Source organism: Schistocerca piceifrons, chromosome 2, assembly GCF_021461385.2.
Source record: "Schistocerca piceifrons isolate TAMUIC-IGC-003096 chromosome 2, iqSchPice1.1, whole genome shotgun sequence".
In the NCBI taxonomy this organism is placed as follows: domain Eukaryota; kingdom Metazoa; phylum Arthropoda; class Insecta; order Orthoptera; family Acrididae; genus Schistocerca; species Schistocerca piceifrons.
In genome coordinates, this window is record NC_060139.1 from 884858527 (window position 1) to 885146884 (window position 288358).

Below are 288358 nucleotides of genomic sequence, written 5' to 3' on the forward strand. Positions count from 1 at the left end.
TATTATTTTTTTATCGGAGAAACGATTGTACGTGGGCAGTCAGCCTCGCTTGTGATGGCAGCTGACGATTTGTTTGATCGAGTAGTAACAACTCCACGGTCTGGTAGGTCTTCAGAACCGCCGGAAGGCCGATGTGCTGGCCACGTGTCCCTCCATACTGCATCTCAATAACGCCGCAAGGGAGAGGATGACCCGACGGCCAGCAAATATCACTTGGGCGTTGACGGCCTGGACGATGAGCTCGTTGTTTTCTTTGTAGTTGTTACTAGCTTTTTGCCTATGTGCAGTAGATGGTGTTTGCAGTTATGTTGCTACAGTGGTCCTACTAATAAAGAGATATTAGATATTCGGGAGGAATGATATATTGAATCACAAAGTGATTTATCGGGTTCAGTTGGTGACTGACGCAGGTAGCGAAAATGACATCCAGTTAGCTTTAGTAGAACTTCCCTCATTCCACCTCATCTCAAAATTCACCCGTGCAACAATGTGGGGACAGCTAGAGATGGAACGGGATTAAAGATATTTAATGCGACACATATAAGAGCAGGAAATAACAAAAAAGCCGATAGAACTAAGAAACGGCTGTTGGACTGGACAAGTAAAAAAAGCGGAAGTTGGATCAAACTGGAACGCACAAAAAAAAAAAAAAAAACACCAGTGACATCTGCGAGAAATGGAAAAAAGACGTCTGTGGCAAATATATGCCAAAATTACCGATAACGTGCTGAAAATGTAATTAAATTCTTAGATAAAACAAGTTAAACAACTAAAGAAACATCGGTAATTTGGAAAATAGACGTAATTTCTGGTTATACAAGCAACATTTTATATCCTGACCAGTAATACAAAGGTGTTAGAACGTCGGTGTAAAGCCTCCATGGAAATCCATGAATGACGTGCAAATGAACGAAAGAAATGTTGGTCTTATTTCAGTCATGTAGCGGATTTTTAATTCACATTTCATTAAGAATTTAGTCTATCATTCCCATTATTAATAGAGTGTCTCATTTTCCGCTATTGTGATATTATACATCATACTGAAATACATATGCTATACTAGAGCCATAGATTCGAATTTAAAATGGTGTCATGTATATTTTTTTTCATTTTTCACTATGCACACATCAAATATTTTTTCCGAAGCTATCAGAAATAAATGTCTTCGCTTGATTTAGTGTGGAGTGGGATTATGGTGCAGTATCTGCTAAAAATCTTCCATTGTACATGCTTTATGTATGTACTCTCTCGACATGAAGTGTTGTACAAGAAAATAAAGTAATGTTAACCATGTGAGCAGTGGCCCCATTTACTGGAACCACATTCAGTGGGAGTTTAGGATTCATTTCCTTAGTTCGGGTTCCAAAAAATTTTCAGCTTTAGCAGCCGCCATAAGCTTCTGTCCATCACACCCCACATTGAAGTAAGTCGCAGCAAAATATTTCTTCTTACTTCAATATTAGAATATCACTCTGTCACTGAGAATGGAGAGCAATGCATGTGTTTATGTATAGTATATCTGACCAACAGCACGAAATGTCTTTGTTAACTGTGGTACTCATACCACCCAACCGGTTTTCGTAGTTGGCAGCAGAACTGCAATTTTCGTTCAACGTCAATAGCGGTCGAGCGGGATCCAGCGGAACCAATAGAGCATGCCCACTGACCGAACCTTCAGTGGCTCTGGATTATTATCGCCCTCTGCAGCCACGATATATGATGGCCAGTGGCAGCGACTCAGCCCACTTATGCTTGGAGCCAATAAGGACACCTTCATTCGTGCTACTTCCTTGTCACATCGATAACTAGACTGTGTTCATGTTGTATCATTAGTAATTCGTACGTTTGGAGAAATACAAGTCAAGTAAATCATCTGTTTGCCATCTTACTTGTTCACTAATCATTTCTGCTCTTGTGAAGTCAACTACGGGAGGCCCTAGTCACACGACACTTACATATTACATTAATATCACTTATGGCATCACGCAGAAGTAATTGAAAATGATAGAGAGGGTTGACGCAGTGGTTAACACACTGAACTCGCATTCGGGAGGACGATGGTTCAAACCCGCGTCCGGCCATCTTGTTATAGATTTTCCGTGATTTCCCTAAATCGCTTTAGACAAATTCCGAGATGGTTCCTCTGAAAGAGCACTACCTATTACCTTCCCCATCCTTCACTAATCCGGTGTAATCGATGACTTCGATGTTTACTCCCCTCCGCCGAAACCAACCAACCAACCAATCAACTGAAAACATTAACCTTTTGTGTAACCTTTAGTTACCGTAAAATGGCCATGTTCTTAGTAAGAATATGCAAATTATAATGAAGTATTCACGTTATACTGCAGGCTGAAAAATGGCCGGTACAGACTAATTTGGCAGTGTTTCTTACACGTTACATGTTTTCTGGGATTCTGACTTACTGAACAACTTGTTAATGTTCGTCTTGGAGCTGATTCATTTTATCTGAAACATTTCATCAGTAACGATGTTGTATTACAGGATTCTACTCGTCTTCTTCGAGCGATAACGACGTGCTGGTACAAACTGTGACGGTTTGATTCCGGCGCCAGCAGCCACCACTTTTAATTCCCGCCGACTGGCGCCTCCGACGGCCGCAATGACCGAGAGGACGCTCCTCGATCGGTCGCACGCATGCTGCTGGCAGCGTGCGGGTAGAAGCTTCCGGTGATGGACGACGTAAGTTTCTGCGACAGAGAGGGTTGTTGAAGTGTCGCTGCAGTCTGTGACCTGGTGTTGTATGGCACTGTTCGGGGCACATGGTCGATCAACCGAAGTTTCCAAGCCGTTGTTGGATCGAGTGGGCACGAAGAGTTTTATGAAGGAACCCGCAAAAATTCCTGCATTCCACAGTTCGTCGAATTGTGGACTCTGAGCGACATTCAACAGCCACATATAAAAAAGGTGATGTTGGTCGAGATGGCCGTCTGCAAAATTTTAGCCAATGTGATTCTAGTGACCGTTACAACTTGTAAAGGAGTATTCACTGCTCAGACGACTGACTAACTTAGTCTGCTGTCGTGAAGTAAGTTATGGTTGTGCATCGTGGTTATTGTATTGGGTCTACGTGGTTTTGGACAGGCATACTTGCTTTCACAAAAATCATATTTATTGCTTTATGTGCTTTTTAGTTGAATACCTTGTATCCTGTTATTATTTTTGCTATTCTTAAAAAACGTGTCGTTCACATTTGGGAATGAGTTCTATGTGAGGGTAATGTTAACGTGACAGCTATCAATTCAGTGTAGTAATGTATTTGTCTGTTGTGTCAGGATTATCTGTGACCATTTTAATGTCTTTGTTCTCAAATGCAGAACTCGGTGCGTAAATTTAAATCTCTCCTTGTTAATCGCCAATGAGATCATTGCGATTTCTGTCTGTCATGTTTGTTGATGGGATTTGTTTTTTATGTGAAGATTACATGTGGGCCCTTTTAAAATTCTTTATTCTAAAGAAAGCAAGGTGAAGCCAATACGCCGGCCGAAGTGGCCGTGCGGTTCTAGGCGCTGCAGTCTGGAACCGCGAGACCGCTACGGTCGCAGGTTCTAATCCTGCCTCGGGCATGGATGTGTGTGATGTCCTTAGGTTAGTTAGGTTTAAGTAGTTCTAAGTTCTAGGGGACTGATGACCACAGAAGTTGAGTCCCATAGTGCTCAGAGCCATTTGAACCATTTTTTGAACCCAATACATAATTCAAAAGTTGTTTTGGTAGATTCCAATACACTTACGTCATGCTGGTTCATTAGCTGCAGCCTTAATGTTAGTTGTTTCTTAAAGGCAAAAGGGAAATTAAAGTTTAAATTGAAATCTTCCCTCTTCTTTGATCTTAAAAGTTGTATTAAAACGAAACATTGTGGAATAAAATTATTTTATCGATTCTCTTCTAAAGCTCACTGGGGATTCACATCTTGAAAGAATTTCGATTAAATATTTGTGTATAATAAAAGCATGTAACTTGGTTCATTGGAGTGACATTGCGTTTGCCTTTCAACGACAGAGCCACCACTGTATTGCTACGTCACACTACTTATGCACAGTTTTCATGGATGAGTCACTGCTTTAAAAAATTTTTGCCGACTATAAATTCACCGTACGTACGCAGCTACAGCTCTATGGATACTAAAATAGTGTTTGGTTGACTAAATGACTTACTGTGCAACAGTGAAAATGTTACGTAATACGTAGGTTGTGCCGACCGGAGTGGCCGAGCGGTTCTAGGCGCTACAGTCTAGACCCGCTACCTCTACGGTCGAAGGTTCGAATCCCGCCGAATCCTTAGGTTAGTTAGGTTTTTAGCAGTTCTAAGTTCTAGGGAACTGATGACCACAGCAGATAAGTCCCATAGTGCTCAGAGCCATTTTTAACGTAAGTTGTCATTAATTAAATACCGCCAGGTATTTCTACAGTACTCTGATCTAGGCACATTTGTGCCTCCCGCCGCAGGCGCCGACGTTTCCATAAGCTTGTGGAACGTCGTATTTGTAGGCCTGACAGTGACTTTTCTCGGTATTCAGAAGAAGACGGTAGCTCACATTCAGAGCCGCAGAATCATCCAGTGCTTAGTTATTGCAGTACAGAACGCCAAGTTTTGTGCTTTTAAGACCCGTGTCTGTTGGTAGACAGCTAACAGGTTTCGTCAAAGCTAAGTTAGTGCGCGGCGAATATCTAATTAAGTGAACTCGGCCGGTGCCCGTTGTTGTGGTTTCTAACATGGTGCGGTCATTACAAGTTGTGGTCCGTACTGCAGAAAGTTGACAAACTGCATAATAAAGTGTTCTTACTGTATTCCGATGTATTCCGATTACTGGAATCCACACAGAAGACGTGATTCAATCGTTGTGTACAGCCATATCTTTTTCTGTACTGCGTACTTTCCTTTATCAGTATATTAGGAAACTTTGTGTAGTTGTGTTGTCCGTAGTACTGGTTGGGTAGATTGCAGAGAATGATGGTAGTAGAGCTATCTCTTGATGTGTCAGTGATTCATTTTAAGCATACATTGTTCTTCAAGATATCTTTTCGTATAGACAATTCGGCTGAAATAGTGTTACCTGTTATTGGCTGGTCCCACAGTTTTGTATCACTGTTTAAGGACACTGTATCTGCTTAGGAAAAGTTTTATTATTATTATTATTTTGTGCTGTGCCCGCTGTAAAGAAGTATTTCTGGGTGCAATGTTGTTGATTCTTTTCATATCAAATGCCAAAAATTTCTGTTCAGTCGTTTAACACTTTACGTTACAGCGTATGATTTTCAGTTAAGGTTATTTAAAATTAAGCCCGGCTCGGGCTCCACTCCACTCAATATCTGCGCAACAATGTTCTTCCTTCAAATTCAAAGTTAATTTCTTGATGTTTCTTACTCGTTAGAAAAAGAGTGAATAACCAACAAAAACGTAACATTATTGCAAACCCTTGGGTGGCGGGGATGGAATTTCAGAGGTCTGAATGTGGTAGGGAAGTTAGAAAGTCTGAAAAGGGACATGAAAAGGTTCAATGTAAGTCTGTAAAGGAAATGAAGAGGCTCAAAGTAAATTATTAGGAATTAGTGAAGTAAAATTGAAAGACAATTCTGGTCAGAGGGGTTTACGGTAATATCAACAGCAGCAGAAAATGTTACAACTGGAGTAAAACAGATTATGAATCACTAGGTAGGGTAGACAGTGTGTTACTGTGGAAGCTCAGCAGTAAACTTGCTCTCAGCATAATCGACAATAAACGCACGCCACAATAATGGTTCAGGAATACATTCTGGCATCAAAAGCAGCAAATGAAGAAATAGTCGAACTGTGTGACGCTGCTGAACAGGTAATTCAGTACGTAAAATAGGGTAATTATCATAGGTGATACGAAGGGTTACAGTGAGTTACGGGAGAAAATGGGCCAGGTAGTAGGAATAAGAGAGGAGAAAAACTAACTGAGTTCTGCAATTCCTTTCAGCTAGTAATAGCGAATAGGCTATTCAAAAACTACAAGAGGAGGAGACATACACTATGTGATCAAAAGTATCCGTACGCCCCAAAAACATACGTTTCTCATATTAGTTGCATTATGCTGCCACCTACTGCCAGGTACTCCATATCAGCGACCTCAGTAGTAATTAGACATCGTGAGAGAGCACACTGGGGTGCTCCGCGGAACTCAGGAACTTCGAACGTGGTCAGGTGATTGAGTGTCACTTGTGTCATACGTCTACACGCGATATTTCCACACTCCTAAACATCCCTAGGTCCACTGTTTCCGACGTGATAGTGAAGTGGAAGCGTGAAGGGGCAGGTACAGCACAAAAGCGTACAGGCCGACCTCGTCTGTTGACTAACAGAGACCGCCGAAAGTTGAAGAGGGTCGTAACGTGTAATAGACCGACATCTATTCAGACCATCACACAGGAATTCCAAACTGTATCAGCATCCACTGCAAGTACTATGACAGTTATGCGGGAGGTGAGAAAACTTGGATTTAATGGCCGAGCGGCTGCTCAGAAGCCACACATCACGCCGGTAAATGCCAAACGGCGCCTCGCTTGGTGTAAGGAGTGACGATTCATCGGTGGAAAAACGTCGTGTGGAGTGACGAATCACGGTACACAATATGGCGATCCGATAGGTCGATGTGGATATGGCGAATGCCTGGTGAACGTCATCTGCCAGCGTGTGTAATGTCAACAGTAAAATTCGGAGGCGGTGGTGATATGGTGTGGTCGTGTTTTTCATGGAGGTTTGCATCCATGTTGTTTTGCGAGGCGCTATCACAGCTGATGTTTTAAGCACCTTCTTGATTCCTACTGTTCAAGAGCAATTCGGGGATGGCGAATGCATCTTTCAATACGATCGAGTACCTGTCCACAATGCTCGGCCTGTGGCGGAGTGGTTACACGACAGTAACATCACTGTAATGGACTGGCCTGCTCAGAATCCTGACCTGAATCCTATAGAACACCTTTGGAATGTTTTGGAACGCCGACTTCGTGCCAGACCTCACCGACCGACATCGCTGCCCCTCCTAAGTGCAGCAGTCCGTGAAGAATGGGCTGCCATTCCCCAAGAAATCTTCCAGCATCTGATTGAACGTATGCCTGCGAGAGTGGAAACTGTCTTCATGGTAAGGGTGGGCCAACATCATATTGAATTCCAGCATTACCAATACACGGCGCCACTAACTTTTGAGTAATTTCAGCCAGATGTCCGGATACTTTTGATCATATAGTGTACTTAGAAAAGACATGCGGATATAAAATTATTGTCACAGAATCAGAAGTCATACAGCAGAATGTAAGGCGTACCCAGGAGCAGATTGACTTGGATCACAATTTATAAATGATGCAGAGTGGACTGAAGTTTAAGAGAATCGTCCGGAGACGTGAAGCAATTGGAAAGAGCGATTAAGTACATAGAAAATTTAAAGCAACATGCTTTTAAATTAAAGGCAAGTGAGTCCGTAAGAATGCATATTAAACGCAGGGGAGGATGGTGCAGGTGGAAAGAGCGCACTGAAGGCCTCTACGAGAAGAATGTGTGTGGTGAGATAGAAGAAGAAGTGAGAGACGATATGGAAGATACAGATGATGCGATAACAGAATCAGAGTTTAACAGATTTTAAAAACTTGTGGAATTTCTAAAATCATTGGAGGAAGTGGCAAACAAACGAATTGTGATGTTACTATGTAGAATCTACGAGACTGGATATTTACTTTCAGACTTTCGGAGACACGTCATCCAAACAATCCCGAGGATAGCAAGGGTAGACAGTTTAACAACTTACATTTCAAAGTTTATACACTGAAGAGTGGAAAAACAAACAGATCTGTTAGATGTCCATCAGTTTCTATTTCGGACAGTTAAGCCGCAAGAGAACAAATCTGACATTGGGACTGATAAAGACAAACAATAACTAAGACACAATAACAGGATTTGTCGATGTTCAAAATCGTTCGACAGTATAAAATGGTACAAGGTCGAAATTCTGAGAATGTTGTAAGTTGTAGGGAAAGACAGTCATTGTGCAATATGTATAAGAAACAAGAGGGATCAAAAGAAATAGAAGACCAAGATCGAAGTTCTGGGCCTAAAGAAGGTTTAAAACGGGGATGCAGTATTTCGGCCTTACTGTTCAGTCTAAATTTAGAATAAGAAAAAATAGACGAAATGTTCAAAACTGAGATTAAAATCCCGGTAAAAATGATGTTAGTTTTAAGATTCGATGATGACATTGCTATTCTCAGAATTACTGGTCTTGTGAATGGAAGGCACACTGTAATGAGTAGACAATATATATTGAAACTAAAGTACGAGATGTATCAGAAATAAGAATAGCGGGAAACTTAACACAAAAACTGGGCACCACGAACTTGGAAAAGTGCGGAAATTCTGTTACCTTGGAATCAAAAAACCCGTAACAGACGAAGCACTAATGACTTAAAATCAGATTAATAAACATAAAGAAGACATTCTTGTCCAAGAGAAGTCAAAGGCCTTAATTTGAGGAAGAAATTTCTGAGAATGTGAGTTGAGACCACAGCATTGTATGTTGAGTCGTAGACATTGGGAACAGGAGAGAAGAGTTTGGGATGTGGTTCTGAGGATGAACGTTGAAAACAGCATGGACCGTCAACATAAGAAATGAGGAGATTGTACGCAGAATCGGAAAAGAAAGGAACATATGAAAAAACATTGAGAAAGAGAAGGTACAGCATGTTAGGAAAACTTCAAAAAATAACTTCCATAGCACAAGAGTGATCTGTTGAGAGTGAAATTGTAGCGGAAGACAGAGATTTAAATATATCCGACAAATAGTTGAAGCCTTAGGTTGGAAATGCTATTTTGAGATATTGTCACGAGTGAGGAATTCGTGGCGCTGCACTAAGTTCAGTCACAAGACTGATGACTCAAAAAGAAAAAGAGGTCTTGGTTCCTTTACTGTCTATATCTGGTAACTATACTTTAATCTATCTTACCATAATTTACCTATTCTACTGCAGTTACGTTTTTGTCCATTATCTTACTATTTCCTTTGTTCCCAATTTCTTCTCTTTGGCAATGTGATTTCCCTAATGCTGGAAGCGGAATGTGACTGCTCTTCAGTCATACACTTTTGTAAGATGCAGAGTGTTTAAAAATAGGTGCAGAATTTTTTACACCAGATCGTCTTGACGCTGCTGAGGTTATTTCCGACGCGAACTTCGTGGCGTTCGTGATAAGATGGATGATGATTTTGGTACCTCAGCATATCTGCTGGATGATTGTGTTCAAAGGCTAAATAATCAAGTCTCCATAAGAAGAATGTTGAACAGAAATCGTAAAATTCTGATTACGAATGTTGGCTATAGGAGGGCAACGTATTGTGTCAGTGGGAGAAGGTAGTATGAGGAGAGCATTCCGAAGGTAGAATAAATCGAGAAGTATCTCTGTATATGGGTGCATGATGGTTGTAGACGTTTTGCAGGGCACAGTGGTGTGATCTTGAGCAAGACTATCACAGCGAGAGAAATGAAATGAGAGTAGTTGTGATTAGTATCGATATCGACATGTGGTAGTCAATAGGAGGTTAGTCTTACTGTCGAAAGATTTGAGGTTGCTCGGTCTGGTGGATAATTTTGAGAACGTTTTTTGCAAGAAACGTTACACGTTATTTCGTGGTTGCCAAACAAAAAGATTTCCTTTTCCTAATAATTTTTCTTTGATTTAGGAATGAGGTATGAAAAAAGTGTTGCAGCGCAGAGCAGCTATAAACAAGAATCTCCTTCAAATATAACACACTATGATTTGAGTGCAGCACATCATTTTCAACAAACAAACATGCTTTGTGACCACACCTCAGGAGAATCACAGTTTGTCACAGAGTCATGAAAGAAATGAAATAATAATTACATGTATACAGGTCCTCGTGATTGTAATCGTGAAAGGCTAAATCCTAGTTATCAGGCCATGTCATATTCCTTTCTCAAAAACTTGATGTTTCGACCTCTCTGCTGGTGTTCTTCAGGAGTCTTGTTGTACCCCATGTGGCTCAACACTAACGAAAATCGTTGTCATGTTGAGTTTTGAAAGATTTTTTCCCTTTAGTTTTCGAATATATGGAGCTATTGGCTACAAATCTTTGTCCTACCACTGATGGGTCATCGGCGTTGGATGGGTACTGAGAGAAAGTGTTCAAAGAGAGTAAATATTATTGTGACGCAGGAAACCATGAGAGTGAAAGTGGCTATGGTTTATGTGGGCGTATAAGTAAGATATTCAGCGTTCAAGTTACTAAAATGCAAAACCTAATATCTAACATCAGTGACAGTGTCTAGGGAACTTAGATGAGATTCAGGCGGATGTATGACAACTGTGAGGCCGGACTGTGAGTCGTGCTAGAGTAGCTCAGTCGACAGAGCATTTGCCGAAAAAGGCGAAAGTCCTGGGTTCGAGTCCTAGTGTAGTATTTAGTTTTAATCTGCCAGGACGTTTCAGGTTGTGCATTTTTTGTTTTAAAAATTTCTAAGAGTCTCTTGATGATGTTTTGTTTCTCATCTCCAACAATTTATGGTCTGCGTCTCAAGCAAAGTAATGATTTCTAGTTTCTTGAGCTGTGGAATGTGGACATGTATCAAGGTCAAGGAAGCCTCTAACAGGGATGAAAAAGTATAGCAACCTATGTAAAATGAAATGAATGTCTGGCATCGTTGGCCGGGAGGCCCCATGCGTAGAATTTCGGCCACCACCTGCAAGTCTTCTTTCAGCGCCGCCACATTAGGTGACTTCCGCGTCGGTGATGAGGATGAAAAGATGATGAGGGCAACACAACACCCAGTCCTCGAGTGGAGAAATTCTTCAACTCCCAGCCCCGTTAGGAATCGAACTCGGGCCCGCTGGCACGGGAGGCAAGCACGATACCACCCAGCTAAGCAGGCGGACTAGCAACCTGTGGTGCATGTGAGCACTTCTTGGCACTTCACTGCTCGCTTTGTTAGTTCCAGTATTACTGACAGACACGTACTAGGTATGACATTTGACATTCCGTCACACCTCAAGTTCGCACAGTGGAAAATTTGAGTGCAATGTGACATGATTTAAAGAGTAATTAATACAATGAGGAACAATCCTGTCTTACTATCTGTAAGTACACATGACTGACGGAAGGATAGTGTCCTCTTAAAAGGAACGATCATGCAGTGACGCACTTTATAAAGAGGAGTCACCTCAGGATGACATAATAGACGGGAACAGCAATACTGAATAAATACATACAGCTTCAATCAGAGCTCCACCTTCAAAATTTTAGTGATTGTTCGGGAATATTTTCTGTTTATTAGGATGTGAGTAAACTGTTGTCTCTGGTAGCTCATTACAGGGTAATAAGGTAATTATGTTGTATGTAAACTGGAGGTTGAAGAGGAACGAGAAAGAAGCGAAAAGGAACTCATAATGTCAGTTTTATCGGGACTTCATCCGGAGTCAGCGGCACCGAGTGAGGATGTGTGCCGAATCGGTATTCGAACCCGGGAGCTGCTGTTCAGTGCACAGTTGCGTTAACCACTGTGCCATCCAGACGCACTGTTTAATGCAACTGCGTGGACTATCTCGGTACATCCCTCGGCTGACACAGTCACACCTGGCGCCACCTGTCGGCAGTTCCTGTCTTTGTTATCCATGCTCGCGACTTTGATTCGCGCAGGAGGTCGAACGTGATTGTGAATTCACACTGAGAATGATGTCCGAAAGAACAAACATAATGCATTCGTGTAATTATGTTTCTATCGATTTCTTACGCCAGTCATCTCTGTTTCTGTGGAAACACCTTCACAACTGTAAAAATGTCCCTAATATGAAATTACCAAAACGCAAAACAGTAAACACAGTGTACCGCAATATCATATAAAAGAGAAAGTACCGTGATGTGGTTGCTGAAAATCAGTCCTTCCAAGACCCAGGCAATCATGGCAGGTCGTAGCACTCTCTCCTTCTGGCTGTTTGATTTCTTCCTTACCATCTGCGCCCGTCATGTCCTACTCTCCCCCACCCTCACCTACCTTGGCCTCACCATTGACTGACACCTCATCTGGATAATTCATCTCCGCTCCATCCAATCCAAAGTCCGCAACTGCCTCCGACTCCAAAAACTCCTCTCTGGACGGACATGGGGTTATTCCCTTTGCCATCCTTCACACCTACAAATCCTTAATCCCTCCCATCCTCTATTATGCCAGTCCCGCCTGGATATCCACCTTGCCCAAATTCTATAAGTGCCTCCAGATCTTCGAGCACCATGCACTCCACCTCACTTTCCATATCCGCCTCCTAACCCCCACATGGATCCTCTATGACCTGATTCCTTTCCCCCAACTGCTCCTATTCCTCATACTTTTCACCGCCTGCCACCTTGATCCCACTTGATTGCCTTGTTGCTCCTCTCCTCTCCCTCCCCTGCCCTCTGCCACACCTTCACTGTTGTGATCCCCCTGCCCTCCATCTCTACACCCTTCATCTCCTTGCCCTGATGATGCCCTCTCTCCCTCCATTTATTCCTCCTATCAACTCAGATCCTCACCCCCCCCTTCCCTTTGTCCCATTCCTGGGCTCCCTCTTCCCCTTCCCCCCACCCCCTCCGCATCCCCACCTACCCTCTCTCTGCCTCCCTTCTCTCCTCCGAGTCCTTTTGCGTTTCCTTCCTCTGCCTTTCCCCATTCCCTCTCGCATCTGCCTTGATGACCCCTTCTCAGTCCTCTCCCTTTGTCAGTCCTCCCCCCCCCTGCCTTTCGTTTTTCCTCTCCGCCCCCCTTTTTTTCCCTCATCTGTCCAGGCCCCCCTCCCATCTTCCCTTACCTGTGGTGTGTCATCTTCATGCCCCCTTTTTAGTGCAGTGTTCCCAGTGGTTGTTAAGTGTTGTGCATCTTTTCTGAAGTGTTGCGAACAGACATCATGCTGTCGCAGGGTGTGATTTTTATATCTCTTGCGATCAGAATCCAGACTGTCGCCGTGTTTTTTAGTTGTCTGTTTACTATTTTCCCTGTCTGCTTCCTGTGTCTTTTATTATCATCACCCACCATTTGTTTTATGTTTTAACTTTCCACAATTTTCCACCGTTTAACATTTTACGTCACCATTTTATAGCCTGTTCTTATTGTTTCTTATCTCTTATGTTTTAAAAATTCTGTAGGCTGAAGAGCGGCGTACTAAGCTGCTGCCAGCCTGCCCCCTTCGGGGGGAATCGAAATCCTATAAAGGAAAAAATAAATATGTGGTTGCTTTCGTCAAGAGAAGAACTTAACACATCTTCGTTGTGCCGCTTTTCCGTTGCATTCAGTGAATCAGTACACAAGGAGCACATCGGCAAACTCTTCATCAGTAAACCCACCCATGCGGTTGAATATCGCTGGTTAACGTACAACTAATACTGTGAGAAAAATAAACCCAAGACAGAACCGAGTTGTGCTCACTGCAAGCAAGGGGGCGGAGAGAACAGTGAGTGTAACTGCTGTCCATGGCAAGCGAAAGGAACACGTTTGATACCAAATAAAACAAACAGGCCAAAACGGGGAAGTTTTCGCTGTTGTGCAGATATTTTCAGTGAAATTTAGACAGAATGATAAATGGGGGCAAGAAATTCAACGAAATTCAGTTACTCTGTTACGACACACTGGAGACCATTGGTTCCTAGTAGCAAAATTCCCAGAAAATGGCCTGAACAACGACTGAAACTCTGGCGGCGTTCTATTTCACCCTGTATAACAAGAATCCAGGCGGCTTATGTTGCGATTTCTCAAATACTGGAGGTCTGTGGACGCAAGTATATAAGTCATATCAAACGTAGAACTCTTACCCCCACCGTAGCTACACCTACTCCTAGTGCCAGCTCGCTGATATGTGAAAAGAGGCAAGATTTCTACGACTACTTACATATGGAAATAAACAAACGTTCGAAATGAGATATCTAACCTTGCAATGAAAAAAAAAGTTATAAAGGATTATAAATGCTCTTGAAAATCAATGCACCGTTACCAACATATCCAGACGACCGGGCTCTCTGAATTTCAAGTGAAATGAACGTTACTGGTTTGCAGGCTTCTTGAGGCTAGTTACGCGACATCGGGAAACCATGTAGGAAAGGTCGTTGGAAAGTTACGTAGTTTACCTCGAGTAAATGCGCAGAGGAAATGTACGTAACAGATAACACTATAGAGACATTCGTAGCTGACGTGGAGACGAAGCTTCTTGCTGTCCCATAAAAAACTGCCTATAAGGCCTAGCAGTCAGATTTATGCAGACTATTTGCTATTTCGACCGAAAAAAAGAGACAGGCTCGCTCGTGCAGTCAATGAATGTTGTGACACATTCGCATACAATTACTGTTTCCGGAGCTTTATCTGTGTCTTCAGAAACATCAAAGCCAATTAGGACAAAAGAATTGAAAAAAAAATGTTGATTTGCAAAAGTCCTCCAATCGACGTAGCAAGCTCTGGAGAAAATGGGAGAGAATGATTTTCAGTGTTGCATCCAAAACATCGTCTTACTATTTGCTGAAAATAATTCAGTGCTTTTGTTGGACTCTTGGCGTGGATGTAGCGAGACTTCTTTAGGAGGAAGACGTGAAGTCTGTTAATGCAATTCGTATTCCGCGCGGCACTAATATTGTGATTCTGCCTCTCGATAAAAAAATTTCAACAGTATAAAGCATATTTCAGAAAATTGTCAGACAGTATAATTTCCGGTGTTATTTTAGATGTATCAACGGAATGAGTATTGTTAAACGTCAGTCATTTGCGTATCGTCAGTTTGAATCAGCATATTTTACGCATTTGATCAGGTACGGCTGGTACGCAGCACAGCATGCAGAAAAACGGGCACGACCATTCTTTACTGCCTTCCTGCTGTGTTTAAATAAAACTAGTGATATCTGTGAACCGCTTGATGCATTAATTTTTCCTCTTGTGAATATTGCAGTTCTTCTTATTTCCGTGCTCGCTAAGAGTATTGCAGAGCAATTGCGCCTGATGCAATACCTCTAGTGAGGAACAATTCTACAAAAAAAGTCTCTAGTAAAACTTGTAAGGTTTGAAAAGGGTCATTGAGTGGTTGCCTCTAAATGACCTTGAACCCTGTTTTCAAGGTCGAACGAAGGTCAAGTTCATTTTATGTTGTGTTTGTTTGTGTTTGAGGTTTACGGGCGCTAAACAGCGGGGTCATCAGCACCCAAAGTTCATTTTAGCAAGTGGTAACCCCTATACAGGGTGTTACAGAAAGGTACGTCCAGACTTTCAGGAAACATTCCTCACACACAAATAAACAAAAGATGTTATGTGGACACGTGCCCGGAAACGCTTAATTTCCATGTTAGAGCTCATTTTAGTTTCGTCAGTATGTACTGTACTTCCTCGATTCACCGCAAGTTGGCCCAATTGAAGGAAGGTAATGATGACTTCGGTGCTTGTGGTGACATGCGAATCATTGCTCTACAGTACTAGCATCAAGCACATCAGTACGTAGCATCAACAGGTTAGTGTTCATCACGAATGTGGTTTTGCAGTCAGTGCAATGTTTACAAATGCGGAGTTGGCAGATGCCCATTTGATGTATGGATTAGCACGGGACAATAGCCGTGGCGCGGTACGTTTGTGTCGAGACAGATTTCCAGAACGAAGGTGTGCCGACAGGAAGACGTTCGAAGCAACTGATCAGTGTCTTAGGGAGCGCGGAACATTCCAGCCTATGACACGCGACTGGGGAAGGCCTAGAACGACGAGGACACCTGCAATGGACGAGGCAATTCTTCGTGCAGTTGACGATAACCCTAATCTCAGCGTCAGAGAAGTTGCTGCTATACAAGGTAACGTTGACCACGTCACTGTATGGAGAGTGCTACGAGAGAACCAGTTGTTTCCGTACCATGTACAGCGTGTGCAGGCACTATCAGCAGCTGATTGGCCTCCACGGGTACACTTCTGCGAATGGTTCATCCAACAATGTATCAATCCTTATTTTAGTGCAAATGTTCTCTTTACGGATGAAGCTTCATTCCAACGTGATCAAATTGTAAATTTTCACAATCAACATGTGGGGGCTGACGATAATCCGCACGCAATTGTGCAATAACGTCATCAACACAGATTTTCTGTGAACTTTTGGGCAGGCATTGTTGGTGATGTCTTGGTTGGGCCCCATGTTCTTCCATCTACGCTCAATGGAGCACGTTATCATGATTTCATACGGGATACTCTACCTGTGCTGCTAGAACATGTGCCTTTACAAGCACGACACAACATGAGGTTCATGCACGATGGCGCTCCAGCACATTTCAGTCGAAGTGTTCGTACGCTTCTCAACAACAGATTCGGTGACCGATGGATTGGTAGAGGCGGACCAATTCCATGGCCTCCACGCTCTCCTGACCTCAACCCTCTTCACTTTCAATTATGGGGGCATTTGAAAGCTCTTGTCTACGCTACCCCGGTAGCAAATGTAGAGACTCTTCGTGCTCGTATTGTGGACGGCTGTGATACAATACGCCATTCTCCAGGGCTGCATCAGCGCATCAGGAATTCCATGCGACGGAGGGTGGATGCAGGTATCCTCGCTAACGGAGGACATTTTGAACATTTCCTGTGACAAAGTGTTTGAAGTCATGCTGGCACGTTCTGTTGCTGTGTGTTTCCATTGCATGATTAATGTGATTTGAAGAGAATTAATAAAATGAGCTCTAACATGGAAAGTACGCGTTTCCGGACACATGTCCACATAACATATTTTCTTTCTTTGTGTGTGAGGAATGTCTCCCGAAAGTCTGGCCGTACCTTTTTGTAACACCCTGTATATTATTCCATATTCACACTCTAAGTGAAAAAACATATTGTTTTTGTAGGGAACATTTTTTTCGAAAACGAGAGGGGTACAAAAGTTTGTTGGCTCTATAAATTGTTTCGCTGACTGCTGCTTCATCGTCCGTATACAAAAATAACTTATCGTCTGAGATCAAGGCACACAAGCCACACGTAGACGAAAGTGCTCGACATGAAAGCAACAAATATCAATACATTTACTATCATTTAGAAAATCTGCATTTTGCAGTTCAAGAAACACCCCGGTCAGAACTGTGTTGATGTGTTTGCAAAAACAGACATAATGTCTAATGGGATAACCACAATCAGTGGTTTTACAATGTTACTTATAATCCGTCTTGTTTGCAAAAATGTTTATTCACATTATTAATGTTTATTCACATTATTATGTGAATAAACATTTCTGCAATCAAGAAGGATTATAAGTAACATAGTGTACAGTGTGCCTGAGAGCAGGCAAGAACTGATCAAGAGAGACCACGGAAATTAAAACAAAGTTATACCAAATTTGAACCACCAGCTATCGAACCTTTACATCCTAAGAGGTGTTGGTTAGCTGCGATGATGATAATGATAATATTTTGTTTTTGTTAAGGTGAATTTTTACAAATATACTGTAGAAAGTATATCACAATAATAAAACTAAAGTTTACAAACATGGTTCAAATGGCTCTAAGCTCCATGGGACTTAACATCTGACGTCATCATTCGCCTAAGACTTAGAACTACTTAAACCTAACTAACCTAAGGACATCACACACATCTATGCCCGAGGCAGGATTCGAACCTGCGACCGCAGCAGCAGCGTAGTTCCGGACTGAAGCGACTAGAACCGCTCGGCCACAGCGGCCGGCAAAGTTTACAAGTGGATCTAATTTGAAATATGTAATTTATTGCTCATACCCCTCTAAAATAAATTTTTATGGCGCCTTCATATGAGTGGTTGTGAATCGAGCGTTAGGTGTCTAAAGGCCCGCTTTCGAAACACGCATCAGATTTCCACTATCGGAACTTATACTAATCCGCACGACCTGTGAAACGTCCCCTTTGAACAATTCTACATGACTGTGCTTAAACTGACACACAATATTTTGTTAGCGCAACGCAATCTGACTTTCAAAATTCCCTACAAAAGAATGGCCCTGACTAACATTAAACTATACCTTTCACAAATCACTTACCTCACAAAAATCTTCGCTGCTCAAGCTACTGCAATACAGCGAGCGCCACTACTGCCAGCTAAATAAAAGATTCAAACTATGGAAGGCACTAACTACTGATAGGGATAGTTAGCAAATGAAAGATATTAATAGAGAACAAACAATGTATTTACCTTGATATCATCATATATAAATATAGCAGTTCATGACAAATTTCAAAACTCCGCCATCTCTCTCCCCACATCCACCACTGCTGGCGGCTCACCTCCAACTGCACAACGCTACGCGCTGTTCACAGCCAGCTGCCTAACACTACAATGGCGAGTATTACAACAATGCAAAGCAGTCACAGACTGCACACAGCACAGCCAGTGATTTTCATACAGAGGTGGCGTTACCAATAAAAAAAACCTAAACAGCCTACTTACACCTGTTACAGTAATTTTGAAGCACAGTTTTTCTTCTTAGTGCCTTTACCAACTTACAACGTAAAACTTTTATTGTAGAAGGTAGTTATTGTTTTAGAATACACACAGAGGTGTAACGTGTCTACAGTCCTTCTCCACATCGTAGTGTACCTAATCCATGTGGGATGGACTCAACAAGTTGTTGGAAGTCCTTGCAGATATATTCAGCTATGCTGCCTCGATAGCTGTCCATAATTGCGAAAGTTTAGCCTGTGCGCAATTTTGTCCACGTAAGGGCCTGTCGGTTACGTTCCACAAATGTTCAACGGGATTGACGACGGTGCACAAACCATTCGCTATAGTTATCCAGAACGTTCTTCACACCAATCACGAACAGTTGTGACGAGGTGGCATGGCTCGTTGGAAACCACGAAAATTCCATCGTTCAAAATGGCTCGGAGCACTATGGGACTTAACTACTGAGGTCATCAGTCCCATAGAACTTAGAACTACTTAAACCTATCTAGCCTAAGGACATCACACACATCCATGCCCGAGGCAGGATTCGAACCAGCGACCGCAGCGGTCGCGCGGCTCCAGACTGTAGCGCCTAGAACCGCTCGGCCACTCCGGCCGACCATTCCATCGTTGTCTGAGAAAATGAGTGGTTGTAAATGCCTCCAAGTCAATGATCTGTTCATCTGGACCAGAAGGCCCAGACCATTCCACTTAAACACAGTCCATACCGGCCGTCCGGTGTGGCCGTGCGGTTCTAGGCGCTTCAGTCTGGAACCGCGTGACCGCTACGGTCGCAGATTCGAATCCTGCCTCGGGCATGTTGTGTGTGATGTCCTTAGGTTGGTTAGGTTTAAGTAGTTCTAAGTTCTAGGGGATTGATGACCACAGGTGTTAAGTCCCATAGTTCTCAGAGCCATTTGAACAGTCCATACCATTATGGAGCAACCACAAGCTTTCACAGTATCTTGTTGACGACTTTGGTTAATGGCTTCGTAGGGTCGGCGCTACACTCGAAGTTTACCATCAGCTCTTAGCAGCTCAAATCGGGACTCATCTAACCAGGCCTGTGCTAACGATATGGTCAAGAGCTCGGTAGAGGCGATGCGGGCGATGTCATGCTGTTAGAAAATGCACTCGCACCGGTCGTCTTCTGCTGCCCTAACCCATTAACACAAAGTTACCCCGCACCATTTGAACCCCGCACTGTCCTAAGGGATACGTTCGTCGTACGTCACTGAATTCTGCGATAGTTTTACGCAGTGTTTCTTGCCTGTTAGTGCAGTAACCTTCCCCCTCGTCTACTACAGCGTGCCTAGGAAGCTGTTTTCTCGGATCGCTAGACAGTAATTCAATCAAATCATATTAATGGAGTCCCTGCATTACCTAACTTTCCGTGATCACAAAGGCGTGTTGCAAGCAATCAGGGACATGCAAATAATCAATGTCCCGCGATATATATAATTTCAATGCACGCAGGACAATTCAGTTCATAAGTCACTACTATAGCGTTTGTATGATGGCTCGTATTTCACTCCGTCCAGGGCTTATATTCTCATCGCTTAGAGGCCGCTCCAGTCGTGGGGCCGGGTTCGTCAGCGTACTATTTGATGACGTCATCTTACAGTCCTCTCTGCTCTTCCCATCTTCATCCGCATGCCGGCGTTTGTCACTACGCTGGAACATTGCTTCGTCTCGAAGTCACGGGCCGTCGTCCAGTAGGGAGTACGACAACGGCGAGGGAGGCCGGAGAGTGGACGCTCTGCTGGAATGGAAGCTGTGGCTGCAGGGAACGTCAAGCTTCCGGTCGTACCCCGCCATCCGGCCTTTGCTCTGGCGGAAACGTTACCCGGAAAACCACCGGAAGGGTACCCGTCCACCTCCGGAGGCCAATAACCACATGTAGAAGTCATCGGCTGCTGCGATGTGGGTGGGTCCATCTGCATTGGTTGGACGAGAGGAAGTCGAGGAGGCGAAGACTCCGTCCCTGTGGGGTCGTCCCGAGTTGTCGTGATGTCAGCCTCTGGTGGCCTCCGTGGCCGCGGTGTCCTCGGGATCCGTGAATGTGGGGGAAGACACACAGAAGGATCACCGTGCACTAGACAGTGGCGAAAGTGATTGTGATGTCGATGCTGAAATCTTTTGGGACCTGAAATGAGATACATACAAGCGTCAAGTCGAAGAACGATCTCCCATCGCACCCAGTCTGCTGCCGCAAAAAACCCTGTAAAATACAAAATCATGCTATTTTAACTAAAGTTCAGTCTTGATCACAGCACTTATGTCTCAACAACATGGGTGACCGATTTCGGTTATATTTCAATAACCATTATCAGACCAGTGAATTAATTTTAGAAAATACTAGAGACCAATCCTAAAATAAAATGAAAAGTGTCTAATGACGACAAAATTTTAACGAGTTATAATAAAACTTATTACACCCATGGCTTCCTTGGAGGATGGTAGGCGGAGCTCTCCTCAGCTGCTACCAAGTGTACTGATGGTTATGACTGCTGAGCATGAGCTTAAATATGCAGAGGCTCCGCCTACTTCTCTCACACTACTTCACAACTGCCAATCAGCGTTCATAATATGACGCTATCGTCAAAGTATAAATATACGAAATACACCAATAACATTAAATAGATTCATTTAAAATGTCTGATTAACAGTTAGTACGTGTAAAACTTATTTATATTTTAGATAAAAACGGGACACTACGATGTGTAATAGCTGTGCCCTCTATGGGCAACCTTAATGCTATTACAGTGTCAGTTAAATCAAATATGTGAAAGTCCTTGGAGTTGTGGTATATATCGATTATACCGAGTCGCCTACATCACAATTGCATCTTTGACGCATGTTGCAGAATCGTTTTACCATAACTGTAGTTTTCAAAGTAACATTCTTTATAACAGTAGGGTAGCAGCCAAGAGTACGTTCCGCATTATGTACGTCTGAATAACTGATGAGACCGCTGATTAAATATTTAGAACTCATCGATCTAACAGTTTTTATAATAATCAATTTCAATTTAATAAAAATTTTATAGTTGTATAGCTTATTTTTCATACATAGCTTTTGCTATGGGTATAACGAATCTTATAACAAAAGAGTAGGTGCATTTTCATTATAAAATTTCGTCAAAAAGGTCGAAAAAATATTTTTCGCGAAAATCTGATTGTTCATTGAGCAGCATTGATGATTTGGTTTTAAATTACCATACATCTCGATTTCTTCTGAGATATTCATAAGTAAGCCTTTATTTGCATAATGAAGAACTTGTAGATTCTGCTCTACTGTCCCCTCAGCATGATTATTAAATGTTATGTGATGGTCGAATACAGATTTTGTTCGTGAGGTACCCGACGTATGTTCTTTGTACCTTACTGCATAATTTCGACCTGTTTGTCCGATATATATATTCTCACAGTCTCTACATTGGATCTTACACACTACTGATCTGGTAAATTTTTCATTATCTTTACTCACGGTGTGTCTTAATTTTTGCTGTAAAGTATTGTCAGTTGTGAATGCTATTGTTATTCCAGAATTTTTGAATAAATTAGTAAGTCTATCTGATATGTTTCCCATATATGTCATCTTCATATATTTTGGATTACCTATTAGTGGAGTACTTTATTAAAAATAATATCTACCTGTCGTGTGTCGAAAGAGTTGGTTTTCGGAATTTGTTTTAAGATGATCATTTCCTTTTTGATCTAATTAGCTTCCAGCAGTAATTTTAGTATTCGGTGTATCAATGACTTAAAAAATGCATTTTTATGTTTGTCAGGATGACATGATGTGGCATTAATAATAACATCAGTGGTTGTAGGTCTTCTATATATGGTGAAGCAATGCTTCCCGTTCTTATTAGTTATAGTGAGATCTAGATAGTTAATAGATTTTTGTTTTTCATGCTCAACCGTAAATTGTAGCTTCGGATGCATAAATTTTACAGCAAGCTTCTCAATTTCATCTTTTGAACCATTATAAAGCACTAATGTATCATCTACATATCGCTTGCATCTTTTAATACTAAAATCTATTGTCAGAAAGATGGCTTAGCAATGGCCAATTCTTTGGCTGGGACAGTTGCAGACATTTTCGTGAACCACATTGAGATACAATTCCTGAAAAATAACCCTGATATCGCAAACTAAATCATATACTACAAGCGATATATAGATGATACATTAGTGCTTTATAATCGTTCAAAAGATGAAATTGAGGAGCTTGCTGAAAATTAAACTCTATGCATCCGAAGTTACAATTTACGGTTTAGCATGAAAATCAGATATCTATTAACTATCTAGATCGTACTATAACTAATAACAAGGGGAAACCAGATGGTACTTTGGGTCACAGTGTTCACCGAAAGCCGACACACAGAGATTGCATCCTAAGAGTTGTCATCTACCACACCAACGCAGTGGCATCCTTAGGACTTTGGTACGGAGAGCATATGCCATTTCCGACGCAGACAGCTTAACCCAGGAACTTGAGCATTTGATGGCTTTTTTTAAGGAAAATGGATACTCCGAGAAGCAGATTCGTGGGGATATGGAGTTTGAACCATCTACAGAGGTGTATGAAGAGGAACATAGATCTGTGGCCTTTCTTCCTTATGCTGGAGGCTTATCGTTTAAGATTGGACGAATTTTAAGGAATTTTAACATTAAGAGAGTGTTCCGTCCACCTAAGATTAAGGCTCTGCTCGGCTCTGTGAAAGATGATTTGAAGCTTAGGAAACCCGGTGTGTACAAAATTCCGTGTCAATGTGGGAAAGCTTACATTAGCCGTTCGATTCGTACAGTGCATAACAGGTGTGTGGAGCATCGCCGTCATACGAGGCTACAACAGCCGGAAAAATCGGCAGTAGCAGAACACCGCCTAAATGAGGGACACAGTATGAAATTTGATGAAACTGTGTTAGTTGCCCACATTTCCGGGTTTTGGAACAGTGTAGATAAAGAGGCGATTGAAATTAGGTTGGCTGATAATTTAATCAACAGAGACAATGGGTTTCCTCTTAGCAAGACGTGGAATCCTGTATTATCTAGCATCAAAACTGAACGCTCTTCGGTGCGGCCTTGATTGCGATATATCGTTGCCAGCAGTGTTTCACTAAGGGCGGCGCCACCTCCCTGTCTTGGAAGGCAGGAACTGTGATGGACGGCGCATGCGCCGTGTACTGAACAGTGGCCTATATAGGACGTCGATTTGCAACCTGGCGTCAGTTCTCAGCGGGACTCATCAGCAAAGCAGCACTTTCCTGAAGACGGCGACCGGTTGAATCGCCGAAATATCGAGTCAATTTGATTTTAGGATCCGGCAGCCAACCCGAACAAATTTTCAAAATTCTTTAAGTTCATCAGCTACTTAGTCCCGCAATGCAACGGGAGCAGTTCTGGCCCGGCAACATTTCGACTGAGCATTGTCTTTTAGAGTAATATGTGCAACATAACATAACATGCCTAAAACTTCAGAAAAGAGTTCCGGGAATTCTTTCAGCAATCTAACCACAGTTTCTTCTGCATTAAATGCAATCACTGACAACACTTTGTCCTTAATGGTAATGCCAAATAAATCAAATGAATCAGGACCGAATACATCCTCACAATCGCTTGATTGTAGCACCGCAAAACTCCAACGGCAGGAAAAGTACACTTTCCGAGAACGGGAATGTCTTGTCCATTATAAGCCGTCAGGTGTGTGCTAGTTTTAGAAAGGCGTAGGGAGCCTAACATTTCATATGTGTGACGGTTCAGCAATGTAACAGAGCCACCCGTGTCCAACTGAAATTTCACACGTTTTCGACAAAGAAGCTATTGAAGAAAAAATTTATTGGACTGGTGTAACACTGAAGAAACTGCTCACTTGCTAGTTATGCTAATGCCTGTTGCAGACTTTGAAAATACTGCATTAATGGCATGGGCCTTGTGACTAGATTTTAGTGAGTGGGCAGAATGCTGATGTTTGTTCTGTTGCAAACATCCAGATTGTACATGTCCTTTCTTGCCACAAGTGTAGCACTTTGATTGTCAGGAGAGGCAATCATGGCGTTTGTGTCATGAGTAACACCAAGGGCATGACTTAATTCTGTTCACATGTGTAGCCACCTGTTCCACGAGCTGCTTCTGTGGCATGAGAATTGTTAACGTGGCGTGGTTCAAATGGCTCTAAGCACTATGGGACCTAACATCTGAGGTCATCAGTCCCCTAGACTTAGAACTATTAAGCCGAACTAACCTAAGGACATCACACACATCCATGCCGGAGGCTCGATTCGAACCTGCGACCGTAGCAGCAGCACAGTTCCGGACTGAAGCGCCTAGAACCGCACGGCCACAACGGCTGGCTTACTTGGCATGGTAAGTGAAAGCTGCCGCTGCCAAATGGGCCAGTCGCAAGCAAGGGATTCAACTTAACAAACTGCTGACTGCTCGAATTTATCAGCCGACATGGCACCTGAATCGTACTGATTTAGTATTTGCACTACTTGCTGAAATGATGGATGTGACTGTTTTAGAATCGGTTCTCTGAGTCTGACATCAGTTACAATGCACGCAATCGCATCACACAACACAACATCTGAATGTAAGGTATCAAAAGCACATGCGAATTTGCATTTCCACGTCATACCTGCAAATCTGTTACCCACTCGTAGTAAATTTGTTCTGACCATTTTTTGCAATTAAAGATTTGTTATCTAGTTGCTACCACATTAACTTGTTGGTAATTACCGCTAGTGAGCGAATCTACTACCTTATCATATGAAAGTTCGCACCGAGTGGTGTTAGGAAATAACATTTGTAGAAGGTGGAACACTGCACTTCCTTCTGCAGACAAGAAATAGTGGAGTTTCATAGTAATTAGTATGTTGTGAGCAATTATGTAGGATTTAAACAGTTGCTACCACTTGCGCCAATCTTCTTCTTGTTCATGAAACTGACGAAAAGGCGGGATAGCACTTTGAGTAGTAGTTTGTTTGTTGAGTTCAGTAGTTTGGTTCGCCAAAAGGTACTGTACCGTGTTTAGCAATGAGGATATTTACTGTCTCTCAAACTGAAACATTTTTATTAGCTGTGTTGCATCTAACGCTGGCAGCTGTGACACCTGAGCAAGGGGTGGGACAGGAAGAGACAAATGCAAGAAACAGACGAGGAAAGCAAGGAAAATAAATACAGAAGCAGAGATCATTCCTGCAACGACCACCTGTAAACACTGATGGGCAAAAATAACGAAAAGAGACTGTTAAAGTAAGTGAACACCCCTCAACGGAAACTCAAAGACAATTAAGGCGCCAGCAAAACACAAAAGAAATTTCTGTGGCTGCAAGGCACTGGGTTCTCCTTATAACTCGTCGCCAATATAGTATGCTGCCCACTCGTCTAATATAGAGTGCCTAGGAAGCTCTTTTCTTGGATCGCTAGACAACAATTCAAGCAAATCATATTAATGAAGTTTACTGCAGTATGTTAAATTGACAATACTTAACTCTGCGTATTCAGAAAGGCATGTCGCAAGCAAATGGTAAGATGCTAACAACTAATCTCCTTCGGTATACACAATTTCAATGAAAGCAAAACAATTCAATTCATAAGCCACTGCTATAGCGTTTGCATGACGGCTCGTACTCCGTCCAGGGCTAGGCAGCGCCGCGCTTATATTGTTTTCATGTAGAGGCCGCTTCAGTCGTGGTGTCGGGTTCGTCAGCATACTTTTGGCTGACTTCATCTCACAGCGCTCTCTGCTATTCCGTTTTTCATCCTCGTGCCGTGCGTTTGTTGTTATGCCGGAACAGTTAGCACTGAAAGCTCTATGCAAACATAGCTGCTCACGGTCCTTAATTAAAGATCGTCGGTCACTGCGTTGTCCATAGTGCGAGTTCATGCCTGAAATTTGCGTATTCTTGGCAGACTCTTGTCACTGTGGATCTCGTAATGTTGAACTACTCAACGACTGAAGAAATTTAATGTCCCATGCTTCTATGTCAAACTACATTCCGAGCTCAAAGGATGTTACTTCCTGTCACGCAGCTGTAATCACATGGGAGACCTTTCGACATGGATAACCTGAGTAAAAATGACAGCTCCGCGAATGCACTGCACCTTCATTCTACCGTCATCTATATATGTGCATATTGCTATCACATGACTTTTGTCACCTCAGTGTATATACACATGAAATAATCGTGTAAGTTTGTTAAATTTTAGCTACAATATGGATCAGAGGCAAGAAGTTCTGACATTAGCGTGATTTGATGAGACTAATAACAGGGAAGATATACCTGACTCCAGTTCTAGCGATGCAGGTGATTTCTGAAAGAGCGAAACCGTGAAACTGAGTCTGAGCAAGAGCAAGTGTAAGTAGGTTGTTTAGGGTTTTATGTTGGTAACGCCACGTACTGCTCTGTATGAAAAGCGCTGAGTGCGCTGTGTGCAGTCTGTGGCTGGTTGAACTCATTGTTGGAGTATTCGCTAGTGTACTGTTGGGCAGGTGGATGTGGATAGCGCATAGCCTAGGCCAGTTGGAGGTGAGCCGCCAGCGGTGATGGATGTGGGGAGAGAGATGGCACATTTTTGAGCGGACGATCTGGGCGTGTGTCCACCAGAAAAAAGGAAATTTGTTTCATTGGATGTCACAAAATTATATATAATGAATTTTGAAAGCTGTTATGGTAAATACATTATTTGTTCTGTATAAAAATCTTTCATTTGCTAACAATGCCTGTCAGTAATTAGTGTCATCTGTAGTTATAATCTTTTATTTAGCTGGCAGTATTGGCGCTCACTGTATTGCAGTAGTTCGAGTAACGAAGATTTTTGTGAGGTAAATGATTCATGAAAGGTATAGGTTATTGTTAGTCAGGGCCATTCTTTTGTAGGGATTATTCATATTCAGATTGCGTTGCCCTAAAATATATTGTGTGTCAGTTTAGTGGTGATCAGAATAAGTAAAGAGAGAACTGTGTGAGTAAGTTCTGTTTTACTCAGCTGTTTCTGTATCAGATAAAGTAAGGGTTTTTCCAGCACTGTGATTCTTAATTTTCTAAGGGGACGTTTCACAAGAAGTGCCATGTTGGGCAACTGAAAGTAATCTTGCCATCAGACTGAATCTGAGCAAGAGCAAGAAATACCATGCGAAGCAACTGAAAATAGTTCTGAACTTACATGTTATGAAGAGAAGTAGGAGGACTGATTTTTACACTGGCATAGATGACATCATCTGGCCGTAGTCCCATTGACTGAATACATGAAGAACGCGAAGCCATGGCTTTTTATATGAACACAAGGAACTTCACGATAGGAATCTGCTATCGAAAATAGCATGTCCCTTTTTTGGAAGGTAAACAAACGTACTAACATAATAGTACACCATATCGAGAAAAACTAGTCTAGAGACAGAGATACTAAACATACGATGCAACTGCATCGAAGCGTATTACTATTCTGTTGCTAAGAGAAACTGATTGAGCACTAGGGAAATGTTTGACACTCCAGACCGTGGCAACCATGGTCCTTACAATTTGAGACAGCTGCTAGGCAACACTGAGTGAATACAAACAGATGTCAACTGCTGTACTGACGTTTCGGCCGAGCAGTGGACGTACTCGTTCATAAGATGTGCTCATTCTATTACTTGTCCAAAAATTGTAAAATATGGCCTCTTACTGTATTGTATTATCTACTGAACCTAAAACCACTTTACATTTATACATGAAACGAAAACTAGAATCCTGTTCGCTGTATATATTTTCTTACTGATCTGAATCTTTCTTGGAGAAAACCTCTGGATGATCGATAGTTAGAAGAAATGTTGAGAATAAGTCTGTCGTTCTAAATAAAAGTTTTTTTTGGCTTTCCTCTAGTGGGCAGTCAGTCACAGCTTCATGAATGCTACAGATGGATTCTGTGGGAAGCAGCTATGGCTGCGGAAGAACAGAGAATAGAAGTTCTCGAAAAATGTCTAATGTCTGTAGTAGATTCATTTGCCACTATCATTCCAAGATCGTGTGTATGTCTTCTTCCGAAAACAGTAATTAGAATAGGATTTAGCTGAATTTGTATGTCTTAAACTCGAGCAAAACCAATAACTTCCTTTTAGTTAATCTTGTGACTCATTAAGATTTGTTGCTTTTAGTATTCCGTGCCTCAGTCGGCAAATACGGAACCTTTGTAGGATCGCCTCGTTGTCCGTCTGTTGATTCCCTTTTTCTCAGGAAGTGGCAGACGCTTCAGGTTCAAGGGTATGTCACATAACAAGGTTTTTAAGGCCTTGGCCGTGTAAAATATAGGCTCCGAAGTCAACGCAACGAAACGCTATAGCCACTTAGGTCACATATTTCAATACTCTCAAAGTCACTCATTAAAGCCTACAGCGTAGTTCCCATTGGCCTAGAACCATGTAATTTGGTAAGAAGTAAGGATCCACAGTACAACCACAGGAAAAAAATCTGAAAACTGTAAATTTGTAACTACATCACAAGAAAAAATATCATTCCTTATCTGACTCTCTGCCTGTTCGTACATCTGTGAAGACGCCTTTTTCTCAGGAACGGATACAGGTATTAAGTTGAAATTCATGTTACGTACTACGGCCTTTAAGCCCCTGACGTTGTAAAAAATGTCGGCTTCTAAGTCAACGGAACCAAACGCCACGGTCGTTTAGGTAACATATTTTGACACCAGAAGAATCACTCATTAGAACCTATTGGATACTTCCTATTGATCTACTATGAGGAAATTTGACAAAAAGTAAGGTTTACCAGAACGAGTAAAGCAAAGAAAAAAGAATTGCTACTTTGTGGTTATTGTTGTTGTTGTTGTAGTGGTCTTCAGTCCTGAGACTGGTTTGATGCAGCTCTCCATGCTACCCCATCCTGTGCCAGCTTCTTCATCTCTCAGTACCTACTGCAACCTACATCCTTCTGAATCTCCTTAGTGTATTCATCTCTTGGTCTCCCTCTACGATTTTTACCCTTCACGCTGACCTCCAATACTAAATTGGTGATCCCTTGATGCCTCAGAACACGTCCCACCAACCGATCCCTTCTTCTAGTCAAGTTGTGCCACAAACTCCTCTTCTCCCCAATTATATTCAATACCTCCTCATTAGTTATTTGATCTACCCATCTAATTTTCAGCGTTCTTCTGTAGCACCACATTTCGAAAGCTTTTATTCTCTTCTTGTCCAAACTATTTATCGTCCATGTTTCACTTCCATACATGGCTACACTCCATACAAACACTTTCAGGAACGACTTCCTGACACTTGAATTTATACTCGATGTTAACAAATTTCTCTTCTTCAGAAACTCTTTCCTTGCCACTGCCAGTCTACATTTTATATCCTCTCTACTTCGACTATCATCAGTTGTTTTGCAACCCAAATCGAAAAACTCTTTTACTGCTTTAAGTGTCTCATTTCCTAATGTAATTCCCTCAGCATCACCCAATTTAATGCGCCTACATTCCATTATCCTCGTTTTGCTTTTGTTGATGTTACGTGTTATGATGTGGTTATATCAAAGGAAAAAATATTTCTTTTGACTTTTGTTATCCGGCGTCAAACTTGAAATAAAATCAATCAGTAGTTCTGCATTCAGACTGACTGGCTCACCGTGGTAAAAATCAAAACATCATGCAAACTATGCTTTGTTGCTCATATAACAAGTTTCGCAATTTACCCGTCATAAAAAATCCAGAAGCGATATCTGCACAGAGATATGACTTTCCAGGCTGTGTGTGAAGCAAACGTTCGCAGTCAGCCTAAATGAAGGTCTAATGGTTAATATAATAATGGCCGCCTGCCTCCTGCATGACTTTATGTCACATTCATATTAATGAAATTAAAACACTCTCTAAGAGGTTCTAATCCCTGGGGGTCGATATCGTGCAAGTACCATCGTCGATAACAGGTAAAAATGGTCGAGGTTCTCAATTCCCGGAATGGATAGACACTTTACATGTATAATTAGGTTTGTACGGAAACCTCAGTGCGCGAGTCCTAATCGTACCTCGCATTTGTTTTTAAATATGAGGAAATGTGTTCACTTTTTGTGTAATCATTACTATGGGCACCACATAAACTACTCAATGATTTACCTTTTTTTCCCAACATCAGTGGCTTTTCTAGGTGATAAAATGGCATACCCGTATAAACCATGCGGTCAGTTAAGTTTCTTTGCAGAGCGCTACCACTGCAGGAGCGGTAAGAGATTTTGCATATAATCGACCTGTGATGGTGGCTGCTGAGTTGTTAAAATCATATGTTCGTGCACAGTAGAAATATAGTATTTTCGATAAATTCAATCTGACAGGTAGGTGACAACGATCAATGTACACAACGCGGACGCGCATACAAACACCATCCAGTACCCACACACACGCATACACACACACACACACACACACACACACACACACAACAGATATACGTACACACGAACACAAACACATACGCATTCAAAAGCGCAGGGCATCTGAGCGCTCTTTACAAAAAATACCAACACCATCGCGACATGGGAGCACGCATTAAATACGCTCGCTGTTTGGATGACGCTCAAGGCCGATAAGGCAAGGGGGGGGGGGGGGGGGGGTGGGCAGCTGGTAGCTGTGGAATGTTTTCGCTGGCTTGTAGGCTTTACACAGCTGCGTATAGCGAGCAGTAAGCAAATACCGAGAGGATCGATGAGCTAGCCCGCAATTGGCGAACCTTTAATCTCATGTTTTATGCGCATTTTATTTATTGCTCAATTAGCTGCAAACGCAATATACTGAACTGAAAAGAGCGCAAGACCGTGTTTAGCTCCGTAATAGCAGTTCTGTAATATGTATCAGCCGATATTCCATTTATAACAAACTACGTTCAGCCGTATTGGTTTCAATTAATTATTTAAAAAGTCCGTAATATCGAGAGCATTGCGCTAAACTACATATGTGTACCTTTTCGATATTTGCCGGAACAGTGCGATGATTACATGATGCCATATTTTCGGGCGTAGTCGGCTATTCGATACTGTTTGCAGACCAGTTTAGTCGAGCACTGCCAACGCCGACAACGGCCTCTAATGAAAATATTGCCGCTCCAACTTTTGTGTACACAGAGTGGTGTGAGATGCTTGTATTTAGAAGAGCTCTGAATTCAGAAAGAAGCAGCGTTTGGTTCTAGCTCTTCAGTAATCGTTAACGATGAAAATTAGGATAAGTGGAACCTGATGTAAGCATTTTTATCGGGTCCACCATGGTACACTTACGTGCAGCAACGTTCAATTTACGCGTCATTAACGATTTTGATGAAACTTTTAAAAAATATATTCAGGAGATGATTACTAAAATAGCACTTACCAGGAACATAACTAACAGGAGAGCGATAAAAATTTCTAAGTAGTTTCAAATCGCCGTAATACTGATCACCTTTTTAAATTGTATTCTAGAAATATGAAGGCCGTCTTTGTCAGTATTCTGCTTGGATATAGGAAAGATATTATAGATAATTAATAAAACTTAATTAAGCCCAAGGTACGCTAATATCTGCCAGAAAACAGATGAGAGAGTTCTACCTACTAAGTTTTTATTTTGCCATTGCAGTGCTGTTGGCAGATTCAAACGCAGCTGCATCAACATCTACCTCACAGCATTACTTTTAATTAGTTTAGGAAAACCCTAACGCCGCGCTACGATGAAAAGTATGAGCAGGGACAATAAAACACCCAGAGAGGTATAAGAAAAACAATTTTATAATTAGTACTAAAGAAAGAATATCTTTGGTCTTTTGGGTAGATACAGGAAATAACGTATGTTTGATCTTATTGTTTCGTTGGACGTCGCCAAGATTAAACGTGAGTATAAGTAATGCTCTTTTAAATGAATAATAATCCACTTCAAGATTTTTTGTGTCTAAAAACTTATTTAAAATTTTCATCCATTGAAATTCATAACAGAAATAATCAGGTCCCATAATATGCAATCGATTCCTCCCGTATGAATTGGCTCCAGCTGATTCACTAACTTTTTAAAACGTTTACAATTAAGAGACGATGTCTGAATATTACACTAATCGAGATTTCCACGTAAGGAATACTGTCAAGCGATCACGCGGTGTCACATCGGTTGAATGGATCGATTCTATAAACATTGTAAACCTAACTGATATTTTCTAATTCCACAAAAACTGAATGAAAAAGCCATTGGTATTTAAATGATTTTATGTGAAGAAGGTACAGACATTGGTCTTATAGTGAAGGCAAAAATTATTTTCTTATTTAATATCGTCTGCCCATTGTATCATAAGTTTTAACTGAGAAAGGATGGGAAGTGCCTATCAGTTAATAGCAGTAGGCCACATTTAAAAAAACCGCAGGATTGCTCTGCATTTCACACATAACAGTGACAGAGGGATCACCGAACGATCTTAAGACTATTTCTCTGTGTTCCATTCCCGAACACCGTACGGGAGAAACGAATACCTAAATGTTTTCGTTGCCGACTCTAATTTCTATCATTTCATTATCACGGTAACTTCTTCTTATGCAGATAGGGAGCAACAAAATAGTTTCGTGTTCGGAAGAAAAGTTTGGTGAGTGAAATTTCGTGAAAAGATGCCACCCCACCTTGCATTTCATACCCGTGACGTACTCTCCCCTAATTAGTGATAATTCGAAACTAGCTTTCCTTTCCTGAACTTTGTCGATGTCTTCAGTCAATTCTCTCGAGTAAGGTGCCCATACCGTGCAGCAGTACTCCGGAAGAGGATGCACAGGCGTTGCGTAGGCGGTCTCCTCAGTTGACATTTTGCATCTTCTTTCTACTAATAGACGTAGTCGTTGCTTCGCCACCCGGACATTTTCTGTGTGATCGTTCCAGTGTAAGTTGTTCATAATTGTATTCGCTAGATATTTAGTTGAATCGACACGCTTCAGATTCACGCGATTTTCATGTATCCGAAACGAAAAGGATTCCTTTGAGTACTCGTATTGATGACTTCACACATTTGTTATTTAGAGTTAATTGCCACTTTCCGCACCATACAGCTGTCTTGTCTAAGTTATTTTAAATTAATTTCGGTTTTTGGGGACATTACTAGACAATAAAAGACACTATTGGCTGCAAACACTCTAGGACGGCTGCCCACATTGTCTGCTGAATCTTGGGTATAGATTAGGAGCAGCAGGAAGACAGTGTCGCTTCCTTAGAGAATTCCAGATTTCACTTCAGTTTTACTCGATCTATATCCGTGAATTATTACGAGCTGCGAGGTTTCTCACTTTAAATCACGGACTCAGTCACAAAACTTCATCAATATTCCATAGGGGTGCTATTTGATTAGGTGTCGCTTTTGAGGAACGGTGTCAAAAACCTGCTGAAAATCAAGAAATAGGTAATCAATTTCAGATCCCCTGTCGACTGCACTCATTATTTAGTGTAAGTAAAGATCTGGTTGTGTTTCATCAGAAAGATATTTTCTGAAAATGTGTTGTCTGTGTGTCAACAGATCGTTTTCTTGGAGGTTATTGATAGTGTTCGAACAGAGTATTGTTACAATACCGCACTCCAAAGCGACGTGTGATATGGATCTGTAATTCTTTTGCGTCTGTGTGTGTGTGTGTGTGTGTGTGTGTGTGTGTGTGTGTGACCTGAGCAATTTTCCAGTCTTTAGGTACGTTTCTTTCGGCAATCGAGAGGCTATATATGACTGTTAATTATGGAGCTCTTATATCAGCTACTGTGGATAGAAACTAATCTTGACCGGAAGATTGGCCCTCATAAAGGATTTTGAATTGCTTCACGACAACGAGGATGGCTATATTACTCGTATTGGTTCGTTACGGCATCGCGTTCATTGCTACCCACTAGATGGAGGAAATGTGGTAGGGCGAGGTGTACCACCACAAACAAAGATTGAATCTCCGTCAACTCATTCTGCGGTTAACAGTGCACTTCCCATTGCGACATATGGTTGCTGCCCTTGTTTTTAATTTCAACGACGGTTGTTTTGACTTTTCTACGATATGCTGTCAGTCGTTATGACGATCATTTCTTTTTCTATTTCATTACATTTTACCTGCAGACATTTAATTTTAGCTTAACTGCACTTCGTGATCATTTCATTCCTAAGTGATTTATACTGCTGTATTCCTGACACTCCCTGAATAGTTTTGTAAAGCCTTCTTTCGTCGATCAAGTGAAGTATTTCTCATGTTACCGAGGGGTTTCATCTCAATTACCTTATTCCCAACATTCATGGTTGCTCTTTTTAGAAACGTCCAGTCATCTTCAACTAAACTGTCTACTGTGTTAACTCCTTCCAACAGTATTCACCACTTTAACGAATTTCAAGCGCGTACCATAATTTATCGGCCTTCGGAATTCCACTTCCTACCACGCTGACTCTTCTGTACGATTTTGCCGGCCGTTGTGACCGAGCGGTTATACTCGCTTCAGTCCGGAACCGTGCGACTGCTAAGGTCGCAGTATCTAATCCTGCTTCGGGCATGGATGAGTGTGATGTCCTTAGGTTGGTTAGGTTTAAGTAGTTCTAAGTTCTAGGGAACTGATGACCTCAGATGTTAAGTCCCATAGTGCTCAGAGCCATTTGAACAGTTCTGTAAGATTTTCTTAAAATTCAGTCTGCACTTCGTCATTAATAAATTGTGATCTGAGTCTGTATCTATTCCTGGATATACTTTGCAATCCAATATCTGAATTTGCAGTCTCTGTTTTATCATGATTTAATCCACCGGCACTTTTCCAGTGTCTACGGGCCTTTTCACATATTCCTCATCCTACCATTTCTAACTGGATTTAATTGCAGAACTCCATTAGTCTTTCTCCACTCCAATTCCGCCTGCCAAGATCATATTCCGCCGTAACCCACTCTTATATTGCTTCACCTACAACAGCGTTGTGTTATTCCATTATTATTACACTGAAGCGCGAAACAAACCGGTATAGGCATGCGTATTCAAAGGTAAATGAAGAGGCAGAATACGGAGCTGCGGTCAGCAACGCTATGTAAGACAACAAGTGTCTCACGCAGTTGTTAGATCGATTATTGCTGCTACAGTGGCAGGTTATCAAGGTTTAAGTGAGACTAAACGTGATGTTATAGTCGGTGCACGAAGGATGGGACACAGTATCTCAGTGGTAGCGGTGAAGTGGGGATTTTCCCGTGCGACCATTTTACCAGTGTACCGTGAATTTCAGAAGTCCGGTAAAACATTAAATGTCCGACATCGATGCGGCTGGAAAATGCTCCTGCAAGAACGGGTCCAACGACGACTGAATACAATCGTCCAACGTGACAGAAGTGCAACCGTTTCGCCAATTTCTGCAGATCTCAGTTCTTGGCCTTCTAAAACTGGCAACCATTCATGATATGGACTTTCGGATCCGAAGGCCTACTCGTGTACCCTTGATGACTGCACGACACAAAGCTTTATACCTCGCCTGCGATCGTCAACACCGACATTGGACTGTTGATGAATGGTAACATGCTTCCTGGTCGGACGACTCTCGTTTCAAATAGTATCGAGTGATTGGACTTGTACGGGTATGGAGACAACGTCATGCATTCATGGACCCTTCATGGTTCAAATGGCTCTGAGCACTGTGGGACTTAACTACTGAGGTCATCAGTCCCCTAGAACTTAGAACTACTTAAACCTAACTAACCTAAGGACATCACACACATCCATGCCCGGGACCCTGAATGTCAGTAGGGTACTATGCAAGCTGGTCGAGACTCTGTAGTGGTCTTGATGGTGTGCAGTTGGAGTAATATGGGACCCCTGATACGTCTAGATACGGCCCTGACAGGTGACACGTATGTAAGCATTCTGTCTGATCATCTACATCCATTCATGTCCAATGTGCATTCCGACGGACTCGGGCAATTCCAGCAGGACAATGCGACATCCCACCCGTGTAGAAATGGTACAGAGTGGCTCGAGGAACACTCTTCTGAGTTTAAGCACTTCTGCTGTGCTGTAAAGACCGCACTAAGCGGCAGTCTTCCGATCATGTGTGTCACGCAGAATATTTATGTCTCGCACATAGTAAACGTCATCCTCCACTTTAAAAGGCTCTTATTATTTGGAGTGCATGAGCCAGACTTTTGTCAACACGACGCCTTCCGCTAGTTACTGTGATGGATCCAGACGAGACCGACCAAAGTGAAGCTGGCTGATCCTGCTGGTTCCTATTTAAATATTTTTTCCCATCAAGAAAACGGCATTTTTTCAGGGTAGCAGTATTCTCTATTAACACCCTAAACCGCCATTCTTACAAAAGCTACGTTCGCCTTACGAGATACTTCTGACGGTGCTCTCTATCATCTGTTATTTTGCCATAATATGGCTGTTCCTAAACACCAACTATAGTTTGGTGCACGAAATGTGTTACCACTTGTCTCTTCTCTGCACTAGCTATCCCATTGGAAATCTCAAAAGCAGTAACAGTATGGCTTGGAGAAACAAATGAGTTACGAAAAGACACATAATTGACGATATCGTTGTTAGGACATCAGTCTTTACAGAATGGCGAGAATGGATTGCTAACAACGCATCTGTGACCCGTAGTTGGGCTAATTTTTCCCGAAACAAAAAAAGTGCTGTTGTGAATCAGAGACGGTTTCGACAATAGTTTGGCACTCTATAGGCGCTTTGAGAGAGAACCATTCGATGGCGGGATGATTATTTTGTACGGTAAGGATCAATATTAGAAGTGGGATAGGGAACAAACTCTCTGCAACGTTTGGCTTTCAGGCGTGGTGCATTTTCATTTTAACAACCAAAATGTACACTTTTGGGCTACTTAAAATCCGCAAGTGCTTCATGAACGACAACATCCTGCTCCTAGGATTACAGTGTGGGTCACAATATCCAGTCACGTACTTTCTGGAACTTTTTTCTTTGAAGACATAGTGAGCCGATGCACCGCAATAACTTAGTTCAGCAGCTTTTCGTTTGAGTTGCTCTTCAACAGGCAGTAGTTTATGCAAGATGGAACAAGGTCATGTACTACACACATTGTGTTGCAATTCACACGCAAGCGTTTAGACATGTGTCTCTTTTCACTCAGTTTTCTAGGTCATGTCAATGACTGACAATTTTGGTACCCCTATAGTCCAGACCCCAACCGATGTGACTTATATTCCTGAAACGTCCACATGATTTAATGGAGCTCAGACGCTTCATTATTCAAGCTTGCACTTAAATCACAGAAAATATGTGGCGTAGGGTTACTGGTAACATCACTGTTCGAGTGAAGCAAATTAGGAATGAATATGGTAGACTTAAAGAGGTAGAGGTAAAATAATTCTGCACAGAGTGTTTTCAATGGTGTATAAGTAATGAGCCTAGGGAGATTTGGTACAGATAGTTTATTTAATACAGCGGCTGGATTTCCCCCCCCCCCCCCTGCTCCCTCCCACGCTCCTTACGACGTCACACCCCTACACCCCTGGAATTAGAGGGAAATTTTGGTGGTAAAATTGGGCAACTGAGTTAGCTAGGTCCTCCACCCTTCCTCTACACATCACCCCCCCTCCTCACCATAACCAGCCACTCCACCATTGGAAATGGGAGGAAATGGCCAGTCTCTGACCAACTGCTAGAGAGGAAGGTTATATTAATGTACTTTATTTTTGGTTTGAATTGGTAATACTGTGTGGGGGCGGATGGCTCGGTATTTAATTTATTAATTATTAATTTATTGCTCAATTGGCATACCTCCAGTAACCGAACTCGGAGATGTGTGTGTATGCCTCGATTTGCTAGGACAGACTGCGTTAGTTTGAACTACATCCACTAGAGGGTGCTGTTCGCTTCCCCCAAACATCACCCCCACTCCTATGGCTCAAATCACCCCCAACCACCACCCCTCCCAGGTGCTGGAGAGAAAGGTTAGGTTAATGTACTTTACTTATTATTATATTTGACAGGAAAATGACTGCTGGACTGCCATCCTCACTCTACTGCCACCACTGCCCCCCTCCCCCAGCCCCCACATTCAATCACCCCAAAAAAACTTTTTGCCACCTGCCATTCCCATAATAGCGTGTGTATATAGTCAGTTGAAGTTCACAATACGGCCAACAGATGAGTTCAAACTGTTCTACAACTACCCCTCACACTCCACCTGCCCCCGCTTTCATCTGAGCCTGCCCTCTCTTTTTGCTGATCACAAGGCTTGACAGTAATGCCACCCGAAATTGTTATCAAATTTATCATTGTCATATGTAAAGATTTCATTATAACATTCTGGAAGAGTAATTTCATATTCATCATCTAAAAGTATTACAACTTTATCCCTAATTGAAATGACATAAGATTTCTGTTTTGTAAGCTCTCATAATTTAGTAAACACTTCTGCACAACCATTCCTATAACTGTCAAGTTCACTTAACAGATTTTCAGTGCTACCATTGATGTTCATTTTTTCAGTTTATTTGTACAGAAAAAATTTGAAAATATTTTCATTTTATAAAATCTAAAATTTTCAGATTTTATCTTCTTTAATTTCTGGAAAATATTTCAAACCAAATGAAAACATGAAGTTAAAAGTTTTTTATCTTTTTCTAATTTTTCACTCATTTATGTAATTAAAAATATTCAGTAAGCATTCTGTGTGTGTATCATAACTTATTCTCTCTTTACCATGCTTAATATCATATACAGATGTACCATTAGCTACATTTTCATTAAAGAATGTACAGAATTGCATTGTTTTTAAGTAGTTACAACACTGTTTCTTCTATACTTATTGGTAAGATAGGTAGGGTAATTTCGAATAAAACAGAAAGGACTTACATTTACTTCATTAGTTGATTGGGTTATTCTTTTGAAATCTCTAAAAGCCTTGTAAGCATTTAAGAAGTTATTTGGTGGATCAGGATTCCTTAATTCTCGAGGAAAAGCCTCCATTCTTCCATTTCTCACATAGATATTTTGTAATTTAACATGACAGAATAAAGAAGCACTTAACTGATCATTCTTACGATTAGTTTGGAAAACAACAGAAATAATGTAAGGCATATGAAATTTTGTAGAATTATAGTAATTAGTAATATCTGGTTCCAAATTACGTTCTCCATTTATTAAAGCAAATTCAGTTGTTTGTAGTTCAAAGAAATAAATTCTAATTTCCTGACATTTAAGTCATTCTAGTCCTACTTTAAGTGGATATTTATATTTAACAATAGGAACACGAATTTCCATACTTGTAACAACAATTTTACCTTGAGTGTAGAATTATCATTATCAGTAGTCCAATGAAGAGTAGAATCCACTTATTCCTTTCAAGAAGTCCAAGAAGTGACAGTTAAACCACCCTTCTGCATAATTTCTGTATAAAATCCACCAAATAACTCTAATGAATGAATTACTTCATTTTGTTTAGTTTTAATTTTACAACCATTAAGCCTTTGTCCTTCCATATTCAATTCATAAAAAAGCAGATGAAATTTAGGTAATAGGATTTGAGGTAGGAATAAATGGATGTTCTATTCTAGATAAGAGATTGTTTATTTTCTCTGTTTTAATAACATCATTACATCATTATCAATTAGTTTAATATTTGATTTACAATCATATGCAGAAAAATGAGTACCATCTGAATGAAAAACATCGAAAGTCATATAAAGTTGCAAGCAATTAGGATGAATTCAACCATCATCGATATTAACATTAATTTCTGTTTCCTTTTAGGAAGACTTCTCATTAATAAGAAATAACTAAAATTAATAACTATCGATTTGGGTCATGATTTATTATGGGAAACATTTATTAATGTAATTCTATAACAACAGTTACATAAGCACCATTAATTTCAATGGAATTATCATTTTTGTCAGTTACAGCTATTTCTAATTTCTGAATAGTGTCACAAAATTTTAATATTTATATGATGATTTGGTGAATAAAATAAAAGCAATAATGTCGGTTTCTCAATTATGTTTAGCAATCATTCCATCAGCCAATTTAAAATTTACATTAATTAATTCAAATGGAATGATTTAGGCACACCTTAAGCAAGGATTTTTCATTAGCTTCAATATTTTGTTTATTAAATTCTAACACATTAGTAATATTATCTTCCTATTATATCTATGTATAATTTTTTTATTACTGTCAATAACTATTCTGTTTAAAAATTTATCTGGTTTACTATGACTACTTGGATTTTTTGATTGAATAAATTTATCTGAGATTTTCAAACTATACTGACCAGCAGGAATTTCTATTGTCTATCCATCACAGTAAAGTTTATTATTTTTCGATGTAGTATTTGGAGTTAAAACAGTTGAATATAAACCAACTACTGAAACACTTTTATAAATGTCTCTTATTGGAACACTCAGTCTTTTTCTCAGAACACATGAACTATCACTAAATTGAAATAATATAGTGATTAATATTAGTAAAAATTATGTAAATAAATGACAGGTTGGGAACCAAAGTAACAATTCTAGAGGAAAGGTCCAAATATGGAAAATTTTTGCCAAATTATATCTGATCTGCAGTCATAGGAACAAGTGGTTGTGGAAAAACAACATTAATGATTGATAATTTTATTTTAGCTCAGGATGTTTAAACTGGAAAAAATTAATATTAGTATTTTTTCCAAAATGTTAGATCTGACAAATTATCAACAATTTATAAAAAATGTGGAAAAATTGAAGCAAAAATTAATGAAGAAAATTTTACCTTTGTTGTCAAAAATGATGAAATTATTCCATTACATGATACTGAAGGTAATTCAGTTGTAGTTATTGATGACTCCATATTCAAAAATCGAGATATAGTTAGGGAATGTTTTACTAGAGGTAGGCATGAAGGAAAACATTGTTTTTATTTAAGTCAAACACATTCAGAAACACCAGAACACTTAGATTGAGGCCCTTCAAATTTCTTGAATTTTTTTAGACAGAATGAACAAAATTAAATTCATATATATCATGAATTTGTTGGCAGAGATTTAAAGAATAATATAGAAATGTTGGAATAAAGATAAGTTTGGTTTTATTACAATACATATGACAAGTGACATTAATGAAGGTGAATATAGAGAATAGATTAAGAATGTTTTAAATGTTTAACATAAAAAACGTAGAACATAACAATGTTGAACATAAACACAAAACACAAGAACGTTAAACATGACAACATTGAACATAAATGATGAACATAAAACAAAAAATGATTGATATTTTGTACTAAATATAGGTTTCCAAAATATAATCCAGCAGTTACTAGAAAAGCGAGACAAAATGGAAGAGTAAAGGAACAAATAAATGAAGAGTTTAAAAATTGGAAAAAACAACCAAGAAGAAAATAAGAAAAATTTAAAAAATAAGATAGCCTGTAATTGACACTACTGTAAAAGTTAACTAAGATATTGGAGGATTAGCAAAAAAGTCTTAAAAGCAGTTGAATAAATTATATAAGTTGAAAAACAACTAGTTCCAGTAATCGACATTATTTTGTGGAATTTAATGGTATTCCATTAATTAAACAGTATGAGTATGATGGAAGAGAGTTAAGTGAATCAGAAATAAATCTTTGCTAGATATTTTTCAAAAAGAAACAACAAAATTAAAAGAAAACTATGATAAATAGATTTATGTGAAAAATGATGCAATTTGTCAGTCACAGTGAAGATACGAGTTTTGGATTAAAACAGTTTTAACTAGAAAACGAACAACTTTGGATGATTTAAGTATAGAATTTGATTGTTTTGATTTACAAAATTATGGTGGATTTTCTTCCTCTCAAATGCTGTATATAATGATAGTGATTCAAATAAAATAAAAGAAAGTAAAGGAAATAAAGTAAGTGTTGAACAACACATTCCTAATTTTTAGAAAGAAATCTTAGTGACTCATTTGAAACAGTGAAGGTTTAGTAAGAAACTTTTCAGTGAAAAATATCAAATACGTTTCCCATGGTGGTGTTCATCAATTAACCGATAGATTAGCAGTGTTCCATAGAGATGAATTAGCTGGAACTAAAAATATCATAATGAAAAAGTGGGAATAACAGAAAAGTTAACTCATAAATTTAGTGATTTTATTATTGATGTACCAAAAGGAATTTTTTATTCAATCATCATTTTAGTAATTTACCACACACGTTTTCGAAAAGTGAAAAACTGGTGAAAGATTCAGTTATTACTTTAATTATCCAATTATAATTTGAAATGCATCTACGAGACTATAAATTTTTTGGTCGAAGAACATAACTGGAAGAAATATTACCTCGAGGTGTTAAACGAATTAATTCATCAGATGAAGCTTGTAAAGAACATAGTACATCTTACAGAGATAATAAAGATTTTGAAAAAAGGCATGAAACTAATAAAAGGCTTTAATTATTTACAAACAAAAGAATTTATCAAGGTATTCGTTATTAGGAAAAAAAATAGCTGCAACTGCAGTTAGTGGAATAATGTATCGAAAGCAAAAGTAGGAATGGGTTAGTTGTTGATGAAAATGATTGCGTATTATTAATATTTGTATTAATTTTTAATTTATGTAAATGAATAACTTTTCAATCGATTATACTGCGCTATCTAGTAGCTAAATTAGAAGACTCAATAATGAACAAGTAAATAATATTGCTCCATTTTAACTAATGCACAAAAAGGGAAGGCAGAATGAAAACTGGTAAAAATTTACTTGTTTCCTTAAGTATTCCTGTTGTGAAAAATATTGTTGATATATAACAAAAAACAAAGAAACTAAACATGAAGGTGGCTTTTTATCATTAATTTTGGCTGCCTTGCCATTTTTAATTGCACTTTGTTTGCTTGCTGGTAGTTCTGCAGCAATTCCAAATGCAGTTATAAATAAGAAAGGAAAGATATAATTTCACGATGGAAAAGAAAGGAAGTGGACTAAAAATTGAAATATTGAACTGTAAAATTTGACAATCCTATATCTAATTTTAACATAGAGAATTAGTTAAACAATTACAAATTAAATATTTTCTTCATGTTTCTATGATTGATGAATTACCTAATAAGCAAAAAATTTTAGAATGTGGAATAGTAAATTCAGATGGTTCTGATAATGTTGATACTCATTGGATTTTGTATTATAGAAATAATGATATAAAATCTATTTTTGACTCATATGGAGAAAATATATAGAACAAATAGTTAACTATTTGGGAAAAAGTACAATATAGAAAGACGACAAAACTTTGATGAAGTAATTTGTTGGTATTTATGCCTATTTATTTTAAAACTATGTGCATGAATTATAAATTTAATAAAATTATAAATTTCATAACAGGCCATATTTAAAATAAGCTCAACAAAGATTTAGAAAAGATTAAGATTTTCAATCATTAGATCCGAAAGTTAATAATGAATTAATTTCAAAATTCAGAAATATTCAGTCATCAGTAGAGAAAAAATAATTAAAGTAATTAAATAAATTCAGAATGGATTAAATGGCATTTTAAAATGGCTAGTGGCAATATGAGATAAAATGGTAAAAGAATTATGAATGTAAACGATCCAATAAGTGCAAAAGACATAGCAAACAAATATTATTTACAGAATGAGTTATCACAACTTCTTACATATCCTGAATAGCCTAGTATTTAAACATGACTCAATAAACAAGAACTGTGTACTTACTGAATAGAAATGGAAATTGAAGAAGAATTTCCAAAAATAGAATTAACTGCATACTTAAATAAGTTAAGAAATCTTCATCATAAAGTCTATAACAAACATGTTAGCGAATTTACTTTCATGACTAGAGGTGAAAAAAATGCAGAATTTCAATGACTATGATTTTATCCTGAAAAAGGTTGGTGAAAATATAAACAGATATGTAACATTTTACGATTTTTGCTATTTGGATGAGCGTTATTGATAAACTTTACAAATTGAATCCTGGTGACCAAACAATAAAAATATTGGGCAAATCAAAAGAAATGATGCCAATTCGTTAAATTATTTTGTAGACTTAATTCTAAACTTTCATGATCAAATTATTAATGAGTTACATAAACCAATGAGAAAAAATTTAAAAGAAACAACAAAATTCTTTCGGAATAGATTATTTATGGCAAGCTGGTTCAGTCAAAACTGATTCTGCAAATTGAAAATCAATTCCAAAAACAAGTAATGGATACCAATATTTATTAACTGTTAAATTTTTTTCAAAATTTGGTTAGGCTATTCCAGTTAAACATAAAACAGGTAAAAATATAGTTGATTCTTTCGAAAAAATATTTAGGTTTACAAAACCAAAAAATTTGAGAACAAATAATGGAAAAGTATTTTATAATAAGTGTAACTGAAAAATTTAGCATAATCATTTTTAAAATTATCTGTTGTTGAACGATTTAATTGATCATTGAAAGATAGTATGTGGAAGGAATTTTCTCCTAAAGAAAATTACAAATTGGTCGACTTAGTTACTCAACTAATTACTGAATATAACAATGCATACTATTGCCAAAACATCTAAGTAAGGGAACCTAAAGAAACTTATTAAAAACTGTTAACAGAAAAAGTAATTTAAGGCAGCTAAAGGGAAGACAGAAAGCAGAAAAAAATTACGCTAAATTGGTTTGTTGAACATTATTTTAGTTTTGTACATATTAACTGCTTCTAGATTTTCCGAAAATACAGCATTATGGTCATAATTTGCTTTTGAAACATAATTCATGTATTTTTCGATCTGCTATTATTTTAATATTTTGTCTATTTGTAATATTTTCCATAGTTTTCCAAAATGCTGAATTATTAGTTAAGTTGTAGAAATCATTTTCAAAACCACTACCTAACTTTTTCTCATTTCTTTATTGCAATTGGTGTGGTTCTATAACCAATATGATTGTTCAAATGAGAAGCTCCTATGAACTTTCTGTAAGTTTAATCCCAGTTTTAAACATTGCTTAAGATTTCTACGATATAACAGATTTTTTCCTTTCTCTTAAATGTCGATAATTATTCCATTTCTATTTCTGATGCTACTGCTAAATCTTTATTTAAATCATGTAATTTTTTGATATTCTACATCGACTTTTGTAATTTAATCACATTTATTACCATCAGACATTTGAAGTACTTTTTCACCATTATAATAATTTGGATCCAACCAACTGAAATCATTAACGATAAAAACGTACACATTGCCTGATCATTATAAATTATGTGCATTATATGCAGTATAATTTGATAGTTATTGTTAGCTTAAAAGTTTTCATATATTTACTGTTAGATTTAGCTTATCTTTCAGTAATTCTATAAATTCTATCTCGAATTCCTTTCTCAAATAATAAAGTCGTGTCATAAATGTTTATTAAATCTGATCACAACTTCATCGTTTTGAACAGAGAATTTCAAATAATTCTGGTGCCGTAACTCACCAAGGTGAATGAAGTTTATAAGATATAATACATATATCTCTAAAATTTTCGAAAAATCTGCTAAAATTCAAACCTCATGTTTATTTTATAATTTTGTATATTTATCTAAATTTTTAGTATTGATTTTTTCCAAATTGTTTATGCTTAATTATATAATCTTCACCAGAATTTTTTTTATTTTGTCTCGAATAGGTAATTTAAGTTCTTATGACTTTCCTTTAAAATCTATATATTCAAGAATACAAACTCTTTTTTTAATTACGAAATCTAATTGTTTAGTGTCCAAATATTATGTTTCTCTAAATTGTTCTTTTGTAAGATTTGAAGATAATTTATCAATACTTGAGACCCTAAATTTAAACATATTGGAAGATCTTAATTGCATCAATCATCAACATATTTACAAAAACAAATATATTTTTGATCACTATTTGGAATAGCATCTATACCTTTACTATCTACTGCTAATCCATTGGTATAAAATGAATGCCATAATTTTGAATATAAACTGGAATTAATTTATGATTCTGGTAATTAAGATTATAAACAGCTCCTAGAAATTTTCCTGTTAAATGGCAATACTGTCTTACATTCTTTTCTCCAAATGTAAATTCTTGTTCAAAAATAAAACAAGTTACTGAATTTGCAAAATGTATTTTTTCTTCATTTATCATTATCATTGAAATATTTCACCCATATGTTCTAGCATTTTCTAGAGATTCTTCCTTTAACACTTCAACAAAATTTTTGGCTGCATCATTACCAGTATAGTAACATGATTTTGAAGCTCTCCATTAGAATATTTAACATAATAACAAAATGAAATCGGTAAATGTTTTATATGTTTGTTAATATAAGACTTTTTTGGATTTACTTGACAAGTATTAATATCTTTCAATAAACATTCGAAACCTATGTAAATGACAAAAGGTACCCTTAATGAATGATTGTAATTTCGATATTCAATTTTTTTACCCTTAAAGGCATATCTATTTTTACTTCATTACATTCTTTATAATCGTTTTTATGATCGTTTAATTTACCTTTTGATAATAATACCTGCAACATCTATCACAGAGATAAATTTTTGCATTGTGTATGCTTGTTAGTGAATTAATTAATCTAGATAAATCTTTTATATATACGATTATGTTAATTTTAGCATCTTTCATTAAAAGAGGTTTAACTTCCTTTTCTACTTAACTTTGCATATGGTAGAGAGGATATACAATAACTGAACCTTGTTCATGTTTGCTCTCATCTACATAAACATTAATTGAAACATTTGCTTCCCTTTCAAATTTCTGTATATCTGTTAACAGAAGAGGAAAATTAATTTCGTGTTTTTCAACGATTTCATCAGTTCAAATCCAATATTTGTATAATTATTAACATCTTTTGAGATGAACTTTTGCTGGATATAATGCTGCTGTTACTGAAAATGCAAGCATTTCTAATCTATGATTTTCACATTAATTATTGCTATTTTATCCTGAAATACTTTTGTGAAACCAGTATATGAGGAACGAAAAAATGGCCCTTGTTCATCAGCACTTCATTCTAATCTATCTACATAAAATAGGTTTAACCTGATTTTTTCCTTTATGTTTCTTCCATTTCAGTTAAAACCTTATCCTCGAGTTTTGATAGTAATCTTGAAATCAGTTGATCTTAATAAAACTCTATTAGTTGTTTTAAAATCAATTTCTTGTATTTCATCTCATCTTTCAAAATTTCAATAAAATTACAAACTCATCTTTTATTAAAATATTCTTTAATTAGGATATTATTCCCTCTTTAATTTCATTAAAAACTTCTTGTGGCTTAACAATTTTATCATTATCATTAATCTCATACATTATTATTCTTCATTTAAAAGCCAAAATTTTTCTAAAAATCTTCTCATCTAGAAAATTAAAACTAGGTAAACCTTTCTGATAACTGCTTTGGATAATATCTTGTTATTTACCTAGTAGAAGCTTTTGAAAATAATTCTTATCATCATCATTATTATTTTGCCCTCAGATCATCATTATTTTGCCCTCAGATCTATTGAAATGATCGATTGATCGTTGTTTATTAAGATTAAAATAATTTTTAAAATGTTTCAATTTTCAGATTTTATGTAGATTATTGAAAAAGTTTGTACTCAAATCGTTTATATTGTTAATTTTACTTTCACATATTTGATAAGATCGATTATTGGTCTTTTTCTGATCGAAGAAGAATTTCTTAATTCTTTTTGTTTTACAGATTTGATTAAGCTCTTTTAAAGAAAAAATTATTTTATTCATTACCATTATTGTTGTTATTAGTATTGTCATTAAGATCTGAAATAAGATCGATTAATTTTTGTTTATGGGGTTTAGAATAATTCTTTAAATATCCTGTTCTACAAATTTATTGACGTTCTGCTATAGTTTGGATTTTAGTCCTTCCTTTCCATCTCTTTCTTCATTTCATTTTTATTGAAATAATCAATAAATTCCAACAGATCTTGACTAGTAACATTAGAATAACCATTTTCTTTACACAAATTTTTTAAATCTCTGTAACTCAATCCATAATTTCGTTTAAATTTATTTAAATTGATATTTCAATCGATGTTGTAGATATCTAATGTTTGACAGACCTTATTCATAAAGAGAAAAAGTGTTTATAATGTTATTTTTTAAAATAAATCAGAATTCTTTTGGTGTTGGCATATGAGGTTTCATGGCTCTTATTTGTGAAGAATAATATTCATTAGATTTGTCAGTTTTGAATTGGAAACTGAGAATTTGGTTTTTACTGCATAACCAAAAGGGATTTTGTTGGGGAATGCTGTAAGATTAGAATCTTGGTTTATAACCTGGAATTTTAATACAATTGTCCCATAAGACATCAATATAATACTCAACCTATCACAGAAATACAGAAAGAGTTGTCTCTTGCCACTCTACATATGAGTAACTGCTGGGGGTGGGACATACTCACTTCTTCTGCAGAAGAAGCACAACAGTTCTTCCCCAGCATGTCTACATGCCACTGCAAAAAGAAACACCACAGATCTACTAAAATAACACACACAAAAGTCAGCAGCCATACTTCCAGCAGGAGAAGCACCAGAGACTGGCCCTGCCTTGTCTTCATGCCCCTGAGAAAAGGAACAGTAAGAGACCAACTAGAAGAAAAGTAATTGAAAGAATCATGAGTTTAAAAAATCATATAATCCAGTAACTAACCACTACTTGAAAACTAACTGCAATCAGATAGATACACACAGGCACACACAGGGATCACAGTAAATGCTTCACTGCTTTTGTAAGAAAAAGACATGCAAATGAATGTAAAATCCACTTGTAAACAACGAACCATAATGCAACATACATCGAAAATTAATGAAAAAGCTTTGAAACAACGTCACATAGCTAAGTTCCATCACCATCATAACGAAGTGTTCCCCTAGGCCTGTGTTAACAGACTAAGAACGCTGGAACCACACATACCTCCCTTCTATTACCTACTCCTCCCTCAGTCTCTTACCTCCCATAACCATCACAGAGGTAGAAGCTGTATTCAGACCTGTCATCAGGATCTGTCAACAATGGTGCACAAAGAGATCAACCTGTGACTAATGGAATACTTTGTCCAATGAATGCATTTCCCAGCCGCTGAAACTACATCAGAATTTCAGAGAAATCTCCAGAAAGCTTTTCCTAATTGCTGCTGACTTTGAGAATGGGCAGTTGTCACCACTACTTGAAAACTAACTGCAATCAGATAGATACACACAGTTGCAAGCTTCAGTACACTGCAGCAAGTAGCTACAAGCAGCCTTAGCCTATCTGTGCCCCTGACAGAGCACATGCCTAGGGTGGCCAGTGGTATTAGTGCATACAAATGCTACATATATGCAAAAGCTTATGACTCCAGTGTGCTACAGAACATTGAAAGATAAGTGACAGCTCTCTCAAACAAAGATGAGTGCATGTTGTTTGTCTAAAACTGCAGATGCAGCTGACTAAGAGAGACACACACTGTGTGCTGTCAATAATTGCCCCTCCAATGCTCACTGATCTGAGACGACATTTCAGTTTAACAATTGTAGTTGATGCCAACACAACTCTTACATGCGAGATGGTTCGAGATTTTCATTAAGTTCGATTGATTGCTTTGTCTTCATAGAATATCTTTGTTGGTATGGATGAGGACCATGAGGTCAGCAAGGCAGGAGATGCATCATACAATGATGACACATGGCTCTGCAAGTGTAATGGATAGTGAGTGTGTGTGCTTTGATGACACTTCTGGGAGTGAAGGAGAGTGTGTATTTATGTGTGAAGGAAGGAACATGTACAGACTTTCACTAGTTCAGAGGAAGAAAATGGCATGTAATAGTAGGCATTGTGTGTAGAATGATGGTATGTTGCTTATGGATCTTTTGAGACTTTTGGTCAATAAGAACTATGGTACCTGTTTCTGTTTCACCCAATGAAGTGACTTTCTTATAGAACCTCATAGAACTGTGTTGTGTAGCTGTCTGTGGAGAAATATGGACCGCACTGGTAACCAATAAGTTGATTTATTTTGGCAGAAACTTAGCACGAACTGTGACCTGCTGTGTTGGTCAAGAATAGTGTATTGTTCCAGTACTCAGATCTAAGAAGTGTTGTATAAGTAGCACAAAGGTATGACTGGTTTAAGAGGTGGGTAGATGTTAAGTAATTTGAAGTAAGTTTGGTCTGTACGAGGTACTTTGTTAAACGGGTATCTTTTCTGTTATTCCATCATCTCACTGTGTACAGCTATATAGTACACTGCAATATTTCTTGTTTGTGAACTGTGTGTATAGGCACTGTGTAGTAATTGCCAAAAAAGTGGAGAGCTCTCAGGTTAATATGTTGGTAGTTCCTGGTTAACTGAATTTTGTAATGTGTATTTACCTTGGTTGACTAACTGTAAACGATTGCATGAGAACTTAAGCTGATGATTTTCTGCATGAGCCTTGGTGAAATTATTTGTTATCAAGCACTCTCGTAAATGTTTTGGATAGACTGATATAGTTCATGGAAATTTATTGGCAAGTGTCCTCTGGAATTATTAGTTTAAAAACTATTGTAAAACAAATGTCTTCATTAAAGTAGCTGATGCACTACAACTTTGGGGAATAACTGTTGGTGCTGTGACCTGATTCTTAATGGTCAAAAGTGGTTACGTGTGCTCTGCACGCTGTGTGTGTTTGCATCTGATATTGTCTGATCTGTTTTTAATTTCAGCTTAAAGGACTGAAATGCAACTTTGTTCAGTGGTGGTTGTTTTCGATAATTGTTTTAATATTTTTATTTACATTTTTTAGTATAGTCTTTGCATAAGCTCCTGTAAGTGAATGTTAGAAAACAAAACAAAAGGATTTCAGTGTTACATGAAACTGATTAACTAATGATTGTTGGACCTTAAATAAAGGAAGCGACTAAGAAAGCAAATTAAATAGTAGGGGATGGTGTTGACTGTTCAGCCAATGTACAAAAAAGGTTGCTGAGCTACAGAAAATTAACAACCTTTGGTAATAAGGAGTGTTTGACTTTCAGTGTACAACAATTCTACTCCACTTCCCAACTAAATGTCGTTCACATCTATTAAGAAAAAAAATGCAATCGTGGCTGTAATAAAATTGTCTTATATCCACAAATACAAGTGCGGTCTATTTTCCTTTTGTTTTGTAAGCAAAATCGGTACAGTGTGAAGCATTTCTCATCCACAAGGGCATTACACTCATTCCAAACTATCGAATTATCAGCATAGAACGGCGTCAATACAAAACTTCCTGGCAGATTAAAACTGTGTGCCCGACCGAGACTCGAACTTGGGACCTTTGCCTTTCGCGGGCAAGTGCTCTACCAACTGAGCTACCGAAGCACGACTCACGCCCGGTACCCACAGCTTTACTTCTGCCAGTACCTCGTCTCGTCAAGGCAAAGGTCCCGAGTTCGAGTCTCGGTCGGGCACACAGTTTTAATCTGCCAGGAAGTTTCATATCAGCGCACACTCCGCTGCAGAGTGAAAATCTCATTATGGCGTCAATACAGTCATTTACGTTCGCACTGCTGCATACAATTATACATCTCTCTCTTTCTCTCTTCACAGCTAGCGTTATTTTGTGACATCCAATGACGTGAAAAAAACTACGGCAATGCTGCCAGTTACAGATGATCAAACTGCAGGATCAAAGTTCTATAGCGATAAGTCTGTCACATATCCTATACATGTCCTTCCTGCATCAAATTGAAGAAAACTACTATTTCGCTGTCAAAACTACTGATAGTGTAGAATTTTTTCATTATTTCGAACCTCTTATTGGGGTAAAGAGAAACACAGAACCTCAAATTCTGAAGAAGGAGAAAAAATACACTCAAACACAATATCTATTCTAACCGAGTTTTTCAGTTTGAAGGTAAAAATTACATGCTTTGAGAGTGACCCGGGCCTTCAAACCAGTGTCTGTAGATATATTGTGATGCATGTGGATATTACAAAGAGGCATATTGAAACGTCCCCTTAGAAAAATTGTTGAATTACTGTGCTGATAAATCTCGTACATTGTTTGATTTTCTAACAGCTGAGCAAAACTGAACATACTCAGACATTTTGCTCTTTACCTATGCTGATCAACACTAAACTGACACACAATATTCTTTTAGCGCAACGCAATCTGACTTTCAATAATCCCTACAAAAGAATGGCCCTGACTAACATTAACCTATACCTTTACAAATCACTTACCATCTTCGTTACTCCAACTACCGCAATACAGCGAGCGCCACTACTGCCAGCTAAATAAAAGATTCAAACTACTGAAGGCACTAACTACTGATAGGCATAGTTAGCAAATGAAAGATTTTGATAGAGAACAAACAATGTATTTACCTTAATAGTGATCAAAAGTCATAATATACAGGTTGTCCCAGCTATCTTGTCCACCCAAAATATCTCTGGAACAATAACAGCTATTGGATAACGACTTTCACCGGTATCAATGTAGGGCTGGGGCCCATGAATGTACATATTTGGTAACATTCTAAAACGAAAGCATATGTGTTTTTAACACAAACGTATGTTTTTTTTTAAATGGACCTCCTATATTTTTTCTTCAGCAATCCATAGCACGACAAAGCGCATACACAATGGCGTTGATTGCATCGCAATATTCCCATTACATCCCGAGATATTAAGACGCGAATTTGACGCTTGAAACACCTGACATGCGCTGCTAGCGCACGTCCTGACGCTCAGGCGTGAACCCCATGCTGCCCGTAATCGCGATGTGATTGTCCATGCGTAATCACACTTCCATACTTATCAAGAGGTCCAAAACGAATAATACGGTCTGCTGTCATCCTGCAATAACGTCGTACATTCCAGCAGGTATTTATCCCATAGGCTAGGGGTGATGCGGTTCTGTAACATATCTGTGTACCGCAATGTTAGTCACAAAGTTAACTTCACTTATCGTTAATCCGTTATTAAATAGGTAATGCCATTCAACGTTAAAACTTTACTTTACTGTAGATCTAGCGCAAGTGACAGTTAATCATTCACTCGTAATAGTAAAATTCATGTTGATGGTATTAGTGAAACAAGCAAGTGGACTAAAAGTTTTACCATTGTTTAGGTAAAAATGTTTTGATTTGGGAAGTTCAGGTAGGACATAGAAGATGAATGTAAACATGTTTAACCAATTAGTTTTATTATCACATAATTATCAATGTTATGTTTATCTAATGCATTAAAAGACAAATTGTTGCAAACAAATGTTTCTTAACATCACTGGGTAAAATGGCTCTTTGTAGAAACTTCCACTGTGATACCAGCACTACATACTAAACATAGCATTCACATCTCTTGCTCAAAGCGCTGCCCATTGGCTTGCATACATAGGTTCGCTCTGCAGATGAAGGATGCCCTACTTCGTGCTACTATTTCCTCTTTGATGGCTGTACAAGCATCAATAATGCGTTACTTCATGTCCTCTGGTGTTGTTGGTTCATGTTGGTAAACAGCATCCTCCACTGCTCCCCAAAGAAAATAATCCAGCGGTGTAAAGTCTGGAGATAAGGCAGGCCACCTAACTGGGCCACCTCGTCCAATCCACCTACCAGGGAACTTACGGTTCAGAATTCATCGTGCTCGTAAGGCGTTATGTGCAGGGCATCCGTCATGCTGATACCACATGACCATTCTCCGGTTCAGAATCCAAGAGAACAAGAAGATTGTGTCGTATAAATCAGGAGTATTTTGGACGTCATTTATAAAGAAAGGTCCGATAATGATATCTCCAATAATCCCACACCAAACATTAACTTTCCACGGACGTTGATGCTCTACCTGACAGAGCCATTTTGGATTGTCTGCGGACCAATAATGCATATTTCTCATATTGACAATTCCTTTGTTGGAGAATGATGACTCGTCGGTAAAGAGAACATCTGCAAAAAAATTTGGATTAGTCAGAAGTTTCTGCTGAGCCCACCGACAAAATGTTACCCTATTGCAGAAGTCATTTCCATTAAGATCCTGGTGTAAATGAACATGGTAAGGATGAAATTTATGACGTTTAAGAATACGCTGTGCACTTGATTTCGACGCACCAACTTCACGTTCAATTTGACGTGTGCTGATTTGAGGATTCACAGCTATGGTAGCGAGCACAGCAACTTCAGCACGTTCATCTGTGCGTGTTCTAGGACGATGTCGAGGTCTTGGATTTAAGCTTCCCGTTTCTCGTAGACGAGATGTGAGACGACCAAACATCCGGCGCGAAGGCGATGGCTTGTCAGGGAATCGTGTTCTGTTCAGTCGTTCTGTCTGAACAGCATTTCGTCCACCTACAACAGGGTACAGTACAGGTATGTAGAGTAGGGTAGAAAACAGACATATTAACTTAATGATCATAATGTTCGCTAACAGTACTATCAACAAACAAGCAATCTCATAACGTATATCCCGTCAACGTACAGTCTCCATAGATCAGCAGCATTTCTACCATATCTTCATGTGTGTACAATATACTGTACAGTATAAGTTCCACAACACAACGTTTATTCACAATGTGTACTACCTCCGTGCCATCACTAGATTACTCTGACGCATGACTACACTGGCAAGCGGTGAACTGCACGCCAAAGCAACAACAAATGGGATGCTCGGAGGGTGGTGTAGTACAGGAGTTTGCATGGGTCGCAAACCATAAATAAGGCGAAGTGGTAACTCTGGAAGTAGTGGGAACTACGTTGGACACTTGATTAGGTAGAGCCAGGCCCTGCGCGACAGGCACAATGGGTTATATAATGCATTAGATAAACCTTATTTTGGGTGTGCAGGATAAATAAGACAACCTGGCGGGTGTAAACCGATCGGTACTGTTTCATATTGTGTACGTAGATACGTAAAACGTGCAAGAGGGAAACCATTATGTGCATATGAGAGTTGATGGCAGCAGACCGTATTATTCGTTTCGGACCACTTGATAGGTATGGAGGTGTGATTACACATGTCAATCACACTGCGATTACGGGCAGCATGGGGTTCACGCCTGAGCCTCAGGACGTGCGCTAGCAACGCGTGTCGGGTGTTTCAAGCGTCAACTTCGCGTCTTAATATCTCGGGATTTAATGGGAATATTGCGGTGCAATAAACGCCATTGTGTATGTGCTTTGTCATACTATGGATTGCTGAAGAAAAAATATAGGAGGTCTATTTAAAACAACATAAGTTTGTGTTAAAAAACACATATGCTTTCGTTTTAGAATGTTACCAAATATGTACATTCATGGGCCCCAGCCCTACATTGATACCGGTGAAAGTCGTTTTCCAATAGCTGTTATTGTTCCAGAGATATTTTGGGTGGACTAGATAGCTGGGACACCCTGTATATAGCAGTTCATGACATCCATTCTTACAAATGTACTGTTTCTGATGGACACACGTCCAGATCATCCACTCTCAAAAATCCGTCATCTCACTTCCCCACATCCACCTCTGCTGGCGGCTCAACTCCAACTGCGCAACGCTACGCACTGTTAACAGCCAACTGCCCACTACAATGACGAATATTCCAACAACAATGCCAACCAGCCACAGACTGCACACAGCACAGCCAGTGATTTTCATGCAGAGCACTACGTGGCGTTACCAATATAAAAACCTAGACAGCCTACTTACATAGCCCCCATGTTCCCCACAAAAAATTTTACAAATTGTTTTGGGTAGTAGCCAATACAGATTTGAAAGAATTTTTCATAATCATAATTACAATAACAAAGAAATCAAACGCACACACTTATTGATACAGTGTTGGTCAAAAGCTAAAATTTTCTCACAGTCTATAAAAATGGTTCTGATCGTTCATCACAGTATAATTGCAGTGTTTTTTTTTTCTCAAACTCTGAGCAGTAAAAGAGAATGCACACAGAACTCATGGATTTCCATACAGTCTTGAAGAAGTAGTGTTGTCCTTCCAACGGAAAGAGAAAAAAAATGGTTCAAATGGCTCTGAGCACTATAAGACTTAACATCTATGGTCATCAGTCCCCTAGAACTTAGAACTACTTAAACATTACTAACCTAAGAACAGCACACAACACTCAGTCATCACGAGGCAGAGAAAATCCCTGACCCCACCGGGAATCGAACCCGGGAACCCGGGTGTGGGAAGTGAGAATGCTACCACACGACCACGAGCTGCAGACAACAACGGAAAGTGAGTGCTGACTCTTGACATGCAGACAGGTAATGGGCCACAACAGAGCAAACCTACCGCAGAGTCAGTCGGAGTTTTGAAGAATATTGGTATGTAGGTCATCACAGAGCAGACCCACTGTGCTCCTGGTAGAGATTACGGTATTGGTGGGCCACCAGAGGTGCAGACCCACTGCAGTCCTTGTAGAGATAATGGTATTGGTGGGCCATCAGACGTGCACACCCAATGTAGTCCTTGTAGATACAATGGTATTGGTGGGCCATCGAAGATGCAGACCCACTGTAGTCCTTGTAGTGACGGCCAGCAGCCATCTGTTGCGACTGTGCAGATGCACAATCACCATCTAAGAGTCTTGCAGAGAATATAGCAAGTCTATAAACCATCACTTGTGCAGTCAAAACGTTTTTGGAATTGTACTTAGAACCAGCAATGCTGTTATCCAGTCCCTTGCTGAATTGTCAACACATGTGCAAATACTAACAGTCCCAGCTTCTCACATATTGTGCATGTACTATGACCAACAGAAATGTGTGCAGTGAAATGTAGCTTAATTTGAAGAACTGGCGTCTATACAATTTTAAATTTGCAACATAAGAATACAATTACAATGGTACAAAATCGTCATTAAAGAACATAATAGTACAGACAACATTTGTAGTAATACAGGCTTTACACAAGAATAGAAATAGACATATACACCAGTGTTACAGAAATTAGGACGTAAGTAAATAAATAAAATAATGAGAATAGTTTTTGAAACATTAATTTCACACATGAAAATTGAAACAGAACAGAATTAATAATGTGTAAACATCTATACAAAGAAAATTACATATTATTAATGCAAATTATATTTGAGGATAACAGTATTCCTCATCATAGTGAATGTAGCTGAGTATTAGAAGAATTCTACAACATAAGTCTTATCAGATAAACACATAAAGATAGGAAGAACACAAGTACACAAGGGTACACAAACACATAGTGGAATGATACAAAAGGACAGGACAGGGTTTGTTTTCAGTGTGACATTTGGTACTGCAGTCCAACCCAAAATTTCATTCCATAGATCTTTCCTCTTATTTCAACATTTATTTCCACCAAAAAGATCCTATCCAGGCATGCTTTCTGTATTTATATGTTCATATTTCTTACCTCATTATTTATTTCCCATTATCTTACATCATCATTGATTTCCAAGAAAATCCTACCTAAACTTGTTGTCCCTAAACCCTATTTTTTTATTCTTTCAAAATCGGTTTTTGGCCAAACCATTTTCCTATAGCTTCTCAATGCATTTCTTCCAATTCATCACAATTCGTTCTCTTATATAGCCTACCCCATCTTAAGCTAACTTAGATCTACTGAGCTCAGATGCATAAACTAAGGGACAAGGTAATGCAGCAGCACAAAACAATTAACGCAAACAGCAACGACAAAAAATTGCAAATTGGCAAATCAAGCAGCAATATGTATATAAATTAGCAAAGCAAATGCAACATTACAACTACTATAAGCCAACGTGCAGCTACAAGAAAAATAAATCAGTAGTAAAACTGGCTTAACAGAATAATACAAAGTGAAATTCAGTAGCAGTATGCCTGGCAAACAGCAGCAGCAAATGCAATAACTAATATCTAAACATGACGAAGGTCAAGCAGAAAAAATAGTACACTTAAGTCAACAATGCAGATAAGAGAAATGTCTATTCATATCTTAATGTCTTTGTAATTAAAGTGATGCACCACAACTTATTCTACAAAAGAAATTACCAAGTACTTGAAAAGAAAATTATTTATGCAATTCCTGTGAATGAAATGTCCTTTTGTGCTCCTTCGTTTTCTTGAAGTAGATCATAAAGTTATTATTTACTGGATCTGTAGGCATAAAATATTTATATTAGCACATCTATAAAATTTTATTTTAACAAATGCTGCAGTGGAGCTAGATACTAGATACTAAACAAAATGAGCAATCTCTCAACAACAAAGACATTAGATGTAAAATGTTTCTCATCATTTCATTAGGCATTTTAGTAAATATTATAAATTATGAGCTCCACAGTGTAATCATATGTTTTCAAGTTTGAGCATGTCGTATTTGCGATGATTTCTACAAAGAAACGTCAATAGCGAGGATAATGGCCCCTTTTTTTCTCCACCTGTGCCTCTGAAAGGCACACACTAATGGCTTTTTTCCAGGTGACTGTCGGTCTGCTGGGTCTCCACAGCATGTTACGTCAAGGTCATCTACCTTCATTACTGAAATATTTACGGGAGCAGTTTCCACTACAGTGACAGTCTCATATAAAATAAAAAAATTCAAAGGTTAGAAATTTACATTAGAAGTGTGTAGAAACAAAATCTCATATATAACAGTGTCCAAAAGTTTTGTCAGCATTGTGGTAAGTAACATTCATGTATGTACACACAATTCATAAACTCTTAAGGTACGATTCTTGGTTTCCAACATCCTTTTTCACAAAGCAGAGTCCCTAACCACTACTCATTATTCCTTACCTTATTACACATATAAATATTTCAGAATCGTCGGAGCTTCTTTCAATAATTTCAAGACCTTCAATAAAGTCATCTACCTCAAACATACTTTCAAAATCATGATCCCCACCAAAAATATCATTCAAAGCTCTCATAGTATCACAATCGTTCCAAAAAAATATGAACAGTTCACAAAATACAGACAGAATACAATTTCATAAGTGTGAAGTTATCCAACTGTGTAATTGCGTAAACATGTGTCACTGATGTAGTAAAAAAAATGTTTGTTTCTCTGTTAAATAATCAGATAGCTGTATAATTCTGTGTTAGAGAAATATGGTACCGATGTGTAAAGTTGTATAAGCAAATACCATGTTAGCTAGGGCTCCTTGTGCTTTCCAAACACATGGTACACAAAGTAAGTGTGTACCCCCCCCCCCCCCCCGAGGATTAACGTAATTATACCCTCAGGTGTTACAGATTACTGCAACGGAATGAAATGTATCACAGAAAACTTTCTTTGTAATTCAAAAATCTTTAAAAATAAATGTTTTTGGCATAGTTAGCAAATGAAAGATTTTGATAGAGAACAAACAATTTATTTACCTTAAAAGTGTTCAAGAGCAATAATATATATAGCAGTTCATGACATCCATTCTTACAAATGTACTGTTTCTGATGGACACACGTCCAGATCATCCGCTCTCAAAAATCCGCCATCTCACTTCCCCACATCCACCACTGCAGGCGGCTCACCTCCAACTGTGCAACGCTACGCGCTGTTAACAGCCAACTGCCCACTACAATGGCGAATATTCCAACAACAATGCCAACTAGCCACAGACTGCACACAGCACAGCCAGTGATTTTCATACAGAGCGCTACGTGGCGTTACCAATATAAAAACCTAGACAGCCTACTTTCAATATGAAATGTCAGTACAGAATGCTGACTATCACACGTTCTGTTCAGAAGTCAAAAAAAGCACACTCATCTTATGTTTGGCAACAACAAGTTATAACTGAAGAGGAAATTGCTTGTACATATGGCAGGTCCCATTTTACCAGTGCAATGGTATATCACGCTGGCGTTTACGAAACGTAGAAACAAGTCCTGAGAGTATGCTTTGTAATATAACCTCCTAATGTTACCTAGTAGAGAACCCTATAAGGTTTTATCAATACATGAAAAAAATTACTGTCAGCTTGCTGACATCGGACTTATTTCCTAAATAACCCACCTCCACTGACTGTGTGTAAGGTTTCAGTCACCTGTGATTGAAGAAGCCTATATCCAGCAGACATTCGTTCATAAGCAATTTGATCATCGCAGAACAGCCTGTTTCACGCAATCTACTCATATGTCAGAAACAAACATTTATTTTTAGGTTCCACGACAAGCTATAACTAAGGGAACGTTGCCTGTACACTATGGCAAGTACCACTTTACCATTGCAATGGTTTATTGCTGGCGATTACGAAATGTAGAAAAAGAAAACTGACGAGGTGAGTCAGCCATTTCCATAGCTGAAGCAAGTAGATGTCTAGCCACCCAGCAGCCAAAGGTCCTGATCCCTCTCCACGAGTTCGTGAAAGCCAGGTGGACCACAGAACAAAGCGATACACTTGGCCGCTCTAGGGAACAAAGGAGAGACACACGTGTTTTTTTTTTCTAACTGTGCACCCTGCCAACTGCAGCCACCTCCACTTGTATTCGCTGTTACGTGATAGAAAATTCATTGGAGCAGTTGTATTTAACGCCAACTTACTTCTTGTAAGCGAACTTCTATTTCTTAAAAAATCGCGTCCCTTAGGACCCTACCAAAAATATACAGTTTCTCCATGTCCTGGCAGTTTTGTCGATATGTATCTGTGTTAGAAGGTCTCCCCAACAGATGTAGCCAAGCTCATCTGGTGAGCAATAACAGTATAATAAACATGTAGAATTCTTTACAGACTCTGAGTTTCGATAGAGTGCAGCACTACACGAATCTGTAGACAAGCTCTCTGATGTGTCAGAGCAGTACACAGAACTATTTTCAGACTTCAAGTTTCCAATATATTAATATCTGCAGCACTCGTTGAGTCTCATCCAGGTGCAAAGCGATTGTTACTATACTTCCCATGTTCGTCCAAAATGCATACATGTAGATCACTGAAAAGAGGGGAATTCTTAGGATATTTTAGTAGACTGATGTATAAAAGAAGCAAATATCCTCGTATAAAATCAAACAGTGCGTGGGTATGTCAGCAATATAACTATATACATATGGAAAACTATCCTAAAATATGAAAAGTGGCATAAACTCGGTAAAACTCGTGGAAAACCTTGTATAATTAGAAAAAAATACACAGAAGATCCAAAGAAACTGGTACACCTACCTAATAACCTGTTGGGCCCCCGCTAGTATGCAGAAGTACCACAAGACGATTGGCATGGACTCGACTAATGTCTAAAGTAGTTCTGGTGGGAACTGACACCAAGAATCCTACACGTTACAAGGCATCCCAGATAAGCAGAACAATGTTCATTTCTGGCGAGTTTGGAGGCCAGCGGAAGTGTTTATACACAGAAGAGTGGCACTGGATCCACTATGTAGCAATTCTGGACGTTTGGGGAGTCGCAAGTCCATCAGAATGGACACACGCCCCACATCATTATAGAGCCTCCACCAGCTTGAACACCCCGCTGCTGACATGCAGGGTCTAAGGATTCAAAAGGTTTGTCTCCATACCCGTACATGTCCATCCACTCGAAACAATGTGAAATGAGACTCTTCTGACAAGGCAAAATGTTTCCAGTGATCAACTGTCCAATGTCAGTGTTGACAGGCCCAGGCGAGATGTAAAGATTTCCGTCGTGCAGTCATCGAGGGTACACGAGTGGGTCTTTGGCTCCAAAAGCCCATATCGATGAGGTTTCGTTGAATGGTTCGCAAGCTGACAGTGGGGAGCATCCGAGAATTGACGTTTGTAACGTTCCTCATAAAAGATTTGGTTTTTGTTTGCCAATGGATATGAAATACGTAATATTTTGTGTCACTCTAATTTATGTATTCTTGGGCAAATGCTGTGCTTAATCAGTTTTAGTGTAATCCAAAAATATTTAAAAAACTTCTTGTGGAAAACCAATACACAATGTTCATAACGAAATCAGTCTCTCTGAAATTTACTCAGTCTCGTGAACACCGTGTTATATGGCCCTGCACAATAAATTGACAATGGTCCCTGTGCAAATAAACAATCAAATAAATTTTCCTTAGTTCTAGAGTCACAACAGAAGTAATCTTGTTATTCTGTTCTTTGCGCAGTAGGCATAGCAAACATTCAATCTCGGCACAGCGAAGTATAATGCCAGTCGTAAAATAGCTCCGTAGAAATAGTATCAGTACAGTAGCTGATAAATGAATTACCTTGTAAATGTTCAGTGAGAATACTGGAAATTTGCTCAGCGCTGTGCAGTGCTGCCCGCATTGAAGCTGTTCCAAACATTATCTCTTTTCTGATTCTGGCACATTAATATTTTTCTTAATCTGATTGCAAAATGATGTCTTTAAAAAATATTCATTGGGTTCAAATAAACATGACATGGAAAAGGATGACGCACTGATATCCTAAGACCAAATGCCTCATTTAGGAAATTGTATTTAAAATGAAGTTTCTTCTTCACAAAATCTCATATGAAACATTCTATATTAACTTCAAAACCAGTGAACTCCTCAACTGTTCTATAATTCTCACTTACTAACGTAATTAAAAATACTTGGATTATTACATCAGAAAAAGTCTGACATCGTATGAGAAAACAGGTTCCAAAATTTAACTTCTCTGTATGAGGATTACGAAACACACCCAACGTTACAAATTGGGTATACCTAATCGAGGTATACATTAAACCTGATGGACAATACTTGGTTCCTACATTCAAGGGGCAGCTCTGTAAAAATTAGCGAAAACCACATCACGTTGCTGCATACTTAAAATATACCAAATTTCTTTAAATTACAATTTGTTCAAGTTGCTTTACGTTTGAGTTACTGCCATCACAGTCTGAAATAATCACAGTCTGAAAGGCGTTACATTAAAATAACCTGGCGAAAATAACTCTCTTATAAAGGGAATGTTAATATACACTTAAACGCCAAAGAAACTGTTATAGGCATGCGCATTCAAAAACAGAGATATGTAATCAGGCAGAATACGGCACTGCGGTCGGCAACATCTATATGAAACAAAAAGTGTCTGGCGCAGTTGTTAGATCGCTTATTGCTGCTGCAATCGCACGTCGGCAAAATTTAAGTGACTTTGACGTGTTATTACAGTCGGCGCATGAGCGATGGGGGACAGTATCTCCGATGTATCGATGAAGTGGGGGTTTTCACGCACGACCATTTCACGAGTGTACCGTGAATATCAGCTATCCGGTAAAACATCAGATCTCCTACATCACAGAAGCCGGAAAAAGATCCTGCAAGAACGGGATCAATGACGACCGGAAAGAGTCTTTGAACGTGACAAAAGTGCCATCCTTCCGTAAATTGCTGCAGATTTCACCGCTGGGCGTCAACAAGCATCAGTGTACGTACTATCCAACGAAATATCATCGATATGGGCTTTCGGAGCCGATGGCCCATTCGCTTACCCTTGATGAGTGAACGACACGAAGCTTTACTCGTCGCCTGGGCCGATCAACATCGACATTGGACTGTTCATGACTGGAAACATGTTGCCTGGTCGGACGAATCTCGTTTCAAATTGTATCGAGCGGATGGATATGTACGGGTCTGGATACAACCTCAAGAATCCATGGACCCTGCATGTCAGCAGGGGACTGCTGTAGCTGGTGGATGCTCTTTAATGCTGGGGGGCGTGTGCAGTTGAAGTGATATGGGACTCCTGATACGTCTAGATACGACTCTGACAGCTGACACGTACGCAAGCATCCTGTATGACCACCTACATTGATTCATGCCCAGTGTGCATTCCGACGGACTTGCGACACCCCACACGTCCAGAATTGCTCCAGAGTGGCTGTAGGGACACTCTTCTGGCCGCCAAACTCACCAGACATGATTATTATTCAGCATATCTGGGATATCTTGCAACGTGCTTTTCAGAAGAGATCTTCACCCTTCCATTTTCTTACGGATTTATGCTTAGCCCTGAAGGATTCACAGTGTCAATTCCCCCCAGTACTACTTCAGACATTAGCCGAGTCCATGCCAAGTCGTGTTGTGACACTTCTGAGTGTTCGTGGGGTCCTGCACGATATTAGGCATGTGTACCAGTTTCTTTGGCTCTTCAATGAATAAGTCCTATTTCACTCTCGTTTCAGGGACGAAGGCCATTTAATTCCCTAATTTTATAAATTTAATGTTACAAACTCCCATTATCTTAACCACTGCACCCCTTGTTTTGTGAAAAGAGAAATCGTTCCTCAGCTGAAGAAGGATGATACCACAAACCGAATGTGTCTATCAGAGGGAAAGGTACTTGTTGTTTTATTACAATTAACTGTAGAACCAATCGTTGAAGATTTCTGCGGGTTACAATTAACAAAACTTGAGAATGGTTAACAGATGATCGTTTCTGGGCTACAAATCAGTGTCTTCTCTTATCAGACATCGTAATTTATTTTGTTGTAATTATAATTCGTCCAACATAATTGGAATGGCTTTATGGAGTTGTATCGACACAAAAAATGAATTATTTTTGTCTTGAATTTAATGGAGAACGCTACGCAAGATACCATTAACTCGGTACTGCCTCAAGATGATGACTACTAGGTCTTTGTATGCAACTGGTAACTTTCTAGTTTGTACTACCGACTATAGCTATGTAGTACTGAGAAATAGGTAACTTTAAAGAAGCATTGAGAAGTACAACATTTATCAAAATTCTCTTGTCCATTTGACATAGAATCTGAGAATAAACAAACTGAAACCTAGTTAATCTAATTGTCCAGTACACATTCCCAGCTGTGTGAAACCGTATGGACCAAAGATCACTGTAGTGCGTACTCCGTGCACTGAGGAAACGGAAACTACATTGGAAGGGATGTTAATCATCCACACTCTTGACTTGCTGCAGTAAAGTGTGAGAAACGAAACGGAACACTGATCCTTCAGCAATGAAACCTACAGAGCATATACGGAACGAACCGAGGGAGGCAAGTGAAGGCTCCGCTAATTAAAGCAATGGTAGTAAATAACAGAATGGACTATTTCGGAACAACGTATTTCTAAACAAGAAAGCTGAGATTCACACGAGCTGATACGAAGGTTCTAAATAGTCTCATAATTCTCCAAAAGTAGAAAGACTAAAAGGGTGATGAAGCATTCCGGAGTCCACAATTCATCGCCAGCCACGCTTACCATTACTTGTTTCTTACAATTTCAGCGTGCTGGCTGAAACAGCTCTGGACGGCAGCAACCACTGTGGTCTCCCACGACTCATCTACAGTGTTCGATATGAATGTAAAAGGGATGCCCTGAAAGTGAAGTACTGCATTTTTCATTGGACAATTCTTTATTCAAACCCTCCCAGGGGACACCGCCTTATACACTCCTGGAAATAGGAAAAAGAACACATTAACACTGGTGTGTCAGACCCACCATACTTGCTCCGGACACTGCGAGAGGGCTGTACAAGCAATGATCACATGCACGGCACAGCGGACACACCAGGAACCGCGGTATTGGCCGTCGAATGGCGCTAGCTGTGCAGCATTTGTGCACCGCCGCCGTCAGTGTCAGCCAGTTTGCCGTGGCATACGGAGCTCCATCGCAGTCTTTAACACTGGTAGCATGCCGCGACAGCGTGGACGTGAACCGTATGTGCAGTTGACGGACTTTGAGCGAGGGCGTATAGTGGGCATGCGGGAGGCCGGGTGGACGTACCGCCGGATTGCTCAACACGTGGGGCGTGAGGTCTCCACAGTACATCGATGTTGTCGCCAGTGGTCGGCGGAAGGTGCACGTGCCCGTCGACCTGGGACCGGACCGCAGCGACGCACGGATGCACGCCAAGACCGTAGGATCCTACGCAGTGCCGTAGGGGACCGCACCGCCACTTCCCAGCAAATTAGGGACACTGTTGCTCCTGGGGTATCGGCGAGGACCATTCGCAACCGTCTCCATGAAGCTGGGCTACGGTCCCGCACACCGTTAGGCCGTCTTCCGCTCACGCCCCAACATCGTGCAGCCCGCCTCCAGTGGTGTCGCGACAGGCGTGAATGGAGGGACGAATGGAGACGTGTCGTCTTCAGCGATGAGAGTCGCTTCTGCCTTGGTGCCAATGATGGTCGTATGTGTGTTTGGCGCCGTGCAGGTGAGCGCCACAATCAGGATTGCATACGACCGAGGCACACAGGGCCAACACCCGGCATCATGGTGTGGGGAGCGATCTCCTACACTGGCCGTACACCACTGGTGATCGTCAAGGGGACACTGAATAGTGCACGGTACATCCAAACCGTCATCGAACCCATCGTTCTACCATTCCTAGACCGGCAAGGGAACTTGCTGTTCCAACAGGACAATGCACGTCCGCATGTATCCCGTGCCACCCAACGTGCTCTAGAAGGTGTAAGTCAACTACCCTGGCCAGCAAGATCTCCAGATCTGTCCCCCATTGAGCATGTTTGGGACTGGATGAAGCGTCGTCTCACGCGGTCTGCACGTCCAGCACGAACACTGGTCCAACTGAGGCGCCAGGTGGAAATGGCATGGCAAGCCGTTCCACAGGACTACATCCAGCATCTCTACGATCGTCTCCATGGGAGAATAGCAGCCTGCATTGCTGCGAAAGGTGGATATACACTGTACTACTGCCGACATTGTGCATGCTCTGTTGCCTGTGTCTATGTGCCTGTGGTTCTGTCAGTGTGATCATGTGTTGTATCTGACCCCAGTAATGTGTCAATAAAGTTTCCCCTTCCTGGGACAATGAATTCACGGTGTTCTTATTTCAATTTCCAGGAGTGTAGTAGGCACCTTCAGTGCCGGGCGGGAGGGTTTGCGTGCTTCGGTGAAGTCGAGAGCTAAGCCGGCGATAGCATGGCTACTGGCAGGGTCTCCCAAGCCGGACTGGTCTCGACAGAGGAGCCAGACAAAGTGTGTCCCACAACATAGGGCAGGGAGGGCTCTAGAGGCGTAGTGAAGCCAGCTTCCCTAGAGGAGTAAACCTCATACAAATCCTGGTCCTCCAGGTTGGGGGTTGGGCATGGGGCTAATAACCCCATACTGTAAAAAAAAGGATATTACGGAAATTCAACAGAAGCCTCGGAAACTGGATGGAAAGCATGTATCACGACCCCGGCAAAGGAAACGGATAAAGGATCTAACAGTAGCATCGTGGAATGTGAGGCGAAAAGGGAGACCTAGAGGAAGATGGATCGATGAGGTAATAATGGATATCTGCAATATGGGAGTCCGGGCGTGGAAAAGAGCAGCAAAAAACCGAGAAGTGTGGAGGAAGGTGTTTTATCTACACACCCTATTTGTTCCGTAATCTCCATCCCTTTCTATGGCCATCCCCCAGCGCGAAACAAGGGCGCGTATGTCCTGTCAGTGCGTCCTTCTGCTGTGTGAATCCTTTGCTGATTGACAGATACAGCGCCAACTGCCGAGTCGTAATGCGTCTGTCCTCGCGAATAACATCAGGTCGCTGCAACGTCAGGTGTGACAGACATTGGTGGTCTCCCCGACCACTGAAAACTATGGAGCTCCGCCGAATCGTCTTCTCACGACGTCACCCTTCGTGCCCAGCGACCAACTGTACTTCTGTCGACAGGAGATGCCCCATACACTTTGCACACGCGGTTGTCAATATTCCCCATAGTTTCCTTCTGTGCAGTGAGAAATTCAATGACGGCACGTTGCTTTGTAACGTACATCACCTACAGACGCCATTTCGAAACAGTCCTGCAGCTACGCTACCTTCCGGAAGTGACAGAAACTTGACGCGTTCACTCAGGAGCCTTCAAACAATACATACGTAACGTTTCTCAGTCGTAGCATTGTTTTCGTCTCAAAATGGTTCAAATGGCTCTGAGCACTATGGGACTTAACTTCTGTGGTCATCAGTCCCCTAGAACTTAGAACTACTTAAACCTAACTAACCTAAGAACTTCACACACATCCATGCCCGAGGCAGGATTCGAACCTGCGACCGTAGCGGTCACGCGGTTCCAGACTGAAGCGCCTTTAACCGCACGGCCACACCGGCCGGCGTTTTCGTCTCAGAAAAAAATGCGGTGCATTACTTTCTGGGCAACCCTCGTACGTTGGGCAGCACCCCAAAGCTAATCTGAAAACGTTAGAATTGAATTAACTCCCATTTACTATCTGTTTCTATCTGACTATAAACAGAAATGAAATTATTCTTCATAATCTCTGGAGTTATCCGACGCAGTCTGACTGACCATTAAAATTAAACATGTGGATGCAGTTTCAGTGGCGTCCCCGAATCCACAACACTCGCCCCCCTCCCCCCTCACTCCCCCTCCCCCCCCCCACCCCCACAAGACAACATGACTGTCCTCGAGTCGGCTTTCACTCCGGCATTAAAGATTGCAGTTTGCTCTCCTTTTCTCGCAGTCCTCATCGTCCAGTCCTCTCTCCTTACGGCGCAGAGCGATCAGTTTCAGAGAAGAGCGCGTAGAAATACACCTTATTTGTCACCCTCCTGCCGCGAGATAGCTACCGGAAGCCTCTAGAAGCTTCTCCCGAGCCAATCAAACGCATCGGCTGAAAATTTGGAGGGAATATCCGTTCTTGCAGCGTCGTAATTCGACTGAGTCACGCAGGCCACATAGGAATGTGCAGTATGGCACTTATACTATTTTCTCTGAGAATCCATCCCGCTATTGTGCCACGAAAGCTAGTGGAACCTCCCTGTGCTCCATCAAAGCGGATAAATCGGTCCAAAACTCAGTTAAGCGTCCGTACTCATACAATACAGTAGGTCTGCACAGAGTTGGGAAGGACACCTAAAAATTAAAACAAAACGCAGGTTACGAGAACATTTTCTCTAGGCGTTGGTATCACTCCACAGATTTGTAAACGTGGAGAAACACAATATAAGTTAAATTAATCCATTATAGAATCAATGAAAGCGGTATGAAAACAACGTACGTTTTACAAGAGTTAAAGCTAAATCGTAATATATCAAAACAATAATGTCAGATTGAAATTTTCGACTTTCTTGCCACATGTATTCGACCTCATTGGGCTCAACAAATCGCCCCTTACATGTGCTGTCGAGCACATAACGACAGCAAGCCTTGTCTCTACTAAAAGATTCTTCCACAGGATATGCGTGGTGGTTTGCTATTAGTAGATGTAGGTGTCACACGACGCTTTCTATGTAAACTGCCAATTTCGCAGCAGTACAAAATGAATGAATATTTCACATTCATCTATATTACATGACGGAGTAATCCACCCAGAAGAATTTTACTGAAACTGAATGCGGCCGCGGAAAACAATGCACCGCAAATATTAAACAGTTTTTCGGAGGCACACGCTTTTCAATGTGGTGTAATTTCATTTCCACTAACGCGGTCCTCTGACGTCTGACAATTTTTTTGCTGATGTGTTTACTTTGCCGATTGCGACAGGAAAAATGATGAATGTTTGTCTTCCATTTATAAATACATGTTGCGTCAATTTCTATATGTTACCTACATTAATTATTTAACTATCACGGTTACAGGGTTTCTGCAGGTACACGCAATAAACGTTACGTCAATTTATTCCATCGCGACACAATCCCTGACCCCAGAAGTTGAGCGTTGTTTTACGTTGTACAGAATAGTTCATCAGAGTGTGCTGTTAAGATAGTTACAATGTCCAAACGTACATTCCCTGTTACCTTCTAATATTCTAGTCATTGATGTTGGTACTCAGCGTCGAGAATCCCACTGCAAACCGGTTAACAGGTTGTAATCCTGTTTCGTCGTCCCATATTTCCGAAACTATGGACATAAAACACATCTATGTTTGTGACCGTTTCTCCCTAGTGTCTCTCTATGTATACTGACGATCATATGTAGATGTAAATACATTGCAGTTTCCAACGTAGGAAAGTGCAAAAATCAGCTGTACTTAATACCATGGACGCCAATATTGCGCTGTAAATCACTTTGTTTAACATCTCATTAGCTTTCATTCTACAGAGACTTTTGTTTAAAAAATGAAATCGCAAGATGAATATATTCAGATGATAAAGTTCTCCGTCATCACAGCCCACCACGCCGAAAGTTAGAAAGACAGTAGACCTGTAAAATCGAGTAAACGGCTGGTCTGGCACAGAATGAGTTAAACAAATCACAGGGAACGTTGATGTCTCTTAGAAGGAAAGAGAACAGCGGCTTAGTTATTTACAGTTGGGAATATCGCAGTGCAGAAACCGAAGAAGTCTCTTATCTAGGAAGCAAGGAACGTATCAGAATTAGAATGGTTCCGCCGAAGAAAGTTTTCTTCAACAAAGGAACCCTGCTAAATAAATTTCATTAATATGGAGTCAAATTAAAATTTCCTTCTGCCGTGAAGCCTAGTGTATGGTAGTTAAATGTGCACCAATAGGATTGTTAAGAATATGAAAATTTAATAACTTTAAATATACTGCTTCACTTTCTACTAAACGTTAAAATTTACACCCGTAGGTAAGTTATGATGTGAAAAACTACTAATCAATCATCTCTTAATGTTCTATGATGAAAAGCGGACGTAAGAATCATTCAGACGTCACTAGAAGAAATGGAAAGCATATGAAAAAGGCGACTGTTTGATTTCGTGTTAAACAGAAGATGAATCATGAGCTTTCTAGAAATCCGCTATTTTCATTCTAGCCCAGAAGATATATTCAAATCAGTGTAACGTCAGACGTTTAGTCTTGTGTCTCGCGTTCTAAACCACTAGCTGAAGTAGCAGTTTAAAAAAAAAAAGGGCATAGGAAAAGACTCGATAGATCGTGATGGTTATTATTGTTGGAGAAATAAATTTGATATTATTCTTAGTAATGCAAGTAGCTGTAAAAACAAAACAGTACATCTAGCAGGCTGTTGCTGTTGTGGTTTTCATTCTGAAAAACTTTTTTATGCAGGTCTCCATTCTCTCAACTCTCTGCCAGCCTCTTCACCTTTGAATAACTATTGCAACCTACGTCAATTTAACCTGCTTGCTGTATTCATTCCTTAGTTCCTCCACTACATCTTACCCCCTTCCCACACACACATCCACACATGCAAGCACAACTTCCTAATGTCAAACTGAGGATATGTTAATAACTCAAAATGTGTCCTATGAACCGATCCCTTCCTCTACTCAGGCTGAATCATAAATTATTTTTCTCTCCAGTCCGATTCAGTACTTCCTCATTAGCTACGTGATCTATCCAACGAAACTTCATAATTCTCCCATAGCGCCATGTGGCCAAAGCCTCTTCTTTGATCTTCTTTTCCCTCACATTTGACTTTCGTACAATGGTGCACTATAGGCAATTACTTTCAGAAAAGACTCCCTAAAACATATTTATTTCAGATGATAACGAGTTCCTCTTTTTCAGGAATGCTTTCCCTGCTGTAGACGGTCTCTATTTTATATTCTGTCTGCTTCGGTCGTCATTAGTTTTTCGATGCCGAAACAGCAGAATTCGTCTATTTCTTTCTGGATCTCTAACTCCCTTATCTTGTTTCAATTCGACTACATGTAGTTTCCAATGTTTTACCTTTGTTATTCATCCTATAACTAAATTTCAAAATATTACTCATTCTGTACAACCGCTACTCCAAGATTTTACTCCTTCTGACAGAATTTCAAAGTCTTCAGCAAACCACAACGTTTTCATATCTTCGCCCTGGAAATTAAATCGCTCTACAGTGTTCCAGCGTTTTCTTTGGCTTCGTCTACTGCTTGATCAGTGTACAGATTTGACAGTATTACAGATGAAATGAAATGAAATGTCGTGGGGCTGGGGCCTCCCTTCGGGTAGACCGTTCGCCTGGTGCGAGTCTTTTAAGTTGACACCACTGCGGCGACTTGCGTGTCGGTGGGAATGAGATTATGATGAGGATAAGGACAACACAACACCCAGTCCCTGAGTTGAGAAAATCTCCGACCTAGCCGGGAACTGAACCTGGGCCCTTGGCGTGACATTTCGTCTCGCTGACCACTCAGTTACCGGGGCGTGCGTATTATGGATAGGCCACAATCATATACCGCTCCCTTCTCCGCCACTGCTTCCCTTTCCTGTCTTTCAACTCCTACAATAGCTGTATAGTCACTGTACAAGTTTTAAAAAAGCTGTTCGATCAATGTATTTCGCTGACACTACCTTCAGGATTTCTAAGAGTATATATCAATCAAGCTTGTCAAAAGCTTTTCCTCTGTCCATAAATGCCATAAACATAGATTTTTCTCTGTATCCTATCTTCTAAATACATAGAATGCATTAAATTCATGAATTGTATTCATAGTTACCAATATGGACAACCATCAGCTAGATGATGGAATGACGACAATGAAAATTTGTGCCGGATCGGTACTCAAACGCAGATATCCCGGCAATCGCGAGCTGTCGCCTTACCATTGGGCTACCCGAGCATGCTTCAAAGCTAGACGGTAATTTCAATATATCATCAATCATGTCTCTACAACCTCCATTCGCACACCCACTATCCCACAAATGGGAGACATTTTCATTGAAAGTGCTTGTTCGTTGTCTGCAGATAAATACGATATCTTACCTGCTATGTTGTGGTACGGCGGCGACAGCAGCTGTTATGAAATACATGATATTTATTCACAGCGGCGAATAAGGATAACCATCAACACAATAATGGAAATACAAATTTCCCTAAGGAACATTACATTGTAGTTCCGAACAACAGAGGCACTGCAATATTATAGTTATCAGCTCATTCTACAGGGTATGTTCTTACCAAACATATACACTTACAAACCCATCACCATCTTCGGCTGCGTTATCATAAAACACTGGCGTAATTACCGATAATTGCTTGATACTTCTTTCACACAATATAACTTTTACAGGATATTGTGGCGATAAATATCTATATTGGTCAGGAATGGCTCATTCGGTTATCACTAGCACAGAATAAATCCCAAATTATCATTCGTAATATTGACTTATAACAAAATGAGGTGTAACAATTCTTAGTGACGCATATAATTCTTCCCGTATATGACGATACTCGAGTATTCATGTTGTCAAATAGGCAACTGACAGACCACAGCAACGACAGAGGCAAAAACAGTTCTCCGTACATGGTCTTTTGTCGTCAACCCTAGAAAGGCTTCATTAAGCATGAAGCATTGTGCAGTGCTCTCTATACACGGTCTTTTGTCGTCTATCCTAGACGGGCTTCATTAAGCATTAAGCATTGTGCAGTGTTTCAGCTCCTGACAACAGGCCTGAAGCTCCGGCAGACGCATAGTAATTCGAGTTGCTGTCTCTGTTCACCAATTACATGAATAGTTGAACTAACTAATACTAAAATATGTGATAACTAATAACTAATATCTGTTAACTAGGGCCTGGATTTTAATGACAAGTCATATTTTTTTTTTGAACTATAGGGTGAATTTTAGAAAGATTTATACACAAATCTAGGCATTTTAGTGCCGAAAAATGTATTTTAAGTGTGCATATAAAGTCATGTTTCAACAAATTTTAGTAATAGGTATTATTGAACCAAACGTTTAATATAATAAGTCATATTTCCGTCAACTTTTGCCAAAAATGCATGTACCGTTTTTCTCGTATCTTACGGGACACACAAACAAGAAAATGAATATATTGCTCACGAGACAATATTTAACGTGCTATTATGAAAGATAAACAAATAAATTAGTGCACAGCTTTATTTCTCAAGACTGTAGCAGAAAATCAGTGTACAACAACAGTCGTTTCACGAACATAAAACATTGTTGCGCTGAGTCGACAATACGCTCACAGAGCTAACAAAGGTGGCTTCTGCCGTAATAATATCGCACTCACACAGGTGTTCCCAGTAACCAGTTTGAATACAGCCCTTGCCTTATTCAACATGCCTAAAGCAAAGTGTTCCGACAGCGTGAAGTTGCGAGGATATGTTCGAGAATTTGGAGAGAAGTTCTTTAGTACTGATGGGAAAATACTATTTTGTAAACTGTGTGAAGTGAAAGTTAGTGCAGAAAGGCGCTTTAATGTGCAACAACACTGTAATACCGCTAAACACAGTAGCTGTGTGAAACGAAGTGCTGAAAATAACAGCAGGCAAATTCTGTTATTTGAACAGACAGGTCAATCGTCAACTGTGCAATCATTCTGCAAGGATTTGTGTGTGATGATGGTGTCCTGCAACATCCCATTGGAAAAGCTGAAGAATGCGCGCTTCAGACGGTTCTTGGAGAAGTACACAACACATCCAGTTCCAGATGAATTTACACTGAGAAAGAACTATTTATCCATATGCTACAATGATGTGTTCAACAAAATACGAATTACTATTGCTGAGAAAAAGATCTGGCTGTCGATAGTTGAAACTACGGATATTAGTGGCCGATATATTGCAAATGTTGTTGTTTGTGTTCTAAAAGTTGATGACCCTAGAGATATGTTCCTACTAACGTGTGAAGCTCTCGATAGAGTAAACGATTCGACGACTGGTATTTTGTTTGACAACTGTCTGAACCTACTGTGGCTGGATGGTGTGAAAAGAGACAACGTTTAGCTGCCTGTAACAGATGGTGCTTCATATATGGCTATAGCAGCCAAGGGGCTTCAGATCCTCTACCCCAGTATGGTGTACGCCACTTGCCTTGCACATGCGTTGCACAGAGTTGCCGAAGAGGTGCATCAAATTATCCTGATGTGGACAAATTAATTTTCTGTGGCAAGAAAATCTATGTGGAGGCTCCGCTACAGGTGTAGAAATTCAGGGAACAAGCACCTTCAACGCCCCTTCATCTAAACCTGTTCTTACACGATGGGGTTCTTGGCTTAATGCTGCTGAGTATTACGGCACCAACTACACCCAAATAAAGACAATCTTCTGTGAGCTTGATAGCGATGACTCAAGTGCTATCAAAATTGTGAAAGAAGTTTTTACACATACATTGTCTCGAAACTTGGCATACATCGATGTCAATTTTTCAGTGATATCAAAAGCCATCAAACGACTGGAAGCTGTTGACACTCAGCTATGTGAGGCCCTGAATATTGTGCAACATGTGCAGAGTGAGTTGGGTCGAGCTCGTAGTCATGTGGCTCACAAAGTGAAAACCAAATTTCCTAAGTATTCTGCAACGGAATTCTGGATATTCTACACTGTGCAAAATTAGTCACAGTCTTTCAAGGAATGCCGCAGCATTTGAAGACACTGAAACAAAGCTGAACTCTAGTGTCCTGGTTGCCTCCAAATACGCTTCATTGACGTCTTGTGAAATGGAGAGAGGCTTTTCCAGGTACAAAACTATCCTCAGCGACCAAATTGCCCCTTGTGATCCAGTGCAACTTTGCAGATACAGAAGATTGACATACGGTATTAAATAATGTGAAATGCTTTAAATAGTATGTAGAAACAAAAACATTGTTTTACTGTTTCGATAGATGATCTTTTCTCTGTACTTGGTGTTTGGAAAATAAAACATTCAGACATTAAGAAAATAGGTCCAAATTAGCCACAAACCCTACAGAAAGAAAGAACTATACTTACAATATTTTGAGAAGTGAATTTTGTATTGCTTTATGGTGCATAAAAAATTAAATAAACAAACAAGAATGCTTTAAATAAACTTCTATGAAGTCATAATTTATTTTTTAAGGTCATATTCATGTAAGTTTTAGGTCATAAATGCTTGTATATTTCATTGTTTTTTAGGTAATTAAAATCCGGGCTCTACTGATAATTAATACTTAAAAAGCAAGTTACGCGTTATAATAGCAAGCTAAGAAACTGTTGTTCAATGCTGCACTACACTTCTAATGAACACGTGTAAATGATATTACTTTTCAACTTATTCACCAAGTCTCTGTAAACAATGGTCGGAGCGTTCTGCCAATCGTTCAATTCCTCGACAATAGGAACTCACTACTTGGTCACGAAAAAAATGACAACCGCTGTGTGAACGTTCTCGTTGATACACGGCATTCCACTGTCGGACTGTTGTGTCTGATGTGTTATTCATAATTTGATTAAAAATGATTACTATCTGAACAATACCTGCAGCTTTTTATAAGACAGTTAATGATTATAATGATTAACATCAGTGATTGTGAAGATTCCTTCTTACTTATGCATGTAATTCTACTTGTCGTTCAGCTGCGTAGATGATGAGCCAAGCAGGACATTGTGGGATCGACCAGTGACCTGATGTTCGGTCGGAAACAACCCACCCCCTCCCCTCTGGGACCCATGTCCTGCCTTTTCAGAAAGAGGAACAAGGCGATCCCACCACTAAGAGCAGTTAACGTACACCAACCCAGGTTTTTTCAGACTGGCCACTGCCAGTGGCCTTTCTGCGGTTTTTGGATAATGCTATGCACTCTGCACGTTATGGGTCCAAACCCAAACTCGCAGAAATAGTTAACTTGATGTGACGAACACCTGCACTTGCGGAGAGTCTCAGCTTCTTCAACCAGAAGCAACTGGGCAAAACAAATTTCAAAAGAATTTTGTTCAGTGCTGAAACGTTGCCTTCCATGAACAGTAGGCGACGGATAGTTGGTGAGAGATAAGAATCTTAGCATTCTGTGAGACATGGCAAGGATGCTTAGTGAACACGAATTATTTTCTCTTTGTAAATCCTGGCCCAGTTACTATTCACACCAGATGAATAACTTCTGGCTTAAAAAGCTGTAAGAGAGCTCCTCATTGTTTAACCTAAACAAAAAGCAGAATTTGGGAAGTCAGGGCACCAGATTTCATGAAGCTCATATTGCGAGTTTATTATATTGTCAAAAACATCGAAATGGCAAGAGAGTCCTCACTCAGAATCGCTTAAGAACTGCAACACCGGGAGTGTAACTATCGATTAATATTGTAGGACTTTTGAGTGCGGGGAATATTGTTGTCTTGCTAGCAAAAAGGTCATTGGCCAATATTTTGCAGTGCTGTCTTTACCCGAGCAGACTTACAGATTGCAGAACGAAGTCTGTATCGGCCGGGGACAGTCGAATTCTCTTCGAGATTGGGGAGGGAACTCCTTGTCTTTGGGGCACTGGAAAAGATGTAGGCTTGAAGTACGGAAGAGAACACTTGATTTGAGACTTAATCAGGAGACTGGTTTGAGAGCTGATACGTCCCAGTCTTTGGCAGTTCGCAATACTCACTACGCTCCACTGAAAATGGTGAGAAATCACAGCTTTGGCGACAAGGGCATTGGAACTAACTTATGTTTGTAGGTATGTTGTTAAGATTATCACATTTCGGAATCCAAAGCATTTCACGAGTGATTAAGGGCTCAATACAACTCAGTCGGAGGTGTTCGTTGCACGATGTAGTTTTTCGGTCTTGCGACAGATTCAGGCAGTCACTATGTGAACTGCCCTAGTACCATCTTCCCATAATTCATGTGTAGCGCTTATGGTTCTGTCCCATTCCCCTGAGTCATCCACTATTTGCCGAGAATTTGACGTGTTAAAATAGGATTGACTAGTGAACCATTGATAATGTTCATGTTCCCTGGATTTCTTGTGATCGATCAGGTACTGTAATAATTGTTATTCATATATGCTAGCTGGGAGTATGATGATAAACAGGGAATAATATGAACCAGTGTTTCATCCCGTAGTTAGATGTCTAGCACTCATATCTCATGTTCGCTAGGGCCAAGCCTGCGCTGTTAGTTGTCCGTTGCGTGGCACCCTAATCATTAAATGCATATGACAGCCAGCCATTTGATGCAGATCATTCTAACATTGACAGGGGTACGTCGAAAGCTCGCCTGTTCCCTCACATCACTGATTGAAAATGTCTTTACCCCAGTTATTCTTTTAATTTACTGAGACAATAGAAACTGTATTGTGCAAGATCTGGATTTTCACTGTCAGCATCACCCATGACTATGCGGCCTCGGTCAAACTGCTAATCCCATTTCACTACGGCTGGAGGCGGCGGTCCATTTGGCCCATGTCCCCCTAGAATTTCGAGCTGCGTCAGTACGCACTTTATACTTTCTCGTCCACAAAAATCGTACTGTACCGCACACTTCAACTCTTACCTGCGTATCGAATAGCCGCAGAAGTTCAGGCACTCATTGTGGTACATCTGTTATCAGTACCGCAGAAAAACTGTGTATGCAGAAAACACGGAACAAGAACTCTCTTCTGACAATGCCTCTCTTTTTTAGCTGTGGTCTTAGCACGACATGACACATGAAATGTGCTTTACAAAATCCCAATAGGTGTCTGTCATTACTACATCTACATCTACATGTACATCCATACTCCGCAAGCCACCTGACGTTGTGTGGCGGAGGGTACCCTGAGTACCTCTAATTTAAGATATAAAAGATATGTCAATACACTACTGGCCATTAAAATTGCTACACCAAGAATAAATGCAGATGATAAACGGGTATTCATTGGACAAATATATTACACTATAACTGACATGAGATTACATTTGCACGCAATTTGGGTGCATAGATCCTGAGAAATCAGTACCCAGAACATCCACCTCTGGCCGTAATAACGGCCTTGATACGCCTGGGCATTGAGTCAAACAGAGCTTGGATGGCGTGTACAGGTACAGCTGCCCATGCAGCTTCAACTCGATACCACAGTTCATCAAGAGTAGTGACTGGTGTATTGTGACGAGCCGGTTGTTCGGCCACCATTCACCAGACGTTTTCAAATGGTGAGAGATCTGGAGAATGTGCTGGCCAGGTCAGCAGTCGAACACATTCTGTATCAGAAAGGCCCGTACAGGACCTGCAACGTGCGGTCGTGCATTATCCTGCTGAAATATAGGGTTTCGGAGGGATCGAATGAAGGGTAGAGCCACGGGTCGTGACACATCTGAAATGTAACGTCCACTGTTCAAAGCGCCATCAATGCGAACAAGAGGTGACCGAGACGTGTAACCAATGGCTCCCCATACCATTACGCCAGGTGATACGCCAGTATGGCGATGACGAATACTTGCTTCCAATGTGCGTTCACCGCGATGTCACCAAACACGGATGCGACCATCATGATACTGTAAATAGAACCTAGATTCATCCGAAAAAATGACATTGTGCTATTCGTGCACCCAAGTTCGTCGTTGAGTACACCATCGCAGGCGCTCCTGTCTGTGATGCAGCGTCAAGGGTAACTGCAGCCATGGTCTCCGAGCTGATAGTCTATGCTGCTGCAAACGTCGTCGGACTGTTCGTGCAGATGGTTGTTGTCTTGCAAACGTCCCCATCTGTTGACTCAGGGATCGAGAAGTGGCTGCACGATCCGTTACTGCCATGCGGTTGAGATGCCTGCCATCTCGGCTGCTAGTGATACGAGGCCGTTGGGATCCAGCACGGCGTTCCGTATTACCATCCTGAACCCACCGATTCCATATTCTGCTAACAGTCATTGGATCTCGACCAACGCGAGCAGCAATGTCGCGATACGATAAACCGCACTCGCGATAAGCTACAATCTGACCTTTATCAAAGTCTGAAACGTGATGGTACAAGTTTCACCAGGCAACGCCGGTCAACTGCTGTTGGTGTATGAGAAATCGGTTGGAAACGTTCCTCATGTCAGGTCGTTGTAGGTGTCACCACCGGTGCCAACCTCGTGTGAATGTTCTGTAAAGCTAATCATTTGCACATCACAGCATCTTCTTTCTGTCGACTAAATTTCGCGTCTGTAGCACGTCATCTTCGTGGTGTAGCAAATTTAATGGCCAGTAGTGTATTACGACTGATTGAGTTTTATTAGTGATGTACAGGGTGGTCAGAAACAGTCTCAAAAGCTTGTGGGATGTGGTAAGGGAGGCTGTGCTGAGAAATAACTGTTACGAAAAAATGTCTAGACGTTACGCTGTTTCCGAGTTACAGTATTCAGCACTGAAGTCAGCGAACCAGTTCGTTCGAGCGCGGAGATTCAAGCAGCCTTTTGGAGAAAGTGTCGCCAAACGTTTTCTTCATATGGTTTCCTCAAACTAAACAAACCTACTAAGTGGAAACTTTAACTTGACATGCGGACTTCAATGTTGTAACGGGTAGCAGTGAGAAGACTTCGCACCTTTGTGATTGGCAGATGCTCGTTGCCAACTGTGCAGCGTACCATAAGTCGGGGCTGACTGTATTGTCGTCCGCTTTGTTGCTGAGCTGTGCTGTAGCTGTGTGTCTTTTGTTGTGATATTTTCATTGTGAGTTTTTCGGTAATGAACGATGACGCGGTTGCTGTTGCACCGCCGTGGTTAGCTACTACTCCAGTTAAGAAAAAAGTAGCCACTTATCGAGAGATCATGGAAGCTCGAAAACACAGGGTATGTTGCCTGCGCTTCATACAGGCGACGTTTCTCTTCCCCCTCCCCCCAACCCCCCACATCACACTACTCTCCGCAGTCTATCTTATACGCTCTCGCCGCTCTGCGTAACCACCATCTGCTCGGCAACGCCAAGTCATAGTTTACGAGTAGCAGTTTTTTGCCAACCTAGCTGCAATTTATCACTTGCGAAAGAGGTCCATTTTAACTGGTTAAGAGCATTTCAACAAGTTGTAACACACGGACCCACATATGTCTGCGCATTACTGCATTTTTAGCGCGTGCAAGTGCTTGAATTTGCGCTCGCAGTAATCTGATTGGCTAACTTCAATGGTAAATAACTCAGAAGCGGCGCAAGGGATCGAATTTCTTTCTTAACAGTTATTTCCCTGCGCAAATTATTCGGCACCACTCATACAAGCTTTTCAGACCTCTTTTCATCACCCTGTATATAATTTATCTGCATACTTTATAGATAATGCGAATGCAACATCGCTGGAGAAACGAATTATCCCAACAGATCGGTAAAAGGCATCTATTACTCCTGTTTTCGTGAAGGGCACTGGACTGACTCGCTTTACTATAATCCTAGATCGCTGAAATCAGCGAATTTTAAATCTGTCGATATTTTATGCCTGATAACATTTTGGGAGAGAGACCATCTCCTCTGTAAAGATCAAAATTTATTCCGAAAGTGCGATCCTAGGGGAAATACAGTTACTTTGTTTGCCAATTTAATTAAAAAGGTAATAGACTCACTCAAGCTAATGCCACTTTCCTCGACTTCCGAGAGACTTTCTATACCCTTTCTACAGCTCTGTTCAGTGCTAACATAAGGTAGCCGGATGTTGAATTTCATATTTTTATAAACGTTGTGTACTACGAAGGTCAGACGCATATACTGCTTAAATATAGTTATTGCTGTACCTAGCTTTGATTGTTGCTACGTAATACAAAAATAGTTACTCATCAGATAGTCTTGATCTTAGAGATAGTAAGATTATCTCAAATCAGAGCACGTAGAAAAAATTTCGTTCGCTAGGTAGAATCAGACCACAGCATTCCTTTAATAGCACGACTACCAAAGTTCTCCAAACGATTCATTAACAGTTTGCACACTCTAAGCGAATATTACTTAATTTCTCGTTGGAAATTCAGTCGTTAAGATCATATTAATTATAGTTCAGTCTAGGACTCGTTATTACCACGATGTATTATTACCAAGATGTAGTCAAGTCCTTTCAAACCGGTTCCAGTTACGATTTCGGCGTTCTCTTTCAAATGTAGCCGCTGTCTCCTTTTTTTATCAAAGTCCACGAATATTTCACAGCAGTGGTACTCTTTTATCCGCTATAGGACTGAAAGTATGGAAAACGTTTAATCCATATATTTGCAATTGAGACGACCTTTAGTATGTCTCTTGCACCGCGCTTAGCTCCTTACAGTCATTCAGAAATCAAGTCGTAACGTAAGTGAAGAAGTTGCAGTAATGGTAATAAGATAGAACCGCAGTAGACTCTCTTATTATAAACGAAGCTATATGCCATCTTTAAGGAAAAATTTATGTCACTAACACATACTGTAGTCACTAAATGAAGTCTGTACATGAAGTCACACGATTTGCATACATTACGACATTTGAAAACCGTCATTTTTCTGTATAGGGTTTACACTACACACGTTTTTGTAGTTATATTTACAAAAAATAAAAAGATGTGCTACACCTCGATACAGTTCAGTATCATTGCCTACTGAAAGACTGCTTTACTCTTAACCTCTACACGCTAGAAGCAGATTATGTGCGTGGAAGTGCCAATAAATGATTCACCATCTCTTCACAAAATCTTCTTTTGGTAAGTCAATTCGAGCGAGGTGACGCCGTGGTTGGCATGCTGTACTCATATTCTGGAATTTCACGTGCATCCATCCAAAAGTAGGTTTTCCGTGGTTTCTCTAAATAGTTCCACGCAAATGGTGAGATGGTTTGAAAAGGGCACAGCCGATGTCTTCCCTCTTCCTTTCGTAATCTATGTTGGTCCTCCGTCTCTACTGACTGCACTCTCTACATGATGTTAAACTCTGATCGTCGTCGTCGCAAGCCATTCAGTACGTTCCCGTTCTGATATAACCTCAGTTGCAGCCAAACAGTCCTCTCAAGTGGACGGAAATTAACTGTTAATACCATACTCTTATTCAGAATCTTAATTAATGAGTCGTTTCAGTTGATTTACTAGCAAACATCTGATGTAACATGACATTTATGCAAAAAAAGAAGAAAAAGCTATACTAACAATTAGATCCCAGGCCTGTTCTGACAGGCCAACTGCTGCCTTTGAAAGACACGATCTGAACAAGTAGATGAATTCCTCTCGTGGCGCGTCTCTATGTTCAAGCTGCTCCTCATTAGGCCTCACGAGACTGAGTAGGCCTCGTTCCAGGGCTGCCTTTGATTCGCTCTGAAATATGCGAGGGGCGTTCGATAAATAAAGCAGTAGATATTTTTCTTGTCTAGTTTCGGTTGCAAAAATGCGGAATTTGTTGTGAGACATGGATAATATTCCCGTTTCAGCCCGTTTTGGTTGCATGAAGTTTTGGTAGCTGGCGACGCAAACAGCAATCTGTCACCGCGTATACTTTGTTATAGATATTCATTGACGCTTTTAAATGTCTACGGAGACCTGCCAGTGCACAAAAGCACGGTGAGTCGGTGGGCTAGGTGTCTGTCATCATCATACCAAGGTCGCGCAAACTTGCTCGATCTATCAAGCCGGCGCTCACAGCTGTGACTCGTGCAATGGGGGAACGTGCGAACACTCTCATTCGAGATGATCGATGGATGACACCTCGCTACACTACTGCACGTCTCTGATGGTAGTTCTGACAGACTCGTCCACTACTTGGGGTACTCAAAGGTTTGTGCCCGCTGGGCCTCCTAGTCGCTTAACAGACGAGCATAAAGATCAACGAAGGACCATTTGTGTAGAGTTGCTTGGGTTTTACGGGGCTGATCGTCACAGGATGTAAAACCTGGTTTCATCACTGCGAGCTCCGGAAACTAAATTGCAATCCATGAAATGGCGCTACACTACTGTTCCTCCGAAGGAAAACTCCAAAGCTGCTCATTCAGCTTCTGTGGCACTAAAGAGGCTGTTCTGTTTGATGTCCTCTCTCACGATGCAACGATTAACTCTGTAGAAAGGATATTAAAGAAACCACTTAGACGTGTTCGAAGCTGCAAAAATGCCGTCGAACGTTTCCTTCTCTAGACGTCACACAAGCCTACGCACCAGAAGTGATTCGAAAAAATTCCTTGAGATATTCTCCCTTATCCAGCCTACAGCCCAGTTCTCGCACCTTCCGGCTTCCACGTGTTTGGGCTACTGAAGGATGCACTCCACGGCAAGCAGTACATGGCTGATAAGGAAATTACTGATGTTGCTAGACGTTGACTCCGACGCGAGTGGTAGCATGCGGGCACACATGTTCTCCCAATAAGGTGATGTAAGATTCTCACGCTGAACTTAGATTATGTTGAGAAACAGGGTTTTGTAGCTAAAGGTGTGGGATATAACATCGTGTTTTGGAATCCTGAATAAAACCAACCTGATTTCAGAAATAAAAATGTGTTGCATTACGTACTGGACGTATTGAACGTCCCCCGTAATTTTCTATACCAACAACACTTCTGCTTTCAGAACGGAACTGGTACTGAATTGTTATCCTGTTTTATAGAACAATAACGTAATAAAGGAAGATCATAATGTTGCACTCTGGTACGTACAGAAGCAATGGATTGGCAACGAAAGCCGAATTTATGAGTGATGTTACAGCAATGTAAGAAGCATTACAGAAATATTATGTCGTACTATCTGACACAAATCCAGAAGCTTAGAACAATACAAAAGGCACTCTTCTAGTTTCTAAATGATCAAATGTAGTATAGCCATTGACCTTTATTGAATCACGCTGCACTGCTTGATCGAACGAGTTTAAATTTCTACTCTACAGCTCACGTTGACTTTTGGTATATATTAGCTATGTGGCCTGTATTGTTGCACCTACGAGGGATGCACAAATGTTAACGCACATAGGTCTATTTCGAAAGGAGTGATTTAGACTTCCTCCACTGTTGGGAAATACCAGCAAGAGTCCTTCATAAAGGCCAAGATTAATTTCTTGAATAACCTTTGAACTGTCTGAGCTTTTGTTCTGTCATTAGAGACCTACTTGTTAAGCACAAACCTCCCCTTATTCTTTATTTTGTCGAAAATCAGTATCTGTAGTACAGACTAATTTTAAAAAGTGCCCTTTCCCTTCTTCTTCTTGTCGAGGTTCCTACAACCGCCGCCGCATCCCGCATCTGTTGCCATACGCCTCGATCTAGCCATTCTTCTTATCCTGTTCATCACTTCTTGGATACTCCATAGCCATTATTTTTGAGGTCATCTTCTTTCCCTTCCAGGAGGTCGCGACGAGAGCTCTCATTGGCAATCTGCCTTCTTCGATTTTTTTCTGGTTCCTTTCTTCTACTTAGCCCTACTTCTATTATGGGTCTACGTCCTTTCTCTAGTTCTTCATTTCTTTCGCTGCAAAGTCAGGAAATTATAAATGTTCTTCTCAAGTGGCCCATATCTACGGCTCCAGCCCTCATTCCCCCTAACTTGTAATCGATTCCGCAGTTTATTTGTATAACCTCGTTCTATTTTTACCTAATTTTTGGGGACCAAGATACAAGACTTAATTTTTGGATAGCCGCCTGTGACGAAACAACCGCTGTATCATTGTAAGAGTTTCAAAAGCGAGCGAGTGTGCCGGGGCTTAGCCCACTTCGCCACTAACAGTGCCACGTCATCATAACGCGCCCGTGCTTAACATAAAAAAGACTGCATCATAATCTCAGAGTGAAATTAAAAGTTAAAATAGTTTTTCCGAACTTCGCCGGTGCATGATTGTGTATATTAACGAACACTGCCAAGTCTCAGAAAGAGCAAATAAATATGTTAGGCAAAATGTACGATATTAAGACCAAAAGCAACGCTAAATAATAAAAGTAGAAAGCTAAAAGTCGATCAGAATGTGCAAGTGTATGTCACAACTAAAATTACAAGTCTCAACTTAATCAGAGCACCATTTTGCCGAAATATTGACGTTTCTGCAAAGAAATGAAGGCCCTAAATATTAAACTCATAAAGATGAAAATGTATGTAACCTCAGTTACACGTAAATACAGTATATATGTGACACTAACAAACTACCTCTATTAGTTTTCAAGTTATTTACTAAAAACCAAATCTGGAACGAACACATCCTTATCCATGGTAGATTAAGCATCATTTGTATTTTTAATAGGAAGTTCTAATTACAGCACTCTATTACATTCATGCCATAATGCAGCTGTACTATGTTTCAAGACCGTATTGGAAATAACAAGGGTTATAAGAAATCCTAGAGAGTTAGTTCAAAAGGTTCGGTTCCGTTATAAAAGTTCTAGCCCGAGAAGTTTGAATGCAGTCGAGCTAAAACTCTTTCCGTAAATAAAGGAAACTTTATTCAGAGCTATCAATTAATACGAGTCGGAGAAAGGGACCGTTTAGGTATTGGGGAAAGAGACACTTCGCACCAAGATATCAATCTGTTCGCGTCAGTTAAACGCCCATGCGGGTTGTACCTCAGATGACGTCGAAGCTAGACAGACTAGAATGCGTTTTCGGCAAAAGTAGGAAGTGAACTCGAGGACTATACACGGTCCTGGATCGCTTCGATGTCGCTGAAGTTACTGTTTGTGTTCCGCCCGCGATGTTGACAAAACTTAATGGATGGTGGCGAGATTATTTTCCTCTTTTAAGGTGAACAATTAACTTGTAGTGATTATAAATCAGGGCGACAGACCATTGCACTAGGAAGTTCCCGCAGAAGTCGCTTCTGAGCGGTTAATAGTACTGTTTCCGATAGGGATATTATTTATTATCGTTAGGGATTTTTTTATACTTTTTGCCAACATTTAAAACTCAAACATTTTTCTTTATATTGTTCGTGATCCTGCTGATTGAATAGGAAGTAGGAACGTTTCCTTTAAGTGAGCACAAAGAGTAATTTGGGTTTGCAGAATGGAAATTATGGTCAGTGTGTTCTCCATTGGTTTCTGGCTGACCGCAAAAATAGTTTTCAGTCTTTTGTAAACGACGAAGGCAGGTGAAAAGCAGGCACAAACAATTTAAGTGTCTTCTCCTAGCGACATCACGAAGTATTGACCATTGGCTGTTTACCCGTCGCCCCAGAAATGGTTCTAATCGGCCCGGAAAATGAACTGTGAAATAGATCGGTACAAAACAGGGAGCTCCGTAAACAGTAACAAGGTAACGAAGTGAAACATGCAGAAACCGGTGCGAGAACAGTGTTAAGCTTTGCTCGCAAGTTTGAATGTTAGCCACAGTAACCTTGAAAGTGATGGAAGGAGATAAGAAGGCGACACCATCACGGAGCTACGAGGTCCTGCAACAAGTTACTTGCAGGCTACTACGCGCTCTAATCGGTGCCCAGCCCCCCCCCCCCCCCCCCTTCGCCCCACCTTTCCCACGGCGCTACCAGGAGCTACCACAGCAGGCAATACTCGCCGCCATCCCTACCGCCATAGCTGCTGCTGCTGCCTACATTACATAGCAACGTGTCGCATCAGGTTTCATGGTACATCGCGCCAGCATCGCTCTTGGATGTGAAGCAATTAAGTCAAGAATATTTAAAGCACTTATTAATTGCTTACAAGAGGCTATTAAAAATGGAATCTAATGGTAAGGATTGTGTGAAAGTTAAGATGGAACCAGTCTCGCGCGATGAATCAGAAACTGAATTTTAAGAGGGTGGTTCCGTCAAAGCAATAAATCCAAGTAATGTCCAAAAATGAATCGGAGATAAATTTCAGTGCTACTGCGAAGTTAGGACTAACCCCTGAAGATAATACAGTTGAAACTGAAGTCAAAAAAGAAAAAGTAGAATTAATACAGTTATCAGATAATGTAATTGAGATTAGCATTTGTGAAATATAGCCAAGTCAGGGAATGCTAGAAACTCCTTTAAAACCGGTTGAAATGTCAAATAGCAAGGTAGAGACACCAAACTGGATACAATTTCTATACTCTTAACTTGAATCGCATCATGAAGAAACAAAGGATAGTAAAATGTCAATGGACGCCACAGGAAAAGAAAATAACTGAACGGAAATGTGAAAGGTGCAGGCTACTTATCGTAAGTCATTTGTTACTTCACAGAAGTCCAGCATTCTTTTATTGCACAGACACAAAAACACTGATAAAATACAAATGATTCAGGCAGGACATCCGAAAATTTTCAGACCAAGTCAAGAAAGTCAATGTGAGCCTAGCCCCATGCCCAAGCCCTAAGCAAACATTACGTATTACAATAAGAATTACTATGAGGATTAACCAGTTAATCTTACAGTAAATTATAAAGACAAGTTAAAGTAATAACCAAGGAATCACAGGGTACTACCATATTAACTTAAGTGACTTAAACGGTAACAGACAAATCTTGAGGGCTAACACTCAAGCAACTACAATTGTAATTGTATTTAAAACAATAAATACGACTTTTTAAAAGAGCAAAATACCACCAGAGGTATGGAACTTATTTACTAAAATGAGCCGAAATTCACTGGGCGCTAGCTTTTGCTTACCACGGCCGTAGGCATATTTGTAGTTATTACATCAGTCACCGAAGCAACAACTTCCAATGCAAATAAGACAATTTCGACCTCAGTGGTCACCAATACACGTGGCGGTGTAGAACATTTGACACAATTAATGCCAGTCCCAAATGACAAGATTTGCAGGCATTGAACAAGCTGCAATTAAAAGAAATTTTAAACACATTAAATATGGTACTCAATTTTAAACAGAGGCACCAAAAGTTAAATTGAACAGTTGAGACTGAGTGATGGAGAACCACAAGTAATCCAGCGTAGCGGCAGCAACTTCAACGCGGGAGCCCATGTATGAATCAAGTGACGACTACCTTACTCCCCCGCTCCCCCCGAAAGGGCAGAACAGCGCTCGAACACTCCTATCAGTAACTATGGTTCATTAATCAAGGGTAAATCGGCTGCGTCGACATTGGGCCTAAGTATTTCCGACGAACACAATTCTACCGACCACCGGTCTCTTAGTACCTTACCCCTCCCCCCCCCCCCCCCCCCGAAAGGGCAGAACAGCGCTCCAACACCCATATCAGTAACTATGTTTCATTAATCCAGGGTAAATCGGCTGCGTCGACATTAGGCCTAAGTATTTCCGACCAACAAAATTCTACCGACCACCGGTCCCTTAGTCGCGCGCTCGTAAGTTCCGTCGACAGCTCACCGTAAGAGAGTATTCTACTTGATAGTGGCAGCGTAGCAAGTGGTTTGTCCCAAGCATTCTTACATTCTATTCCTAATAAGAATGAGTTAATTGTCATGGAAGTGCTAGTTTTAAGAATAATAGGTGCTACTGGAAAGGTCTCTAACCACTACAACACGAAGCTTAAATACCAATTAGTAAAGGTAACACAATAATAGATATCCTTGTTTAATTGTGTACGGAATACGTGTCGAAATGCTGATTGGTACAGCCTTTTTAAAAAATATCAAGGAAATGTTTCCTATAATCACAGTGACTTAGTGTTAACTATACCAGATTAAAGAGCTTTTCGTTGGAAACTACGTGGGTAGTAATGACGAAATATGGGAGGAATGACGAATAAGGAATACCTGCAGAAACGTAATGAATTCGGGAATAATGTGCAATATGATGCAAATGCATACCGATTGGAATACCCGAAAAGTAAGAGAGAACTAGGTCTACGAAATACTGTAGATCTGAAGCATTTCGAAATTGACAGTAATTAGATTCTGTAGGGAGTTTGCCAGTCTTTGGTGGATACACAGTTCGGCGTAGTGTGCGGTCCCAGCTGAATGAAACTTCCTTTCCCTTTCAATTTTCATTCCATTTTACTGTTCTTCCTAAAGCAAGTTAGGAATATGTCTCTTCATGTAGTACATATTAGATTTTAATGTCTTTCTAGTAAGTAAGAATGGTTCCCGAAATTGACCACAGGTGAATGATGACCTGTAAGAGTTAAAAATCCCTAAAATCTGAAAGAGTAAACTCTGCACAAACTAGTGACTTTAGTGTTGGAAGTAAGGTTGTCTGTAGGTAAGACAGACTCATAATATAGTACCAATAGAGGCAAGTCGAAGCGTTTTCATATTGGTCAAAGAAGATGTGTGAATGTGTTGTGAGGATCAGAAGTATGTGTAAATAATGAGGTCATTAGGCTGACGAAGATCAAAGAGAGAAAGAAGCGTCGAAATATGTAGGAAAGTTAACTATATGGATAAATGAAGAAGGAGAAATTGGAGTAATGAAGTCAGCAGGCTGACGTATAAGGTAAAATGTTTGGAAGCTGTTGTATAATTCCCCCACGTCTCGTAAAAGGGGTTGATAAACGCGTAATCTTGATTGAGGCAAATAATCAGTTAACATGTGACTCTACTTATATAAATACAGATAGCTCTATTTACTTAAAACTTAAGGGGATTGTAAATAATTAAATGACAGAGGTATTAATTAATATGTGTCCAACAAAGGGGTCGTTAAGATACTACTACCGGTGCCTTGGGGCGGTTAATAATATATGTTCCGTGTTGCGGTCCTCTGCGACCATATATAAATACGACCATAGGGGCAGTTTGAGAGAGACGCTTTACACCAAGGTATCAATCTGTTCGCGTCAGTCAAACGCCCGTGTGCGTTACACCTCGGATGATGTCAGAGCTTGGCTCTGGAGCGTTTTCTCGATAGAAGTAGGAAGTGAACTCTCGAAGACTCTACACCGAACTGGATCGCTTAGATTTTATGGAAGTAACTGTTGTGTGCCGCTCTTAATGTTGACAAAACTGCGTGGCAAGTGCCAAGACTATTTTCCAATTTTAAGGCGACCAATTAACTTTTGATGACTAGACGTCATGGCGATAGACTTACATGGAGCTTCCCTTAGAGGTCGCCCCTGAACTGTTAATAAGGCTGTTTATTAGTTACAATAGCGTTATAGTCATAGGTCGTGACAATGCAGAACAAATAGCAAGTAGGTACATTATCTTCAGTGAGCACAAAGAGAAATGAGGCCTGGCAGGCTGGAAATTCTGCTCAGTATATTTCCCATCGTGTTATGACTGGCAGCAATAATTGTTTTCGGGCTCCTGTCATCTGATGTGTATGATGCGGCTCGCTACGAATTCCTCTCCTGTGTCAACCCTTTTATCCTAGAGTAACAATTGTAGCCTATATCCTCATCTATTTGCTGGATTAATTTCAGTCTTCGTCTTCCTTAACTTCGTCTACTTCGTGATCGCCAATTCTGATGTTTAGTTTTTGACTCATTTCTGCTTCTTCCCATTACATTCCTTTTTCTTCGATATACTCTCAGTCGCTATTCTGTATTCTTCACATCATTCAACAAATCCTGTAACTCTTCTTCACATTCACTGCGGATACCAATGTCATTAGAGTATCTTACCATATACATATATTTTCCTTCGAACAAACTCCTGAAACTTTCTTTTATTTCCCTCTTTGTTTATGTGAGGTATAGTATGAACGGTAGGGGCGAAAGACTAAATTCTTGTTTTATACCCTTTTTAATCCGAGCTCTTCGTTCTTGGTCTTCCAGTCTTACTGATATCTCTTGGTTCTTGTACACACTATATATTAAACATCTTTGCCTATAGCTTACCCGTATTTTTCTCAGAACTTTGAAGATGTTGCCCCAATTTACATTTTTCCATGTCGACAATTATTTATGAGCTTGATCTGATTTCTCTCTGTTTTGGTATCAGTTATGAAATGCAACTTCACCTTTTCTACAACCAAACCGGTCGTCGTGGAAAACACTTCATCTTTACTTTCCCAATTATCTGTATACTATTCCTACTAGCAACCTGAATGCATAAGTTGTTCAGTTGATTGTACGATAATTCTCGTACCTACTTGTCAGCTTTTGCTGTCTTCGGCGTTGTGTGTATGATGCTTTCCCGAAAGTCTGATTATATATCGGCAGTGTCATACATTCTAAACACCAAAGTTAATAGTCGTTCTGTAGCCACGCCCCCCCCCCCCCCCAAATTACTTGGAACGTTACCTATTTCTTCTGTTCAAGGGCTTCCACATGATAGTTTTTTTTAGGGGGGGGGCGGGGCTGGTTTTTGAATCTGTTGAGTATTTTTAATATTTTGGAAGACGAATAGTGGCTTGTAGGTAGCCATAAACAGTTCCAGTTCAAATCCTGTAAAGAATATGAGTAGTATCAACTTTTTAATCATTTTCTTGAAAGAAAACCAGCTGACTGCAATGTATGTTCTCATTTTCCTTTGAGCTGGGGGAAAGGGGGTGGGGAAGTGGAGGGCCGCGGCCTTCTCTTGCGCCAGGGAGGGGGCGACATTGCTTCGGTCTTACTTGACCTTAAGTTGGACTTTTAAATGCTGGTTCTAGTACTGGATCCCCTAACCCTTCCCTGTCGGCTCCAGTTTCTTCTTCTGTTTCATTATGAAACAAATGTTCACCCTCATGGAGACCTTCGTGTATTATTCCCACCTATCTGCTCTCTCCTTTGCACTTAACAGTGGAATTCCCGTGGAACACTTGATGTTACCAACCTTACTTTTAATTTCAGCGAAGGTTGTTTTGACTTTTCTATGTGCTGTCCTACCACGATTAATTTCCTTCTCAATTTATTCTCGTTTGCCATGCAGCCGTTTCACCTTAGTTTCACCTCACTGCATATTTATTTCGTTCCTAAGTGATTTGTATTTATGTATTCCTGAATGTCCATGTGCATATTTGTACTTCCTTCTTTCGGCGACCAATTGCAGTGTTTCTTAATAGGTTTCCATTGTTTATTAGCAATTACCTTCCTAGTACCTAAGGTTTTCTTTACAACTTCTGTGGTTGTCCTTTTTAGAGAAGTCCATTCCTCTTAAAATGAACTGCCTAATGAGCTGTTCTTTATCGCAGTATGTATAGCCTCATAGAGCTTCAAGTGTATGCCTTCCTCTCTCAGTAGTTTCGTATCCCACTTCTTTGTGTACTGATTCTTCCTGGCTAGTGTCTTAAACTTGAGCTTACTCTCCAACATATCTAAATTGTGGTCTGAGTCTATACCTGCTTCTGCGTACGTCTTGTACCTGCTCCTGGGTACCCCTTACAATCCGATATCCAATTTCAGAATCTCTACGCGACCACGATGTAATCTTCCAGTATCTTCCAGACTTTTTGAAGTATACCCTCCTCTTATGATTATTGAACAGAGTATTCTCTATTATGAACTGATATTTATTGCAGAACAGAAATATTCTCTTCTCTCGTTCCTACTGCCAAGTCCATATTCTCCCGTAGCTCGTCGTCCCATTCTTCAGACTTGTAATCGGTAGGTCTGGTTTTCCTTTACCACCTTCCCCAGCCCAGCAGCCATTTTCTCTAGTGCCATCAATTCTGGGCTCCCCCTCTCCCTCGCAATGCATCCATCAACTTCCTCGCATTCGACCTTCCACATTTCCTTTTTCCGTGAAGAGCAAATGGCAGCATCTCTATTAAAACATTCCTGTTTCTGAACAAGATAATATAAATTATATTCTTTTGTGGCTGCTTTTCCTTCAACGCTTTGAGTCCACCACTGTGGTGGCTACTTTCCTTCTTCTTTCTGCATCAGTGCTTCAAATTCTGTTCGAGGTATGCATTTTTTATATTTTTTTGGTACATATTTTCCACCATATCTTCTGAGAGGAGACTCAATTTATTGCTAATGATAATGTATAAAGAAATTGTAGAGAATCTTAATTCAAACTCTCTCAATTATAGTTCACAGTATCCACTGTCCTCGAGGGAATATCTGCCTCTTTAATCTGTTTTTGATCCTTAGATGTCGCTATCATCGTTTCTGACAAGAAATTGTTGAACCACCTTTTGCCTTCCTATAGGAGAACATTACTTTTCTTATACTGGAATTTTTTTACTAATGTACGTTGCAGGAAAAAAAAAATAGTACACCCTTTTAGAGATTTCCCGTTCAATCAAGATTCAGTGCTTACGGAGTGCATGAACTGATTACATTTAGGAATCAATAACACAAGTGGTTCTGAAATACCAGGTATCGATCTATGCTGAAACATCCATTAGTACGTATGTCCCCTCCGCGGGTGGCAACGCAGAAGCTGACTCTGGCATCCAGTCGATCGTACAGATGGCAAATACATCCTGGGATGTGTTATGCCACTCCTGCTCGACATATTCACGTAGTTCTATAAGAGTTGTTGGTAGGTGTGGCGCATGAGTCAATTCTTGACCCATCATAAGCCACACGTGCTCAATTGGAGACAAGTCGGCAGATAGTGCTGGCCAGGAAAGTTGCTCCACGTCTTGCAGATCACGTGGGGTTCATGTTCAGTGTGAGGGCTAGCACTATCCTGTTGGAGCAACACAACACCTATCTGCTGCAGGAAATGCAAAAGAATAGGTTTAACAGCACTCTGCACTTCCCGAGCACTGATCTGCGTCCCCTCCAAAAACACCTAAGGTGAACGAGAGTTGTAGCTTATGACACCCCAGGTCATAATGTGTTTTGGACGAATGGACTGTACGATACAGCGCTCACCAGGTCTAGTTCGTATGCTAAACCGACGATCACTCGCTTGCAGGCGAAATCTGATTTCATCACTGAAAACCACGGCGCACCATTCCGAGTGTTCCTCTGAGGGAACCAATCAAACTGTCCATGTCGATGTCATGGCATGAGAGGAAGTTGGTCTAGAGGTGTGCATGCCCGTAGTCCCAATGTTAATAACTGGTTAGCAATTGTTCGTGATGACACGTCTGAGTTTATAAGCCCTCTTATTTGTGCTGTGGTAGCTGTAGGATCTTCCACCTCTGCCTTTACAATATGACGATCCTGGCGGCTGTCTCTGCTGCATGGACGTCCAGAACCTCATCTATGGGTATGAGAATGTTTATGTGACCATTTTCACTACTGAAGCAGCACGTCCAACTTGTGTGGCAATTCTCTGAAAGGACCGTGCTGACACTCGGAAAGCTATAATTTGGCCCCTTCCAGTGTTGCTCAGTTGGGTGTTGGAAGCACGAGTGCGTATCCATGAGTTGTCTGTTTGCTTCACACGTTTGCACCACACTGAGCCTTCTGGCTATCAGTACTCCCCTATTAAACATTAGAGATAGATCGCGCTCTTTTAGTTTGGCGAACGACATTGAAACTGTTATCAGTGCATCTATCACTCGCGCGGTGCCATTCGCCGTGTCGTCTTTGTAGGTGTACTATTTTTTTTCCCGGCAGTGCTATCTATTACAGACGTACAGATTCTGGAGGACTCTCCCATGCATACTGCTTGTGAGGTAAGAAAGCATTTAAAATCTATAAGGACAATGTCCCACCTATATCAAGTATATAGTCATTTACGGTGTTATCTCAATGTGTTCCACAACTCCGCTATCGGTCGCCATCTTTACTTTTCCCTTAAAGTCTCCTTTTTATCCCATCATCTTTGACTTTACTATCAACGCCATTTGTAGGTGCATAAGCCCCGACGATGATAATTTCTTGGCCAGTTTCCTCCCAGCACTTGATATGCCGTTTATGCTTCTTATGAGCTGTTATTGACTCCTTCTCCTGGCAGTTTTCTCCTTTTTAACGTCATTGCAGAAGTGAATTAAATGTTCCATATTTTCATTCCATTCACCTCGACCATTCTATCACAGGGATCATACACATCTATCTCCAACCTCCCTGGTTCCAGGAATACTTCCTTTTCATTCCTCTTTTCTTTGTGCTGAAATCCACCTCATTCTACAGCCCTCAACCCTCTCATCATCAAGAATCGTGCTGCAGTAAGGTGGTGTCTCCTGGCAGTGCTCTTTCAATATCTTCAAAATTATTGTATTATAAACTATGGAATGTACCACTATTCCAGATCATTAAAGTTTATTCAAGTATTACATATAGGAAGAATCTATGACAGTGTCATTATCTGATGTCCGCATTATTCGAAGTTGGTATATGATGATTTCTTCGAGTCACAATTACAGCCATCATCAATTACAGCCATCACCATTCTACCAATGTATACTGGTGTCCAAAATTAAAGCAGCAGACGGAAATTTTGCAAAGTTTCGTTTACAATGCCACAAAACAGTATTAACTGGTGATAGTAAAGTAGACGAAAAATGTAAAGAATGTGGAACGTAATCAACTGCAACATGCATAACGGTAGACAAAAGTTCTTTGTTTCGTTCCAACTTAACGGATTTGCACACACATTCTGACAAATGGTTGATGTGATCAGTATGGGGTGTGACCACTTCTGGCACCTGTACAGTCCTGACAACGACGGGACACGATGCGAATATGTCATGAATCTCTTGTTGAGGCAATAACGTCCATTCTTCCCGCAAAGCTGCTCGCAAGTCTCAGGGAGTGATTGGCGGGTGCTGACGTGATGTAGCCCATCTCCCTAATGCATCCAAGACATGCTCTATGAGTTTCTAGAATGAAATTTTCACTCTACAGCGGAGTGTGCGCTGTAGAGTGCTCGACCTCATGGAGCTCTGGTGGTTGATGTTTCTTTGGAAACGGAAGATATTGGACCCATGGCGTTGTCTGCTCCCTCTCCTGATTTGAATCTCATAGAGCATGAAACCTCCTGCCAGATTAAAAACCGTGTGCCGGACCGAGACTTGAACTCGGGACCTTTGCCATTCGCGGGCAAGTTCTCTACCAACTGAGCTACCCAAGCACGACTCACGCCCTGTCCTCACAGCTTTAATTCTGCCAGTACGTCGTCTCCTACCTTCTGTGGTAGAGCACTTGCCCGCGAAAGGCAATGGTCCTGAGTTCAAGTCTCGTGAGGTCGAGCATTATCGTCCATCAGTACGACGTCTGGGTCCACAGCACCTCGCAACTACCGTCTATGAAATCCCAAAATCTCCTCACGATACCGGACACAGTTAAATCTTGCTGATTCACCTGTGCAGTTTCATGAAGAAATGTTGGAGTGGTCAACATAATCCCTGCACACACCATTAGAGATCCTCCTCGACATCGGTCTCCTTCACAATGTTTTGGCCCCGAAATCGTGTTCCACGTGCCCTCCAGATGCGAAATTTTCGAGAATCACTCTCCAAACCAAATCGGGACTCATCTGTGACAAGAACACTGACCCACCGTTCGACTGTGCAGGTGGCTTGTTGATGGCTCCACTCTAGACGTTCCCTTCTGTGAGAACACCCTAGAGGTAAACAGACAGCAGGTCTCCAACAATAAAGACTACTCTCCTGAAGCCTTCTGTACAACGTTTGCCTCTATATGACATGTTCGGGGGTTGCTGCGAGGATAGATTTCAGTTGCAGTATAGTATTGATGCGGTATTGTCGTGCCCTGACAGGCAAATAACTTTAGGTGAGATGGCAGTGTGTTATCTGATGTTATGTACACAACTGGTGATGCCCTCGTTCTTGTGCCACTTTGGCATTAGGATTTCTGAAGAAGGACATAATTCCGAAACGCGTCATGCATACTTATACGACTTGAAGGTCAGTGTCGGACGTCGGTTGCCTAAACTAGTTTTACGGAAAAATTCTAGAAAAAATCATCATCAAATAATAGGAGATTCCCAAGCATTAACAAATATAAAAAAATTTGCATGTTTTTTTATAGATATTCTGTGGTATCTAAACGGGTAGGATGTATTTATATGCTTGAGCTTCCGTGGCAAGAGTCTTCTTAAAAAATTCTGTAATTATCATCAAAATTAATTAATAATTAACCACTGTTAAGCCTTATTCCTCAATAAAAGTAACATCTTTTTATTTTTAAAATTTCAGACAGATATGTTAAATACCCAATCGTTAAATGAAAAAATATATACATCAGTAACATTGTTGAACCTTTGGTAAAATTTTATTTTATTTTTAGTTTCGTATTTCGCTTTTTATCATATTTAAATTTATTTCAAATACTTGCATTTTTATGTGGTGATTAATTAAAAATGAAATCATTTTATTGTACTGGAAAATTTTGATTTAATGTTTATTAATTAAAATATCAATGTGATAATAAATACAGAATTTATTGGTAAAAAAAAGATACTACTACAAGTGAGGATATAAATAACTCTTCATTGCAAGACTTAATGCTACTCATTCATTTGCTAGTTGTTCTTATGATGTAGGGAAAACCTTTTTTAACTTGATAACGATCAGAAATTCTTTTGCCTTCGAAACTGTTCGTTTTTCTTCTGAGAACTATGTTGTACTTATTTAGGAACTCTGGTCTCTTGTTCACGTTGTGTGCACACTGTTATACTGTATCAGCTTGATGATAGAAAGAATAATTATTCGTAAACGTTATTTTTTCTGTAATGTTTATTCATCTAACAAGTCAAATGTAAGGAGCAATTTGTCTTAATTATTGCTAATTTCATCCCTGAGGTAATGGTTCAGAAATCAAGGTACATTGTGTCTTTTAGTGTGAAAATAGAAGTAAAAAACTTCAAAATGCCACAGTCGCTTAGTAGACCATTTATTCGGTTTACCGGTTTCGGCAAACGATGTTGCCACCTTCTGATCTTATCACTTCACGACAGAGAATCTCGTCCTGTGTACAACAATCAAGTAATAAACAGACATTCCAAGACCATACATGGCACAGTTTATCGGCATGTCAAAAGTAAAACAATCATTTTATAAAATATGATCCGTATTGATATGTCGTTATACTATGCCATGGGTTTTCTTCGATTATTTATTAATTATGTGACACATGTTCTTGTAAACATGGAGGAGCTTCATCGAAGTGTAATGTGTAAGATCCGAAGATGGCAACATAGTTTGCCGAAACCGGTAATCTGAAAAAGTGCTCCATTCGTGCAATCGTAGCATTTTGAATTTTTTTACTTCTATTTTCATATTACTGTAGATTGCTGCCAGAGTGCAATCATGTTAAGCATGTACATCTTTTAGTACTTAAACTAGTGTCATTGATCTTTTCCCTTCGTTTGCACTATGGAAGTAAAATATTCATAGCCATATTATTGAATATGAGGCCCACAGTTCGTCGGTGCCACGGGTATAGTAGTTAATGAATAAATAAGAATAAAAAATTTCCAGTATAATAAAATAATTTAATTTAAACGGCAAGACTTGTTATGAATGAGAATAAGCTGATGCAATCGAAGAAAAACTCGGTAACAGAAGACGCTGGAATTGTGCTTGTAATCTAGGTGTTCAATTACGGACGATTAAGTCTGTTCCATTGTAATTTACAGTACTTCATCACCTGAAGCGCAGCGGGTCCTGTTAGGGGCGCCACAAACTGACCTGCCCATTTAGTACCAATAAAGGCGGCGGTGGGAGGGCTTCGCTATTTAATTACTGCGCCTCGGCTTTGGACAGTCTCTCACCGAAGCGGGCGGAAGAAGCTGAGTCGCCGTAAAAACAGTCCATCGCCGAGCGTCGAGCTGCGCCACTGCACGCCACGCTGCCCCTATTGGGACGGTAACTTCTCTCACCTAGGCGTCAGCCGACAGCCCACGCTCGTTATCATAAAACCTGCATTGTATTATTAAATTCTTGAGCGTGAGTAATGTCGAGGTACACCATTAAGCAGCGCGTGTGGGATTCGCCGCGCTCCCAAATTAACGCCGTGGAGCTGTTAGTCGGCGAACCAGGGGAATGTGGCCCTAGCCAGCCAGCAGAAGCCGCCGAGGACGCTCGAACCTGGGCTGTAGCCGCCGTTGCAGACTTTGAGGTTACTTCGAAATTAGACGTTCCAAGGGACACTGTATCTGATCTAAGACCACTTAAAACAAATTTAAGCAATACGTAAACTATCTGATGACAGGTTATCGGACATGCCTGTACAGGATGTTAGCGGTCTAAGTGTAGGTATTGTGAGCTTTGGTGCTTGAATATGTACCATGTTCAGTGTGTTAGCTGGTTTCCTCTGTATCTAACAATCTCCCCACAAACAAATCACACAAATTACTACCAGATTTTTTTGTACGGTCGTATTGTAATGCATATATGCATTCCCTTCACGTGCTTAAGCCAAGTATTAGGCATATTTATGCCATCGTGAATGCTCAGTAGCAGCCAGGCTACATGTACATTTAACAATTAAGCATCAGCAAGGACAATTATGGACGCAATAATAGGAGGCAATGTTGTGCAACCTTAGTAGGGGCAAGATCCGACTATTCGGGAGTAGGATCTTACAATCTGAGACAGTGTTCCGAGACAAACTTCCGTCACAATGTCCGCAAATGTGACGTCAGATCCGCCTAGCGATAGTGATCTGAACGCCCAGTGGCTGATAGTTTGGATATATGTACAAATGTAGGAAACGAGAGAAGTGTCCTTATTAGCTGAGGGAGAAAGTTGGGGTGGTCTCTCTTGTCCTTCGGGAAGACAGGCGAGTTAGTCGCGAGGAGCCACTCAAAACGCACGGTCGAGTAACCGGGGCGGCTCTAAAATAACGGTCGCAAGTATATATTTCAGCTGTTAAACAAGATATAAAGTGAAGTTATTAGTTATGAGAATTACACGTGTCGTGGGCAGTGCCTATCATTATGTAAAGTCAGAAAACTGTGCTGGTGTGTTGTAGAGGGTCGAATATAATGGCGTAGCCCAGAGCCGCCATATTGCAAATTCTGATTCTGTGACGTGTGTGACCAAGCAGTTTCGGTATTAAAACAAGTATAGTACAAATGTTGTTGACAATTAACAACTGGCATCCCTAAACACTCCACTTCAGCAGGATCACCACATACATGGAACCTGGCGACTGAGCGCTACTACTGTGCGACGAGGGACTTACCGAAGCAGCAAGACAACAGGTTAGTGATACCGCCCAGAGAAGTACTTCCTTCTCGCTACAATGCCACTGGGGGTGTTGTAGCATCTGTACTAGCACGTGAACTACGCGTGTGAGTACAGACTTATTGTTTTGCATCCATACTTCAGCACCTGACGTGCTGCCCAGGGGACAATAAGTATTAAGGGCCTGCTCTTGCCACATGTACCATAAGATACTAGCCAATCTAAAACATATTACGACCTACTGCTACATTTATTAGACTGCATATGAAGTAAATACTGATGCAATATTGTTCAGTGCACTGTCTCCGCCGGCCTAGGTGGCCGAGCGGTCCTAGGCGCTACAGTCTGGAACCGCGCAACCGCTACGGTCGAAGGTTCGAGTCCTGCCTCTGGCATGGATGTGCCTGATGTCCTTAGGTTAGTTTAAGTAGTTCTAAGTTCTAGGGGAGTGATCACCTCAGAAGTTAAGTCCCATAGTGCTCAGAGCCATTTGATTTGAACCACTGTCTCCGTATAATGCAGAATTGACCAGCAGATGTCACGAGAGGCGGATCTACCAGTATAAAAGGATTGTGTTGTCAGTAGAGAGGGAGTAACAGTTCAGGTGAACTCAGTGACTTCCAATGTGCTCACGTTGCTGAGTGTCACCTGAGTAACAAATCCATCATCGGAATCTCAACACTTCTAAAGATGCCCAAGTCGGCTTTTGGTGACGTGATTGTGAAGGGGCAACCGCAGCTAAACCAAGGTTTCGCATGTGTCGTGCACTGACGGACAGGGCTTTTCGAGTATTGCAGGGACTGGTTTCAAAATATCGGATCTAATCAGTAGATGAAATCAATTGTCAGTTGCAATGTGCTACCAGCAGTCTAGTTAACACAATTATTGTGCGTAGTAAATAATAAAGGTGTGATACAATCTCATGTAGAAGCTAGCGACCATTCAAGTAAATATGGGTAGATTTGTAGTTAAGCTCTCTAGCTTCCATAAAAAGTCGTAAAGCAGGTGAAGGACGACTTTATTGATCACAGAGTATGCATGACGCATTCCTGAATTATTTCCATCTTCAGGAATACAAGTGCCAAAGTATCACAAAAACAAGACCGTTACCAATTGTGTTCGTAAGCTGAGATGGCAGTGTGTTATCTGATGTTATGTACACAACTGGTGATGCTATTATTCTTGTGCTACTTTGGCATTATGATTTCTGAAGAAGTAAATAATTACGAAACGCCTCATACATACTTAGCGATCAATAAAGTTTTTATCATGTGCTGTACGATTTTTTATGGGAGCTAGAGAGTTTAATTGCAGATCTACGCGTACTTAGATACGTAGGAAGTTAAGAAATGGGTCACAACAGCGGCGCAGCTCCTCATAGGCCTCGTATTTGTATAGTCACCTAGGCGACGCTTGAGCTGCTGTAACGCCGATGCCACTCACTGCACAATGGATGGCCAGGAAAAAGTTGCTGATAGTGGCGTATTACGCTATATCCTGTGGAAGTCGGATGCAAGGATTTAGGTTTGGCTAACGCGTGTAGAACGTTAACTGCCATCATGTGTAGTGCTAACTGTAGAGTATATGCGAAGTGATGTTACAGAATGGGGATGTTTCTCATGGTTAGTGTGTGGTCCCTATAATGTGCTTAATAAAATGCTAAATACGGAAGGAAATGAACCAATTTTTCAGCATTGTGTATTGCCTACAGTAGAGGAAGCGTCCGGAGATTGTTTTTATTTGTATTACAGTTTACCCTGTCATAAAGCAATATCTTTCAGGCAATGGTTCGTGGACTATAATATTACCGAAATGGACTGGCCTGAGCCCAGAGGGGCAGTTATGAGTTGTCGACTTTGCTGCAGACCCCAACATCGAACATCACTGTCTCCTCTATATTTGGGTCTCGAGGAAGAATAGGGTGATATTCTTCCACAGACCCACGGAAATCTCATTGAAAATGTCCTTAGCAAAGTTCATGCCAACATAAAGGTTAAGGGTGGACAAACCCCATTTTTATGTCCACTAAGAAGTGTCCGGCTTTTGATCCTCTTTGGGTCTCGTGCTCATCTCATATCTTTTCTGGTATGCCTCAGTAATTTGAAATGCTAAGAGTACTTATGAACTACACTTCTTCTTCTCGAAACGTAAATACAAAATATTGAGGCTGACAACAAACAGGGTATACAGCTCAACGAGTATTGCGCAAATTGTGAGACGATGCACTGGGGGGGGGGGGGGGAAGGGTGGGGAAGGGGGGGGGGGAGGTTGAGACAGACCCGGTTAGAATCAGCAATCAGCATCGGCGAGGCGAATTAACAACAGTAGGTCTGGTGTCCTTTACACCAAATGCTGAAATAACGTACCTTCGCTTCAGAAAATAGCATACGCAGTTAGCAAAATACGATAACACACACACACACAAAATGTTGACACGTTTCGGCAGTCACATGGCGCACACAAACTCCCGCCCTTACGACTGTGGTGGCAGAACTTGCATCCAAACACAACGTTAAAAAAATCATGAAAGCAGCTGTTCCCATATGACCGTGATTTGTTGCCACAAATGCCGGCCGGAGGTGGCCAAGCCGTTCTAGACGCTTCAGTCTGGAACCGCGCGACCGCTACGGTCGCAGGTTCAAATCCTGCCTCGAGCATGGATGTTTGTGATGTCCTTAGGTTTGTTAGGTTTCAGTAGTTCTAAGTTCTAGGGGACTGATGACTTCGGTTGTTAAGTCCCATAGTGCTCAGAGCCATTTGAACCATTTTTTGTTGCCACAAATGTCCTTTGCCCTCTTACACCGTTGAAATTAGTACGTGGAATGGATTTCCGCAACTACAATCATAGCTTCGCGGGGTGGCCATGCGGTCTGAAGCACCTTCCCATGGTTCGCACGGCTCCCTCCGTCGTAGTTTCGAATCCTCCCTCGGTCATGGGTGTGTGTGTTGTAATTAGCTTAAGTTAGTTTAAGTTAGATTAAGTAGCGTGTATGCCTAGGGACCTATGACTTCAGCAGTTTGGTCCCATAACTACTTACCACTTACCAAAAAGTTACAGTCATGTATATTATTTCTTAACATCCTTTCTATCAACACATAATAGTCGTACAATGATGAGTGATGTGTCATTAAAAGGTTTTTTTAACCGTTTTGGGACGCATCGATTATGCGCTAAATTTACTATTTGATGAGAATTTTGGCGTAAGAGAGACTTTTACCCGTATAGGCAATAGGTCATCATGGATGCTCAGCTTCATACCTACATTTTACGAAGGTAACTTATTAACCAACACAAAGAGGCACCCTTTTTATATTATCTAACTGCACATACCCTTTGATTCGTTCTAAATTACTTATTAACTCGATAATTTGTATACAGCAATGCATGGATAATAACCGTGACCACCACCGTAGTCCATTATTTCTGATTGTCGTACAAGTTGTCTGAACGATTATACTCTTTGAAATGATAAACATATTTGTCATTGTCGCTTTCAGTTGTGATTCACTTATAGGTAATACGGCCTAACGTGGCTACTCTAACTGAAAATACTTGTCGAGTTATTGTGGTTATAGGGTATGAGCCCCTACAGACAGTCCCTGATTTCTACCCATCGTACAAATATTCCTAATGGAAAACACATTTTTGGACACATGGAAATGTATATGCAAAGATGTATCATAACTTCATGATTATCATTTCACGTCGTTAGTTTCATTTTTAAAGATGTTTTCTCCTCATTCCCACAAATCACCTCATCCCAACGACTATAATTATTCCAAATAACTGTCATTATTTAAAACTATAAAACTATGAAAGTGCGAAAGTTTTGCATGGGTCCCCCTGCAAAGACGTAATTAGCACAGAAACAATACTACAAAATACGTGGAGCACCAGAGTGTACAGTATTTTCTACGACACGAAAGTTTTTCGTCTGTACTTCCTTCAAAATGTGTCTCTTAACGAGAATATACGGTAACTGGACTAGATATCATCATAAATATTTCTTCTCTGTCTAGGTCTAATAGAAATTATACTATTGTTTTATCAAAGTGAACTGTTGCTGGGCATACGCTTACTAAAATGACGTTCGCTTGCTACATGAGAAGTAAGATTTAAAGATTCAGAGCTGCATCTACATAAATTGTTAAGAGACAGGAAGAATCTTCAGAATTTTACAGTAAACCTTTAGGACTATACCGATAGAGTAAGATTTAAATCTGTCGTCTCTGCTATGAGAGAGGTACGTGTTTTGAATGAGACGAGAAAATTATATTAAATCTATTTCCTGAAAATTATTTAGGGCATTTGGTGAGACAGCTGTTGCGTATTTCATTTGATGGCCCTATTTACCTATTCAGGCATAGAGATTAAAATCAGCGGCCACGAAGCTATTAGCACATCGTTCATCTCCAAAATCGAGCAAAAGGTTAGGAAAATTAGAAAGGTATTTCTGCCTAACCACTGTGTTGCGGTAGTTATTATAAACTTCTTATGCTCTTAATAAATGACAATCATCTATGGAGAGGAGAACATGGAAAGTCTCCAGCCAAAATTTGAAAGTATTGTAGGGTATGTTGCATGCACGTTGTTGTTATTCTAGATATTGAAGGTTGATATAGAGTTACTATTTTAATAACAATGTAAAGACAGTACTATTAAACAGAGGAAGCGCCGTAGTTCAAAAAAAGTCAAACACTTGTTGACAAGGAAAAACTAAACGTAGTACGAATATGCGTGCAGACAGCTATGGGAGAAGCGTTCATTGAATTAGGAAACATAGTCTTACCTGCACACTTGTCTATAGCATCCAAAAACGTTTCGGTCACACGTAAAATGATTCAATCGAACAAAATCATTTGCCCGACTTGCATGATGACCATGATTTCACCGAATCGGATGATGATGAAGTCTGACACTGTAATTTACTTCTTTCGAAACTGCTTCACTGGAGAAAATCACAACCCAAATATTTCGTTCGAGCGTTGCACGTATGCGAAAATGACGGGTGCTAGAATAAGAGAGCGCGGGATTGAGAAACAGCTAAAACCACTCGCTCTACAGAGGCACAGGAACCACTGTGGAACCCGTTAAATTGTATGTGGATTATATGGACGGACTGACCCCTTTTCTGGATTGATCACCATAGGTCGCTAGGTAAATGGAGTGTACTATGGGAGAGGAAAAAAGTGCAGATCGTAAGGCGCACAGATCTAAAGACCGATCCTGGTGCCGTCAATCTCTAACGGAGTTACGCAACATTTATGCAGACAGAACTACGCTTACGCAGCAATCAGCATGCTTTCAGAAAGCAAACATAGTGTGTAACCCATTTTGCTCTGTTTTACCATGAGATGAAGAAGGCAGTAAATAACGCAGTAATGTTGCTACTGTGCTTCTTGATTTTCAAAAATTCTCCCATCAGTTTGGCTCTGTCGCCTCGGGAAGAAAATATCTCGAAATTCGAACAGTTGTGCGACTGGATCGAAGACTCGCTAGCGACCACAATTCTGTACAGAACTCACGTTGTCGTTCTTAATGGAGAGGCACGTCAGAAGCGAAGATAACGCAAAGCGTATCCCAAGGAAGTATGAGGGATATGATGGTGTTTATTGAAACTGTAACTCACGCCAAAAGGTATACTTGTGTCGACAACGCGATGTCTACAAGTCTCTTTTCAGTAATCAGGTGATTTTTTTGTCACCTGCCCTAATCTTTTCGTAAGGGGTCAGTGGAGCTACCATTTGTGGGTTTGATTTTGTAGTCCGTTACGGCATAGCAACTATAGTCAGACAAGACATTTTTGCCCCTTTTTTATCCTAGAAGTAGAGATTATCCGCATCTCTCAAGTGCTCTACGCATATCTATGAATAACTATTAGTGTTCTCGCCACATATAAGACAAAAGTTTGAGTAGTATCAAACTGCCATCTCCATGACTCCACCTTGTACACTCTTTTTCTTGAACGCAGTAAAATGGAACCAGTATTATCCAAACGATTAATGTTTTAACCGATCCTTGACGCAAAAAGGGGTCCACTTAGAATTAATCCTCATTAGGCCATTATCATCTAATTTTTAAAGTGCAGAAACTTAATATCTACCCTCTAATGGTGCGACATAGTTTCGAGTGCCATTGACGATACATACTTGTGGTTCTTCGTCAGGTGGAGAGCGATCCAATCACAGTCATCGTTACGCTAACAATTGTTGCTATCACGTACATTCTTCCTTTGTCTCGTTCGGTGACATGTATTTGTCCATCTTGGATGTAATTTGTCTTTGCGGCATGCTAAAGTGTTCTTCTGTGACCTCTTCGTGACTGGACAATGTAACATTTGTCTCTTATCTTCACCCTCGTTTTTGGTTTCATTTTTCATATTCCACGTTGCATTCCGTGAACATATCGAACCTCTGAATGCCCAGCAGGTGACGGATGCTGCGGAAATGGAAGGGCTTCTATCTGCCATATAGCGGCGCGTGTATGAATAAGTTGCTTGGGATCAAGAACATACGCGCGGGAAAACACGTAGGTGGGTTAACAGCAAGGGTCTGTTATTGTGATGCCCATTTTACAATAACATGTTAATATTATTCGCCATAATACAGTAAATTTCATGAAGAGGACTACACTGTGTACGTAATTCTGTCATTTACTTTGTGGCAACAGATTATACAATCACGTAACTGGATTAAAAGTCACAGATTAATGCTTCATATTATTACGTGTTAACGTTCCCATCATGCATTCTGAAGGAAATGTAGCAGTTTTGGAAAACTTGCAAGATAGTTCATTAAAACTATTTCAACAGAACGCATAGCCTCACCACCTGCAGTATTTGAGGATGTGGCTATCAGCAAGGCTTAACACGCACGACATTATAACCTTGAAGTTTCCAAAACAGGTCCTACGTCTTGGTACAATCGGTTTTATATTTTTGTAGTATCGATTTAACGGTCACTCTCAAGTCACCGCGCAGTGCACCAGTCTTAGTGGGATTGTGGTAAGATTAGGCTCGTTGCTGCCACGTAGCTGGTCACTGCCGCGACATCGGTGCTCGCTGGAGGGATTTACATCGCTAGCTGAGTGCACTACCTGCAGTAGTGTCAAGCGATGGCGATATTTCATGCACCGTCTGAGGACAGTAGCAGTGGCACAACTGCGAATGTCACAACAAACTTCCCAATTTATTTTGAACACTATTCACCAAGATATGGTTAATGGGCTCCGGAACGCCCTATACTTGCAATGTTAAAATAACGCTTATAAATTACATCTTTCCTCACAAAGTATTTGAGGTAGGAAGTTGAACTTTTTACAGATTATTTATTGGAATATGGGCTACAACTTAACACAGGGATTTTACAAAATTTTAGTTCAGTTATTAAAGATGATTTTTTTTCAATTGTAATGAAAATTCACAACATTTTTTGCAATTTTTTATTTATATATTCAAAAATATACAGTTTTTTGGAAAAAGGCTGTGTTAAATTATGCAGAAGGTACTGTGTAACATTTACTGAAAGTTTGAAACAAATATGTTTGGAAGATCCTTAGAAAACATGTAATTAGTTTGAGAAAATAAAAGTTTAGGGAATCGAGCGACAAAGATTGGATTAACTTTTTAGTGCATTCCAGGTCCATAGGATGGATTATCTTCATCCTCTGCAAACTCCTCCTCCAGCTTCCTCTTGTTCCTCCTCCTGTTTACTCTTGCTTGTATTTCTAGACTCTTTACAGCCCTGTCTGCAGCCCGAAGGCGTTCCTTGTCTAAAGCAAGCATCGCTCGTACCATGTTAGAACCTATCTTCATTCCCATATTTCTAAATACCTTGCACCTTACAATGTTGCCATCATCGAAAGTCGCAACAGTATCATACACACCAAAGTGAAGTGTTTCTATTCCAACAAATACAGTCTTGAGGATTCTCGACCATATAACACTATTTACACTTCCATTGGGGTTTTGAGTTTTTCCGTGAATACACATTTTCAACAGTTCAGGTGCTGCTAAGTCTCTGAAAATAGGTTTCATCACCTCCATACTTTATCTCACATCACTAAAATGTACCTGATGAACACGGACGTTAATAATAACACCATTTGACAGCAGTTTAACAGCGCCACAGTGGGTCGCGCCCATGTAGAACACATTTCAAAAAAAATTTAAAAATAGTTGTAGTCTTCGGAATTGAATAAATTATATATCTATTAAAAGGTAATAGTCTGCAGATTCAGAAAACGCAAAATAGTAAAAATTGAACTTTTCATGATTTTGAGCCTTTCTGGAGCCCCTTAAACTTGTGAAGATTCGGCCCGACATTATTAACACAGTTTCTGTGGAATGGTAATTCGTAGGCCTATTCGCTGTACGGTAATATTTCGTCAGTTTTCATCCACATCTACTTCATCTACCACATCTAACACATGCATATTTTCTACCTGCTAACCAAAAAAAAATGAATTAATTTCGAAACGTAATGCGTAATGTTATCCATAATGATGCGGTTGTGATGATCTTTTTGTACGGCACTGGTTGCAGACTGCTTTGATTCTTAAAACGGCTGCTGTTTGCGCTGTTTACTATGCACACTTGTAGCATGCCATCTTTAAATTATCTCGCAAGCTGGCGTCAAACTCTGCTATCTGCGTACGGTAGTTTCATTGGCCGGATACTGAGACAATTGTGTTGGACTACAAAGAAGATTTCTTTCATAACACACGTTAAATCCTTACTAAAATATCGTTAAGTGTGAGGGATTCGTACCAGATAAGGCTGTAAGTGGATATTAACTATACAAAGAAGAGCATTACGAATGGTCATATTTTTGTCTCACATGCAAAAGAATGTTGTGTAAAAGCTATAAAACCTGAGCTGCAGTTGCCTAAAGATAGACTCCAATTATCTTACGAAAGTCTATTTGCAAAGTTTCAAGAACTAGTTTCAAGTGTGAAATCTAGGAATATGTTGCAGTATACTATCACTCTTGTGGATCACCAAGACAAGATTCAACTGACAACAGCTTGCACAGAGTCTCTGCTGTAGTATAATAATTATACACTAACAGATTCCGAAAGAGTTATTATAACTGATGGCAGTTACCAACATCAGTAGCAAGAGAGAGAGAGAGAGAGAGAGAGAGAGAGCTTCTGCACAGGCATTACATCATATTGTACTGTTCCAGCTTGGAAAGAAACAACTTCCGACTATCATACGGTGGAATCTCTTATTACACTATGTCAGTTCATGGAAATTGCTGGGGGTTGGCATTGTTGATTACCATCGCATACGAGTTATGCCGTGTGAATGATAAATTATGGGACGGAGCAGGCACGTCAAGGATCCGCACTGTGGCGTTCGCTGCGTTATTCAGTGGTTTGGTATTTAACTAATTTGTAAATGAAAACGATGATGTTGTTTCATTACGGTGAGTAGTTACAAAATAATTTTTTCTCCCGGCTAAAGATTTGGTCAAGTTACTAAAGAAATCCAAGTTAACGTTGTGTTAAAGTGTGGTACGTAAGTTGTGTAAGTGTCACTAAATCACAGTTCATACAACAGATTCTATATAACTGTTGATCATGATGGCAACAGTTATCTTCAGCAAAATGATCATTAAAACCAACGAACATCAGCCGCGCACGACACTGACGTATGTTACCTGAAACAATATTTTTCGCAACTCGTGCGTAATTAATTTCGGCTCCATACATCAGCAAGAAAAGTTTCTTATATGGATCGTGCTATGAGCAATGTTTTTAAGATCTGATCTGATTCGAATTATTTTCAGTGAAATGAGTTCTCACCACCGGTGCACATTTATTTTTACACATTTTTATTACCTACGGCATTTATGTCTGCAGAGTTGCGTAATTTGAATTTGCCGTTGAGATAATTGTTAAGATGGCGGCAGACAACAGACAGAGACTTTCTATTTTTAGAGCAAATTTCCTTTTAACAGGATAAGTATTTGCATTGATGCTTATTAGACTTTACTTTTATATTGTGCACTATTTAGGCTAATTTTCATCAAGCAAACCTTTGATACTTTCGTCAGAAACACAAATAAAAATGCGATTCAAATCGTTATCATCAATGGCAGCGCTCCTTGCAGAGGAAAAAAATAATTAACACGGAGAATGCTTTTTGAGAGAGGAATTAATGTTACAAATAATTATTCACTCATATTTATAATAGCAATGAACTCTATTCTCAAGCAATAATTAACAGATAATTACAATTTGTTAACAGACCTCAGTTTAATATGCGTCTTGAGTTCGCAACCTACAAAAGCCAACCAAAAAGAAAAGGGAAAAACAAAGGAAGACGAACGCAGATCACAAAATGAATTTACAATTATCATTGTCTTTGAATGCTACTCATCGATATGTCGAATTACAAAATAAAATATTTTATAAATAATTAATATTTATCATCGTTTTGTTTTATTTCACTGTTTTTCTATATGTCGGATACATAATGTTTATAACTGTTTGAGGCATAATTTCTTCTCGTCGCACTGTAGCTAAAATTTATCCCCTGGATGTTACAGCACATACCTCAAGGCATTTATGGTACGAACTGAAACGTGGGGTCTTGCATTATCCTCCTGAAATGTCTCATTTGGTATCTTCGTAATGGTTTACATAATGATGAGCCTATAGTCTTCCTTCAACAACGACCAAATCAATTCTGTTCGCATATCAGATAGTCCCCTGAACCAGGATTTCCAGAGTTGGAGAGGTAAGGATCGTGAGAATCGCTTCTTCCACGGACCTCTCATCACTTTTTCTAGGTCGCCTAAAAGGCACTAGCGCCCATCTCACCGCCAAAAGTACAAGGCGACTCGTCACTAGCAACCACGGACTGCCATTCACTGTCCTTGCTGTCTACTGTTCTACACCGTACAACCTGTGTAGTCTGTAGTGTTGTGTCAGCTGTAAACGGAGCATCTCAATCCAGTTATCTATATTACCCAAAAAGCTTGACACTTAGTCATGTGAAGATATATCTGCGACTATTATTATTCTAAGGCTTTTTCTTGCAGCCCATTTTCACATTTTTCTTTATGGTGATTACTGGTTTTGTTAAAATATTTTAACAGCTGTAGCTCAACTGTCATTACAGAACAACCTCAGTTCCTCACACCTCCTTTGTACTTCCTGTAATACTTTCCCGACAGTGACAATCTGCCCGTGACCTCTTTCCGGATAGTCACCCATCTATTCGCTAGAGCTAATCAATAGCTTCCGGCATGAGCAATGCCTGACCTTCTTGTCACACTGCAGTCCTAGGTCCATCTTGGCACTACCAATTCTGTTCTCACGATCCTTACCTCTCCAAGTCTGGAAACCCTGGTTCAGGGGACTATCTGATATGCGAACAGAATTGACTACCACCAATTTTTTCTGTGATCTATCGGTATGATGTTTCCGTGTCCCTTATGACATCTCTAAAAATCTACTAGTTGGCGATAAGCTACACGTGCACGTTCTAAAATCGTATTACGTTGCGATCTTAACCTGAAACTTCCAGTACTGTGTCAGGAGAGCTAATATCGAGCTAGATTAGCTGCTTTTGGCGGCTACTTTGTCAGGCATAGGTTTCGTTCCTGTTAATTGTATTGGTAAGTGGGACTTAACAAGGCATGACCTCCATCTCAATAGGAATGGGAAGGGTAAACTGACTGGGATGATAACAAAATCTTTAAGGGGGGGGAGGCACTGTAACTCGTGGGAGTAATTTTTTTGCCTAAGATCAGTGTGCAATCATCCTACATTGATTGAAATTAAGGTTAATAAGAAGTTCAGACAGAATGGTACTATAGATGTGAAAATACCACAAGATTCTCATAAAAATTAAGTGGAAAATAATGTTAGTTTGTCACAAAATTTACATAAAGCACAGTGAAAAATAGAGTTAATATATTGCATCAGAATATCCGGGGATTAAAAAACAAAGCACATAAGCTTCTTGTTTGTTTAAAAGATTTAGAAACTGAGGGTGGAATAGATGTGCTATGCCTGTCTGAACATAGTCACAGGTATGGAAATGGTAAATGTAGGTGGATCTAATGTTTCAGCACATATAAGTAGAGACACTATGGAGACAGGGGGAGTTGCCATGTATGTTAACATCTGTCATACTGTGAAAAATTTGGAAACTAAACTATTTTGTGTAGAGCAACATATAGAAGCAAGCGAATGTGAGATTAAACTAAATAATGGCACATTTATAATTGTAGTCGTGTATAGGTCCCAACTGGGAAATTTTCAACTATTTTTGAAAAACTTGGATTCTCTGTTGTGCTATCTGTTTTACAGAGGAATGCAAATTATTGTTTGTGGGGATTTCAATGTAGATTTTCTGAAAGATTCCGATAGAAAGCTTGAGCTTGAAGTATTACTTGGTTCTTTCAATTTGACATCAGTTATTAATTTTCCTACTCGGCTGGTACAGGAAAGCAGCACACTGATAGATAATGTATTAATAGACAAAGATAAATTTAATGAAATAAAAACTTTTCCAGTTAAGATGGTCACTCTGATCGTGATGCACAGATGCTTATAGCATATGATATAGCTCCATACAGTAATGCAAAAAAGTCCTCCAAAATAGTGTGTTCAACTAACGATTTAACAATTTTTAGGGATAGCTTGCAACACATTGGTGTGAGATGTACAGGGAACATGATGCTAATTCAAAACTTAACCGATTTCATAATACCTTTATGAGTATATTTGAAAACATTTTCCCTAAGAAAACAGTGAAATACAATTTTAAGAAACCATGTAAAAAGCTATGACTTACTAAAGGGATAAAAATATCTTGTAAACAGAAAAGGAAAATGTATCTTAAAGCTAGGAGGAGTAATGATCCCAAAACAGTGAAACGTTATAAAAACTACTGCACTGTATAAAGAAAAGTTATTATAAAGTCTAGAAGTATGTGCATTACGCCTGAGATTAGCACATCTCATAATAAAATTAAAACAATTTGAATATTGTTAAAAGGGAAACAGAGCAGAGTACAGGAAGAATGTATTTCTGCCAAATAGAATGAAAAGTTTGTTAACAAGAAGTCACAAATAGAAAACATTTTAATAATAATTTTAAGTGTTTTAGAGAAAACAAGATCCAGCTATGCATTAGAAAATGAAAGGCAGTATATAGAAGAGGCAGTACCTATGCAATTTGGTAAAACAAATTCAACCCACCTTGCCTAGTGAAATTAGGAAAATAATAAATCCACGCAAAAATAAAAGGTCACATGGAATTGATGGCATTTCCAACAGAGAACAATAAGCTTATTCCCTACAGATAAGTAGGATTCTCACCCACATATGTAGCAGCTCACTCAAACAGGGCATTTTTCCAGACAGATTGAAATACTCTATTGTTAAACCATTGCATAAAAAAAGTCATAGATCTGATGCTAACAACTACCGCCCAATGACACTTCTGACAGCTTTATCCAAAATTCTTGAAAAAGAAATGTATTCAAGAGTAGAATCACTTATTTGTAAAAATGAAGTACCAACAAAATGTCAGTTCGGTTTTCAGAAAGGCTTTTCAACCGAAAATGTTATATATGTTTTCACTGATCACATATTAAATGCATTGAATAACCGAACAACAACCATTGGGATATTTTGTGATCTCTCAAAGGCTTTTGGGTGTGTAAATCATGAAATTCTTCTAGATAAGCTTAAGTATTCTGGTATGAGTGGGACAGTACTCAAAAGGTTTAATTCATACTTAACTGGAAGAATGAATAAGGTTGAATTAACAGTGCAGATAGTCTGCAGAAAAACAGCAGAGTCCTCTAATTTCGGAGGTATCAAGAATGTTGTCCCACAGGGCTCAGTCTTGGGTTCCTTTATTGTTCTTAATACACATTAGCGACTTGCCACTCTATATTCATGTAGATGCAAAGCTAGTTCATTTGGCTGATGGTACAAGTATTGTAATCACACCCAACAAGCAAGAATTAGCCGAGAAAATTGCAAATTTGGTCTTTCAGAAAATTATTATGTGGTTCTCTGTAAATGGACTCTCACTAAATTTTGAGAAAACGGAGTTTATACAAATCTGTATAGTAAATGGCATAAGGCAGTTGATAAATATAGACTATGAACACCAAGTCTGATGCTAAGGCAGAAAACTCGAAATTTCTGGGTGTGTGCACTGATGAGAAATTACATTGGTAGAAACACATCAATGACCTGCTTAAATGGTTAGGTTCAGCTGCTTATGCTATTAGGGTTAATGTAAATTTTGGTGATAAACATATCAGTAAATTAGCCTACTTTGTCTATTTTCATGCACTACTTTCCTATGGCACCATATTTTGGGACAATTCGACATTAATAGATAAAGTATTCATTGCACAAAAGTGTGTAATCAGAATAATAGCTGGAGCTCACCCAAGATCGCCTTCCAGACATTTATTTTAGAAACATGGCATATTCACAGTACCTTCGCAATAAATATATTCACTTACGAAATTTGTGTGTAACAACCCATCCCAATCCAAAAATAACAGCGAAGTGCATAGTTACAACACTAGAAGAAAGGATGCTCTTCACTATTCTGGATTAAATCACACTTTAGCACAGAAAGGGGTGAATTATGCTGCCACAAAAATCTTTGGTCATTTTACAAACAGTATTAAAAGTCTGACAGGTAGCCAACCAACATTTGAAAGGAAATTAAAAGAATTTCTCAATGACAACTCATTCCACTTTAGAGGAATTCTTATATATAAAGTAGTAACTGTACAAAAAAAAATTATTTTGTGTAAAGAAAAGTTATATTAAAGTGACACGTTCCACATCGTTGCAAAACGTCGTATTCATGATCTATGTAACAAGGATTAATGTATGTATGTTGAAAATTGGCAGTTGGCCTTAAATAATGAATAGTGTGATGTCATCCACATGAGTGCTAAAGGAATCCGTTAAACTTCGGTTACACGATACATCAGTCCAATCTAAAGGCCACTAATTCAACAAAATACCTAGGAATTACAATTACGGCAATTTAAATTGAAATGAACAAGCAGAAAACGTTGTGGACTAGGCAAACCAAAGACTGCGTTCTATTTGGCAGAAGCGTTAGAAAATGTGACAGACTGTCTACAGTAAGCTCATCAGTCCTCTTTTGGGGTACTGTTGCGCGGTCGGGAATCCACACCAGAGACAATTAACGGAGTACATCGAGAAAATCCAAATAAGAGCAGCACTTCTTGTATTATCACGAAACAGGGAGAGAGTGTCACTGAGATGATACAAGATTTGGGATGGACACCATTAAAATAAAGGCGTTTTTCGTTGCGGCGGATTCTTCTCGCGAAATTCCAATCACCAACTTCCTTTTCCGAATGCGAAAATATTTTGTTGGCGCCCTAAATAGGGAGGAACGATCATTATATTAAAATAAGGAAAATCAGAGGTCGCACGGAAAGATATAGGTGTTCGGTTTGTCTGCGCGCTGTTCGAGAGTGGAATAATAGAGAATTATTGTGAAGGTGGTTCGATGAACCCTACCTAATCCAGGCAGTTAAATGTGATTTGAAGAGTATCCATGTACATGTAGATGACTGCTTGCAGGAGAGAAGTATCTACATCTACATCTATATGATTGCTCTGCAATGCACAATTATGTGTCTAGCAGCGGCTTCTTTGAATCACCTGCTAACTATTTACCTACCGTTTCACTCTCGAACAACACGCCTCAAAAATAAAGACGTCTCCCGTGAGAGCTATGGTTTCTGTTATTTTATTATGATAATCATTTCTGCCTACGTAGAGGGGGCGCAAACAAAATATTTTCACACTCTGAGGTCAAAGCTGATGACTGGAATTCCATGAGAAAATACTGCCACAGCGATAAACGCCTATTTTAATGATCGCAAACCTAATTCGCCTGTTATGCCCGTGGCGCTCTGTCCCCCGTTTCCCCTATAGTACAAAGGGAGCTACCCTTCTCTAAAATTTTTAGATGTCCTCCGTCAGTTGTACCTGATGCGGATCCCACACCGCACAGCTATACTCCAGAAGAGAGCAGAAAACACAAGGTAGACAGTATCTTTAGTAGACCTGTTCCATCTTCTCAGTGTTCTGCCAGTGAATCGTAGTCTTTGATTTGCTTTACCCACAACATTATCTATTTGATCGTCCCAACTTAGGTTATTCGTAACGGTAATCCCTAAGTATTTAGTTGAGTTTACAGCCTTTAGATCTATGTGATTTATCGTGTAACCGAAATTTAGAGGATTCCTTTTACTGCTCAGGTAGGTGACCTCACGCTTTTCCTTGCTTAAAGTCAAAGTATCAACAATGTAAATACCAAGTCAACACTCTGTTTACAATCAGTACCAGTAAAACTGCAATTAAAATTTTCACGTAAGAGAAAGTCAAAGAAGTATTGTATTAATTATACGAAAGACGGTTGAGCACTACGGTAAACGACCAGCATAAGAACGATGTGCCACCGTGACTTACTTATAGATATAATAGATCTGTTTTATATTGCAAGGATACTGCTGGAATCAAGTATTGCACTCACTTGTAGCTGTATAGGCTTTCAGACTTTTAACAGCCACGAAAACTCCAATCTCCAGATGTTTGTGAAGAATTAATTACCCTTCACACTCGCATCATACATTCACTTCAACGAGCAAACGGCTAGCACCAGAAGTCGCCTTTACTGCTGGCTGAAACGGTTGTATCGTGGAAGAGGACGCTGAGGAGCGAAAGAGCGCAGCGGGCTCCAGCGTTAACAGCCGTCGACGTCGGCAGAGGCCTCTCCATCTGAGCCACTCCAGCGTAACGAGCAGCCCCCGCTCCTCGAGGGCGCCTTCCCCATGCTAAACTGCGGGCCACAGATGCTGACACCGCCACGCGGTCAACGACCGACTGGTGTCACGCGGTGGGTTGTGCCTCACATGGCCACCTGCCCGGCACTCACTCACAGACGTGCTGCCATGACCCCAGCTGTTTCTCTTCTGTCCCACAGATACCCATAAGCTCTGTCGCACTGGAAATTATGATTACCTCATTTCTTGATATTTTAGTCCTCTCATCTCCTCTCTTAATCACACTACTTACAAGGGCTGTTCAATAAAGAATGATCATTTTTTTTCACGACATACCCTTACTCATCCTCATAAGTTTGATGGTCCTTCTCAAGTAGTCTCCTATGAATGCGATGCACTTGTCCCAGCGTTTCTGACAAATACACGCTGGAAACCAGTTTTTAAGAGGTCCTTCTAAACAGCCTCTGGAGCCTTCACCACTGCTTCTGATGACCAATAATGCCTCCCACTTAGGCTTTTCTTCATGTTAGGGAATATAAAAAGTCACATAGGACTAAATCCGGACTATAACGAGTGTGAGAATGCACTTAATGTTGATTTTTGCAAGATATTCAGCATACATTGGCAATAGGCGGCCGCGCATTATCGTGGTGGAGCATCCAGCTTGGTTCACGGAAATGTGGTCTTTTGCGCCAGATATAGACTTACAATGTTTTCAGGACATCTACATCTACATCTACATCTACATCCATACTCCGCAAGCCACCTGACGGTGTGTGGCGGAGGGTATCCTGAGTACCTCTATCGGTTCTCCCTTCTATTCCAGTCTCGTATTGTTCGTGGAAAGAAGGATTGTCGGTATGCTCCTGTGTGGGCTCTAATCTCTCTGATTTTATCCTCATGGTCTCTTCGCGAGATATACGTAAGAGGGAGAAATATACTGCTTGACTCTTCGGTGAAGGTATGTTCTCGAAACTTTAACAAAAGCCCGTACCGAGCTATTGAGCGTCTCTCCTGCAGAGTCTTCCACTGGAGTTTATCTATCATCTCCGTAACGCTTTCGCGATTACTAAATGATCCCGTAACGAAGCGCGCTGCTCTCCGTTGGATCTTCTCTCTCTCTTCTATCAACCCTATCTGGTACGGATCCCACACTGCTGAGCAGTATTCAAACAGTGGGCGAACAAGCGTACTGTAACCTACTTCCTTTGTTTTCGGATTGCATTTCCTTAGGATTCTTCCAATGAATCTCAGTCTGGCATCTGCTTTACCGACCATCAACTTTATATGATCATTCCATTTTAATCACTCCTAATGCGTACTCCCAGATAATTTATGGAATTAACTGCTTCCAGTTGCTGACCTGCTATTTTGTCGCTAAATGATAAGGGATCTATCTTTCTATGTATACGCAGCACATTACACTTGCCTACATTGAGATTGAATTGCCATTCCCTGCACCATGCGTCAATTCGCTGCAGATCCTCCTGCATTTCAGTACAATTTTACATTGTTACAACCTCTCGATACACCACAGCATCATCTGCAAAAAGCCTCAGTGAACTTCCGATGTCATCCACAAGGTCATTTATGTATATTGTGAATAGCAACGGTCCTATGACACTCCCCTGCGGCACACCTAAAATCACTCATACTTCGGATGACTTCTCTCCATTGAGAATGACATGCTGCGTTCTGTTATCTAGGAACTCTTCAATCCAATCACACAATTGGTCTGATAGTCCATATGCTCTTACTTTGTTCATTAAACGACTGTGGGGAACTGTATCGAACGCCTTGCGGAAGTCAAGAAACACGGCATCTACCTGTGAACCCGTGTCTATGGCCCTCTGAATCTCGTGGGTTTCACACGACCGTCTTTTTCGAAACCCATGCTGATTCTTACAGTGTAAATTTCTAGTCCCCAGAAAAGTCATTATACTCGAATATAATACGTGTTCCAAAATTTTACAACTGATGGACGTTAGAGATACAGGTCTATAGTTCTGCTCATCTGTTCGACGTCCCTTCTTGAAAACGGGGATGACCTGTGCCCTTTTCCAATCCTTTGGAACGCTACGCTCTTCTAGAGACCTACGGTACACCGCTGGAAGAAGGGGGGCACGTTCCTTCGCGTACTCTGTGTAAAATCGAACTGGTATCCCATCAGGTCCAGCGGCCTTTCCTCTTTTGACCGATTTTAATTGTTTCTCTATCCCTCTGTCGTCTATTTCGATATCTACCATTTTGTCATCTGTGCGACAATCTAGAGAAGGAACTACAGTGCAGTCTTCCTCTGTGAAACTGCTTTGGAAAAAGACATTTAGTATTTCGGCCTTTAGTCTGTCATCCTCTCTTTCAGTACCATTTTGGTCAAAGAGTGTCTGGACATTTTGTTTTGATCCACCTACCGCTTTGACATAAGACCAAAGTTTCGTAGGAATTTCTGCCAAGTCAGTACATAGAACTTTACTTTCGAATTCATTGAAAGCCTCTCGCATAGCCCTCCTCACACTACATTTCGCTTCGGGTAATTTTTGTTCGTCTGCAAGGCTTTGGCTATGTTTATGTTTGCTGTGAAGTTCCCTTTGCTTCCGCAGCAGTTTTCTAACTCGGTTGTTGTACCACGGTCGCTCTTTTCCATCTCTTACGATCTTGCTTGGCACATACTCATCTAACGCATATTGTACGATGGTTTTGAACTTTTTCCACTGATCCTCAACACTATCTGTACTTGAGACAAAACTTTTGTGTTGAGCCGTCAGGTACTCTGTAATCTCCTTTTTGTCACTTTTGCTAAACAGAAAAATCTTCCTACCATTTTTAATATTTCTATTTACGGCTGAAATCATCGATGCCGTAACCGCTTTATGATCGCTGATTCCCTGTTCTTCGTTAACTGTTTCAAATAGTTCGGGTCTGTTTGTCACCAGAAGGTCTAATATGTTATCGCCACGAGGCGGTTCTCTGTTTAACTGCTCAAGGTAGTTTTCAGATAAAGCACTTAAGAAATTTTCACTGGATTCTTTGACCCTGCCACCCGTTATGAACGTTTGAGTCTCCCAGTCTACATCAGGAAAATTAAAATCTCCACCCAGAACTATAACATGGTGGGAAAATCTACTCGAAATATTTTCCAAATTATCCTTCAGGTGCTCAGCCACAACAGCTTCTGAGCCAGGGGGCCTATAGAGACATCCAATTACCATGTCTGAGCCTGCTTTAACCGTGACCTTCACCCAAATTATTTCACATTTCGGATTTCCGTCAATTTCCTTCGATACTATTGCACTTCTTATAGCTATAATAATGGAAGCAAGGCTAAAGAAAAATCAAGACATTTTTATAGGATTTGTCGACCTGGAAAAAGCGTTCGACAATATAAAATGGTGCAAGATGTTCGAGATTCTGAAAAAAGTAGGGGTAAGCTATAGGGTGAGACGGGTCATATGCAATATGTACAACAACCAAGAGGGAATAATAAGAGTTGACGATCAAGAACGAAGTGCTCGTATTAAGAAGGGTGTAAGACCAGGCTGTAGCCTTTCGCCCCTACTCTTCAATCTGTACATCGAGGAAGCAATGATGGAAATAAAAGAAAGGTTCAGGAGTGGAATTAAAATACTAGGTGAAAGGAAATCAATGATACGATTCGCTGATGACATTGCTATCCTGAGTGAAAGTGAAGAAGAATTAAATGATCTGCTGAACAGAATGAACAGTGTAATGAGTACACAGTATGGTTTGAGAGTAAATCGGAGAAAGACGAAGGTAATGAGAAGTAGTAGAAATGAGAACAGCGAGAAACTTAACATCAGGATTGATGGTCACGAAGTCAATGAAGTTAAGGAATTCTGCTACCTAGGCAGTAAAATAACCAATGACGAACGGAGCATGGAGGACATCAAAAGCTGACTCGCTATGGCAAAAAAGGCATTGCTGGCCAAGAAAAGTCTACTAATATCAAATACCGGCCTTAATTTGAGGAAGAAATTTCTGAGGATGTACGTCTGGAGTACAGCATTGTATGGTAGTGAAACATGGACTGTGGGAAAACCGGAACAGAAGAGAATCGAAGCATTTGAGATGTGGTGCTATAGACGAATGTTGAAAATTAGGTGGACTGATAAGGTAAGGAGTGAGGAGGTTCTATGCAGAATCGGAGAGGAAAGGAATATGTGGAAAACACTGATAAGGAGAAGGGACAGGATGATAGGACATCTGCTAAGACATGAGGGAATGACTTCCATGGTACTAGAGGGAGTTGTAGAGGGCAAAAACTGTAGAGGAAGACAGAGATTGGAATACGTCAAGCAAATAACTGAGGACGTAGGTTACAAGTGCTACTCTGAGATGAAGAGGTTAGCACAGGAAAGGAATTTGTGGCGTGCCGCATCAAACCAGTCAGTAGACTGATGACAAAAAAAAAAAAAGAAATAGCTATAAACACGCCTCCCCCTTCACTGTCCAGTCTGTCTCTGCGGTATACATTCCAGTCTGAGTTTAGGATTTCATTACTGTCTACGTCTGTTTTCAGCCAACTTTCTGTCCCTAGTACTATATGGGCGTTGTGACCGTTTATTAATGTGAGCAGTTCTGGGACCTTTCTATAGACGTTCCTGCAGTTTACTATTAGCACATTAATATTGTTATTCCCTGTTTCATTTTGCCTACTCCTACCTTGCCGCGTCTCAGGAGGCGTCTTGTCGGGCCTAGGGAGGGAATTCTCTAACGTAAAAACCCCCATGTGCACTCCACACTTGCTCCGCTACCCTTGTAGCCGCTTCCGGCGTGTAGTGCACGCCTGACCTATTCAGGGGGACCCTACATTTCTCCACCCGATAGCGGATGTCGAGAAATTTGCACCCCAGATCTCCGCAGAATCGTCTGAGCCTCTGGTTTAAGCCTTCCACTCGGCTCCAAACCAGAGGACCGCGATCGGTTTTGGGAACGATATTACAAATTGTTAGCTCTGATTCCACCCCGCGAGCGAAGCTTTCCGCCTTCACCAATTCCGCCAACCGCCTGTACGAACTGAGGATGACCTCTGAACCCAGACGGCAGGAGTCATTGGTGCCTACATGAGCAACAATTTGCAGTTGGGTGCACCCAATGCTCTCTATCGCCGCCGGCAGGGCCTCCTCCACATCTCGGATGAGACCCCCCGGCAAGCAGACAGAGTGAACACTGGCCTTCTTCCCCAACCTTTCCGCTATTTCCCTAAAGGGCTCCATCACCCGCCTAACGTTGGAGCTCCCAATAACTAATAAACCCCTCCCCCCGTGTGCCTGCTCGGACCTTGCTGAAGGAGCAGCCACATGTCCACTCACAGGCAGAGCGGGCGATGTCACACGGCCAGCCTCCACATGTAGTCTCCGCCTCGTGCGCCGCGAACGCCGCTGAACCTGCCACTCCCCTTGGGGAGAGCGTGGCCCAACCGTGCCCGGTACCCGCGAAGATGTCTCGACAGCAGGGACAGTGGGTGAAGCATGTAACACCTGGGGCGTACCATGCGACGCTATACTCCGAGGCAGCAGCCTGAAGACGGCTGACGGCGGCCATCAACACGTTCAGCTGTTCGCGAACAGTGGCCAGCTCCTCCCGCGTCCGTACACAGCTGTCACACATCCTATCCATCCTAAGAAATCAATTTACTGTAGACAGTTAATCAACTTTTAACTAGACTGCTAATTCACTGAAGGGGGCTGGCTGATTGTTAACTAAACTGTGATTGCTAGCCACTTCTTGTAGAAAACAATGAAAATAGCACTACATGTCTCTGGACTGTATTGAAAACGAACACTAGCACTACTGGCACTGTGGTTGACTAAAGGGACGCTCTGACTATTCAAAACAAACACGAAATCTACGGAACACTATTACTAGCACTCGACAATTAAAGCCTCCTAAAAGCAAAAACACACGGAAGAAGAAGTGACAAGTAAGAAAAATACAGTTAATACTTAAATTAAGGTACCTCGCTGCACAGCCCTGTAGTATTGTCCAGTTACTGATGTGTGTGGAGATACAACATACTAATAAACCATTCCATGAATGCCAAAGAATGAGTTGACCATAACTTTCCCAGCAGAAGCAACCACTTGCTTTTTTGTGGATTGGTGATGAAGGAGATTTCTATGCTGAGCTTTGCTGTTTGCTCTCAGAATCAAAATGATGCAGCCAAGTTTAATCAACAGTGATGAAACTCCGGATATTCCTCTATCATCAACTTTAGCTCCATGCAGGCCTGCACTCGAGTGTCCTTTTGTTCGGGAATCAACAGTTACGGAACCCATCGCGCACAAACACGTGTCATGTGTAATTTTTCTGTCACCAACGCGTGGGTGGCACCCAATGAAATGTTCAGTATTTCAGATAGTTATCTTAAAGTAATTCATCGATCCTCTCTCTCAATGACAGCAGCAGTATGGATGTTTCCTTCCGTAAGAGCAGTTAGTGGAGCACCGGATCCACCTTACTTTGAAGTTGAATGTCTCCCCTCTTTAAACATTTTAAACCACCTTCGAGGTGTGCTGTGGGAAGAACAGGCTCTCCATAGGCCTCCTGTAACACTGTATAGGCCTCAACTGAAGACTTTTTGAGACGAAAGCAGAATTTCAAACCCGCATAATTGTTCCTCGCGTGTTACCTCCATTGCAGCGGTAGGCGATAGTGAACATGCCTGACCTTTCCTGCCTCTCACAGGCGGGAACCAGGAGTCCCAACTATGAAACTACTACGGCGTGTTCGTTGCACATTAAACTAAGAGAATATTATAAGAATAAATTTTAGCGTGAAAAATTATGACCATAAAAATTAAGATCATTCTTTACTGAACAGCGCTCGTATTTTATCTCTTACTCTAATCATTAAACGTATTCACCACATTGTTTCCCTCTGTACGGCTTCACCGCGTGTCTGTTAGGTATCATTAGTCACACTCGACAAAAACACAAGGTTATCAAATGTTCAAATGTGTGTGAAATCTTATGGGACTTAACTGCTACGGTCATCAGTCCCTAAGCTTACACACTACTTAACCTGAATTATCCTAAGGACAAACACACACACCCATGCCCGAGGGAGGACTCGAACGTCCGCTGGGATCAGCCGCACACTCCATGACTGCAGCGCCCTGGACCGCTCGGCTAATCCCGCATGGCACAATGTAATCAGGTAGAGTTTTAGAAACACCGGGTCATGTAATTTTAATGAACCTTAGTAAATGGTTCCTAGTTAACTGTTTGTCACTATACTTTGAGAAGACGCACTATACGCAGTTTAAAAATTGTCATGTGTTTCCCGCCAGAAAATCTCAAAAATGTGGCGACAAGCAGACAGAAGGCATTGACAGTGTTAAATTCTTAGGACTAGATTCTAAAATATATTCGTAACTGTTTCTTCTCTTGTATACATCAGTAACTATTGTTTGTTCTGGCGAAAGACGTACGGAAATGTGTGACTTTGCATTTGTGAGAATAATAGAATTCTGATTGAGAACGAAAATAAACAAAAATTACTCTTCCTAAAAATCACAAGGAAATCAATTCTCAGATATCTGGCTGCGAGTATAAAAATATTCTCCAACAACTCCTGTTCTGCATTGCTCCTGTACACAACAGACAACGTACCTCGTGTTGCCGCTGCAACTGCGTGATGAGCAACATGCTGAAATATTTCAAAAGTAGTACTGCAATCCATTCAGAGTGCAATGCATGGTCATAATAATTGCAACAACTACTGTCATATTTTTAAAAATATAGAAATTGAATGATCAGAAGCCTTTTGGTCTTCAACGATGTGAAATTTAAAGAAACTTATAACGATTATATTTGCAATATATATTATTTACAATGTATATTATATAAACATTTGCAAAATTTACACATTCTTTTAATTATTCCACAACGTATACACTCAGTACACACGTTTCTGGCACAACGAAGATACGAATACTACTCTCAGTGCCTGCAACCACAAATCTGACAAAATCCTTCCAGAGGGCAAGCAACAAACAACTACGTGCAGCATAAAGGAAAATACCGAAAAATCCTCAGTTAGTAAAAAGCGTCCTCCAGAGCTACTAGCACGATCACGGCAGGCTGCGATCTCTCATCTTGGGCGTTTTCTCTCCACGGCACGATGCGTCCGACCACTTGCGACTCCTCTCAACAACTGTTCGCTTTCTACTACTCACGAAAATAACATCTCAGATTTTGTGTACGGACACGACAGCAGAATCATAGGTCAATTTTGCAAAGAGGTATTAACGCCCTACTTTCAAAATTGACAGTTAATTCAATTGGGAGAATCATACCGCCAGATCTGCTAAAGCTCCTAAACATATCTTTATTCGCAACGCAAATGTTTTCTGACGTGGGCGACTGAAATACAGAAATGCTAGCATACATTTATCTTCATTTCATGCGTGTCAGAAGTCTGAACGTGGTAGAGCAGTAAGAAAATCTGTAAAGAAGGATACTAAGGCTCTATCTAGATACATACATCTACATCAGCATCTACATGATTACTCTGCTATTCACAATAAAGTGCCTTTTAGAGAGTTCAATGATCCACCTTCATGCTGTCTCTCTACTGTTCCACTCGCGAACGGCACGCGGGAAAAACGAGCACTTACATTTTTCCGTGAGGGCCCTGATTTCTTTTATTTTATAATGATGATCATTTCTCCCTATGTAGATGGGTGCCAACAGAATGTTTTCGCAATCGGAGGAGAAAACTTGTGATTGAAATTTCATGAGAAGATCCCGTCGCAACGAAAAACGCCTTTGTTTTAATGATTGCCACTCCAATTCACGTATCATGTCTGTGACACTATCTCCCCTATTTCGCGATAATACAAAACGAGCTGCCCTTCTTTGTACTTTTCCGATGTCATCCGTCAGTCCTACCTGATATGGATCCCACACTGCACAGCAGTACTCCAGAATAGGGCGGACAAGCGTAATGTAAGCAGTCTCTTTGCTAGACCTTCTACGTGTTTTGTCAGTGAATCGCAGTCTTTGGTTTGCTCTACCCACAATATTATCTATGTGATCGTTCCAATTTAGGTTATTTGTAATTGTAATCCCTAAGTACTTAATTAAATTTACAGCCCTCAGATTTGTGTGACTTACTGCATAATCGAAATTTAGCTGATTTCTTTTGGTACTCATGTGAATAACTTCGCACTTTTCTTTATTCAGGGTCAATTGCCACTTTTCGCACCGTACAGATATCTTATCTAAATCATTTTGCAAGACGTTTTGATCATCTGATGACTTACAAGACGGTAAATGACAGCATCAACTGCAAACAATCTAAGACGGCTACTCAGAGTGTCTCCTATGTCGTTAATATAGATCAGGAACAATAGAGGGCCTATAACACTTCTTTGGGGAACGGCCGATATTACTTCTGTTTTACTCGATGACTTTCCGTCTATTACTACGAACTGTGGCCTTTCTGACAGGAAATCGCGAATCCAGTCGCACAGCTGAGGCGATACTCTGTAGGCAAGCAGTTTGATTAGATATAGTCGGGATCAGTTAAGTGAGACGGAAAGCACACAAGGATTTCTGGTCAGATGAGAATACGGTAATATTAACAGCAGCAGAAAATGGAATAACGTGAGTACGATTCGTTACGAAAAAGAAGGTAGGACAGAGACTGCGTTATGGTGCACCGCTCAATGACAGGTATGTTCTCATCAGAACTGACAGCAAACCAACACCGACAACGATAGTTCAGGTACACAGGCCAACGTCGTAAGTAGAAGATGAAGAGACAGAGGAAGTATGTGAGACTATTGAACGAGTAATTCAGTTCTTAAACAAAGATTAAAATCTAATAGTCCTTGGCAACTGGAATGCAGTTGTGTGGGGAAGGAGTAGAAGAAGAGTTTACTGGGGAATATGGGCCTGGTACTAGGAATGAGAGAGGAGAAAGAGTAATTGAATTGTGCAATAATTTCAGCTAGTAATTACGAATATTCTGTTCAAGAATCGCAAAAGAAAGAGGTATACTTGGAAAAGACCGGGACATATAGGAAGAAATCGCTTAATTAACCCAATGGTGGGCAGAGTTTCTGAAACCAGATACTGGATTGTAAGGCGTACCCAGAGGCAGATATAGACTCAGATCACAATTTCGTAACGTTAAAGAGAAGGTTGCAGTTTAAGAGACTAATCAAGAATAATCAGTTCGCAAAGAAGAGGAACACACAAGTACTAAGGAATGAAGATATACTCTTGAAATTCTTTACAGCTATAGATACTGCGATATGGAATAATTCTGTAGGCAGTTCAGCTGAAGAGCAATACACATCCCTGAAAAAGGCAATAACAGAAGTTGGAGAATAAAACGTAGGCACAAGGAGAGTGAGAGTAGAGTAACTGTGTAGAAACCATGGGTAACAGAAGGAAGAAGTGAGCATAAAATGTTCAGAGAAATCCAGGGGTACAGAAATGTAAGTGACTTAGGAATGAAATAAATAGGAAGTGCAGGAAAGTTAAGGCAAATGAAAAAGAACTTGTCAGAAGGTCTCACTCACCATACAGAAAAGTCGAAATAGCCTTCTATGAAGTTAAAAGCACGGCCGATAGCATTAAGAGTGCAATGGGAATTCTGTTGTTAAATGCAGAGGAGAGAACGGATAGGTCGAAAGAGAATTTCAGGACCTCTATGAGGGGGATGACTTACCTGACGACGTTATACAAGAACAAAAGTGAGTCGATAGAGAAGAGATAGGGGACCCAACATCAGAATCAGAAATTTACTGAGTTTTGGAAAACTTAAGCCCAAAGAACGCAAAGGTGATAGATAACCCTCTATGGAAGTGTCTAAAACCAGCGGGGGAATTGGCAACGAAATGACGACCTTTGTGTGTACAATGCATGCGAAATGCCGATTGAGTGTTCTGACGTTGTGGTTGATAATGGAAGTAAGACTGAAGAAAATTCGAGACACATTCATAGACTCAAGAATGAAATTTTCACTCTACAGCGGAGTGAGCGCTGATATGAAACTTCCTGGCAGATTAAATCTGTGTGCCGGACCGAGAGTCGAACTCGGGACCTTTGCCTTTCGCGGGCAAGTGCTCTACCGACTGAGCTACCCAAGCACAACTCACGCCCCGTCCTCACAGCTTTACTTCTGCCAGTACCTCGTCTTCTACCTTCCAAACTTTACAGAAGCTCTCCTGCGAACCTTGCAGAACTAGCACTCCTGAAAGAAAGGATACTGCGGAGACATGGCTTAGCCACAGCCTGGGGGATGTTTCTAGAATGAAATTTTCACTCTACAGCGGAGTGTGCGCTGATATGAAACTTCCTGGCAGATGAAAACTCTGTGTTTCATATCAGCGCACACTCCGCTGTAGAGTGAAAATTTCATTCTAGAAACATCCCCCAGGCTGTGGCTAATCCATGTCTCCGCAATATCCTTTCTTTCAGGAGTGCTAGTTCTGCAAGGTTCGCAGGAGAGCTTCTGTAAAGTTTGGAAGGTAGGAGCCGAGGTACTGCCAGAAGTAAAGCTGTGAGGACGGGCCCTGAGTCGTGCTTGGGTAGCTCAGTCGGTAGAGCACTTGCTCGCGAAAGGCAAAGGTCCAGAGTTCGAGTCTCGGTCCCCACATAGTTTTAATCTGCCAGGAAGTTTCACATTCATAGAATTTGTTGATCTTGGAAAAGTGTTCAACATTTTAAATAACTGAAATTTTGAGAAAAATAGGGGTAAACCATTGTGAAAGGCAAGTAATACACAATGTGCACATGGGCAAATGCAGAATAATAGGTGTGGAAGAACGGAAACGAAGTGCATTGATTGAAAGGAATGTAAGACTGGGATGTAATTTTCGCCCCTGCTCTTCAATCTGTTTGTCGAAGAAGCAATGACGGAAAAAGAAGAAAGGTTGAAGAGTGGAAGCAAAATTCAAGGTGAGAAGTCATCAAAGCTAAGATTCGTTGATGACATTACTATCCTCAGTGAATGAGAAGAAGAATTACAGGACCTGCTGAACTGAACGAGCCGTCTAATGGGTGCAGAATATGGACTTAGAATAAATCGAAGAAAGACGAATGTAATCAGCAGTACCAGAAATGAGAACAGCAAGAAACTTAACGTCAGAATTGAGAAACACGAATCAGACGAAGTTAAGGCATTCTGCTACCTAGGCAATGGAGTAATGAGGATATAAAATGCAGACTAGGATTGGCAAAAAAGGCATTTCTGGCCAAAAGAGATCTACTAGTATCAAGCACAGGCCTTAATATGAGGAAGAAAATCTCTGAGAATGTACGTCTGATGCACAGCACAGTTGTGAAAAATGGACTGTCGGAAAACCGGAACAGAAGAGAATCGAAGCATTTGAGAAGTGGTGCTACACATGAATCTTGAAAATTAGATGGATTGATAAGATAAGAAATGAGAAGATTCTCCGTAAAATCGGCGAGGAAAGGAATGTATGCAAAACCCTAACAAGAAAAAGAAACAAGATGTTAGGACATAACGGAATAACTTCCATACTTCTAGAGGGAGCTGTAGCAACTAAAACAAACTATAGAGGAAGATCGAGATTGGGATACATCCCGAAAATAATTGAGGCCGTAATTTACAAGTGCTACACTAAAATGAAAAGGATGGCACGTGACAGAAATTCGCGGCGGGCTGTATCAAGCCAGTCAGAAGACTGACGACTCGAGAACGACCTAAAACTTTCCAAGTCACAAACGTATAGCTGGAATTATTTGTGGAGTGAAACCAAGTACGTTCTGTAGAGGCCTATTCAAGGATCTAGCGATAGTAAATATCATCCCTTTTTCAAGTTAAGAATTCATGGAAACAATACGAGGAACAAAAACAATTTTCACACTGATATATAGTTAGTTATCTAGGTAAAAGAGGCTGTCCATTATTCAGTAACACACTTGTCTATAACTTGCCAAAAGCCATAAACAGTTTAACTATTACTAGCATTTAGTTTAAGACAAGTCTAAAATATTTATTAGGTCCTCTTCCTTTCAGTTAATAAGTTGATTTTCGTATATCTTTCTTCTTCAGGTAGAGAATGTGGCCTCAGATGATCAGTATATAATGGTAAATTGTAACACCTTGGACGGTGTGTTTAAATTTCTCTATTCAAATGCGATCACTTTCGATGACACACTGCGAATTCCTCAGGCAACTTTTTCGGCAATGCAATTTTGTCATATGATGACATGATGGACTCCGTGGCTGTTGTTTGAAGTCAAATGTTGATGGTGTTAGGACAGCAACCAGCCACAAATTTACTTTCAGTTCCTTTATTCAAAGGGTACCGTTACCGGTTTCGAATCATTGTGATTCATCCTCAGCCGGTTTACATGCTTCCTTTATTCCTTATTCAAATGCGACCACTTTCGATGACACACTGCGAATTCCTCAGGCAACTTTTCGGCAATACAATTTTGTCATATGATGACATGAAGGAGACCGTGGCTGTTGTTTGAAGTCAAATGTTGATGGTGTTAGGACAGCAACCAGCCACAAATTTACTTTCAGTTCCTTTATTCAAAGGGTACCGTTACCGGTTTCGAATCATTGTGATTCATCCTCAGGCGGTTTACATGCTTCCTTTATTCCTTATTCAAATGCGACCACTTTCGATGACACACTGCGAATTCCTCAGGCAACTTTTCGGCAATACAATTTTGTCATATGATGACATGAAGGAGACCGTGGCTGTTGTTTGAAGTCAAATGTTGATGGTGTTAGGACAGCAACCAGCCACAAATTTACTTTCAGTTCCTTTATTCAAAGGGTACCGCTACCGTTTTCGAATCATTGTGATTCACCCTCAGACGGTTTACATTCTTCCTTTATGACATGTGGTGTGTTTTTTTAAAGATTAATTGTCCTAAAATATAAATATTACATAATTATAAACACGCCACACACAGATGGTTGCGTTACAGATTTTCGTTGCATGTGACTTACGTGAAACGTTGGTTTGGAGTGTTTTTTTTTCATAAAATTCGTCCAACAGATGTAAATGCATTCCCACTGCATTCTTATTGTTGCACACGTAAATTGTTCTCACTGAACACTTAAGAGTTGTCATTGAGCCGATTTCTACCACGCATCTCATGTTTTGATACATACAATAAGCTTACAAACATATGTGTATCACAAATGCTATGATATATCGTAACATTTGACGATGATGTCCTATGTTTGGAAAGGATCATATATTCGTTTACACAAATGTAATGCCTTTTAAACTAGCACAGAGACATTGAATTTTTGAGTTTATATTGATAAATTAATTATACAGTTTATATATATAACTGGCTAGGTAAAATAGTATATTATTTAATTACATTTAGCATCATGAGAATTATAGTAACATATAAATTTGCTACTTGATCTGCAGATAGGTGTACTAATATTATTTGCTTTGTAGGCTGGAAAGTAATTTTTGGAAATTTTTCAGGAAAGGGGTGTTAGCTAACTTTGTTTGTTCGTTAAGGATATAGTCTGAGGTGCCGTTTTTGTGTGTGTGTATTTCTAATTCTTCTAATATATTCGTAGTGCCTCCTTCTTCTGCTAGATGCGTAATTTTTAAGTTGTCTACAATGTTTGCCACTGAAATTTCTTCAGCAATATGGGCTGCAAATGCTAATTTGTTCAAGTTACCAAGTCTGATAGCACCAATATGTTGTTTGTATCTAATTTCAAAACGTCTGCCTGTCTGTCCAACGTAGAATTTTGGGCATGTATCACATTTGAGTTTGTATATTCCTGATTTACGGTATGGACTCTTGGAGGTATTTACATCATGGATTACTTTTTGTTGTAATTTATTATTTGTGAAAAAGCTGATTGTGATATTTTTCTTCTTTTTAAATAAGTTTGCTATTTGGTATGAAAGTGGGCCTATGTATGGGAGAGTAGCATATTTATGTTTGGCTTGAGTGGCACACTGATTTGGCTTGAAGTGACTGTTGTGAAGTGGGTCTGTGGTTTTTGGTCTGCATTTTGTTGTGGAGTTTTTCTATCATTGTGGCTTTATATCCATTATTATGAGAGACTATTTTAATTATATTGATTTCATTTTGTTGGTCTGTCACTCATTGGTATTTTTTTTAATTTGGTGTGGCATCGTTCTGAAACATGCCGTTTTTTGTTGGTGGGGTGGCAAGATGAGTTGCTAATACTGACATCTGTGATGATAGGTTTTCTGTGTATACTAAACTTATGTTTATTGTTACTATTGCAAATATTCAGGTCAAGAAACTTAATGCTTTTATTAGTTACATGTTCAACTGTGAATTTAATATTTTTGTGCAGTTTGCTTAGATCTGCTGCTAATGTATCTATTTCATTGCTTGCGCCATCAAAAAGCAAGATCGTATCATCAACATATCTTCTGTATAGATTATTTTGTTTGAGATGTGCTCATTGGTTGAGAAGAATTTTTGTTCTATATGGCTGATGTAAATGTCAGCCAATATCCCAGCTAAGCTACTTCCCATTGCCAAACCATCATGTTGTTGGTAGTTTGTTGTTGAAGCTAAAGTAATTATACTCTAGAATAAGTGAAAGTATTTCTATGAGTTCACAGATCTCTGCAGCACTAATTTTCTTATATTTAAGCAGATTGTTTCTTACAATGTTAATAATCTCTTTGACAGGGATGTTTGTGTACAGGTCGACTATGTCTAGTGATGCTGATTTAGCTGTTGGTGGGATGTGGATGTCTTTAATTAAGCTTATGAGTTCATGTGTGTTATGCATGGTGTAGTTATTTTCAAATGTATAGTATTTGATAACGAGGTCTTTTAATTTACGGCTTATGAAGTATGCAGGGCTGTTTCTTGAGTTAACAATCGGGCGAATGGGTCAATTTTCTTTATGAACCTTTGGCTGTGCACATAGTTTTGGTGCTGAGGGATTCATTGTTATGCAGTTACGTATTTCATATTTGTTCAATAAAAATTTACACTTTTGTAGTAGCTTTCGGAGTTTAGTTTGGAATTTTACTGTAGGATCTGTCTTTATTTCAGTAATATTTTTGCTATGGAAGAATTGCAAGGTTTTCTCTACATATTCTCTTTCATGCTTTACGATTAAAGAGTTTCCTTTGTCAGCTTTTGCTGTAAGTGCTTTAATTTCAGATAGTCTGCTGGTAATATTTTTCAGATCTTTAAGTTCAGTGATTTTGAGGGTATTATTTGTTTGAAATTGTTTAGTTATCAGTTTATTTGTCTGGTATGCAACTGGATTTTTCTCACATGTGTCTAATTTTGCTGTGTCACAAGCAAGTTCTGTGCAGGCTATGAGATTTTAAATGGTGTAATTATTGAGATTTGTTCCAATATTATGTTTCACACCTTTATTTAATAAAGTAAGTTCACTGCTGCTAAATTGGATGTCAGTTGTATTAATAACTCTATCAAATAATTGGTGTTGGCTTAGCTGTTTGTTTTTATCAAACTCTGAATTATTCATAGATTTTAAGGCTTCAATTTTCTTTTTGTGTTTGGATAAGATGATCTTTTGTTCTTTATCTGCTTTATCGTCTATGTGTTGTAGGATGTGTGAGAATTGTAAAGGTGAGAGGCTGTGTCCTAGCTGCAGTTGCAAGTTGTACAAGACATTGTTTAAGTGTTCTTTTTTCTTGTATTGCATTTTAATCTCTGTTTTTAGCCATTTATTTTCACAGTTTTGCTTAGCGAATCTGGCAGCTTTAGATTTGCAGTTAATTTTGACTTTGACATATTTCGGAACTATTTTAAGTCACATACGCTCTTTGTTGAATTTAATCTTAAGAGACGTTTACATTAGGATAATTTTATGTTTCTTGAAAACATGTATATTTCTCATTACCTGGCGAGGTAAGCTTAATGAAATTTTGTCATATGATTACATGATGGAGACTGTGGCTGTTGTTTGAAGACAAATGTTGATGGTGTTAGGACAGCAACCAGCTACAAATTTACTTTCAGTTCCTTTATTCTAAGGGTACCGTTACCGGTTTAGAATAGTTGTGATTCATCCTCAGACGGTTTACATGCTTTCTTTAAGACATGTGGTGTGTTTTTTTTACAGATTAATTGTCCTAAAATATAAATAATACATCATTATAAACACGCCACACACAGATGGTTGCGTTACATATTTTCGTTGCATGTGGCTTACGTGAAACGTCGGTTTGGAGTGTTTGTTTTCACAAAATTCGTCCAACAGATGTAAATGCATTCCCACTGCATTCTTATCGTTTCACACGTAAATTGTTCTCACTGAACACTTAAGAGTTGTCACTGAGCGGATTTCTACCACGCGCCACATGTTTTGATACATACAAAGAGCTTACAAACATATGTGTATCACATCAGTCTTCAGGCTATCATAGACGTTTTTAAGTATGTTGCATGCATTTTGAGAGCTCCAAATCCTAATGTTGTGACGTTGCACATGTTCGAAAATGTGAAATATAGCTTCATACGACAACAGCCGCTCTTCAGGTAGTCAGTATCTGCATTTACCGAAGCCAGCATCGATCAGGGGAACGCATACCACAGAGGCTGGTCGTTTGGCTGCAGTACTTCAATCATTTGTACATGCTGCTCAAATAAGGCGTAATCGCTTATGTAACACTCTACGGACAGTTGATCTCGCTTTCTGCAATTCGCGCGATACACAACGTATTGACTCCTGCGACGGCTGCGTCGTTATGTAAGTTGCTCCCTGCCAGCCTTGCTGGAGACACAGGGTAACATCCACGTCTAGTAAAGCCATTGCCGATCTCTTTAAAGTGTTTGAACCATCACATTATGCTTGTGTTTGCCAGTCCTAACCGCCCATACTGGCGCTGATTATTTGTCAAGATCTGGATTATACACTCCTGGAAATGGAAAAAAGAACACATTGACACCGGTGTGTCAGACCCACCATACTTGCTCCGGACACTGCGAGAGGGCTGTACAAGCAATGATCACACGCACGGCACAGCGGACACACCAGGAACCGCGTTGTTGGCCGTCGAATGGCGCTAGCTGCGCAGCATTTGTGCACCGCCGCCGTCAGTGTCAGCCAGTTTGCCGTGGCATACGAAGCTCCATCGCAGTCTTTAACACTGGTAGCATGCCGCGACAGCATGGACGTGAACCGTATGTGCAGTTGACGGACTTTGAGCGAGGGCGTATAGTGGGCATGCGGGAGGCCGGGTGGGCGTACCGCCGAATTGCTCAACACGTGGGGCGTGAGGTCTCCACAGTACATCGATGTTGTCGCCAGTGGTCGGCGGAAGGTGCACGTGCCCGTCGACCTGGGACCGGACCGCAGCGACGCACGGATGCACGCCAAGACCGTAGGATCCTACGCAGTGCCGTAGGGGACCGCACCGCCACTTCCCAGCAAATTAGGGACACTGTTGCTCCTGGGGTATAGGCGAGGACCATTCGCAACCGTCTCCATGAACCTGGGCTACGGTCCCGCACACCATTAGGCCGTCTTCCGCTCACGCCCCAACATCGTGCAGCCCGCCTCCAGTGGTGTCGCGACAGGCGTGAATGGAGGGACGAATGGAGACGTGTCGTCTTCAGCGATGAGAGTCGTTTCTGCCTTGGTGCCAATGATGGTCGTATGCGTGTTTGGCGCCGTGCAGGTGAGCGCCACAATCAGGACTGCATACGACCGAGGCACACAGGGCCAACACCCGGCATTATGGTGTGGGGAGCGATCTCCTACACTGGCCGTACACCACTGGTGATCGTCGAGGGGACACTGAATAGTGCACGGTACATCCAAACCGTCATCGAACCCATCGTTCTACCATTCCTAGACCGGCAAGGGAACTTGCTGTTCCAACAGGACAATGCACGTCCGCATGTATCCCGTGCCACCCAACGTGCTCTAGAAGGTGTAAGTCAACTACCCTGGCCAGCAAGATCTCCGGATCTGTCCCCCATTGAGCATGTTTGGGACTGGATGAAGCGTCGTCTCACGCGGTCTGCACGTCCATCACGAACGCTGGTCCAACTGAGGCGCCAGGTGGAAATGGCATGGCAAGCCGTTCCACAGGACTACATCCAGCATCTCTACGATCGTCTCCATGGGAGAATAGCAGCCTGCATTGCTGCGAAAGGTGGATATACACTGTACTAGTGCCGACATTGTGCATGCTATGTTGCCTGTGTCTATGTGCCTGTGGTTTTGTCAGTGTGATCATGTGATGTATCTGACCCCAGGAATGTGTCAATAAAGTTTCCCCTTCCTGGGACAATGAATTCACGGTGTTCTTATTTCAATTTCCAGGAGTGTACATAACAGACGACACATTGCGCCTTTTCCTGGTGTATTTGTATTCTGATGTACTCTAAGTGAAATTCGCACACAAGACAGTGGGGAAAAAACCTCTGAGAGCTGCTAACATATTGACAGCAAACTCCGATTATCTCTGTAGTTTATAAGTTACGATTATTTGGAATGACAGTATGACTTTATGGACAGTTTATATAATCATATACATTAGTTTCATTATCTTAACAATAAGCACAAAGGTGAGATAAGGATACGGCATTTGGTAGTTGAACACTATTTGCCCAAGTAACTGTGGGTGATTTGTGCAGGTCCTGGTAAAGCTGTTTTTGTAGTTGGCTGGTTGATATGTCTTGGGTGCCAATGGTTTTCAGGAACAGACCGTGATCTTTAGGTTCTTTTGATTCTCGTCCATTGTGTTGGCTCCAGGGATGGCAGTGTGAATGCTCCACACTGTCTTTTACTCGACATTTGTGGTGTCTGGTATACTGTATTCCAGCATTTGATCTCTCTGAAGTGGGTAACACCACAGTAATTTTTCTAATTTGTTGTCCCACCTGTCTTTTGCCTTAATCTTCCCGTGTGAAATAAATAAACAAAATAACACAGTCACTAGAAATAGACAAGTGTACTGTTAGCCATTATATTCAGGTGAAACAGGTCACAAAGTGAATGAGATAGTCGACACAAGCAGGATTGAAATGGTACGGTTTGATATCAGCAATTCGTACTTTGCCTTTATTAACTGAGGTTGTTTGTTGTACGGGCAAAAACAATTGACGAGGCAGGTCTACAGAAGTAAAATTTAAATTTTGAAAATATGTTTTAGGTGGTCCTAATTTATTTATATATTTACTTGATATGCTAGGTTTGGAAATGGCAAGGGTTTGTCTCTGTCACGTAAGGTTTTTTCACAAAGTAATGATCAGGATTCAAAAAATTCATATTTAGCACATGCACTGGAAGGAATCTCAATCGAAAACATGTGCTAAAATAAGCTTCAGGGTCACTGCAGCACTATAAATTGCATTTAAGTTTTGTAATTATTGTCTTTGTAGTTGCGGAAAATCTTGTTGACACTAACTTAAGGAATTCCAAGCTGATATTTCGATATTTTTCATTTTGCTCGTCTTTCGTTTGTTTCTTAATGTAAAGACCGACGAAAACTACTCCTTTCTTCTTGGCTTCCGCTGTCATCAGAATCATACTTGTAAAATACTTGAAAGTAAGACAGAGAGGGGGTGAAGTAGGAGATGGAAAGACAGAGGTGAAGGAGGGGATGGACAGACAGAGGGGGAAGAAGGAGACAGTGTAATATAAGACGGAATAAATGCATACCTGGATAAAGCCGGGTATTCTGCTAGTTTCATAATAAACTGATTGATGCAATTCTGTATCGCAGTATTGTCTACCTAAATTTGGACGTAGGCCGCTCTGAGCACAGCTCCACAGGCCGTGATCTTACACATCACCATGGCAGCGCCTTATCGTGATCAAGGTTAAATATAACGAAGACGCAACATTCCGAGAAAGTAATGACGCGGCTCCCACATTAACAGTGAGCGGAATTTGTCAAGTAATTAAGCGGCTGGTTGCTCCATCTGTGAGCTGCGTAACGACGAAATAATGAAATCTGAATTAATAGCTTTTCATTATGGTGAGATTTTCGGGAAGCGACAGACAGTCTTCTTCTCCATAGTTCCCCAAGTGGAATTAATTAGTCGCCGCGGATGAAAGAATTTTAATAGATGATAAATGCGCCTCCACAACCGTTAATGTTCTCATTTAAGCAATGGTGCGCTATCTGATTAATGCCCATCTAAGCCCCTCTGCTGGAGAGACGGAGAATAATCACAGACTATTAGCCGCAATAAGTGCACGAACGAGCCACACCACTCGCCGTTTCTTACGGCCGCAGCACCGCGTTCCTCGTCATTACCGACGCTAAAAAGCACTAATTACACAGTTCTAATTACTGCTACGTAGGCTTCTTCTTAGCGATACAAACTGGAGGAATTATTTCCCTAACTGCCCCAATCTGAATCTCCGTCAAAAAGGCAATTTGTTCAGCTGTCCCGGAAAATGAAACAAAATTAGGAGTGATGGGAGTTTTCTCACGAAACGGTGTCAGACGTAATACGCTCAAATGGCCTGCAGCAACCTGTTAGACGCTTCACCAGCGAAACTAGTGGTCAAAATCTTGCAACAAACAAGGAGCACAAGTCATTGTATCAATTGAAACACAGACAACTGTTGGTCTCTAAGAGATGACAGTTGCTGAAGTGCAACTATGGTAACACATGCCTTGAATGAGCACTAAATGTTTTCATTTTCATGGTTTTTTTTTCTTTTTTTCGTGAGCTTGTGTCTTTCAAATTATTGTAACTGTCGTGTTCTTGGAGATGTAGTCTGTCTATGCACCCAAATAAAAGGTTACTTGTTTTAGTGTCATTTACATTTCGCTAGTTTTCATTTACGAAGCATTCTCTGCAGCTTGCATTACATGTTGTCATATGTATAAAACAACAATCCCAGTAGCTTGTGAGGGTGTTGCAGGGTAAGCTGTGCTGGAAAACAAGTGTTAACATAAAATTCGATAAGTTGTACCGTCTCAGAGTTACTTAGCATTGTAGTCAGCCAACTGGGCCGTTGCGCGAGGGAATTAAGAGACATTGACACCAAACGTGGTCTTCGTTTGGGTTGCTAATGTCGAACAAGAGTGTGGTACAAGATTTGCACATGGAACGGTGAACGCACCGAACCCGTGACAAAGAGCGGGCAGTCTTGTGCGCTGCTATCTACGCTATTAAAACCGTTGGACGCTAATTTTACCTAGTGGACGGCATGAATTTGCGCATGCAACGGCCAGATTGGATAACTCCAGTGCTGATAATGTCAGAAACGGAGCAAACGAATTTTTGCTTAATAATTGCTTCTCCCCTTTTTCACCTTTACAAGCTTTTCACCCTGTTTCTGATCATCCCGTATAATTTTTCCTTATATGCTAATATGTTCTTCGCGTGAATGACTTCTGTTTTATTGTGCAAAGTATTTTAACTCTCATTCTCTTGAGGCGTGCTTTTTTGAGCTGTACTGGACTCCAAACCAAGGTCTGCTTCATCTTATTGTCTGTTGTTAACAGGTTTCCATGTTTAATGCATTTGTTGTTAAATTGAGCACATGCCCGCACAGCCCAGCTGGGACCCCACTAAACGATAATTCTAAGCTTTATCTAGTAGGAGAGTGTGGTTTTGCTTCATGCCGGCGACGGGCCATAGCCTATGAGCATCAGAAGTTAGGTACATTATTCCCTGCCTTTCTGTGTGCTTTTTCAGTCATAGGTGGTATTGATGTACTGGACGCAACCTGGCTTTGCAAATGGGCTCTCTATTGAGGTATCAGTGAGCACTGTGATAGAGCTATCCTAGCGGCTTCGGCTGGCTGCGAGTGAGCTCCTAAAGCTTATGGAAGCACAGCGGAAAGACTATTGTTGTGTGATGGCACTCTGGGTGTGCGAATGTGTTCTCTAACAGCGACTACCAAGTTCTTAATTGCTCACAGTGAGAGTGATTGATTTGTATATTTTGTTGTAAGGAAAGTGAACTTGTTTTTATTACACTGTGAATGCGAGTGATTTGATGTACGCTATTTGTACAAAGTAAGTAACCTTGTTGTTTTTCTCTTCGAGAGTGGTGAATTTATACGTTTTATTGTACAGAAAATTGTCCTGGGACAAACACATAGGTGGCTCTGGAGACAGTTGATAGTAGAGTAGCTTGTGGTTGTGACTAGTTGTGATGGGAATATCCGCAGACCAATGATTCAGTACATGTTGTTTGGGTGATTGTAATTAAGTCTGAGAGTTTTATTAGTGTTCTATGTATAATTGCAGAAGCTATATTTATTGTCTTTTCCTCTCTACGGGCAACAGTCATAGATTTTAATTATTATTGTTTCCTCATTACCTTTCCTCACACAAAGTCGATTTTAATTCTGATTCGTTGAATTACGTTTCGCTGTGAACAACATTTAATTCTTAAGACCTGCTCTCTAGAGCTGTGTTATGGTACAATTGCGTTCTCTTTATTGCTATTGTCTGTCGTCAAGGAGATTTTATGTTTAATAAATTAGCTATGAAACTGGGTATAGAACTGAACAAACCCAGTCCAGCCCTCACTCCAGCCAAATCTTACAATGCAGTCACCATCTCAACTCTTCCTAGGAGATATCTTACGCAATATATTTACATGTGTCTCTATTTCTTCTCCCGTTCAATTACTAACTCTTTAGTTAATGACAAATACATCTCTCATGTTTCTTTCTTCAGTTTCGATGACTCTGACTTCACAGCAGTTTTCGTTTTTGGTAACCACAAGGAAAGTAGACAAACCTGTAACACTGAGAGATAGCATAAGGGAGTGCAATATAGTGGTAATTTATAAGAGAACCCAAAACCCTCGGAAGTAGACACGCAGCATTTGATTCCAAAGTATCGATGGAACTTATGAAATTTACTTATGTTAGGGGTTGAGAAGCCATGAAGTGAAAATCGCATATGAAATCTTCTTTATTTGGACTGTTTACTAGTTCTGTCTAACAATCTAGCCACCTTCACATCAGTTTTGACTAACAATCTAGCCACTTACAGATCGAACATTCTTATGGTTCATACATTAAGATTTCACACCTTGTCTTGACTTCAAGGATTTTCACTTCATAACATATATAAAACAGTTACAACAGATAGAGTGTATCCTTGTTGACAATGTGAAGAAACTTGATGCATTCGGAATATTAAGGAACTTTGTCACATAGGATGTAGGATGTTGGATACTGGGTTTGGTTGTTATGAGGGAGTAGACCAGACGGCGAGGTCATCGGTCTCATCGGATTAGGGAAGGACGGGGAAGGAAGTCGGCCGCGCCCTTTCAAAGAACCATCCCGGCATTTGCCTGGAGTGATTTAGGTAAATCACGGAAAACCACATCAGGATGGCCGGACGGGGGATTGAACCGTCGTCCTGCCGAAAGCGTGTCCAGTGTGCTAACCACGGTGCCACACCGCTCGGTCCTTTGTTACGTGTTCCCGAATGCGTTAACTACAAAGCAGAGGTGAACTTCCTTCTAGAAGTGAGCGATAACGTACCTATGCACAGACCTTCTTATCGCATTTCACCCATTCGCATGAAGGCGCTTGATTCCGTTGTGGGAAAACTGTTAGGCCAAGGAGTCATGGCTTTACCTATCTCAGCCTGTCCCATTTTCTCAATTCGAAAATCAAATGGAGGTCCTTGTCCTACGGTCAATCTCTGCGCACTAAACAAAAAGATTGATTTACATTAAATCCTGCTCCTAGGCCTGCGCTCCCATTTTGGTTGGCTTAGTGGCACCCACTTTTTTATGACATTTGACTTAGATAGAGCCTGTAGTCAAATTCCATTAGAAGAGAATTTCAGAAGGTTGACGGCGTTTACAACCGATTGGAATTTATTTGAACACAACCAATGTACTTCCTAATTAGGCAGTAGTCCCATTATAACTTAAGGATATGATACTCTTTTACATCAGATTTCAGTTTGTACATCATTACTTTGCAGATTTCGTTATTTACAGGCGTCATATGTAAACACACTTACAGGATCTGAGAGAGATTTTGAGATGATAGGTGGAGACAGAATTGGCAGTGAACTCAGAGCAAGTGAAGTTTATGTTTCCTGGTACACAATTTCTCAGATGTTTAGTTTTCCTGAAAGAAGCAACTGCAGAATTCTCTGGACTTATTATTTTTGCGGCTCCCACACCCAAGAGTTTTAAGGCAGTGGCGATGTCTGTGGCAACGGCTAACTTCTTTATGAACTTTCTCATAAGGCTGATCTGCTGAATATGTCGAGGAAAAGTGTCAGAAATTCGAATGAGAAGATTCTCAGAATGCAGCTCATCGCACCGATGAAATCTTTGAGTACGGCACCTGGATTATCATTACCTGACTTCAAAAAGCGTTTTATGGTGCAGATAGATATACACTCGTTTTGAGCTTGGAGCAGTTTACTCAAGGAAGACCGAGAAGGAAAGCTAGTTACTGCATGTCTCTCTAGGAATCTTAGTGAGCTACAGCATAAGTAACCGATGTACGAGTTGGAGATGCTAACAGTAGTGTTTCATTTACTGAAGTTTAAATATTACATCGCCCATAGTGAATTTAACTTGAACAAGGAAGCGTTCAGCTGGGTTTTAGGTGGTCAGTGAGAAATTGGTCATTTAACTTGTTGAGTTACCTCAATTTAGCTTTTAAATTCAAGGTGGATAATGAATGTAATAGTGATAGTGAGTACCAGTACTTGATAGTTTAAGTACGATGTTTGAAAAGAAAGATTATAGGTTATAGGCAGAATATTACTGGTGGTTTGCTAGCGATCAATACCCAGACCCTCAGCCTTATACTCATGTAACTCTCATGTTATTTTACTGGGATGTTTGAACAAAAAGGTGATGAGCAAGAGGTTAGTACCTCTTCTCCAGGGATCCAGCTCCAGCCCATGAGTCTTATATAAGCTTACTGAAGTCAGGTAATGCTAATCCAGGTGCTGCACTCAAGGATTCTCCACTTTATTCCAGGGTATCCAACAATGCCACCAAAGGGACCCTGAGATTAAAGAAACCAAAGGAAAGTTAGAGAATGGGGGCCACAGTTAAGGCATGCCTATTAAAAGGCAGCGTTGTTTATGATATCGCCAGAAATGAAAACAGATTTAAGGTATTTGTTTCAGACCGGTTAGTGTTCTATATTTTAGAATATTTTCTCATGTCACCATGTGGAGGACATTTGGGAATCTTTAAAATCTGGGAGAAAATTCATGCCATATTTATTTGTAAAAATTTGTTTGCTGAGATTAGGAACAGAGTCCAATTGTGTAAGATCTCTGCAGTAAGCAAATCTCCTAAGAATACTAAGCTGGGTTTTGGGCATCCAGACTGATTGAAAGATACTCTGAGATTTTATGTGTCGACTTTGTATGTCGCATTCGAGGAACTATGACAGGATTTGAACACATAGTAGTTTGTGATGGATTTTCGAGGTTTATGTGGTTTCGGTAATGAGGCTGGTAACTGCTCAGTCGACTGAATAAGGCCTAAAAACGTATTTAGTATCTTTCGACCATTTCGGGTTATTGTAAAGGACAGTGCAGCTACCTTTACTTCTGATGCCATGAAGAAGTATTCCGTTGGAAAGGGAATGCAGCGTTGTATCATTAGACCCTAATACCGGAAACCATTCTATGTAAAAAGAGTTAAGAGGCATCTTAGGGTGGTTCTGACTCTATATGACAGTCATAATCAGTCACGTAAGTCCGTGCACTGGTTGATGATGGATTACAATATAGCAAAGCAAGAGGCAAGCAAGGCCACCGTGGCTGAGTTGTTTATCGCATTAAGTTCATTCTTCCTTGGAATCTTTATCCTCGACTGATAATTTGTTACCAGACAAAGTTTCTCGATCCAAATTAACTGATAACTGAAAGCGCACAAAAAACTACACCCATAGAGCATATGGCCAGGAGGTCAAATGATGCAGTAGAGGCCAACAGTTGAGCAATTTGAAGGCTCGTAATTGGTGATTATTAAAAATTTCGATGCTTTTACTAAGGTGGCTGACGAGGTCACCAGCAAATTAATAAGTCCTGTCACTTGCCACACTGTTGATGGAAGACTTAAATTGAGAGGAGCAAAAGAGTGTCACGTACGGAAATCTGTTGCAAGCAGTGTGCTGTAATTGAGTTCTTGGTTCCAGAAAAGGAACCACAGCAAACATTCGCAAATATTTGTCTGCAGAGGATGGTTATGAAGCAGTTGACAGTAATACCATTGGGCAAAGGGTGAAGATAGTCACAGTCAGGAAAACTAAGCTCCACGATAGGGCAGTCACAACTAGTATACCCGACATGGTGAATGGATGCTATTATTTCTACACACTGGCCCACCACAAGTAGACAGTCAGCTGTACAGGAATCGGTGAGCATCCGAGGGCATGACAAATGATGGAGACGTCTTGGATATTAAAAATTGTACTCATTATGTCTTCCATTATTGATCACAATGTACGAGACTATTTCAAAAAAATTCATTTCACTTGAGCTGTTGGGGCAGTTTGAAAACATTAAAAAAGCTCTTCTCTTACAACCCCCACAAAATGATGAAAAGAGAAAAGTTTATCGCTTTCTACATTTTCGCTGTTCATACAGTAGAACTGACGCATGAAGCGCGGTTTTAATTTATGACATTTTTACAACAAACTGTATTCTCCATACATTTTGCAGACAGTGTTTACATATACCACTAAATTTATAAACAAAACCGTATCATTGCAGGACACATAGTTCACGAGAAATGACGTCATAAATACTGAGATGAGTGAGAAACTGCCCCTTCAACCATGAGGCTTAAATTTAATATTTCTTGACTGCTACCTGTATTTTCAGAGAGTATTCACATATGTTGCTGAATGTACCTGAAAGGGCATTCAGTTGTACGACACAGCTCAGTAAATGAGACGTTGCGAACACTGAGATGCTTGAATAGCTGCCTCATCATACACGACATTTCAGTTTAATACTTCTTTACTACTCACCCTATTTGCAAAAAAATTTCCAGCCCCTATGGGTGAACGGTTCTAGGCGCTTCAGTCCGGAACAGCGCTGCTGCTGCGGTCGCTGGTTTGAATCCGGCCTCGGGTATAGCTTGTGTGATGTCCTTGGATATTTAGCTTTCAGTAGTTCTAAGTCTAGTGGATTGATGACCTCAGATGTTAAGTGCCATAGTGCTTAGAGCCAGAGAAGAAATTTTGCCGACGCTATCCACATACATCACTATATGTCCTTAAAAAATTATATTACTGTACACCGCAAAATTCAGGAGGTACGACGTCATAAATATTCAGCTGCATGAAAATGAAACTGCAAGGCGAAATTCGCTGGAGATATAGGTGAAATATGTGTACAAATACGTGTGAACTGCATTAAATACATGTGAGATAGATTTGGCATGTGCGTTTCTGACCAAAGCCATGGGTAAGAAGCACGTGTCAAGCCTTTGGAATGATTTCAACGAACTTTCATGGACATTTTAGGAACGACCTCGAAAGAGATGTTGTGGGGTTAAAAACCTCCAGCTTTCTTTGGGATGAGTGTGACAACATGGTGAGAGAAGGGGGAGGGAAGGAAATGGCCAGACAGAGAGAAGGGAGGACGAGATGGACATATGCACACAGGTAGGGGGAGGATGGAAACAGAGAGAGGTAAGAGGAGATGATCATAAAGTGGTGGATGAGGAAATGGACAGAGGAAGGGAATAATTGGAGATGGACATGGAGTGGGGAGAAGAAGAGATGGACAGAGAAAGGAGAGAGAGGAAGAGATGGACAGTGACAGATAGAGAAGGGAAGTGGACAGCATGAGGGCAAGTGAGAGAGAGGGAGAATGGGGAAGGGGAGCTGGACAGAGGGGGATGAGGCACTGGACAGAGAGAGAGGGGGATGAGGCGCTGGACAGAAAAAGAGGGAGGAGAAGATGGATAGAGAGAAGAACGGTTGGAGATCGGAAGGGAGTGGGGGGTGGGCGAGGTGTACGGTGAAAAACAGGTGCAGGAAATGGACAGTGAAAGAGGGTGAAGGAGATGGACAGAGAGGGAGGTACAGAGGAGAAAGACAGAGTAAGGGAGAAGGAGGATGCGGACTAAAGAAGTCTGCAGCAAATACCCAGGCGACTGGAGGTACTCAGTTATCTCTAAATATGCAGAGAGAAAAACAGTTCTGGAATTTTGTTCGCAGAGATGTAATGCAGTAGATATCTGGCTCTCCCTACACACCGAGACAAGTATGTACGTTCGCATGATAATCTGTCGAGAGCAGCCATGAACTTATTTACAGTCTTTTCTGTCGTATTCTATAATTCGGTACTCGGTCGCGTACAATGAAGTAAACGAGTGAGTTGCGGGAAATGTAAATTCTGTCAGATTTTCCAGTCGTCTCACAATCTGTGGTGCAGCAACTGGCTCATGCAGAAGTACTTCCAAGACATAATCTTTGTAATGGTGCATAAACAATGACACTGACTTTCTGAATTAACATTTTTTAATAAGTTACTGTTTAACCTTTGTTAACACCTCATGAATTCCTAAAACGCAGCTAACTTCAGTGATGGGTATGCGTTTAACGTTCTAGCTACAAAATAAGAACTCAAACAGTTCATAGGAATCAGACAGTCATTCTTTCAATCCACGAAGATACATGTAAGGTGCCTAAGAAGATGGAACTACATAAACAACAATAACTGATAAAGCGAATTAAAATTTCCAGAAAAGAAAACGATAAAAGTTACTTCAAAATTAAAGGCTTATAATTCATTACAACGTCAGCTAGATCGATGTAATATGAGCTGATAAAAAGATAATCCTTAGTTTGTACTTATTAAGTGAAACACAAATACCATCTAAGGAAGAGTTGCATTCCAATTACAAATAATGTAATGTAAGTGATAATAACTACAAGCATGCAGAGTTAGTTTGGTGTAAGTTTAATGTAAGAGATGTGTGAGTAGGATGATACGTATTGGCAAACTGATGCTTTATTATTGGCACATTAGGACAATATTTAATGAAAATCTAACAGTGTCTCGAACGGAATTCAATACATCTATCTGTATTGGTGTACATGTAGAGAATTATATCAATATTACTGTATATGTTATCTTTCAGTGCGTAAAGTAAGATGCTGGTGTATGAATCTACAAAAAGCTGAACACGGTCGCTAAAAATTCCTTTGCCCAGAATATCACAGGTGGACCAGTAAAGTGGTCTCAGTTTCAGGGATAAATTGGCAGTTTTTAGGCTCTTGTTAAAGTTAAATCTTTGTCAAGAGAAAAGCTGAGTGCAGTTAGTACCTCCCTCTTGGTAACCCCTGACGGAGATCCGAATGGGGGACAATTCCAGAATCTTCTGCTAATTGAGAGATACTCCAGACACTTTTTAAGGTCAGTCAACATGTCCTGTGGATACACGCTATGTATCTTTAATGCAATTGTTTCCATTGCCTTCTGCACCCTCGTTGTTGTGGTGGTCTTCAGTCCTGAGACTGGTTTGATGCAGCTCTCCATGCTACTCTATCCTGTGCAAGCTTTTTCATCTCCCAGTACCTACTGCAACCTACATCCTTCTGAATCTGCTTAGTGTATTCATCTCTTGGTCTCCCTCTACGATTTTTACCCTCCACGCTGCCCTCCAATACTAAATTGGTGATCCCTTGATGCCTCAGAACATGTCCTACCAACCGATCCCTTCTTCTGGTCAAGTTGTGCCACAAACTTCTCTTCTCCCCAATCCTATTCAATACTTCCTCATTAGTTATGTGATCTACCCATCTAATCTTCAGCATTCTTCTGTAGCACCACATTTCGAAAGCTTCTATTCTCTTCTTGTCCAAACTATTTATCGTCCATGTTTCACTTCCATACTTCGTTTGAGGAGGGTAAATAATAAGGTTATATCAGGGAAGTTCCATTAGATTAAGAACTAAAAACAATAACCCGATTCACTGTAAAAATCATTTTTGGAGAATATTAACTGCACTATCGAGGAAGTCTACTAATTTATTATACTTACTTATAACTCTGATGGAACTACGTTTTTCCAGAAGCTTATGAGTCTCAACTTTATCTTCGGTAAGCATTATTATTACGACTGTTATATTAACAGCTCTATTTATGGTCATGGCACAGGTGTCAAACTTACATATCACTTACCAACAAAAATTAAAGATGCGAAGCAGTAATTTCGGCCAGGAAATCCAATTTTCAAAATATTGCCTAACGAAGTGGAAGAGAAAATTATAACCAACATGTTTAGAAAGGTAGTTAAACACACCGTTAAAATAATATATATTATGTGATAATGAGTTACTTAAATAACAAGTAGCCTGGAGTGGTTTAACTTATTAGGGTTGCTAAAATTTAAATAAAATCTCATCCCTATCATTACTCAACATACTTTCTGAGAATTATGCATATTTGCAGATAGACTTTTCACCCTGCAGCGAAGTGTACACTGATTTTAAACTTCCTGATGTATGAAAACTGTGTGCCAACAAGGATTCAGATTTGAGACCTTTGCTTTTGGCGTGAAAACGCTCTATCGACTGAGCTGTGTAAGCACCACGTCTTAACTTCCCCATGAACGTCTTCACCTACCCTCCAAATTTTACAGAAGTCATGTTTGGAAACCTTAGTTGGTAGAGCACTTGCCCAAGAAAAGCAAAAGTCACAGGTTCGGTTGCCAGTCCAGTATGCAATTTTAATATTGCAAAAAAGCTTGATGATGCATGTTAATAGAAAACGTAATTGCCAAAATCTGCACTGGGAAATGCTAACCTCCTTTGTTCTCCCTGATCCCAACATCTTCATTATGCAAGATGCTCACTTTCTTTTATTCAGACATATGAGAATTCATGAAAATAATGAGGATGGGAAAGACTGTCACACGATCATCGTGTCACGCAAAAGAATGTGTGTGGTGTGGGCTGTGAGTGCAGTATGTGCAATGACTTATGATACACAAATATGTAGGATAACATTGGTTTTGGAATTATGTAGGTGTGTAAGTAAATGTACGCCTGCATGGTATTTTAAATTTTAATTATATAACATTGTCGGGTTAAAAAATTAGTCTATCGATGAATGAACCTACACACATAAACAATACATCGTTCATCTTGCAAGACAAGACTACTTACGTCTGTTATGCCACTGGAGCATTTGTACTAAAATAAATGAACTGGGACACAAATAAACATAGACTCCAACAAGAAAGAGACATTTCAATCTATAGAAGGAATATTTTATTGTAATGAAACAATTTATAATGCTGGAGCAAAGTTACACACAGTAGCATAGAGTACACTGAAATTTTCTGACTTATTACAGGTCGGTGCCAGGTTGTTAGTCGAACCTGGGATCTTTGAATTTAGTGGAAAAATCCTCTGCCAAATGAACTGCCCAAGCACAACTAACGAACCACCCTCCCCTTCCCCCCCCCCCCCCCCAACCACAACCACAAAGTTTTACCTCATCTCCTACCAAGTAGAGCACTTGCGCACAAAATACAGAGGTCCAAGATTCGAGTCCCAGTCTGGAACACAGTTTTAATCTTCCAGGAATTTTCAACCTTATTATTATTGTTTTAAGAAATTTCATACCTTTTCTTACAATTATTAAATATTTAGACGTTAGGCATTTCTTTTACATAAAAAACAAGAATTCCATAAAGTCATGGTGGTGGGCGGGTGGTGGGGGCTGTGGACGGAAACTGATTGTTCACCCCACCCCAGAATCAACACTTGGATCAATGCCGTATGCAAACGCCAAGTCGATAACATTCACCCAGAACAATAACATGCATACAGCGGACGGAACCGGAAGTATGGCGCAACTATATTTTGTATGTCAATAGTTGAAGTCAGCTAAATGTCTCACACTCCTTGACTACTCGCTCCTGCCCGTACTACGTCGCCAAATGTTGGTACAGCGGCAAGGGCTATGCGGACTGTGTGGCGCACACACATAAATCCCGCTCCTAATGGCTGCTCCCATACATCGGAGCGCGTTAATGAGACGGCTGCGGCTGCGCCGAGATAAACTCGCCTTGGGACGCGCTCTCCCCGTCCTCTTAATTATCAATTAATTACAGGGCCCCTCGCTGGAATGTGTGCATACTGTAAGGAAAGAGCTCACATCCGTTTCCTGGTATAGATAAATCCATCGACCCTTTTCTAAGTCAGCAACACCTCTTATAATTTTGTACGTTTTGAGTTGCATGCCATAGGCGGCAGACCTATATCTTTGAATATTTCAATATTAATAATTTAAACGTGTAACTGAAGGATTTATTTAGAAAGAAGACATCATGCAACTGCTCATTGTACGAGTTCGGCAAGGCACAGAGATGGTGTTACTGGCAAAGGAGTTTCTTTTCAGTTGGTATATGTTGACAACAGGTTAAAAAAGAGTGAATGTGACAACCGAAATAGGTTAGAAAGTAATTTTGAGATGTGTGTACTTCGTTAATAAAGATAAACCTGAGTACTCTGTCTGTATATAATATTTATTTATTATGATTTATTGTGAGCAAAACGCATAGAAAGTTGAAAAAAAAGCACGAACCTCTCTCTTCACCTTTAGCACTTTAGTTATAAGCAATGGAACTGAGAAGTGGCTGTTTCACTTAAGCAGATGTTCACAAAATGTTTCGCAAAATATCACAAACAGATGAAACCCCTTAGGAAAATGTACTGGTGTATATGGATATGAGATAATCAACGAGTAAAGGTGTACGAGATACCTGTTAACTTAGGAATGTCAAAAAAAGTACTGCATAGGCTACAAGAAGAATAATGTGAGACAACTGTGTCCCATTTGTTGACTGCAAACAGAAATCAAACACGAAAATAAACCTCTCATCGAAGTTTCAATCGGTTTGAAAAAAGGGAAGTCCAACAGAAATAGTGCGCAGAATACGTCATATTCGTTCCAATTTTAGGTCTTTTGTTGGACTTTATCATCGAACTATATTGGGAAGTCTAAGCTATTCAACACAAAAGCGTCTGGCAACAACGACTACTTTAGTCGCAACCTATATTTTAATATATGGAAGATTAATATATGATTAAAAGTAAACTATTCAATACAAAAGCGCCTGGTAACAACGACTACTTTAGTTGCAACCTATATGTTAATGTATGGAAGATTAATATATGATTAAAAACAAGCTAAATATTTTTACATACGACCTGACTTGTCCCATTAAAGATAAATGATCTAAATATTATTAGATACCTACATGGATACACGAGTAAAATGCCCTAAATCGTTTCTTTAAAAATAAGCAAGTTAAATGTGTGACTTATCAAACATTAATACATCAACAAAATTCATATTTTTATGCGTGTGACATGGATAAAATGATTTAAATATTTATAATGGGACCTAAGTGGTTCCATTAAGTATCAATGACGTAATTACTTTCATATTAAACATGAATATATGAAATAAATTAATGAAATATGTTTATCATTAAAATGAATTTAATATTTTTCTGGGAGGCTAAACTGTCCAAACAAATGAGAAAGCTTGTCCACCAGCTGATCGTTGAATTATGAGAAAAAGATGTGACGGGTGGCCAATGGAACTTGGCCATTATTTTCCCAATTCATAAGAAGGACTAAGCAAATTGTCAAAATTACCTTGGCATCGCTATACTCAATGTTATGCACAGCATTGCAACGAAATGCGTTACTATGAGGCTCGCTCCATACACAGAAGAGATATTTGGAGCCTACCAGTTCGTTTTTCAACAGGACATATAAACGACTGGTTACCCGAGGGTCGTCCAGAAAGTAATGCATTGCATCTTTTTTCTTCAATAGTGCTTTATTGAACATAATGAGATTACACAAACGAAACAATGGTGTTTTATCTTTACACCCTATTTTTCCACGTAATCTCCATCCCGCCCTATAGCCTTCCTCCAGTGTGAAACAAGGCGTGTATGCCCTTTCGGTACCAATCCTTGTCCTGGTGGTGGAACCAGTGCTTCATTGTGTGAATCACCTCCTAATCGTCCATAAAATGTCTTCCACGAATGGCATCCTGTAATGGCCCAAACAAGTGGATGTCGGAGGGAGCTAAGTCAGGACTGTAGGGTGGATGGGGTAACCCTGTTTTGCAGCAGTCCTCAGACTTTTGTGAGGACGAGCGTTATCGTTTTGCAGCAAAACATCTCCTGGGTTGTTGTAGCGCCGAATTCGCGGGCAACACGTCTTGAGTTTTGTTATTATCTTGACACATGCTTCTGAATTAATGATACCGCCTCTTGGCATCACGTCAATGAGAATCACACTTTCACAGTACCAGAACACGGTGATCATGTCCTTAACGGAAGCATTTGCTTTGAATGTTTTCTTCTGTGGGGAGTGGGAATGGCGCCGTTCTATAGACAGTAGTTTTGTTTCGGGCTCAAAATGGTGAACCCAGTTTTCATCACCTGTTACAATCTGGGACCACCGAGCGAGGTGGCGCAGTGGTTAGCACACTGGACTCGCATTCGGGAGGACGACGGCTCAATCCCGTCTCCAAGCATCCTGATTTAGGTTTTCCGTGATTTCCCTAAATCGTTTCAGGCAAATGCCGGGATGGTTCCTTTGAAAGGGCACGGCCGATTTCCTTCCAAATCCTTCCCTAACCCGAGCTTGGGCTCCGTCTCTAATGACCTCGTTGTCGACGGGACGTTAAACAACACTAACCTAGCCAATCTGAGACAAGAATGTGTCCCCATCAGCTTCAAAACGTTGCAACAAATTAGGACAAATGTTTTTTCTGTGCGATTTGTGACCCACCAGACACCGCGGGATCCATCTTGCACACACTTTTTAATGTCCGTAAATGTGGATATTTTCATCCACACTTCCTTTGCTGATTGACAGATAAAGCACCAACTGCCGAGTCGTAATGCGTGTCTCCTCGCGAATAACATCAGCTCGCTGCAACATGGCAGATGTGACAGCCATCGGTGGTCTCCCCGACCGCTGGAAAACATGGAGTTCTGCCGAACCGCCTTCTGATGAGCTCACCCCCCGTGCCTAGCGACTACCTGTGCTTCTGTCGACAGCATATGCCCATGGACGTTCCACAAGCGTTTGTGAATATTCCCCACAGTTCCTTTCTCTGGAGTGAGAAATTCATTGACTGTACGTTGCTTGTAACGTACATTACCTACAGACACGCTATCTGTCGGAAGTGACATAAACTCTGCGCGCTTACTCAGGAGAATCCAATTAATACATTCGTATTCGTAGCATTGTTTTCGACTGAGAAAAAAAATTGTGGAGCACTTCTTTCTGGTAACCCTCGTATCTTCACTATAGGGAAAATAATGGAACAGCGCTATGAAAAGAACGTGGATATACGTTAGCTCTTTGTAAATTTCAAACACGCTTTTGACAGCGTTAAAAGGAAAAATCTGTATCAAATTTTAATGGGTACGAAACTCCCATACACAATAATTAGATTGGTACAAATGATTCTCATCAGCACGAAGTGCCAAGTGAAAGTAGAAGGAAATCTCAGTAAATAATTTGAAGTTGACATTTTACTTTTATATAGTTTTTCGTTTTCTTTCTATATTTAATGATAATGTTTCCAAAGGGAGATGTTTCCACAGGGAGATGTGTTATTCACACTAATTTTCAACATAGTGTAGCAGAGAATGACGAGAAGGGTAGAGATTAATAGCCGTTTGGCAGTCTGTTTAACGGTATGAACCAAAACCTAGCATACGCCGATGATGTATATTTGCTGCCCAGATGACTGGGAGAGCTGGAAGACTCGAAAAAGAGGCAAAAGAGCTGTGGCTTCGTATAAATGACACCAAAACAGAATCTCTTCGCTTCTGCCGACAAACGCTGTTGTTCAAGAGAAATACAGTGCATAAAGTTGAATAGAGTCTACTATGAGAGATGCGAGAAGATCCAATAGTTAGGCGTTAGTTGCCGATGACAACAGCGTAAGTAAAGAAACGAAAACAAGGATTACTGCGGTACACAGATCTTACTGGCACTGATTAAGGTTATGTGGGCACGTAGTCTGAGTTGAAAATCGTAGGTAACGGTTGCTCGAACAGTTACAAGGCGATGGTAACGTCTGGCTCTGAAACATGGACAGTCAGTGACAGAAGACGAGGCCCTGAGAAGATTGGAGATGAAGACATTGAGAAAGATTTTTGAAGCAATGTGTGAGGTAGGGCAGTGGAGAATACGGAAAAGCGAAGAGATGGAAGAACTGCACGGCTACGCTGACTTGGTTTCGGAAATGAATTGCTAAAAATTAAAATGATGGGCCACGTAAAGCCAATGTCTTAGGATAAATTCGTCAAGAAGCCTACAGAGGAAGTCCAGATGGCAGAAGGCATAATGGGAGACCACTGAAGCGACTGATGGATGATGTGGAGAACGACCTGAGATGGATGGGAGTAAGAATATGGAGGAAATGAGCAGAAGTTTGTAAGGAATGGGTTGCGATGGCCAGAGGGGGTAAGGCCCTACAATGGCCAATTTAAAATGAATAGCTTCAGTGGAACACTGAATTGCTTTCATATATCTAACGTGAATACATGATTAAAGTGAATTAAATATTTCACATATTTAACATAAATAAAATAATTGGATATGTTTACATATTTAATAAGAGTACAGGGATAAAATGGTGCAAATATTTTACTTGGTTCTTCAATGGTATCTTAAAATAAAGTACATATTTTAATATAGCTGCCACCAATAAGTTATAGAAATTGGTTTAATGTATTTGCATAAGCATAGATGGTTCATTTGGAAATAAATTAATTGAATAATTAACATTAAATATATAATACTTTGTTGATGTGTAAGTGCATAGAGTTCTTCCAAAAGTTTAATAAATACAAGCGATACATATAACAGTGACCTGTCATGAATAATAAGTTTTCCTCCACTATTTAAAACAGTCTGGCAACGCTGCCGTAGCCTTTCGAGCCAGGTTGGAAACGTATTTCTATCCGGAAAGGAAGTTACCTGAATTTTGTCCGAGACAGAACGCAAAAGGTGAAAATCTGTAGGCTTAAGATCAACTTGATTAGGTGGCTGCGGAATGACTTCCAAAACCAACTCCTGTATAGCGTTTCTTGTCAGTCCAACAGAATGCGGGCGGGCACTATCGTGGAGTAGCATTGCTCAGATAGTCTTCATGGTCGTTGTTCTTGGATTGCATCTGCAAGAAGTCTCAGCTGCTGACAATAAATGTTAATTGATGATTACACCACAAAGAAGTAATTCGTAGTACACCACAGCGTCGGTATTCCACCAGACTCATGACATTATCTTTTGTAGAGTCATGCAGGCTTTTGTACAGGTATCTGCTGCTTCGTTTGGGCTCAACCATTCCTTTCTTTTCCTAACGTTAGCATGAATATATCATTTCTCGTCATTAGTAAAGATACAGGATTGGAATGATCAGTGTTGCTCATGAGTCAATTGATGATGAGCAAGCAGAGATACACATATAGCCAGCCGCTGATTTTTACCCGATTTTCGAAACTTTCCCTATTGCACGAAAATATCGCAGGATGGTGGAATGATCGCAGTTCATCACATTTACCAGTCTTCGAGTACACTGATGTGGATTAATGCGTTTCAACGATCTTCAAACTGTGTTGGGCCTTCCGAAATATGGAGAGTGACTGATGAAACGATTTTCCTTAAAATGAAAAAAAAAAGTCTTGCCGTGCTCGGTCCAATCGCATTATCTGTATATACTGCTCAACTGTTTATGACTGCCTCCCATGCTGTCACTCCTCTATTGAACTCAAAAATTCGGAAATGTTCCGATTTCTCCACTTGGCATTACATTTTCTAGCACCAACAGCTCCACTATATCCAAATGACGAAATACCAATATGTAAATTCAGTCAGCAACATGGAACTACAAATAAAAAATATAATGATCGGTAAAGAAACCCAAAGCAACCGGAATACAGTATGGGAAACAAAAACACTACGAAATTATGCACCAAGCTAATATGCAGCATGTAAGAATACGTACAACACTTACAGTAAACTACAGTGCCCCTCTTGTTTAGTTATACTGTACATATTTCTTGTTTATAACTGCTAATGAAATTCACTGCCCTGTTCGATTTGGTGAAACTGAACAAATGATTTTTTAGTCATCAAATGTGATTTAGTTCTTCACTCCCGTTTTTTGTTATTTTTTGATTGATTATATTCATTATTTTCAACACAATATGTGTACGTCTTAACTCTGCCTAAGGAACTGAGACATTAATATTGCACTACACTAAACCATCAACTTTCTAAAACATTTCCATTCACTTGCGGTGTACTGTACACGTAATTCCATGTATAATCTCTCGCATCAGTGATCTCTTTACGTCCGTATAATCATCATCTATTTTATATTACATTTTCTACGTTACATGTAACTGTCAGTACCTTGATAATACTCCTCCGTCATACCATGCCTCCATTACATTGTAGTTGAAGATTTACATTCATTCTTTTCACACGTCCAATACTATACAATGCAGAAAGACGAAATTGTGATCTATGACAGATCGCAAATTTATGATCGGGTTGTTGAAAGAAATTACGAAAAGCTTTCACAAAATCTATGTATCTGGTGAGAGCGATTCACAAACGTAATGGAGTTCTAGTTACAGACATTTTCCGAAGGCTAATAGTGTGTGAACATGTATTACTGACTAAAATCTTCTAGTTATAATCGCAATTACAAAGAAGCGAAGAAAACACATGGAGGGAATATATTATTAAGAAAAGTCACGAGAAACAATAATATTCGTAGAGCTCAGCACGTTTATTGAATTCCCTGTTATCCATTAAACAATTCGCAATACAGGTTTCTTCAGCAGTACCTCCGTGGTTTGTGAAGGCAAAATGACGAGACAAGGAGAATGACATATGTAAGCTGACTGAACATTTCTGCAAGTTTGGGTTCATAATACACGACGTAGCGTAGTTTAATTAGCAGAAGGAATGTCAGAACATGTAGACAAATCACCCGCTCTGTCTGCCGCATCGAATTACTTCACACCCGTTGATAGGCAACCAAATGTACGGATTCCAGAGCAGTTTGCCGTCACACTTTCCTGGGCAAATGATGTCAGTGGCTTCGAAAATTGCATGTACGTACTGACGTTTGTCACATAGCATATAGTGCCCATGTTGAGCGTGTCGTGCAGTTTTCGCACGGTCGACTTCTGAAACTCCTGACGTACTTACAAGTAACCAAGTATAATTTTCTAACAGCTATTAATCGTATTTTTGTAGTGACTTCAATGTCTTTTGATAACAAGTTCAAGGAACAAGGCTGGCTATAGAAGATACTAGGGAAACGAAACATACTCTAGTACTGGAATATAATACCATATGCTTGTCGTGAAATGGCTAGAATCAGGCTTACGGTGTAACTGCCCTCCCGTTCTTGCGTTAAAGATGAAAACAACGTGGATGAAGTGACTCCTCTGTGGTTCCAAGGACATCCCATCGCTAAAGGCAAAGTTTGTGATAAAATCAGAGCTTTGTTGCATTTGCACATGTCAATAAGTTGAAGCACATTATGATACCAGTAAACATGTTTCTCGCATTGAGTACCTTTCCGATTTACAGAAGAGTTCTTTTTTGCACAATTTTTGACGTTTCGTGTCTATTTCATGCAAGCGGATGAATTGCAACACCCCGCCGTTTTGTATCGTTCATTGGATCGGAAATTCATTTAAAGTTCGTTTATACTCTCTGCTACTGTATGTTAAGAAATGGACAGCACTTAAATGTGCTTCTCATGAAGATAGTCCACATTAAGGATGTACAATTAACGATGGAATTACCGTTGCTCCCTGATTTGTTTTAAATAAGGCGTTTTGTTAAGTACACGCCATCACAAAACATCGGTCAGCTAGTTTTTCATTTACCTACAATGAAAGTACAGCGTGTTGTGGATTCGGAAAACGTCAATGTTGATAGATCAAAGTATTATGTAGATATCCATAGAATATTAAGACTTCACTTCTGCGATCGTACTGATCATCGGGAGCTACAGTGCACTGTCATACATCAATTGCGTTTGTTTGCGACACTCCTTATAGCGACAATTAGATGCTTTGCAGCTATGATGTTCGCTTCGTTAATCACTACAGTTCGCTAGGCAGACATTCGAGGAGCAAGCCAATTCGGAGCTCCCCTGTTTGCCCTGTGAGATATTAAACAAATATACATCCATATTCAGTCTGTGGTATTTCAGAAACACAATGAATATAATCGTCGTCTGAAGCTGTAATTGAAAACTTATGCTGATGATCTCTCCATTGGCAAAAGTTTCCTTGCTAGTCCCACACTCGGGTCTCCGAGAAGGGACTGTGAAAGGGGAGGTGACCAAGCAAAAAAATTGATAAACAACGAAAGGATAGCAATTTACGAATGGGTCGTGGAATACCCGAATTCTGTAGCTGGTAGGGAACCTAGAAAAGCTGAACAGGGAAACGCTAAGACTCAACACAGTTATAGTGGTGGTTAGTGAAATGAAATAGAAAGAAGACAAGGATTTATACGATATAACAGTGCCTTCTGGTCAGATGAGTATAGGGTAATAGCAACAGCAGCAGAAAATTACATAAAGGGAGTAGGATTCGTTATGAGTAACAAGGTAGGGCAGGGAATGAGTTTCTGTGAACAGTTCGGTGACAGTTTTTTATTATCAGGATCGATATTAAACCAGGATTGACATCAGTAGATCAGGTATACATACCGACGTCGCAATCAGAAGATGAAGACACAGAACAAGTGTGATAATACTGCTCGGATAATTATATGAAAATCCAATATTCACGAGAGATTGGAATGCGGTTGTAAGGGAAGAAGTAGAAGACAGGGTTACGGGAGTGCAGGGTCACGGGAGAATAAGCGCTTGGTAGTACGAGGAGAAAGACTAGTTGACTTTTGCAATGGATTTGGGGTAGTAAAAGCGAATATTTTGTTCAAGAATCACACGAGGAGAAGATATGCTGGGAAAAGGGCGGGAGATTCAGGAAGATTTCAGTTAGAATACATCACGGTCAGGCAGGGCTTCCGAAATCAGACATTGGTTTGAAAGCTATACCCAGGAGCAGATACAGACACAGATCAGGATTTAGTAATGATGAAAATTAGACTGATGTTTAAGAAACGACAGAGGAAGAATCAATGGCCAGGAAGTGGGGTACGGATATATTAGGAAATGAAGAAATATGTTTGAAGTTTTCTGAGGCTATAGATACTATGATATCGAACAGATCAATAGGCATTTCAGTTGAAGAGGAATGGGCATCTCTAAAAATGGTAATCAAAGAAGTTTGGAAGAAAAAGGTTACGTACGAGGACGGTAATTGCGGAGAAACCAAGGGCAACACCAGAAATACTTAAGTTGATAGCAAAAGAAGAAAATCAAAAATCTTGAGGAAAATTCAGAATACAACAATCAAAAATACAAGTCCCTTATGAGTTAAATAAATAGGAAGAGCACTAAAGTTAAGAGGAAAAGGGGACATGAAAAATGTGAAGAAACGTAAGGAAAGATATCTAGAGTAAGTACTGACACAGTATACAAAAGTCAAAATACCTTCTTCGAAATTAAAAGCAGTGGTGGTGACATTAGGAGTGCAATGTGAATTCCATTGTTAAATGCAGAGAACAAGGAGGAAAGAGTGCACTGAAGCCTCTATAAGGAGGAGGACTTGTTTTATGACGTGGTACGGAAGAGATGAGGGAACCAACACTAGAATCAGAATTTAAAAGAGATTTGGAAGACTTATCATGAAACAAGGCATTCGGGATTACTAACATTACATTGAAATTTCTTAAATCATTGGAGGAACTGTCAACAAAACGCCTATTCACGTTGGTGAGATAGATTGGAGAGATGTAAAGTGAGAGAATTATCATACAATGTTTGTAACAGCACAGGCATCAAAATTGCAGACAAGAATATGTATACAGAAGAATGGAAACAAAATTGAGAATCTGTTAGACGACGATCAGTTTGGCTTTAGGAAGGTAGAGGCACAAGAGAGGCAGTTCTGACGGTGCGGTTCTGAATGCGAACAAGACTGAAGAAAAAGGAAGTTACGTCCATCGCAGTTGTCGATCTGGAAAAAGCGTTCGACAATGTCAAATGGAGAGAGATGTTCAAAATTCCGAGAAACATGGGGATAAGTTAGGGAAAGACGGATAATATAAAATATGCACAAGAACGAAGGAGGGAACAACAAGACTGGAGGATTAAGAAGAAAGTGATCGGATTGAAATGTGGATGAGATAGGGATGTATTATTCTCCCCCTACTGTAGAGTCAATACACCGAAAAAGCGACGACGGGAGTAAAAAGAAGGTTAAAGAGTGCGATTAAAAGTCAGGGTGAAAGGATAGCAGTGACGATAATCGCTGATAAAACTGCTATCCTCACTGGAGGTGTTGAAGAATTACAGCAACTGTTGAATGGGTTGTATACTTTGTGCAGTGTAATGAGCACAGAATACGGCTTGAGAGTAAAAGAAAGACGCAAGTAATGATAAGTATCGGAAATGAGAACAGAGAGACACATATCATCAAAAATGGGGATGACGAAGTAGAACAAGTTAAGGAATTGTGTTAGGGAGCAAAATAACCAATTACAGCTTGATAAAGCAGGACATAAAAAGCTGACTAGCTCTGGCAAAAGTGGCATTTCTGAGCAAGAGAACTCTATTAATACCAATCATAGAACTTAATTTGGGGAAGAAATTTCTGAGCATGTGTATTTAGAGCAGAGTATAGTATGATAGTGAAATATGAACAGTAGGAAACCCGGAATGGAAGAGAATTAAAGCATTTGAAATGCAGACGAACATTTAAGATTAGGTGGAGTGAAAAAGTATTCAATGGTGGGGGTTATCCGCAGAATCGGCGAGAATAATTGCATGTGGAAAATACTGGTAAGAAGGAAGGATAGAATGGCAGGACATCTGTTGAGACATCACGGAATAGCTTCCATGGTACCAGAGGGAGCTTAGAGGGTAAAAACTGTAGTGGAACACAGAGACTGGAATTTAGATAGCAAATAATTGAAGACGTAGGTTGCGAGTGCTACTCTGTGATGAAAAGGTTGGCAAAGGAGAGGAATTCGTGGTGGAGTGCATCGAAGCAGCAATAAAATTTACCACTAAATAATGATGTTTTTTAAGTGCATTGCTGAAGATGTGAACTGGACACCGTATAACATGGACAGTTTATTGGTCTTCGCTACAGTCAGGTACCGCATCTCTAGAATGTATGTTACGACGAAGACGCTCCGTTCAAGCATTGTAAGAGAAACTGTTCCTTGGAAACTCTCTGCGGGCCCAAAGTACACTTTTCCCTCGTATCTCGGTCCATACTTACATTTTCCTCGCTGGCGAGAGCTTCCTCGAAAGGAACCGTGCCGTATCATTTCCATTGTCAGCGCGAGGAATGATTTCTCATCCGGTATTCAATTCTCGCCGCGCGCCTCTTTAGTTATTCATTGAATTCGTTATGTATCCTTCAGAGTTGCGCTGCGTTGCTCATCGGCGGCGTGGCCGTCTCTAGGGTGGCGGCGCTGCTGCCGGCTGAGCCGCGGAGGCGGCGGCGGCGGCGGCGGCGGCGCGTGCGAGGCTACTGTAAATCTGGAGCCGGCTCATGAATAAGGCACGCCTCCGGCGGCGCGCCTCAAAAAGTGCGAGGCGGCGCGAAATCCTCGGCAAGGAATCGGCGCGCCGTTCAGCGGGTGGTCGCTGCCCGCCTCCCAGTGCGGCCCAAGAGGCTTCCGCTGCCGGTAACGGCGCAACGTATCGGTTTTCAATGGCACGTGTTACTGTTATTTAGGGGCCCAGTACAAGAGATCTCCTAGTTCAGGATCAGCGACACTGTCTCAGAAGGATGAAATTAAAACCATATGGTCAGTCGCGAAGGAAGCGTCTGGTCGACGATATAAATCAGTACGTAGTAATAATGTTTCTGTTATTGATAAGTCAGATATTTTTACAGTATTTAACAATCGCTTTCTGAACATAGCTGGAGAATGAAACAAAAACATAGTTTCTAAGGGCAATCATATGACTCTACTGGCAAATGACTTTCCGAGGCTGATATCTGAAATACTCCTCAGTGATAGTGACAAGGAGGAGATTGAGTCCATAATGACATCACTGAAGACTAAGGGCTCTCATGGACATCATGGAGTATCTGGCAGAATACATTAGAACTGTGCTGCAAATGTTTAGCAGTGTTTATAGTTTTTCCATCAGGAATGGTCAGTTTCCAGAAAAATTAAAGCACTCAGTTGTAAAGCCACTTCATAAAAGGGGAGAAAAGGATAAAGTAGTCAGTTTTAGACCTAAGCCATCAGTGTTCGCTAAAGTTATTGAAAATGTAGTATCGGTAGTTCCGATGCCACAGCGTAGGTGCACGCTCGTAGGTTGGTACTACGAGAGCGGACGAACTACGCCGACCACAGCGCCCTCTGGCCGCCGCTGTGCAGCTCGACGAGCGCCGCTCGACTTTATGCCCATTTCATCAAGTGCAGACGGCCGGAAAACATCGTTCAGCATAGTTTGCTATTGAGACTATGTACCAGTGACTACGGGTCTACGGCGTCGCACCTACGTGCTCATCACCTCAAGTTATGTAATACGTTTGCATATGTTTATACACCAGTAAAGGTGCTTTAACTGTATTTGCAGTACCGAATTGCTTTACCTCACCTGCTCCTACTCGCATCGCTCATGCGGCTTCTTCTTCTTCTTCTGTAGTGGTCAATCCAAGGATTGGTTTGCAACAGCTACAATGGCAGCTTGTCCCCATTCTGTGCGTCTTTCAGCTTTTCTCTTCATTTCTTTACAGGTGTTACATCTCACATCTTTCACGATTTGATCCATGTACCTCAGTCGTGGTCTTCCTCTGGGTCTTTTTCCCTCGACATATCCCTCTATGACTGTGTTCAGGAGTTCTTTATGTCGTAATAAATAACCTGTAAATGGCACTCTTCTTTTAACAATGAAACTCCAGAATCTTCTCTCCTCACCTGATCTTTCCAGAACCACTTCGTTTGTGACCTAGTCGATACATTTTATTTTGAGCATGCGTCTGTAGCACCACATTTCAAAAGAATATAGCTTCTGGTCTTCCTCTGTCCCGAGAGTCCATGTTTCACACCAATAGCATGCCATACTCCACACATATGATTTCAAAAATCTTTTTCTGATTTCGAGGCTGATGCTCTTAGATGTTAAGATGTCTTTCTTCTTGTTAAAAGCAGCCTTTGCTTGAGCAATTCTGCTTCTCACTTCTTCCTTGCTCCTTCCATCCCCGGTAATATTACTGCCCAGATAACTAAATTTATCAACTTGTTCCAGCAGTTCATTGCCTACATGAACTTGGACTTTCACTTGATCTTTTTTTGTCGGATGCCTTTACTTTTGTTTTTGCTTTATTAATTCTCATATTATATTCTTCCCCCATAACTTTATACATTCTATTCAGTAGGACTACAAGATCTTCTTCACTTTCAGCCAAGACAGCTATATCATCGGCATATCTTATCATAACTATTAGTTGATCATGAATTACTACACCTGTCTGTGAATTTTCCCTTACTTTTTTCAACGCCACTTCAATGTATAGGTTAAAGATAACAGGGGAAAGTGCGCAACCTTGTCGGACACCTTTCCGTATTTGCACCTCTTCTTGTTTTGTCCGTGCACGGATAACAGCTGTCTCGATTTTGTACAGGTTCCATATCATTTTTCTATCTTTATAGTCTGTTCCTACATTTTTGAGCACCTCAAACAACTTATCCCATTTAACATTATCAAAGGCTTTCTCTACGTCTACGGAAGCTATGTATGTTGTCAGGTTCTTATCTACTCGTTTCTCATTAGTTTTAGAGCAAATATTGCTTCTCTGGTTCCTCTATCTTTCCGGAATCCAAACTGGTCTTCGGAGAGTGTAGCTTCGATTTTTTGTTCTATGCGTTTTAGGATAATTGAGGTTACTATTTTAGAGGCGTGAGTAACTAGGCTGAGCGTTCTATAATTTTCACATCTTGTAGCATTTGCCTTCTTTGGAATGGGGATCATAATGTTTTCCTCAAAGTCTGTAGGAATTTTACCCAGCTCGTACATGTTGAAAAGAAGATTATACAACTCCTGATTCAGTTTTTCTCCTCCAGATTTCAGAAGTTCGCCTGGGATATTGTCTATACGAGGCGATTTGTTGTTTTTCAATTTTTTCAGAGCTAGTTCAAACTCTTCCTTTAATATAGGTTCACATATCTTGTGTGCATGTACTTCTGTTTCTTCTTCCATGATGTTTTCAGACAGTTCTGGTCCGCTGTACAGTTTTCCTATATATTGTATTCATCTTCTTGCAAATTCATCATCGTCATCCACCATACTGCCATTTTCATCTATCGAAGCCCTACACTTGTTTCTTCTACCTCCAAAGCAATGTCTCACACATTTATAGCCCTTGTCAATATTTCCCTTTCTCATGTTGTCCTCAACTGAAATACAGAGATCATCAAGGTATTTTTCTCTTGCTTGTTTTGCCTCTGTTGATTCTGTTTTTCAGACTCTTGTATTTCTCTTAGTCTTCCCTCTCCACAGAAAATTTTAATTTCCTTCTTTCTTCCATCATATTTAGTAGGTAATTAGTGATCCATTCCTTCCTTTTCTCTGTCCTTTCTTTTCCTATTACTTCTTCTGCTGCTTCTAAAATACCAGTTTTTATTTTTTTCCAGCTGCTTTGGATGTTATTGCACCGCTCTGTATTTGTTATCTTGTCTGTTTCTAGTTGATAGTGCTTCAGTGTATTTTCATTTTTCAGGTTTGTCAAATCCCATTTACATGTACATCTTTTTTAATGTTCTTGAATTTTAGTTCAGTCGTCATCATAACGAGTATGTGGTCACTTTCCGCATCAGAGCCTGGATATGATCTTCTGTCCGTAACTTGGTTTTTAAATCTTTGCTTCCCTAATATGAAGTCAATTTGATATCTGTTAATGTCACCATGCATTTTCCAAGTGTATCTTCTTCTTGGATGATGATTGAAGAAGGTATTTGTAATGCAAAGTTTATTTCTTTGCCAGAATTCTACAAGTTTATCCCCTCTTTCATTTCTTAATCCTAATCCAAAATTCCCTGCCACATCCTCTTCTTTACCTTCCCCAACAACGCCATTCATATCTCCCATGATGACAAGTTTGAAATTTGCCAATTACTTCTTCAAGGTGGTCATACGTAATGTCGATTTCATGTGAGTCCCCAGGGACTCACACCTAGTGAGTACGTGGCTGGCGACCACGGGGTCCCGAGCTGAGTCCTGGCATTACTTTCACTTACTTATGCCAGGCTCCTCACTTTTATCTTTCCTATTTCGCCACCCTCGGCCAGCTCTTGTTCTTTTCCGACGCTGACGCTATTAGGTTTCGAGGACTAGGGGTCTTTCATTTGCAACCTATACTTCTACTGAGCCGAATATCTCCGTGGATAAGGAGATTACCTTCTATCAAGTGCCAATGGCCTTCTAGGAGGGTGGATGGGTGGCTAGAAGGAAGGGCACTCTCTTGCCCTTGGGGTGGGCAACTGATCCTAAAGGCGGAGGAACCACAAGGTGGCCAAGGCATAGAATGGAGAAGGCAACGGGAAACCACCCCATTAAAGACCCGGGCGGGTATCCCAAGTATCAAGAGCTTATGATGGAAAGCTCTTTGGTTAAATTCTCCAGAGGTAAAATTGTCCCCCATTAGGATCTCCGGGCGGGGACAACTAAAGAGATACTGAAATCCAAAAGTATTAATGTAAGAAGGATAGCAACATGGAACGTCAACTCACTTCTTAAATGTGGTAAAGTGGAAAACTTGAAAATGGAAATGAAACGAATGGATATTGATTTACTGGGAGTCTCAGAAATGAGATGGCCAAACGCTGGCGACTTTTGGTCAGGGGATTACAGAATCATACACACTGGAACAGCCCAAGACAATCCTGGGATATCAGGAGTGGGAATTATCCTCAACAAAGAGAAGGGGTTAAGAATGAAAGGATTGGTTCAATATAGTGAGAGGATAATTTATGTCAGATTGGAAACTAAACCAAGAGACACAATCATAATCTAAGTATACATGCCAACTACGAGGCACGAGGATGATGAAATCGACATGGTGTTATGTTACAGATAACAGGAGCAGACCCACGCGCCGCCTTCCTGGCGGGATACAAAAGAGAAATAGCTTTGTTTGTAAGGACAATTGATCATTTCATTTCACATAATATGCCGTCATATATGCAGTTCGGTTTTTGAAGTGGTTTAGCAAGTCATAATAATACATTTTATTTTCACTATGGGATACTGGATGGATTTAATAAAAGGTTTCGAACGTTAGGCATCTTCCTTGATTTAACTAAGGAATTCGGTTGTGTTTCTCACGAAATGTTGCTCCAGAAGTTGAACCATTATGGAATACGGGGAGTAGCTCACAATTGGTTCATCTCATACTATAAGAACATACAACACAAGCTGATTCTCCACAGTAATGAGAATGGGGGAGGGGGTAACTCAGGGATCAGTGCTGAAGCCACTCCTGTTCCTTATTTATGCCTTCTAAAATATTTCTATTTATTTATGCCATTCTAAAATATTTCTGTTTGCTGATTAGACTAGCTTTGAAGGAAAATATGTTGTGCACAACACTGGCTCTGTTTCAAATGTTGCAGTTCAAGACATAAGTTGATGGACTGTTGGAAATAAACTAACGCTAAATAACAGTAAAACTTAGTTTTTACAGTTTCTAACATGTAATTCAACAGAAGCTGACCTTCTAATTACTCGTAATGGACCCATGATTAGTGCGGCTGAACAGTTCAAATTTCTAGGTGTTGAGGTAGACATCAAACAGTCTTGGAAAACTCATGTTCTGGATCTTTTTCAACGAGTTAATGCTGCCATTTTCACTATTAGAACAGTATCTGAATTACGTGATAATTCGGCACAAAAAATTATTTCGTTCATTTTCATTCACTTGTGACGTGTGGTATTATTTTGAGGTAAAACTTCCCGTTCTCCAAGTGCAATTTTGGATCAAAAACAGATGATTCGGGCAAGAAGTGGTGCAAGCTCGCGAAAATTTAGTCGCCCGTTGTCCATTAGTGCGGATGTTCTGACATTGGCCTCTCAATACATATAACTTCTTATGTCGTTTCTTATCAGAATTTGGATCGCACAACTTCACTCTACTGTAGAAAAGTGTGCAGTACTCTGCAGCATCCATTTTAATAAGCTACCATAAGGATTAAAAAATCTTAGCGGTAATCTACACGCGCTCAAATCTCAACTGAAGAGTTTCCTCTTAGGTCAATCTTTCTGTTCTGTCGAGGGGTTCCTCGAAAAATCCAGCTAATGCCTGTGTTACATTGTTGACTGCGTCTATATAAACCTACTTCTTTGTTGTAATTTCATATACCGACACGTACCATGATCCCGGAGATTTGCTCCTCTGTTTCGTCCTACGGAACTATACAAGTGAAATAAAATAGAATAAAATCAGCAGTGCTGCAACTGGTGGGTTCGTTATCGCTTCAGTGCCTTTTTCACGTCCACGTTCCGGTAGATATTGTGATGTTGCCTGTTATTACTATTATCGGATCCTAAAAGGCAGCCTGTGGTTTTTATTGGGAGGGGGTAGGCGGCCGGGGTGGGTGGTGGGGGGAGGCTTGATCCTCGGTTTCTATATAAGCGAGGAATTCCCATACTAGTGAAGGACTTGGGATTAAAGGCTTTTAGTTTAGCCCCAACCGGCGGCCATTTGTATAACCATTAGGCCATACGGCGGACCGTAGCTATCGACCCGTCCGGCTTGATTTTACCAAATTATTTTACGGTTATTTTGGTGCAACTTCTCATTCTTGCATAATTCGATTGTTGTCTCGAAATTTTCCCGTCAGAGTGTTTATTGTGGAGTGAGCGCGATGCTATCTGGGCTCGTGCGCCTTGCTGTGGGATTCTCTTCTAGAGTAGCGCCTTTGGTTGTCTAGTGGACCCCCACGCCGCGAGGCGTCGCAGGCGACTCGGACGGCGACGGCAGACGCCGGGGCAGTCAGCTGTAGTGTGCCTAAGGTGGCTGTTACGTGTGCAGGAGCATGCGTTAGCTGGAGGTATGTGTGTCACGAAAGGCCCTATTAGCATCATGAAGAGCAGATCGGGAAACTTCGTGGTATTGTCTAGTTCTGTGGAGGGGGCTCCTGTGGAATCTGCAGTGAGTTGGTGCCATTATGTCAGCCTGTTGTGGGAATATTGTCACTAATTCTTACTCTGGTATCCTGTCACCTCTGTATTAATTCTAGGTGGTCTAGAGAGGTAAGATCTCCTTGTATCGATTCCTCCAGCAGGTGGTGACAATTTTTGTGCTATTTATACTGTTTCCACGGCCTGGTTACATCTGAATGCCATGTTATGTTTGTTCTTATGACAACATCTGAACAGTGTTGTGACTGCAAGCTGATCTACACTAATGATAGAAACCCTGAGCGTCTGCTATGTCTTCACACCTTGAGATGCGTTGCTCTGGGTAAGGGGCAGCATTTGTTAATTTACATAGCACATTGCAAAACACCAGTGAGAGAGTAGTAGTCAATCACACAGTAGTGTAAAATTAGAGCAAACACTGCATTGTGATCTGAGAAATTTGCTGAAGAGTAAAATTTAATTCGTACATCTATAGACCCAGATTTTCTTGTCTCGTTCTGTTTTGAGCAGTCTATTGCGACCTTCCGAGGGAGTAGCTGAGACATATATTTTAAGAGTTGACGCTATGCCGACATAGTGCGTGTGTCGTAAATCCCGACCTTATTAAGTTCATATTGTATCTCTTGAAACAGGAATGCTGAAACATCAATTGTAATTTCGATGTCACTGCAGCAGAACCATCCCTTTTCATAAATGATCCATCAGGATATATGAAACTCTTGCATGGAATGGCTGAAGCGTCTTGATGTGGGATGACAATCCTAGCTTCATCACTCCTGTGAAATGTGGTTGAAGCTTAAGGTTTTTGCAAGAAGTGTTCCTGTCATATAGTAAGCTCATCAGGTTAGTTATACTGGACAACGTCATTGCGAGGCTTCAGACCTACCGATTTAAGAAGCTCTTAGTTTTCAAGTGCTATCACGTTGCTGTCCTGTTGTGAAACGCTTCACAGTGAGTTGTGTGTAGTGGTTTTACTGCTCACATCCATCCTGTCTTTGTCGGGAACCTGGAGGGCGCTACGAGTGCTGGCCAGTTAAAAGTCACCAATACGCTCCGCAATACGCAGCTCCAAAGAGTCCAATGTCTGAACTGTTAGTGGGAGGTATATAATGATGGTCCATTTGTGACACCCAGTAGTCGTCCTATTCACATTTTCTGGTTGAACTCGTTGCACTCACTGTCTTTGTTTCAGATTCAAGAGTATTCATGTTTGCATGTAGCACAATCCCTTTTCCAGACCAGTTTAAAACGTCGTTTAAATCGTCAATATCGTATGCACCTGGTTCTATTTTCACGATTTCACTTCTACCATTAATTTCCAAATGGAGATTATTTTTTGCCTCTGTGATATTCCGAAGGCCGGTGTCTCCAGTCCAGTCAGCACAATACTAGACCGTCCATTACTTACATCAGTCGATGGGAAGTAATTCATGAGTAATACTACGGTGGTTCTTTTAAAGTCAGAGTATACAACATTGCATCCGATCTTGAACGGACGAATGGGTGCTTAATGCACGTCCTTATACATGCTTACTCATAAACGTTTAAGAGGAACATGATGCACAGGTGCCCACATAAGTGAGTATTGAAGTATCGTTTAAAACTGTAGAACGCATGTCTTGTGTTGTGAAGAACCGTTACAACGCTTCTGATAGCTGTAGGTCTCCCAATGAGTAGAAATGGTAAATTTTATTTGTATTTTCTGTTGACATACGCCACCCATTGGTCTCCCAGAAACTTTTAAATTCACTTTTCCACATTGTCAGAAATTACACTCAATCTTGGGTAATGTATCCTACATAAACACACCACGGAATCTTGGAACGCTGAGTTTTTTTGCGTGAAAAACTTGAGCAGATCTCTATTTGTAAACAGTTAACCGGTAGTATACATAACAGGCTTTTCTTATTTTTGAAGAGACCTAGTCCTTTCTTGTACAGTTTCAGGTATAGACCTTTTCCGATGGCTGTTGTTTCAATCATTCAGGCCGGCAGATGTTGCCGAGCGGTTCTAGGCTCTTCAGTCTGGAACCGCGCGACCGCTACGGTCGCCGGTTCGAATATTGCCTCGGGCATGGATGTGTGTGATGACCTTAGGATAGTTAGGTTTAAGTAGTTCTAAGTTCCAGAGGACTGATGACCTCAGATATTAAGTCCCATAGTGCTCAGAGCCATTTGAACCATTTGAGCCAATCATTCAGTTATGCCTCCATTCCTCCTCTAGCTGTTCCCGAGACTTCTGTGCGTTCTTGGCTGTTCTGACAATATCCGCAGCACCATCAGCCAGTGTACCAATTGCTGAGAGACCTCTGAGGGCAGGAATGAATAAGTGGATAATTCCACCTGATATCGTCGATATCGACAAAACCAGGAGAGATTTAAGCGCCCCTTTACGCTTCACGGCGCTTTTAGCTGCATACATCGCTGTCAGGATGCAGTTTTTTAGAAAGCCCTGCCTCGGATTCTTCTTCGTTTTCATCATTGTCTTCTTCTTCTTCAATGGACAATCTGCAGCATTCCTAGCTTGCTTGAAATTGACACCCAGACACAATTTTACCATGCACCCTCTTGCCAGTTACAAATGCTGCATTGCGCTGCCCTACATCAATATTCATTCTCTCATGTATTGCCTTGTCTTTATCGGTTAAGCTTCGACTTGCAGCGTGAGGTCATGGGAGATCTTCATGTTTTGCGAGAGCAATGTCGTGTTTCAAATACGCTTCGTCAAGCAGATTAATCCTCTTATCACTATGAGCCAAATATTTTTCAAGCTTTGTACCATGTCCGCAGTAATTATACTCCAGAATGTGCAATTCAACCACAAGTTTGTCGGCATTCCCATCACTTCCTACAATGTATCTCCCATTGTGCATGCTATGTTGCTGTGCTTAATACGGTAGTGTACCGTATCCATGTGTCCATTTTCATGAACATCGATTTATCTCATTTTTATTGTGCTATGTTAGGTTTGATTATACTTTGCAGTTATTCCCGGGACGATTTTATTGTTCTGTTGAAATGTTTCACGACACATCAAAGAGAGTAGCCTCTCCAGAGTTCTAGATGTTTCACGATACTTACCTTCAGGTGGGTGAATGTTGAGTAGGATGTATCCCATATACCTATTGTTAAACTGTCCCTGTGATAGGTTTTGAGTTTTTCCGGGCATCGATTCATCCTTGACTCCAACAAACGCACAAGCACCTCTCAAACATCCCTCGCCTTTTTTTTTTTTTTTTTAATGGATAGTACATAGTACCCAGGCGAATTTAAAGCGTGTATCAATGACCTTTAAAATATATTTCAATCAATTACTCACATGTGAATATTCCCGCATATCTACAAGATCATCCTGCCATAAATCATCCCAACCTTTAATCATAACATGCCTATGAAGGTATGTTTTGTAGGCTGGTTTGTGCAGCTCTTGAACTACTGTCTCGATGTTTATTCGATTATACCTCTCTCTCTAAGCGCAGAGATTGCTAAACCGACCTCATTCGAATGAGCAGTATTATCAGCAGCAGTTGGTGCCATCAACAGTCATAGTCAGTCTGTTAGCTCAGCAGGATTGTCGTAGTACATATACTTTGGGGTCGATTGCCATTGCTATATAGAGCATCTGATGTAAGTTTTACTATGATTCTTTATTTTTCACAGTGCCGGTTTCCTGATTTCCAGTGTACAACAGTCGAAAATGCTGTATTTCAGCCGGCCGAAGTGGCCGTGCGGTTAAAGGCGCGGCAGTCTGGAACCGCAAGACCGCTACGGTCGCAGGTTCGAATCCTGCCTCGGGCATGGATCTTTGTGATGTCCTTAGGTTAGTTAGGTTTAACTAGTTCTAAGTTCTAGGGGACTAATGACCTCAGCAGTTGAGTCCCATAGTGCTCAGAGCCATTTGAACCATTTTTTGCTGTATTTCACGACGAATCTCCACCATCTTTGGGTGAAGAAATTTCCGTTGTAAGAGATATGCGCTGCCTGCGATATGTAAGCTATAAGAGAATCTGAGACCAAAGGGCAGTGTTGACTAGAGTACGAACTGTGTAGCAGTAGTAGTAAGTTGTTGCTAGCGAGCAATCTGGTGTATCATGTTGGCTGGGCCGGTCGCGGTGCAGCGATGCCGGAGCCTGAGTATTCTTGTATAAGGTAAAAAGCAGCCTCGCGCATGTCTAGTAATGTTATGTGAACTCCCATGTAAATCTTTTAAAAATGTCCTAATAATAATCTTTGTCATATAAAGTAATTTCTATCAAGCATTCATTTCAATTTAAAGAATTTAATAATTTCTCCAATCTATGATCATTCCGATTGTTGCAAAAGAAAAATCAGTTGCTTCCTTTCATAAATAACAAATGTATAGGCCAGCATTGCACAGAGCTGTGCCGGAAAAAAGCTGTTGTAAGAGCAGATAGTTGCCGACTTTATCGAGGTGAGAATTTTTGCTTTTTATTCAGAATGATCTTACAGGGCCATGACGCAGCACTGCCGTCGTCCAAATTTTACCAGGTTACTGAATTTATTTTTTATTACGAGGTTTAGGAATTTTTCTGTTTCGAGCCTACATTAAATGAGAAAAGGATTTTGTGGGTACATTAAATGGGAACCAGTTTTGTTATGAGGTTACACTAAATTAGAATCACATTCATTATTCATTAATTTTTCTGTGGGGAGGTTACACTAAAATTAGAATCATTAACCAAACCATATTTAATTTAATTTTAATTTTTCTATGGGGAGGTTACACTAGGTGACAACCGGCAGGATCGTATTTCTTTGTGAATTTCTGAGAAGTAGTTATATATCTGCTCTTTTTTACTTATATGTAAATTTTTCTCACGAAGATGAACAATGTAGTCAAAATATGTCAGATTTATTTGATTCCGAGGTAGTGACCCACAGTGCACATCCGATTGGCAAACCTTTTCAAGAATCACAGAATGACCAAATGGTTATACAAAACGTGACACATACAGATACATCATCACACAGCACAGGGAATACAGCAGCTAATTTTGGCATGGATCGAGTTATAGCATTAATGCTACAACCTAATGAAAATTTCAAACAGTCGAAAAAAGAACAAGACGACAATTTCAAACAACAAATTAATGAATCAAACAAACAACTTAGTGAAAATCTCAAACAACAACTTAATGAAAATAATGAAAATCTCAAACAACAATGAAAAACTTTACAATAATTCCAAACAGTCGAATGAAAAACAAGAGAACAATTTCAAACAGCTTAGTGAACAGATTACAGCCGTTGCCGTGCAATGTCATGATACTAAAGAACAATTACGTGAGGAAATTAAGGCTTGTGCTAGGAACAGTAGTGAAGAAATTAGATCTGTGGCACAAGAATTAAGGAATACACATGCAGCCACAACTAAATTACTTAGAGACGAAATTAGTGCAGTCGCTAAACAATGCTCTGAAAACGCAACACAGTTACGCGACGAGTTTAAATTAATGTCAGCAGAACTTTCACGCACACTGGATGCAAAAGTAGATGCAAAATTTGACCAACAGAACAGCCAAATTGACGAACGTTTTAATCATCACCTACAAACAGTGTAACGCGTTACCGTAAATTTATACAGGAACAGAATAAAGTACAGCAACAAGTCATGGAAACAATTACTGCACAGAGACAGGAAGATAAGCGTAAATTGATTACGAAAGCCGAAACATACGTAGACAACAATATTGCTACAGTATCAGACGAAATTAATACTTCCAAACAGTTGGACGCCGAATTATATGATGAAATTTCTGATCTTAAAACAAATACAGACACACACACACAGTAGACTTTCAGACAGTGACCGACAGACTTGAACAATTAGAACTAATACAGGATCCCGATGCCATCAAAGCAGACGTTAAGAAATTATAAAAAAACCACACATAAAATACAAGAACAAATTAATGCTTGCGATACTAAAAACGATGATCACGTAAAAATACTGACTGAAAAATACGATGAATTGACCAGTCGTATTGATGTTATCGAAAGTAATAATGACACCAAATCAGACGATTCGTCACCAGATTCGTTTAATCAAACACCCGAATTCCAAAATTTACAGCAGACAATCAGTGAGATAGGTTCGTCCAATAATACATTACGTAGAAAATTGTCAACTTTACAGCTAGAGGTAACAGAGATGAAACATGTTTCAGCCTTTAACACATCACAACATACGCCACTTTGCGAAAATTTGTCAGATTCAAACAGCCAGTATAATTTAGGTAATTTACAGAGAGCACGTGACTTAGATTCCGAACAGTCACAGGCAAATAGATTATCATACAATCCTGAACCTGTTCAGACGTACAGAGACGATAACGTTGATTATAAGCAATTTTATCCGTAAAAAAATCTAAGGTATTTATAAATGACAGAACACAAATACATCGTTTGAACTGGATACGACATTTTGCTTTTGTATTTTCATCAGCATTGCCTGTAATGCAGAAACTAGAATTGGCCTGGATACAACAATTTACTTTTGAATTTTCACCGGCATTGCCTGTAACACGGAAACTAAAATTTATTTGCAGTGCGTTATAGACCTCGGAGGATTCATTACGCTTCGATGAATATGTGCCGTAGCGTGCACAGGGCCCCAAGCTGTAGTAGTGCTGTTTCCTCTTTAGCTTTCTGCACTGCTGCCTTCTCTTTTACTATCCTTTATATCTATCAAAACAGCTCTTCAACTATCGATCTATCTTGGATTAAGAATGAGTAAAGAAAACCTGATATGACAAATTTTACCGAAAGTGACAGTTTTCTTTAGACACTCCCGAAATGACAAGAACTATCAGCATAATTTTAAAAACAGACAAAACTTTAATCATCAGTATGTGGAAAGTTTTCAGCGATCGCAGACACATTTTGGTAACAATAGAGGTTTTTCCCCACAACATCAACAAAACGAGCCGGTTAGCATACCTAGCCAACAATGTTGTAAAAAAAAAGTGTATTACAAGTCTCAAATAATACTACCAGTTTAAGAGAGTTCTGAGTAATACTGAATGATGTTTTGTAACGACAGACCTTGAGTAATAGTTACAGTGTGTTACATTTTAAATATGTCCTATGTCACTCGAATGATGAGTTCTGAGTAATACCGAATGATGTTTTGTAACAATGTATAAATGCTATGCCAATAATTTCTGTAAATAATATTTTTGTTATACTCTATAAATGCTGTGCCAATAATTAACTCTCATTTTGAATGATGACTTCTGAATAATACTGAATAATGTTTTATAAAAATGTAAGAATACTTTGTAACTGGCCAATGAGTGCCAATAATTACCGCAATCAGATGAGTGATGCAAAATGTTTTGTAATATTCAATACTTGCTATATGTTTAGTAACTCGACAATAATTGCCACTGTTTCTTATATTTTAAATTTGTATTATGTCACCTACATGCTATTATATATGAATACCAGTAACTTGATGCTACACTCATTAGCTCCTGCTTTGAATGATGACTTCTGATGGTTTGTAACTGGCCAATGAGTACCAATAATTATTTTAAATATGTCATATGTCACTTGAATGATGAAAAATGTTTTGTAATAGTCAGTACTTGCTATACGTTTAGTAACTGGCCAATGAATGCCACTGTTTCTTATATTTTAAATTTGTGTTATGTCACCTACATGCTATTATATATGAATACCAGTAGCTTGATGCTACACTCGTTAGCTCCTGTTTTGAATGATGACTTCTGATGGTTTGTAACTGGCCAATGAGTGCCAATGATTACTATAACTAGATGAATTATGTTAATACTATGCCATTAATTAGCTCCTGTTTTGAATGATGACTTCTGATGGTTTGTAACTGGCCAAAGAGCGCCAATGATTACTATAACTAGATGAATTATGTAAATGGTATGCCATTGATTAACTCTTGCTTTGAATGATCACTTTTAAATAATGTATAAAAATGGTCTGTAACTGGCCAATGAGTGCCAATATTTACTGTCATCACATGACTTATGAATAATATTCTGTAATATTCCATACATAGTACAGAAAAATTTAGTTACTAGGCAATGAGTGCCAACAATTAGTCAAATCGGTTGATAGACTAGTGTAATTCTGAATGAAGACTAGCTTGAGACTTAATGTCCTTCACCTTCTGACCTAATTACCAGAAATTACTGCAATATGCGTTTGTCCTGTCTATCCTTATGATCATGGAGCACTATATTTGGTTTCTGCACTAATTCTACGTTGATGAAAGAGTATGGTGTTGACACATCATGGTGTCCACCACCTTGAACAATGGAGATGTTATTATAACTCCACTGTTTGGTGTACCTAATGTACTACCAAAATGATAACATGGAATATTAATACGACATTTCAGTGTCTTGGCTATACTGATTAATACTTCAGGGAAGAGAACTTCACATTGTCTCACTTGGTGTTGCGCTTCTGTAGAAAAATATGCACTTTCAGTGCAGCTAAGTGCAACCTACTGTGCTACAACCATGATGCAATCCTTCCCTTTCCTATCCTATTTCTTGTAAAATTGAAAAAAAAAAAATATTACAGTGCATATGCACTTTATGTCGTTTCTTAATATGTTTTGTACTCATTGCGTATACATTTTGTCATTACTTGATATGTTATGTACTCAGTGCATGTGCACTCTATTTCATTTCATGTTCTGCACTTATATATGTGTATATACTCTGTATCTGTAAACTTAGTTAATTAAGAAAAATTGCGTATACATTTTGTGATTTCTTTATATGTTCTGTACTCAGTGCATGTGCACTCTACTTCATTTCCTGTTCTGCACTTATATATTTGTATATACTCTGTGACTGTCAACTTAGTTAATTAAGTAGATTTTAGAAAAATTTGTTGCTCATGGCAAGTCCATTTAACTCACCATCGCTGCCAAATTTTTGCCCCCGCAGTGGAGGGTTATGTAAGAGGTATGCGCTGCCTGCAATATGTAAGCTATAAGAGAATCTGAGACCAAAGAGCAGTGTTGACTAGAGTACAAACTGTGTAGCAGTAGTAGTAAGTTGTTGCTAGCGAGCAGTCTGGTGTATCATGTTGGCTGGGCTGGTCGTGGTGCAGCGATGCCGGAGCTTGAGTATTATTGTATAAGGTAAAAAGCAGCCTCGCGCATGTCTAGTAATGTTATGTGAACTTCCATGTAAATCTTTTAAAAATGTCCTAATAATAATCTTTGTCATATAAAGTAATTTCTAACAAGCATTCATTTCAATTTAAAGAATTTAATAATTTCTCCAATCCATGATCATTCCGATTGTTGCAAAAGAAAAATCAGTTGCTTCTTTTCATAAATAACAAATCTATAGGCCAGCATTGCACAGAGCTGTGCCGGAAAAAAGCTGTTGTAAGAGCAGATAGTTGCCGACTTTATCGAGGTGAGATTTTTTGCTTTTTATTCAGAATGATCTTACAGGGCCATGATGCAGCACTGCTGTCGTCAAATTTTACCAGGTTACAAAATTTATTTTATAATACGAGGTTTAGGAATTTTTCTGTTTCGAGCTTACATTAAATGAGAAAAGAATTTTGTGGGTACATTAAATGGGAACCAGTTTTGTTCTGAGGTTACATTAAATTAGAATCACATTCATTATTCATTAATTTTTCTGTGGGGAGGTTACATTAAAATTAGAATCATTAACCAAATCATATTTAATTTAATTTTAATTTTTCTGTCGGGAGGTTACACCGTTTGTGGGATATAGGAAAATGAGGTTCCTTAGACTAGTTGTTCTATTGGTACTGTTTTATCCTTTAGGCTTATAGGCAGTGTGCTCAACATGTATGATTTTTCACCACTGACACAGAATGTTTTGTCTATCGTAGCACTCCTGTGACGGTTAATGAAATCAGCAACACCATTGTCATTATATAATTTCGCTGGGAGTTCAGTAACTTATTTGAAGGTTTCTCTCGGTGTCTGCTCTACATAGAAATATCCTAAACTTAGCAGTCATAACTTCTCATGAACAGCCTTCTGTGCCACTTTGATCTTATGCTTAGTCGACATCTTGTCACAAGCAAAATGGACTCCTTCGCAGGACACTCCTTACAAACATTCTGTACAATTTTATCAATCTTTACTGCTAAGTCTTTTACGTTATTTTAAGTGGAGTAAACCTAGCACCGAATTCACTTATCAGCTTCAGAAATATCTGGATATACATCTTCAGATCTTTCACATTTCGTTTGAAATTTTCCATTTATATATAGAGGAATTCTCTGTCCATCCTCTCAGGTGGAGTGTCCGCGCTGCATGTGTGCATGAACATGGTGTGATATATGAACATGGTGAAATATATACTAAGTACCCACCTTTTCACAGGGACGCATAGAAACTCCTAGAATTGCTTTTATCCCTGCAGTCAACCAGTTTTCTGGTTACATCAATAATAAAAATTCTGTACTGTGTGTCATTCCAAGAGTCTCCACATATCTTTACAAGTATGTCAGATCCTACATGAGCTTAGTAGGTGTGTTTCAAATTCAAATTTTCTTGTTAGAAGGCTGTATTGAGGTTTGTGTTATCCCCCACCAACTGTTTTGGGCTTCTGGACTTTGTTTGACTCAAATAGAATACATCAATACCATATGACAACGAAAACAAAAATATCTTAGAATTTTATCTTGTTTTCCATAGCTACATCATCAAATATCAACATGGTGTTTCGATTTACTTTTTCTGATGGTAGGGATTTCAGTGCTTTGACTGACTGTCTTTTATGTTACACCACTGACACATTGCAGTATCTTTTGTAGCAGCTGGTACTTGGGCTGAAACAGCGTTTTTGAATATACACATACATGCTCAAATCAGAATCCATATGGGTGTGTTAACAGTGAAATGAGAACATTTGCCTTGCCACAGCTAGATGGACCTACAATTATCGCCCATTTTATCGGATGGTAGTATCCTGTTATTCTTCTTCTACTTCTGGTCATCTTTCGCATCATCAGAGGACCAGTCGCTTACAACAATGTCTTTGTGTCGAGAATGCTTCACCTACTCGACCAGGATACTGGCTACTTTAGGTTTTGGTGTGCAGTGTCCTTTTATAGAAAATATATATGTCAGCAACTGAGCTGCAGTTCTCACAGTGTATATCCACCCAGAAAAGTTTGGTCTGTTAAGACGCTGATTGTGGTGATGAGATGATTCTGGCAGCTTGGTGCTGTTGCGGTAATCTAGACATTGCGTTAATACTGTTGGTAGCAATAACATCTTTATGAGAAGTATGAAGAAAATAATACGCATTTTGCTATAACACACTTAATTTTGTTCAACAGCCATACATTGGTTGCACTATATCAAAGAAGTCAACTGGTTATTCCCTTATCTTCAATGCGGTACAGAATTTATCAAATAAAGCTTTCTCGCATTAATAGAAATTCAGCGTGTATTTCTCTCAAACTGATAGCATCTTCTTGTGATATCATATTCATTCAGTGTTCCAAATCGTCTGCTGGCACACTATACAGGGTGAGTCACCTAACACTACCGCTGGATATATTTCGTAAACCACATCAAATACTGACGAATCGATTCCACAGACCGAACGTGAGGAGAGGGGCTAGTGTAATTGGTTAATACAAACCATAAAAAAATGCACGGAAGTATGTTTTTTAACACAAACCTACGTTTTTTTTAAAGTGGAAACCCGTTAGTTTTGTTAGCACATCTGAACATATAAACAAATACGTAATCAGTGCCGTTTGTTGGATTGTAAAATGTTAATTACATCCGGAGATATTGTAACCTAAAGTTGCCGCTTGAGTACCACTCCTCCGCTGTTTGATCGTGTGTATCGGGGAGCACCGAATTACGTATGGATCCAAAGGGAACGGTGATGGACCTTAGGTACAGAAGAGACTGGAACATCACATTAAGTCCACATGCTAACACCTTTTTATTGGTCTTTTTCACTGACGCACATGTACATTACCATGAGGGGTGAGGTACACGTACACACGTGGTTTCCATTTCCAATTACGGAGTGGAATAGAGTGTGTCCCGACATGTCAGGCCAATAGATGTTCGATGTGGTGGCCATCATTTGCTGCACACAGTTTCAGTCTCTGGCGTAATGAATGTCGTACACGCCGCAGTACATCTGATGTAATGTCACCGCTGGCTGCCACAATACGTTGTTTCATATCCTCTGGGATTGTAGGCACATCACGGTACACATTCTCCTTTAACGTACCCCACAGAAAGAAGTCCAGAGGTGTAAGATCAGGAGAACGGGCTGGCCAATTTATGCGTCCTCCACGTCCTATGAAACGCCCGTCGAACATCCTGTCAAGGGTCATCCTAGTGTTAATTACGGAATGTGCAGGTGCACCATCATGCTGATACCACATAAGTCGACGCGTTTCCAGTGGGACATTTTCGAGCAACGTTGGCAGATCATTCTGTAGAAACGCGATGTATGTTACAGCTGTTTGGGCCCCTGCAATGAAGTGAGGACCAATGAGGTGGTCGCCAATGATTCCGCACCATACATTTACAGTCCACGGTCGCTGTCGCTCTACCTGTCTGAGCCAGCGAGGATTGTCCACGGACCAGTAATGCATGTTCCGTAGATTCACTGCCCCGTGGTTTGTGAAACCCGCTTCATCGGTAAACATGTAGAACTGCAACGCATTCTCTGTTAATGCCTATTGACAGAATTGCACTCCATGATTAAAGTCATCACCATGTAATTGCTGATGTAGCGACACATGAAACGGGTGAAAGCGGTGACGATGCAGTATGCGCATGACAGTACTTCGACTCAGTCCACCGGCTCTCGCAAATGCCCCGTGTAATCATGTGTGGGTTCATGGCAACAGCAGCTAACACACCAACTGGGCCGCTTCTCCTGTAACGGGCCTGTTACGGACCAGTTTGCGTGCTACGACCATACCTGTTGCATACAGTTGGCGGTAGATGTTTTGCAATGTGTGGCACGTTGGATGCTCTCTGTCCGGGTACCGTTCTGCATACATCCTGCAGGCTTCAGCTGCATTTCGTCGACACTCGCCATAGATGAGTATCATCTGCGCCTTTTCAGAGTTCGAATACACCATGGTCACAGTTCCTACAATACTACACTATCCCAGACGTCTTGTAACACGGTGTACTACAGTTGGTCTGCGTGCGGAGACGAATTCAGAATAACAATAGCAGCAAGCGCTACATGCGGACACTGCGACAGCTAGACCAAACCACAACAGTGCACTACATCCACACTCGTAAACACGGTCGTCATAGTAAATATGTCCCTGCAGATGCTGCTCGCCGACCGTGGCCCGTGTTTGTTACAACACGCAACTCAACGTCGGAGGCTTCAAGCATCAACTTTAGGTTACAATATCTCCGGATGTAATTAACATTTTACAATGCAACAAACGGCACTGATTACGTATTTTTTTATATGTTCAGATGTGCTAACAAAACTAACGTGGTTCCATTTTAAAAAAACGTAAGTTTGTGTTAAAAAACATACTTCCATGCATTTTTGTATGGTTTGTATTAAACAGTTACACTAGCCCCTCTCCTCACGTTCGGTCTGTGGAATCGGTTCGTCAGTATTTGATGTGGTTTACGAAATATATCCCGCGGTAAGGTTAGGTGACTCACCCTGCATACACGGAGATAGTTCACAAGGTCTTTAGACACAGTATGAACACAAGGTAGCCATCTGTTCATTCTTTCCAACACAGGGGATAGTATCGTCTTCAGATCGAACGGGGAGCGCCTCACCATCATACAATGATGTTAAAGACAGCGTCACTAACACATTAAATGTCGGGGGGTGAACGAGACAGACAATACTCGGAGGTCTTCTGTTGACTGATGTAGGTTTCAGCACGATACTGTTCATCCCATTACAAATCCATAATCGTCACTTTAGCACTTCTCAGTGTGTTTTCAGTCTCTAACAGAACATGCCAGTCACTGTCTACTGACGTCTCTCAAACGAAATTTAAGCACTGGCTCTTAAATTATAAGTTGAAGAGGAAAAAACGCAGTTTGCGGTTGATGACCATATTTACCTTGGAACGTGTTTTCGCAGCTAGGGATAAGAACCATATATGACGGACAGTTAATAAGAAATGCAACACTTTCTTTCTGAAAGCAGGTTAGCTTTTTTTATAATAGCAATGCACCATATTATTCCCCACTCTTTTGGTTACAAACCTTATTTTTCAACATAATCTCCATTCAATGTGACGGCCTTACGCCTTTATGCCCGCATGGTACCACTTTACTGGTCGACGTGGCAGCCAAAGTCTCAATACGCTCCCCATTATCTACGTACTGCTACCTGCGGAGTGTATCCTTCATTTGGGCAAACAGATGGAAGCCGAGGGTGCGACATCTGGATTGTAGGGTGGTCGAGGGAGAACAGTCCTGTGAAGTTTTGTGAGCTCCTTTCGGTTGCGCAGACTTGTTCGAGGCCTTGCGTTGTAATGGAGAATGAGAAGTTCGTTTGCACTTTTGTTGCGACGAACACATTACAGTCATTTCTTCAGTTTCCTGGGGATATCTCAATACACTTGAAAATTGATCGTTGTACCACGAAAGAGGACATCAAAGAGAGTAGCCCTTAAGAGTTCCAGAAGTTCGTCGCCATGACTTTGCCGGCCGAGGGAGCGACTTCGAACATTTCCTTTGGATAAGAGTCGGTGCAGCGCCACTTCATGGATTGTCCTTGAGTTTCCGCTTCAAAGTGATGAACCCAAGTTTCATCACCTATGACGATGTTAAACAAAATATTGTCACGATCTGCCTCTTAACTATCAAGAAATTCCGTACAGATTGTCCTTCGTTGCTCTTTATGGTCTCCTGTTAGGCTGTGAAGAACCTAGGGGGCACACACCTTCCAGTATCCCAGCTGGTAGCCGAGAGCGTCAAGACTAACCACAGAGACAGTCATTTGTGCAGCGTGGTGTTTGTCTGTGCTGATCACCTCGAATGAGATTGTCCGCACTTCCCAACACTGCAGGAGTCACACCTATATGCGGCTCGCTGGTACGCAGGAGATGGGACGGGACTGCAGAAAGTTGTTGCGATGGTGCTAGACGCCTCCCCCCAACGATCGACCGTGCTTTTGTTCATTTCCAGATTTCTGCAGCCATTCTACAAGCGCCTATTGACACCTGCGATGCAGTAGTTTTCCGACAAAAGAAGCTCAATGGCAGTTCTATGTTTGGAACGCACCCCCGTTACAGAAGCCATTTTGAAGGCTACACATAGGGCCGCCACCTATCGGAACTTCTTTAAACTACGAGGGTAATCCCAAAAGTAAGGTCTCCTATTTTCTTATAAGTACATAGACCTGTTTATTTCTACAGTGGTTTACATCAGTTTACAGCTTGAACATTTAGCTTTTTTTCGACATAATCACTATTTCTGTCGTTGCATTTTTATAGACGCTGTGGCAGTTTTTGTATGCCCATGTCATACCAACTCGCCGCCATGCTGTTCAGAAAGTTATGAAATGGCGTGATCGTTGCTTGGTCTCAGGTGTAAAGTGGTATGCCCAGGTTTCGTCACCCGTGACAATTGAGTACAGAAAGTTGTCCTGTTCGGCTGCAAGGCAGTGAAGAAATGCGCGGGAAGCATCAAGTCGTTGCCGCATGTTGTCCTCAGTAAGCATGCGTGACACCCAACTTGTGCACACCTTCCGGTCGTTCAATGTTTCCGTTAAAACTGTATGAACGGTGCTTCGGGAAACCTCAGGAATCAACGTGCAAAGATCATTCGGGGAAATCCGCCGATCTTCACGCATGCTTTGCTCAACCTTCAACACTGTCTTCTCAGAAATTGACGGTCTCTTGCTCCTTTGTTCGTCGTGAATTTCTGTCTGAGCAGCTGCAAACTCTCTACACTACTTACAAACATTTTTGACATCCATGCACGACCCACCATACACTTCCGTCAACTGGCAATGGATTTCAATGTGTTCAAAAACTGAATAACAGCGCGCACTTGGCGGTATCATCCAACGGGAGCTCCATTCTGAACGGCTGCCAAGCCAAGACTGAGCGCCTCAGCGCGGCCTTGCGCATGTTTACACACAGCGCGTGTACCACTCTTCATAACACTGTGACCAACTACCACACAAACAGAGTTCTGTACTTATAAAAAAATAGGAGACCTTACTTTTGGGATTACCCTCGTATATGGGCTGAAGCAGGAATAGTTCACGATGACCCACAATAAATTCCACACTTTTTTCAACCAAAACTAGGCGAGAAAAAGAATGTTTTCTTTACTATGTCTGTAATTTCAGACACATGCTGCAGCACCGAAAAATTAGTGCCATCATTGGGAAGTGGACTAACAAAGTATATTAAACTTACACAGGTGGCTAGAAGTGACAGTCAGAGAAGTGTAGTAAGGCACAAAAATATACCCTACCAGTAAATCCCCAACCACATATTCCATAAAAAATAAAAGTCCCATGTATAAAACTGCAAGAACAGACAGATATATCAATTCTTCACTTGTGTAGCCACAGTGTCCGTAGTTGCTTTATAATTCTTGAGCGTAGTTTTGTTCTGTCGTTGCAACTATAGAAATGCGTGATTTTTTCACCAGACGCGTTTCGGTTTATTGAGATGGTGGTAATTTTTCAGCTGATTTCTCGCTTAACATACTTACCAACGACATATACTTGAAGTACAAAAACAAACAGAAAATAGTGGCGTGCATAAAAGTGTGTTGTGAAAAACATAATAAATACATAGTTCTGCAGAACATCTAAAAATTAGACCCAAATTATCAGTGGATAACACAGAAAAAACGATGTAGTAGCAGACGGCATTTCCCGATGTGACCTCTTTTAGCTGCTTAGTGATACAGATTCCTGTCCGTCCTGGAGCCAAATCCTACGCCCATCTTGACACAGTACTTCGGCGGTCCGTCTGGCTGCTATGTTTACTGAGATCAGTTTCACTGAAACTAATTCCGGGTGCATCTCTTTCATTCGTTTCTTCCAGTTTTTATGTAGTATCAGCACTCTGTGTTCTGCGTATAATCGACTTCTTTAGAGGTGTCTTGTCATATCTTTGTTGATTATCATTTCTACTCTGGAAGACTCTTCTTAATACTCGACTGAGAGGCAGACTGAGCCACGTACGAAAGTTGAGCGGTGCATCCCCTTAGTAGAATTTCATTGCCGCAATATTTCATGCTATCGAAATCACACCGCCAGAGCAATCGACATCTAACGTGCGAATGTTGGCAGTCTCGTTCGTATTAGCGTAGAACGAATGGGCTGAGTCTCTGAACCTCTTTCACAGCTGCTGCACCCTAGCTAGGACCTCGACCGTTGGCCTGGGTAGTCACAGGGAAGATGAAGAGCAAGCCGAAAGTCCCTGTTTCAAACCTCAGAAGTTTGTTGATATATCAGTGGCTTTCCCCCATACAACCACACATTATGCCAATGGTCATCGTCGAGGGCTATGTTGAAAGTTTTTAGCAGCCCGTAAACCGTAGGGCGGAGGACAATGGGGTGGTTTTCACTCGAAAGAGCGATGTTTTTCGACCTTGTGACGTGCGCGCGCAGCCCCTGGCTAGCGGTGATCCCCCCCAAAGCGATGTAAGAAAGCACAGGCAGTGCTGAGTCAGAGACGGTGCAGGATGGATCTGTCGCGCCGCCACTTTCGAGCCATGATTTTTTGCGATTATACAAAGGGTGCCATTCTTCTTTGCTGCGTGTTTTTTGTGAAGGTTCCCATTCTAGGGCCACAGTTGGAAATTGGTTTCGTGAGTTTTCGAGGGGTCGGCAGTCAGTTGAAGATGAACCTCGTCCCGGTCGGCCAGCAACACCTGTGACTCCTGAAAACATTGATGCTGTGAGAAAAATGATCAAAGAAGATCCACGTCTTACATTTTGCGACAGTGAAGGGACCGTAAATATTGTATCAACAGCAGCACAGACCATCGTTCATAGTCACTTAGGCCTTACTAAGAGATGTGCCCGTTGGGTGCCGCATTCCCTGACAGAAACCAAAAGGAGGCGAGAGTGGACTGGTGTCGTTTCATGGTCGAAAAATGCAATGGAGGGCAGTCCCAAGACACCTACAATATCGTCACAGGTGATGAAAATTGGGTCTACGATTATGACCCTGAAACGGAGATACAATCTTCTGTGTGGTGCTTTCCAGGGGAGGAACCACCCACAACAGTTCGACGAAGTCGGAGCTCTGGAAAAAAGATGGTGGCAACTTTTTTCACAAAGATCGGGCATCTCACCTCTGTGACCTTGGACACACGTCGTACAGTCAATGCTGAATGGTATGTGAACGATTGTCTTCCAAAAGTCATCGCCACATGGAAGTCACAGCATCCAAAGTCCAAGAGTGGGCACCTCTGCTGCATCACGACAGTGCATCTGCGCACAGGGCTGCCAGAACGATGGACTTTCTGGAGAAGGAAAAAGCGTGAGTGCTACCCCATCTCCCCTATTCACCTGACCTGGCCGCCTGTGACTTCTCTCTGTTCCCTAAGACTAAGGAGAAAATTCGAGGGCAGCGGTTTTCATCAGATGAAGAGGCCATTGCAGCGTACGAGAGTGCATTAAGTGACATCCCGAAAGAAGCTTGGACTGACACATTTGCTAAGTGGTTTCAGAGAATGAAAGAAAGTATACATGCTAATAGAGAGTATTTTGAAAAGTTGTAAACGTTCTTTTTTTGCAAATAATTTTTTTTCACACATTCTGCTAAAAACTTTCGACATGTAAGATACTTTAATCAATGACGAGGCAATTCGGTGGTGGATTTTCTAACGTCGAGTTGAGCACTGGATAGACATTTATCAACTTCCCCATTGCATTATAGGGTTAAGACGGTAATGTGCTGGCGCCAATCGAGATACCTGTCCAGCGTGACTTTCTTCTTTCTCTCTTTTCATTCTCTCCTTCAAGAAGCAGAGCTGGTGTTTGGAATTGGATCCACTAAAAACTCAAGGTTCTTGTAAAGACAGATGTCACATCCGGCTAAGAGACTGGCAGAAAGGATTTCTCTTCTTGGAAAAAAAAGGGAAAAGAGTCACCACTTCTATCTGACTTGTAAGTGTAGGCCAAGATACGGTTTAAATTCAAAGAAATGGTATTCATGGCAATTGAGAGACTTATACCAAATAAATTAACACCCATAAAATGGGTCAGAAGAAGTAGCAAAAGCAATGAAAAAAAAACCATGCCCAATCTCCTAGAATGGTGGTGTTTTATACATGCTCGAAATAATTAACACTAACTTCTATCCTAGATGCTTCTAAGAGACTCCACAACGAAACTCTGAATCGAAAGCTGCCAGGAAACACAAAGGAGATTCTGGTCGTATGTAAAGTACACTGGTGGCAAGATATAATCGCTAGGTTCATTGGGTGATACTAACGGTAAGTGTTACTGATGACAGTGTCGTACAATCGAGTTACTTAAAACGTTTTTCCGAAATTCCATCACCAAAGATGAAGCAAATATTTCAAAATTCCGATCAAGAACAGCTGACAAGTAGATTTCTTCGGCAAACCGAACCAACTAATATCAATAAAGGCAAGCTGTCCGGCTGAGACTATATGAGTTAGATTCCATTCAAAAAAATGGTTCAAATGGCTCTGAGCGCTATGGGACTTAACATCTGAGGTCATCAGTCTCCTAGAACTTAGAACTACTTAAACCTAAGTAACCTAAGGACATCACACACATCCATGCCCGAGGCAGGATTCGAACCTGCGACCGTAGCAGTCCCGCGGTTCCGGACTGCAGCGCCTAGAACCGCAAGACCACCGCGGCCGGCTCAATACACGTTTACACACCACCACTCGTCTCCTCTTGCATTGGTGTAGCCACTGCTATCACTAACATCGAATCAATTCGTTTCCCCCCTCTAGCAGGTTGCACACCAAAAGAACCCGTCTTTTCGGATTTCCGAAAAATTTCCTCCTGACTCACGGCAGTCACCGGACCAACGCCTTTTTTCAAAACTTCAGTGTCCGGATCTTTTGCAGAGCGACGTGTACACAGTCATCATTCTAGTAATATAGCTTTACAAGCAGAGCGTGATCCGGCATTGAGACAGTCGTGGCGAACGACGCAGACGCAAAAGGGGGAAAAGCCGTGTACCCGGCGTGTTTATACCGACTTCAATGGGTCGTGCGCATGACAGGTGTTTTCATTCACGTATGCTGATAGATACAGAGCCAACTATTGATCAATTTTCACAATATTTTTTTTCTTTTGCCTCACGTTTTCCCCATTCTCCGATCATATTCTGTTGCAAATGATGTCATTCTGACCAGTGGTGTTATTTCTACAGCGTTTTTAAAGTTTAATTATAATCACCCTGTACATTGATATATCCATATACTTCATGGAATTATGCGGAAAGAAAAGACATTTACAAATTACACGAATAAAACAATGAAGAGTTTAAAAGACGAAAAAGATGAAATTTCTGTGGTCGTTAAATAATGTGAGAACTCGCTATTTTGTCGAAAGTCGACATGTTGAGAAACGTGGCTGTTGTACTTAAGGTTTATAATTTATATAAAAAAAACAGCTACCAGCTACACGTATGGTTTAAAAAAGGTTTATTATCTTCAGACCATGACCGGTTTCGGATTTTTCTTTACAAATCCATCTTCAGATTGCAGACTACAAGCATTCTTAGTTGGACCTAGTTTTGTTTGTGCAGCAAACGAATAACACAAACAAAACTAGGTCCAACTAAGAATGCTTGTAGTCTGCCATCTGAAGATGGATTTGTAAAGAAAAATCGGAAACCGGTCATGGTCTGAAGATAATAAACCTTTTTTAAACCATACATGTGGCTGGTAGCTGTTTTTTTATATAAATTATAAACCTTAATGTGTTAACTGTCTGTAATTAGCAACAAATTACCAGTATAAATGAGATAATGATATTTTGTGCAGAATTGTATGTAGTTACCAAAATACTCGAATTGTTTATCAGCAAAAAATAGTGAATTGAGTGTATCCCTACTGATCCGTGGTAAAAATTGCTGTGTTGAAGAGCGCGCCACAGCACATAATGTGAAGCAGTCGCCCTCCATTTCTGGCGGTGATGCCGCTGTGGCAATCGCAGCTTTGGTGTCTCCCTCTGGTGTGAAAGGGGAAATATTGCCTGTTCACGTGCATTTAAGGGGCGCTATGAGCTCGCCAGGCGTCAGTCTCTCGTCCACAGCTTGCTAGTATGTATCTCGTCAGAATTTGTGAGGCAGTTAGTGATGTGTTGGTAAATGTGCCAACACCTTGTAGATAGAGGAGGCCGAAATGCACGCTAACTAACGCAGACGGGCGTGAATTCTGGAACAGGATAAGTAGTGAATGGTAGCAAGAAAAGTACGTAGCTGCTATACTTAACTTTTATATCGTCCTTTGGTTTACGACGTTCTTGATGAGACATTTCATACGATAACTATCAAACTATGTAAGGCTAATGGCGCCTTGCTAGGTCGTAGCCATGGACTTAGCTGAAGGCTATTCTAACTGCCTCTCGGCAAATGAGAGAAAGGCTTCGTCAGTGTAGTCGCTAGCAAAGTCGTCGTACAACTGGGGCGAGTGCTCTTCCGTATCTCGAGACCTGCCTTGTGGTGGCGCTCGGTCTGCGATCACACAGTAGCGACACGCGGGTCCGACATGTACTAAATGGACCGCGGCCGATTTAAGCTACCACCTAGCACGTGTGGTGTCTGGCGGTGACACCACATTCCTCCCCCGCAAATCGGCGAACGGTCGTGTTATAAGGCTTCCGCCCGCCGTGGGGAGGACGCCATGTTGACGTATGCGATGAGGTGGGGAGCCTAACAACAGGCGAGGCTGTGTCACCCGCACCCGGCCATTCGGTCCGAGGGGAGCTAGGAAACGCCTGAGGACCTACTCCAGGGTGCACGTCAACATGCGGTGTATGCGCCCGTAAAGAGACAGGAGGGGCCGAAGGGTCGACCTCCATTGCGTCGGGGTACCCGACGCGCGATGACGCCATGTGGTCCGGAGCGGGCTAGAGTTCCATGGCGGAGGACAGCTGGTCACGGGAAGCGATCGGCGGCGCGTGACCCAGGGAGGCGCTTGGCGGCTGCAGCGAAGCGTCGAATGCGGGTGGCGCCGGCGGGAGAACAGGCGGCGGCGCGTCGCCATGGGGCAAAATGGAAGGCATCGTCGGTAACACCTGGGGATGACGCGAGCCAGTAGATGGGTCCCCAGGGCGCTGACCGGACGGCACCGTCGCTGGAAGCAGACGGGGAGCGGCAGAACCCGTGCGACGATAGAGGCGCAGCTGATTGAGATGCCGACGCACCTCACCAGAGGCCCCCAAAACCAAATACATCGCGCGGCCGAGGCAGCGAAGAATGCGCCCTGCGCGCCAACGCCGCGAACCGCGAAAGTTTCGATAGAATACAACGTCGCCTGGAGCAAAAGCTGGAGTCTGCCACTGCACAGGAACCTGATGCGGCAGGTGCAGCAAAGACATCAAGGTTCAATGAGGACGACCGTGGAGCAACTCAGCTGGCGAGCGACCAATTCGGGGCTGAGAGCGATACGATGACAAAAAGAGCAACAAGGCGTCCTCCCGAGAATGCGACTCTTTCAACTTCAACATCTGTGACTTGAAAGTCCGGACCAATCGTTCAGCGGCACCGTTTGACTGAGGCAAAAACGGCGCGGATGTCAGATGTTGAATATCATTGGCCTGGCAGAATGACTGAAATTCTGCCGACATGAATTGTGGGCCATTGTCAGAAACAATAGTCTGCGGAAGACCTTCAATGCAAAAGATAGCTGACAACGCTTGGATGGTGGCAGAGGACGTCGTGGAAGACATCCGGACAACAAAAGGAAAATTACTGAAGGCATCTACCAGAACCAACCATCGAGCATTCCAGAATGGACCAGCAAAATCGATGTGCAAGCGTTGCCAAGGAGAAGTGGCTTTTGGCCATGCAAAGACTTTCCGTGGCGGTGCGGATTGTTGTTCGGCACACGCCATGCAAGAAGAACACGTATTCGTAATCGCAGCATCGATTCCGAACCAAGTACAGTGCTGACGAGCAAGTTGTTTCGTTCGCACTATACCCCAATGTCCTTGGTGAAGAAGCCGCAAAACAGAGGACTGTAACGAACGTGGAACCACGACTCTGGACTGATCATTATCAGAACGCAACAACAAAACACCACGTCGTACAGAAAGTCTCTCCTTGTGAGCAAAAAATCGGCGAACCAACGGATCCTCGATCCGAGACTGTGACAAAGGCCATTGCGTAGCAACAAAACGCAAAACGGTAGCAAGGACAGGGTCAGCAGCTGTGGCTGTAGCTACACGACGAAAATCAATCGGAAACGATTCGACCACTTCATAGGTTTCCGCATCAATGAACATGCAAGCAAGTTCGGAAGAATCGAATGCTTTATCCTCAGCAACAGGCAAACGGGACAACGCATCGGTGTTTCCGTGCTTAGCAGTGGACCGATACAAGATATCGTAGCGGTACTGCGAGAGGAAAATAGACCAGCGAATGAATTTCTGCGCTGTACGCGGAGGTACAGGCTTGTTCGGATGAAAAAGCGACGTCAAAGGTTTGTGGTCCGTGATGATGGTAAAGTGACGACCATACAAGTAATCATGGAACTTTGTAACACCAAAGACGAGAGCCAAAGCTTCTTTCTCTATCTGCGAGTAATTTCTTTGCGCAGACGAGAGCAATTTGGACGCAAAGGCAATAGGGCGATCATGCGACCCATCTTTGTGCGCAAGCACAGCACCGATCCCGAATTCCGATGCATCTACCATCAACAAAAGGGGTTTCTGGGGATCGAATGGCGTAAGGCAAGTATTAGAAAGCAACGCCGATTTCAACTGGCGAAAGACGCGTTCGCATTCCGTCGTCCAGCCGAACGGAACACCTGTACGGCGTAAGCGATGAAGCGGAGCTGAAATGGAAGAGGCATTGCGCACATTCACTCACACCTTGTGATTCGAATTCGTTTAATGTTCTTGCGACCTCATCACGCAATGCGTGAGGAACATTGCGCGCTCTGAAAAATTTCGGTGGCGCGTTGTCTTTCAGTTCCAAATGTGCTTCATAGTTCTTAGCGCAACCAAGGCCCGGTGCAAAAATGTCTGCAAATTCTTCACATAGACGAGAAACACTGTCTGAAGGCACAGTCTGATTCACTGATAGGACCTGATTTACTATAGACATGTTAAACAATTGAAATAAATCTAAACCAAACAAGTTCACTGCATAAGAAGAACGAAGAACGTAAAATGACACAAGTTTTGTTTGTCGCTTGTATGTTGCAAGAAGAGTGCACTGTCCTAACACAGGGATCTGCTGTCCTGAATAACTTTTTAACTGAACATTTGCGGCACGCAACGGAGGTTTGCCCAGTTGTTTGTACGTGTCGTGATTGAGCAGTGAAACTGCAGCTCCGGTATCGAGCTGGAATGGTATGACCTTGCCATTAAAGTCCAAATCTACAAAAAGTTTATTGTCCTGCTGACAACAAGATCGACTGTTTTGTGCAATTTGAACAGACACTGGTACAGAATCACTTGCCAATTGACGTGATTTCCGGCGACGTCGACACACACGTTTTGTGGGACGATCACAGTCACTGTTAGAAAGAGTGGCACTGGGCGGAGTGGAATTAACTACATGAATGTCCATGGGCGAAGGTCCATGAGCCTGAGTGTCCTTGGTTCGATTCCGGCGCAAAGCAAAGGGCCTGGAATTGTTGTGATCGTCTGATCTGAACTTTTTCTGGCAAACACTTTGAACATGTCCTTTCTTATTACAGAAAAAGCAAATAGCTTGGTGTGACGGGCAATGTTCACGTGAATGTCTAGTAGCACACCGCGGGCATGATTTCACTGCATTTCTGTGCTGGCACGGCACACCTGGTTTAGAGCGTGGCAGCAGCTGTGCAGACGTGTGTGAGGGCAGTTTACCGGGCCGCGCAGCGTGCCCGGCGGGCCGGGTAATGTTACACACTGCTGGCGAAGTTTCAAAAGATTCCTGACCACTGTCAAGTGTTTCTTGCCTATCCAATATGTCTATCATTTGTTGAAGGGAGGGATTGACTAGTTTCAATATCTGTTCCCGTATGCGAACATCAGAAACGTTCTGTGCAATTGCATCACGCACCATAGTATCTGAATAAGGAAGGCCACAGTCACATTCAAACGCACAATCCCTAGTAAGGCCCTGCAATGTTGCAACCCACTCCCTATTAGTTTGATCGGCCGTACGTTTTGTACGAAAGAAAGTATACCTTTTGGCAACTACATTAACTGTTTCTTTGAAATAGGCGTCCAATGCCGACAAAATGTCTTCGTAGGACAGAGTTGCTATGTCGCATCGGGGAAACAATTTCACTATCACACAGTACGTTTGCACGCTGACACAAGACAATAAGTGAGGCTGCCACTCGTTACCTTGAATTCTGTAGGCGGCGAGATGAAATCCAAACTGCCGTGACCATTCCGTCGAGGATTCTTGCGCCGCATCAAAATTGCGAAACTGCGGTGCAACTGCGAGTTGTGGCTGCGGGAGCGGTGAAGCGTCGGCTGCCGCATCGGTTTGAATGGCACGTTGACCCTGGATGAGCTGTCCAAGGGCATCCAATAACGCCTGCGTCTGCTGATTCTGCAAGCGATAAAATTCGGACAGTACATCTGGCGAAGCAATGACACAAGTAAATTTAAGCAATTAGAAAGAACACGTTTCCCTCATCGCCAATGATGTGTTGGTAAATGTGCCAACACCTTGTAGATAGAGGAGGCCGAAATGCACGCTAACTAACGCAGATGTGCGTGAATTCTGGAACAGGATAAGTAGTGAATGGTAGCAAGAAAAGTACGTAGCTGCTATACTTAACTTTTATATCGTCCTTTGGTTTACGACGTTCTTGATGAGACATTTCATACGATAACTATCAAACTATGTAAGGCTAATGGCGCCTTGCTAGGTCGTAGCCATGGACTTAGCTGAAGGCTATTCTAACTGCCTCTCGGCAAATGAGAGAAAGGCTTCGTCAGTGTAGTCGCTAGCAAAGTCGTCGTACAACTGGGGCGAGTGCTCTTCCGTATCTCGAGACCTGCCTTGTGGTGGCGCTCGGTCTGCGATCACACAGTAGCGACACGCGGGTCCGACATGTACTATATGGACCGCGGCCGATTTAAGCTACCACCTAGCAAGTGTGGTGTCTGGCGGTGACACCACAGTTAGTGTCTGTCTGTCGTCCGGAGTGCTAGTATGTCTTTCGTTCGGATCAGTCTTTAAAGCCAGATAAATGAGAGTCTATCCACTCCGCCAGTAAGAGAACGAAGCGAGTGGTCGCCCGGTCGGGCTTCGTTCCTGAATCTGAGTCTGTGCGTTAGGCCACCAGTCTGCTCTACTCAGGCAATGGTCATTGGTGGTTGGATCGATCGGTTGGTCGGTCACGCACTGAGACACAAGATGAGTTGTCCGCCTTGAGCGTCGGCGCATGTGAGGTCGCCACGTGAGTCCAGTGGGCCGCGCCGTATAGCGAGGGGTAGTGGCTTCGCGGTCGACACGAGAGCAACAGGAGTCAACCCACGACAGCGGTCTGGGCGGTGCGAGTTGCGACGCCGTTAGACGGGAGATCGGCGCGCATTCCTACGTTCGTTGAAGCGGCTGGCAGCGGACGGTTCGTGAGAGCGATTTTGGGGTGCTGCGCCAGGTCTTCACCAGAAATCGCAGTTTATTAAAAGTTAAGTGATTGGTGATATGTTGTTTTATTTACTTGTTAAATTCTACTGGTTTTCTTGGTGAGGTCACCAGCCGCTTTGTTTTCGGGTCGTCCCATCGTTCTTCTCCGTTTGCCCACCCGCGGGAAGATGGTCGTTTATAAATTGGGTGGTCCGTTTTTCCCTTGTGGAGTAGGGGCGTGTTAGAGCAGCCTGCGGTTCGGGTTGTTCGGTAATCTCCCAATCAATCTGCCGTACGTTTGTAACTGCCTCTGTCATGTTTGTCGGATTCGGTGTGTTAACGAATTTATTGCTTGGAGTGCAACGGCCTAATTCCTGAAATATGTTTTGATCTTGCCTACCATCTTGAGAGGCGGTATGTGTGTACTGTAGAGCATGTTAACTTGTTTGGCCAACCTTGTATAATTTAATATAAGATTGCATTTCATGGCCTTTTATTTAAATGGTCATTTTAGTATATAAAGTTGCCACCCTTCCACCGTAAGACTTTTCTTCGAAGTTAAAATCAAGTTACACCTTCGGTGGCAAAGTTAATAATTTAATTTTAGTGTTTTGTACCATTTCCTTCACTCCTACAGGGTGCATAATTTGTGTGCTTGTGTGAGTTGTTAAAACTTTTAGTTCAAAGTAATCTGTTGTTTTGCAGTTTTGCACCAGTGTAGTCTTTCGGAGGTTGTTGTGAGCGGTCGTAACTACGGCCGTGTCAAAAGGGAGCGGAACGGTTCTTAGCCCGGAAGCTCATACAGTGAAAAATTTCTTTCTGTCTCTGAATAAATTGTAACATGATATTTAGAGGGTGCGTTCTGATTATAATTTTCAATCTATTTCTTTTAGAAATTACTTTAGACACCATTAAAGTGAATAAATTACCATTTGTTTAAAGCAATTAAGTTATGATTTCATCAGTTGCTCGCTGGCAACTACTTCTATGCTTACATAGTGCGATTAAATGTCTTAATGTTCTTGATGAATCGCTAATAAATGAAATAAATTCTTAAGAACATTCTTTGAAAATAAATCCACACTTCACCTATCACATATACCTTATAAACGTATTAATTACAAACAAACAGAAAGGGGTAAAATGCACATGAGGAGTGTCTTGTTGCAATCTGAAAAATGCAGAGCTGATGAATGAAAGAATTACTAGATAAAATAAAGCAATAAAATGTGCCATTAGTGTTTGTATGCGTGTGTAGAAATGCATATGAGTTGAAAATGGGTAGTGTTTCACTACTCACTAGGGGAAGGCTTCAGACACGGCCAACCGATTCGGCTCAAATTTGGCAGGTCGCATGTGTACAACCTAAAGCGAAGGAATCTAAGATACTTTGGGTCAACACCCCCGCGTTTTTGAGAAAATCACCCCTAAAGGTTATGACGAGTAATTGACTCAAAATTGGCGGGATCGATAGGTAATTGTAAATAGAGCATTTTTCATCATCAGGTATGGGGTCCGGACACGCATAATTTTCCAGAAATCGAGGTAAGAAACTTTTACAACTGCCAATTCTGTACCCACATGGTAAACGCTTCCCGCCGACAGCACCGATAGCGTAACGGCCAAGGAAACTGGCTGGCTATCGGAGAACCCGCGTTCGAATCTCGAAGAAACTTAGCGGATGTTATTCTTTTCGTTTGTATTTTTCCATATCTCAATTGATAGGGATAAGAGGGTTAATAAGGTAAGTAAATCAATACGGAATTATAATAATAAGGTAGGCAAATAAATTTCTCAAACCTCTTGGGATAGTAAACAACTATAATGTTACTCCAGGTCACTTTACAATGGCTCTTCCAGTCACTGTTACGTGTCCTTACGTTTCTTCGAACAACTAGATGGACGGTACTTGTCATATAAACATTGAAAACAAAAATACTCACGGCACTAGGAAGATCTAATGAATGCATTCTTTCGACAGCTACACTGTTCCTTTTGAAGAGTCGGCAGAAAACAAACTTGGTTTACAATTAAAAATATGTCTTTTTCGGGAATTAATTTTGATGCGTACCACGCATACATCATTGCCTGAAAAATCGGTGCTGAAAGTTGGTCACGAATTATGCTATGAATAGTTATTGCATCTGTGCGGTTGTGCAATTACCGCTGGGTGTCCAGAAGCACACTGCGATTTTGAAGCCTGGAAATAAAAGTTTTTAAAAATCTTCAACGTCGCGGTGTGAGGTGGAGCGTACACCATTAAGTTAAGTAGTGGTTTTGACTTTGTACATATGTACTGTTTGTGTTTTCCTTTTCTTTTTCGTTTATAAATGTATAGCTATGGTGCTCTTTTAATCATTGACAAAGGTCTTCTTAGGCACTTGTGGGTTTCATTGTTGTTCTGAAGAAGGTTTAGTTACCTACGCCGAAACCGGGGTTAACACTAGGTGCTTTTTTTGCAATCGAGGCTGGTTTTTGGTTTTTTAATATAAAAGTTTTTAACCTGGCGATAGAAATAAACATCACACGGCTGGCACACAGGTGTGCAGTTTAACGGTATTACTTTTACTGTGCACGTCGGCTGACCCTCGCCATTAATAAAAATTGTGTCATATATTGTAGTATTAATTTATCCACTCCAGTAATCCAATATTAGTCTAAACTTGTTAAAAGAAATGTATGGTTTTAAAATGTTCTCAAGAAATGTTCTGTAAATCGCATTCGTCAGTTTCCCGGATTTGGAGCAGGTAATGTAAACATTTTTCGACGAGTCGGTTAAACGATTGACCTCTTCTATAACCCGAGGACCAAATGTAACGTTCGTTTCTTGTAAACACAGTAAAACCTTAGGCAACACTTTGCCAGAGGCTGTGATGGCATATTGCGCTGTGTACGAATGTGTTAGTTTGTTTTTACTACCAACTGCGACAAGGGTTCGTTTTTCTCCCTTATGCGATAGCGTGCGTCGAATGTTCACCCGATACTCGCACCCTGTTTGATCGGTGTTGATCACGTAATCAAGATTTAAACCGGTCGTAAGTGAAGCGGTTTGCGTGCTGAAAAGAGCCAGCATTTTCTGTATTTCTTCTATATTTTGTACCTCTTTATGAGAGACGTATTTAGTGACGTGCTGTTGACGAATTTTATACTCCGATTTGAAATTTCTTGCCCAAGATAATTATTCAGCAAACGTAAAACCCTTCTTGGCCGTATATTGATGCGCTGCACCTGCAGCCCACTCCTGAAGTATTCTCGTTGTTACATTCTCGTTACGACAACGAGATTCGACAAGTCGGTCGTATGTCCACTTATTTATCGCCTGGTATTTGTCGTATCTTGTCCCTCCTTTAACGATATCACTTTCCCACAATATCAAGTCCTTCTTCCTTTTCAGTGCGGTTGTTGCTCCATTCTTTTGCAGTGTTTGTAAGTTCCAATTTGGATGATACCTGCATAGCGCTAAAGCCTTTACTTTTACTTCAGGGGTATAACGCTGTAGTTCAGTCGTTTAGTAACCGGTTCGTAATACTCATCAGGAGCAGATCAAGCACACATTCCCAGTGACGTGGAGATTTACAAAGTGTTATGACCATTTTGCGATTCACTAGTCGGCATGTCTCCCACTGAATCACCTTCTGCTTCGTCTTCATGGTATATTACTTCAGTATCAACAAAAGTCATTTCCAGAATGAGATTTTCACTCTGCAGCAGAGTGTGCGCTGATATGAAACTTCCTGGCAGATTAAAACTGTGTGCCGGACCGGGACTCGAACTCGGGACGTTTACCTTTCGCGGGCAAGTGTTCTACCAACTGAGCTACCCGAGCACGACTCACGCCCCGTCCTTACAGCTTTACTTCTGCCAGTACCTCGTCTCCTACCATCCAAACTTTACAGAAGCTCTCCTGCGAACCTGCAGAACTAGCACTCCTGAAAGAAAGGATATTGCGGAGACATGGCTTAGCCACAGCCTGGGGGATGTTTCCAGAATGAGATTTTCACTCTGCAGCGGAGTGTGCGCTGATAGAGCACTTGCCCGCAAAAGGCAAAGGTCCCGAGTTCGAGTCTCGGTCCGGCACACAGTTTTAATCTGCCAGGAAGTTTCAAAAGCCATTTCGTTCGTCAGCTCCAAAAATCGCTCGACGATACCCGCTCCTATCAGTCTGAAACGCCGAGAAACAGAACTGCCTGCTTCCGGTAGTGCATTGAAAATGCATCTGTCTTGCAACACTTTTACAAACCAAAACACAGCGTCGATAACTTCCCGCTTGCCATCGTCTGTGACAGGCTCCCAAGTATATATTACAGCGCTAGTCGAAGGGTGTACATCCTCCATTATTCAGATTATGCACCTGAAAGATATGACACAGCAAACAATAACTAGTTACTACGATATAAGTAGACGAACTAATTACTACAAATTACATACATTACTCGTGATATGTTACTTACTTCATTCACAAAACGTATTTCATTCGGAGCATTACCGATGGAAAAATCACTAGATGTATCTGCGAGGTTCGCGGCAGCCTAATGACGGAAAACAACTCTATCCGATTAACTTCTATAAGGCTCGTGCTGGACACCTTCACTCTTCCTGGTTCACAACTATGATATGACGAAGAGGCAACCGGGACAACATAACTCCGCCCACGTGCATTCTGTCCCGTGCCTCGCTGTAAACAAGCGCCTGTGACCCTCGCGAGGAATTCGCTGCCCTCATACTCGGAGTTTTTATGTGACAAGGCTTAAAAGTTTCATACTTTGAAACGTCCCTTTTGAACAATTGTACAGGACTGTGCTTAAACTGATACACAATTTTTTTTGGCAACTCACAATCTGACTTTCGAAAATCCCTACAAAAGAATGGCCCTGACTATACGTTTCACAAATCACTTACCTCACAAAAATCTTGGTTACTCGAACTACTGCAATACAGCGAGCACCACTACTGCCAGCTAAATAAAAGATTCAAACAACGGAAGGCACTAACTACTGATAGGGATAGTTAGCAAATGAAAGATATTAATAGAGAACAAACACTGTATTTACCTTAATAGTCATAATATATATAGCAGTTCATGACGAATTTCAAAACTCCGCCATCTCTCTCCCCACATCCACCACTGCTGGCGGCTCACGTCCAACTGCGCAACGCTACGCGCTGTTCACATCCAGCTGCCGCTGCCCAACACTACAATGGCAGACAACAATGCAAACTAGACACAGACTGCACACAGCACAGCCAGTGATTTTTATACAGAGGTGGCGTTACCAATAAAAAAACCTAAACAGCCTACTTACAACTTTACTAACTCACGGCGTTTGGGAAATTAGTTTGCCTACCTTATTATTATCATTCGTTATTGATTTACTTACCTTATTAACCCTCCTATCCCTATCAATTGAGGTATGGAAAAATGCAAACGAAAAGAAGAACACCCGGTAGACTTCTTCTAGAGTCGAGCCCGAGTTTTCCGATTCCTAGCCAGTTTCCTTGGCCGTTGCGCTATCGGCGCTGTCGGCGGAAAGCGTTTACCATGTGGGTACAGAAAAGGCAGTTGTAAATGTTTCTTTCCTCGATTTCTGGAAAAGTTAGCGTTTGCGGACCCCATACCTGATGATGAAAAATGCTCTATTTACAATTATCTATCGATCGCTCCAATATGGAGTCGATTGCTCGTCATGACCCTTAGGGGTGATTTTTTTCAAAAGTCCGGGGGTGTTGACCCAAAATATTTTAGAGTCCTTCGTTGTGGGTTGTACACAAGCTATCTGCCAAAATTGAGCCGAATTGGTTGGCCGTGTCTGAGGCCTTCCCCTTGTCAGACCAATCAAATCCCTACCATAAAGACTCTAATGTAAAGAAAGTTCCACATGGATACCCCAACATAAAACATTTGTTACACACAGTGTCTTGAGTGCAGTGTGATTTGTCCAGGTAAAAGGTGGTTGGTGTCATTTGGAAGATATGGCGACATAGGGAGAGGAGACTGAAGGTAGAGTGCAGTCATGTATACCACTAGTATAGCACTAGTAGCGACGCAGCTGTCAACCGCGTAGACTCTCGTCAGGAGGCCATCAGGCAGCTCTTTGATGGCGACACTGCGTACATTACTTTCTGCGCCGTATGATGATGTGTGCGTTCCCCCTGTCGTAAGCTATTGGCTCTGCACACGAATTGGGTAGCGCGACATAACGTCGATCTGCTCCATTATGTGAGCGTTCATCGCTTCGTTTGATTCATGGTCTGTGAGCCTGGCTTCAGGAGCTTGAGGTGTGTCTCGCGCTCTGCCGCAAGGCCAGTGTCTCGACGGGCAGGTGAGGCGCGTCGGCTGCTGCAGGCAGCTTTCTCCTGGGCATGCTGTGTCGAGCCTTGTCGTCCACCTCCCCTGGGGGGAACAATAATCCTGTAGTGCCGGTGTATGACAGCCCCCATGGTGACCCGTGGCGCTGTCTAGTCTGGCGCCTGTGTCCGCCACGTTATAATCATGGGGCCCCTCCACGCCCGCACCAACGTGGTGACCAAACTAAAAGTTCTAGTCTCACCCTCGTCATAATGTTAGTTATCTAATAGGTGGATCACAGGATGCTGGGCTGTGATGTTATCCGTGTGTCTGGGTAAGACTACGCATTAGCCCGGTCCATCAGGTGATAGATAGTGGACGAAACGCGAATGAAGATAGCAATTTGAAGAGCAGAGGGAAAAAAGTGCCAAGGCTCGTGCCGTGCTGTAGTATACAGAGACGTTGTAACATTAGAAAATTGCAGCTAAATGCAGGGAGATCTGCAGCGGATAGGCACTTGAAGCAGGGAGTGGCAACTGACCCTTAATACAGACAAATGTAATGTATTGCGAATGCATAGAAAGAAGGATCCTTTACTGTATGATTATATGATAGCGCAACAAACACTGGTAGCAGCTACTTCTGTAAAATATCTGGGAGTATGCGTGCGGAACGATTTGAAGTGGAATGATCATATAAAATTAATTGTTAGTAAGGCGGGTGCCGGGTTGAGATTCATTGGGAGAGTCTTTAGAAAATGTAGTCCATCAACAAAGGAGATGGCTTACAAAACACTCGTTCGACCTATACTTGAGTATTGCTCATAAGTGTGGGATTCGTACCAGGTCGGGTTGACAGAGGAGATAGAGAAGTCCAAAGAAGAGCGGCGCGTTTCACCACAGGGCTATTTGGTAAGCGTGATAGCGTTACGGGGATGTTTAGCAAACTCATGAGGCATACTCTGCAAGAGAGGCGCTCTGCATCGCGGTGTAGCTTGCTGTCCGGGTTTCGATAGGGTGCGTTTCTGGATGAGGTATCGAATATATGGCTTCCACTTCTTATACCTCCCGAGGAGATCAGGAATGTAAAATTAGAGAGATTCGAGCGCGCACGGAGGCTTTCCAGCAGTCGTTATTCCCGCGAACCATACGAGACTGGAACAGGAAATGGAGGTAATGACAGTGGCATGTAAAGTGCCCTCCGCCACATACCTTTGGGTGGCTTGCGGAGTATAAATGTAGATGTAGATGTGGGAAAAAAACCTCTGCGACAGTGGGATGGGTAGTAAGAGCAGTAGTGGCTTACTAACTGCGATAGTTCATGCAAGGTTTGGTTGGTTAGTATGGGTGTCATGCATCATTACCGTGGCAGGCGATGGCGATGTATCCGAGTTTGCTGCAGCTGCTGCACTCCGGGAACAATCAGGACCGTTATATATCAGCGGGAGATCGGCCATATATCATCTTACTGTGTGGGGGGTGTGTGGAGCTTGTCTGCATGTAGTGTACGGTACGGCTTCCCTGCGTGGTACCAGTTATTCGGCAAGTGCGTTCCAACTGGATATCCAGTAACGGTGGCTGTTTAACAGGGGCTCACCTGTACCGTTGTGTTTGCCTGAACTTGGCCTTAGATGTTAGGTCCTTACAAGTATGTCTTTTGGTGTTTTATGTTTTCATCTATGGTTGTGGTCGTAGTACCCCAGATTTAGAATAAACGCGTTCTGTGAATGTCTGGAGTTTCTGTATAGTCTCTTGGTGAGTTTGTGGACTACCTCCGTGAGAGTCTCAAGACGGTATTCCAGATGAAGGTCCGCGATGCGTGTGTATCGTGGAGCATTGCTTATGATTTTGAGTACTTTGTTTTGTATTATCTGCAGACGGCGCAGGCGTGTGGGCGCAGCGTATCCCCAGACATGGGCTGCGTACGTCATCAGGGGTCGAACAGGTGTCATGTACATGGACCTCGACACCCTTCTGTTCAGTGTGCTACGCCTCTTGAGCATAGGGTATAGCTGTTTGAGCCTCGCGCTTGCTCGGTTGGTCATGTGTTGTATATGGTCCCCCAGAGTAATTTCCGGTCCAGCCAGACACCGCGGTATTTGACTTTCTGTTCACCTACCCTTATGAATTACCATGCATAATATACGGAGGTGCAAGTAATTGAATTAAACATGCTTTTATGATTATTGTTGTGCACATAATAAGTAGGTAATGCAACTTAAACTACGTACATAATTTTTTGTTGTTGTATACACTGTATTTCCAGCTTTTTGAGCAGACTATGAACAGTTTCCCTCCCCGTTGTTTTCCCTTTTCTGTGTCAGGCTTAGGTTTCTTTCTGCTCTTTTCTTCTCTCCTCTTCCATGAGAACAGTACCTGTGGACATAGTTACAACAAATCTACCAAAAACGGAAGGTGTGGGCCGCCGCTTTCATCGACATTGCCAAAATTATAAATGAGTTTGATGTACGCAAGCTGGAAGCAAATGATAAAGGACAAGTGACACTGTACTTTCTGTTCCATGTTATTGAGCTTCTTGACGTCCCTACTGTGCTGCTGCCATGGTGGTTAATTCCCTCGTGAAGTGGTGGTTCCTGGGACTTTTAGATCTACCTGTGGTCATCATGTATCCTATAAGAATGATTAGAATTCCCTGAAACTCGTAAGATATTGTTAGTCATGAAGTCCTATTAGATCCTACTACAGATTCAGTTTACAAGAAATTTGGGAAGCCTACAAATTAATGAAGTAGGTGTGAGTTGATCGAGTCGCATTTCTGGTATCGAAATGGGGTTCTGTCGGTCGCGGAAAAATGTGCGGGCGCCCGAGGGCGTTGTGAAATCATGACAGTCGCTAAACGATCGGTTCACTCTTCGCAGCTCTATTGTCCCTTTAACACCTTAGGCATTCGACTATTGAACATGGCGCTCCCAAAGCTAACGAGGCTGCACCCTGCTATATAAAGCAAGGGCCGACGACGCTGTGCACTTGCCGCGAGTTTGGGTACTCTGTCCACCTTAGCACCCTCAGCACATAACAAATATTCCGGGAAAGGACTTCAGCACTAATGCGCATCCGTATTCGATCGGAACAAAACTAGAAGAACGTCACGCTACCCAGCCCAAAGACAATTCGACTACAAACACGACTGTCCACAGGAAATAGAACAGTGCCGATCCTTAGGGAGCAGAAGTCAATGAACACGTCGAAGTATTTGCCACAACAGAAAACGATGACTCTGGTAACCTATCCTGACATATGCACGAATATTTCCAGGGACGGGGACTGACGTACGACTGTCATTTACACAAAACAAACATATGGGGACCTAGGGAAAAATGCAAAACAACACAAGAAACAGTGAAATTTAGGAGACTAGCGTGGACGCTATTTTGCGCACAGTAACACATAAAGGAAATTTCACAAAAATGTTATCAAACCTAATACTAACTACAAAAACGAAAACAACAGATGACAAAGTTCCAGTTCTATAAACGTTTTGACATCTCGCGTCAGTTATAACTGTCACTTTATTACTGTAGGCCATTGGATGGCTTAGGACTCCTAATTTCGATTCTGTTCACTTTGCTATTATGGCTCTGTTTTTTCCGTTGGTTGTGTCCCTGCTGTTTATGCCATTGTTCATGCCAGTTTCACAGCTCCATAGCCCTGGTAGCCGTAATTTCTACCGTTCAGCTGCGCTACTGTGTCGTGTCAGGCATCTTGCGGTTCGTTTCGCTCTTTCCTCCTTACGTTATTCTTGCGGAGTCGCTGATTATTCCCTTCGTTTGCCGTTCTTTCCCTTGCATCTTGTTTTTCAAACACAAGTTTCGGTTCGGATAGCAAACATGTAGACGATTCTGTACTGTCACCGCATCTTATAACGCTTGCTGGTAGTGGATGGGGCGTTTGCAGAAGCAAATCCGAAATCTCTCAGACGCGTTACATGGGGAGTTTAAGAATTGATTTTTCTCGAAGCAATGTGTCGAACATTTTGAGAGGCCTTTTGTATGGTGATCGGGCCACATCTTTATTTATTGCTTACTGCAGGCTTGCATTTCTCGCGACCAGTATATTCCGAGCAATGGGTATCTAAGTTCGTCAAATGAATTACAGCGTGCTGCAAACCGTCTCTCATGTTTTTTCCGCAGCAACACAATGTAAGTGCAAATAAATTCCGGTTTCTCATTAAGTGGCCCCGAAGAGGGGAATGACTTGGTAAGGTGTCCCAGCCAAATATTGGGGTGTAAAGTAGTCCCTGGCTCTTGGAAGTCCTGAAATTCCAGGAGAGACAAGAAGTGTTTGTTATAGAATGCGGTTGTTCCTTCCGCGCCTGAACATCTCATCGACTCCGATATCTGGACAGCGACCATCGTTCGGACCGGAATCACCGCTAAGAGTGTCCGGTGTTGCTTCTTGAGTCCGTTCGGAATAGATCTCCAAGTGCACATTCATCGGGTCTCTGTTCTAACTGTGCGGACCGCCATTTAAATCGGAACCCGTTGGTAAAGATTGAATCGATGGTCATCCACTTAACCGTACAAGCTTCTTTATATCTTCCATTTTAGCACCTGTTTTGAACGCTTACTGAAGAAGAGTTACTCATCATCTATTTTTGTGACTTTATTCGAAATGCTCTCCACGTTGACCACTACTTCTTTTAGTCTGCTGGTAAAGTTCTTTATTTTCTGATTCGCTGTTTGACTTGCGTGCTTAGCTACAGCGGTAGCTATCTCCTTGGCTTCTGTCGGTTCTAATTTAGCTAAACACGTGTCTCTCTTTGCGCTAATTGCCGTTTGTTTTGCTTCTGCACACGACTTTGCTATTTTAGATCTCGTGCCGACTTGACCTCCTCTTCTTCACCTTACTTCTGTTTTTCATCTCCTCTAGAATTTCCTTGCACAGTTCTTCGACATTCTCTTATCTCTATCTTTTATCTGTTTCCTTCCTTTTTCCCACCTCTCTACGAAAAAACTGATACAGGATCCGCAAGTGTTTCATATGCCATACTGGTAGCAGGGGTTGCTACGCTGGATTCTCGCGTGCTATTACGCTGGTACCGCCTGACTAACTTTTGGTCTGTATGCAAAGGGTTCTGAATTGTTACAGTGGCTTGAACAGGTTCCCTGCAGTGTGGCTCAACGTAATCCGCATTGTCCTGAATGGAGTGCGTTCCCTGTTCATGATCAGTCTCAGAAGGCGAGGGACACTGACATCTGGAGCTGTCTGATCAGTGTTCTCGAACGCCACCTCATTCCCTGAAAAGTCGCTGTCTCTGCCGTCCAACTGCTCCATTATGTAATTAGAATTTGTATGATTCTGGTCACCTAAGAGGCTTGCCTTACTCGTTGTGAGTATTTAGAACTGAATGACATTACAACAACGATACAAATTCAAGCAAGAACGGATCTAATACTCTACTATTCTTTTTTTAGAGACAACAATCAAAGTAACTTTTTCCTTCCAAAAATAACATAAACAAAAAGAAAATTTATACAAGTTAACGAAACTGTTCACAAATCTGATTTATGAGAACTATCATGAATGTGGTGCAGAAGCAAAAAATCTTGGTTCACCATGGAAGGCAACTCGCTAAGTAAAAGATGAAGAAAACACACCCTTGCGCGGCTCCAACTTAAATCTACCACTGATGTAAAAAGAAATAAAATAGGTAGTTGATGAGGAAAAAAAACAAATTGTATCAGTCTTGTCAGTAGGGTAAAAATCTCGACAGGAGCACCTATATGCAAACTACCTGCGTGTTTTCTGTCGTGGGGCGTTAAACTGATTCGAAAATTAGGGGACAGAATCACGATGTTACGCAAATCGCACCAAGTTGGTCTATATTGACTCTGCGCAATGTGTTTAATATAACCTTGTAATGGCTCTGACATAGTTTCTACGTGGGGTGACTAGCTTCTCATATAATTTATTCATTAAAGTAAATAATCAACGTTACCCTCCAAAAATTATGTGAATGAATTCTGGTGTGTATGTGTGACTGTTTAACAGATAAATGCCATCATATAAATTACAGTTACGTTTGCTTTCTATAAATGGAACACAAAAGTGATCATGAATATGTACAAGAAACTTTCATGCGTATGAATACAAACCAAATATGTAAATAGTCCTCACCTAATAGAGGTGTTCAAAAAACCTATTACAAACTTCACTGCATTGAATGTAGTGTACTTCTCTACTACGAGAAAGGGGAGTAAAGAGAACAGGTGAAATGTGTAATATCGATAAACAAGTGGGTAATCGAATGCAGTACCGTGATATCCCCTAAGAAGACAAAGTGATTCTAAGGATATCACCGCTGAGAAAGCTCAATCTTAATTTTGAGTGGCTGAAAAATCAACTGAGATCCTTGAGGCTGTAGCTGTGTATATCACTGACAGTATAGCACAAGGCGGTGTGCTGGTGACGGCTGTTACTTGTGTTTGGCTCCGCTGCATGGAGATGGACTCTGGCTTCGAGACCAATTAAAGTGTGAGCGGGTAGCTGGACAAGTGAAACCACGGATTAATTGCTCTGAAACCATGGCGGCAGTGTACAAGACCAGCTCTTGTGGTTGCCAGGAACGAACCACCTCAAAACTCTCTTCTTCTCCGCATCCACAGAGCGTCTGCTCTGCTGTGCCTGAGGTTGGCCAGACGTCGCCGATAAACAAAGCTTTCGTCAGTTATGGCCTTACAGCGAATTCATGTAGACTCCCACTACTGTACTCCGTCAATCTACGCGCCTTCCCGTCAGTGACTACAGATGTGGCTCGAACGGTTCAAATGGCTCCGAGCACTATGGTACTTAACATATATGGTCATCAGTCCCCTAGAACTTAGAACTACTTAAACCTAACTAACCTAAGGACATCACACACATCCATGCCCGAGGCAGGATTCGAACCTGCGACCGTAGCAGTCGCGCGGCTTCGGACTGAGCGCCTAGAACCGCTAGACCACCGCGGCCGGCACTGCAGATGTGTGCTGACATGCAGTCCAACAACCTATCACAGCATCTGCCAGGAATTTTTGCACGGGAAGCTTCCAGGCTACAGGCGCCAATAGAATGTGATAATTGGGGTGCTACATGTGACGCCGTTCTGTCGGCTATCTTGTGTTCAGCGACCATTCTTTCGAAACACTCCAAACAATAGCACAGCCGTGGCAATGAAGTGGCACCTTCCTAACTTGAGGCTTTCACGAGAAAATTGTCCCAGCCATTGTGAAAGTAGCTAGCATACTTTATTATGGCCTCTGAGACCCGACATCGAAAGGGAAGCCGATAACCACCGTTGGATCGGGACTCCTCGAAGCTCAAGAGTTCCTGCTCGTGTCCGTCGTGAAATGAACATAGTTATGATATGCATGAATCCTACTTTCGATCATGTACATAACGGTATATAGCATCCGATTACCTACTTTGTGTGACAGTGTAATATAGTAGCGAAACGACATTAATTTGCATGTATGCAAATTGAGACTTTAGAAAGCTTGGTTTTGTGGCATTTAATACGTGTCTCGCCACTGCATGCCTACGGAGTATGGTTTCAATCGTGTCACTGGATTCGTGACTTCCTGTCAGAAAGTTCACAGTTCGTAGCAATTGACGACAATCTTCGAGTAAGACAGAAGTGATGACTGGTGTTCCCCAGGGAAGTGTTATATAGCCCCTTTGCTGTTCCTAAACGATTTGGGAGACAATGTGAGCACACGTCTTACATTGTTTGCAGATGATGCTGTCGTTTACACTCTAGTACACACCATCAGGCGATGAAAACGTAATTGCAAAATTATTTAGTCAAATGTGTATGGTACGAAAAGCGGCAGTTGACTCTAAATAACGAAAAGTGGAAGGTAATCCACATGAGCACTGAAAGGAAATTTTCGGTTGCACGATATATCACACAAATCTAAAGACTGTTAATTGAAAAACATACATGGTGATTATACTCAGGAAGAACTTAAATTCGAAAATGTTAGGGGGAAAGCGAACGAAACAGTTCTTTTTTTTTGGCAGAACAGTTAGAAGATGCTACATACCTACTAAAAAGACAGTCGAGAATACGGCTGTCCATGCTCTTCTCGAGTACTGCTGCGCGGTATGGAAGCCTCACCCTATAGAAGGAGGACATCGTAAAGGTTCAAAGAATGGGAGCTTTGTCTCAGGGACTCACACCTAGTGATACGTGGCTGGCGACCACGGGGCCCCGAGCTGAGTCCTGGCATTGCTTCCACTTACTTATGCCAGGCTCCTCACTCTTATCTTTCCTATCGGTTCTTTTCCGACCCTGACGCTATTAGGTTTCGAGGGTTAGGGGTCTTTCATTTTCCAACCTATACTTCTCATGCAGCGTCTGACCCGGAGCGGGCGGCTGCAAAAGGCGTCTGTATCCCATGTTAGGGGCGGCCTCCAGAACTGCGGAAGGCAACGGAATACCACCGCAGATTATCTTCCCTGCATAATGCAGTCTCCATTGTATGCACAAAAAATGGCTTCCTCTCATGTTAAATCAGTGTCCGGAGGTAAAATAGTCCCCCATTCGGATCTCCGGGGGGGGGGGGGGGGACAACTTGAAAGGAGGCAAAAAATCAAAACGAGAATTGGTACCTGGAATGTCAGAACTCTGCTACAAGCAGGAAAACTAGAAAACCTTAAAAGAGAGATGGAAAAGAGTCATATGGACCTCGTAGGAGTTGCTGAGGTAAGATGGAGAGTTGCAGTCAGATGAATATGTATTCTACTACTCAGGAGGAGAAGTAAAAGGAATTAATGGAGTAGGAATGATTATGACAAAGGAATCGGCTAAATGTGTGGAATATGTAGACTATGCAAATGACCGGATTATTGATGTAAGGCTGAAAGGAGCACAAAAAGATTTACTGATTGTCCAGGTGTATATGCCAACTTCAGAACATGATGACCAAATTGTAGAGGAAACGTACAATTTAAGAGAGAGAATAATGGACGAAAATAAAAAATGCTTTAAAATAGTAATGGGAGACTGGAACGCCATTGTGGGAGAAGGGTAAGAAGGAAACATAGTAGGCAGTTATGGTCTTGGAAAGGGAAATGACAGAGGTGAATGGTTAATTGACTTCTGCAGGGAAAGGCAGCTGATAGTGGCAAACACATGGTTCAAGAACCATAAGAGGAGGCTCTACACTTGGAAATCACCAGGGGATAAATATAGAAACCAAATCGATTTTATACTGGTAGAAGAAAGATACAGGAATGGAATCAAGAAGGTGCACACATTACCAGGTGCAGATATTAATAGTGACCACAACTTACTTATGGCAGAAATAGAAATAAGAACGAAAAAACTGAAAAAGGCGACAATGGTGAAGAAATGGGATCTAGAGAAGATAAGGTCCAACAAAGAACAAATTACAGAAATGCTGCCTCGGGACTTTCTAAACACATTACGAGACAAAGAAGCACCTGATAATGCCAACGAGTACTGGAATATGCTGAAAGAAGGAATCATTAAAGCATGACAGCAAAATATAGGATAAGTAAAAGGGAAAAGGTCAAAAATAGCATGGGTCACACAAGAAATTATTTCCAAGATGGAGGAGAGAAGAACATTGAAAAACAAGAACACTGAAGATGCAAGAAAGATATACCGAAGGTTAAATAACGAACTGCGAAGAGAAACAGAGCAGGCTAGGAAAAAATTGCTAAAAAAAAGGAATCTGATGAAATTGAAGAACTGGACAGGAAGGGAAAATACGACTTTCTATAACAGAGTAAAGATTATGACATGGGAACAAAACAGACCAGGAAGTGCTACTATGGAAATTTTGAGTAAAGACGGAGAGGTAGTGTATAAAGATCGTGACGATGTCCTCCAGAGTGGGAAGAATATATAAAAGAGCTATATGACACAAATAGCAAACCAGAAACTCTGGAACTTGAATCACACAACAGTGTAAGTGATTAAGAGAAAGGACCGACCATCATAATGGAAGAAGCAAAGTCTGCCATTGCTGCAATGAAAAATGGCAGAGCAGTAGGTACAGATACAATACCGGGAGAAATACTAAAATGCTTGAACCACAATGGAATAAGAGAAATATTGAGGTTATGTAATAAAATATATGACTGTGGTGAATGGCCTGAGGACTTTTTGACAACAGTAATGATTCCATTACCGAAAAAACAAGGAACCAAGAAATGCAGCGAGCACAGGACAATCAGCCTCATTTCACATGCAGCTAAAGTGATGTTAAGAATAATTAATAAAAGACTTGAAAAAGTAATAGAGGAGAATCTCGGCGAGGAGCAGTTTGGCTTTAGACGGAATACGGGCACCAGAGATGCAATAGGGCTCCTACGAATCTTGGGAGAAAGGTTTATTGAAAAAGGAAGAGACCTATATATGTGCTTCATCGATTTAGAAAAGGCATTTGACAATGTGGTTTGGGACAAGCTGGCGACTATTATGAGGGAAAAGAGAGTGGACTGGAAAACCAGAAGACTTATAAACTCATTGTACCTTAATCAAAAAGTTTCAGTTAAAGTGAGAGGAGAAAGTACAAACTGGATCAGACTAGGGAAAGGAGTAAGACAAGGATGCTGTTTATCACCTACTCTTTTCAACCTGTACTTGGGAAATATGATTGACCAATGCTCATTAGATGACAAAGGAGTAGAAATTGGAGGAAGAAGAGTAGGGTGCTTGAGATTTGCTGATGACATGGTCCTTCTAGCCACAGGGGAAAAAGAATTACAGGATTTGGTGGACACCATTGCAACTAACGGAAAAAAATATGGAATGAAAATTAACACAAATAAAACAAAAGTATTGGCAATAGGAGGAAATAAGGAAATAAAAATTGTGCTGAATGGAGAAACACTAGAACAGGTGCAAAATTTTAAGTATCTTGGAAGCAGGATAGACACCGACTGGAAGTGCACCACAGAAATTAAAACAAGGATAGCAATGGCAAAAGAGGCGTTTTATAAGAAAAGGAGAATCTTCTGCAGCGGTATGGACAGATAACTCAGAAAGAGACTCATAAAATGTCTTGTATGGAGTGTTCTTCTCTATGGCGCTGAAACATGGACTACGAGGAAGAAAGACAGAGAAAGGCTGGAGGCTTTTGAGATCTGGACATGGCGGAAGATGGAAAGAAGAAGTTGGATGGACAGAGTAAAAAATGAAGAGGTACTGAGAAGAGTGGGAGAGAAATGGCAGTTACTAGACGTAATAAAGAGAAGAAAAAGAAATCGGATTGGGCATATATTAAGAAAGAATGACGGACTGTTAAAAACAGTTTTAGAAGGGAAAAGGAAGCGAGGAAGGAAGAGATTCCAGATACTGGATGACATGATGGACGGTACAACATACAGCAGCCTTAAGAAGGAAGCAATGGATCGCAGAAAATGGAGAGGCAAAGGACCTGCTAATATAGCAGATAACTGATGATGATGATGAGTGGAGACTGTCATGGATATGATATGCGTTATGGGGCAGCAGTAATTAAAACGAAAACAGTTGCTGCGAGAATTATCACGAAATTGCAGGGAGCAACTCTCTTCAAATTATGAAAATATTTTGTTGGTTCCCACGTACGTAGGCAGAAATGATTACCGTTTATCCACGCACTGTTCGGGAATAAAATGGCAGAGAAGCAATCTCCACCCATCATCTGCGTATAATACGTTGTCACATACACTCGGGTATTCGCTTCGTTTAAACTTACGCAGTTTCCAACACACATCACAAATCAGACTGATGAAGACGATTAACAATTCTCATTCCAACGATAAGAAATGACGACCCTTTGTATAGACCACATTGTAGTAAAGCGCCTGCGAGAAAAATAGTCGCTGATGGCCCCTGAGGAAAAGTTAAATGTCCAGTTGTGAAAGCTGGCGGGTATGATGAGTCCCTAAGGAGTGCGTGCCTCTATCGGGTAAGTCAAAAAAGGTTCCTTTTTTTAAATTTTGGTTAAAACTAACTTCCACATTTTTCATAAAGAGTATCTCTTGTTTCTATTTATAATGTTTTCTGTCACTTTAATTTCACTCGAATTCTTTATGTTTACATAGTTACAGATGTGGTCTGGCACAGCTCTTGCGAAATATAAGTGGTACCACTATTGAAAAGATAATGTGTTACGTGGCCATCTCTAGCTTTTAGGCGGAATGCTAAAAGCTGCCAATGGCGTGCTAGTGGCAAGTCATACGACATCGTTAGCATTGCCTGTACCAGTTGCCAATGTAGAGAAGATTCAATGTACAACCAATTAGTAACGTCGAATTATTCAGGGCTCGATGACAAAGATCGAAATACTGTACTTCAGTCACACCATTCTGAACTCTACTGAAGCATCTGGATCACTGCTTGTCATGAGTGGTGCTGTTTCGGTCTGAAGAGCATTTTGTAGACAGTGATATCTGCGGATGAGGGGCCGATGAACACACAGTCGCAGTGCAGTGTAAATGACTATCCTCTGCATACGTTTCTGGATGAAGTGATTTTAAGTTTTGTCATGTGGTTGGAAAGCTTAAATAATAATTAACCCTATCAGTACCAATGCATTTCCACAACGCCGGTTACCAGGAGGTGGGGAGGGGACTTACTTCATGCCAGCCATAAAAACAATAGGAAAAAAATTCGTTAACTCTTGTTACTTTCTATTAACACATTATTTTTCAAAAAGATACTGAAGTCTCATGCGTAAGTAGCATACATAACATGAGCGTACCTTTAAATACATTCTTAACAACATCAATGCAATTTCAATAACAGGAACTACCAAGCGAGAGGAAGTACTTTATACCCACTGGAAAAAAATTAAAAAGTCCTTAATCCGTTTACTATTGCTGTCTCTTATTTATAACAGAATTTTTAAAGATATATGAAGAGTAAGGTCCTGAACCTGCAAGTATTCACTATGACATTCAATGGGGAAGGTGACGTCCAGCACTACGACTTAAATTTCTGTGTGAAGTTTAGCTGAAAAGTTTAAAGCACTTACAGATTCAGTTAGAGGAATTCATTAACAACAATAAACAGACTATTCAACATTTTAAAATATTAAGTAACTGGCAACATTTCCAAAAGGTGGGCAGAAAGTCTCCCCCCCCCCCCCCCACTCATGCGATAGCCGCAGTTAATAGTTATAATTCCAGTGACGTATTAATATCATTATTAATCCATTATTCTATACTGAATTATCACTGAGTAATAGTAAAGGTGCTTTGCATGGTAACTTCCCTTTGCATCGACCTTCCTCTCTGCCACTGTAAGCATTAGCTAAAGGGGCGCCAAAGTACTCGCAGACATACGGTGACGATAATAACGAGTGATGTAAATCACTTTTACGGTACGCTTTATCGCAATTCACAGATCTTAACGAAATCATTTAGAGTACAGCTTGGGCACAGAGGTACGATTACTGCGGGGACTGTGAACACGGCTCATAATCATCTTCGTTGCCTACCTAAAACCACCTAAACTGCTTCGACTATCACGCCTGAAAATATAAAGTCACGTGGTATTCCCCTACATGGCGGTGGCTAACGTCCTAAAATGTCGTGTTTAATTTGAACAAATGCTTAGGAAACTGCTCTGAAGCATCAAATACATCGACGGAAAACAAAACCGCTACACCAAAATATAATTAATGTAGAGCAATGGAATTTTTTGAGTAGGTTTGTGTAGGTAGCATATTTAAGTCTTTTACATTCCAAGATCACCGGCTAATGCAACCAATATGAGCCATTGCTAGTGTGAAATGCTGGTACATTGATTGGTGTAACCGTCAGACTCTTCAATGCAAGCATGCAAATGTGCATGCATTGTGTACAGGTGTCGTATTTCAGTTTGTCGGATGATCGGCCAGTACAGGGACGGTTAATGACACTTTTGGATGATGTTGGAGTTGTCGTCCGATGATGTCCCATATGCGCTCGATGGGAAGCAGATCTTGTCATCGAACAGACCAATGCAACATGCCGATAATCTGTAAAGTATGATGGGTTGCAAAAGCGGAACTTGGGCGAGCGGTATTCTGTAGAAAACAGCGCGTGAAATGCTGTTCATGAATGGTAGCGAAACAGGTCGAACCAGGAGACTGACGTACAGATTTGCAGTCAGGGTTCGTGGGATAACCACAAGACTGCTCCTGCTGTCATACGGAAACGCATCCTGGACCAGATCTCCAGAGCCGGCCGGAGTGGCCGAGCGGTTAAAGGCGCTACAGTCTGGAACCGCACGACCACTACGGTCGCAGGTTCTAATCCTGCCTCGGGCATGGGTGTGTGTGATGTCCTTAGGTTAGTTAGGTTTAAGTAGTTCTAAGTTCTAGGGGACTTATGACCACAGCAGTTGAGTCCCATAATGCTCAGAGCCATTTGAACCATTTGAACACAATATTACCACAAGGACGCAAAACACTAAAAACTTTAATCGACCTCCTTTGATTAACTTTAGATCCGCTGAAGGCCACATTCAAAATCCAAGACACAGGGCTTAAGCAAAATTGAAATACAAGGTTCTTCTGGAGGTTTCGCCCAAGAATATTTCCTAAATCTTCAATCTAATCAGCTGAAGGCCTTAGTAATTTAATTTTAATGGAACTAGGCTGAAGGTCGCATGTTAAGAACACGAAGGCCTTATCTTAAAACACTTCATGCAAATTGGGCTGAGGGCCTTAAGAGCAAGAGAACAACATTAATTTAAGAGATATTAAAACTCGGCTGAAGGCCACTCACCAACAAATAATTTAAGGGCTTAAGCCCTAGAAAGAAGAGTTTCAATTTTAAAGGGCAGAAGGCTTTATCTTAAAATATTTCATGTAAAATAAAGAATAACAACTTCATGCCATAAAGGCTAGGCAAGGACATTAACTTAAGGAATATTAATACTTGGCTGAAGGCCACATATCCACAAAATATGTTTAATGGCTTGAGGCCTAGAAAGAGTTTCAATCTAAATGGCAGAAGGCCTTGTCTTAAAGCCTCTCCAGTAAAATTCGCTCATATAAAAATATGACAATCTCATGCCTTAAGGACAAGACAAGAACATTAATTTAAGAGATATTGATACTCGGATGAAAGCCACATATCAACCAAATAACTAAACTCCAAACAGGGAAATTACTACATAACACACAAGGAACGGCGCTCAGAAGTTTCTAAGGGTCGAACTGGGATTTTAACACTAACGCCCATTTAGGTGATTAGGTGAGACAGGCATCCTGTCCAACGACTTCTTAATCTGGAGGCAACCCAACCGACAGACAGCCGACCGACCAATCAACCAAATCAGTTCCGCTCCACGCTACCAGCAAAACGACCACAAGACTTCAGTGCATGACACACAGAATATTGGTGCCCACAGCGACCAACACCCCAGCTGTCGAACTACACGCCACACTGGACAGCAAGAACAGGAGGAGGAAAATACACTGCTTAAAATTACGTCAACGACCAGGGCAGGTAACCGGAATGTCAACGGCCACAAGGCAGAAGACACCGCAGGTGAACTTCCATACCAAGGAATAAATTAAGTTAAATTTCACAGGAGGACGCCTGGAATCTTCGCCGACGTAAGTACACACACGTTGTTGCTCGCGGGAATTTCCCAAAAGCGACAACCAGAATCAAACGAAGAAATGTAAACACTTGAGGCTCTGTAGTAAGTTAAGCGAGGACTCAACTTTCATGTCCAAGATCCGTGGGCGACGAACTTCGTAGCACTCGCAAGCAGCACCTCACACTCCAACCGCGCGTGAAACCCGTCAGCGGCTCCAGCCCGACTCCGCGGGACAGGGACTTGCTTGCTGCTCCACGCCAACCGACCGACTGGACTGCTGGTCCGTCCGCGACTGCTTCTCCGTTGCGACTGCACTGCTGGTGCGTCTCCCATTCACCGACTACCCGACACATGACGACCCGGGAATACTTTCGGTCGCTCCAGAGATGGTACGACAGTGCGCTTACTGATAAGCGCTGCTGTTGCCACTCACGGGCAAGTAAGGCATGGAGATAGTGACACCATAAATGGAATAAGAAAACGAGGTGGCACTACCGTAATAGAAGATGACAAACAATTAATGGGATGAACACGAGCCGTGCACAGCTCAAGCAGCATTCAGGATGCCGGTGGTTAGCACGGATCCGTATGAAGCAGTTTACCCTTGAATCTTTCCGTGACCGAAGAAAACTATCAGAAACGGTGGTTTACTTAGTGAAGGTCTCGTGATCTCACCACAATTGATACTAAGCTAGCGACTAACAACCGAGTAGAAAGAAGGTTTCTGATTTCTTTCTTTTATATATTTTTCTGTAATTTTTGGTTTCTACTACAGTTGTTTCTAAATACAGTATAAGATTATACGCAAACGAACAACTGAGTTAAAGGTAATTGGTGCGTTGAAGAATGTTATCCTTCCAACGTTCAATGAAATCGAAAAGTCCTTTGTAGGTGGCTCTCCACAGCGTTGATATGGGAAAGGGTCCTTGTACGAGAGGACGTCTAAAAGTAAATAACACATTATTACAGCAGGTCAAGTAACAGCTATTGAATGATGCACTAACTTCAAACTCACACAGATTACGGAGAGTAGCTTTCAACTTTCTCCCCAAGCCTCTGCAAACAACAATCAATTTCTCGAGGATAGAAATCCGCTCCTTGGTCAATGAGCCATTCGTGAACCGCTGTGTCAGTGTTCTCGACGGAAAATCTCTGTCCACTCAGATGTTCTTTCGTTTGCCGAAATGATGTAAATCGGATAGCGCAAGATCTGGACTTCCCACGCAGCAAGATATCGCAGTGTTCGTCAGACTGGAGTCATATTTCACCTTGTGGATGACGATGGTTCAGCTCACCGTCCGCCCATCCAACTTTATGTTACCCCTGATTTCCCTAAACCGCTTAGGGCAAATACTGGGACAGTGACTTACCCGAAAGTGTGTTTTCGTTGTAAGACATCCATGATTAAGGAATTTGTTGCTAGCGCAGTCGAGCAGATGTAATTTCGATGGATTGCTCATGCGCTGTCTGCTATATGTAAGGTATAAGAGAATCTCAGACCAGAGAGCAGTGTTGTCAGCAGTACGAACTGTGTAGAAGTAGGAGTAAGTAGTAGCTTGTGGTCGTGTATATGGAGTTGGCTGGGGCGGTCGTGGCGAGCTATGGCGGTGCCTGAGCGTTGTAGTACAAGGTAAAAGCAGCCCGCGCATATGTACTATTGTTATATCAAGTCCTATGTAAATGTTTTAAAAAATCTCTTAATAATAATCTTTCTTATAAAAATTAACTTTTGACAATCATTCATCTCAATTTAAAGATTTTTCTAATTTCTCCAATCCATGGTCATCAAATCAGTTGTTTCTTTTATACATGACAAATCAATCGGCCAGCATTGCGCTGGGCTGTGCCAGAAAAATTTCTTATAGGAGCAGATATATATGCGTTATCCGGCGACTTTATTGAGGTAAGAATTTTCAGTTTATTTAGAATCATCTTTCAGGGCCATGACGCAGCGCTGCTGGCGTCCAAAATTTACCAGTTTTAATTCACAGTCAATTATTGAATGGTTATAAGTGAGGCACCATTTTATTGAGAGGTTAGTCAGATTTTATTATTTGTAGGTTACGAAATTTATCTGTTGCTTGGTTAGGCTGAATGAATGTGAATGCTATATATTTATTATTTACTGTTGGAAGGTTTATTGTATATTTCATTTATTGGATGGTTACACTGAATCTCAATGATATACTTATATTTTTTACTGTTGGGAGGTTATTATATATTTTATCTGTGGGGAGATTACACCGTCTCTCACGACCTCGTTGTTACCGGGAGGGTTGGATTTCCCGAATAGCAGCCAGATTCTTGACAGCATTCACTACGTCTGGACTCTACTGTGCAGTTGGTCCATACACTGTCACAATTTCACTGTGAATCAGTACGTAATTTAGTCATTTTTCCCACTAGATTCGCACTGTACCGCGTACTTCAGCTCTGGAGGAGGTTTCCACAATCACGCCATTTCACTCCCACACTGTGATGCGGCTGCCGCCGGCACCGTAGCAGAACTGTGTCGCAGGACACCTGGAACGTGTATTCTCTTCTGACTATGTGACATTCTTGTTGCACAGTAGTCTTAGCTTAGGATGACATGGGGAACTTAATTTCTGAAGGCCCTACCTACAGAACAAAAGCTGGTAAAACCATGTGTCATGCTGCAGTTAATATTGACAACTTACACCATCATCTGGCAAAGTATAAAGCTTAAAATGGTGTGCCACATATCCACTGCATTTTAAAGAATGATCAATAATGTGGTATATTGTTGAAAATGTAATGGGCAATCAAACGTTTCAGTTTGAGAACGTTGCTGCAGCCTTTATGCAAGGCATCACGACTGCGATGTGGGTTTTAAGCACTGGCACGAAGGCGGGGGATTAGTGAGGTATTCGTGTCTTTCCTAGATGCGTGCGGTAAATGTGGAAACGTGAGCTATGGCGGCGTTATTACCGAATGTGTCCAAACAGGACCAACGTGCTGTTATTCTGTTCTTATGTGCCAAAGGACCAACACTGGTAGTCATCCATTGGATAATGAAAAATGTCTGTGGGGCAGCATGTCTGTCGAAGATCACTGTTGTGGAATGTTGCCCCGATTTCAGTGGAGGTCGCCATATCGCAAATGAATCGCAGAAGTTACGCCAATACCAAGTGAGAGACACTTTAGTAAGATGGTAACGTCTTATGGGACCTAACTGCTGAGGTCAACCGTACCTAGACTTACACACTACTTAATCTAACTAACTTGCGCTGTGGACAACATACACACCCATGCCCGAGGGAGGACTCGAACATCGAACGGGGGGAACCGCACTGACCGTCACAAGGCGCCAAAGACCGCGCGGCTACACCGAGCGGCTGAGAGACACTCGAACACTCGTCCTATAATCCTGATCTCAACCCTAGCGATTATGACGCCTTCGGTCGCCTAGAAAAAACCATTAAGCGTCGTTGATTCCCGTCCGACATCGGCGTGCTGAGGGCAGTTACAGACTTCTTCACGTTGCAGGAAACAGTGTCTAACGGAACGGGTATCTTCAAACTGGTACGTGTGTGCGATGTTTCCTTCAGTGCTCACAGTGATTTTGCCTGATTGGATTAACGATTCTGGACTGTATGGCCGTCGAACGGAAACTTGATGATCGCACCTGATAGTTTTGTCATCTCACAATATCGTTTGGCAGAGTGTAAAGCTGAAAATCTTGTGCACCACATGTATGTTTTACATTATAAAGCCTGCTATACAGTGATGTATATTGTTGAAAATAGTTGCAGCATAATAACATTTTCTGTCGCTTATGATGGTATATGTAAAAAAAAGGAATGATTCTCTCTGATAAACAGGATGTCACCAGAACCTGTTGGCTGTTGGCGTCAGCTGAATCTTATCTGAATCGTGTCGATATGAGTCCTCGCACAATACCATGTCAAAAAGTAACGATAGTACCTCGGCTCTGGAAAATCTGACTGTAATGTACCAGAGTCAGCTGGTGTTTGTAGCAACGTGTTGGTATCAGATGTCTTCGTCGTGGCTTGTAACTGCAGGCAGGTGAACAATAGTGCAGCTAATTACTCCCCATTTAAACGCTCCACAACAGTCGGTGTGTCACTAAGCAAGCAGAACCTTTTCCCCGCTAAAGGACACACAAGTCGACCATCATGTGTGCATCCGGACACCGTTAAAAAAAATGAAAAAAGAAAAGAAAGGTCACATATACCAGAATGGGGGCAGGATCATGGGAACAGGGCTCTAGAAGCGTGGTAAAATGTCACCTGGACTGGCTAATTAAGTCAGATGTTGGTACACGCCGGTGGCTGCGTAGGAGTGGGACACTTGTCTTCTGCACAGCTTGCCAACAGCCGAGCGCTAGCTAAGCCCGACACCGCTTAACTTCGGTGATCTGACGGGAATCGGTGTTACACCGCAGTTAGTCCCTTGGCACATCGGGTAATGCATCCCCACAGACTAAAGCACTGCCGCTAAGGAAGGGTATGCCATGATAATCGCGTCACAGTTGGATGTCGTGGCCGGTGCATTAGTTGAGGGTACAGCCGTATGCGCTTCTGTCGCTGCGAGCGAGAGGGCACCCGTAACATGGAGTAGGGTCCGCAACTGGCGGCATGGGAGTCCCAGAGGGCGAGAAGCCTCAGACAGCCAAACGCCAAGACTGGGTCAAGATCACGAAGCGGCACGTTATGAGGGAACTACACAGGGGACGTACGTGTGTATGGACGCAAGAGGTTAGCAGGAATCTTTTGGTCAATAGGTGTGCGTAGATGTGTAGTTACGTCGCACAAAAAGTCATGGAGCAGGTAAAAAATGACTTCATTGATCACAATACATGGATGAAGCATTTCGGAATTCTTTCCATCCTCAGAAATCCAAGGGCAAAGGTATCACATAATAGAGCGTTACTAGTCGTGTGCATGACATTAGATGACTGACTATCATCTTAGGTTACTTACTTGGCTGGTACCGCTCGTGGCCTTGTGCTAGCTTTTCACTTGGATTTCTGAAGATGGAAGTAACGCCGAAACCTGTCATGCGACTTTGTGATCAATAATGTCATTCTTCTAATGCAGTAGGACTTTTTGTGCGACGTAGAAAGCTTAACTACAGCTCTATGCGTATCTACTAGAATGGTCGGTAGCTTCACACGTCACTTAATCTTACACGTTTATTATATCTTGTGGTCAGTTCAGTTCTCTGGTGACAGCAAAGGTCACTTGGTGTCGTAATACTGGACTAGTGCAATCGCCTTTCAGTTACATTGGGCTGTACTTACGAATATCCAAGAACGAAAATTAACTACATTGGGTAAAATACACGATTTTTGTTTCTTAGCTTACAAAATATTTAACTTTGTTGCATCTGGAAACGGCATCATATTTTTCTACTCATCACTTCTAAGAAACATATGTCCTCCAAAGGCCGTCTATATGACGCTGACTTGAGCCAAGCAGCAGAGCCTTACCGTGAATTGTATTTCTCATAAACAAATTAAAAAGTATCACGCGAATGTTTCCCAACTGTGTTATCATTATAGCAGAGTCGCATTATTTTTCACATGTACCAATCGCAGTGTTTCTCATAGCTGAGACAGCGGTCAAAACACTGTGTAAATCTAGAGAACAAAACATATATACCTGTTCATTTCTTTCCCGCTATGACTCACAAAGGAATGTTCTACTCATTTCCTTTTACTCATTTCCCAGGTAATGCTATTTACCAGACAATGGATATAGAACAAAGATTGGACCTGTTTACAAATAAATAGTTGCCAAATATAGAGTGTAACATTGCTTGGTGTAGACTATTGAGTGCTAATGATCAGAGGTTAGTTTCTGCCATACGAGTATGTGAAACGTAACTAGTGCACAAAAGAACGTATTGTTTCCAAATCCTGGATTTAGCTATTACTAAATCTGAATGTATGACGGACAGTGTGAAAGAAGTTGAGGTACAATAAGGTTTAAGAGGAAGAGCAATTGCAGGCAGTGCAAGAAGAATTTCAGTGCAAAATAATCTCAGCCTTGCCAAGGAGAGTAAGAAACGAACTTCTGCAGAGGAAGTATAAGAAGAAGAGAAGAGATAGATGAAGAAAGTGAAACACGAAAAAACGAAAAAAAAAAATCTGATGGTCGGACAGAAGGGCTTTCAATAGAAGTCTGGAGATGTAGCTCATTTATTTACCGTTTCCTCGCACTTTTTTGCGGCATTTTTGTTTAAAAATTCTTCTGGACTTCACGGTAAGTGTCTTGTTAATGCTATTAAAAAAGTTTAAATCAAAATTATTAGCTGTTTGTATACCTAACTTCACAAAATTCCAGATAACTGCCTGTCATGAATATACGGCAACCAGAACAAAGTGAAGAAGTGAATGAAGATAAACTTCACTAAACGTAAGGTCAACGAAATTAATTTCTTTACCCTCTGGATTTATAGAGGTTGAACATTAACAAAGTCGGTAAACTGCAGGGACAGACTCCTGACTTGAAATTGAGGAGAATAGTCTGTGAACATGGGTCTGGAAATGGACGGTGTGTGGCAACAACAAATCTCCCTGGAACACAGTAAAGAGCTGTATCATATCAACGTAACAACAGATGTTCCAAGTGACCTCCATGGGACTACAGGTCATAGGGATACTTGCAATTACCATTAAGGATACAGGCAATAGTATTCTGGCTCACACCATGTTGGCGGGAGCCTGGAGCCTGTACCAGGGTTCGTCTCGATATCCTGTGGAACAGGTAAAAAATTTGTGCTAAGGGCTATGGAACCAAACTGCAGAGGTCATCGGTCCCTAGGCTTACGCACTACTTAATCTAACTAAGACAAACGTACGCTAAGGAAAACACACACACACACACCCATGCCCGAGGGAGGACTCGAACCTTCGACGGGGCCCGCAGCGCGAATCGTGACAAGACGCTCTACACCGCACGGCTACCCCGCAGTCGTGTGAAGTTAGCACCCCTTTTTCGAGAAATATACATTTTTTTCAGAGTTCTTGATAGATATGGCATAGTTCTAGAGTTCTTTGTACAAAATTTCAATAGTTCTGCAGAATTTAGCGAAGAAAACAACAATATTCGAAAAAATTTTCGTATCGAAAACGTTCTTTGGCAATTTCCGCAAAATGTAAATAAGTACAAAGAGTTCTGAGCACAGTTCTGAACAGAGCTCCAAGAGTTCTTTCGAAAATCCAAGTAACATTTTTTTGTGCAGCTAATAGTTTACGAGATAATTGCATTTTAATGAGAAAATCTTTTCACTTACTGTGAAGTTGGCACCCTTTTTTTTAGAAATATATCTTTTTTTCAGAGTTCTTGATAGATATAGCATAGTTCTAGAGTTCTTTGTACAAAATTTCAATAGTTCTGCAGAATTTAGCGAAGAAAACAACAAAATTCGAAAAAAATTTCGTATCGAAAACATTTTTTGTTAATTTTCTTAAAAATTAAACTCGTACAACAGTTCTGAGGACAGTTCTGAACAGAACCCCAAGAGCTCTATCGAAAATCCCAACAACATTTTTCTATGGCGATAATAGTTTGAGATAAATTGATTTAATATGGGACACACTTTCATTACGGAAAATATAAATATATTCGTACAACAGTTCTGATGACAGTTCTGGACACCACGTGAAGAGTTCTATCGAAAATCCTAGTGAAATTTTTTTGTGCAGGTAATAGTTTAAGAGGTAATTGCAACTTAATTAAGAATTCCATAAGAACTCCTACTGTGAAGCTGGCACCCTTTTTTTCACAAATGTATACTTTTTTCAGATTTCTTGATAGATATGCCATAGTTCTAGAGTTCTTTGTACAAAATTTCAATAGTTCTGCAGAATTTAGCGACGAAAACAATATTCGAAAAAATTTTCGTATCGAAAATATTCTTCGTCAATTTTCGCAAATTGTAAATAAGTACAACAGTTCTGAGCACAGCTCTGAACAGAACTCCAAGAGTTCTATCGAAAACCCAAGTAACATTTTTTTGCGCAGCTAATAGTTTACTAGATAATTGCAATTTAAGGAGAAAATCTTTTCACTTACTGTGAAGTTGGCACCCTTTTTTTCACAAATGTATACTTTTTTAGATTTCTTGATAGATATGCCATAGTTCTAGAGTTCTTTGTACAAAATTTCAATAGTTCTGCAGAATTTAGCGACGAAAACAATATTCGAAAAAATTTTCGTATCGAAAACATTCTTCGTCAATTTTCGCAAATTGTAAATAAGTACAACAGTTCTGAGCACAGTTCTGAACAGAACTCCAAGAGTTCTATTGAAAACCCAAGTAACATTTTTTTGTGCAGCTAATAGTTTACGAGATAATTGCATTTTAATGAGAAAATCTTTTCACTTACTGTGAAGTTGGCACCCTTTTTTTTAGAAATATATATTTTTTTCAGAGTTCTTGATAGATATGGCATAATTCTAGAGTTCTTTGTACAAAATTTCAATAGTTCTGCAGAATTTAACGAAGAAAACAACAATACTCGAAAAAAATTTCGTATAGCAAACATTCGTTATTAATTTTCGCAAAAAGTAAATTCGGACAACAGTTCTGAGGGCAGTTCTGAACAGAACCCCAATAGGTCTATAGAATATCATAATTACAGTTTTTTGTGCAGCTAACACGTTACGATATAATTGCAATTTAATTAGGGAACCTCTTCACTTACTGTGAATTTGGAATCCTTTTCTTCAGAAATATATATATATTTTCAGAGTTCTTGATAGAAATGTCATAGTTGTAGAGTTATTTGTACAAAATGTGAATAGTCCTGCATAATTTAGCGAAAAAAACAACAATACTCGAAAATTTTTTCGTATCGAATACATTCTTTGTCAATTTTCGCAAAAAGTAAATTCGTACAACAGTTCTGAACAGAACACCAAGAGCTCTATCGAAAATCCTAATAACATCTTTTTGTGGCGATGATAGTTTATACGGTAACTGCTTTGATGTTAGATCCACTTTCTCCACAGAAAAAGTAAATTCGTTCAACAGTTTTGATGAACAGTTCTGGTTAACACGTCAAGACTTCTATCAATAATCATAATAACATTTTTTGTGGTTGTAATAGTTTGTATGGTAATTGATTAATTGTGGGGCACTCTTACTCAAAAAAAAATAAATATGTCTGTTCGTATGCTCTGATGCCAGCTCTGGATAGCATTGTAAGAGTTCTATCGAAAAAACTAGTAACATATTCTGTGCAGGTAATTGTTTACGTAGTAACTGCCATTATTAAGGAATGCTTATGAGCATTTCCCGTGAAGTTTGAACCCCTTTTACGATAAATATAAATTTTTTTCACGGTTCTTGATATATATGCAATAGTTCTAGATTTCCCTGCTCAAAACACGAATAGTTCTACAGAATTTTGGGAAGAAAACAATAACACGGCAAAATTTTGGTATGGTAAAAAATTATTTGTCAGTTTGAAAAAAATAAATTTGTATAACAGTTCTGTTGGCAGTTCTGGATAGCACCGGAAGAGTTGCATTGAAAATGATAAGAACATATTTGTGGCGATAATAGTTTATACAATAATTGTTTTAATCTGATACTCACTTTATCTAATATAGCAAAATTCGTATAATAGTTCTGATGACAGTTCTGAATATCACCCACAGAGTTCTACCAAAAACTATAATAACATTATTTGTGACGATGACATTATATGAGATAATTAATGTGGGACTCACTTTTGTCATGTAAAAGTAATAAATTCGTACAAAAGGTCTGACGGCATTTCTTAATACGACCCTAAGAGTTCTACCGACAACTGTAATAACATTTTTTGTGGGGATAACAGTTAATGAGATCATAGCATTTTCGAGAGACCCACTTGGTCTACATTATAATAAATTGGCACAACCCTTTTGCTGCCAGTTCTGGATAGCACCGAAAGAGTTCTTTTAAAAACCCTCATAACATTTTTATGGTGCCAGTAGATTATGAAATAGATTGTGTGTTCACTCTGCAATGGGTGTGCGCCGATGTGAAACTTACTGGCAGATAAAAACTGTGTGCCGGACCGGGTCTCTAACCCCAGGCTGTGACCAAAGAATATCGTTACAATATCCTTTCGTCCAGGAGTGCTTCTTCTGCAATTTTCGTAGGACAACTTCTACGAAATTGGGAACGCAGGAGATGAAGTACTGCTAGAAGTACAGCTATGAGTACGATCGTAAATTCTCACTTTTATTTTGGAAAACCGAAAATCGAAAACCGGATGTATATTCTACTAAATACAAAATGTCTAAATGTTCAGCACTATACAAATGCCAGTACACCTTCTTAAGACTGACTGTAGTAACTGTAGGTGGAAGCGTGGGATGTGCACGCTTAGATGATTCAAGGAGAGAAGGCTCGTCAGTGCAAAACAAACAGATGGCTGAGAGAGCAGATACATTCACACGCGCCACTAACCAGATGGTGTCACACCTGTCGAGAATCGCACCAGAGGTACAATGAGCTGTGGTGGAGTGCTGTTGGCGTGGTTACTATGCAACTTACTTGATGGGCATCAATACACCGTTATATTAGTGTACAATACTTGAGAAACAATGTCATTCACACACTCCGAGTTCCTTATCACTCAGTACTAGACTAAATTACCGGCCTGGTGATAAGCAGCCTATGTACCTCACCGACTACACATCTTCGTGTTATAAGAAAAAAAAGAGAAAAATACCAAGGGACACAAAATATGAATCCGGATAAACCGGAAATCCGGATTATTGAGGACCAAAAAAACGAGGTTCTTATTTACAAATTTCGAACTTCTTATTAACTTTAATACTGTATCCCCTCAACATTATAACACCTCTATCAGTCATGTATTGAATTAGGATTTAAACATACTACTTAGTTCGTTTGTACGATATATTCAGTAAATATACTTACATTTCTATACATTGTAAAGACTTTTAACTCTCGCTGTAGTGTAACTCATCAAACTTCCACACTTCCTTTCTAACTAGAACAAATGTTTGCAACAATATTAACGACATCAATTTCAAATTTATTCGTTACACACAGCACATGTTTTTATGTATCCTAGCGGCTGGTGATGTTGCAATATAACTTTCATCCATGAGGGTCCTGGGCATATTTTTAGCTGTTAGTGGGTCCTGGATGTCATGAGAGTTCAAAACAATTACTGTTTTACGTGATAAAATTCATCTGGTTCTTCCTGATTCTAAAAATATACACTTCATGTGTGCCTTTCATTGTTGTATGTATGATTCAGTATCGACGCTAATGCTCTCTTGATGAGATATGAGCCGATTGCTCGTTTTTAACCACTGTGCCCTTTCGTATTTCATTTCAGCGATTAGTTTATTTGTTTATCAACGTAGTAAGTAGTACAAAGCTAATCCAGAATGTAAACTGCACTTAAATTATGTTTGAACTGTTTAATAGTCAGTGTCCGCTATCTGAACGTCAAATATCAGATTAATACACTGCGCCTGGTTACGTTATTTTATAGGAATTTTATTATTTTAAGTGGGAAGTACTACATAATGTTGAAGAAATTCGAAGCATATTGTTCGAAGAGCATAATATTATTCGAAATTTACCTGTACCAATAGGTGCAGCCAAAGCAGCATTTGTGATGCTGTAATTACCTCATAGATAACGATATTTGTCTATTGTAGTTTTGTATTCCAATCAGAATTTTGAGAGTATCAAAGCCTCATTTCAGCGTGAGAGAGGGGTAAAATCAATAGATGATATTGAATTGAAAGCCTTCATCAGTCTCTTGTTTTTAATTGTTGTTAACAAAAGTAACAGATAAAGCCTGGAAGATCTGTGTGGAACTGATGGTGATGGCATTGAAAAATTTCACCTCGCAAACGAACATAAAACGTTTCAAATTTATTCTGGAGAGACTTAGATTTTACAGTCGCGCTATTCGTGATGAAAGGAGACAATTAGACAAGCTAACAGCTATTCGGGAAATATTTACTGTGTTTGTACGCAACTACCACAAATCTTACACCCTTGGAGAAAATGTTACAGTAGGCAAGAAGCTGGAAGTATTCTGTGGAAGGTACAGTTTTCGCCAATATGTATCAATCAAAACAAACGAGTATGGATTCTTAAGTGTGGATTCTTAAGTATTTTACCTGTACAATTTGGAAATATACGCTGTGTTGCAACCAGAAGGATTTACCAACTGAGCAATAAACAATTTGATGTTGTTCTGTGACTGTGTAAACCTATATATCAGTCAGGTCGAAATGTGAAAGCGGACAACTGGTTTACTAGTACTGGAATGATAATAGAGCTATGAAGGGAGAGTTTTTCTTTTGTTGGCATGATGAAGAAAAACAAGTGTGGAGATTTCTCTAGAGTTTGCTATCAGTAAAAGAAGGGCTGCCCACACTTCCTTTTTTGACTTCCACAAGACTAAACTCTAGTTTCCTCCGTACCTAAAAAGGGGAAGTGAGTGATCCAGGCATCACGTTTGCATGAAGATAATTCGATAGATGCTGACATTGTAGATAAACGGAAGCCATCCACCGTAAATTTTAAAATAGCGTTAAGTGTGGTATTTTCACAGCGGATAAGCCGAATGCTTTGTACAACGCTGCAAGAAATGTGCGCCGCTGGTCAATGGTTGTATTTTTATAATGATCAGTACAGTTGGAATCTACGCACAAGTGATTTATTGTGGCAACAGGAAGAATTGTATCAAAAGGAAAGGGTTCCTGAATCAGCTTTGTTATACAATGTTGTTTTCTTCGCTAAATTCTGCATAACTATTGAAATTTTGTACCGAGAACTCTATAACTATGACTTATCTATCAAGAACTCTGAAAAAAATATATATTTCTGAAAAAAAGGGTGCCAGCTTCACAGTAGGAGCTCTTATGGGGTTCTTAATTAAGTTGCGATTACCTCTTAAACTATTACCTGCACTAAAAAATTCTACTAGGAATTTCGATAGAACTCTTCACGTGGTGTCCAGAGCTGTCATCAAACTGTTGTACGAATATATTTATATTTTCTGTAGAGAAAGTGTGTCCCACATTAAATCAATTTATCACAAACTATTATCGCCATAGAAAAATGTTATTAGGATTTTCGATAGAGCTCTTGGGGTTCTGTTCAGAACTGTCCTCAGAACTGTTGTACCAGTTTAATTTTTGCGAAAATTGACAAAAAATGATTTCGATAGAAAAATTCTTTCGAGTATTGTTGTTTTCTTCCCTAAATTCTGCAGAACTATTGAAATTTTGTACAAAGAACTCTAGAACTATGGCATACCTGTCAAGAACTGTGAAAGAAATATACATTTCTGAAGAAAAGGGTGCCAACTTCACAGTAAATGAAAAGATTTTCTCCTTAAATTGCAATTATTTCGTAAACTATTAGCTGCACAAAAAAATGTTGATTGTGTTTTCGATAGAACTCTTGGAGTTCTGTTCAGAACTGTGCTAAGAACTGTTGTACTTATTTACAATTTGCGAAAATTGACGAAGAATGTTTTCGATACGAAATTTTTTTCGAATATTGTTTTCGTCGCTAAATTTTGCAGAACTATTGAAATTTTGTACAAAGAACTCTAGAACTATGGCATATCTATCAAGAAATCTGAAAAAAGTATATATTTGTGAAGAAAAGGGTGCCAACTTCACAGTAAATGAAAAGATTTTCTCATTAAAATGCAATTATCTCGTAAACTATTAGCTGCACAAAAAAATGTTACTTGGATTTTCGAAAGAACTCTTGGAGCTCTGTTCAGAACTGTGTTCTGAACTCTTGTACTTATTTACATTTTGCGGAAATTGCCAAAGAACGTTTTCGATACGAAAATTTTTTCGAGTATTGTTGTTTTCGTCGCTAAATTCTGCAGAACTATTGAAATTTTGTACAAAGAACTCTAGAACTATGCCATATCTATCAAGAACTCTGAAAAAAATATATCTTTCTGAAAAAAAGGGTGCCAACTTCACAGTAAGTGAAAAGATTTTCTCATTAAAATGCAATTATCTCGTAAACTATTAGCTGCACAAAAAAACGTTACTGGGATTTTCGAAAGAACTCTTGGAGCTCTGTTCAGAACTGTGCTCAGAACTCTTGTACTTATTTACATTTTGCGGAAATTGCCAAAGAACGTTTTCGATACGAAAAGTTTTTCGAATATTGTTGTTTTCTTCGCTAAATTCTGCAGAACTATTGAAATTTTGTACAAAGAACTCTAGAACTATGCCATATCTATCAAGAACTCTGAAAAAATGTATATTTCTCGAAAAAGGGGTGCTAACTTCACACGACTCTACCCCGCGCGGTGTGGAACGGGTCTCCCAAATCTGCTGTACGCACAGATCGCCACCTTCCTGCACATTAGTCCGTCTGAAAGATCCCATGAACATACAAATGCCCAAAGAGGACTTAAAATGTTCCGTGATATGGATGGTGTCTGTGAGAGTGGAGCCGTGCTGCCTGTCGACCGTTTCCATCTACTTGACTGTACGCAAAAAGCAATTCGTCTTTGTCCCAACATGAATACTGGACCATTTTGCTTCTTACAATACGCTGCGTCAGTCACACAGCCTGCAACACACAAGGAACACACAGCAATTGGCCAGCAGAACTGACATCCGTAAATGCCATGTACCGTGGCAACGATATATTTTGGACTCATGTTCATAGGTCGTTTTTTTCCTCCACTTAAAGTCAGGAATTCGTTCCTGCAGTTTGTCGGTTTTATTAATGTTCACCCCGCATAATGATACATAATACAAAATTCTAATTAGCCTATAACTCTGGAACTATAATAGTTACAAAAATGAAATTTGAATTAACAACTAAATATGGTGAAGCTATGGAGTAGAAATCTGGTAAGACTAGCATATGTTGTATAGAAATTAAAAGATGCAGTCTGGGTACCCTTAAGCGTTACCCAAGTGAATCTGAGATCGCCTGCGTATTGCTTTTTAAATTGACGAGGGTGTGGTCTAATGACGTTTGAATGGTGATTAAGTGAATATGCTTTCATCCAGTGATCTTGATATCGAACGGTTTTGCGTCTTTGTTGTGTTGTTCCACAGTGTTGAGCATATCACATTCACTGCTAAAATCTGTGCTATGACAGAATGTCTTCATTTGTAATCTAGCCGAGTTCAATTCGATTGTGACATACACCATTCTCAATTACACGCTTTTGGAAGAACATGAATTGTTTTATGGTCTCACACCTGTGATAACGTCCCTGGTTATTTAATTTGTGCGTTAGTAAGTTGTGACAGCATGAGACACAGATTGTTATAATCCTGTTTCAGTACCAATATAATTACATGATTAAAAAGAGCAAAATCAAAGTATTATAGATAGCCCAATTTATTTCACCTGCATCATGCATGTAAGTATTAGTAGGGGAGCCACCTGAGACAGGTTACCTGAATAACTCAGCCGCTATTAGTGACAGAAGAAAAACTTTCAAACAAAAGCTGCTTAGCTTGAAGGGGAACATAGCGTGGTACCTATCATGTTTTTGTGGAGGAAATGGTAGACGAGAAAGCATAGTCAATGTCGTTATTTAATTGTCGTGTTATATTACTTGATTTTTTAATCATACGTTTGAAGGTGCATACAGTGCAGCAGGTTGTGCATTACAGTGTTGAACTTTCACAAGCGCAAATATTTACGATGAGATTAGGATGAAATGCACAGTAATTAATTTAATGACATCAGATAACGTTGTTGCAACACGTGTGATAATTAACAATCATAGGCCTACATGCCGTAAAAATATGTGATGTGGACTATTCCATGTCGACTCTCAGTTGAGCTCATAACAGAGCAAACTTGTATAATACGATCTTTAATGTCTTCGTGAATGGTTGGAATTTCAGTGTAAACTTGATTCAATTTATCCCGCAGGTAGAGGTTTAGAGGTTTAAGGCATGGCGGAAGTAGAGGCCATATTGTGTTGCTGGATCGACGAATGCAACCATCTTCAGATCTATTGTTCAGAAACTCTGTAATTCTTCATGCAGAAAGTGTTGGGCATCCATCGCCTTGGTTCCACATGCTCTCTGGTACGTTCAGTGGGATGTCTTCTAGAAACAGTGGCGTTACCTGTGTCAAGAAACCCATATGCTTCACACTATTTATATTTCCATCTATGAAATGGGATCAATAATTGCATTATTAGGAAGACTGCACCACTTGTTGACCGATCACGGACTTTGTTTGTCTATTTGTATCACCCACTGTGGGTTTTCAAAGGACCTGTAATGCATGATGTGAAGATTAACATGCCCACGGTTTGTAAATGACGCTTCATCTGTAATTAACATCTTTGTCAAGAACATGACATCTGTTTCCATAGTCCCCATTAGGAGAACTGTACTCTTCGTCGAGAGTCATGGCCACGGAGCTCCTGATAAAGTGATCTGCTGTATGGGTGAAATTTGTTGGATTGTAGTATTCACAGAACACGTACTTGACTGATTCCACCCTTGCGTTTGAGATTCTTGCACTAACATGTGGACTGTGTGCTACAGCTGCTAAGATGTCAGTTGAAAGTCGCTCGTGAGTTGCTAATTTGAGCCGTTTGCGTTTTTTACTATAGACGTTTCCTTTTTCCTGAAATGTGCGTATTATTGCAAAGGCAGATCGCGAATGTACTGCACGATAAGGGCATCTCTCAGCATACAATCACACTGCTTCTCTCATATTCTGCGGACATTTACCCTAAATAAAATTCATATCAACTTTCTCATCTTTTCCGTAGAACAATGCGAAAACCTTATAACTTCATGAAGACGTCGCCAATTCGTAACGACAGCAGACCACCGACTAATGATCTTCAGGCATCGCGTAAACACATCAACCCTCCAGTGAGTGGAATATTGTTTATATTCGATGGTCTTCATTTAAGGGATGAACACACGTATCCCGCAGTGAGTAATCTGTTGTTTACATTCGATGTAACTTGTACAGTGAAGCAATCACGTCGATGATAATCTATGGTTAATGAACCCTGACACATAACCAAACTTAACCGAATCTAATACACTGTACACGTTTTGAAACGTATTATTAAAAGGTATGTAATATGACGGGCCCGCCCATTAAAAAAAAAGTGAATGTCATATCTCTTCTAACTTTCGGACAAAAAAAAAAAAAAAAAGAATTACGAACACCGCACTATGTCCTCCTTCAAGCGAAGGAGCTTAGGTTCAAAAGATTTTCCTCTATGACTAAAAGTGACTGAGTAATTTGTCGCCTGTCTTAAGTGGTGCCTCACCGTGCGTTTAGGACAATTTGCTTATTTTTCTACGTCCAAATAAATTTGTGAAGAGTTTTATGATGATGAGATTATGCCTCCATAGCTACCAACCCTTCCAAACCACAATTTTAACGCTGCTGTAACGTAACTAAGTTGTTCAGGCATTCTTCTGAAGAGTATGTGTGTATGATATTGAATGAGATCTTTGATTTCACTGCATTTTCACGCACATTACCGGCAGTTGGCGCAGGAACCAACTATCCGATTATGTACATCCGTTTGTCTACAAAATATCACAAGTCACTTGTACTACAAGAGTACCATGCACTACCAAATCTCTCCCAAATTATTTCACAATGGTTTGAAGAGCTCTTTGCGGATATGAGAGCATTGAGGTACCTGCTCTCAATCTTATTAATATCTGATACGTTACTGAGGTGAACAACCCTAGGAGACCACCCAAACAAAGCTCTATGCCACGCCGTGTCAGTGGCGTTGCAAGGACAAAAAGGGATGTTCTACACTAGGGCGCTTATCTGCCTAATTTTTGCTACTGTATATGTTTCGTTGCATAAATGTCAATTAGCTGTATAGAAAAATAATTTATCCAGATTTTAAAATATTTACTACTTTGAAAATTTCTATGGTTCACTATTTTATTCTGGAGAATAAGTTACTAACTTCTGAGGACCAGGAAAAAAACAGTTTTCAATAATGATCATTTTACTTTGAAAATAAAATTATAGTCAGCTAGAGAGATTCTGACAGGGAGTCGTATCATGACATGACTCTGGAGACTCACCATATCCACTAACTTCCACAGGTTGTAACCTCCCCACAGAAATTTTGAAAGACAGAAATAATAAATGAATGGTAGCCAAGCGTAACCTCCCTAGCAATGAATTCTACTGACAATGACAATAAAAATGAGAAAATCGCAATCTGACCCAGGTGTAAGCTCTCACAAAAATAATGAAAAACAATTCAATGCTAATGAGACTTCAGTGACAATGTAAACTCAATTAAACCGAAATATCGGTCTTTGGCCCTGTGCAAAAAAAATCATAATTAATTTCTTACCTCATTCGAAACTGCATGTCAAAGTTCTGCTCTTATAGTTGGCCACGGTTTGGAGGAAATGCATTGCAAGTATTATTTTTTTAATTTTTTGAAATTTAACTGAAACTTTTCTTTAAAGGTAATGGAAGGAAATCGTTCGTTCAATTAAATAGTTCTTTTGTTAAAAAAATTGCTTTGAAATCCAAATTATTATTGGGGCAGTTGTTGAAAATTAATTACAATGAATAAACTTTACATTATCTGATGTGCGCATTGCAGCTTGGTTACCTTAATTAACAATATACCTCATTCAGCATCTTGACCAGAGACCCATGTCGACGCCTGCGACTGCGTCCCGCTCCCGACCGTACTCGACTACTAGTGCTAACAGACTACCCACAGACTGCACTGGCCTACTGCTACCGACAGACTACAACACACAACTGCACTGGGCTGCTACTACCGACAGACTACATCACACAACTGCACTGGGCTGCTGCTACCGACAGACTACTGCTCGCAACTCTCGCGCGGTCAAGCGCAGACTAGGAACGACAAATAGCTCTCTGGTCAGAGACTCTGCAATGCCTCGCCATCGCCGCCACACGGCACTGAAGTTCAGTAGAAAGCATATTAACACATGACATAAGTGCACATGTACTGTAGTTTAGAACATATCATCAAATCAAAAAATTGTATAGGTCATGAATACAAATCATGTTAGCAAAAAATGTTTTTTTACTATGTTACAAGAATTAGGATAGGAAAGGGAAGGATTGCATCATGGTTGTAGCACTTTAGGTTGCATGCAGCTGCTCTGAAAGTCCATATCTTTCCGCAGAAGTAAAACACCAAGTGACACAATTTGAAGTTCTTTTCCCATCAGAATTTATCAGCGTAGCCAAGACATTGAACTGTCGTATTAATATTCCATGTTATCGTTTTGGCGGTACATCAGGTACACCAAACAGTGGGACCATAATAACGTCTCCATCGCTCACGGTGGTGGACAGCATGTCGTGTCAACGCCACGCTCTTACAAGGCACACCAACGTAGAATTTGTGTAAAAACCAAATAGAGTGCTCCATGATCCGGAGGATGTACAGGACAAATGGATACTGCAGTAATTCAGGGTAGTGAGGTCAGAAGGTGAAGGACATTACGTCAATACTAGTCTTCATTAGGAATTACATTAGTAGTTTGCGGCATTCATAGCCTAGTTATTGCACATTTCTGTACCATGTATTTAGTATTACAGAATAATGTTCATAAAATTAAATTATTGGCATCATGGGTAATCGTATTACAATAAATAGCGGCAGTCTTTGGCCAGTTACAAAGCATATTTAGTATGACAGAATAATGTTAATCAGAAGTCTGCATTGAGAAAAAAAAGAGTCAATTATTGGCCTAGCATTTACATAAAACATTGAATTATACAAATTATTGGCACTCATTGGCCAGGTACCAAAACATGAAAAGTCATCATTGAAAACAGGAGCTAATTAATGGCATAATTAATAACATAATTCATTTAGTGACATTAATTATTGGCACTCAGTGGCCAGCAAGTATTGAATAGTATAAAACATTGTTCATCATTCAGTATTATCCAGATCATTAAGAAGTCATTATTAAAAATCAGTTAATTACAGTCATAGCATTAATAATCATGGGCATTATAAGTAGTCTCATTACAATAAACAGTGGCAGTTATTAGCCAGTTACAAAGCATTATTATTTTTTTTATTTTTTTTTTTATCATTAAGAAGTCATTACTGAAGTGACGTACTATTCAGAGCTGATCAGTATTATTCAGAATTCTCTTAAACTAGTAACATTATTTGGGACTGGTAATACATTTTGTTTTTGTGCTAGCAATGCATTGCTCAGGGTAATTATAGGGGAAAGCAAGAGAGAAAAATCTGATTCTGGGTGATTGGTATAAATGAAAATGTGTAACGTCATTCGTCATAAGTCAGCTGTGGCAAGATTATGAAACAAGTAGAGTATATGTAATCATATTCATAAATTTAATGAACAACTGTTTATAGCACATTAATCTCATAAATAATGTCTCCTGCAAAACATATATTAAAAAATGGATTATTAAGCTGAAAAGAGAAATGTATTTTATGCTGAAAAGTAGTGAACTTCGAATTAACAGGTAGTGAAATGTGTATAAAAAATGTGTTCCATAGCTGTCCTTTCCAAAACCTTCAGTCATTATACTATGCAATATAACACCTGCTCTCAAAACGAACTGCAACAAATACTTAAATAACTACATAGCATAAACATAACTTCAACATTATCCTCATCTGCAAAGAAAACTTCATTATCCATATCATCATAACTCCATTATCATCATCACCTGTAAAGAAAAACTTCATTATTCATAGTAGCATATCCTTCATCATTACTCTTCATCAGCATTCATTATCATCTGCAAAAATCACTTCATTATTCATTACACAACTATTCCTTATCTCTAGCATATTTCATCACTTAAAACTAAGATGTGTAGTTCTGTCTGACAGCCTGAATCAATCACCTTGTATTCTCAAAGAAAACATTAGTTAAGACTGCTATTCTACGATGTGTATAGTATATTCTTGTTAATGCTTGTTAATCATGATCCATTTACTCTTCCTCATAAAGTTATTGCATCTTCTTTCGATCATTCCGTAGGTGAAGTTCCCATTTCTGTGTAATTTATTTCCTTTACACGTTATTTTTTTCTGAAAATGATGAACAGAGATTAATATCGTGCATTTACATCATATACTCACTAAATAATGACTGGTTTAAGGTAACATAATTAAGCATACAGCATAACATGACAGAAAACGTAATATGTCAAAGACATTGACAGTGTTCAAATGCAAAAATGTACACAGAATATCACAATGCAGCAGCAAAAAATGTAAAACAGTCACGATCTTGAGATGTCATAAGGCAAAAAATGTCAAAGTCGACTGGTGTTTGCTATGTCTTCACCATTTCATAATGCATACGAACAAAACATGAAATAATCGTATATATATAAGAAAGAATAAATGTGATGTTCGTTGTGTTCAGCTTGTATGTAGTGTAGTTAATAGAGGCGATAATTAAAGCCTTTAATGGAGAAAAAATGTAATGAAATTAACATGTCAGTAGATAACATTCCATAATTATTCATAAAATACGTAAGTGTCTCTGAAAAAAATTTGCACAGTCTGATATATAACGACAAGAAAAGCGACCTGCTAACCTTACCTTGCCGGGCACTTGCCAAGAAAAATACGATAATCATCAGTAGTTAACTATGTAATTATAATTGCATAAGTGCTCATAAGATGTGTAAATTCATCTGGAAAATATGCACGGTCTGATATGTAACGACAAGAAAAGCGACCTGCTAACCGTACCTTGCCGGACACCTGCCAAGAAAAAATACGATAATCATCAGTAATTAGTCATGTGAATATAATTGCATAAGTGGTCATAAAGATTAGTAAATGGCATCACAGCATGTTACATCATAAAGTGGTTTCATTCAATAAACGGTTTAATGTTTGAGATATGGTGATTGCCTTTCGATTTTCTGGTTCTCAAAGTTTCGACGTGTACAACATTGAGGTGAGGGATGCTGCGAATCCGATATGGACCTGCGTATAGAAGTTCAAATTTACTGTACCTACCTTTTATTCCGCTGGATAAATAGTGTGTACGTACTAATCTCTTCTGTCCAACGCGAAAGTCTCGGCGCGTACAAACCTGTTTTTGTTGTCTTCTCCGGCGCTCTGCGGCACGTTTGATGTTGTTCAGCGCAGTGTCAATTATTTCGTGGTGTCTTAGTCGACGACAGGTAGGGAAGTTTACTAATTCTTTAATTTTGTTTGGTGGTTCAACGTTTTCCAGTATATCAGACGGAGATAGCATAGTGGACTCACTTGGAATCGAATTAATTACACCTTGGAATGAGAATATGTGTGTGTCCCAATCACTATGTCTTTTGTGGCAGTATATTCTACACAGCTTACCAATTTCTTTCATTAATCTTTCACAGGGGTTCGAAGAAGCATGGTACTTGGATATATAGATCGGAGAAATTTCTCTAGCTCGTAACATACGTGTCCATGTAGCAGAACGAAATTGTGATCCATTGTCAGAAATTACTTTTAACACATGCCCTACATGAAATAGAAAATGTTTTACAAATGCTTTCGAAACAGTTTTAGCTGTAGCTTCGCGTAACGGAGTGAAAGTAACAAATTTTGAAGTGAGCTCAACAGCGACAAATATGTAGCAAAAACCTCTGTTAGTTCTCGGAATCGGAACAAAAACGTCTACAGCGGCCATATGTCTTCATTTAACAGGTATAATGGGATATAATGGAGGAATATGTGAATTGGTGTCTGACTTAGCTTTCTGGCAAATTTTACATGACGCTAAAACTCGTCGTATACGTTTTTCCATATTGGCAAAATAACAGTTCTGTCTCAGTATAAGAAAACATTTTCTGGCTCCGTAATGTGCGTAGCTTAAATGAGTGTACCAGATTAATTTGTTAACAAGTTCGTCAGGAATGCATAATAACCAATTGTTGCTGTCTGGATGAGAGCGGCGAAACAGAATGTCATTGCGTGCAGTGTAGTGGTTCCTAATCGTAACATTATTCTTATCTTGCCAGAGATGTTTAATTTCTTTCCACACGTTGTCTTTATTTTGCTCTTGTGCTATGTCCTGTAATGACGACGAAATAAAATTTTCAAATGCAACTTGCTGAATGTACATGACACTGAAATTTGCTTTGCAGAAGTTGGTTGCTACGTCTTGCTGATTGTTGCTGAGAGAACGCGATAGTGCGTCTGCTATAACATTTTGTGTGCCGGGAATGTGAACAATCGTAAAATTAAATTCCTGTAAACATAGCTTCCATCTACTTAATCTATCGTGTGTGAATTTAGCCGAAAGTAAAAATTGTATAGCTCTGTGATCTGTGTAAACTGTAGTGTGTCTCCCATAAAGAAAGTGCCGAAATCTCGTGAAAGCCCATACAACACATAATGTTTCCAATTCTGTAACGGAATAATTTCGTTCAGCAGGTGACAGAATGCGACATGCAAATGCGATGTTTTTAATTACTGTAGAGCCATCTTCTTCAATTTCCTGAAAAATATGTACGCCTAAAGATGTATTGGAACTGTCGGTGGCAATGGAAAAATTTCTAGTAAGATCTGGGTGCGATAAAAGTGGTGCATTCAACAGAGGATGTTTCAGGTTCATGAATTCACAATGTGCTTGCTTATCCCAAGACCAAATACTGTTTTTACCTGTTAATTGTCATAATCTAGGCGTGTCTAAAGCGGAGTGATGAATAAATTTACGAAAAAAGTTAATTAAGCGTAATTGCTTCTTCGTTGTAGGAATAGTAATGTCACGTAGAGCTTGAAGTTTTTCCGAGTCAGGCGCAATGCCTTCTGCTGAAATTACGTGTCCAAGAAATTTTATAGAAGTTTTGCCAAAGTGCGATTTACTGAGGTTAACTGTGAGTCCTTGTGCATGAAAAGTTTGTAACACTCGTTCTAGAATCAGATTGTGTTCAGACCAGTTAGCTTCTGCAATAAGAATATCGTCTACGTACGTCGTAATTCTGTCTTTAAGTTCTGTCGGAGGTATTGTGTTCAAACCGCGAATAAAAGCTGCTGAAGAAATAGTTAAGCCGAATGGTAATTTGCAAAATTGATAACAGTCGCCAAAACAGAGAAAAGCTGTGTACTTTCTGCAATTCGGATGAAGTTGAATTTGCCAAAATCCCGATTTCAAATCTAATGTAGAATAAATAGCTGTACCGTGAAATTTCTGTAGAAGTTCCTCTAATGTCTGTGGTCGATCTGTTTCATTAATAATTATGTCATTAATGTGACGTGAATCAAGTACGAGGCGAAGTGAGCCATCTTTTTTCTTAACAATATGTAGCGGGTTTATGTACGGACTAACTGCTGGCTCTATAATTCCTTGGTCGAGCATATCCTGCAATTCTTTTTTAACTTGTTCTCGGTGGATATATGGAATGCGATAATGCTTTGCTTTAAATGTATCGTGCTGTTTGACTTGAAATTCATACATAAATCCGGACATAGTACCAGGAACACTGTCGAAAACTGGAGCTTGCTGTAAAAGAATTTTGTGTAACTGCGTGCGTTCGTTGTCTGTATTTGCACTGCTTTGTTTAACTTTATCAGAAATCATTTGCATTACGTCGTACCCAGCTTCGTCTGGAGTATTATAGTTATGTACGTACGTATTCGTGAACAATGTGGGATTACAGTCTATGTTACGAGATTCGGAAATGACCTCTGTGCGGTTAATTGTTTGCTCTTCCGCAGATAATGAGTGCTGAAATTCTAAAGCCAATTGTACATTTTCATCCTTTTGCATTAAATAGGAATTCTGAAAATCGATAACTGCGTCGTGTTGTACCAGAAAATTCGTACCTAAAATAACGTCTGTTGTCAATAAAGGAACAATCCAAAAATTTGAGTGGAAAGTATGGCCTCCAATACAAAATGATAAATGCGTCTGTAATTTAACGTCTACTCCTTTACACGATACTGTTCCTTTCACTTTTGTTTTGCCTAAAGGTAATGTGGGTTAGGTATTCTCTTTGTTACACTCGTTAAAAGTTTCTTCATTTATTACTGACATAGGTGATCCAGAATCGATTACTGCTGAAAATTTCAATGAACCAATTTTAATTTCGATCACAGGATGTGAAATACACTCCTGGAAATGGAAAATAGAACACATTGACACCGGTGTGTCAGACCCACCATACTTGCTCCGGACACTGCGAGAGGGCTGTACAAGCAATGATCACACGCACGGCACAGCGGACACACCAGGAACCGCGGTGTTGGCCGTCGAATGGCGCTAGCTGCGCAGCATTTGTGCACCGCCGCCGTCAGTGTCAGCCAGTTTGCCGTGGCATACGGAGCTCCAACGCAGTCTTTAACACTGGTAGCATGCCGTGACAGCGTGGACGTGAACCGTATGTGCAGTTGACGGACTTTGAGCGAGGGCGTATAGTGGGCATGCGGGAGGCCGCGTGGACGTACCGCCGAATTGCTCAACACGTGGGGCGTGAGGTCTCCACAGTACATCGATGTTGTCGCCAGTGGTCGGCGGAAGGTGCACGTGCCCGTCGACCTGGGACCGGACCGCAGCGACGCACGGATGCACGCCAAGACCGTAGGATCCTACGCAGTGCCGTAGGGGACCGCACCGCCACTTCCCAGCAAATTAGGGACACTGTTGCTCCTGGGGTATCGGCGAGAACCATTCGCAACCGTCTCCATGAAGTTGAGCTACGGTCCCGCACACCGTTAGGCCGTCTTCCGCTCACGCCCCAACATCGTGCAGCCCGCCTCCAGTGGTGTCGCGACAGGCGTGAATGGAGGGACGAATGGAGACGTGTCGTCTTCAGCGATGAGAGTCGCTTCTGCCTTGGTGCCAATGATGGTCGTATGCGTGTTTGGCGCCGTGCAGGTGAGCGCCACAATCAGGACTGCATACGACCGAGGCACACAGGGCCAACACCCGGCATCATGGTGTGGGGAGCGATCTCCTACACTGGCCATACACCACTGGTGATCGTCGAGGGGACGCTGAATAGTGCACGGTACATCCAAACCGTCATCGAACCCATCGTTCTACCATTCCTAGACCGGCAAGGGAACTTGCTGTTCCAACAGGACAATGCACGTCCGCATGTATCCCGTGCCACCCAACGTGCTCTAGAAGGTGTAAGTCAACTACCCTGGCCAGCAAGATCTCCGGATCTGTCCCCCATTGAGCATGTTTGGGACTGGATGAAGCGTCGTCTCACGCGGTCTGCACTGAGGCGCCAGGTGGAAATGGCATGGCAAGCCGTTCCACAGGACTACATCCAGCATCTCTACCATCGTCTCCATGGGAGAATAGCAGCCTGCATTGCTGCGAAAGGTGGATATACACGGTACTAGTGCCGACATTGTGCATGCTCTGTTGCCTGTGTCTATGTGCCTGTGGTTCTGTCAGTGTGATCATGTGATGTATCTGACCCCAGGAATGTGTCAATAAAGTTTCCCCTTCCTGGGACAATGAATTCACGGTGTTCTTATTTCAATTTCCAGGAGTGTAGTTTTCTGAACACACGGTCTTTCCTGCAAGAGAGTGTCTCTGATATCGTCAAAAGTAATTACATTTTCGTGTACAACATTTTGCGTGTCTAAAGTAGTGCTTGTGTTACTGGAAGATGCGATCGGTACAGTATCTAGTCAGATTCTATCTGACGTGTTACTATTATCAGGAGGATGTTGTGGCATTTCTACTATTTGCACAGTTCTATTACTTCTTCCAGACGTGTTACGCTCTGGATGATACCTACTGTCGGGTTCATTCATGAGAATATGTTCTTGCGAATGAATTTGCTGTTGGTAAGATCGACTGTTATTATATGTACGCTGATAATTGTGCTCACCATTTTTACGTCTGTCGTAATAGTCATTCCTATACGGTGTATTGCGATAGGAATTGAAATACTGTCTTCTTTGTACATAGTTGTTTCCTTGCTGCCGTGCGTTACTATTTGTTGGATCTGGGACTATACGTGCACGCGGCGGAACATTAAAGCCTGGTTGACCTTGTGCATTACATTGTTGGTTAGGTATGCTAACCGGCTGGTTTTGATGTTGTTGTTGTGAAACACCTCTTGTTACTAAAGTGTGGTTCCTGTTGCTGAAAATTTTGGCGATATTGATAATTAGAATTTTGTCTGTTATTAAAGTTCTGGTAGTTGTCGTTCCTAAAGCGTCTGTTACTTTTCCTATTGTAATTGCGTGACTGATCGTAATTACTGTAAGTTGGTTGGGCCTGGTTATTATATGAAAAATTTTTGTTCACAAAAGGATAATCAGATTGCTGTACTTCTAAAAGCTGTAACACATCTCTGAATGCCGAAATGTTTTCTTTTTGTTGACCCGTTAGAAGTGACACTCTTAATGACCTTGGTAGTGTAGAAATGCATAATTGTATCAGTGCAGATTCATTGTATGGTTCACTTAGGTACTGGTTTTGTTGCACCATGTGCTCAAAAAATTGCATGTCACTAGGAAAATTCGAGTTCTCATAATTCGGTAAACTAATTAATTGATCTTTAATTCCGCGCTGTGTCGTCTTCGACCAGTATGCTGACAGAAAAGCATTCTGAAATTCCTCTACTGAATAACATTGTCTCGCGATCGGCCTCATACGAGTTGCCGGTTCGCCTTCCAAAAAGCTGCAAATAAATTCCAGTTTGTGCGTTACGGGCCAAGTCGGTGGAAAAGCAAAGCTAAATTGTTGTATCCAATCTAGCGGGTGAATCTGTGTTCTGTCGTTTTTAAACACTTTAAACTTTCTCAGTGACAGAAAATGTTTGTAATCAAAATTATCGTCTCTGTGTGATGAAACAGGTTCAGGATTGTAAGAGAATCTGTTGAACTGTGGTTGTTCGGAATCTAAGTCCCGTACCCTCTGTAGATTACCCAAATTATACGCGCTGCGCGAGTCTGACAAATGTTCGAAAAGTGGCGTTTGCTGTGATGTGTTATTACCTGAAATATTTTTCATCTCTGTTACTTCTTGCTGTAAGTTTGACAATTTTCTACGCAACGTGTTCTTAGATGAATCTATCTTATTAATTGTTTGCTGTAAATTTTGAAATTCTGGTGTTTGATTAAATGAAATCGGTGCAGTATCGTCTGATTTATTGTCATTAGTACTTTCGATAACATCAATACGACTGGCCAATTCATTATATTTTTCAGTCAGTATTTTAACCTGATCATCGTTTTTAGTATCAGAGGCATTAATCTGATTTTGCAATTTACATGTAGCTTCGTTCAATTTTTTAACATCAGCTTTGACGACATCGGAATCTTGTGTTAGTTCTAATTGTTCGAGTCTGTCGGTCACTGTTTGAAAATCTGTTGTGTATGCGTCTGTTTTCGATTTAAGGTCAGAAATCTCATCATGTAATTCAGTGTTCAACTGTTCGATGGTATTAATTTTGTCCGATACTGTAGCAATATTGTTGTCTACATATGTTTTTGCCTTCGCAAACATTTTACGTTTGTCTTCCTGTCTCTGTGCAGTGATTGTTTCCATTACCTGACGTTTTACTTTATTTTGATCCTGAATAAATTTACGGAAACGCGTATCACTGTTTTGTATGTGAACACTAAGACGTTCGTTAATTTGAGAGTTCTGTTGCTCGAATTTCGCGTCTATCTTTTCATCCATTGTCCGAGAAAGTTCTGCTGTCATTGTTTTAAACTCGTCGCGTAATTGTGTAGCTTTTTCAGAGCATTGTTTAGCGACTGTACTAATTTCCGCTCTAAGTGTTTCTGCTGCGGCTGTTTGCATTTCCCTTAATTCTTGCGCAACAGACCTAATTTCTTCGCTACTTTTCTTTGAACAAGCCTCAATTTCCTCGCGTAACTGTTCCTTAGTGTCATGACACTGCGCGGCAACGGCTCTAATTTGTTCACTAAGCTGTCTGGAATTGTCGTCTAATTTTTCATTTAACTGTCTGGAATTGTCGTCTAATTTTTCATTAAGGCTGTCTTGTTTTTCATTCTGTTGTCTGACCTGTTCACTAAGTTGTTTGATATCATCTTTAAATTGTTTGTTATCTTCCCTCTGTTGTCTGAAATTGTTGTCTATTTTCTCATTTTGCTGTTGTAGCAAACTTGTCATAATTCGTACCAAGTCAAAATTAGCGTTTATATTCTTTGTGCTGTTTAGTGATGGATCTGGAATTGTCTCGCTTTCTGTAACCATTTGGTTATTCTGAGATTTACAAAAAGGTTTGCCAGTTAAACATACACTGTCAGTCACTGTTTCGGAATTAAATAAATCCGTCCTACTTTGAGTATCCTGATCACTTTCATTAGAAAAATTTGTCTGTACATCACTTGAATTTTCCAAACCGGTTGTGTTAAGTTGGGCAGCGCTCATTACAATAGACCACTCCGTGTCATCAATTGTCAAATTAAGGTAAAAATCATCATTAGTGGTTGGAATGCACTGATTGTTAATGAACGCAGGATTGTCATCATTACATTGCGTGTCACAAGTCCTATCGGTGAAGTTGTTTAAGTCGGTAATTTCGTTCGTAATACCTCGCGATACACTATTCACAGTCTTTCGCGGCATTTTTACAATAGTCACAATTATTCACAAAAACAAATAAGCACAAATGCAAAAGGCAACAAACACATATACAACAGAGCAACGAATTGCCGATGATCTGAGAAAAGAAAGTCACAAAAATTAGTAAAAGCGTTGCGCCAAATCCTAATTATATTTAAGCAAATAAGAGCAGATATCTGACTGTTTTTCAAAAGATTCTCAACGAAATACGATCCTGGACTGGGTGTCGCCAAGTGTAACCTCCCCACAGAAATTTTGAAAGAGAGAAATAATAAATGAATGGTAGTCAAGCGTAACCTCCCTAGCAATGAATTCTACTGACAATGACAATAAAAATGTGAAAATCGCAATCTGACCCAGGTGTAAGCTCTCACAAAAATAATGAAAAACAATTCAATGCTAATGAGACTTCAGTGACAATGTAAACTCAATTAAACCGAAATATCGGTCTTTGGCCCTGTGCAAAAAAAAATCATAATTAATTTCTTACCTCATTCGAAACTACATGTCAAAGTTCTGCTCTTATAGTTGGCCACGGCTTGGAGGAAATGCATTGCAAGTATTATTTTTTTAATTTTTTGAAATTTAACTGAAACTTTTCTTTAAAGGAAACGGAAGGAAATCGTTCGTTCAATTAAATAGTTCTTTTGTTAAAAAAATTGCTTTGAAATCAAAATTATTATTGGGGCAGTTGTTGAAAATTAATTACAATGAATAAACTTTACATTATCTGATGTGCGCAATGCAGCTTGGTTGCCTTAATCAACAATATACCTCATTCAGCATCTTGACCAGAGACCCATGTCGACGCCTGCGACTGCGTCCCGCTCGCGACCGTACTCGACTACTAGTGCTAACAGACTACCCACAGACTGCACTGGCCTACTGCTACCGACAGACTACAACACACAACTGCACTGGGCTGCTACTACCGACAGACTACATCACACAACTGCACTGGGCTGCTGCTACCGACAGACTACTGCTCGCAACTCTCGCGCGGTCAAGCGCAGACTAGGAACGACAAATAGCTCTCTGGTCAGAGACTCTGCAATGCCTCGCCATCGCCGCCACACAAGATACGTGTTTCATGGTCTTAGGGTGGTACAGTAAGGATCAATCTGCCTGTAGTTTTCTCGTTTCAAACTCGTTCTTGAGCTCCCCTATATCTCTTGAGGGACAAAGTATGTACGGTTTGTTAAGCTAGAAACCCTTTATCGCGGATGACAAAGACGCTGGGAGAAATCCAGTTTGGCAAAACCTTCAGTCGCCTGGAACCCATCAGAAAATACTTATATGCGCTCTGTCACACTTTACTTACACATAACTTATTAAACTAGGGTTCACGCTAAAGCTACTTAGTTTCTGAGTAATTATGAACATTTACTAATTAGGACGCTGCAGGGCAGTGAAAATCCATTATGAGGGATGATCGTAGTTTCTAACTGACAACTCGAAAACATAAAGTAAGGTATTTAATTTTTGTTTGTTTACAGGCACTTAGTCGCGACACCTAATGAAATCCCCAGCCTACGCTAGTGCAGCACGTCGGTACAGGAGCCAAAACTAAATGGCGCAGTTAATTGATAATGACCGTGCGATCACTCTTTATCATCAATGGAAAAGTAACAACCCTGCAGCAATCCATACTGACTTCTTGGAAGCAAGCGCGCACCATCTGTGGTTACATGGCGCTAACCCTTCGATGCGGTCAAACAAGTCACAGGGACGGAGAACTAAGTGGCAGTCTGCATCTCTGCAAAGAAATGGAAATCTCAAGAGGAGATCATTTCACAATCTAGGCGACACAGATAAAAGTAAAAATCTGTCAAGAATCAGTTTTCAGCATCTTACTCGTCATTTTGAACGTGAGAAAGGTCGTCCCCCACTAGATTTAGCGACTCTCACATCCACTCAAAGACTCCATCTAACCGAGGCAGCAACCGAAATGCAGTGGCAGTCTCTGCCCCATTCAGATGACCTCTTAGCCACCTATCCAGCGTAGTGTTGCGTGTGCAATTCAAGACCACCTAGAACACAAGCAAATAGTGAAAACATGTGACTTCACCACTATTGAAAAAGTGAAGACACACATATCTGGGACTTGCATGGCATGGTGTTAACATATTCTGCTCGTAAGGTTACACTGCCACAAGAGCAAACCACCGAAATCTCCTGACAGAACTGCGGGAGGTAGTGAAGACGAAGCTTCGCGTAAAACTGTCCAACGGAGTGTTTTTGCTCCACGACAACTACCCGGCTGTGTCTACACAGAATTTACGTCTTGGTTCAAATGGTTCAAATGGCTCTGAGCACTATGCGACTTAACTTCTGGGGTCATCAGTCACCTAGAACTTAGAACTAATTAAACCTAACTAACCTAAGGACATCACACACATCGATGCCCCAGACAGGATTCGAACTTGCGACCGTAGCGGTCGCTCGTTTCCAGACTGTAGCGCCTAGAACCGCACGGCCACTCTGGCCGGCAATTTGCGTCTTCTCCCATGTTTCCCTGACGTGGCACCCATTAACATCCACCCGTTTTCTCGGATGAAAAAATCGTTGCGTGACAGCAATTTCCAGAATGATGACACGTTTATTTTCGAAGTCAAAGTTTCCTCAATAACCAAGGTGAAGACTTTTAGAACAAAGGCTCTCCCAAAGACTTCCAGGGTTGGGTGAAATGTATCACTTTGAAGTGCGAATAAATAGAGAATACTGAGACCAAGTTACACAATTTGATTTTTTGAGATGATCATTAAAGCTTTATGAGTAAACGTCGTATGCCTTTCCGGTGACTCCCGATTCTTGTTCACCATATCATTTGCTGCAGCTATCAGAAGGAAACGGATGGTATCTGCTGATACGAAAGTGCCAGATGCGCGTATTAAAGTAAACAATGCTTAGAAAAAATGGCGGTTGTGGAAGTAGCTGTGTTCTTAAACTTGTACATCAAATGAATTATGCTCCTTCACATGCTGACCACGTCACAGACAGCCGTGGAACTCTTAACTTCTTTTCTGGAAAGTTTTGTAGTTGGCTACTCGTTCGTGTTTTCCGGGGAGTAAAACGAATGAGTCGCGACCGACATGAGTTCAGTTAGCTCCCATCGTCTCAGAACATTTTCTCCCTCCTATGTTGCACTGTTTGCAAGTGTCTCGCGGCTCAAAAATTCCAAGAGATAACTTTTGTGATGGCTCATGGCTCATACGCGAAGATATTGTCGGCATTATTATTTTCTTATGATTTGCTGTCTACCAGCGGGTAGCCTATAATGCAGCAATGCGTGCGTTTTGTGTCCTTGAATTAACTAAGAGCCGCTGAGCGAATATTTCGTACCAAATTTCAGCTAAAACTTCCGGCAGACGAAATTATCCATGCGTGCTAAAACACGTTCCGTGAGACTCGCTAAATATGTAGCTTGCAGAAAAAAGGCGGACTCATGTGACGACTCATGTGTCTGAAATAGTGAATCGTCATAGGATGCTTGTTTGGGTCAAAGAGCATCCACACAAGATTTGGGAACATATTCCTGATTCACATAAGGTAAAAGTATTTTTGCGCCATGCCCTCTTCAGAAGTTCATAGATTAGTTTTAATTTGTGGAAACAACTGGAACAAGTTTTGTGCACCTGTACAAGCCGCAGCGATAGCTCATGCCACAGTCACAGCAAGACAGTGCAGATTTCATTTCGCAACAAGACGGTACGCCACTGCACTTTCATACGTCTGTTATTACCTTGTTGCTAAATTAGCTGAGCACTGGATTGGACGTGCTCCCCATAGTGAGTATCCTCTTCTTCACTGATCCTCAACTTCACCTGACCTAACTTCATATCATTTCTTCTTCTGAGATTACGTTAAAGATTTGTGTACCTGCCTCCATTGACACTTAATACCGAAGGGCGAAAGTCATAGAATACCTCCTAATATCGTGTCGGACCTCCTTTAGCCCGTCGTCGAGCAGCACCTCGACGTGCCATGGACTCACCAAGTCGTTGGACGTCCCCTGCAGATACACTGAGCCATGCTGCCTATACAGTCGACCGTAATGGCGAAAGTGTTGTCGCTGCAGGATTTTGTGCACGAACTAATCTTTCGATTATACCCCACAAATGTTCGATGGGTTTCATTTTGGGCGATAAGGGCGGAGAAATAATTCGCTTAAATTATCCAGAATGTTCTTCAAACCAGTCGTGAACAATTGTGGCACGGTGACATGGCACAATGTCATCCATAAAAATTCCTTCGTTGTTTGGGAACACAAAGAACATGAATGGCTGCAAATGGTCTCCAGGTAGCAGAACATAACCAGTTCCAGTCAAGGTTCGGTTCAGTTGTACCAGAGGAGCATGTCCCACACCGTTATTGAGCCACCACTAGCTTGCACAGTGCCTTGCTGAAAACTTGAATCAGTGGGTTCACGGGGTCTGAGCTACACTTGAACTCTACCACCAGAAATCAAGACTCATCTGACCGGGCTACAGTTTTTCATTTGTCAAGTGTCCAACCGACAGGTCACAAGCCAAGGAGAGGCACTGTAGGCGACGTCGTGTCTTGGCAAAGGCACTCGCTTCGCTCTGCTGCTGCCCATTAATGCCAAACTTTGCCGCACTGTCCAAACGGATACGTTCGTCGTACGTCCCACATTGATTTCTGAGGTTATTTCACGCTATGTTGCCTCTCTGTTAGCACTGACAACCGTATCAAGCTTTCGGTCGTCAAGTGAAGGCCGTCAGCCCCTGCGTTGTCCGTGATCTACATGATGACACTGCAGTTCAAAATTAAGTGCGTGGCAGAGGGTTCATCGAAGCACCTTCAGGCTATTTCTCTACTGTCCCACTCTGTAACAGCGTGCGAGAAAAACGAGAAGTCTTTCTGTGCGAGCTCTGATTTCTCTTATTTTATCAACGTGGTTATTTGATGCTATATAGATGGGAGCCAATAAAATGTTTTAGAATTCGATGGAGAAGGTTGCTGATTGAAATTTCACGAGAAGATTCTGCCACATCTAAAAACGCCATTTTTTTTAATGACTGCCACCCTAATTCATCCATGTCAGCTGCATTTTCTCCCCTATATCGCGATAATGCAAAACGACCTGCCCTTCTTTGAACTCTTACGACGTCCTCCGTCAGTCCCATCTGATGCGGATCCCACACCACACAGCAGTATTCCAGAAGAGGGCGGAAAAGCGTGGTGTATGCGGTCTCTTTAGTCGATATATTGCATTTTCTGTTTTACCAACAAATCGCAGTCTTTGGTTTGCTTTACATAAAACATTATCTATGTGATATTTTCGACGGAAGTTATTCATAAATGTAATATCTAAACATTTAGTTGCATTTGCAGCCATTAGATTTGTGCGATTTATCGTTTAACTGAAATCTAGCGGATTTCTTTTTGTACTCATGTGTTTAACTTCACACTTTTCACTATTTAGAGTCACTGCCACTTTTTGCGCGATACAGATGTCTTGTCTAAACCACTTTTCATTTCGTTTTGATTAACCGATGACTTTACAAAATGGTAGATGACAGCATCATCTGAAAACATTCTAAGAGAGCTCCTCAGTTGGTTTCCAATGTCGTTTACGTACATCAGGAACAGCAGAGGGCCTATAACACTTCCTAGGGGAACGCGAGATATTACTTATGTTTCACTCGATAATTTTCCATCAATTACTACGAACTGTGACCTACCTGACACGAAAACACGAATCCTGTCGCACAACTGAGACGATAATCCTTAACTACGCAGTTTGATTAGAAGAAGCTTGTTCGAAATGGTTCAAATGGCAGGATTCGAACCTGCTACCGCAGCAGCGGCACGGTTCTAAACTGAAGCGCCTAGAACCGCTCGGCCGAAGCGGATGGCCGAAGACGCATGTGAGAAACAGTGTCGAAAGCCTTCTGGAAATCTAAAAAATACGGAATCAATTTGACAGTCCCTGTCGATAGCACACATTACTCCGTGACAACAGAGAGATAGTTGTGTTTCACAAGAAAGATTTTTCCTGAATCCCTGCTGACTATTAGTCAATAAATCTTTTTCTTCGGGATAACTCATTATGTTCAAACACGGAATATGTTCCAAACCCCCGCTGCAAACAAGACGTTGGTGATATTGGTCTGTACCTCAGCGGATTCATCTTGTTCCCTTTCTTGGATATTGGTGTGACATTCGTAACTTTCCAGTCTTTAGGTGCTGATACTTCGATGAGCGAGTGGTTGTGTATCATTGTTAGATACGGAGTTGTTGTGTCAGCATACTTTGAAAGGAACCTAACTGGTATGCGGTCTGCACAGCAAGCCTTGCCTTTATTAGGTGATTTAAGCAACTTAACTACACCGAGGGTATCTATCTTTAAGTTAATGAGAGGTAATTCCTAAACTTTGGTATTCCCGGCCCACTCTTGACACTGTGGATTTCGGAATATTGAATTCTCTAAGGATTTCCGAAGTGGAAAGTCCCAATCGTGTGACTCCAACTAACTTTCCGCGTTGGAAATCTATTAATTCCCGTCGTGTGGCCGTAATCACAAAGGAAACTTCTTTACATAATCTCCTGACTACAATCGAGAGCTCCACCAGCGGACTGCCCATTTCTACCTTTTTTGACGCGATACTACCGCCGTCTGTAGATGTATATCGCTATGCCCTGACTTTAGTCACCTCACTGTATGTGAAAGAATTGCTAGGTATATGGAGCGATCAACATATGCAGCGTATCATGACTCCTATACTTGTACACAAGCACCGAAATGAAGGCAAGGGATCAGAGTGGCATTCGTGTCATTCTAACATGCCTGCGGTAAACGCGGAAACACGAGCTGTGGCGAAGGTATTACAAAATGCGTCCAAACGGGGCGACTGTGCTGTTATTCTTTTCTTGGCTGCCAAAGGACAACCACCAGCAGACGTCCATCAGAGAATGATGTATGTATGGCGCAACATAGCTGTCGAAAACCACCGTTATGGATGGTGCACAAAGTTCCGTGTTCGTCGCAATTCTACGTAGGACACTGTACTATGTGTGAGAGCAGCCTCGTCCATTACGGGCAAGTGGGAGACACTCGAACACCCGCTCTGTAGTCGTGATTATCATGCATTCGGTCCCTCAAGATAAGCCTTGAAAAGTCAAAGATTGCTGTCGGACGAGGATGTGCAGCAGACAATTACGGACTTCTCCACGCCGCGGGACAAGGTATTACCTCAAACTGGTATCTTCAAAGTGGTACGTCTGTGGGATGATTGTATCATTGTTCACAGCGATTTTGTTTCATTGGCATATCGATTCTGGACTCTACGGTCTTCAAATGGAAACTTCCGATCACACGTTATGTTATAATTACAGCGGTCACTGTAATATACCACTAGGGGTCAGAACAGGTACAGCAAGAGACGTTTTCTGCATCACAAAAGGCACCCGTATTTACCACCTGTAGCGTCAATTGAAAACTTATAGCGTGCACAACCCAGTCACATCTATCTACTTTCTATATGTCTATTGTCCGAAGCTCGTGGTCTTGCGGTAGTGTTCTCGCTTTCCACGCACGGCGTCCTGGGTTCGATTCGCGGCGGGGGTCAGGGATTTTCCCTGCCTCGACTGGGTGTTGTTGTGTGGTTTTCATAATCATCATTCATCCTCATTGCGGTCGGAGGAAGGCAATGGCAAACAACCTCCGCTAGGACCTGGACAAGTACGTTGGTTCGGGTCTCCCGCATAGCCCCTCACGCTCCTCAGAGTATGGGACCTCATCATCATATGTCTACTTGTTTTAGGATCTGTTATGAAGACCCGGCGATATTTATGGATAACCTCGTACATAATAGGGATTACCATTATAAATAGTAATGTCACATCAACACTCCATCAATGACATTCTCCCAGTGGGAACAAGTGGCTAATTACTAACAGCTGTCAGTACACAGGGTGTCTATAAATATGATTCCAGTGTTCACAGAGTATGTAGCATGCAACAAGGAAAAAAAAATCGTATTAACATTGGTGGTAGACCTCACATTTTCGGTGTCATGGTCTACTACCACTACTGGCAATGACCACGCTACTCTACAAAACAAAAGTTAGATGAGAGAATCATCCATTTAACGCAGCCTCTGTCTCATGGAATCACATATTCGTCGGAACGTCGAGGCTGGTTGCCGGATTGTGTAGCAGGCATTTAACTAACGGTCAAGTAGTGTATCCACATCATTCATGGGCACCGCATACACTAAGACCTTTACATGTCATGAAAGCCAAAAATCCACATGTCTAACCCTCACACCTCACACCAGAGTCCTAAGAACATTGGAGTACTTTTTTTATTGTGTATTACAAAGAGTAGGTTGGCTACAATTTATTGAAACTTTGTGTATATCAGGGGCGGTGGTAAGGGGGAAGGGGGCAATGGGGGCTATAGCCCTTCCCCCCCCCCCTCCCCCCCTCTAATGGAGTATCATAGTAACTAGATAAAATGACTTCAAAAATCAGCGAATAAATTACTTCAACAGATTCAATCATTTTTTATAATTATGTAGCAATATAGGTTACAATGTATTTCAAACGCATTTTAACCAAAGAATAAGATGGGCAAATATCTTACTGTCTAAACCAATAAATATCATGTAACTTAAAATTGGCGTCTTATTTATTAATATATGCTGGATGTACAGTAATGTACGAGTACCACTTACAATAATCAAGAAAGTTAAATATTCCGGGTATGCCTACCAACAGTTAAATTGCCTACTCCAGACAAAAACTTCGAAATCGACGGACATCTGGGTCAAATCGTATTATTTTCCGGGGCACACACATTCTGTAGACACGTTTTTTCCCTGAATTCCAAACGAGTTACCAAAAGCTACTTCAAGCAACACTAGATTCTTACCAGTTCATCGGTGAAGTACCCCCCCCCCCCCCCCCCCCGATACCATTAGCCAGCCACCCTTGACCGACTTCTAGAATCGCCCCTGGTGTATATTATGCTGGTAACAGTGGCTACATGTAAGCGATGTTAACTCAAACATTTGCATTGTTATTGTGAAAGTGTCAAGTTGTAAGAATTGTTGAACGTCCATGAGGTCTTGATGTCACCATTGTAAGTTCCCTGTAGCTCAATTATGTAGACTGAACTACAAATACTGTAGAACTAAGACCTGTCATTGGTCTCTTGTGTCTCGGTGGAGTACACAGAGCTGCTCACACAAACAGACGGGCAGCTAAGGGTTTACTCTGAATAGTTCCTATACTTATTACACGTTAAACGCTATTCCATATATTGGTGAGACGCCCTGCAAAACCCGCAGGACAAGGACATATAGTTTCAACTGTGGAAAGGGGCCAAAATAAGGGGCTGTCAGTTACACTCGAACGTACAACTTTATTATTTGATCAAACATTACAAGAGACTAAATTTTTTTCTTTGTTTAAACACACACCTTTAATCTTTGGGATCTAATTGCTGATTGGAAGCCACTTTAATTTAAAACCTGCTGAAGGTCAATAACTTAAAACGCAAGCATAATCAGACATTTAAAAGGCAAGCCTTATCTTACAACAGTTTTTTAGTTAGGCTGAAGGTCCAAAGAATCAGACACTTCAAGAGCAAACTTGTTAAATTCAAATCGGCTGAAGGCCTAACACTTATAACTTCATAACGTTAATTCTTCTTAATACCAAAGGCCTTACATGAAACAGTTCTCTAATTTATGCTGAAGACCTTAAGAGCAAAATAACTGAAAATCAAAATTGGCTGAAGGACCAACACTTAAAATTCAACAACATTAAAACCATTACAATGGCAAAGGTCATAGGTGACACAGTTCTTTAAATTAGGCTGAAGGCCTAAAGAATCTTACGCCTTAAGGGCAAAACAACCTAAGTTTGAAAAAAATCGGCTAGAAGCCGTACAAATACAAACAACAAGAACAAATAAAAAAGGGGGCAGTACACCCAAGGGCGCTCAGATGTTCGATGGTCGGCCTGGCCAAACTATGGACCGTGGAGATATCCTCGCTGCTCCTTGCCAATCGACCAACTGCCCAGGCCCGGAAACGGTGAAAGGACCAACTATACGTCGGCCGATCAGACGACCACCCGAACGACCAACCAACGGTCGCCCTGCTCCAATCTCCCTCTGCCGGACAGTTCATGTGTGTCACCAACGGTCGGCGAGCACTGGCTGTTGACGCCTCACGGGCGCTCCGTCCCCGACTTCACTGCAGCTGCGTCCTGACTGCACTGCCTGTCCGTCTACAACTGACTGCCAGACACACGACGACCCGGAAATACTGTTGGTCGCTCCAGAGATGGTACGACAGTGCACTTATCGAGACGCGCTGCTGCTGCCGCTCACGGGCAAGTAAGGCAAGAAGTTAGTGACGCCAGTAAATGGAATAAGAAAACGAGGAGCTAGTACAGTAATAGAAGATGAGAAACAATATATGGGATAAATGCGACCCTCGCACGGCTCAATTGGCAACGTAGTCCGAGAAAAAGACGAAGCTGTCCATCTTATTATGTGACAAACTTATGAAATCACATTCATGGCACTGGTATAAATATCATTGTTGGCAACTGCTTTTCGTTAGTTCCTCTTTATCAGTGAATGATTGGAGACTTTGGTTTGAAAAAGTTGAAACGTGTAAGAAAAGAATAAGCCTGAAATATTACAATACTTTTTACGTTCTCAAATTATCGGGAAAACACAATCGGCTTTGATTTAAGTAAGGCGCTGCTGTCACATGTCCAGAAGGAGAATAACGTTGTAATCTTGCTTGGTAATAAGCATTACTCAGACGACATCGAGGAAACAACAGGAAATCGTGAAATGATAATTTAGTACAACAAAAGAAAAGATCGCCTTCGCCGTGGTCTAGGGGTAGCGTCTTTGTTTAGAAACAAAAGTCCTCGGTCCCGGTTCCGAAACTCGCCACTGCTTAAATTCACATTAATATTCAGTATTGGTGGCCGAAGACTTCTGGCATTCGAATTCACCCTGATTCTGCCAACGGCCTTGTCAAAGAGGGCGGAGGAGCAGACAGAGGTTCAGGGCACTCTCTTGCCCTTGAGGTGGGAAACTGTCCCCAAAGGCCGAAGAATCTGCAATAATCAACGGAATGAGGATGCAGAATACAATAGAAACCACAACATTAAAGACACATAACGTGTACCCACAGGACATATGGCCTGTAACTAAAAAAGTGTCATGATGGTCTCTCCATCGGGAAAAGATTCAGGAGTAGTCCTCCATTCGGATCTCAGGCAGGGGACTGCCGACGGGGAATGGACCATGAGAAAAAGATTGAATAAACAACGAAAGGACAATATTTTACGAGTCGGGACGAGGAACGTCAGGAGCCTGAAACTTGTAGGGAAGCAGGAAGTTCTGAAGAGGAAAATGCAAAGGCTCAGCCTATATGTAGTAAGAGTCAATGAAGTGAAATGGAAAGAAGACAAGGATTTCTGGTCAGATGACTATGGGGTAATATCAGCAGCAACAGAAAATGCTATAATGGGAGTAGATGCATTATCAATAGGAAGGTAGGGAATAGAGTATGTTACTGTGAACTGTTTAGTGATAGTGTTCTTTTTATCAGAATCGACAGTAAATGAACACCGACAATGATATTTCAGGTATACATGCCGACATCGCAAGCTGAAGATGAAGAGATAGAGGAACTATATGAGGATACTGAAAGGGTAATAAAGTACGTAAAGGGAGATGAAAATCTAATAGTCATGACGGACTGGAATGCAGTTGTAGGGGAAGGAGTAGAAGAAAAGGTAACAGAAGAATATGGGCTTAAGACAAGGAACGAGTGCGGAGAAAGACTCATTGAGTTCTGTAATATATTTCAGCTACTAGTAGCGAATACTTTGTTCAAGAACCACAATAGGAGGAGGTATACTTGGAAAAGACTGGATGGTAGGGAAAGATTTCAGTTAGATTACATCATGGTCAGTCAGAGATTCCGAAATCAGATACTGGATTGCAAGGCGTACCCCGGAGCAGATATAGACTCATATCACAATTTGGTAGTGATATGCACAGGTTGTAGTTCAAGAGATTTATCAAGAACAATCAATACACAGGGAAGTGGGATATGGAAGTACTAATGAGTGACGAGATACGATTGAAGTTCTCTACTGGAATAGATACAGCAATAACGAATAACTCAGTAGGCAATACGGTTGAAGAGGAATGGACATTCCTAAAAAGAGAAATGACAGAAGATGGAAAGAAGAACATAGGTACAAGAAAGATAACAGCGGAGAAACCATGGGTAACACAAGAAATACTTCAGTTGATCGATGAAAGAAGGCATTAAAAACATGTTCAGGTAAATTCACGAATACAGAAGTACAAGTCACTGAAGAATTAAATATACAGGAAGTGCAGGGAAGCTAAGACGAAATGGCTGCATGAAAAATGTGAGGAAATCGAATGAGAAATTACTGTCGGAAGGACTGACTCCACATGTCGGACAGTCATAACAACCTTCGGTGTCATTAAAAGCTAAAGTGGTAACATTAAGAGTTAAACGAGAATTCCACTGTTAAATGCAGAGAAGAGAGCGAATGGGTGGGAAGAGTACACTGAAAACCTCTGTGAGGGGGAAAACTTGTCTGATATGATAGAAGAAGAAGCAAAAGTCGATTTAGAAGAGACAAAGGATCCAGTATTAGAAACAGAATTTAAGAGAGCTTTTGAGGACTTAATACGAAATAAGGCAGAATGGATAGATAACATTCCAACAAATTGTCTGAAATCATTGGAGGTGGAGGCAACAAAATGACTATTCACGTTGTTGTGTATAATGTAACAGTCTGGCGGCATTCTATCACTCTTTCGGGAAAAATATCATCCACAAAATTCTGCAAGAGCTGACAAGTGCTAGAATTATCGCACAATCTGCTTAATATTTCATACATCGAAGTTGCTTACAAGAATAATATACAGAAGAATGGAAAAGAAAACTGAGGATGTGTTAGATGACAATCACTTTGGCTATAGGAAAGGTAGAGGCACCTGAGAGGCGATTCTGGCGTTTCGGTTATGATGGAACCAAGACTAAAGAAAAATCGTTCATAGGATCTGCTGACCTCGAAAAAGCGTTCGACAAGGTAAAATGGTGCAAGATGTTCGAAATTCTGAGATAAACAGGGGTAGGCTATAGGGAGTGACGAGCAATATACAGCTTTTACTACAGTCAAGGTGAATAATAAGAGTGGACGACCAAGAACGAAGTGCTCGGCTTAAAAAGGGAGTAAGACAGGCATGTAGTCTTTCCCCCGACTGTTTAATATATACGTCGAAAGTGCAATGATAGCAGTAACAGAATTGTTCAGGAGTGGAACTGAAATTCAAGGTGAATGGATATCGATGACACGATTCGCTGATGACATTGCTATCCTGAGTGAAAGTGAATAAGAACTGCATGATCTGCTAAATGGAATGAAGAGTCTCATGAGTACAGAATATGGGCTGAGAGTAAATCGAAGAAAGACGAAAGTAATGAGAAGTAGCAGAAAAGAGAACAGCGAGAAACTTAACAACAAGATCGATGTTTACAAAGTAGACCTTGGCAGTAAAATAACCAATGACGGACGGATCAATGTGGATATCAAGTGCACACTAGCACTGGCAAAAAGGGCATTCCTACCCAAGAGAAATCTACTAGTATTAAACATAAGCCTTAATTTGAGGAAGAATTTTCTGAGACTGTAGGTTTGGAGCACAGCGTCGTATGGTAGTGAGACATGGACTACTGGAAAACCGGAAGAAAAGAAAATCGAAGCATTTGAGGTGTGGTGCTACAGGCAAATTTTGCAAATTATGTGGACTGATAAGGTGAGGATTGAGCAGGTTCTATGCAGAATCGAAGAGGAAAAGAATATGGGCAGAAGGTGGCAAGGGGAAGGGGCAGGATGATATGACATATGTTAAGACACGAGGGAATGTCTTCCATCGTACTAGAGGGAGCTGTAGAGGGCAAAAATTGTAGAGGATGACAGAGAATGGAATATATCCAGCAAACAGCTGAGGACATAGGTTGCAATTGCTACTCTGAGATGAAGAGGTTGACACGGGAGAGGACTTCGTGGGTAGCTGCATCAAACCAGTCAAAAACTAATGATTCATCACTGTGCAAATCCTTCATCGCTCCACGTGCAACAATAACATTGTCTATGAAGCTTTTCTGTAGCTTTTCGGATCGAAGTGGGATAAACGCCAAGGTACTGTTTACGGTTTCCAATTCTGTAGTACTCAGGCCACGAAGAATATTTCTTCATGAACTGGCTTGGAATTTTGTTTTATGACACCTAAGGGCTCGATTTAACGCACCTCCACTTGGAAGAAATTTGAAGAGATCTCCGGAAAAAATATTGGATCTATACCCTGTGCTTCCAGAAGACCAGAACCTCTAACCAGCAGACTGAGAGGTTCACAATGTTCAAAAAGAGGAGAGAGCAAATAAAAGTGTTGCCAGAATTATGAAAGGGTGAATTGTGTTTTTTTTTCTTTTCTTTTTTCTTTTCTTTTTTTTTTTTTTTTTTTTTTGCACTTTTCATTCCCTCCCTTATGGGGAGGGCGGGCCTTTTTAGAGCTTGCTATTTGCTCCTTTGCGGCCGATGGATCTGTGGTGAAATTAGAGCACTAACTTGTACCGATTGTGCTCACTGAGCGGCACGGCGTAGCCGCGCGATCTAGGGTGCCTTGTCACGGACCACGCGGCTCCCCCCGTCGGAGGTTAGAGTCCTCTCTCGGGTATGGGTGTATGTGTTGTCCTTAGCGTAAGTTAGTTTAAGTTAGATTAAGTAGTGTGTAAGCTTAGGGAGCGATGACCTCAGCAGTTTGGTCCTATAAGACCTTACCACAAATTTTCAAATTTTGTGGTCACTGACAACACATATACTGACCGATATTAGTTACAATTCTTCCCTTCATTATATTATACATTGGTTTACTCTCATTTACGCGTTTTTACACAAATATGCTATGATAGTAACTAATTTTGTAAACACCCTGTGACGAAACATCGATATTATTTTAGAATATATTACTTTACATATTGAAGTTCAGGTTCCTGTTGAATATATACATGCAATAAAACAAATCAAAAACTATTTTTCGGTGTGGTGTTAAAGTGTGCCACGTACCAACTTTGTGAATACCCTATGTTCCTGATCGTAAGAAATAAATACACGTGTAAGGCGTTATATTCCATTATAAATATTCAAATATAAGAAAGCTAAACCTTATAAATACTAAATGTTATTTATAAATAATACTATGCACATTCTGCAAATACCCTGTGTTATAATAATAAAAAAACCTTTAAAGGAAATTGTAGTTACTTACAACCTCCCATACACATAAGAAAGTCCAATCTATATATAAAAATTAGTTTACATCATTTGGTATATTTTTGAACATTACACTGGGGTCCAGTGAACCCGTGTGTGAGATGCGAGGATATTCAAATGAAGTGTGAGGAGCGGAGATTGTGGTCAGCAGAATCGACAAAAGCAATATACTAGCCCTCCCCGGCAGGTCCATCGTTCCTGAAAGACTCTTGTTAGTTTTCGCCTCCCCCGAAGTTGGAATTGAGTCGGTGCCACATCGTGTGTGTACCACACTTGCAGTCATTCATACAATGGCAAATTCTCCAGCAACACAGGTAATGGGTTCCGAAGGAAGGGACGACACGTAACATCATTCAGTGTGTAACGAAGAATGCGAAGACGTAACTGCCTGCCCAAATGTTGATATTAGATGTGTAATTGTGCCGTTTCTCTTCAGTTGGGTACAGGTTGACATCGAGCCATAAGAGCGTCTCTCGTGAAGCCCGTCTGATCAACAGACTTTCGCCGTGAACTACAGATGATGAGCACACTTTTGGGGAAACACATGGCAGAACTGCAGTCTGGCGAGATGATCGCGTGGCCGTAGAGTTTGGAGTCACTGCACATGGCAGGGACAGAGTAACCGTTCATGGAGAACTATTCGGAATCACAGAACCACACAGCAACACCTTCGCTGCAGCTGTTTTTCGGGCACGTGTTCCAGGTTTGCCATCCACATTTTTCAATACCCAACGGCCCATACCAGATGTGTAAGTTGTCCGCGGCTTGCCACAATCCGGTGTTGGCGGTGCGAAGGTTCCAGTTTTCGAAAGTCCCTGGAACAGATTACTAAACGTCTTTAGATTGTACAGCGTCGTGCACATACGGCAATGTAAAGATTATGTGCCTATAGGCTCCTTTTACCTGCCTTCCCGTAGCAGAAGACTATATGTTTTATCACCTGTGTTGAATAGTAGGTCTCCATTTTAGCCGCACGTCCAGTGACGCACATGGAAACAAAGTACAGTGATGCACTGCTGTGTCTCAACAAACAACACGCCATTTGAACACTGTGTGTACAAGAGATCAGAATAGCATACCTGACTGATACAATACGTACTGAAGTAAGGTATGGAATACTGTACGTGTTCTCGTGTTGGGTGTATGGTTCATACCAATGCAAAAATGTTGTGTTGAGTGAACATCTAATAAGTATGCTGTTTCCTGATTTGTCTCATGCCAGAGTGCTAGAACTGCAACGTATGTTCCTCGAACACACCCAAGCAATAATTCTGAAGATATGAGACTGACAACCAATGTCTATTTGGACATTTTTCTTCCCTGCATTTTACATCATCTGTAAGTATTGGAACCTTTGTTTCCCAGCACTCTGTATAATAAACTGAAAACTAATAATTCTTACACCTCAGGAAGATAGCTCGCGGTAAAACAGAAACTTGTAGGACTGCTGCTGTAAGTACTATATAGATGTGCTTATTAAATGGTTGCTGTTTGCTTAACAATCTTCCGTTGACCTTGATATCGCCATTTCTCGAATATCCTCCGAGGATCCCCTAGATTCATGATTATTCATTGGGATTTCCCTGGCGAAAGTGGATATTTCGAGGAACATTTCACATACTGGAATCTCTCAAGCAGATGACAATTAGGCAGTAGCGAGAAGACACTTTGTTCGCAAGGCCAGCATTAACGAGCGTTCTTAAGCCCGGAGAGGGCCTAACGAGATCACTTACCTTCATTAGGGAAAGCGCATGCAGCCCCGGCACAGTCCCACTCCTTGGGTGGATGAAAGGCCCAAGGCCCTGCGAAGCAGCCGACCCTACGCGCCGGCCGCCCTTGGCGCAGACAGCGCGGTCCTCCGTTCTCCGGCTTTAATTAAAAGCACCTGCGCCTCCCGCAGCGGAATCGCCGCCAGTGCCTACTCCCTCTCCCGACGGACAGAGCCAAAGTTATCTACTTAAGCCGGAATGGAATCGATAGCTGCTGGAAACACGGCAGCGGGAGAGAAACAGCAATGTACGGGCCGTCCTGAAACGAGGTGGCGACAAACAGGCAGTGGTAACTCTGAAGCCAACGTCTTTTGCCGTTCGTGTTTACGTATGCTGCGTGGATGAATGGACAGTCGCTGCCGTCCGTCTCAAAGACGCTTGGCCCAAAATTAATACGATGCAGCACTTAATTTTCCATCACATTTTTTAAAAACATTTTTAAACTTTAGCGCTTTTCATGAAAATTTTTTTCAACTATTCCTCAACCATGGCGACTAGTTGCTTCTGGGTTCTCTAGTGATAGGAACTATTATCAAACATTTACAGACAGCTGTGTTCCATAAAAAATGTCATGGCCAATTGATATGAAACCGGACTTTGAGAGAGACAGCCTAAAAAAAGAAAAAAAAGCACATATTTTTTTCGAATCCGCAAGCGCCACACTTTGATTTTGGAAAAGACAACTTTTAGTCTGATTTCCAACTGCTGCCACACAGTAAATCGTGTTCTACGGTTAATACAGCGTTTCTGAAATTTCTGAGAGAATGTTGACAAACCTCCTTTCCTTTCCTCCGGACGCTTCGTAAGTTGTTTTTGCCAGGTTTTAAGTGATACTGATTCGCCACGCAGTATTTAAATCCAGAAATGTCCGAATGTTTTTAATTTTCTCCTGTAATGGGCATATCCTGCAAAGAAACCTGATTTATTTCTAAATACGTTGCTTTTCGAATAGATACTGTCGTGCTGATGCAAAAGAGAGCCATTTCCAAAGACAGACCATTATATTGTATAGTGGTTCTTTTTCTCACAAATAATCGAACTCATTCACACAAAGCATAGACACAGAGGTCAAAACACGGAAACAGTCAAGGACAAATTTAAGAAGAGCAACAACAATCAGTAATCTAATTACAGGGGTTGGACAAGATTATATAAACACCGCCAGAAAAGCATTGCTGAACATAAATGCAGATGCTAGTCGAGTCTGCAGATTGCGCTTTTATATTTGACCACGAATGGAACCTGCGCCATGTCCACCAAGTGTCAGTCGTGGTCACAGTAAAGTTGTGCAGTTGTGAGTGCATATTGTCGGAGTTAAGTGACTTCGAAAGAGGGCGAATTGTTGTGCTCGTATGTTGGGTACCTCCGTAAACAACGCAGGCGAAGTGCTTCGTGTTGCAAGAGACACCGTGTCAAAGATTTATACAGCATTCAGGGAAGCGGGAGAAAGTTATTTGCTACGTGACAGTGCGGACGAAGGTGTGTGTTGTCTGATCGTGACATATGGTCATAAAAGGCACTGTGACGAAAAAGAACAGGAAGACAGCTGCGAAAGTCACTGCAGAACTGAAAGTAGCGCTGTCAGCACCAAAATAACACTTAGGGAGCGCCAGAGGGCGAGGGTTGCAGCACGAGCAGTAATTAAAAAACCACCTGTCAGTGATGCAAATGCATGTAATGGGAAAAACTGTCGCCGAAGGCATAAACTCAGAACTATGGAACAATGGAAGAAAGTTGTTTGGTCGGATGAGTCTTGTATAGCACTGTTTCTAGCTTCTGGCCGGGTAGTCGTCCCAAGAGTGAGACATGGTGGACGTTCTGTATTGATTTGGGCAGTCATATATTTATATCCCATGGGCCCACGATTATTGTACAAGGTCACATTACTACGAAGGATGTATGATTGCTTTGGCTGATTAAGTCCAGCGTATCGTACAATGTTTGTTCCTGTATCGTGATACTGTATTTAAAGATCCATCGTCTAGGAATAGTTTTTTGAGCACATTGAAGTATTACGGCAATCCTTCTGACGGCTACAGATACCAGATATGAATATTGCTGAGAGTTTGTGGTCTTCCTTCGAGAGAAGGGTATGTGATCGCTGTCTGCCTCCATCATCGTTATCTGAATTTGTCTCTATTTTGCAGCAGTAACCGTATAAGATTCCCCTAAAAACCATTGACGGCCTGAATTTATCCTCCCTGAGATGACTAGAAGCTGCTTTAAAATGTCAACAGGTTTCCCACTTTGTACAAGTATGATAATGTGTTTTTGGAGTTTACATGTTTTTGACCAACGCCTGCAAGAACGTTTTAATCAGAATATTAATTCGGGATATTCATGCTTGTGTTGATTAAAACTGGCAACTCATCACATTATCATGTGACTCTTAATGGAAAATACCTTTAGTATGTGCTAAGAAACCAGTATATAGGGTGAACATTAATAAAGCCGACAAACTGCTGAGGCAGATTCCTGACTGGAAATGGAGGAAAAGTGGTTCTATGAATATGTGTCCGGAAATACATCTTTCCCACGGCAGGTGGCGCTGACAAATAAAAGTTCCTCTGACTACGTGCCGTGGCTTCATTGTGTTTAGCGGGATGTGTGACTGACGTAGCGTACTCTAATTGTACTCATAAGTACACAGTGGTCCAATATTCATCTCGGGAACAAGCCAGCACGGCTGCACTAAAACAAATACCCTCACAGACGTCAAGTACATCACAATGTGATGGGCTCACTTACACGTGGAACCCGATTTTGTAATATAATTAGAAATTCTTCCAGTCCATATGTGCCATAACAGCAAACCAGTGCTTAACAGTATTGGTTAAAAACAGTCTTGGTTGCAGTTTTAGTTTTTTTATTTTTCAACGACGCGTTTCGCCTTATTTCGGCATCTTCAGGTTATCTTTTCTAGATGGACGCGAGAGGCTCCAAGAACTGCTTAATGCGTTCCCGTTCAACCAAGCGAGCAACAGTAAGATAGGGGGTCAGGTAGTAAGCATTATGCTTACTACCTGACCGCCATATCTTACTGTTACTCTCATTATGCTTACAACCCGACCCTCATCTTACTGTTACTCGCGTTATGCTTACAACCTGACCCCCCATCTTACTGTTACTCGCTCCTGTGAACGGGAACGCGTTATGCAGATCTTGGTGCCTCTCGCGTCCATCTAGAAAAGATAACCTGATGATGCCTAAATAAGCCGAAACGCGTCGTTGAAAAATAAATAAAAAATTAAATTGCAGCCATGACTGTTTTTAACCAATACTGTAATATAATTCATGAAAAATGACCTGAAACAATTGTCATATGTAGAAGAGATTGTATTTTTGACAGCACTGAAATGAAGATGTTGCCTGAGTGGCAGAATCGATTGCAAGTAGAGGTGCGCAGAGCGCAGTAGCAGTTGCCGTTACACTCTGTTATAGGTAGGTTGTAAGGCTTAAAGCTAGTGGCTAGCTGTGAGAATTTAGTTGTTGGTCTGTGGACGCAGCATAATACAGTTTTTATGAACTGAAATGAAGAATGATACTATAACTCAAAGGTAAAGAAACTGGAACAAATTTGTAAGGTAATCAAATTTTGTATATGTAATGTTAAGTACACAGCAACGCATTGTGGATATCGCTAATTTTTACAGTACTTACCCTTGAATGTAGGAACCAAGTATTTCCCATCAGATTTAATGTATGGGTTGATTAAGTATATCCGATTTGTAATATTTTGTGTGTTTCTTAATCCCGATACAGAGAAGTTAAATTTTTAATTCTATGTATGTTGTCAAACGATCTCAGACTTTTTGTCATGAAACAATCCAAGTGTTTTTAATTACGACAGTAAACGAAAATTGTTTACTGATTCTGAAGTTAATGTAAGATGTTTCATATCAGATTTTGTGAAGGGAAACTTTGTTTGAATACAGTTTTTCAACCGAAGCATTTGATCTTAGAATATGCCCAACCAGTAGCTCATCCTCTGTCATGTCGTGTTTATCTGAAACCAATGAATATTTTTTTTAAAGAAATCATTTTTCAATCAGAGTGAGAAAAATACTAATGTGCCAACATGAGAAAAGTGTTAATGTTTTTTACAGCTTTAATGCGGGCACCATTGCAAAGCGCTGAGCCGATAGCCTGTATTGTCACTGAACATTTGCAAGGTTATTCATTTATCAACCGATCTACTGATATTAGTTGTATGTAGCTATTTACGGCCGGATTGCACCTCTCTGCGCCAAGATTGAATGTTTTCTATGCCTGTCGTGGAGAGAACAAAATACCAAGATTACATCCGTTGCGCCTCTAGAGCTAAGTAAAATTTATTTCATTGTTTATTTCCAAAGGGAATTTTATCAGTTTATTGCACAGCGCTATAGAACTCGGTGCTCACGAGGCTGGGTAAATTTCAGAGGGACTGATTTCATTATAGGCTTTCCGTATTGGTTTTCCAGATTAAGTTGTTTAATTTTTTTCGATTACAGTGAAATTGATTAAGCGCGCCATTTGCTCAACAACGTATCACACAGAAATTTTGCATAACACAAACATTAAATTTCATATTCAACGGAAAACAAAAATCCAAAACTTTTATAAAAAATCTTACAAGATAACTTTCCAAACCCCATTACATTTGTCTTTCTGAAAGGACCCAAGACCACACAAACGCCCTCAGAGGGCTTGAAATGTTTTGCAATGAGGTTGGTGTCTGCGAGGGTACTTATTATGGCATAGCCATGCTGCCTCTCGACTGTTTCCATCCGCCTGGCCGGGCACAAACAGCTTTTCGGCTTGTTGTTCCTGACACGAATAATGTACCGTTCTGCTGCTTATAGTACGCTGCATCAGTCACACAGACTGCAATGCGCAAGGAGTACACGGCACGTGGTCATGACTCAGGGCCATTTACCACGGGAACGATGTGTTTCTGGACCCATGTTCATAAGTCATTTTTTTCTCCATTCCCAGTCAGGAACCCATCCCTGCAATCTGTAGTTTCTACTAATGTTCGCCATGTGTAAGTCAAGTTATATGAAAAAGTGACAGCCACATTACGTAATATGAAACACTTTACACTAGGGATAAATTTAATCTGAAGGATATTTGGTTTTCTGTAATACAGATGGTGTTCATTAGGGCACAAACCCAACACTGGTCTGGCAATAAACAAATAAACGTGATATCTATGGGCTGCTCACATTAAATGTAATTTACAAAGGAAGACGAACATGAGGGGCTAACCATGTGCTACTTTATTTTGTTTGTCAAGTTTAAATTTTAGCTTATCTTGTCTTTTACGTACTCACTTGTCTTTACCTTTCTGATCGTCGTAGGAAGTACTGCCTACATACGAAATAATAAGTTAAAAATTAGTCATGTAATTGTACTTAATTTCAAGTATCGTATAAAATACCTTAACTGGGAAACAATTTTGGATTACGCAAGCTTTTTATGTTTTCAGAGGCTATCTTCAGTGGGTTGGAGGCGGATTGTTCAATGACCAAATGATTCTAGATTTATTGGAGTTAGCAGTTATGTGATTATCGTTTTCTTCTTGGCTATATGTGTCTGTAACACAGACGTAAATACCACTGAATGTCCGAACTCTTGAATAAGTCACATATAATTGTGCTTGCAAGGAAAAAAAAAAAGGTTATGGTACATGCAAACCTGCTCTTTGAAGCTTTGGATCTTAGGCTTTATTAATTCCCAGTGTGAACTCTACTTTTACTGGTAACTCTTGTCCTATCATTTGGAAAGGCATCGTTGGACCAGAAGGTGTGAAGTTAATGCGCGATATGAGCACAGTTTTATTGATGTCAATGAATTTAGCAGCGATGAGGTACTCGCATAAGTGAGTTACCACTAACCATATAACATTAATTCCTGCCAGATTAGCGTTAGCATGATACTAGCATTTTTCTTTAAAAGTTATTGATGAGGTGGTAAACCGGACGGATTTAAAGCCTCCATAAATTGTATGGGATGCAACTGAACGTTGTTTATTTTTTCAAGTAGGTCAGAATCAGAAAGAGGTAAACCATTGCATCTCCAGGTACAAAGAGAAAATGACATATTCATCAACCGCAGTACAATCGTCATTTTTGGACATATAATTGTCCTTGAATGGAACTGTGAAACATATTGTTCATTAATTTCTGTGTGCCGGCCGTGGTGGTCTCGCGGTTCTAGGCGCGCAGTCCGGAACCGTGCGACTGCTACGGTCGCAGGTTCGAATCCTGTCCTTAGGTTAGTTAGGTTTAAGTAGTTCTAAGTTCTAGGGGACTGATAACCACAGCAGTTGAGTCCCATAGTGCTCAGAGCCATTTGAACCATTAATTTCTGTGGCACTGGACATATAATTTTTACCCCTTTATTGTAATTTCCATTCCCCATCAGGGGCGAGCAGGCAGCTGCATAAGCGCCGCTCTTCAGTGGAAAGACATAAATAGACAGGAAGACAATTAAAAACTGTATAATGAAGTTAACATGGCGGAATAAACAAAGAAGGCGGAACAGAAGAAAAGAAAGCATACAAAGGGGTGACTGTAAATCGGAGACAAAAATCTGGAAAAGTATGTTACACAAAGAAGGAAACATCACACACACACTACATTAAAAGGCACCAGGCAAAGTACGGCTAGAGCAGAAAAATTCGTAGAACGATGAAAACAGCCACGTGACAGACGGTGTAGCAAGAAACAGTCATGGATGGAAAACAGGTCGAGCACACAATTAAAACCACATTACTAGATAACACTGTATAATGGCACCGAAACAAAACACTAACGCGGCACGCAGATAATGGAGAAAAACCTCGGTGGATCTTCCGGAGTGTTGGGGGAGGGGGGGGAGAAAAAGGAAAAGGGAAGAAGAGGAAAAGGAGGCGAGGAGGAGGGGAGGAGGGGAGAGAAAGGGGGATGAGGTATGGGGCGCGCCATAGGAGGGCTGCGGAGGGAAGGGATGGGAGAGGAAACAGCCAAGGAGAGGGTACAGAGACACAGGGGGAAGGAGCGAAATCCTCTGTGGGAGGAGTGGAGAGGAAAAAGGTGGCCCTGGGGAGGGGGAACAAGGCCAGGTTACAGTTGGAAGGAAGTGTAGATGTCACACAGAAGTTCAACATCCAGGAGGGGGAGGTGTAGGAAATTGCCCTGATGCAGGAGATGGAGGGAGAGGAGGTGGAGAGAGGGAGGGATACAGTGATAGAGGCATGGCAACAGGCAGGGGGTGGAAAGGAAGAAGAAATCCAGGGGGTGGGGGTTGGGGGATGAAGCCTGCAGACAGTGTAAAGGATGCAGAGATGTTAGAGGAAAAGGAGGAGGTGGGGTAAGGGGATGAGTTCGTACAGGAGTCATTGGGGAAAGGAAGGTGGAAACAGTAGGCATGGTGGAATGCATGGCATTTGAGGATTTGGAGTGCCTTGTAAAAGTGCGAGGATGGATATCCAGCCAATGCTGCAATAACTGAGGATTGCATGGATGAGGGATTTGTAGGTGTGGAGGTTGGTGGGGATGCAATCCCCATCTCTTGCCAGACCAGAATTTCAGGAGGCAGAGGTAGGAATGAGCTTTCTGCTGGATGGTCAGTAGATGAGGGGTCCAGGTGAGATGACAGTCGAGGGTGAGGCCAAGGTATCTCAGGGTGGGGGTGAGCTGGAGAGGACAACCATAAATGTTGAGTAGAAATCATGGAGACAGAAGAAGCAGGTGGTGTGGCGTATGATGATTGCCTGGGTTTTGGAGGAGGGTTTGAGATGAAGGTACCACTGGTAACACCAAGTGGTGAACTGATCAAGGTGGGTTTGGAGGGTGCATTTGGACCGTTGAAGGGTAGGATAGAGAGCTAGGAAGGTGGTGTGATCAGCATATTGGAGAAGGTGGACAGGTGCATGTGGCTTGGGTAAATTGGCACTGTACAAGAGATAGAGGAGAGGGGAGAGGATGGAGCCTTGGGGACACCAGCAGTGGCATAAAAGATAAGGGAGTTGGTGTTGTGGAGGGTGACATAGGAAGGAAGCGGCCAGATGGACAGAATTGATAGACAGGGCGTAGGTTTGGAGTTTAAAGAGGAGACTGGGATGCCATATGCAGTCTTAGGCATTTTGGAGGTCGAGGGAAACAAAATTGGTGGAGCAACAGGAGTTAATCTGGAGGGGAGAAGGTGGACAAGGTTAAGCAGTTGGTCTTCAGTGGAGAAGGGGGGTCGGTAAACACACTACGTAAGGGGGAGGAGGTGGTGTTGATTAAGGTGCTGACAGATATGACGGGAGAGGATGGATTCAAAGACGTTACTGAAGATGGAGGTGAGGCAGATGGGATGATAGGAAAAGGCAACAGAAGGGGGTTTGTTGTGTTTGAGGAATGAGAGGATGCAGGAAGTCTCACGCAGCTCAGGGAAGAAGCTAGTTGAGAGGATGATGTTATAGAGATTGGCAAGAACAGTGAGGAAGGAGAAGGGGCTAGCTCTAAGGTGGTGGTAAGTGACAGTTGTGACCAGGGGCCGTGTTCCATTTGGACCAGAGGATAAGTGTTGATGTTGGAGGAGAGAAACTGCCCAAAGTAGTGGAGACTAGGAGCAAATGGAGCGAACAAGGTATCAGAGTGTTCCATGATGGTGGGGAAAAGAGAATTATCTAAGAGGGGATCATCAGGAATGGAAAAGACCTTGGAAAGATGGGAAGTGGTTGGCCTTACTGAGGCTGTCCGCAAGGGGGAGATCTTTATGGAGAAGGGGTAATGGGGTGTGGCATGGGAACCAGTAAGGTGATGGAAGGTGGGCCACTACTTGGAGGAGTTGATAGAGAGGGTAGTGTTGAGTCTTGTACAGATCTGGCGCCAGTCCCGCCGCCTCTTTGCTGTAATAAGGCTCCGTAGGTGTCATTTTATTTGTTGGTGGCATTGGCGTGTATCCCCGTTATGAGTGCACAGAAAGGGGTGATAGAGGCTCTGGGGTTCACAGAGGAGGAAGACAGCCCATGGAGGGAGAGTGTGACGGTGGGGATGGTTGGTTTCAGTAGGTACATGTGCACCAACAGCATCAGTAACTGCCTTCTGAAGGAAGGACGAGGCTTGGATGATGTCGTCAGGATGGTGATAGGTAAGAGACAGGTTTCGACCTGGGTGGAAATGGATTCCCAGTAGGCATCCCAGTTCACACGATGGCAGTTATGGATGACCTTGGGAGGGGTGCAGGGCACTGAACCACAGGGGGTGGTAAGGAGATGTTATGGTGAGAAGGATGGGGAGTCTGTTGCTACCTGTGGTGTCAAGGATGTCAGCAGTGATACACCCAAGGAGGTTGTCAGAGGCAATGGCAACATCGTGAGTGGTGTCACTTTTGGGTCTGGTGTGCTGGGGAAGGGGGACAAGGTCATCTTGGATCATGGGGAGTAGGTGATGGCACCACCGAAGTTCGACAGGGGAGTGGCTATGGATGTTGGTGGCAATCACATAGGTGGAGAAGGTGTGGTCAATGTGGGAGATGAAGTCATAGGGAAGAGGAGTCGTGGAGCAGACACAGATGGTGGTGTATGTAATGGTGAGGGAGGGGAGTCATTGAGGAGGGGTTGTGCCCAGACAGGGATGTCCGGCAACTCTACCCTGTGCTTGAGAACCAGGAGCATCAGTGCAGTGGAGGATATAGGGAGAGATGCAGACAGTATGGTGGGGCTGGAGAAATGTTTCATTCAGGAGGAAGGTGTCGACCCGGTGGTGGGGGAGGGTGTTCATGAGTAGGTATTTGTTGGTGCAGAAGGAGCAGAAGTTCTGGAATAGGATACGACAGTCATTCCACACCACGACAGAAAGAGAAGGTGGTGAAGAGAGAGGAGGGAAGAGGTTTAGACTAGGGTGTCGAGGTGGGTGAAGGTGAAGTGGGCTTTGTTGTGGGAGTCAGTGGTGACAGTGTTCGGGTGATAGACGGAGCAGGCAGTGAGTGAGATCTGGTGGAGTGTATGGGGGCGGTGAAAAGGGTGAATGTTTTGGAGGACAAAAATGGGGAACAAGATGATGACTTCAGTCGGAGGGAATTTTTGGGGTGGATGGGGGATCAGTGGGATGGACAGGGATAATAAGCTCAGGATTGGAAGGAGGGGGTTTAGCTTTACACTTGTAGGAGTATGTGGAATGGGGGCCATTAAACGTGTTACAGGCAGAAGGGGTGGCGAAGTTGGGGCTACTTTTAAGAAAGTAGGAGGCCTTGCAATGGTGACAGGTTGGGGGGGGGGGTTAGGTTACAGTTGGGGGTTAGATGATCGTTGTACATGAGGCAGCACTGGCAGCAGTAGGATTGGGGAGGGGATTTGGAGGATTCAACAGGGTGGCGACAGTGGAAAATCAGGGCACCCTGGGTGACAAGGTGTTCAATGGAGGGGGCGGAGTCAAATAAGACCCGCATGATACAGGTGGGACTGGAGGCATTGTGAATATGTCGGGCAGAGTTCATTTCCAGGTCCGGTTGGGAGTTCAATTCCGCCAACACCTCATCCTCTGTGATCACTGGGCTGAGCTTGGTGATCACACTGGTGCAGGGTGTGGGGATGACAAGGAGGCTGGAGCTGATGGGGAGAGGAAGAGGAGAGGCAGGGTTTGAGAGAGGTATGGAGGCCGAACATAATGCACAGGAGTTTACAGAGGAGGTCAATGTGAAATGATAAGGACTGATTCCATGTGAGGAATCAGGTATATATTTTCATATCTCCATGGTGAGGGTATGGGCATCAGGGAACTTGGGGTCCAGGGTTGACAGGACAAAGGTGTGGTTGTTGGGGTCTGGGTTATGGAAGCCACAAGGAGATGTGGTGTCCATGGAGACTACAGGGGAAGAGGGAGCAGGTGGAGACTTTTTGTGGGAATTGGCGGGAATAGTCGGCAATGACGCGCTTCTGGGTTTTTTTGGAGATTGTAGGCTGGGTGGAGGGGAGATAGGGAGGGGAGGGAGGTGTGGGCGGTAGATCCTTTAGTTGTGGTGGAGGTGCCAGGAGAAGCAGCTGGATCAGTGGTGGCGACTGTGGCCTGACGTGGATATGATGCATGCGGGGGATGCAGAAGATGACGTGAAGGGAGGAGGGGGCAGAGATGGTAAGCTGATCAATGAGAGGTGGCATCAGAGGTGGCAGCAGAGGTGTACATAAGGGCAAGGGCAGGAGTGGGAGCTGTTGTGGGTGTGGAAGCTGGTGGAAGGGTTTACGTGTGGGCGTAGACAGCAGGGGAGGAGATTGGGGAATGGGTGAGTGGGGGGAGGCGAGGTATAAGGAAGGAGGCCAGGGGTGGCACTCCAGGAAGTGACAGTGGAGGTGGGGGAGAGGGAGTTGTAGATGAGAGCGGAGGTGTGAAGGCTCAAGATGGACGGACGGCGACGGACAGACAGCGGGCGGCGGCGACGATGGACGGACAGCAGGCGGCAGCGAGCACCGGGTGGCGTCGTCGTCGGCTGCGGCGGCGGAAGCGAACCGGCAGGCAGACGGACGGACGGACGGACGGACAACAGCGGCGGCGGCGGCAGCGGTGATGACCTACGGAAGACAATGGCCAGCAAGAAGACAGGCGTGCAGGCAGACGAATAGACAGTTGGACAGACGGACAGCTACAGCAACGGCAACAGGCGCTTTGGAAGCGTAGATTTCACCCTGAGTGTAGCCCAGGTTCTGTAATCTGTCGTCTTCGAAGGAGGGGATCCAACCCCCGTGATGGGCGAATAAAATTATCGTAATTAGAATATAAGTGTTTAGGAACTTTGTTGCAGATTAATGGTACTGAACTCGGGAGAAGTGTAAAGTAACGTTGCAAACGGTGTAAAGTAGTACCGAAAGAAAAATTACTTAAACCAATGTATAAATTAAGCTATAAAATTAAACCGTCGTTATTTGTGATGGTGCACGTTGATGTAATTCAGTTTATTTGCGCAGTACGCAATGCTTTCATAATGAAACATTTGCAGCGAATGTTGTGCATGACAGCAAAACTAAATAGTCCAATACATGGCGCCTTCTAAATTCTTTACATCGACGTATATGACCGAAACGTGTGATATACAACGATTTCGTAAACAATCGAAGCAACTGCAACAACAGTCGTACATATTAATTAAAGAGACTGTCAATAGATGGCATCTTATACATTGACTTTATTATCAAATTTTCAGTAAAAGGCTTTTTAACGAAAACAGTAACATTAAACTAACTGTATTGTTCTCGTCAGTAGTGGCGAACAAAATCTTGAAAATGATGCCTCAGTCATTAATTTTGAATAAGAAATACGAGAGATGTGGCGTACCGACAGAAAAATTCCTTTGAGAAGCAACATATATGATGGCGCTTGTGTTTTTCCATATACAGGTCGATTCTACTTTTATCTACAATTTTTTCATTTCTTTTCTTTTTGTAGACCGACAATATTTTTTACAACGTCTTCACTGTAACACTGCAGAGGAGAAATGCAGGTCACTGGTCATAGGTAAATGATGATAAATATATTAGCAAGGTATTGGAAACTGAGTGAGAATTGAAGTGGATTTCCATGCAAAGATCTGCGTACAACATTTCTGAAACTGAGCACAGTACTTTTTACTACCTTTAGCATACAGGAGCGTCAACCGAGGTGTTGGATCCGTTAATTTGCCGTTAATCACGATTCCGTGATCCCTTTCGTTCATCCCGCGCCGCTCGTCGGCGTCCTCTACGCTGCGTGATGAACACGCGAGCACTGAGCGACCTATTTGCATTGCTGATGAGCCGCCTACGTCATTCGAGTTCGCCGCAAACTAAATTGATCCCGCCGTTAGCAAATCGCGGCGCAGGGAATTGAATCCCTTATTGGAGTACTCATAATTAATAAGCTTGTGTGTTGATTTGCGGCAACTGCGTACACCAAACATCGCAAGTTTTCACGGAACCTCGTTTTGAAGGGAGCCAACTGATTTTTGTTGTTGTTGTAGTGTAGGCTACACACCCTGACGCCTAATTTTGACGCAGGGAATTGCAAGGCACACGAATTTCCTGCGCAAGACAGCCTCCAGATTTTGTTATTTGTTCATTAGCTCTGCTTTGTCCGCTTTCCTCATAGTTTCGCCACCCGTGGACATTTTGTTTATACTCTCTTTGCCGGGTTTCAGCAATTTACTGTCTCCTCTACTCTTTTTTAGGGGGCTCTGTTTACTACATAAATTGCATTTCTTCATGCAGATGGTTCACTGTAATGAAACAACCTCTTTAAAATGTCTATTAATGGAAAACAAATATATAGAAACCAAAACAAAATTACTATTTAATCTCGTAATTTTGTGTTACGTAGCAGTGAGATCCGAAAGGTACCATGATTTTTCTGATTCTCTTTTTCTGGCTTCAATATTTAAAACACTAACCTGTGATTGCAATTAAAAAACTTTATGATGCTTATGCATTATTGCTTTTGATGCATTAAATCTTTTTATCTGGTTTGATGTCATAGGAAAACACTTGCGCCCAGCAACTATATTCATTTCAAGCATTAAAAGTAACCGTAATCAAATACAAATGATATTTATTGCATATCTCAATTTCGATCAATGTGAAGCCATCGTCAGTGCAGTAAATATACATTAAAATAATAAAAGCGAGGTACTTGCACATAGTACCAACTGAACTACTTATGTCAGAGGCTGATTTGAGTTGAGTTGACTGTGAAATCAACCTGTAACGTGAATACTTCAGTTGGAACTACGTTTTTAATATTTTAACTTGCATTTACTGCAACATCACAGTGACCGAAATCTAGATATACAATAAAGAATATTAGCTATTGACTGCTGTACCCTTTACCACTTGATAAAACATTTCGTTGCGCCGTTGTAAATAAAAATAGCTCGGCGCACCTAAGGAGTTTTGATGTTCATTCACCAGTGAATTTATTATCTTGTATGGGTCTTTGGAGACCGCAACATCTAACTCCAGGATCTCCAATATTCTGTAAACGTACTCAGATGAACAGACTAGTAGCTTGCCCTTCTGCCATGGTTGGCGAAGAGATGACAGTGTACTGTGTGATTATTATATCTTCCGCAAATATGGTACAATTGCACCTGAAATCCGCTTTTATGGCTCTTATTGCTATGTAAATGCATCCCAGTTTTGTTAATGTTTTTAGATCAAACAATAAGTAGAAAATCTTTAGCTGTCTTTCAGATCCATCCATACAAAGATACATTAAGCTCTGCCAGTGACAAAGGAAGATAATCCACCGTCTACATTACATGGCCAAAAAAGCATTAGTAATTTAAACGAAAAATAAAGCTATTGTGGTTATATAGAAAGAAATCATACTATCAACTCTATCTTCAGAGTACTTCTTCACCTGACAGATATCAAAGTTTATTAATTCGTGTTCAGTATTGCACCTGAATAAGAGGTAGATACTGAAAGTGCTAATCAGTTTCTCACGGATCTGCAGCATAGTCTAAAGAACCCCGTGCTTGGAAACACGGATGAAAATCCTCAGGGCAACGCAGGATCAGCTATTCTCTACGACAGCGGTACGGATAATGAAGGCAAATGATGGACTTGGATTCACATCACGGAAATGAAGTACCTAACAGGTGACAAAGAGACCATGTACACAATGAAGCTGTAAGATGGTATCTCTAGAACAGAAACAGTCTAAAGGAAAAAGGCAAAAGCTCATAATTATATTCTTCGAATGTTGTAGACACTTGGAGCTTGTTTTACGATCGCATGTTATGACTTTTCTCGACATCGAAAATCTTGTTCATGGGAAGCAACCAGGTGAAACCCAACTCTTCACTGTTCGTCCAAGAGGCTCTGAATGCCGTAGATACCGGCACAGAGCTTGATGCTGTATCCCTCGTCAATTCCTTAGTCTTGTCAAATGATCAAAGTACGAGCATACGACTTATGGGAACAGCTTTTTAAATGTACAGAAGAGTTCGAGCAAAGAGAACATTTCATTTGTAAGGGAGCGAAACCGTCAGTAGTAAAAGTAACTTCGTGTGTACCAGAAGGGAGTTCTATGGAACCCACACAATCCACAAAGTATTCAGAGTGATTCTGATGCCACTAATAATACGTGTTATGCAACCCACGATGTTATATCTAACCTTCAAAAACCACGCACAAGATTTTCATATTCTCTCGTTTGCTACCCGCCATCTATTAGTCCCACAGAAAAATGGAAAGGATATTCTCGAAGCTAAATTAAATGTAGTTAAATTTTGTACAGGGATGCGTTTATGCTAGTGGCAGCAGCTTCCGATATGTTCCAGGAAAAGTACACAGGTGACCTTCAAACGTATCCCCCACTTCCATACTCATCCCCCAGGGTCAGGATTTCTAGTATGTTGTTCAGGGCATGCCCTCCTTTCACTCTACAAATATTTGCGACTACAAGATTTCCAACATTCGATCTTTGTTGGTCTTTATTAACTGACGTTATACACCACCGGCTTAGTTCGGAGAAATGGGTTATTTTATTTCATTTTTATTTATTTATTTATTTTTTTTTGTAAGTCATCAGTCTTCTGACGGGTTTACCGTGGCCTGCCATGCATTCCTGTCCTGCGTCAACCTCTTCATCTCAAAGTAGCACTTGCAATGTACGTCCTCAGTTATTTCCTGCATGTATTCCAATCTCTGTCTTCCTCTAAGTTTTTAGCCCCTGCGGCTCACTCTAGTACCATGGAAGTCATTCCGTGATGATGTCCTATCATCCTGTGCCTTCTCCTTATCAGTCTTTTCCACACATTCCATTCCCCTCCGATTCTACGCAGAATTTCCTTATTCCTTACCTGATCAGACCATTTTAAAACATTCTTCTGCAGCAACACATCTCAAGCGCTTCGTCTCTATTCTATAACGGTTTTCCTACAGATCATGTTTCACTACCATACAATTCTGTGCTCCAAACGTGCATTCTCAGAAATTTCTTCGTCAGATTAAGGCCTATGTTTGACACTAGTAGACTTCTATTGGCCAGGAATGGCCTTCTTGCCACTGCTTTTTGTGCTTTTGATGGCATCCTTCACCCGTCCGACATTGGTTATTTTGTTGCCTAGAATTTCTTAGCTTTATCTACTTCTTGGCCATCAGTTCTGATGTTAAGTTTCTTGCTGTCCTCCTTTCTGGTGCTCTTCTTTACTTTCGTCTTTCGTGCATTTACTCCCAGTCCATATCCTGTACTCATTAGATTGTTCATTCCATTCAGCACATCATACATTTCTTCTTCGCCTTCATTCAGGATGGCAACGCCATCAGCAAATCGTATCGTTGGTAACCTTTCAATTTGTGTACTCCTGAACCTACACTACCAGCCATTAAAATTGTTACACGACGAAAATCACGCGCTACAGACACGAAATTTAACCGACAGGAAGAAGATGCTGTGATATGCAAATGATTACCTTTTCAGAGCATTTACACAAGGTTGGCGCCGGTGGCGACACCTACAACGTGCTGACATGAGGAAAATTTCCAACCGATTTCTCATACACAAACAGCAGTTGACCAGCGTTGCCTGGTGAAACGTTGTTGTGATGCCTCGTGTAAGAAGGAGAAATGCGTACCATAACGTTTCCGACTTTGATAAAGGTCAGATTGTAGCCTATTCGGATTGCAGCCTATCGCGATTGCGGCTTATCGTATCGCAACATTGCTGCTCGCGTTGGTCGAGATCCAATGACTGTTAGCAGAATATAGAATCGGTGGGTTCAGGAGAGTAATACGGAACGCAGTGCTGGATCCCAACGGCCTCGAATCACTAGCATTCGAGATGACAGGCATCTTATCAGCATGGCTGTAACGGATCGTGCACCCACGTCTCGACCCCTGAGTCAACAGATGGAGACGTTTGCAAGACAACAACCATCTGCACGAACAGTTCGATGACGTTCGCAGCAGCATGGACTATCAGCTCGGAGACCATAGCTGCGGTTACCCTTGACGCTGCATCACAGACAGGAGCGCCTGCGATGGTTTACTCAACGACGAACCTGGGTGCACGAATGGCAAAACGTCATTTTTTCTGATGAATCCAGGTTCTGTTTACGGCATGATGATGGTCGCATCCGTGTTTGGCGACATCGCGGTGAACGCACGTTGGAAGCGTGTATTCGTCATCGCCATACTGGCGTATCACCTGGCGTGATGGTATGGGGTGCCCTTGGTTACACGTCTCGGTCACCTCTTGCTCACATTGACGGCACTTTCAACAGTGGACGTTACATTTCAGATGTGTTACGACCGGTGGCTCTACCCTTCATTCGATCCCTGCGAAACCCTACATTTCAGCAGGATAATGCACGACCGCATGTTGCAGGTCGTGTACGGGCCTTTCTGGATACAGAAAATGTTCGACTGCTGCCCTGGCCAGCACATTCTCCAGATCTCTCACCAATTGAAAACGTCCGGTCACTGGTGGCCGAGCAACTGGCTCGTCACAATACGCCAGTCACTACTCTAGATGAACTGTGGCATCGTGTTGAAGCTGCATGGGCAACTGTACCTGTACACGCCATCCAAGCTCTGTTTGACTCACTTTTATTTCAATCATTGCTTCTTCGATGTACAGATTGAATAGTAAGGGCGAAAGGGTATATGCCTGTCTTACGTCCTTGTTAATCCGAGGACATCTTTCTTGGTCGTCCACTTTTATTATTCCCTCTAGGCTCTTGTACATATTGTACGTTTCCCAACTCTCATTATAGCTTCCTCCTATTTTTCTCAAAATTTCGAACATCTTGTACCATTTTACATTGTCACCCCCTTACAAATTGTAAAATTAACATCTCTGTAAATTTTATATATCTATTTTCTGAATGATGACTGCATAAAATAAATAATTACATCGTTGTATGCCCCAAGCCTTGTGATTACGAAACTATTGTGCTTCTAAGGTTTAAGTTTGGATCGAATTGTGAATGTAATTAGTTCACCGATGTAATTTTCCTTTCATTACACATACGGTAATGTTTTAGCTAGTAACGTCAACGGAGTACTTGTCCATGCTGGTGGCATAAGAGGATGGTCCATACAGACCAACAATGGTTGAGTATCAGGAATAGTTCGTGCAGTCGAAAATTTTTGTACATTGGTAGGAGGGAGGGGCACGTAAAACATGCCAGGAATCACGACTGCTGAGGGATCGTAGCTGAGGGATGACTGCGGTCGTGGAGGTGCGTTTGAAAGACACTTTTGTACGTTTTTCTTTAATAACTCTAAAGCTGTAGCTTCCAGCGAAAACGTATCCCAGTAAAATTTAGCTACATTAAATTTCCTATAAAAATGTTCTGTTTCTTGTTTTCTTTTCGTAGTACCAATATTTGTCGTGTAACGTGCGAGAGGATGTAAAAATCTTGCGCGCGGATTTTGAAGTCCAAAAATAACATTGCGGGCTGCATAAAAGGACATCGATAGGGGCAGTTGAATGACATTGTGTAATTTGATGTAGAGGATAACTTGGAAAATTCCACGAGGTTGTCCGCGGATGATGCTGTGGTTTAGGCGGGGATAAGAAGCCGGAGACACCCGTCACTGTGTTAACGCACGATTACCATACAATCACTGGAAGCAGCCACGCACGTTAAATAATAGAGAGTGCGCCTGTAGAGCGGTTTAGAGTGAAACCAGCACATAAAACTAAACATAAGGAAGGCAGACGTCAGACAGATTCATTGGAAGAATAACCAGGAAGTGTAGTTCACACACCGAAGTGTTGGCTTACAAAACCTTCGTTGGCAGATGCTTAAGTGTTGGTCGTCAATCTGTAGGCCTTGACAAATAAAATTGGTAGCGGAAGCAGAGATAATTCAAAAATAGCAGCGTTTTCCGTGATACTTTCCGTTAGTAATTTGTATACGCTACAAGAGAGACATTACGCTCCACGGAGTTCTTTCTTTTAATTTTATGAGAACGTACGTTTTGTCACACTTTTGATTTTCTTCAATAAATAACACCCTATTTCCTACCATTTGTGAGTCACATAAGACATTCCGTGATCGTTTTATATGTAGTACATTGCTGGTCCATTAAAACAGGTCTTTAGAATGTACAGATGACGTACTTGCTGCTGGTCTTACGGTACAATAGGTATTTTGCCCTCAGAGCACGGGCTTGACTATGAGAACCATGTGTGCCACTAACAGGAAGAATAATTGTAATCGGCGGAAGTTAGCAGTACATTACAGACAAGGAGCTGTAACAGGTGAGTCAGACTATAGCGTTGCGTAGACAATAACCTGTTAACTCAAACGTACAGGTCGGGAGAAAGAAAACACTGGTAGTCACATTCAGTTCCTGCGATCTTGAGGATGTTAGGAGAAAATGTAAATGCGTACTGTAACACCCTAGCTCTACTGCTCTACAGATTTATTTTGCCTTTTGTTTTATTTAATTTTATGTCGTTGAGTTTCTGTAAATGTTCTTGGATTGAACCCATACCGTGAGAGTTTTTATTCTTTTCTCTGTTATAATTCTTAATGCCTTTTAGAATATGGGAAGTTTGCCCTATGTAACATGTACGAAATGAGCAAATGATATGTTTGTCTTTCTCGCTTGTTGTCTTTGGTTATCTTTGAGATTGAATCATTTTGTTTAAATAATTTTTTGTAGAAATACCAATATGTGCAAATGTTCTGTTTTAATTAATATGTGTGTCCTCTGTACTGTAAACTGCTGACCTTCACTTAGGGTTCTTAATTATGTCATATGTAAAAGGTGTTGACGTTCCCCTCGGGAACGGAACTGTGTAGCACACGCAAATTGTGGTTGGCATAGGCAGAAAAGGTGGAACAAGAGTCAGTCGGGACGAGCTACCAAACTGTGCACTGCCCATGTAAAAGTTGTATATTGTGCTGGTTCCGAGAGAGGCTTATCCTGCCGCTTTCCAATGCCTCGGATGGATGGATAAAGAGCTGAAACTATTCTGAAATTGGTATCTATCATCGCCACTAAGAAATGACAGAGTCCAACAATTCTACCTGCAAATCCACCTACCAACATGCAATCGCCACCACATTGCGCAATCACACTAATGGAGCACTATAGTAATGCACAGTGAAGGATCAGCTCATTGGATGTTATAGTATGCACAAATATAAGGTCACTTATAACTGCGTTTGTATACCTACCTTGATTTTTTCGCTATCACAACACCTCTCAGGTTCCCCTCCATTTGAACTATGATTACCGAGTGTCCCAGTTTGTAGAAAAAATGAAAACCTCAAAGCCAAATAATTAATTAAATAATGTTGTTTGATCTTTGGTAAGAAGGGGTTGTTCAGATTTACTGTGGATTTAGTAAAATTGTGGAAGGTAGTAAATGTAGTTTTGTGAAAGCCTCCCAGTGATGGAAACAGTCCAATTTAAAGTTTTGTGGAGTTTCAAAGTCACCTATTTAATCATTTACTTGAAAGTAGAGGGCTATGGTAATAAAGACATTTTGCTGTTTCTTTTAAAGGTTAAAAGTTCTTAAAACTCAGGCTTATAGAGTTTTGCTTAGTTAATGATCATAGTGCTGCCTGTACTAAATTTTAAAAGGTGAGTCAGATTCTTGCAAATTAGTCAACATTGTGTCTCACTGTAGTGAAAGTGGAAAACTGCAATAGTGGAAAGTGCTTGCTAAGTACTTTTGGGTAATGAAAGTGCATGTTAATAGTGTAATAGGATCCACAGGTTATCCTTTATGCTCAAGATAAATAACAATTAAATAGAAAGACCACTATTTATGAAAACAATAATTTCTTTTTTCAAAAGACAGTGAGAAGTAACCTGTTAGTGAATTCCAGATAACTTTCATTCTAAATAAAATAGTATTTAGCTAAGAAAGACTTAAACCTGTGATCAGTTCATAATTTTGCAGTGAATTACATTTACGATTTTATATCAGCTAGGAAAATGTGTGAAAAGTAATAGTGTGTAATGCTATCTCGTATATTTATGCAAATAGTCTGTTCTGCTCTGTCAGCTTCCAATCTTAACCGTGAACATATGCAGGAGTTCATTGCACTCGCGTGTGGCAAAATATAGGTTGTGTTGAAGTTACTCATACCTATTTTCTTAAACAAGAATGTTAATCATTCTCTTGCCTAATTAGGCTGGCGACCGTTTTCTTTATTCTTTAAACAGTGTAGATAAGCAAAAATATTGCTTGTTACCGTTTAAAATTTTACGCAATTCTGACTTTCACTTCAGATAAGCCACCTCCGTTAGGTAGCACACGGTCAACATAACAAAATTCCTCTCAGAGGGTAACACTGCTCTGTTGCGATATACCATAATTGCTTTAATAAGGTAGTTTTATTTCACGATCTGCCTCCAACTTTAAGGTTATGAAACAGCAGTAGCGGACAGCAGCGTTATAGTATGACGATACGGGAGTTGAGAAAAAATGAAAGCCGTATGTCCGAGACATTTGTTTCGTGTTTCCAACAATAATTTTTATAACACGTTATCTTACTTCGTGAGATTGTTTTTCTCGGGCGCATCACTACTTCTTCAAATGTGAATACCATAAGCATAGCAACATATCCCCATCAGCAGTTATTTAGTGTTCGTAGTTAAAATTCATACTTTACATAGCAAGCATCTACAAGATGCGTGACAGATCAACAGTTTTGAGATATTAAAAAAAAATCATCTAATAGATATAATAAGTATTCCTTGTAGACGATAACTTGTAGTAGTTTATCTTCCACGGATGAATTTCACAAAATTTCAAACATATGTAATGCAGTTGCATAGGCTTCTGCGGCCACAGTCAGTCGACATAAAAGTTTTCTGGGTATGGTACCGCGTCATAATGTCTAAAACTACTGCTGCTGGAGAAAAATGACTATAGCCATAAGCCGATCCACACAGCCTTGTCGACGAACGCAAGAATGAAAGATAAGCAAGAAACAAACCGCAGCCAACAGTGCGCTTACCTTACGTAAAAATTGTTACTGACCTAATAGGTTCAAATGGTTGAAATGGCTCTGAGCACTATGGGACTCAACTGCTGGGGTCATTAGTCCCCTAGAACTTAGAACTAGTTAAACCTAACTAACCTAAGGACATCACAAACATCCATGCCCGAGGCAGGATTCTAACCTGCGACCGTAGCGGTCTCGCGGTTCCAGACTGCAGCGCCTTGACCTAATAGGCAAAGAACCTTCGCCGGGTGGGGGTGCATCCTGTCTTCCATAGTTGTCACAGGATCCAGGACGCGCTAGGCTCCACTAAGGACAAGGCGGATGCATTACACACTGCAGGCGTGTACAATTTGGAAAGTGAATGTGGAGAGGCATACATCGGCGAGACTGGCACGCCAATAGCAACGCGCATTCGGGAGCACGAGCGCTATATTCATCTCGGGCAACACAACTACTCTGCAGTGGCGGAAAATCAGCAAGACTGCAGAAAAGCAATAAAATTCAGCGAAGAATGTGTGTTGACCAAGGAGCCGGTTATGACGGATCGCAAAATCAGAGAGGCCATCGAAATACTTAAACACCATAATAACATGAACAGGGAGGATGCACTCCGGCTTGCCCCATCTTGGCTGCCAGCGATCAGAGCGCAACAGACCGCACTGTCAAGACTAGGCACGAACACTACCGGCGAGTAACTGCCGCCGCGCGGCCGACGCCCAGCATTCAGTAAATAGCAACCTACTTCTCATTCGACGGTGACCGCCAACATAACACAAGAGCCAACAAACAATAGAGGTCACGTTCTCCCTCCACCGCAATAAACTATTAAAATAAAGGTCCTTCTCCTTCTTCCTTAAGTGACCAAAAAAATGGCGCTGAGCACTATGGGACTTAACATCTATGGTCATCAGTCCCCTAGAACTTAGAACTACTTAAACCTAACTAACCTAAGGACATCACACACATCCATGCCCGAGGCAGGATTCGAACCTGCGACCGTAGCAGTCGCGCGGCTCCGGACTGAGCGCCTAAAACCGCTAGACCACCGCGGCCGGCGTAAGTGATCAATGAAACTATTTTTTTAACATTATGACGTAATGGCATGCGCAGAGAACAGTAACAACAAAATATAGGGGACACTGCATAGCTATAACGCACCATTAGACCCAGAAGAAGGCCGCTACAACGCGGTACTATACCCAGAAAACTTCTACGTCTATATATAAAGCGGTACTTAGCTTCTCGGCGTAACGTCCTATTGTATACAGTAGTTTCAATGTCGTATCTTGTATCCTCTCAAGAACCGCAGCAAGTAATTCAAGAATGGTGACTTAATCAGTGCAAAACTTCTTTCTTTTTCTTCAAATAGCCACCACTTTTCTTTTCAGACTTCTTGGATGCAGCGTGCCACGAATTTCACTACTGTACCAACCTCTTCATCACATAGCATCACTTCCACACAACGTCCTTAATTATCTGGTGGACATCTTCCACTCTGTGCCTTCTTCCACTGCTTCTACTTTCTACATTCCCTCTCACCCTTAGCAGGGCAAAACTTTTCTTTTAAGAGTATTGAAATTTAATTTGCTAGATGATTTATCATACCTAAGTACATACAAGATGTTTAATATTTGAAAATCTTGTAGTCCCGATTATAATTAAATTATGCTCTGGGAAACATTGACCACAATCCACAGCATGGAAATGCGGCTTAATTTACTCTTAACATAATCATTTTGTGAAATAAGAACTTTCATTAAAAAATAGTAAATGGAAACAGCAAACCTTTATTTGTTGTTATCGTCTTTATAAAAATGCTAACATAGTACGTTTGGGGTTACTTCGAGTGCTGCATAACGCGCACCTATTTGATGTACCTGCTATAGTAATATGCTTAGTTACATCCATAAACTGCATGCTTTGAAATCCTGAAGCTCTTTCTGAAATTTTGACCTACTGATTACTATTTTTGATCTGGTTGTTGATCTTCTATTTGATTTTGAGTAGAAATTTCCAGTTAGCTCATTAGCCACCAATTTTAGATGTGACAGAAGTTTGCTTTGTCAGAAAGGAAGCTAGTCTCCTTATAAGGCTTGTAACTGTCACTGCATTAATGGACTAACAGAAAATTTTCATTTATCCATACGTATACTTCGAAGAAATATTGTATGATGAACCGTGCTGGTCAAATTTATCCACCCCTTCTGTGAGGAAACTTTAGTCTGTAACTGATGTAGTTCAAGAAGCACTTTCTTTTTCCCTGTCTTGTTGAATCTGCTTACAAACGTTATTTTGCGTGGGTTGTGCATATTACTACAAATTATGAGACATGTCTTTCCTCTGTCTCTCCACTTGGAAAGAGAAATGTCGTCTACCACAGCAAAATCAGATTCGCCAAAGAGTCTGTTGGGAAAAGGCATAAAAAGTGAAAGAACCACATTTTCTGTTAATAAGTTTGTTTGCATGGTCATCTTTCACAGAAGCTGTTAAAATCAACTATTATTGGTTTCTCTGTTTTAATCTTACAGCAATTAATTAAAGACCATATTACACAAAATGTGTTTCGCTTGTATTTGCAAAGCATCTTCTGTAGTCATGGGTGTTTGTGCCTCTTGTTTACATATTCTCCAATGCGGTTCTTATTCCCTCAT